The 288358-nt window shown below is 37.2% G+C and overlaps 1 long non-coding RNA gene across 2 annotated transcripts; it reads left to right on the top strand.

The window, feature by feature from the left end:
- Positions 1-32492: 32492 nt before the first annotated feature.
- On the top strand, positions 32493-202896 carry LOC131839237 (uncharacterized). 2 transcript variants are annotated; one of them, XR_009356877.1, is made up of 6 exons: positions 144969-145054; positions 145579-145726; positions 156945-157052; positions 196904-196981; positions 202129-202173; positions 202711-202896. It is a non-coding gene; the product is annotated as an uncharacterized LOC131839237 (long non-coding RNA). The 2 variants fall into 2 exon arrangements; XR_009356876.1 differs by lacking the exons at positions 144969-145054; positions 145579-145726 and adding an exon at positions 32493-32574.
- Positions 202897-288358: the final 85462 nt, after the last annotated feature.

Here is a 288358-nt window from a genome sequence, read left to right on the forward strand (position 1 = left end):
ACCAACAATTACTATTTGTTGACACTAGGTAGAATAAACAGGTTCAGAAAACCAGGGGGTGAAAATAAAAAGTGGCCCTATTTAATCTCCTTGCCAGTGAACTACTTGGGAGAAGTGTTTCCTGTCGCCACACGCACAATCTCAGTGGATAAAGAGGTATTGGTTAGTGGTAGGAGTAGGGTGCTTCCACCAAGGGATAGAGTAAAAGTCTACCTAAATTTAAAGATGCAGCTGGTATCTCATTGTGAGTTCTGGAGTCTTTGGAAGAGCAGGCACAGAAAGGGGATTTACTGGCAGGTGTAACTGATTCTGATCTTCATGAGGTGGTATGACTGCAGTTATGTATGGGGGCTGGATAGAATTTGTGCTATAAAGGTGAACCACTGGGGCATTTTTGGGGACCCTATGCCCCATTTTAGTTGTATATAGGTATGCAAATCAGTCATGTCATGGATGAGATCATGATACCCAAGGGTTCAACATTCTTAGGGATGAGAATCTGGGTTGCCTGACGGGGCAAGCCATTAGATTACAGAACTGCTATTGTAGGGTGCTGGAATACTGGAAGATAAGTATCACTTTTGTCTTAGAGAGCAACTATAGCAGTATGGACTCTTCATTCCAGTAAGACACCCCTCATAATATTTTCCATGAATTATGATTATAATACTCTAGAGGTGCTCTAACTGTTAGAATGAACTTAATGTGAAAAGCAAATGCAAGCAGTGGGCTGTAATAGTCTCTGTGGTGACTCACTTCTTCAGATCTCTTTACTGGGCTGGTGCTTCAGTCTCCCAGCTGATACAAGTTTGCAGATGCCTGTCCTTCTGAAGAATTGTCCCAATTAGAGCTGATGGGAGCTGACTCATTCAGGGGATTGCCCCCATTGGTCCACAGCCAATGACTGACTGATAATGGTCCTTCTGTCTCAATTGGGGAGTAATACTGCAGTCAAATTTATGCTCTACCTCTCATTCCTTCTCTGCCTTCTTTATCAGACCAAGACTAGACTTTAACTGAGACTATATTCATGTAACCAAATTCCCAATTCCTACTCAGTTCTGTGTCTGGGGAATCTGAGCTAAGACAGGGTGAAAATCAGCTTCTGTGCTCCCTTTTTCCTTTGGGTTCTTGCTATGCTTTTCTTGTAGGGTTAGGTGGAGGGTGGGTCCTAGGTTTCTTGCCATCTGGCTAAGTACATTTTGAGAGATTTAAAAACATATATTCTTCATCAGATGGCTTAGTCTTTGAATCCAAGTTCACATACTACTGGGAAATAGCAGTTCTATCTCTGATCCTGTTTTATTCAGACCATTTTTTTAGATACAGTATTTAGTAATCTCTGACTATGTACCAGGCAGTGTTATAAGGATATTACATCTATTAACTCATTTCAGACCACTCATTAACCCTATAAATTAGGCATACCTATTATTTCCATTTTACAGATAAAGAAATTAGGGTACAGGGAATTTAAACAACTTGTACAGGCTTATGCAGCTGGTAAGTAACTGAACCAGGATACAACTCAGCAGTGTGGCTTCAAGAGTGGAGATCTTTTACTAACTTTTAAGTAGGAGTTTCCCAGCTAAATTCTTCCATAATTGTTTTACAATTATGTTAAATTGTTAAATTCTTCCAGAATTGTTAAATTCTTCCATAATTGTTTTACAACTCAGCAGTGTGGCTTCAAGAGTGGAGATCTTTTACTTTTAAGTAGGAGTTTCCCAGCTAAATTCTTCCATAATTGTTTTACATGGTATTTAAGTGCCTGCAGAAGGGTTTGGAGAGTGATTTTCCTATCACCCAACACATATATTTCATAATATGTAAATCTGTGTTGAGAAGATAGAAGTTAGATGGCCCAACTGGATTTTTTTGCTATCAAAGTTTTATCCAACCGGGAGTGTTCTGTAGCCACTTCATTGCAATGAATTATGCTTCCAGCAGTTAGGACCTACAGTGGAAGAAATAGTACATCAAGATAATGATATTTTTAGCATAGTGACTGAAGAAAAAAAGAATTGTGACATTTTATGTATTTTGCATTACATTATTGCTAGTAGGTTTTTTAAAAAAGATTTTATTTATTTATTTGTTAGAGAGGGAGAGAGAGAGCATAGTAGGGGGAGTGGCAGGCAGAGGGAGAAGAAGGCTCCCTGCCGAGTTAGGAGTCCAATGCAGGTCTCAGTCCCAGGACCCTGGGATCATGACCTGAGCTGAAGGCAGACAATTAATGAACTGAGCCACCAAGGTATCCTTACTAATAGGTTTTTCTTGAATACCTAGTTCCTGCCAGTAATTTTCAAATATTTCTTGTGAAATTCATTACAACCCTTCAGTAAAGTGTGTTTAAGGCACTGAATAAGTATTTGTTGAATGAATGATGAGTGAAATGTGAAATAACATTTTCTTGGCCAATAGGCAAGAAAAAAAGAGTATAAGGTAAGTCAGAGCTATGCAAATACTACATTGAGCAAAATTTCTTTGTTAAGAAAGAAAGAGACCTGAGCACTGTAGGATTTAATAACATAGAGATATGTTTTCTGCAAAGAAAATATGTCATGGTACAGTTGGACTTTCATTCTCTTCACTTGAAATCATCTTCCAAAGATCTATAATGAAATCTAGGTCATATTATTTCGTGTTCAGTATTCAGGCCCAATTTTACTCAACATCATTTTGTGCAGTTTGTGATTCTCTCTTCTTTGAAACTTTTTTTTTTTTTACTTGATTTCCAGGATACTGTTCTCAGTTTATCTCCTACTGCCTGGTCACTCCTTATTTCCTTTGTGGGATCTTCCTCTGTTTCCCATCTGCACACACTGAAGTGCCAGGGCCTCAACTCTGCACTCCTTCATGTCCCCTTCACATTCAGGCACTTGGTGATCTCCTGTAGGCCCACAGTCATATGTCCAGCCTGACCCTCCTCTTGGCATTCAAGACTCATCTATTCAGCTGCTCCTTAACCTTCCCTCTGGGGTGTCATTGCTACCCCTGGCTCAAGTGTAGAGTATTGCAACAACCACTTGTTTTCATCTTTGTGGCCTGTTCTCCACAATGCAGTTAGAGTGACTTTTAGAAAATGTAAGTCAGATCACGTCACTCCTCTGCTCAAAACCATCCAACTGCTTCAGTGATTATTCAGAATAAAAATGGAAACCTTTCCAGTGACCAGTAAAGCTCTATGTGATCTGGGGTTACTTTATTCTATGCCCCACTTCTCTAGTCTCATTTTACTCTTTACCTTGCTTGCTTCTCTCCAGCTACTCTGCCTTCCTTGCTAATCTTGCCCTTAAGATCTTTCCTTAAGATCATTGCACTTATTATCCTCTTTGCCAAAAAAACTCCCTTCACATATCCATAGACTCCCCTCCCTATTTCCTTTATGCTTCTGTTAATTGTCAACTCCCGGCCTCTGTATAAAATAGCATGTCCTTCCCATTGCTCTCTGTCTCCCTACTTTGATTTATTTTTCTTCTTAGTTTTCCTTACCACATCGGTGGTTCTTTGCTTATTGTCTCTTTGCACTTCCACTCCCTTTGAAACACGAGTGTTTGAGAGCAATGACTTTGTTTTATTCACTGCTGCATCCCCATTGCCTAGAACAATGTCGGCACTTAGTAGATGCCTAATGAATATTCAATCAATGAATGTATGAAAGTATTTTAATTATTAAAAAATATATTACTAAGATATATGGCTTTACAATGAGTTTTCACAGAAACCATGTCTATAAAAATTGCTCAGAAATCTTCGAGCATCTTCTTTATGGTTTTCTCGTTTGCATTTTGGGAGATCTGCCGGAGATACAGAGAGATACAGAGAGCCTTCCACTTCTTTTCTGTTGGCCAAGATTATTTTCAGGAAAAGGGAAGAATAAGTAGGAAACAGTTTTTTCTGACCTGAGAGCAAAATAGAATTTGTATAGTGCACAGTTATTTGTCATGCAGGAAAAAAGTCCTTCAAATGGGCTGGGCAACCTTTAGACAAAGCCTAGACAAGGCCACCTTTGCTCTCGCTCTGCCGTTGCTCTGACTGGAGTTCGTCCTTTATTCTGTAACGCAGTGATCTCCTCTTTCCAATCCATTAAACAGATAATAATACTGTCTCTACCTTACCATGTGCTGGGAGGCTTGATTAATTAGTAAAGGTTTATGAAACACTTTGACATTCTCAGATGAAAGGCACTAGAGGTGTACAGTGTTATTATATTTTAACAATCAGAAAACCTAATATTAAAGTAATGACATTTTACACTTTTATAAGATCAAAAGCCTTAATAAACAGAAGTCATTTTATACTCATTTTATTTTTGGAACACTGAGGCACAAGAAAGCAGAAGCCTATTTCCAGAGGTGACTCTGCAAATCCAACTGAACGGTCGTAGATGGATAGCAACACGTACAAAGTTTAACCATCTTAACCATGAGGACAACAGTATGGCATTAAGACGGAACAGCTTATAGTAGAAAGGTCACTTGACCAAGAGTGAAGAGGACATTTTCATTGCCCTGGTTGTCAGGCCAATTCACGTGATAGTAACTAACTTATTTAACGAACTCTGAGTAGCTGACTAATAACCTGTACAGGTACAGGTATTACTTGTCCTTGACAAGAGATTAATGGTACTAGAGCAGCATGGAGACTGGAAGGGAGACTTGACATTCCTGGATTCTAACAAGGTCACTGAAGAAGCACCTTCATTTGCTCAGGGGACTAACAACAGCCCAATTTCTGTGTGTTTTCTGGGAAGGGCCCATACAAACCTGGGAATTCTTGTGAACCTAGAGGTAAACTGCCCTCTCAGCTGAATTTCTCCTGGCTCTAGGATTTGGACAGAGCTCTTGCTGGCACTGGGAGGAAACTGAATGCCAAACTGCTCCTCTGTGCCTCATCAAAGTGTTAACAGCTACCATACCTTCTCTACTGGCCATCAAATACAAAATACTGTGCTTTTTTCCACTCTCTGTACTGTGGCTCTAACCTGATAAAGAGCAATAATAAAGATATTGTCACTGCCTGAACTGTAGAAGTGCTATGAGGACATAAATCTGTCATCAAATAAAGAATAATAACTTAATTAAAGAGCCCCAGTTACTGAGGGGAAGAATAAGTGGCTTCCTTTGTGATAGAATCAGTAGAAGGGTCAGAAGACAACTTTAACAAATCAGTAATTGCAAACAGGTCACATGCCAGAAAAACCTTTCTGTGTCTACTAAAATGGAGGGTGAAGTTTCTTTTCTGAAGTTCAAGTGGTAGAAAATTCTAACCACATGGAACAAAAGTACAAAGTGATGGATATCATTAAATAAAAGGAAAAAGTCTTAAGAGAACATATTCTGAAAACATCCATGTGGATGATAGGCGTTCCATAGGGAGAAAAATGAAGACATAGAGAGATCATAACGTAAATCAAGAATTGACTGGGCTGAAAGTGAACTGGAGTTTGTTCATTGGAAAACCCTCTTGGAACCAGGAAGAATTATAGATGGCCCCTGAATTAGGATGGTTCGACCTTATTATGGTACAAAAGCACTGTACATTTAGTAGGAAATACACTTCAAATTTTGAATTTTTATCTTTCCTTGGTCTAGCGATATATGGTACATTACTCTCTTGTGTTATTGGGCTGTGGCAGTTAACTGCGACTTCCGGACAGCCATGTGATCACCAGGGTAAGCAACTGATACACTGACCATTGTTCTGTACCCAAATAACCATTCTGGTTTTCACTTTCAGCACAGTATTGAGTAACTACATGAGCTGTTCAACACTTTTCTATAAATAGGTTTTGTGCTGGATGATTTGCCCAGTAATAGTCTAATATAATTGTCCTGAGCACATTTAAGGTAGGCTAGGCTAAGCTGTAATGTTAGGTGTATTAATGCACATTCCACTTATGATATTTTTAACTTATGATGGGTTTATTGGGATATAACCTTGTCATAAATCACAGAAGATCTGTAATTTCAAAGCCAGATGCCTAGGCGTATTTTGGCGACTTTTCAGAATTTCAAAAATAGAAAGGAAACCTTATAAGTTTACAGAGAATAGATAACCTAGAAAGACAATAGCAGTATTCCACTATTAAGTGTATCATTTGCAATATTGGGTGCTAGAAAACAGTGGGATTACTTTAATGCATGACTGAGTGACTGCAGTCATATTCCTAGCCAAGATATTATCTAACTAAAAACATTTCCAGGAATTCAAGAGGTCAGAGAGTATACAAGTTTGTATCTTCTGAAAAATGTGTTCAAATCTGTGTCCTAACTAAATGACAACCAAGAAACTCAGGATCTCAAGAAGAAGAACATGGCAGGTAGTAAATTGAAAGTGCTGCTCTTTAAATATTAAGTTTGAAATAAATGACATACTCATTCCACAATGGAAAAACTCAGCAATTGCTTCCAGCTAATTTTTTTTTCTTTTGGTGTAGAAGTAGGGGGAAGGAGAGAGAGTGAGTAAGGGTGAAAAAGAGTGAAATACTAGAACTAATATCATCCTTCATTTCACTTAACAAGCAGGTAGCTCTGAACGAATGTGAAATCGAAGATAGGAGTCTGTGTTCCTTCCATCACTGCTGCTTCCAACAGCATTTCTGATGTGCCTCTGACAGTGTATGTCCGCACTGTTGAAGGTTTTTAGTGTTCAAAAATATATTATTTACACAACATAGCTTGTAAAGTCAAAACAATGGCTTCATCTTGTGGTCAAGGATGATCAAGGATAATTTCCTGTATGCAGTGTCATGACTTAAACTGTAGATTGAGTTAGCTTTACCTCCATGTTAGATCAGCAAAACCCAGGGATTGAAGAGTTCTTGTTCTAAAGATCTTGTATGTTGGTGTGGAGAAGGGCAGTAAAAGAAGTATAAAGATTTTATCTTGATGTGTTGGGATGGGATATAGGAAAGGAAATATAACAAAAGATTTGAAAGAGATTAGAAGTGTGAAAGAATATTAATTGCAATTCTGTGGCAGTAAATTTGTGAGCCAAGAGAAATTGGATATTTCTAACCAAAATGAACTGGATGAGTTTTGAGGACACTATCAAAACCAGCTTAAGTAAAAATACAAAACTTGAGCAGATAATAACTATGGGAGAGATTTGGAAGATAATGTAAAATGCGCCATTAAAAAAGGCTAATTTTTTTTTGAAAAGATAACGACACCATTATTTAAACCATTTTATATCTTGGAAAAAGATGAAAATCTCTGGTTGGGTTTATGTGGTTGAGGTTTATGAGGTTTTTTTATTGATAAGATGGTATCAAACTATTTATATATTTCAGAATATAATATAAAAATCCTACACAATTATAATTCAGCAGAATTGAGCTGCCATAAAAAAATACACCATGATTCAAGCTGAATTACTCAAGGAGTGTGAAAAGACCTCAATATTAAGAAATGTATTAATGCAGTTAATTAAATCAAAAGTTAAAAGAAAAAACAAAAAGAGATTACCACCTTCTTCTGAACACCAATATCTGAAATATTGTTTTATTAATTATATATTATCAAAACTGATAACATTGAATTCTGCCTATTACCATAGTTCCCATGTTGAGCTCCACAATTAAATAGATTCAGGGCTCTTTACTAGTGTTTTGACCATGGCTTTTCCTTGAAGTTATTATTTTGAGTCGTGTATCATTGGGCCAGTTTTCACTTACTAGCAATTTTATAAGAAGGACTCAGGAAAATAATTAATAGAACAATATTTCAAATATCTGTGGTCAGGAAAAGGGGAGGTGGGAATGAAGGGGAGGTAATTTTTTTTTTTTTTTGAGAGAGGAGGGGCAGTTATTCTATGGCATATTTTCTGGCTCTTCCTTTTACTTTGTGCACACATTTTGGGGGGAGGCGAAGCTGTATCTGACCGAAGATGTCCTATAAAGGCAAGTTATTTGATAAAGAGTTACTTGTAGAAGGTGAGGAATGAGCTAACATAATCTGAGCTTCAGTTTTGTTTGCCTCTCTTAAAAATCTTTCACATGATCCTTTATTTAGTCTCCTCTGTGATGGCATTTCCATCAGTTTTGGTGTTCTGGGTTTGGTGAGTCTCACAGTGGAGGATGATGACTGTCTCCCTTTTCCCATTTTATCTTGCTACCCCATCCACAGACTTCTTGGTAGGAGCCAGGTGCAAGTGCAAATGACATGTATCCAGAAAACGGACAAAGGATCTAAATAGACATTTCTCCAAAGAAGATAAACAAATGACTGATAAGCACATGAAAAGATGTTCAATATCATTAATTAATAGAGAAGTGCAGTTCAATACCACAGTGTGATATCACTTCACACCGCCCCCCCCACGATGTAAAATGAATGTAAACTGGTGTAGCCACTTTGGAAAGCAGTTTGATAGTTCTTCAAAATGTTGAACTTGAATTTACCATATGACCCAGTTCTTCCACTCTTTTCTCTATATGCAAGAGGAATGAAAACACATGTCCACACAAAAGCTCGCACATGAATATTCATAGCTGCATTATTCATACAGAATTATTCGGATTATGACAAAATACAGAAACAACCCAAATGTCTATCCAGTAATTGATGGTTAAATTAAATGTGGTCTATCCACACAGTGGAATATTATCTGACAATAAAAAATAATGAAGTACTGATGCATGTTACAACATTATCAATCTCTTAAACGGTGTACTAAGAGCAAGCAGCTAGTAACAAAAGACTCCATATTGTATTATTGAGTGATTCCATTTGTGTGAAATATCTAGAACAGGCAAAACTATAGAAAGTAGTATAGTGGTTGCCTAGGGCTGGGGCTGGTGGGGGGAGGGGATGGGTGATAGGTTTTGCTTTGTGGGCAATAAAAAGGTCTAAAATTAAATCCTGGTAATGACTGTACAGCTCTGTGAATTTTACTAAAAACCACTGACTGTCTGCTTTAAATGGATGAATTACATTAGATGTGAATTACATCTCCATCTTCATATCTTTATTGAGCTGTTTCAGTGACAACATATGACTGAAGACTCTTGAGTCAGAATATCCAGTTTCAAATACTGGCATTTCCAACTGGTCATGTGACTATGGGCAAGTTTCTCCACATCTTTGTGCCTCTGTGACATGTGTATAATGGTATTTCCCACCTCCAAGCTGGATTGTGAGTTCAAGAGAGCGGATGCTTAGAATGGTATGGTACATAGTAAATGACAAGGAAATGTCAGTTATTTTTTGAGTCTATTCACTGCATTAAAAAAAAAATCTCAATGACCTTATTTTTCATTTCTACAAGTTCTGTTTAGTTATTTTCTAAATCAGCTCATACTTTCTTCATGTTACTTTTTTTATGTTCTTGATTACTTTTTTATATCTTTAATAATTTTTTAGCACTTTGTCTATGTTTAAGTAAATGTAGATAACTTGGCACAAAGGAGGTACTCAGTAGATATTTGTTGAATTTATGAATGAATATCTAGTAGGAAGGCCTGTTATCCTCACTCTTCTAGTATGTTTTCTTGAAGAAATTATTTAATCTTCTTTGCTTTAGTTTTTTTAATCTGTAACACAGAACAATATCCATCTCCTGAAGTTGTTATAGAGTCTAAATGAAATTGTGTGCAGTTTAGTGCTGGATATACAGTAGTTGGTTAACTATATTCACTCTCTTCCCTTTTAGTATCCTATTCATCTTTTTACATGTGTTCTCATGGACCCCACCCTCTTGGGAGTGGCTGAATGCTCGCTTTTTAAAAAATATTTCTACTCAGTATTTGTTGCTCTGTTTGCAAATCCTTATAGAATCTGTTTATCCATCTCATAGCTCTTTCACTATTGAGTTCTTTGGAGCCACAAATATCCTGATGTTGTCTATTCACTTTCTCTTGATTATTTTGCTTCTTTTGCCACTCTGGCTGTTTTAGTTACGGAATTAATTTCTACTTTCAGAATGGTAATAAATGCGAAAGCACCTTAGTGTCTACAGAGTAGAAACTCAGCGCATAACAATTGAATCTTAAATAGCTCTTAAATTCCCTTGCCTGTCACTCAGCAATTCCCTTGGTGTTCCACTCACTGCCTCACTGAGGGCTGCATAGTAGCTGTACTCTGGCAGATCTGCAATCAATTCTCTTTCTGACCCTGGATAGCCAGACTGAGGAGCATCTTTTGCTTCATCTTTTGAATTTAAAAGGGCCTGAGTCCCTAATAAAGCAATGTCAGTGCTACCCATTAGGAGGGAAAAAACAAATAACTGAGAATCTCAGATTGCCTATTTAAGGTACTTCTTAGTTTTTGCCTATGATTGGGTATAGGATTCTTAGGTATAGGGATCTACTTATTTTTTGTTGCCCATTCCCTTTGGTGATGGAAGGGCTGGATATAGTGTTCAAAAGATACTAATTACTGGGGCACCTGGGTGGCTCAGTGGGTTAAGCCGCTGCCTTCGGCTCGGGTCGTGATCCCTTCCGCTGGGATCAAGTCCCGCGTCGGGCTCTCTGCTCAGCGGGGAGCCTGCTTCCCTCTCTCTCTCTCTCTGCCTGCCTGTCTACTTGTGATCTCTCTCTGTAAAATAAAGAAATAAAAATCTTAAAAAAAAAAGATACTAATTACTATATAAATTTCATCGTTACTACAACACAAGGTGAAACTTAGCTCAAGTTTTGGGTGCTATCCAAACAAAGATATTACTGGAAGGACACTATCATAATCTTGTTTTATCAACTAGAACTATTTGTATCCTTGATGCTTTAGGCTTCAGGGCTAACAGTGTGTGGTTATTTTGTGAAAAAAATTAAAGCAAGAAATAGGGCAGGAGGTATAAAAAGAGAAACATTTTTAAAAAGAGGTGAAGTATTTTCAGGCACTGGTCAACTCCCAAAATGTAATTTTTCCTTCTTTATGCCTAGAATTCTAAAAATTATTCTTTGAACAGAAAGAAAATATTTAGTGAAAGCATTCATAATTATTCAGTGAGTTAGATGTCCCATCCCATGGTTTTACTATTACAGAGGTTTATATTGGACATTAATTATTATGTTTTGTCTTTCCCAAATTCACAATCTTTTCTGGAAAAGATTCTTATTTTTTCTTGTGGAAAACACCCCTTCCCCACTTAGTCCAAGGGGCTTGAGGAAAGTTAATCAGTATGTACTATTTTTCTGGTCAGCCATTCTAATTAATTCAGAGATAGGCACAATATTATTTAAAATCAGCTATATACGGGTTATAAACTCTATTATTACCTTGGAGTTGCTGAGAAAATGTCTTATCATATTTCATTGATTCTAAGGTGTCCTATTTTTACCCACCTTTTAACATCTCTGATGTTGGGGTACATTTTATATTCTGCATCATAGCAAGCTATTCTGTTATTATCAAGCTATTCTGTTATTATCAGCATTTTTCCTTTCTTACTAGTATTTAACAGAAGTCTTTCTTACAGTCACTGATGTTGTAGGTCCCATGAAATATGGTATACCTGGTTTCTGGCAACCATCTTGCCATGATGAGGGCTGAGGTGGGTCTAAGAGTGGAGAGGACAAGGGAGGAAAATAGTTCAGAGAACGAGAGCAACTGAGCATTGATGATATAATTTAGATTCTGTGGTATCTACTTGCATCTGAAGCTAATGCCCAGGGTTTATAAGCCAACTCTCTTCTCACTCAGCACACACTCGTGTTTGGTGTTGTTTAAATAGGTGTTAGTGGCTTATCTCTCTCTTTTAACTGTGAGAGTTCTGACCATTTGTATATCAAGTAAAGAAATGCTTGAGATATATCAAAGATATGAATAAAGAGAACTTAACTGACATTTGTGGTCATTCTCTTCTTTCTCAATGAGGAAAACTAATGGACATGAAGCAAGGTGGAGTATCTAAAACATTTGACAAACATAAATAAGGTCAGTTACAGGCATTTTCTCTCAGGAAATACAGAGATGCTTTATAATTCAGGAGGCAAGCATAATCCATAGACACATTCTAAGGCCTGTGAAACAGACTAAGATCCTTAGTTCCCCTGGAATGAAAATGACTTACAGAGATTGCTTCCTCTAGGAGAATGACATTCTCAAATGCTCATCAAGATTTTGAGAATTTACAGATAAGGTAGGGTCCAGCCAAACTCTAGCAGTAGACACACTATATAGGATGTGACAAATGGGTAATGGGATTGTGTGTGTGTGGAGACTACAGGGAGTTCAGGGCCTAGAATGTAAAACCATCCAAAATGAAAAATTTTATGCATCAAAGTAAACAGTGGGACTACAGTTTTGAAGGTAAAAGGTGTTAGTATAAACTCTAAAGTTTTCTAGTACCATTGTCTTGAAACTGTAATTTGACTAAGGCTTCTTCCACAACTGACCAAAAATACTTTCTAAAATTTCAAGTTATTTGATAACTATAAATCCTTAAAATCCTTATAGGTTGGGACGTATGTGGAGATACTGTTCTGTCTTGTTCAGATGCCTTCCTTAAAGATAGACGGTGCCTTTGTGCATAATCAGCATATTTTGGCCTTAAGCCTTGCACCTAGTAATGCTCTTCAAGTGATTAGGACGGTCTGAGAAATGTTATAATCCCCTAGAAATGTACTGTTTGGTTTTTCTCAGTGTTGTTATGAAAATGACTAAGAATGCGTAAGCTGGAATTAAGGAACAGTGTTTCCTGCCAGTTAAAGGAGCAGAACAAAGTTGCATATGTTCAATCATGTTTGCTGAACTAAGGACAGCTTGAGATCATTTAATTAAATTGTTTAGACAACACCTTTAAATCCCAAATCCTTTTGTCTTTATTGTAAAATGAACATTATGCAATTAACATTTGTTCTCAGTCTATTTTTCCTTTAAAATGATTTAAAAAAAAAGTGACAGGGGATCATGTTTACATGAAGAAGGTCTGGACAAGTCTTTAAGAAATTACTTGACACCTCACAGGCAGATTCAGTATAAATCATAACCATTCTTTTTAATTTGTTTTTACTGGATTTTTCTGTCTGTCATCACAGTGGGAAATTTACATGATACTAATCTAGCTGAGATTACTCTCTTTTTAATGCTCTATCCAAAAAAAAAAAAAAAAAAAAAAAGTGGATCAGACTCTTGAATGAGCACTTTGGTTTGTATCAAGGAAGGAATGATTATGTAACCAAACATATTCAGATACTAAATCTGTACCCTCATCTTGGTACAGATGGGGGTACCCATCTACAAAATCTTCTTATAAAAAGAAGTTACCAGCAGAACCACCTGGAGAGCCTCCTTCTCTGCCTGGATGCTCTTTGGTGACAGTTTTATGTTCCCAAGGCTCATTTGGGTTACTAATACAGTCATTCCTAATACAAGTACTAATACAAGTAGTATTTAAGTTTTAAACAAATAAACAAAACCAACATTATTTGTGAGTTATGATGCAGACAGCACCATTAAATAATAAATGTCCTGAATAGTTCAGCTTTACACAATCAATTATAGATAGGCCATATTTTTTGAGCAAATGATATTAATGTAATTTTAAACACCCCAAATCTCCCCTTTTCCCATGATATCTATAGTAGTTATCAACCAGTAATGACCAGTCCACCTTAGTTGTTTTGTTTCACCAGTCTCTTGTAGTATACATTCTTGAGTAATTCTTTCCGTGGGTTAATCCATCACTGTAGGTAGGATTTCTGACCCCTTTGTCAAGCCACATAAGTTTATTTTCTCATTCTCCTGAACACACTTCCCCCACTTCCTATATACTCTATAAAAAACTTTCCCTTTTCTTTGCGTCTACCACTTGATTTGGTCTGTACTCCTGTTCTCATCTGTCAGCCACTTGTTTTACGGTTGCCTGGCTTTCTGTATTTCTTACTTTGCTCTATGTTTGTGTTCTTGGTGAAAAGGCCAAAAAAGTGAGTGTTGCTCTTAGGAAATGTTGTTTTGGGGAGTAAAGAGACTGGGTATTTTTAAAGGATTATTTAGAAGACCATCCATTCTAGTATACAAAATACATATTTTGACAGTGCTTTCTATTTCTGTAACTTAAGGCAATTAAATCAGTGAAGCGGGGGTGCCTGGGTGGCTCAGTGGGTTAAGCCTCTGCCTTCGGCTCAGGTCATGGTCTCAGGGTCCTGGGATTCAGCCCTGCATCGGGCTCTCTGCTCAGCAGGGAGCCTGCTTCCCTCTCTCTCTCTCTGCCTTCCTCTCTGCCTATTTGTGGTCTCTCTCTCTCTTTGTCAAATAAATAAATAAAATCTTTTAAAAAATAAAATAAAATACAATAAAATCAGTGAAACTGACTGTATAAGCAGCTGAGCAACTGCATGATCTTAGGAGGTGTTGGGAACATGGTCTCTGCAGTCCAACTTCCTGGCTTCCTCACTCCACCACACCACTTTAAACCTGGGTAACTACTCCTTATTCACTGTTCAGAGTATTCTATGCCTCTGCTTCTTTCTTTTCCATGGTCTTGACCCTAAGACTCCACCCCGTTGTAACCACTGAACTTCATAGTCATAAGCTAAACTTTATAACTAACCCTCTGTAGTCTGAATTACCAAGATTTAATCTTCCCTCCCTAGAGTTCTCTTACTTTTATATGCTTACTCCTTAGAGCTCTCAACATTAATTTTACAAGATCTTATGATCTCCTTTTTCGCTATCTATCACTTCCTCATGTACTTTTAACTTTTCTTCTCCATCATGATTCTGTGGTCCATCATTATGATGAGTTCTCTCTACATCCTCAAGTCAAGCAAGAGCCTCTCTTGCTCCTTAATGATCTACTAAAAACCCAACTGCAGTTCAATTATGCTTTTAGCCTACGCTATACCTGTAACCTCACAGCAGAATGTGACTGAAGAAAGGCACACCATCAGGTGACTGGTCTTACTTCACATGCATAACAGTGAACCTTGGCCTACATCTGTGCCCACATACTCGCCTTTCCTCCTCTTACTATGAATGAACAATTACTACTAAAAGGTAAGGCTGTCTGTAACTTGTACACTTTACTTGCTCCCTTCTCACTTACTCAAGACCTTTGTTCCAACCATTCTTCCCTCATTCTCTGGCATCATATATTTTTTCCCCATCCGTTTGATCACTCGCATAAGCATATAAATGAATAGAAAACTTCCTTTTCGTGTGTAGTAAATTTGTACCAAAGAATTGTCTATATTTGTTTTCTTCCATTGCTTTGTTCCCATTATTCTTTGAACTCTTTACAGTTAGGCATTTAACTGTGTAATTCCATCAAAAGCACTTTGGTTAAGGATACCAAGGACAGGATGCCTGGGTGGCTCAGTCGTTAAGCTATCCACCTTAGGCTCAGGTCATGATCCCAGGATCCTGGGCCTAAGCCCCGCGTTGGGCTCCCTGCTCAACCAGGAGCCTGCCTCTGCTGCTCCTTCTGCTTGCGCTCTCTCTCACATGCTCTCTCTCTCTCTCTCAAATAAATAAATAAATAAAATCTTTTAAAAAAGGATACCAAAGGCATGCATGTTTCCAAAGTTAGTCGTCAATTGTCAGTCTTCATCTTGGGTACTCAAATTGACAGAATGGAATCCTAAGTTCTACTTGAAATGCCTTCTTCAGTGAGCTTCTGGGACAGCATAACCCCCGGATTTCCTAGCTTCTTCATTTTTGTATTTATCCTGTTTGTCTGAACTTGAAAAGCTGACATGCCTCAAGGGTCCATCCTTAGAGGGGAGGGGGATCATTTTTTTTTAATTTTCTAGCTAGAATCCCTTAGTGATCTCATTCAGTCTCATAACTTTTAAGACTATCTGTAACGCTGATGGCTCCCAGTTCTGTATCTTAAACACAGAACTCTCTTTCCTTTGTCAAACTCATCCGTCCAACTTCTTACTCAACATGTCTACTTGATAGAAGTATCTAACAGGCACTTTAACCTTAACCTGTCCAAAACTGAAGTATCACTTTTCCTCGCAAATTTTGTTCCTTTAAGACTTCCACTTTACTAGATAGCAGTTTCATTCTTCCAATTGCTCATACCCAAAGTACTTGTCAAAACACAATTTTTTAAGAGATAGGAACATGACATACAAATATAAAGTGAGCACTTGCCAAAAATTTATTAGCTCACATATGTTGGAAACAGCAGGGTGGTAAAGCGGATACAAGAAGAATAAAAAACTCAGCAGAGATAAGGCTGATTCAAAAGAGAAGCAGAAATTATATAGTAGGTCAGGAAAGCAAGGCAAATAAGTTTTCTTAGCTGGAAACAAGAGTGGTTAATAATCTTCAAGACAAGAAATCTGTTGAGGTTATCTTCTAGAGAAAATACTTGCATCTTCATTGGACAAAAGTTTGCAAGTGAACATACAACTACATAGTAATGAAGTTATTTAAAATAATAACTGATAAGTCAGCATTGGTGGATGTCCTAGAGCATAAAGTCATCTCTCTCAGGTCCTGTGAAGCAGTGGTCTAATATGTAAGAAAACACAGTCATCCCTTTGTCTTACATCCAAGTTTTAGAGATTGTTTCTTAATGCCTTTAGCCATCCATGATTTCTGTCTTATTTTTACACTGTACATCATCAAATCTTGTTGACTCTAACTTCTATTACCAGAGTCTAATCACTCCTCACTATCTTTACTGCTATCAATATGGTCTGAACTACTGTTATTTCTTGCTTAGATTGTTGACATTCTTTCTGAATTGTTTCCCTTACACTTTCAGAATCTAGTTTCTATAAAACAGAGTGATCCTAAAGTAAAAGTTAGGATCATAACACTTCTGATGTTAAAATTTTCTGAGTTTACTTACATCTTACTCCCCACCCCCATCCCTAAATAAAAAAAGGTCTTTCCAATGGCCCGCAACACATTCCATGATCTGTACCTCTCTCCAAGCTTGTTATCTCTCTGAGATAGTCTCCTACCACACTGGTCACTTACCATGTTCAACCTCAAGGGCTGTCTTGCTGTTTTTTCAACACCCTTAAGATGCTTCCATCTTAAGTCTTTTTAGATTTGTTCTTTATACTTGGAATATTCCTCTCCTGGATGCTTTCTTGGCTCAATCTCCACCTCCACTAGGTCTTGCTCAAATACCACCTTCTGAGTGAGATCTTCCCTACCCTATTAAAAATCCACCTCATTCCCCCAGATTTCTGCCCCTGGCATCCCGTTACCTTCTCCGCTTTGTTTTTCTTCATAAGACTTATTATTTTCTGACATATATATATTATTTATCGAAGGCAGATATTTTTGTCTATTTTGTTCATCAACTTGTCCCAAAAGCCTAGAATAGCACTGACACATGGAAGTTATCCCAGTATTTTTGAATGAGTAGATGAGTGGATAGGGTATTAATTTTCTAATTTTAATTTTAATTTTTTTTTCTAATTTTCTAATTTTCTGTTTCTAGTACCATTTTTTATTTCTTTCTAGATAGTCCATATTAACTTTAAAATGAAGTTATTTATTTCTGATTTCCATCCTAATATTGTTTCTAATTCAATCAAATCAAGATCAGTTACTATCTACATACAAGACACTGCACTTGTCTTGTGGAGGACACAAGGAAAATCAGACACAAGGATTTGCAATCTAATTAGGGATATAAGACTAGCAGATGATAAGTTAAATGCTAAGAAGAGATGTAAGTAATGTTTCAAACCCAAAAATTGATGAAATGTTAGGAAGCAGAAATACTAAATTACTAAAATAGTTTGCTTTCTGAGCCTAATGCATAGATGTTGTAAAGTGAAAGATTTATGGACAGAAAGGTATTGTCCAAAAAAAAAAAAAATTAAATATACAAAATAATTAAGAAACTTCTAAGAGGTTACTGAATGACATTGTTTTGTAAAAAACAAAAACAAAAACCCTAAAACTCACTGTGAGATGCAAATGTAAAGGAAAAAAATTGTATCTCGTGCTCTTGAGCATGAAGACCTTGCATTAAGACCTTTTTGGGGTAGAAGGTAACCTATTTGTTCATGTTATCACCTTTCTCTTGTTCAGGATATATCTTTGTGCTGAATTCCGCGTTCTACTTATTTTCCAAGTTCTGTCCTTCCTATTTGGCCTTTCCACACACACACACACACACACACACACACACACCCCTCCTGATTGTGTTTGGTGGAATGACCAGTTCTTCTGTAGCTCTGATCATAAACTAGAAGCTTATTCATAGAACTGTTTTGGTTTCGAACCAAGACCTCCACCAGTGGTTTACCATTTTTGGTTCCCTAATCTTGTCACAAAAAGAAATTTTCAAAATATATTCAGACTGGCCCTCTAGCCATAATCTAAGCATCTCAAAATCACACGTAGATAAGTTAGATCTCAATATAACAAGTGCCGCTCTGAAAAGAATATGTTTTGCTTAAGGAGAATGTTTATATTTCATTCCCTGGCTTCTTCCAAAAAAGGTTTCAGGCTCCTTAGGTAAATGGAGAACAATGAAAGCAGCTTTATCAGCACAGCTTGCTTAATTTCTTTAGGAAGTAACATCGCTAACCTTTCTGCAGGATTTTAGTTGATACTGCAGGAAAAAAAATGCCATTTGTACTGAGAAGCTACCATATAGAGCTGACGTCAGAAGATCGATATCACGTACTTATGAAGGCCATGTCCTCCTCCCATTTTGAAATTTCCTACCCTTAGGGCAGGCACCAAACTGTCTGCTTTTGATGCAGTACTGACTTTTATCAGTAATGTTGAATAAATAGGAAATAATGAATCCTTAGGCTCACTGGGGCAGTTAAAAGACATGTTCTCTGTCAAAACTGATCATAAGCGACAAGTTCAAACGATCTTTGTTTTTGAGTAACCAAATCTTTAGTATTTGTTTTCACACTAGACCTTGGTCTTTCAATGTAGTCAGCAAACTAAAAGTTTTTAAAAACCTAATAATTTTATTAATTTATAGCAAAAATTGAACTTAAGTATTATATATTCAGGGTGCTCAACATTCACTCATTATTTCTATGTTACAGAATTTCCCTTTATAAATGTAGGTCAAATGAAAATCATATTTCCTTTGCTTTCTCTAAAGTCATTCTTAATTTCTTTTTCTTTCTGTCTGTGCTATTTCTGCTTCCCTTGATGCTTAATGTTCCAAAGTAGTTGAAGAATGTCAAAAATACATTGCCCTAGATATGTACATTGCTAGCTATTATTATGCCCTGTCATCAAAGTTCTTTCAATTCTAGGAAGAAATCTGATATAAATCTTGAGAATTTTTTTTAATATTAAGGTCAAATAAATCCCATATGCCTAATAACAATAAGGGATTAATTTTCATTACTAATGTTTTTTTCAAAAGCATTAAATTTTTGTCTTAAATTTATTCTTTACAAGTCTAATTAAGGTTTTGAACCTTCTTTGTAATGCTGATTTCTGAAGTCATCACCACAGCTTTGTTTATAACCTATGCCATTAATAATATTGTTAGACTGAAAATTAATAACTAATAATCACAACAAAATTTTATTGGGCATTTGCTGTACACTAAGCTCTGCTACTTCTATATGTTCATATGTCATTTAATCATTGGGAAGCACTAACATTAACTTCTTAATAGGTAAGAAAGATGCAGTTTGGAAAGATCATTAAATTTGCTCTAGGTAATGCAGTGAAAGTAGGTCATGCTGCCAGTAAAAGTGGGAGAATAGGAATATGAACATAAATCTGTTAGACAACATTTCCTGAAGAACTCTGTTATATGATCTAATTTATTTTTCTTTTACAAATTACAGAAGATAAGTGTAATATTATACGAAGTGTATAGATGAAGAAACTCAGTAGTTAAGTACTTTACTCAAGATTACACAGCCATGGGATGCCTGGGTGGCTCAGTTGGTTAAGCGGCTGCCTTCGGCTCAGGTCATGATCCCAGCGTCCCACATTGGGCTCCTTGCTCGGCAGGGAGCCTGCTTCTCCCTCTGCCTCTGCATGCCTCTCTGTCTGCCTGTGCTTGCTCGCTCTCTCTCCCTCTATCACTGACAAATAAAGAAATAAATAATCTTTAAAAAAAAAAAAGATTACACAGCCATGGAGTAATTAGCTCTGTATTTATTGAATGACTCAATCAGCAGATACTTTTTAAATGGCTGCTATGCCTGGCATTGTACTAGGCTCTGGGTTTACGAAGATGACAAAGACACAGTCACTGTCCTGGCAGGAGTTTATTTTCTAATGAGAATCAAAATAAACCCTTTCAGTGCTTATTAGAGGAGATACCACAGGGCCCTATGAGAGCCCACTGGAGAGCAGTACTCTAATTCAGACGGGGTAGGATGGCATCTGGTAAGAAGAACTGCTTACCAAAAGATACAAGTAATGTTTCAAACCAAAAAATTGATGAAATTTTAGGAAGCAGAAATACCTAATTGCTAAAATAGTTTGCTTTCTGATCCCAATGCTTAGGCATTGTAAAATGAAAAATTTATGGATAGTAAGGTATTTTCCAAAATAAAAGAAAGGAACTTAAATATACAAAATAATTAAGAAACTTCCAAGACATTACTAAATGGCATTGTTTTTTGTAAAACAACAACAACAACACAACACAAAACAAAAAAACAAAAAACTAAGAAATTCCTTGTGAGATGCAAATGTTAAGGGAAAAAAATTATATTTCATGCTCGTGAGCATGAAGACCTTGCATGAAGATCTTCCAAAGTGAAGGATGAGTAAGAGATGAGATGAAGGGAGAGAAGAGAGGAAGGATGTTCTGGGGAGAGAGACAAAAAGCATGCTCAGAGTCCAAGAGGAAAGAAGGCTTGACAATTTGATGGAGTCGTAGGTGCGGCCAGCAGGATGAAATGAGAAGGAGACATTAGGGAATGGTGAGGTGAGAGAAGTAGCAGGCATGAGGCTGTGGAGCTCCTGGGATGCTGTCCTAAGCTGCCGGACTTTTTTATTCTGAAGCCAGTAGCTACAAAATTGACAGATCAGATCAGAAAGATCTGTCAGGTGTGGAGGAAGATAGGAAGATAAGTAAAGCATGAATCTACTGTGGTAGATACAAAATGATACAGCTTAAACTAGATCATTAACTGCAGGAATGGAAGTGTGGGGTCCCAAGGGCAAAGATAGTGAAGTAACAGAACTGACAATATTTGGTAAAGGACAGGTTGAGGAGCCTGAGAGAAAAGGAGCCTTTTAAGATGACCTCCAAGTTTCTGGGAGCTTTTTGTGTTTCATAGATTTTGTATAAAGAACATGTCTGTGTGATCTGACTGAATCAGCTGCAGATACTCTTTGACTAGCCTGTTCACCATGAAAATTTTAAGTGACTAACTATGGACTTTTTTTTGCTCTAAATTATATTCATTATACAGCTGAGTAGTTCAGATGTCAAACAAACTGTTCCAACGTCTAAGCTAAATGAATTAGCCAAGAGATGATTCCTTAATTCTTGTCACTAAAATTTCCATTCACTTTTAAGAATGTGTATGTCCAGCACATCCTTGGCTACTTAGTGAAGAAAGTGTCCTCCATTCATACAGTGAAGGTGGAAAGGAAAAAAATTAATATGTTGATCAAAAGGAACATTTGAAAACTGCTAATTCAGTTAATCATTTTTTTTTTCCTTACTCAGTCTTCTGCCTATGCATTCTGGAGTGATGATTATGTAATCTGGGAAAAAAAAATGAGTCTATTTTTCCAAATTATGGATTTGTTTGGAGAATAAAGGTGAGAGACTTGGAATCCCATGAAAGTACTCTATTCTTCTACAAACTATCCGAGATCTGAGAATTCTCTGGGAATCTTGGGGTTGGTCCCAGTGTGATGTGTTCTGGGCTAGTGTGGAAGCACCTGGACTGCTTAGAGGAATAGAGAAAGGAGAGTTCAGTGTGCAGGTATTAGCATTCAAGGTACTGGTCTGAGAATTACTCAACAGTCAGCCCCTTCTAAGCCCAGAAAGTTTGGTCTTTTGTATAGAACTGTGGTGGGTGGGTGGGTGCTGGAAAGCTTCTTAGTTGCCAGTCTCAATACGAAACAGCAGCAGTTGGGTAGGAAAGATGGCAGGGCAGGACAGATGAGAAAAAGGTTGAAGGCTAACCCTCAAATCTTTTATCTATCTGGCTAAAGAAGAAATTCAAGAAGTGGAGCAAGAAGGGGGCATAAAGATGAGAGCTGGCATGCCTGCTGATGATCCCAGAGACACAGGGGAAGGGGATTTGTAGCAGAGAATGAGTTGAAGTTGGCCAAAGCTGGGCAACCAGCTTTGCCTGAGCCAGTGGAAGAATCAAGTGACCAGATCCATGTCCACCAGCGGAGAAATAACCATGAAGCAGGTATCCCTCTGCTACAGCCATAGTCTGTGTAAGCCCCTCACTGTCACCTCAGAGCCCTCAAAATCTCATCAACTAAGAAGCATCCTGAAGTTACTGCATTGTCTCCCAGAAGAAATCCAGTTTAAAAAACAGAAATGACTGAATTGTCTTGTCCTAAAGGAATTCAAGGTTGCACTATCAAATGGATTTGAGGCTCGAGATCTAAGTGTGCTACAGAAAGTGTGGTTATATGAGGTTGGACTGTTCTGATTGCAAAATTACTCTCAGAGTATGAGCTGCTGGCCAGAGGTTGATGATTCAGGGCTCATGGGTTGTGTGTAGTAGTGGAAAGAGTATAGGCTTCAAAAATACACAGGTGTGATTCATCCACTTGATGACCTTGGGAAAAACATTTTGTCTCACTGAGCTTTAGTATCCACCCCTCCCACAGTAAAATGGGTTTAAAAAAGAAAAAAAAAACACATTTTTGTAAAAATGTATGCTTTACCATACTAGAGAATAAGACTGTTGCTGTACAGTGGAAGAAACAGCAGACTGTAAGATGACGTTGACCGGAGTCATAGCTCTGCTGCATATTCAAGAAGTGACTTTGTCTCCTTTTTATAAGATTGTGAGAAGAATTAGGTAGGATGGAAATGATCTTTCTTCAAAGTATGAGAATTCATGAATGTGAATCCTGACTCCAACAGGGGTAAATCTTTAATATTTTTTTTTCCTATATGAGTGATCTGTGTAGGCTTTATAACCCATTATTCAATTCTGATAATTTATATTTCCTGAGAAAAGCCTCCATTTCACTGAGATTTTAAATCTATTTGTAAGTATACATAAACAGTATTTTCTAAAACATTTTAAATTTCTTCATCTGTTTTCATAGTTCCTTTCCTGTTTTTAGATTTATTGTTGTTCTATGTTAGATTTCTGAGAGTTTGGTCAATTTTATTGCTAAAGAAAACAGCTGTGTCTTCTTTAATTCCTCTTTATTACTGTGGGTTTTTTAAAAATTTTATTATTATGTTAATCATTTCCTTCTGCTTGGTTTTCTTGGGACTTTAATTTTCTCTTTTAAAATTCTTGAACATTATTTTGAATATGTTCTCTCTGTTCCATTATCTGTAAGATTCTGATAAAGATTGTCCTTAATTATTATTATTTTTTAATGTTTGGTAGAATTCACCACCATGTGACCTTGGGCTTTTCTGTGCTGGAAGAGTTTTGATAGCTAATCTAACTTTTATTCTTGTTACTGGTTTAAGAATATTTCCTGTTTCTTGCATTCAAGATCCATGATTCAATCGTGGTAATGTGTGTGCATTTTTAGGAATTATCTGATTTTCTTTCTAAGCTATCTGATTTGTTAGTCTATAATTGTTTATAGTAATCTGTTACCACACTATGTATTTCAGTGGTTATCTATTGTATTGTTTTCTTTTCCATTTCTCATTTTGGTTTTTGACACTTCCTTTTTTCTTTTTCTTAGTTATTGTAGTTATAGCATTGCCAATTTTGTTTATGTTTTTGGAAAAACTGCTCATTACTTTCAGTGTTATGTCATTGTTTATTCTGGTCTCTGTTTTACTTATTTCTGATTTTTCCTTTGTTATTTCCTTCCTCTATTAAATTTCAGCTAAAGTTCTTTTTCTGGTTCCTTGTGGTGTAATGTTAAGTTGTTTATTGAACTTTTTTTTTCTTAGTACAAGAACTGATAGCATAAATTTCATTGTAACATCTGCTTTTGCTGTATCCCATAGGTTTTAGATTATTGCATTTTCTTTTCCTATTATTTTGACATGTATTTTGATTTGCTGTTTGATTTCTTATTTGACCCATTGCTTGTGCAGTAGTATGTTAATATTTTCATATTCAATATTTAATACATACATTATAGATTTTCCAGCTTTGTTTTCTTGTTGATCTTCAGTTTTGTACCATTATGGTTGGAGTATATGTTTTTTTAAATTTCACTTTTCTTAAATTTATAATATTTGTTATGTCTCTTTTTATGTGATTTAACCAGGGGATTGTGCTGTGTGTACTTGGAGAAAATGTGTACTCTGTGTTTCTTGGATGGAATGTTTTACATATATTTTTTGAATGAAGAATTCTTCAAGTAAAAAAAATGTGCCTGTTGAAAAAAAAAAGCAAAACTTTAATCTTGTAAAATAAAGCATATCAGAGGGAAAGTGTGGAAGAGGAATGGGTGACATAGGTGAAGGGGCTGATAAGAGTACACTTACCATGATGAGCACTGAGTAATGATATATGAAAGTATTGAAACACTGTATTGGAAACTAATATACCTAAAACTAATATAACACTGTATGTTAACTACAGTGGAATTAAAATTAAAAACTTAACTAAAATTAAAAAATAAAATTCTCAAACTGGACATGATTTTCATTTATTTTTTCTATTTTAAAATCATAAACATTTAAGAATATAAATTAGTAATGAGTACTATATTTTTTCATTTACTTTATTGCTAAAGTCTTTAAGGCCATGAAATTAATTATAGTTTATCATGTTTAGATTTGATATGTGGCATTTTCGACTTTATTATTTTCAAAATAGTCTATTATTGATACAGTACTTTGAGCTTTTAAATCTCTAAGCAATTTGATTTAGAGAATATTATAGTAATGTGTATGTAAAATTTCTGTTTTATAAGATTATATAACCTTTTGCTACACAGTATTTGATCAGCGCTTAAGAGTGTTCTATTGACATTTGAGATGCAGGTGGATTTTTGTTGCTAAAACAGCAAAATGTTTGAAAATATAACTCGTAATTGTTTTAAAAGTCATAGAGCTATTCATTATGTTCTGACTTACATCTCTTATTTGCTCTTTACAGACTGACAATGGATTATTAAAATCTTGTACTATAGTCATTATATCTATTCCTCTTTTATATTTCTAGTTGTGTTCTTCTTGATGTTTTTGATACTCTATTATTCATCTGTCATAGTGTATCTATTTCACTTTCAGTTTAGATGTTGACTTTTATCAATCAAAAATGACCTTTAATACTTTTTGTCATATGTTTGACTTTGGCTAATGTGAAGAATTGCTTTATTTTCTGCTTTATTTGGAGGGTTTAATTCTTCACTGCTGTGTTTCTTTGCATATTTATGATCATCTTTATAGATTACACCAGGAGTGTTTTTCTCCTTGTACAATCTAACTCATTATTCACTAAGGAACAAAAATGCTCCCTTGAGTGCAGGATTATTAAATGTTTCCTCTGATTTTCACATGCTGTGTTATTAAACATGTCTTATCTGGAGATATCTAGACCTTCATCCCAATTTCAGCACTTTTCCAACTGTTCTCCTTTCAACAGCCTATTTCTTTCTGATTTTGATTAATTATAAGATTGATGTGGGGGGATTGTTAAATTAAAAACACTTATTAGTAGAAGTCCTTAGGTTCTTTGACTGTTTTCTTCCCAGGCTTGAAATAAAATAGGCTCAATGACAAGAATTCTTGCTGTGTTCTTTTCATCTGTGTATGAAAAATGATGATTTGGGGGCTAAAGAACATTCAGTCCTTTGAAATAAAAATAAGTAAGAGTCCATGAAAGGCGAGAGGTGCCTTGTGCAAACAAGAGCATTAGAATGGGAGTTAACTGCCCTTCCTACCCCATGTGCTTTCTGAATGCGGGTCACTCCTTCAGATCCGCGTAAAACAGAAAAGTAGGCAGAGTTAGAGCCTCGTTCTTGTTCAGAAAACCTTTATTATACTTATCAGCCCAAGCTGCAATCATGCTGACCTTTGAAAGAGACTATTTTCCTTATTCCCAGCTTGTGATTATCCAAGTAGATTTCTTCTAAAATTTTAGATCAACAGTAATATAATTTCTGAGTTCCAAATCAATAGCTTCCTTTCTGTCTTTCCTTTTCCAACTCAATTGGGAGAAAAATGATATAGATCTTCTGTAACGAATTTATTTATGGAAGATTTTCTTTTCTCTATACACTATATGCTTTGGTTTAATTCCTAAAGGGTTTTGTATTCACTGTAAGAACCTTCCTCAAATGAGGCAAAGGTTAAAGTTCTCTAACATGAAGACAAGTAAGCATTGACTCATTCTAATATTTCATCTCTTTGCAGTTTATAGATCTTTATTTTTGACCTTTAGTCTCTCTTGCCAGACTGTCTCACCCAGAAGACAATTAAAGAGGTATGATCTTTCCTAAGCAGTCACAAAGGACATAATTTTTTAAAAGAAATGATCCACAATTTTTAAATGGTTAGTTTTTTTGGTATTTGTTATACCATGACTGGTTAAAAATCACCCTTTTAAATCCTTGTCCTAAGATATATTTCTTTGTCTTCTGCTCTTTTCTTTGGCTATTCCTTTTTTAAAAAAAATTGAAGTGCAGTTGACATATAACATTATATTAGTTTTGGGTGTATAAAATAATGATTTCATATTTGTATACATGCCAAAATGATCACCACACATGTCCAGTTACCATCTGTCAGTACACATACTTACAAATTTTTTCTTAGGATTTCTTTCAAGATCTACTCTCTTAATAACTTGCAAATATGTGATACAGTATTATTGACTATAGTCACCATGCTGTACACTACATCCTCATGACTTATTTATTTTATGATTGGAAATTTGTACCTGTTGCTCCCCTTCTCCAATGTTGCCCACCTCCCAACCCCCCTCCCTTTTGACAACCAGCTGTCTGTTCTCTGTATCTGTGAGTTTTATTTTGTTTGTTATTTTGTTTTGTTCTTCAGATTCTACTTATAAGTAATATCACATGGTATTTCTTTTTCTCTGACTTATTTCACCTAGTACAAAACACTTCAAGTCCATCCTTCCTGTCCCAAATAGCAAGATGGGTTTTGTTTTTTGTTTGTTTGTTTGTTTGTTTTTTATGTGTAGTTGATACATGATGTTACATTAGTTTCAGGTGCATAATACAGTGATTCAGTAAGTCTATTAAATTATGCTATGCTGGGGTGCCTGGGTGGCTCAGTCTGTTAAGCATCTGACTTAATTTTGGCTTAGTTCATAATCTCAGGGTTGTAAGATCGAGCCCTGTGTGGGCTCTACACTCAGTAGGGAGTCTGCTTGACACATGTCTCCCTCTGCCCCCTCCCAACTATCTTTCTAAAAAAAATAGTATGCTCCCCACAAGTGTAGCTACCACCTGTCACCCTACAATGCTATTATAATAATCATTGACTGTATTCCCTGTCCTCTAGCTTTTATCCCTATGATTTATTTGTTCCATAACTGGAACGCTACTCTTTTTCACCTATTTTGACATACCTACAACCATTGGTAAGCATCAGTTTGTTCTTGTATTTATGGGTCTGTTTCTGCTTTTTATTTGTTTGTTCATTTGTTTTTTGTTCTAGATTCCACATATAAGTGAAATCATATGGTATTTGTCTTTCTTTGTCTGACTTATTTCACTTAGCATAATACCCTCCAGGTGTATGTCTTTGCAAATGGCAAGACCTCATTCTTTTTATGGCTGAGTAATATTCCATTGTGTGTAAATACTACATTTTCTTTATCTAGTCATCTCTTGATGGACATTTTGGTTTCTTCTGTATCTCGGCTAAATTTTGGGGGAAACTTCATGCTGTTTTCTGTGGCTGTGGCCAATTTACACTCCTACTAGTGATACATTGAGTGTTCCTTTTTCTCTATATCCTTGCTGACACTTGCTATTTCTTTTTTTCTTTTCTTTTCTTAACAAAATAAATCCTAACAGGAATGAGGTCATATCTTATTATGGTTTCAATTTGTATTTCCCTGGAGATTAGTGTTATTGAGCATCATTTTTATGTGCTTCTTGGTCTCTGTGTGTCTTTTTGGAAAAATGTTCAGATTCTCTGCCCATTTTTAAATAAATATATTTTTTTTAAATTATTGAGTTGTGTGAGTACTTTATATAGTTTGGATATTAACCCCTTATTGGATATATGATTTGAAAATATTTTCTCCCATTCAGTATGTAGCCTTTCATTTGATTGCTGGTTTCCTTTGCTGTGTAGAAGCTTTCTACTTCGATATACAAATGGTCCCCCACCTATAATGGTTCAACTTACAAATTATCAACTTTATAATAGTGTGAAAACAATACCACATGCAGTGGAAAGTGTACTTCAGGTTTTGAGTTTTGATCTTTTCCCAGGCTAGTGGTATGAAATACAATACTCATGATGCTGGGCAGTGGCAGTGAACCACAGCTTCCAGTCAGGTGAACCACAAGGGTAATCATCCAACATACTTACAGTGATTCTGTATCCATACACACATTCTGTTTTTCACAGTATTCAATAAATTCCATGAGATATTTGACACTTTAATATAAACTAGGTTTTGTGTTAGATGATTTTTCCCAATTGTAGGCTAATGTAAGTGTTTTGAGCATGTTTAATTAGGTTAAGCTGAGCTATGCTGTTCACTAGATTAAGTATATTAGATGCATTTTTAACTTGCAGTATATCAAGTGATGATGGTTTTATTAGGACATAACCCCATTGTAAGTCAAGGAAGATCTGTGGTCCCATTTGTTTATTTTTGCTTTTGTTGTCCCTGCCTTTGTAGTCAGGTCTCAAAAATCATTGCCAAGAACAATACAAGAAATATATTACCTATGTTTTTTTCTAGGAGTTTAAAGGTTTCTGGTCTTGCCTTCAGGTGTTTATTTTAAACTAATTTTTGTGTACAGTGTAAGGTGTGGTAGTCAAATTGCATTATTTTGCATGTGACTGTCCAGTTTTCTCAGCACCACTTATTGTAGAAACTGTCCTTTCCTCACTGTGTATTATTGTCTCCTGCTTACATTTTTTTTATATTTTAGTAACTTCTAATTACTTCCAGTTGATTGTTTCTTAAGAATCTGTCAGAGCTGAACAAAGGATAAAGGAAAATAATCTTATCATTAGCAAAGCTCTTTCTGTACACAGGGGCCACAGAATGTTAGGGTGGGCTTCAAAGTGTACACAGATCACACATACAACAAGATAGTGCCAAGCAAATAATTAATGAAAACCCGTAACAACATTATAATGAAAATTAAAAATGTACAGCTAAAAACATTTTTAAAGGCCTGGAGAAAATGCTAACTCAGAGAAAATACTCTTTACAAAGAGATACTGTGCTTGTTATATAGGTGATAAAAGAGTTTGTCTTTATCTGATTTGTTGACTGTTCCTATTTATTTGCCTCCAATTCTTACTGACTAGGAATGTAGTGTTAATTAGGCCAAAGTTAACAGGTTTAATTCCTGTGTGAGTTGGTTAGACAGAGTGACATATTGGGTCAGGTCATCTTACCAAAAGGCCTTGCTTCCATACCATGGCTGAATTTATTAGGCAATTGACTAGAGAAACTTATTAAAACTTTCTGAGCCTCAGGTTCCTCATCTGCAACATGGAATAGTAAGTAGACTCTTGCCTTTTAATCTCTAAGGAGTGTGAAGGATCAGGGAGACAATGTAGTTGAATGTTCTCTTTAAAACCGAACAGTGTGACACAGGTTAGGTTATAGATTAGTGGTGTTCTAGTCATATGTTACAATCTCCATTGTCTTACAAACTGGACCTCTAATGTGCAGGGATGGCCAATCATTTCCATTTTCTAGACTGTCATGTTTTCAGTAGTGAAAATCCCATGTTCCTGGGAAACCTCACTATCCTGGGACCACTGAACTATTGTTCACCCTATAATATGTAGGAGTCTATAGTTTATAGGATATAACTAATTCTCAGTTCAGTTGTGGTTTCCATCTTGAAAAGCACGTTCATTAATTCATTCACCCCTCATAAATTTTAGAGCACTCACAACGAACGCAACAGGACTTTTCAAGACAATGAGTATATAATGGTAACCAAACAGATTGGGCTTCTGCCCTTGGAGAAAAGGCCATTCTGTTCTGAGAGGGAGAAATTAAAGCAGTAAACATACAAATAAGAATACAATTGCAAGTTGGAAGAAATGTGCTAAAGAAAAAGAACAGGCTTCCATGAAAGACAATAGAAGAGGAGAGCTTTAGACTATCTAAATGAAAGAAAAATTGCTTTTAGATACTACAAAATGGAAATACTAAAATGGAGATACTAAAAATGGAAATTTTTTGAGAATGATTAAAGCAAAGAATTGATGTTTAGGGAAAAAAAAGAAGAGGGGTTTTGTTGAGTGAAAAAGTAATGGTAAGCATTGTTGCAGTGTGGCTGCTAGCAAGATAATTAAGGGTAATTATGGCAAAGGACACCATAGTCATGGATCATTCAGAACTCGGAGAAGAGAGCAAATGAGTCTTGTAAAAGAGGAATTATTATAATCAGGTCAAATTAGTCCAATAATTCCTGGGGTGTCTGAAGACATCTGTTTTGGAGTTAAAACTGGCAAAACCTATATTCAAAGAAAGTGGATGGGCATTGCAACCTATGAGGTGGTGTTCCCCTTAAGACTTCCTTCGCAAATGGACTTTCCCCTGAAGGAGCTGAATTCCTCTGGGCTCTTGAGTGCCACCAGCAGGTAATTGAAGAGTACAATGAGCAAAAGCATAGCCTCTAAAATCGTGGAGGTCAGCGCTTGTGCTACTTTATCAAATTTGACTGTTCATCTAATCATACCAATGACTATGATTCAACCAGAGGACTATATCTAATAGAATGGATAATTCTGTTTTTAATTATAAATTGGATGAAACAATGGAATAATTTTTTTTTTTTTTGATTACTTACTATGCTGATAGGTGTATAGGGCAGCCCCTTTGAGAGATTAGGTCTCCAGATCTCTCTCATGCCATAAAATTAGGACTTGAAGCTATATTTTATTGAGGACTTTCCCTCTCTACAATATATTTTTCTCTGATTTTTAATTTCTTTTTGAAATAAGTGTGCATATACATTTTTGTACCTTTTTGAGTATAATAATATTTTACATGTTCTCAATGTTAGATTGGATATTGAGCAATTGATATGCATGCATTACTATTATAAACAGAAAAAAGTAGAGGTTAAAGAGAAATTCTTACCATTAGAGAGTAATTTTTTAGATTAAATACATGATGGGTTTTTTTTTTTAAATTTTTTTATTTACTTATTTGACAGAGATCACAAGTAGGCAGAGAGGCAGGCAGAGAGAGAGAGAGAGGAGGAAGCAGGCTCCCCGCTAAGCAGAGAGCCCGATGTGGGGCTCGATCCCAGGACCCTGGGATCATGACCTGAGCTGAAGGCAGAGGCCTTAACCCACTGAGCCACCCAGGTGCTCCCATGATGGGTTTTTTTAACCATCAGTTACTCCTACCCCCTTTTGTGGATCCCACATTTAGGAAGTCTGGACACTATCAAATAATGAAGTGTTTTTCCATTTTTTATTAATTTCACATGTATGATTCAGAACTTCTGCCATGAGGGATCTAGAGTTACTTGGTAAATTGCTATAATTTCAGCCAATTACAAGAAACAATCATATGACATTATTGATCAATAAGTGTTAAATTAGATGTCAGAATAGAAAAGTAATAAAATTGCTGATGGATAAAATGTTATTTTAAGTTTCCTTTTAAAAACAATTGTATTCAAGCAACTATTTTAAGTATTACTCTTATTTCAAGTTAATGCTATTTCAGAGTTCACAAACTATCAGTAGCCAGTTGTATCTTTCTAAGAACTAAAGATACAATGTCTATCCATTTATTTTTTCACACCTCACTCTATGCTGCCTTCCAATAATTCATGTTTATTCATAGATGTATGTGTGTCTTGCCTTCTTAAGAAGGTCCATTTGTTCTTTTGTCCATCTATCCGTTCATCCATCTAGAAATCCTTCAGTAATAGGCATGGTGTCAGGTACAGAGGAGTCAAAAGAAGAAAACACAGCCTTTTCATTAGGGGGTTCAGAGTTTAGGAGAGCTCATGGTACCTGTAACATAGTAAATTACCTGGCAGACACCATGGAAATAAAGGAAAGCATTGCAGATATTGGCTTGCATAAAGTTAACATCTTTACATGACATTGTATTTTTTTATTTTTCCTTCTCAGACTTGTTCTCATAAGTAGTTAAGATAAAAATGAGGTTAAACAGAACTATTGAGTATCCCCTACTTGGGCCTATTGCAGAGTGGCTCTTTAAAAAAAAAAAAAAGTTAGATTCTGGTAAACATTAAACAGATTAGCTTAATAAGCTACCTCATACTTCAGTAAATGATTGACATTTTTCTTCAGACTTTAAGAAAAATGTCAAAGCTCCTTTTGCAGTTGTAAGAATCAGTCTTCAGCTGATGAAGTGCATTTTGAAGGAAAACATTGCTTGTATTTGAGTGAGGAAGGGGCATCTTTAAGGTAAACCTAATACATTCTGATCAGAGACTTACGCTTTCTTGACCAGACTCATTAACTGTGCATTTGGGCCTAGAAGAATGACATGAGTATGAGGGTTTAACGGAGGGCACAAAAGGAATACCAACTTCCTAGACTCTTAAAGCTATTTGAGATATCAAGTTCTAAGAACAGAAATAAGTTCAGGTCATGGTCAAAACCACAGAAGTGGCATTCTTCCATTTATTACTCTCCTTACCTGTTTTAACTTCTCAACATCGTGAATTTGCTTCATTTATTTGGTCTTTTATGCCAACCTAAACGGTTGTGTTCAGAGATACATACATGTAAATGTATGTAAACTCAGAAAAATTACATATTTAAATATATTTGGAAATTTAAATGACCTCCTATCTGTCATTTAAGCAGATTGCTCCAATTTCCCACCAGCATGACCTGATCTAGGTCTGGAAATTAGTTAATAATAGCTAAAATACTTTTTGGAAGACATTACGCTCAGTGTGCCACATGGGTTTCTCTCAATTAACCATCATAATGGCTATGTATGGTTTGAGTCAGTATATCCTCAGGATATTATGAAGAAACTAAGACTATCCCAGTGTTTCAGAGAAGTATGTGATAGCGCTATGATTTGAAAACTATTGCCATTGTTCATTTTAGCTGACAATAATTGTAAGACAAAACTTGGTTAGTTTTGGAAAATAAAGATTTAGAAATTAAAGATGCCTAATCCTTTAGTGCTTTGGTACTTTACATATGCAGAGAATACATGCTACCCCTTCTAGCTAGAATGCTATTTCCTCTTAATCCTTCACTGGGCAAACTTTCTTGCTAATTTTTCATTCACAGCTCGGTATTACTTCTCTGAAGAAGATACCTGTGGCAACCAAACTGGGCTGGTGTCTTTTGTAACACTCTGCACGTCACTGTTTCTCAAATACTTTAAACTGTTCACAATTGTATGGTCAGCTTTGAACATGGACAAACCATGAAATAAACATTTGTTGAATGAATGGACTAACGAGTAACCCACATATCAAATTACTGGGAATTAGGTTAGAATTATATGTTGGGCATGCAGCATGGTGCAGCGAGGGACGAAAGAGTGAGAATATCCTCAAGAAAGAACAAGCATAACTGACTCATGAGGCACAATAGTTTGAGGAGATCAAACAGTATCTATTTAGAAAGCAGAATCAGGACAAGTGAGACTAACTAAACATCTAATTGCTGAGAGTGTGGGGAGTAAAACAAGGATGAGAGTAACACAAAACTAAACCGGAGATATTTCCTGGAGCAAACTGGTAATCCCATAATTTCCCTTTCTGAAACACCTAGGTGTTTTGTAACTAATGTCGATCATAGAGTTCAGTTGTGTTCTTAAACCATGGTGCAGCCACAAGCAGATTGAATATTGTTGTCGTTTTAAAAAGCAGTATGTAAATGACCCTATAAATATGCTAAACATTAGTTCACCAACTGCTTATTTTTGCAGTCCATTAGAGAAGAAAATTACCCATTCACAGAATGTTTCATTTCCTTGTCCACAAAGCCGATAGCTAAAGCATATGTCTTGCTGACATGACAATTTATTTCAGAACAATAAGAAGAAAACCATTGTCTGAATTATTGAATTCTTACAAAATCAAGGTAGAGGTCAGAAGTGGGGTGGAATCCTCTCTCAATAGCTTAGAAAGGAATAGTATTAAGACACTTATACAATGATGTCATGAGAAGATGCCACTTTGGGCTGTCTTCCCCATCCTCCTATCTTGGCCTCAGTTTTGTGAGGAGAGTGGGAAAGTGGTCTCTTCCACCACCTCCAACTCTAAAATCTAGCACTATACTGCTTTTTGACATTTCTTGCTCCAACTGACTGCCCTTTAGCCATTTTGTTGGTCATGTTTGTGCTAAGATAGGCAAACATTCTCTCACCATACAGTGTGACTTCTTGTAAACTCACAAATAATTAATAAGATAGTTAAAAGCACAAGAATGGATAAGAAGGGACGCCTGGGTGGCTCAGTTGGTTGGACGACTGCCTTCGGCTCAGGTCATGATCCTGGAGTCCCGGGATCGAGTCCCACATCAGGCCTCCAGCTCCACGGGGAGTCTGCTTCTCTCTCTGACCTTCTCCTTGCTCATGCTCTCTCTCACTGTCTCTCTCTCAAATAAATAAATAAAAAATCTTTAAAAAAAAAAGAATGGATAAGAATAGTTAAAAGCAGCCTTTGGAGATGGATAAATGGTACATTCATTGGAGTTTGCCAGTTGCCAACTTTGTGAATTCAGGTGAATTTCTCAACTTCTGTAAGCCCCGCTTTCCTCATCTATAAATTGAGGTTAATAATAGAACCATGCTCATAGGTTTGCGGCAAGTATTAAATGAAGTTGCATAAAAAGTGGTATACATTTATTGACTAACAAGAATTGTCTCATACATTTATTGATTAATAAGCATTGTTTCCTTATTTTTGTTAATTTTTAGGAAAAGATGTTCAGTTTCAGACATTTGGATTTTTATGTGTGAATTTCAATTATTTTTTATATGTTCTTTCCTATTATCCCAGAGTAAAAGAGGAAATTACTTTAAAAATAAAGCTTAGTTATAATTTATAAACATTGAATCTCTATGGTATATTCTTGAAACTAATGTAAAATTTTGTGTCCAATATACTTATACAATAAATAAATAAACAAATAAATAAAGTTTAGTCAGTGATTACAGGAGCCACATATGTAGTCTAATTGCTATATAAATGCTGCAGTGCTGTTTTTTTCTGAGACCCCAATTAACTTCAGCTGAATATATGTGAAGTACAAGTCTCTGCTAATTCTGGACAGAACAATCGAATATGTCATAAAGTGTGTTGTTAAATAAATCATGGTTTCTTCCAGTGATTCAAAGATGTGGCAGCACAGTATCATAAAATGGGCAAAAATGTTGTTATTTTGCTTATAAGGTGTTTCCAAGAGCTTGGTCATTTGCTTTGAATGACAAACTTTAGACACTCTCATTAATTATATGTGGAGTTTGTTGCTTTGCTAAGTTATATTTAGCACAATTAATGATTTTTCCATTGTGTCTATAGTTTCTTTGTGCCTTCCACTTTTCTTTCTGGAGATAGTGCTTTTTTTGCGTTAGTTGTCTTATGTCACGAAAGAGACTCTTCCAGAAGCCAATTATCTGCTGTTTTGGTAAAGGCAGCCTGTGATCCTGAGGCAGTTTCATAAACAGCATTAATTTCATGGATTGTTTATTTACAGTGATGGTTTCTTAAATGGGGTCTGAGATGTGAAATCCTGTATAAAATAGATAACCAAAGTTACTCTGTTGCTATTTACTATAAACGTCTATGTATATTAGGGGTTGGAACTAATATGGAAATTTCTTCTACATACTAGGTGCTTTATGCATGTTACTTAATATCCACAGCTACAGCCCTGGCTAGTTAAATTGTATATATTTTGCTTTTGTAGATGTTTATACTGAGGCTCAATGAGGTTAAGATAGCTTGCTCAGTACACACAGGTATGTAATCGAGTAAGCATTTGAACCCAGGTTAATTTTATTCCAGAAAGTCTGGTGTTTCCAATATGCCACCATGGCAAATATTATATACTCATGTTTTGTTGGATACAAGATTTTTAAAATAACTCTGTAAAATAGAAATTACTACCTACTCAAAGCAAAAATGAAAGGAAACACTATGAAAAGGGATGTTTAATTCAAGAAGTTCCAAAGTGAATCAAATGATCCTGATTCACTAAAGAGGTTTTCATTCATTCATTGGATAACTGCCATTCATTCACTGATAATTATATAATGCAGTCATACTCTGTGGCAGCACTGAGCCAGGTGCCAGGGGTATCATAATAAGCAGAAGCCAGAATAGTCCTTGTATTCAAATTGCTAGGATCTTATTGAGAACAGATATCAATAAAATTATTTTAAAATTATATTATTGCTTATATTACTATGATGTATGTTTTAACTGAAAAATATAGGGGTCTGTGAAATTATAATAAGGGGATATGGATTTATATTTGCTATGGGAAAACAAATTAAAATAAAACCCGAAAGGATCTTACCTATTATATATATTTGAATATTCAGTTTTGTAATGATGAGGTAATAATGACATAAACTCATGGAATTGAGCTTATATATATATTTTTTTAAAGATTTTATTTATTTATTTGTCAGAGAGAGAGAGAGAGAGCACAGGCAGAGTGGCAGGCAGAGTCAGAGGGAGAGACAGGCTCCCTGCGGGGCAAGGAGCCCGATGTGGGACTCGATCCCAGGACGCTGGGATCATGACCTGAGCCGAAGGCAGCCGCTCAACCAACTGAGCCACCCAGGCGTCCCGAGCTTATATTTTTTATTAATCAGAGTTACATGTAAATATTTTCTAATTTCATCATGACTTTATTAGAATGGTAGGATTATGGGAATTTTTTTTCTCTTTTTTTGTTTTCCATTAAAAGAAGTTTTTGGTGGCATGGTTTTTTTTTCTTTAAAAAAAAGGTGGAAGCGAAATGATTTCACATATTACAGAATTTCCTAAGAATTCTGATTGCATCTTGGAAAACACTGTGGTGTGTGTGTGTGTGTGAGACTGTGCTATGTAATAAGATTTTTTTTTCCTTCCTTGTTTTTGACTGAATGAACTTTGTACTCCTGATATGCCTCATCTTCAATTTTGGAGGTAAAGGTCTACAGCTGCAACTCAGTTGTTATGATTTCCTTTCCTGGTTTCTTGGCTCATAGATTTGATTAAAAGGAAAATTGGAAATGTATTCAACCTTGAGTTAATACCTACAAGATTAGGGCAAGTCTGTGGAACTCAAACTTCTAAGGTAATTTCTGCTTATTTCTACTTGTGCTAAACTTGAATGCAAAATGGAAATGAAAATTGTTTTGTTGATTATACATTTGCAGTCCTATCAATCCTGGATCAGAAGCAATTTTGGGGGCGCCTGGGTGGCTCAGTGTGTTAGGCCTCTGCCTTCAGCTCAGGACATGATCTCAGGGTACAGGGACTGAGCCCCGAGTTGGGCTCTGTGTTCAGCAGGGAGCCTGCTTTTCTCTCACTCTGCCTACTTGTGATATCTCTCTCTTTCTGTCAAATAAATAAATAAAATTAAATTAAAAAGAAGTAATTTTGCATTAGAAGACATTCAGACATTTTCAGACATTAGGAGACATACATATCTAATTACAAATTAGATATATACAATTTATATACAATACACATAGAACCATATATATATGTATTCATTGTAAGTGAAACATATTTTTGTCTTTTTTTCCTGAAGGTTATCAATCTTACTCAAAACACATTTATTCCCTTTCAAGTTAGAAAATACTTATAACATGTTTACTATAAAAATTTTAACAAGGCAGGTAAGAAAAAGAAGACACTAGTTATCATTCATAATCCCATCACACAAAGATAGACTATGTTTGTATTTTTGTACAGGGCGTTTTGGTACTTTTTTCTATATATACATACTTATTCACAATAAATGTATATATCTGTGTGTCTTATTACTCTAAGATATTTTATGTTCTTATTTTCTTATATCTTCCAGTGTCTTTTAACAGCTGTATAATGTTTTGTTATATCACCTTTATTGATCAGTTAATCTCTTAGTACAGGACTTCCAAGTGGTTTCCACTTTCTCACTATTGCATGCAATGCTATGACAAACATCCTTAGAGAAATTTTGAAGATGCAGTTTAGACATAGATGGCATAAATAGGTTAAGGAATACCTGGCTAGAAAATACACAGTGTTCCCCACCTCTCCTTCCCTCTCCTTCTGTATATATATACCCAATCCATCCTCAAAAAGACTTCTCAGGCAGCTTAAAAAATACAAATAAAGCTGATTTTTTTCTTGAACGTTCTATGACTACTTTAAAATTACAAGTACACAAGTCTATCCCCATATGAAGATAACAAGTGATAGAAACTTTCAGAATGTTAACATGATTGGAGTTGTATAAAGGCTTAAAGAGAGTTGTATAAAGATTGCCGGCTCCGTGTCTCGTCCACAGAGTCCACATTATTTTCTGTCTCTGTGATATTTAGTTGACCAGTGATTGAAGACTGATAGTTACGTTTCTGTCGTTTTCTGTCTGACCATGGATATAAATCTGCAATAAACTGCTAAATCAGAAAACATAACATGGAGGAAGAAAACCAAAGTAAGTTGTTTTATGTGTGTGACGTTAAAGAATTGGAAGTTGGTGAGCAGGAACTCTGTCCCGATTTGTTTACACATCTCTGATGGGGTTAATATATAGGGGCTAGTGCACATGAGTGTTAAATAGCCAAGTAATCATAGCCCGAGGCCAGAGAAACAGGGAGCTGACATCCTGACATTTATTTTCAAAATAGCTGAACGTTTTCCAGGCACATTTTGTCAATTCTACTGACAAAAGTTCTTCTGTTAGCCATCTAGAACGAAATTCTTCTCCACATGACATAATTGAGGATCCACCTTAAAACACTTTGAAAAATAAAGACCTTTTCAAATTCAGATTGCCTTTTTGTCTCTCTCAGTTTTTATTTTGTGAAGACACTGAGCTTGAAATGTAGTTCTGAATATTTGTGAGTATAAAAGAGCTGGAAATCTAAAAGGCCCTTTAGTGATGGCTGCTGCAAAGACTGTTCTTAAGATGTTTAAAATTTTTAAATCAAAATAAATACATGACGAATTGATTATTGTATTGATTTTTTTTCCATAAGCCTTTCAATATTTTATATTTTATACTGACAAAGTATCAGCTGGAAGTGAGGGTTATTTAAAAAATAGTGCAGCTGGTTTTAGGCCTAAACTTTCAACTTAGGACAGCTGTGAAGAGTTTAGATAGTGAAGTAGAGTAAAAATTTTTCTGGCAGAGAAAACTTGGGATGCATGTGGGGACATCATAACAGAAGGGTCACATAAAGTATGCCTGAGAAGATCATGGGTGCGCTAGACCGAGGGCCAAGGAAAATCAAAGAAGGACTTGGCGTTAAGAAAGTCACATGACCACATTGTGAGGAGGATGGAATGAAAGTGAGTGATCCTGGAAGAGAGAGAGATTAAGAATAAAGTGGAGACCCTTGATTATTTTTCTTCTGGAGTGAGTTGGTGAGGAAAATAATAATCAAGTGCTTTGCAGTAGTTTGGGAAAGCTGTAGACAAGACTAAGGGCAATTTAGTCTAGTTCTTTAAAATAAAAATAATGAAGAGCAGTCAGGATTTTGAGGAGCTTAAATATTTAAATAAAATGGATACCTGACCCACACAATTTGAGTGCATTGTGCAAAATGCAGACCCAAACTACACTGCCATCTTTTTTTTTCAATTATATGGCAAAAGTCCTTTTTTATACTTCCAATTTATCCTTCCCTTCTTTCAACTTACCCATAACTTGAAATTTAAGCAGAATTTAGATGATATAATCCATCAATATGGGACAAGATGGGGAAATTAATTATATGCATATTCTAGGACCTTTCCTAATATACTATTTGACCATTTACTTTCTGTATAATTTTAGGATATTTAATTTATATTATTTAGTGAGTTAGATGTCTTTACCAAAAGAAGAAAAGAAAGACAAAATTAAAATAAAAATAAAATTTAATGACACTTAGTTTTCTTTCTTTCTAACTTGATATGGTGAATTATTATTTTAATATTTTTTGCATAGAAAGTTTCCTCTAATTGCTTCTAAATGTTTGTGTCCCTTTGAATTGTTTTCAAAGCAGAGTCTTTTCCTAAGAAAGAATAGATGTGGATCTAGATCTGAATCTAGAAATGCCTTTGGAGATGTCTGTCTTTTGGCCCCTTCTTGCAAATATCTAGCATAGAGCAATGTCTCTGGGGAAATATCATGCTTGACAACTTCCATGGTGACATCATCCCTCCTGTAAGAACTATATGAGAGAAAATGTCCTTGAAGACAACTCCATGTGAGCTTGGAAAAAAACAGACTAAGTTGCTTAAATAATGAAGCAAGGTCATCCTCTGCTTCCTTAGAAAATATTTTTATTACTCTGAAAGGAACTTTGGAATTGAATCAAAAAATGAAATGGTAGCCCCTCCCAGCCTAGGAGTTGCGTTTAGATTATTAAAAGGATTTGTCTGGTGTTAGTGAAATTAAAATGGGAAATATGCAGTGCCATTTCGATTTAAAATCCATATAAGTTTTGATATGTAAGTCATACATTAGTATTTATTTGCATGTCTTTTAAAATTTTTTTCTATTACCTATTACTAGAGTAATAAGACCTTAAAAAGTCATCTAGCCCCAATAACCATAAATGAATCAGATGCAGACTTTAGTATAAAAAGATTTAATTATGCATTCTCAAAAGATTTATTTTAATATTCTCCCCCTATATACAGTCCCCCTAATTTGAAAATTATATTAAAATGGAATACTATACAAAGCCAAATTAATAATAGATTTCACTGTTTATTTCTAACTTTTACTTTTGACATATCCTTTCAGTTAATTTTTATCAAACGCATGAAAAAATTTTAAAAATACACTATTTTATGTTTCCTATGTTTATGCAAAAAAGTGGATTCATTGAAAAATATTCCAGATAATCAGAAAGCAAAATCCATGTTTTTTTGGGGAAAAAACCCACCAGCTACTTGTAGAGCTGTTTATTTTCTGTCTTGCTCATTATTTCTTTCTATTTTCAAATAATTGTTGCTGTCTTCTTAATCACTCTCCTATCTTTTACTTTAAGAATTAGCTTTAGATACATTCCAAAACAACTCTACACTCAATAGTCATTAACAAACATTGCCCTAGTCTGACCCTTCTAGTCAGACAGCCTCCAAGAGATAAATGTTTTATAAGGCTTCACCCTTAAAAGGGCTTACTTCTGCCCTCCAGGCAACTTGAACTCTGGAGCCCTTCATTTCCTACAAATCTTTCTTTACATTCCCAAATCAAATGACTTCTGTTGATTTAAAGGTTTTCCAGACTTTGTTATCACCATAGCCCTGATTTTGTAATTCTCTGTTGCGCACCACCAGTTTCCTAACCCTAATCAAAAAAAGAAATTTGAAATGTTTCCCAGTCCAAAAGTAAGCTGGAAAACGATGTGTACTAGGATTTAATATTTTTTTTTAGTTTTTATTTTAATTCCAGTTAATATACAGTGTTATATTTATTTCAAGGAATTAATCATATTCACACAAATTGCCCAAGCATGTTTTGTGAATCTCTACGTATGAACTCATCTCTTCCCCTCAATTGAGATCCTAGAGGGCACAGGTCACATGGTTTAAAAACTTTTTTCAGTATATTGTATGTCCATCATATTGCTTCACACAAATTAGATGCTCAACACACTTAGTTCTCATGGTCACTGCTGATGACAGTTTTTCTCTTGTCCTTCATTATTTATCCGATGATTACTTGCTTGTCTAACTGGTTTCCTGGCTTCTAGGCTTTTCCTTTTCTAACTCCTCTTACACGGTATTACCAATTGAAGAACTACATTAACTATGTTATTCTGTTGCTTAAAAGTCCTTCCGTTCTTGGTAGGAATTCACCTGACTTTTCACTTTCTTTCTTAGACTTTAGTATATTCCTTGGGAAATGTTTACTATGGGCATTAGTTTTACTTAACTATAATTAAGAATAAAAGCTAATTTTATTTGAAAAGATAAAAATATTCAAAGGAATAGAATTTGCTCTAATAAAATAATTCTGAATATAATAGCATTTCTCGTTCCAAAATGAGTATCAGTCTCTGCGCTTGAATCTGTTGCTGCAAATGCCTGAACTCTTTATCAGTCACTGTGGGGAGAACAAGAAATGTACTAAATATACTTAAGAATTCACATGTAAAACCAAAGATTTTTTTTTAATGCATCATATGCTTCCTACTTTCTCATATCTTATATTTGAAAATTTATTATATTTTTATTGTTGACAGATGTTTTTATATACATATATCTATATACCTATGACCAGAGATGGATGTCTACAATGATATGTACCAAAATACTAGTCATTTCTGTACTCTAGGATAATTTACTGTATTTACAATTGTACATTTTTCCTGAAGTGAGTTTATAGCCTTCACCAGATTTTCAAAGACCTGAGCAATCACCCAAATATTAAAGTCTACTTTTCGAGGCATAATTTAGTCTCTAGATAATTGGTCTCCTGTCTTTTTTAGCAAAAAATCAGTTTCCTAACCTCCCTGCTCTTGCTGATGCCTAATCATCTTCCCTTCAATGTTTCATTCCTTTCGTTCAAAGGAAATCATGATTATCTGACCTTTCTTTCAAGCCCCAGACCCTGGACCCACTCCCTCCCCTTCACAAATCACCCCCAAATTTCTTCTTTCTCTCAATTCTGTCAGCACTAATGATCTCATTAAATGTTGACTACTTAATGACATTTCAGTTCTGGGTGTTTTTTTTGTTTGGTTTTTTTTTTGAGACTATGTGGCATCTTCCCTTCTGGATGTTAAGTTAACCAAAGGCAGGAATTAAGTCTTTTTTTTTTTTAATTGAAGTGTGGTTGACACACAATGTTATGGGAATTAGGTCTCAATCAAATCTCTAGCTGTGTTCCTTTCAGCCTAATAAATCGTGTTTGAGACATAAACCGTTCTACCTGATAAAGAAAGAAAGCAGCATATGGAATGGTCTAAATGAGAAAGGAACATTTTATTCTTCCAGTTTATTGAAAAGAGTAAATGATAAACTCATGTTCTATTTTTTACTTTACCCAAAACCCATAAAGTTACTGGGGAAGGGTATGTCTCTGACAGACTTTTTACAAAATGTGTATATTTAAGTACCCAATGAGGTTTTAAGATGAATCACTTTAAAAACATTTAAAAAAAAATACTATCTTCAAACTAAATGATTCAAGATTGTGGGAAAGTATAACAATTAGGAATTTTATAATGACCAAGAATTTCAAATTCATCCTCTTCAGGTCCAGTGGGAAAGTAACTGTATTTTCTGGCTCTCTCTAGTTCTCACTCTCTCATTGCTGCCACAATATTGTTTAAGGACAAACTTTTTAGGTGAGAGAGCGAGTATTTATAATTACTGAACAACACATTTTATGTGAACAAAACTAATTAGCCATTGAGTCAATGAGTCCCTCTAATTTCAAAACATGTCATAACCTCAGATTCCCCCTTTACCGCTGAGCTCTGTTCTAATCCAATAGTTAAGGACATCAGTTCGGTTTAAGGTAATTCGTGGTTTGAATTTTGAGTCAACCGCTTAGTAGCTCTCAACTTGAACAGGTTAGTTAATCTCTCAGAACTCATTTTCCTCATTTATAAAATGGACCTAAAAATATTGCCTCACACAGTAATTATAAAGATTAGAAAATATAAAGTATGTAATCACAATGCCAGAAATCTAGTAAGAATGCAATAAATGCCAACTATTCTTATTAATGTTACTAACCTTGTTTAAATCCAATCAACAGAGATGCCCTACTGCTTCAGAGCTAAGTGGGATCTTTGGGCATATAGCATTCTGCCTGGCGTTTGACCACTCTGTGCCTCTCCAAACTTGCATATTTCTAGGCTTGGCTGTCCACATCTTTACTCCAGTAATCATTGTTTCCCTAGCTCACCAAGCTCTTTCAAGTCTTTTATAAGCATTAGTCCTGAGGTCTCCTCTTCCCGGAACACCTTTCCCATTTAACAGTCTTTCCTCATCCTTTAAGTCCCAGTAGAAGGGGTTCCTTCTCTCAAGTATTCCTGCCTTGATTGTGAGCCTCTGAGGAGACTGTAGCTTATTCATCTTTGTGTTCCTGGTGCCCCATACAGTGGTTGACACAAGTAAATTCAGCTGAAAACAATGTCCTTTTGCAAGGCACCCTACACTTCAGAATCCTTCCCCAATTCCCTGGGATCCCCTATAATGCGAACCAAACTAAAACTAAAATTTAATTAAAAGTAGGGGCTTTTGAGTCAAATAAATACAAGGTGTATATTATTTGCTACCTATATATTCTCCGGTTATTTAAACCACCTGAGTTCAACTTTGGCCTACAAACTGAGGTTATTTAAAGCTATCTTACAGAAACGGCAGAAAGGAGTAAAGGAGAGAATGTAAAGTATTTAATAAGAGCTTAGGATAGCCTGAGTATTTAACAAAACAGTAGTGCTGTTGCTATTGCAGTTGTTGCCATTGTTGTAGCTAGATTCTTTTTATCATCATGATCCTGGATATCTTCTTCACCACATCTTTCACCATCAGGAGGTAGGAAATCTATTGTTAAAGGACAAGGAATGGAAAATATTAGCATAAGCCGAGGACTGGCCATCCCCTCTGTAAAGGATTTAAGATCCAGTGAAAAATGCTAAATGGAGGCCTCTCCTCTTAAGAGAGGAACTATGCCTTTGCCAATTACTAAGAGCAGGGCAGTGGGAAATGAAAGGCACCACAAAAAGTTAGTTAATGGTCTCTTTTGCTGTGAGTGATTGTTACTTGTAAGCAATAAATGAAAATGGTATTCAGTTAGAAAGACTAGATAACACTTGGAAGGTCCTGTATACCATGTTAAAACAATTAGAATCCATTGACACCATAGATCAATCATCTAGAGAGGTGATTGTGTTCTTTTTCTACTGCTGCAAAACAATTTGCCCCTAAGTGAGCAGCTTAAAACAGCACCCATGTTTCATTTCACAGTTTTATAGGACAGACAGACAGCACCAAGTGACTCGGTTCTCTGCTCAGGGTTGCGTAAGGCTGAAGTCAAGATGTTGGCCAGGCTTCGCTCTTAATCCAGAGGCTCTGGTAACGAATATGCTTCCAAGCTCATTAGGATGTTGGCAGAATTCAGTTCCTTGCAGCTATGGTACTGAAGTCCCATTTCATTGCTGGGTGTCATGTGGAGTTCACTCCCTGCTCCTGGAAGTCACCCACATTCCTTCTCACATGGTCTCATCCAGCATGAAGGTCAGCAGGAGAACACAGAGGACTTCTCACGCTTTCAAATCTCTGACTTTTTATTCTGCCATTAGAGAAAAACTCTGGTTTAAAGGATCATGTAATTAGATTAGGCTCACCAGGAAAATCACCCTAAATTAAGGTCCACTGGTTAGTTACCTTGATCACATCTGCAAAATCCCTTTTGTCATGTAAGGAAACCATCACAGAAATAACACTTGGAGGCTAAGTTCATGGTACCATCTAGACTTCTGTTTACCACAAAGAACCCATCAGTGTTGTATAGGATAGTAAAGGAAGTTCCCAGACACATAAAGACCGCTCAAGAACTATTTTGGCAATTTGAGCTGAGGTGTTAAAGGTCTAGGTAGTTAATAACAGCAGCTTGCTATGCACTAGGCACTGTTTATGGTTGTAACTCAGAATCTGCACACAATTCTTGATATAGGTGCTGTTGCTATTCTTATTTGACAGTTGAAGAAATTGAAGCTGACTGGGGTTAGGAAATGTGCTTAACTTCACAGAGCTAGCATTTTGTAGATCTGGGATGTAGATCCAGACAGAACAACCCCAGAGCCCAGGTTCTCAACCATTACCCCACCTACTCTCTCTTAGTTGAAAGGCTGGGGACCATGCAGGGGGGGTGAGGACAACACAGCAGTTGGCCCCTTGGTTCTGTTTGAATCATCTTCATGCTACAAATTTCCATTTTTATTCACTTTGTATATTCATTGTATTCACTGAACACAGACCATATGTTAAGTTTTCTACTGGGTAGTTTTGATGGAATGTATCCTAATTCATTCAATTTTCACAATACTAAAAATTTCCCCAGTATTAGAGATAAGAAAACTCAAGTACATAATCTTGTTTCAGGGCTCAGAGCTACTGAGTAGCCAATGCAGACTTTGCATTTCAGTTTGCCTAACTTTGGAAGCTTTTTATTACATCATATGGTTAACCTTAGGTTCAATGAGTTCAAAGCTCTGATGACTGGAAACATGCAGTAGCTACCAGCATGGAAGTTGATGGTGCCACACTGCCTATGTGTGAGGCCCAGTTCTGCTACTTACTTGTCTCTCTGGCCTCGGTCTCCTAATTCATAAAATGAAGATAATATCTGTTTAAGAAGGCTTTATCAAAAATTAATCAATCATTATAGGAAAACTCTTAGAACACTGTCTGGTTTGTAGTAAATACTCAAAAACTGTAAGCTATAAGAGATGTCTGGGAGAAATGTATGATATAGATATAGGAATTATTTTTACCTGTTTTTTTTTTTTTTTGTCTTATTTGCATCATCAAAAGTTGATGATACCAGGGAATAGGGATTGGTTAAATAATATAGAATAACCAGTAATATAGAATAGCCTACTTCAGCTCAGGAGGGCTAGCTAATTAGGCTATTGGTGAAGAGACATTTATTTTGAGTTGAATTTTGAAAACCTGGAGTGGAGGTAGGAGTAGCAGGAAGTGAGGGGAAGGCTTTGTATGTAGGTCATTTGTGAAAAGGACGATAGAAAGTGGCTTATGCTTGGGACAAATTAAGTAGACTTCCCTATTTAGAATGGGGAAGATAGTGAATAGTATGTCATTATTCAGGTCAGAGCATGAAGGTTAAAGCAATGAAAATATTGAAAGTTAATTCATGTCTTTGTATTTATTCATCCATTTGATGAGCATTCATAGAAAAATCTCCAAAGTTCAAGCTCTTATCAAAAATACCAAAATGAACCATAAATCTTGCCCTCAAAGAACTGATAAACTTTTAGAGTAAATAAGAGAAGCAAACACATAAAACTGAAAGTAAAAATTTCCATGAGTTATAAGTGAGGCACAGGTGAAATTGTAATGATGTTCTAAAGAAGGAGAGAGACTACTTCAAGCTGAAAGAAATGGGAAAGGTTCGTGAGGGAAATGAGAAATTGTAGGGAGTAGAATTGATGAGAAAATTTTTAAAATAGGAATTGAAAGGTGGAGTGGGATTATGTGTTGGCCCTTAACATATGAGAGCAAACATAAATCCTCCTTAGAGTAATAACAGTGACAGTAGAGGTAAAAAGGCATATAGGAGAGAAATGTTTGGGGACAGAGTTGTTAGAAATTGACAGCTAAATGGATTTTGGCAAAAGGGAAAAGAAGAAGTAAAAGTTCACTAGGGTTTTGGTTTCAATGACTAGAGAGTTGGTAGAATTAGGAGAAACACTGAATTGCAGAAGGAGTACAGGTAGGGAAAGTGATGCACTTTTATTTTGGATAAACTCCATTTTACCTACTGGGCAGGCAAAACCATCTGGAATGTAATATGGCTTGGCTATATTGATGCTGTTGGTGGAACACCAGCTACCAAAGTCATAAGGAGAGGAGATGCCTGGACAAGAGAGATATCCCCATAAAATATACACCACCAAGAGTGAATCTTTTCGTCTGTTTTTTTTTTGTTTGTTTGTTTGTTTGTTTTGTTTTTTTAAGTAGGCTCCACACCCAGCATGGAGCCCAATACCGGGCTTGAACTCATGACCCTGAGATTAAGACCTGAACTGAGATCAAAAGTCAGATTCTTAACTGACTGAGCCACCCAGAGGCCCCTCAAGATTGAATCTTAATGCAGATATGGACTTGGAGTGATAATGATGTGTCGGTATGGGTTCATCAGTTTTAACAAAGGCAGCAGTCACTCTGGTGGCAATGTTGATAATGGGAGACGTTCTGCATGTGTGAGGACAGGGCGTGTATGGGCTATCTATTTTTCTTTCAATCTTGCTATGAACTTAAAACTACTTAAAAAATAAGTTTTTTTTTTTTTTTTTTTTTTTTTTTTACAGAAAGAAAAAAAATCAATTAAAAAAAGAGAATTCTGTTCTATTTTATAACAATTCCAGACCAGTGGTTTTCATCCATGTTCTAGGAGCTCTTCACTTATTTGACAGTGCCTCAGAGGCAAGCTGACTGACCATACAGCTTGTGAGTGTGAAAGTGGGAGCTATTAATAATGATGCTGGAACAACCAGTGTAAACCAGGACTGTCCAGAAGCAACTGGGCACCTTCTTCATTTTCTTCAGGGGCCACTAGAGGAGAGTAGAGGCGGTGAAACCAGAGGTAGCTCCACCCACCGGGCTTCTGTCTCCAACAGTGTCTGTGCTTGTTTCTGCTTTATGTGGGTTACTATGCTGCAAAAAACATAACTTGAAAAGGGGTTTTTGATTGCCATAGAAAATACTGACAACCATTGGCTTAGGCAAAAATTTAAGGGTCAAGAACAAAAAGGTTTAAGTGGAGAATGTATTTTTGAGAAAGAAAAAAAAAAAAAAAAAGGACTGCTTTTTTGGTTCCCGTCTATCTCACAGGGCAAGGGGTGATAAAATATTACGGAAGCACGTGTGCTTTTTAAATTACAACTATATTTTTAAACAAACCATTTGTTGGTGATGCAATTGCAAAAGGTGTCTAAAATTGTTGTGTCTATATTTGATTCATAGAATTGCATGTTATGAAGGAATGAATAGATTTTTCCAGACTATGTTTAAATTCACTTGTAAGTTGTGACTTTGCAAGGCAGGTTTCATCTTGGATCACATTTTTTTTAATGCTGTGAAAATGAACAATTTTAACAATAGCAACAAATGTGCTGTGAGAATCAGTTGCTCAAGAGCCTTTTCCATTTATAGTTCACTAGTGTTGAAAGGAAGAAAAATTATCCATATAACTTGTGAATACCAATAAAAAATCTTAAAAGTATCCATAATATTGAATAAGAACTAAAAATTCAGTAAAAAAACTAGAAAACTGTAAGTTATGATCTTAAAGAATCATTGAATTCTGACTTAATTCCCAGCCCAAGTATTTTCCTTGTATTAAGTGTCATTGGAAAATTGAAATTCACACCAGAAAAGTTTTAATTTAAATCAAATGTTTTAGCTATTAGATTAATTATATTTGATTGGTAGCTTGGCAGTTGAAGTGCTACAAATGGTTTTATTAAATACTTTGCAGTTCAGTTTGCAATTTTGATTTCAGGGGAAACTCAAAATTCAAAATTTTGGAATAATATTGTGCATTTTTCCTCCTCCTCGCATTCATATTCCTTCTATTTCATCTTCTTTTTTGAGCATTTAGTGATCTTAATATGTGTTTGAGAATGGACCTGATAAATTTTTCTTCCCCAAGTCTAACTTTGGTTCTCATATAAGGCAAATAGATAAACACCATTTTCTCAAATTGAGATTCATTAATAGCAGGACTTACTGTCTAGATCCATTTGGTGAAATGTCTTTATTTTTCTCGAAACACTAATCTGTGAATCAATATTCTCTTGGAAGTGTCTGACTCTTCAGATCAGAAGTATCATTCATGACATTATATTCATTGACAATATAAGACTTTATTATGTTGAGACACTGGAGATTTTAGTGTTTAGACCCAGTTCCCAACAAGGATACAAACAATCCTGTAAGGAGATAGAAAAACAGAGAAGCAAATAGATAATTGCATACAATGGTAGGTGTCCTGGTAGGAAGGGGCACAATTTCCTATGCAATAATATAGGGGAACTCCTAACGAGGTATTAGGAAATAAAGGTAGCTTGAGAGAAGATGAATGAGATGTTTTCTGAAAACTAGTAGAAGTTCTTCATAAAAATCTGAGTAGGGATTCACATATTCCTGCAAGTTGAACCTCATGTTCATTCCTTCTCACCTGATGGTAGAGTCCTTTGAATAGCTCTCTTCATGCTGGAATCTGCCACACTGAGACACCTATGTTCTAGTTGAGAGAAAAGGGAAGGGTGAGTAAATCCCACTTTAGAAAGGTATAGGATTGAGTGAAGTACCCAAGCAGAGTCATGACTTTAGAAGTCAGAGAGCAATATAAGGAGATATAACTCTTTGTCTATACAGTTACATGTACAAAAATAATTACAGATAAAATAGTTTATTTAAACCAACTGAATTTAAACTCCAAACCTCAATACATTAGAATGGAGAAAATTGGATCTTTTTTGAGGCTCTTCATTCTTTGCGGGGCAAAATTCGTAGATCTTACATAACCAAAGGCTATGGCAAATCTTCAGCTAATTGGATAATAGTTCATGCTGCTTCCAAGAGGATATCCATTTTCTAAGTTCATGGTCCCCTTAGGTTGGGCAACTCTGCTTCTTGGACACAAGTATCTTCATCTTTGGAGGGACTAAGAGCCCTGGTACCTGAGATTATGTCTGTAAATGCTGCACATTTCTTTTTAAAATCTTTCCCCCATTTAGGATACTACAAGGTCCTGCAGGGCAGGACCTATTTCTTTTTCCTTTTTAAAAACATTTTTTTAATTCAGTTAATTACCATATAGTGTATTATTAATTTCAGAGGGAGAGTTCAGTGATTCTTCAGTCTTACATAATACCCAGTACTCATTATATCACGTGCCCTCCTTAATGTCTACTACCCAGGTACCCCTTCCCCCCCATCTTCCCTCCAGCCACCCTCAGCTTGTTTCCTATGATTAAGAGTCTTATGGTTTGTCTCTCTCCCTCTGTTGTTACTTTATTTTATTTTTCTCTCACTTCCCCTATGATCCTCTGTCTTGTTTCTTAAATTCCACATATGAATGAGATCATATGGTAATTGTCTTTTTCTGACTTATTTCACTTAGCATAATACCCTCTAGTTCCATTCACATCATTGCAAATGGCAAGATTTCATTTTTTTGATGGTGGAGTAGTATTCCCTTATGTATATATACCACTTTTTCTTTATCCATTCTTCTGTGGGTGTATATCTGGGCACTTTCCATAGTTTAGCAATTATGGACATTGATGCTATAAACATTGGGGTACATGTGCCCCTTCAGATCATTATTTTGGCATCCTTTGGGTAAATACCTAATAGTGCAATTGTTGGGTTATAGGGTGGATCTATTTTCAACTTTTTGAGGAAGCTTCATACTGTTTTCCAGAGTGGCTGTACCCGCTTGCATTCCTACCAACAGTGGCAGGACCTACTTCTTGCTGGCCTCTCCCCTCTCCAATCAGTCCAGGAATTTTTATGGCTTCCCCAATGTTTTCTTCACTTTCCTCTCTCCTTCTGGCATAATCCTTCTAGAGATTTTGTTTTAAATAAAAGCAGAAGTATCTCTTAACATTTGTCTGCTTCTGCTTTGGCCCTGTTCAAATCCTTTAGGCCACAATTGCAAAGCTGGCTGCCTGCTAGAAATGGGAAGGGAAGGAGTATGTAGGCAGAACATGCACAATTTAATCTTTCTATAAATTACCCTGCCATTAAGGTCATAGTTCATGGGAAGGAACAGGGGAAGGAGGTCATCCCCAGTTAGATAAGTTAGAAAAGTGCCATGGCCACCCTGGACATTTGTGGTCATCTATGCAATGCTTAACATTATCTTGCTTGTAGCCTTTAGCCAGCCTGGTGCAGGTTATCAATGCTACTTCCTTAAAACAGTCCGTTTTGGGGTTTTATATCTTATGTACTTCAAATCCCCAATGCCATTGTGTTTTTCAAATTGGTAGCCACAGGGCTTTTGGTTTTCCAGTTTGGAGTCTTCTTTGGAATTATTACATGTGTTCTCCAGATGCCCTACATTTTCAGAGCAGAGCTGGATTTTCCACATACTCCTGGGTCAAAGTGTGTACCCCATGTCCCTGCTGCCAAGGAGAACTGACTATTTCTAACAGAATTGTTGTCATTATTGACTGTCATTATTATTAATAGAATTTTCCACTCTATAGCAATTAAGGTTTTAAAGATTTTTCGCTCATTATCCCTTTTGATTCTCATGAGAACCCCCAAAACTAGGACAAATGCTATGCCTCTAACTATTGTCTTGATTAGAGCCCTTAAAAGCTGCAGGTTGACTCAACATTTGTTGATAGAAATTTAAGTGCCTAAAAACATATTTCACATAACAAGAATGAACTGTATCCAAGACATTCATGTATTATTTCAGCTGAGGACAAATCATTGCATAGTATCTGAGGCATTCGCATACTAATCTGTGCAAGACATTTTAGGAATTGTCATGGGCTGGGAGGTTGAAGGACATTAGTTCTACATTTTACTTTGAATCATATTATATCCCTTTGATGCCTGTTAAAATCTTCATGGTGAAGCTGTTCTTGTGTAACATAATGATCACTGTGAACTTTTTTCTTTCTTTTCTTCTTTCATCCTTTCTTCTCTTGTTAATTCATTTGTTCATTTGTTCCTTCATTCTTTCCTTCTTCCCTCCTCCTTATACCCCTTCCATCAACCACATGTGACATATTTTTCTATTCCCAAGGCTCTATAAAATACCGGAATAATAATGGTTTCTCAAGAACTCAAGGGTTGGCATTAATTAACTCAATTAGTCAAATAACAAATATGTAGTTATATAATATATATATAGTGAAATAATATATAGTTGTGTATATTTATGATTTACTAAGGTGAAATGTTTTTTATTTCAGACACTGGGTTAAATTTTACTTTTTTTTATCATGTAAACTTCACAACCGTCCTTTGAAATAGATATTACTACAGTAGCTCAAAGTAATGTCAACTGTATTTACTAAGGCCTCATAATTGAAAACCTATAGGAGGAATTCATTCTTGAGGGAGTCCACAATCAATACTTTGTCATTCCAAGAGTGTATTGAAAATGGTGAAGTTCAGTTTTAGGTTAGAATTATACAGCATATAACCTCAGACTTGGATGTGGCTTCATAGGTTTCCTTAATGTAAAATGCTGTTTGTCCAAAAATTTCTGCCTAGGTAAATCTAGTTATTTGGAGTATTTTCTTGAGAAATTTATTCTTATTTTGAGACAAATTTTGTCTCTTTCTCTTTCTCTATATGTATCCCATCCTTTGATCTTGGTTATCTCCCATGTGTAGGTTGACCATATCTCCTACTTTGCTCAGGGCAATCTTAGAATATATATAAATTTATTGTTCCAATATAAGTGTTAATAGTATCTCCCTTCAACTCTCAGAAATTCCCCATTTGGGATAATAAATTATATGTCCACTCATTTTTGAGGCCACAAAGATTTAAATTTTCAAAATACTTGAGGAGAATCATTGTCTTTCACTATTTATCTCCTCTGCAGGTTAATATTCCTCATTGACCTTTATAAAAAATGACACAGTTGCAACTTTCCTTCAATCCCCTTTGGCCACAGTTTCCTAGACTTTTTCCAGTTTAGATGTTCTTAACTTAGGCTTTATGAACCCTTTGGGTGTCCATGCATGGGTTTGATATTCTAAGAAATATTATATCTAGGAGCATAATATTAGATTCCTAGAGCTGCTGTAACAAATCACTACAAACTAGGTAGCTAAAAGCAACAGAAATTTAATCTCTCACAGGCCAGAAGTGTGAAATCAAGGTGTCAGCAAGTTGGTTCCTTCTAGAGGCTCTGAGGTTCTCCTGCCTCTCTTAGCCTGCAATCTTAGACATTTCTTGTTTTGTGTCAGCATACATACTTCCAATATCTGCCTTTGTCATAGCATGACATTCTTCTCTGTGTCTCTGTGTCTTCTTTTCTGTCTCTAAATCCAGGATGAACTTGTCTTGATATCCTTTACTTAATTATATCTGCAAAGACTCTATTTCCAAATAAGGTCATATTTACAGATACTAGAGGTTAAGACTTGGACTTTTTTTTAAGGGGACACAATTCAATCCACTCTAAGCATATATGCATTGTTCTGAAACATGAACCAATAGATTTTCTTACACCACAGAGGAATCTGTGAGTTCCCCAAAAGTTGAATAACCTGCTCCAGTTTTTAATCTATCTTGAATACAATATTCCCAGCACCCTTAAGGACAGTTTTTATTGAAGTCATAATGTCTGCCAAATGGTAGGCATTTAATAAATATTCCTTTAACAAATATTCCTTTAACAAAAGATTTAAGGTTTGATCATTTTAGAGGACAGTTCCTCTTTGAAAATTGGCTTTTCTTATGGCAGTTAATGGATTTATTTATTTTTAAAGGGCAAATGCTTGCTCATGGATTGGAAGAACAAATATTATAAAAATGCCTATGTTACCCAAAGCAGTCTACACATTCAGTGCAATACCTATCAAAATGCCATCAGCATACTTCACAGAGTTAGAACAAACAATCTTAAAATTTGTATGGAACCAGAAAAGATCATGAATAGCCAGAGTTATGTTGAGAAAGAAAACCAACACTGGAGGCATCACAATTCTGGACTTCAAGCTGTAATCATTAAGACAATATGATACTGGCACAAAAACAGACATATAGATCAATGGAACAGAATAGAGAACCCAGAAATGGACCCTCAACTCTATAGTCAACTAATCTTCAACAAAGCAAGAAAGAATATCCAATGGAAAAAAAAGACAGTCACTTCACCAAATGGTGTTGGCAACACTGGACAGCCACATGCCGAAGAATGAAACTGGACCACTTTCTTACACCGTACACAAAAATAGACTCAAAATGGATGAAAGACCTAAATGTGAGACAGGAATCCATCAAAATCCTGGAGGAGAATGCAGGAAGCAACCTCTTTGACCTCAGCAACAGCAACTTCTTGCTAGATGTGTTTCCAAAGGCAAGGGAAACAAAGCAAAAGTGAACTACCAAGACTTCATCAGGATAAAATCTTTTGCACAGCAAAGGAAACAGTCAACAAAACTAAAGGGCAACCTACAGAATAGGAAAAGATATTTACAAATGACATATCAGATAAAAATATCCAAAACCTATAAAGAACTTACCAATTTCAATACCCAGCCAACAAAAATTCCAGTAAAGAAATGGGCAGAAGACATGAACAGACATTTCTCCAAAGAAGACATACAAATGGCTAACTGACACATGAAGAAATGCTCAACATCATTTGGCATTGGGGAAATACAAATAAAAACCATAATGAGACACCACCTCACACTCTCAGGATGGCTAAAATTAACAACCTAGGAAACAACAGATGTTGGTGAGGTTGGGGAGATAGGGGAACCCTTTTACATTGTTGATGAGAATGCAAACTGGTGTAGCCACTCTGGGAAATAGTATGGAGGTTCCTCAAAAGGTAAAAATAGAACTACCCTATAACCCAGCAACTGCACTACTAGGTATTTATCCAAAGGATGCAAAAATAGTTATTTGAAAGGGCACATGCAACCCAATGTTTATAGCATCAATGTCTACAGTAGCTAAACTATGGAAAGAGCCCAGATGTCCATCAACAGGTGAATGGATACAGAAGATGTCACACACACACACACACACACACACACACACACAAAACACATAGTGGAATACTACCCGGCCATCAAAAATGAAATCTTGTAATTTGCAAGTACATGGTTGGAACTAGTATCATGCTAAGCAAAATTAATCAATCAGAGAAAGACAAATACCATAGGATCTCACTCATATGTGGAATTTAAGAAGCAAAACAGATGAACATAGGGGAAGGGAAGGAAAAATAAAATAAGTTAAAAACAGAAAGGGAGACAAGCCATAAGAGCCTCTTAATCATAGGAAATAAACTGAAGGTTCTTGGAGGGGAGACGAGTAGGGGAATGAGGTAATTGCTTAGTGGACATTAAGAAGGGCACTTGAAGTAATAAACACAGTGTGTTGTATGCAACTGATGAAGCACTAAACTCTACCTCTGAAACTAATAATACACTTAATGTTAACTAAATTGAATTTAATTTAAAAATTAAAAAATAAAGGGCAAATGATAACAATAATGAATATTGAATTGATTTATGATTATAGCTACTTGGAGTCACCAATATTTCAGACAGATTAATAGAAGAATCCTCTTGTAAAAGGAGTTTTTCCTTATTATTTGGTTCTGGTAGAAATTGATGAAGACTAGATTCCTCAAAACAGATAAGGTCTGTTGACAATGTCAGAGTTCCTTTTTTCCCATGTATCTCCTTTTTTCCCATCAGTCTATGTATCTCCTTTTTTCCCCATCAGTCTATGGTGCATCTTAGTATAGGCTAGAGATGCTGTGGGCACCTACGTTATGTCACTCTGATAATGAGAACTTAATGTTGCTTTCTCCACTCCACTCCAGAAACCTTATTAAGACATCACTTCTTTCAATGGGACTTATACAGTTGACCTCTTCACTAATTGTTCACATCAACTTCCCCCATTTTCCAATTTTCCCTCTTCAAAACCTCATCCTGCAAGCAAATTAGATACCCAAATTACCCATTCCTAAAATCAAGCACTAGCATTTACCACTGATTTGTGATGTATTTCACAGCTGGAACATTACCCCCCTAATGATGACTCAAATCCAACAACCTGTGGACTTTCCCCATGATTAGTGGTACTTAGGTCTCAACAACCTGGGATGGAACCGGTTTTGATAGTCATTCAATGGACAGTTATGCTCCACTTAATTCTATGCAACATGAGACAGAGACATCTCTGCTTGTGTTAGATTCCCCAGTGGTGTGCTTCCAATGTCCAAGATTCATTTCTCACAATGTGGCCAAATAGGGACCCGATTTTAGTAGTTCAATTTTATTGTTTTTTTTTTTTTCCTTCTAAGTTTTAACAGTTTAAGCCTTCAGGAAAATTGGATTCTGGAAAAGTAATTTCAACTTCCCCACCCTCCACAGCTGAAAATCAAAAAAGGTAGAAATAAGGTCATATCAACTATTTTAATTTCAGTTACTATCAGGAGAGTCTTACTGAGCATCTAGAATTGTGTAAATGGAACTTCTTTTCATCTTGATGGAACTCCCAAATAAGATGAATGTAAAATTTTGTTATGTTTATGTCCTCCTGCCAAGGTACCAGTTGTTTGTTTAGATACATGGCTACGATTCAGCAATCTTGTGAATTCCATTTAGGCCAAGTATCCGGCAGATGAAGTAAATATTGCTGTGGACTTGAATGCCATGATAGATGGTAGAGTTTCCAGAGCCTTACCTGGACTCATTTTCAAGTACAGGAGGATTGTTTCCTCATGGGTCATCCTTTTAAGTGGAATATTCCTGTTCAAATTAGTATTTTTCTCATAGCATAACTTTACTAACATTGCCATTTTAAGACCCCTCTTCCCTTCTGCGATACTTAGTGTCCTTCCAGTGTTTGCACAACCCTGGATTTGATTATTTTTCCTTGTCCAATCCTCTTAAATTAAAATGTTAAATAGGACTGAGTTGTTATAAAAGGTTCTACAAACTAAAAAAAACAGTCTTTTACGGTTTTAGACTCCATTCTTTTGCCTTTTGAGAGATATTTCTCTCCTTAGCCTCTATTAACAAATTGGCATTCTGAAATTAAGTCCTATTTGTCCTTTGTTAGACTTCGTTTAAGCCCCACGTTGATAAGCATTATATAATAATCCTGAGTATTGGAGCACCTGAGTGGCTCAGTTAGTTAAACATCTAGCTTTTCTTGGTTTGGGCTCAGGTCAGGATCTTGTGACTGTGGGATTGAGCCCTGCGTCAGGCTCTGTGCTCAGTGCAGAGTTGGCTTCAGATTCTCTCTCCTTTCTCTCTGCCACACATTCACTCTCATAAATAAATAAATAAATAAATAAATAAAAAATTTAGCAAGTTATCATTGAAAATGGCACCAGAAAGAAACTACTTAAGAGTCTAATAAGATTTGGGGTGCCTGGGTGGCTCCGTCTTCAAGCATCTGCCTTCAGCTAGGTCATGATCCCAGGGTCCTGGGATCAAGCCGCATGTGGGGCCTCCTGCTGGGCGGGAAGCCTGCTTCTCCTCCCACACCCCCTGCTTGTATTCCTTCCCTCGCTGTGTCTCTGTCAAATAAATAAATACAATCTTAAAAAAAAAGTCTAATAAAATTTCAGTATTATTTTAAACTCTGTCACCTCTCAAAAACCTAAATATAATAGTTTTTTTTTAAAGATTTTATTTATTTATTTGGGAGAGAGACAGTGAGAGAGAGCATGAGTGAAGAGAAGGGCAGAGAGAGAGGCAGACTCCCCGTGGAGCTGGGAGCCCGATGCGGGACTTGATCCCGGGACTCCAGGATCATGACCTGAGCCGAAGGCAGTCGTCCAACCAACTGAGCCACCCAAGCGTCCCATAAACATAATAGTTTTTGTAGTTATTGCAGAACATAGCTGTTGGAAAAATAAGGATGGCCTATTTAGAGAGATAATTACCTACTGGATGGGTACAGAAATACCTACTGAGGCTACAGAAATAAAAATTTCTTTTTTCTTTTTCTTTTTTTTAAAGGTTTTATTTATTTATTTGTCAGAGAGAGAGAGAGCGAGAGCGAGCAAGCGCACAGGAGGCAGAGTGGCAGGCAGAGGCAGCAGGCTCCCCGCTGAGCAAGGAGCCTGATGTGGGACTTGATCCTAGTACTCTGGGATCATGACCTGAGCTGAAGGTATCGGCTTAATCAACTGAGCCACCCAGGCGTGAAATAAAAATTTCTAATAAATATCTGGAAGAGGTTTATTTCTCCCACCTGTGTAGTTCTATGAAAACAGTTGGAAACTCTATAAACACGAGGTCCCACAAGGGTGGTACACGTAAGTACCAGACAAAAAACTTTGTCATCAGAACCAAAGTTTAATATGACTTGTGTGTTAATCTTTCTCTTCTACATTCTTCCTTCTTTTTTGCCTTTATTTTTTTCATTTGTCTTTTAATTTTTTTTTAAGTCTTTATTTATTTGAGAGAGACAGAGAGAGCATGGTCATAAGTGGGGGAAGGGGCAAAGGAAGAGGGGAAAGCAGACTCCCCGCTGAGCAGGGATGGGGCTCAGTTCTAGGACCCTGAGATCATGGCCTGAGCCAAAGGCAGCAGTTTAACAGATGGAGCCACCCAGGCACCCCTTTAATGTTTTTTTCTGGTAGACAAATAAAAGTAGTCACATAATCATTTAACATATTTATAAGTGTTAAAAGGAAAGTAATATAATTAATATTTTAAATCTAAGTCATTTTATGAATAGTGGCACAGTATTCCATAGAATATATATACCATAATATTTTTCAACCATCCTTGTATTGGTGAACACTCATGTTTTGCAATTGAAAAGAGAGAACGGAAGAAAGAAAGAAAAAATAGTGCTTAAATACTTGTACATATATTCTCATATGATCACTCCTTTGGGTAAAGTTCTTTTGGATAATTTCTTGATCTAACTGTAAGCTAATTTTAAATGTTATTAGTTACTGTCTATATATTTCTATAAGTATTATACCAATTTTACATAAGAAATAGTTCTGACATAGTATCATCTATATGGTTTAAGAGATATGAAGAATAGATCCAGAAAAGCCAGTTTCACTCCTATTAGAGTTTTTGATATAATAGAAGATATAGTAGAACAAATAGTAAAAGATACAATACTGATTTTAAAGGAAAAAAAGTGATTGCTTAAAAGTGAAAACTAAAATGACATCAGACTTTTTGGCTGTAATATATGTTGCTAGCAAACAATATCTCCAAGGTGCTAAAGGAAAATTATTTAGGTACTTTACATAACTAAACTTTCATTCTAATGTAAGAGTGAAAGTAGATTTCTCTTGCCCATTTCCTGTGTGGGTCAGTGCCGGCCCTACTGTATGGGAGTAGCTTCTCCACTGTATGTGAGTAGACAAAACACAAAAGGTAGAGGTAGGGGTGTTTGCGAGTAAGTGCTTGAGTGTTTCCTGCCCCCACTTCTCCTCCCATACTCCAAGAGCTAGATGGTTAAACTTGAGAAAGACGGGTGGGGAAAATTTCTGGGTAGAAATCCTAGATGGTTCCTTGAAGGGAAAGGCAACTCAGTAGAGAGATGATAAAGTGGAAAGTCGAGCTCATATTTTAATGTCAGAGGCTGTCTCATCTGAGGCCTGTTCTTCCTCAGTCCAAAGGGAAGTAAGATGGGAAGTTCTATTCTTCCCTCCAATGGGAAGTTTTTACCCTTTCATAGCAATACTTTACCTAGCTACTTATCACTACATAACAAAATACTCCAAAACATAGGGCTTAAAACAATAAACTATCATCTCACAACTTCTGTGGGTCAGAAATCTGAGTGTGCTTTAGCTGGGTGCCTGGACCTCAAGACCTGTCAAAAGGATGCTGTCAAAGTGCAGCAAAGGCCGTGGTCTTATCTGAAGGCTCAAATGGGGAAAGAGCTGCTTCTCAACTAACTTCTTCATGGATTTATTAGCCGGACTTGGTTTCATATTGGCCAGAGGCCTTCCTCACTTTCTTGTTATGCGGCCTCTCCATAGAGCAGCTCACCACTTGACAGATGAGTTCTACAGAGTGAGCAAGCGAGAGCAAGAGAAAGTAGAATCCAGAGTCTTTTTCTAATCTAATCTTTGAATTGACATCCTATGGTATATTCTTATTAAATCAAGTTTCTAGGTCCAGCCACACTCAAAAGGAAGAGATTAAGCAAATGTAAGTATATAGGATACAGGCATCACCGGCAGCCATCCTTCAGACTACATATCCCTGTGGAATGTAAGCACATAGGGGAAAATAAGGAGAATCTGAGGGGTGAGATAGAAAAGAAAAATAGCAAACTAAAGAGCTTATAGGAGAAAAAAACCAATAGATCAAGAATAGCATTTTAAATAAGATTAATATTCTCTAAGAAGTAAGGGGAGATACTGGTATAATATGAAGTAGGAACCAAAAATTGATAAAAAAAAAAAAAAAGGACCAGTTGGAGGCTATTGTTTTGAAAAACACAATTGTTGACAGAATACCATGTGCAGGATGTATATCACAATGTATGTAGCTGAACAAAAATAGGGAGGCTGCAAGAGGTCATAAAAGAAACTATCCAAATGGCATTCAAAAGTGACAGAAATGGAAACTATAAGACTCCAGAGATTTTTTAAAAAAATACGTACCTGAATAGCAGGAGCCACAGAGAGAAGAAAAAAGTATTGATAGAGGGAGATAAATATTTGAAGAAATAATGACTAAGAATATACCTGGATTGTTTCTTTTTTTTTTTTTTTTAAGATTTATTTATTTATTTTAGAGGGGGGATGGACAGAGGGAGAGAGAGGGAATCCCCCAGCATACTCCTCACTGAGCAGGGAGTTAGGCACAGGGCTCCATCCCAGGACCCTGAGATCATGACCTGAGTCAAAATCAAGAATCAGACATTCAATGGACTGACCCATCCAGGCACCGCAACCTGTATTGCTTCTAAAACTTAATCTGAAGTGTGTTTCTTCAGTTTTTATCATAATCTGATAAGCCATTTAAAACTCTGTAATTAATACTTCTCTGCTAAAACTAACTCTGGAGGATTTTTTTTTAGTAATTGAATTCTGGCTAATATTGTGTTAATTCCCAATAGAATACAAAATAATATATAACTTTAAAATCAGCAGAGGTAAAGTTAATCTATCCAATAGAGGTAAAAAAGTGAGAAAAGAAATGGAAGCAGAAAACACAGAATTGAGATGAGAGAAATATAACAACTCAATATAACGTACATACAAGTATAAACTTATGGTATCAGTATGAAGGGTTCTGTAGAAGTATTAAGTGAAACTAAATGTGCATACACCTGGGCATCTCACAATCCGGCTCCCTGGAATATAGCCCAGAGAAATTAGCACACTGTTTGACAGATAAGCAAATATAAGGCTATGGATCACAGTACTGTTTGTGGTCCTAAAAAGATGAAAACATATATGGTGGCTACAGCTTTAGTACTTAGAAACAAAGAATTAGATTTCTGAAGAGCATCATGGTTGGATCTAAAAGAGAGTAGAATAATAATAATAATAAAAAAGAACTAGGTCTATATAATACAATCCTATACTGATGCAAGTTAAAAAGAACTTGTGGATAAACACAGACATATAAAACTGCATTATAAAGCAGTCAAAGGGGTGTCTAGGTGATTCAGGTCATGATCTCAGAGTCATGAGATCAAGCCCAGCACTGGGCCCTGTGCTCAGTTTGGGATCTGCTTGGGATTCTCTTTTCCTCTCTCTCTTCCCCTCCCGTTCATGCTCGCTCTCTCTCTCGCTCTCTCTTCCTCTCTGTCTCTCCTTCCCACCCCCTCAAAAAATAAATAAATGAATCTTTAAAAAAATAAAGCAGTCAGAAATTATAAAGTAATAGTACTTACACATTGCTGTCATTATCTATTGCTAAGTAGCAAACTACCCCACACTTAGTGACTTAAAACAATCTATCATTTCACAGCTTTGTGGGTCAGGAATCCAGAGAGGACTCTACTGGATGATTCACCTTTGCATGGCATTAACTGGTGTGACAGCTGGTATTCAGTGGTAAAAGGGATGGTTTGCAGCATATAACATGGCTTCACACATATGCCTGATGTGTTGGTGGAGATGGCTGGAATACTGGACTCAACTGGGACTGTCAATGCCTTCCTGTGGCTTCTCCCACATGGTGGACTCAGGGTAGGCAGGCATTTTACATGGCATCTCACAGCTCCTGGAGAAGGAATTCTAAGAGGCAGGATACAGAAGCTGTCAGTTTCTTAAGGTCAAGTCTCTGAAACTCACACAGTGTCATTTTGCTATATACTGTTAGCCAAAGCAGTCACACATCCCACCAGATTCAAAGTAAGGCATTTGAACTCATCTCTTACTGGAGGAATGTCCAAGAATTTACAGTCATATTTAATCTGCCATATATGAGTAGAGCTAAGACACACAGTGTTGATTAAGCAAGAGAGAAGATCTGTAACAAAAATTTTTACAGCCTATGTACTTTTCAATAGTTCAAATATCTCTTAAGGCCATATATTAGACCCTGTAGGGTAGAAAACAATAAGAATGGAGGGAAAAGTACTGAGATTAGGGGACATCAGGGAAAAATAGAATAATACAAAGTGAGAGGAACCCTGTGTGTACCAAAGATGATATGTACCAGGAACCTGAGAGTGTCCATACAGTGCGGATGGGTAAGAGAGAAAAGGTACAGTAATTCCTTCCTTAATCAAGTTAGAGGGCTATCTCTTTAGACTGTGCCAATCTAGCACTCCCTAATTGCATTTAAAATCGTGTCCTTTTGAGAGTTTTAGTACTTAAATATATTATCAGATCTTAGTACCTTTGAGGATAACACGCTCTGTCATTTATATTCATGGTTTGTTAGTTTGTTTGTTTCTTTTGAAAACTTGAATCACTTAGAAGACAGAGGAAGTATGGGGTGCTGTATATGTATATGTGTGTGATCTAGGACTATATTTATTATTTATTATTTCTTCCTTCTTAATTGTAGACTTGGCATAAAAATCTGCCAAGATTTCTTCAGGGTGAGGCTCTACCAGCTGTTGAAAGGCAAGAAAACCCTTCTAATTTGAGTTTTACATAAGGTTTTGGCATTTGGTTACTAAATGAAACTCCTTTCTTCCCTAGCTCTAATACTTACACTGCAAAAATAAATATTAAGGCTCCAAATGTCAACTGTGATTCAGTTTATCAAACTAAATACTTTCATTTCTGTTGTTTACCTAATTCTCATATCTAAGGAAAAGAATATTATAACTCAATTTATAAATTTGAACAGTTTTTTTAAAGATTTTATTTATTTGTTTGACAGATCACAAGTAGGCAGAGAGGCAGGCCCCATGCGGGGCTTTATCCCAGGACCCTGAGATCATGACCTGAGCCAAAGGCAGAGGCTTAACCCCCTGAGCCACCCAGGTACCCCTATAAATTTGAACACTTTAAATTAAAGATAGATCTTTGAATCTGAACTTAAAAATCAACAGCACCATAAGTGAACATCTGGCCATGATTTGCTCATCAGTAATTTATCAGTTTTCAGTGTGTAAGTTCAGTCCCTTAAGCACTTGGAAATAAAGGAAATGAGATTGCCTGCTCAGAATTAAGCAGTTTGATCCACATCAGACAGCTATGAAAAGATACTTTAAAGAGGAAAAATGGTGTCTAGATGAGGAAAATTTGAGTATCATAAGACTAAGGATATTAATGTAGTGAAAAGTCTAAGAATCTTAATCATATACTAAAGTAAAAAGCATAGAATAATAAGTGTTTAGATTTGAGAAAGACTTCAAGGGCATCTGACCTACCTTCTCCCCACTTTTTTCAGAGACATCCAAGATGGTCTTGAATGTCTTCAGTATTTGCTTTCTGCCTGTTAAGCTGCCCATTCCCCTTTGGGTTTAGAATGTCAGTGTACCCATTGAATATGTCAGTTCACTTCTGGTCCACTGTAACAGTAGCTCACATAAAACCAACATTTATTTAATGATTAGATGAACTATTTTCTAAACTAAATAGAAAAATGGTTCATGTAAACAGATAGTGCTGGGTAGGGATTGTTCTCAGAGTCCTAGGTGGAGTTTTGGATTTGGATGGACATCTCAGGGAGAAGGATGTATTCCTTGGCACTGAATCTCAGTTCTTCAGTTCTCCTTCCCCTGGGCCACATAGCAGTGGTAGCAACTTCACACTGAGAGCAGGAAGGCAGTAGTGTAGATGAAGAGTAGAATATCCATCACACTAGAGGTTGTATCAATCTACTTAACATTTTTGTTTGCCATCAACTCTGTGAGGAGCTTGATGCCACTCATTCTTCATCACCATGTCATGTAATTTTCGCAGCGTGCTTTCAAAGTGGGTTTTATAATCAGACAACCTTAGAGATATTAAGAACCTTATCCACGATCAAAGTTTAGAGCTTGTGGATGACCCAGCTCCAGCTATGGGAGGCACACTGGCGACCATGACAACGTTTTCTCACCCAGGCTCCTTTCACTGCTGCTTGGCTCTCCTTTTTTTGCCCACCTACATGTGTCCTCCCACAGTCTCTTAGTTATTTTCTCCTTGTAAGGCCTGTTACAGGTCATGTTAATTAAAAAAAATATGCATTTATTATATATCCACTGTTGAAAAATGTGAAAATATGGATCAACAACAACAAAAATAGTGCAAACAAAATAAAACCAAAAAAATTGCTTGAACTTTAGCTCAACTACCCAGAGAACAATTGTTCCATGGGGAATAATTGCAATATTGATACAACTTTATGTTTCTTTTATTCTGAACACGTTAAAATGGCATCATATTATAATACCATTTTATAACCTGCACTTGATTCTTCCTTAGATGATAATCAACATATTTCTGTAAGTAAGCCTCTTCATCATAATATGTATTGGGGTTTTTAGAAGCTGTTACATTAACTGAATTTTATATCAGGTGTCTCTTAATTCATTACTTTTAAAGAGTACTTGTTTCTGAGTATAGAATATTTGCTTATTATTTAAAAATTAAATAATTATAGTAAACATATCATGTAGCAAATGAAAACCTCCCTTGCAATTGGCACATACAACTCTTTGATTTCTTTCAAAATAGTTCTGTAATTTTTTGAAGTTTCTCCTTGAAGATTTCTTTATATCAGCAGATATTCCAATAATTTAAAAGATTTGGATATGTACACAAATAGAAAATGCATGCCTTGCTACTATCTATCGTAATTAGGGGAAATTTTCTTGCTCGTGCTCTCTCTTTCTCTCTCTCAAATAAATAAATAAAGTCATATATATATATATATATATATATATATATATATATATAGCTGTAGCCATCAGGGAGATTCAAATTAAAACCACATTGGGATACCACCTTACACTAGTTAGAATGGCCAAAATTAGCAAGACAGGAAACAACATGTGTTGGAGGGGATGTGGAGAAAGGGGAACCTTCTTACCCTGTTGGTGGGAATGCAAGTTGGTACAGCCACTTTGGAGAACAGTGTGGAGATTCCTCAAGAAATTAAAAATAGAGCTTCCCTATGACCCTGCAATTGCACTACTGGGTATTTACCCCAAAGATACAGATGTAGTGAAAAGAAGGGCCATCTTTACCCCAATGTTTATAGCAGCAATGGCCACGGTCACCAAACTGTAGAAAGAACCAAGATGCCCTTCAACGGACTGGAATGGGTAAGGATATGGATAAGGAAGATGTGGTCCATATACACTATGGAGTATTATGCCTTCATCAGAAAGGATAAATACCCAACTTTTGTAGCAACATGGATGGGACTGGAAGAGATTATGCTGAGTGAAATAAGTCAAGCAGAGAGAGTCAATTATCATATGGTTTCACTTATTTGTGGAGCATAACAAATAGCATGGAGGACAAGGGGAGATGGAGAGGAGAAGGGAGTTGAGGGAAATTGGAAGGGAAGGTGAACCATGAAAGACTATGGACTCTGAAAAACAATCTGAGGGTTTTGAAGGGGCGGGGGGGTGGGAGGTTGGGGGAACCAGGTGGTGGGTATTGGAGAGGGCACGGATTGCATGGAGCACTGGGGGTGGTGCAAAAACAATGAATACTGTTATGCTGAAAATAAATTTAAAAAAACTAAAAAAATATATATAGCTCTTAATTTGGGAATTAAATTTATTTTAAAAATATAATATGAACAAACTACATATATACTTTAAATTTTCTGATACCCTCATTAAAACAGAAAAGAGGTAAAAATAATTAGTTATAATAGTGTATGTTATTTATTACCCAATATATCTAAGATATCATTATATCAATATTTAATCAAATAAATTAATGAGATATTTTACCTTCTTTTTTGTGTTAATAAATCTAGTGTATATTTCACACTTCAGCTCATCTTACTTTGGACCTGACCACGTTTTCAGTGTATAGTAACTATATATGGCTAATGTCTAATATATTGAAAGGCATAGCTCTAGACATGAACAATGATGGTAATAGTAGTTAACCATAGAGATTTAAAACTAAAGCATATATTATGAATCTAAACAAAAATCCAGGTAAAAATGATGATTTTCCCTGTATTTCTCTGTGTTTACATGTATGAGCCAAATGGCCGTGGCTAGAAATCCAAACTAAGGTCAAGCAAAATGGTAACTAAGTAGCTTCAATGAAAAATTAACCTCAGTCATCCCTTACTGGTTATGCCCAGTGACAAGTACGTAGTAGATAAACTTTGATGTTTTTAACATTATGGTGTGAGTTACTCAGCTGGTCTTGGATACATTTTCAGTAGGACATGGAAAGACGTTATTTGGCTGATTAATTATTCATACAAGATTACCATTTTTCTTAGGAAACCACAGGTTGCCAATATCTGTACAAAGATATGAGGAAGAAATAGAACAGGAAGCTTGGAGAATATGCCAGTATTCAGATTTCATTTAGTTTTTATTTCATCACAAAAAATCAGAGGACTGGGAATTTTTGTTGGTGTGTGGAAATGAGCAATCAGCTTTATGGAGATCTTGTAATATCCTTGATAGGATTTATCATTCTGTTACTGCTTATCTACCCCAATGATAGGACATTTCTTTGGGCAAATTGAAGTGACTTTAATTCACGTTTGTATCCTCTTTATACATTTGGGAATTAGTGAATAACAGTAGCAGTTAATAATAATATGTAGCCATCTCCTTTCCTAAAAAAAATAAAATAATAGAAACAAACCTGATATATTTAAAAATGACCTGACTTCTAATAATGAAAATGGGGGAGAAAATGAAAGAAAAACAAAGGGGAGAGAGAGAGAAAGACATATACACAGTCACATAGAGGACAAGATAAACAATATGAGAATGATACTCCAAAATATTCACTCCCTTAGAATTGCATATTCCCCAGAGAAGAGAATACCTGAATTCAGTTGAGAAGTATTTTTAATCAGTCTATGGAGGAGCCAGTGTTTTGATAAAAAACAAGTCCACACATGACCCAGACTAAATTGGTTGGCTTAAATCGATTCTTCATCATCTTGGATGATCTTAGAATCATCTTAGAAGTTTTTCTTTTCTTAATCTGCTGAAATCTTTAGTTGAAAAATACCTGAAATGAATGCTTTATTGTATCTCTTCTTAAATCCAACAATCCTTTCAGAGACTTGAGTTCACATAATCAACTTATTAAAATTTTGTTTCATGTTTGATGAAATCAGCATAGTAAACCACCAACATTAACAAGAGCATTTTCTTTAGTAGAGAAGTTCAGGCATATTTATTTACTATTTACCACACAGTTTCTCCATAACATTTCTCAGCTTATTTAGCTCATTAAGAAAAAGATGATTTGATTTTTATCCTGCATACATTAAAATCGCTTCTCCCACTTACTTCAGATGATGAAAAAAGATGTCTACTGGGTGGATGAAGGAGATGAATATTTCATTTTTACATTTTATAGTTACAGCTTTATGATTAGAGAAAGAAAAAGAAAGAGGGAAATACCCAAAACACTGCATCTTGCAGAGCTCAAAGGGAAAACAGCAGAACTCAAAGGCAGGAACAGAAAAGGTTTAGAACAAAGTCCTGAAATAAATTAAAAGGAATTTAGAAACTTATATAAATATTTAGAAATTTTTCCTAAGTGCTTTTTATGTATGCAAAGGAGATAAAGTCACATTTAGCAGTGTTTCAGTTCTCTTTATTCCTCCTCTGTTCTATCATCTACATGACTGCACATACCAATGAGTATCCGCAGCTTGCAGAAAATCTTTTATGAACAGTTCTGCCAAAAATATTACTTCAAGTTGTACAGAATAAAAAATTTAAATTTGAATACACAGTTAGCTATCATTTTTAGAATTGTATTCTTTGAAACAATGCTTCCACTGCAAACTCAGAACAAAAAAAAGGATTCCAAGGTCAAATTTTGGGAAAATACTATCTATGTTTCTCTCTTGGAGATCTACAGTGGGCTTTATCATATCAAATTTCTGATAAATCCTGCAGTATAAAGACTTTGCTAACCTAATACTTCCCAAATTCATTTAAATTGGAAGCCTTTTAAAAATATGACATCTTGTAGAACAACTGTTTAAGGAAAAAAATATTTGGGAAAATGCTACTGTAGACCCACAATATTTATGCTGGTTACAGCTCCAGACCCTTGAGTATTTTCAAATTCATAAAACCCAGAAATTAAGAAATTAAGAAACAGATGTTTGGGAATTAGCTGGGCTAGCAAAGTTACTTGCTTGTCAAAACTAACATCACAGCCCATGAGATTTGAATTCATGCTAGATGCTTTTATTACAAGATCTTCATTTCTCCAGATGCTTATGTCTCAGAACAGCCATATGGTGCTAATGTCTTTATTCTCATTATAGTCGAATAATTCATGGGATTTTTTGTGCTCACTGATAAGTGGTTGGAAGTATAAATAATAAATCTATGATGGCCAGAGATTAGAGATGCAGCATAAATAGTTGTGCAGCCTAGTTATTTAACATCTTTATACCCAATTACCACATCTATGAGTTGGGATAATAGTAGTTCCCACTGCATAGAGTTCTTATAAAAGCCAAATTAATTGATCTTTGTTAAGTTCTTAGAACAGTGCCTGTAGTATACAGTAAGCACATTCAAGGGCTGTTAAATTAAACACAAAATATTTTCTTCATCAGCTTTATGACTGAACATAGGTGTCATAGATTTGGATTTTGTGAACTGTGGATAGCAACTGTGTCTTCCCATAGAAGGAAGAGAAAAAGAAAGAAACAAACAAAATACCTGCTTCACTTACCACAGCCAAATGTATCAGTTGCTTCAAGATCCCTAAGTCTGAGAGTTTTTACATTTTGTTATTTGTTGGGTTTGCTTTGTTTTAAAGTAAGATAAAAACAGAGAGGGAGACAAACTGTAAGAGACTGTTAACTCTAGGAAACAAACTGAGAGTTGCTGGAGGGGAGGTGGTGGGGGAATGGGGTAACTGGGTGATCTGTGTTAAGGAGCACACTTAAAGTAATGAGCCCTGGGTGTTGTATACAACTGATAATCTCTGAACTCTACCTCTGAAACTAAGAATACCATATATGTCAATAACAAAAATAAAAAGTAAATGTGGTCTTAGAACTAACTTTGGAAAGTCAAGATGAAATTCCTATTGCCACCTGGATGACTGGAATCAGAACCAGAATCTATGCGGCTGTGGCTCAGAAATGTGAATGTTTAACAGGTACTTTGGGTGATTCTCAAAACACTAAAAAAAACAAAGACAAAAACAAAAAAAAAACCCCACTAAATATAAAGTTTAAGAAATTCTAGCAGACACCATTCAAACTCTGTAACTGCACAGTACTCTTTGGGGTGGCTTCCTCTAGTCTGTTTGCCCAAGTAACACAAATTCCACCAGTTTGCCCAAGTAACACAAACCTGAAAAACAGTGGCTTAACTAATTAAGGAGTTTTACCCTCTGGCAATAAGTCTGTAATAGGCAGTGGAGGGTTAGTTTTTCAATCTAGCCTTAGGGTTGCCAGGCCCTTGCATCTTTCTGCTTTGCCACTCTTAGCACTTGCTTGTTGCCCTGTGGCACAGGGCATTGTTCTTCCTCTGAGCATCATTTTCACATTCCAGGCAGGAAGAACAGGAAGGGAAAAAGGCAAAGGCCCATCCCAGCTGAGCTGCTCCCTTTTTAAAATATTTTATTTATTTTTTTTGACACAGAGAGATCACAAGTAGGCAGAGAGGTGGGGGCGGGGGGAGCAGGCTCCCTGCTGAGCAGAGAGCCCCGTTGCAGAATTCCATCCCAGGACCCTGAGATCTTGACCTGAGCCTTAAGGCAGAGGCTTTAACCCACTGAGCCACCCAGGAGCCCCAGCTGCTCCTTTTTTAAGGAATTTACCTGGAAGCTTTCCCCCACAACAGCCACTTTTAACTCCTCAGCAGGCCCCGGCTACATTCCCAGTCTTCACCTTCATTTGCAAGGAATGCTAGGAAATGTCATGTTTTAGCGGGCACATCTTTATATCCAACAAAACTGAAGTAGGCTTTTTGGCATTCTCTATGTTGCAGGCTTAACGAAATCATGTTTTCTCAGCCTCCACACTTCCGTGTATACAGTTTACTTGAACCAAATTGCCCTTTCCCACTTAACTATCTTATGAATTTCTATTCCTTAACATCAATTCAAGTACCCATTCCTCTGTGAAGGTTTCCCATTCCACCAAAGCAACCCATCCCTCCGGGTTTCACATTCCCGGCCACTCTATTATAGCACTATTGTGTATACTGAGTCAGTGGACTGAGATCACTTTGAAGGCCCAGATAGATGGCTTATGTCTGGAAGCTGACTACAGCAGTTGACTCACAGTAACTACTTAATAAATGTTTATGAAATGAATGAATAAGTGAATGAATATACAAAAATTTAAATGAACAACAACTGAACTTACAAATGAAGAATGGAGCATTAATTTCTTTGGTAAAGAGTGACTGCTATAGACTCCATTATTTTTCTCATTCAGAGACAAACCTGCCATGTGTTTGGGAAGCTATTATATTATAAAATTAAATGAAAGTAAGGAAGAATATAGTAAAGAAAATACCTGGCACACAATAAGTATGTGAGCTCCTCTGCTAGAAGACCCACTTTTATTATTTTTTTATCTCTACTGTTCCACCCCATGAAGGGCTTAGTTCAGAATAGGTTTTTAATAAATGCTGAGTGAATGAGCATTGAATTGAAAGGAAAAGAGCGAAGAACCAAAGAGTTAGTAGGCTACTTTCATCTCTTAAAATTCCAGCAGTATATTATCAATGTCACCGTTCTGAGTGAATAATTTTAGGCTACAATAGATAAATAATTAACAGCAACAATAACTAATAAGATATTGTATGTCAATTATACTAGAGTAACAAAACAGTAACAGTAATTATTTGCTCAAGAGGATGCTATACAGGAAGCTGGTATTTTTAACCTCTTTTAAGATATTTAGGGTAACTAAATTGAACACTGAAACTGGAGCTTTGCATTTTTATAACCACAGATATTACATATGATTGTAGAATTATAAGAAATGATTTTAAAGCTATGTACTACTAGAGTTTAGCTATGAAAACCAGTGCCTTCACAAAGGAGTACATTTTGCAAGGAATTTTTTTCTGTCAGTAAAGTAAAAAAAATAGAGATGAAATTCATGAAAATAATCCAGATATTTACTTTTCAAATATTAAAATGATCGGTCTTAATTTGCTCTGCAAAGTCTAGTTTAGAGTAGGAAAGGCTGAGACTTAGCTTTTTTGTGAGATCAAAGCAATAAAAGCCTGGCTTTACAGATAGGGAGCTCATGCTCTCTCTTTTTTACATATACCAGTCCAAACCTGGAGATTCTAACTCTTAGAATAACCAGCCCACTGTTAAAATCAGAAGGAGGAAGGGTAGCTACAGAAAAGACCTTACCCCCTTTTTCATGTCTGAGAGATAACAGAAAAAATGAAATGGAAATCAGAAGTAGGATGTTAAGGTTTCCTCTCTTCCTGAATGAGACTCAAAATGGCAGGTTCTAGAAGTCGAGAGAAGGAGCAAGGCAAGATATTCTTCCCTGTACCTTTGCAGCCCTGGGTAGGGACCATGTTGGTGATGGCCTCATAATAATCTAGAATGGTGACTCCCACTTCCCTGAGTCTGAGCCACTGATTCCACCTATCGTAGGCACTGATTCAAGAACCACTGTGACTGGCCAACGGAGGTTGGAGGAAAACAATCAGGCCATTGAACCAAATGAAGGACTCAGCAGAATCTCAGCTGTTAGCTTTAGGTTAACACAAGGCATTCAAACCGAAAGGTAGAAAAATATAAAAGGACAAGGAACAATGCCATATTTAAAATTTACTAGGAATAATCCCAGGTAAGAAATTTTTACATATGAATCCATTATGCATAAAAAAGCAAATTGTTTGTCTTTATGAGTATGGTTTGGTTAATTAGTCATAGACATTGAAGATGAAAAATACTAATACTGCCACATATTAGAATTTATTTATTTAGAATTTAGAATTTATTTATTTCATTTAGAATTTATTTATTTCATTTAGAAGAGGATATTATTGCTTTAGATTTTATCAAGTAGATAATTATGAAAGGAAAACAGTGGCTTTTTAAAAATTTTGTTTTGTTTCTAGAAATGGCCAGGCAGATGAGTCAGGAGGGGAATAAAAAGTGATTTTGATGGGAAAGACATTAGCAAAAACACACTTCATGTCACACTTCAATGACACATGACACCCTATTCTTTATTCTCAAGAAATTAACAATCTAGTTACAGAAATTTGTTTAAGAATACAAACCTGTAAGGGGCGCCTGAGTGGCTCAGTGGGTTAAGCCGCTGCCTTCGGCTCAGGTCATGATCTCAGGGTCCTGGGATCAAGTCCCGCATCGGGCTCTCTGCTTAGCAGGGAGCCTGCTTCCTCCTCTCTCTCTCTCTGCCTGCCTCTCTGCCTACTTGTGATCTCTGTCTGTCAAATAAATAAATAAAATCTTTAAAAAAAAAAAAAGAATACAAACCTGTAATAGTGGTACCAAAAGGGAATGTGAATACAAAAGCTCTGTGGTTTATCAAGGACTAGGTACAAGGTTATTAAGTTTGGAGGAGAGTTTAGTATCAGAGAAGGCCCTAAGAAAGGAAGCAGGATTGATTCAATTCTTTTTAAAGATTAGATAGCTTGATTAGAAAGAAAACATAGAAAGCCATGATGGTGTTGATGTAGACATTCTAGGTTGTCCAAGTTTCATTTGCAAAAGCCAAAATAATATAAAATGATAAAATAAATTAAATAAATTTAAAAAGGATACTTCTGGGGAGAATCCAGTGTGTGGGTAGGAGTAGTAGAAGACAACAGCAGGTAGTTAGATGCAGATCAAGATGGTCCTAAAGAGCCAGAAAGAGGAGCTTTGTTTTGGAGAGGAGAAACACTAAAGATTTGCTATAGATTCTTGAGGAGAGAAGTGGCACCAGAAGTAGATTTTCAATTATATGTATCACAAGGGAGAAGGGTTGAGACTAGCAGAGAGGTGAGGAGGGTGCCGCAGAACTCAGGGTATGGATGGGCACAGAAGCAGTGAAAAGGAAGGCAGAAACTAAGAGAGTTAAAATAAGGAATTGACAGAACTAAATGACAGAAAGATTAAATAGGGTGACTGTTAGCCCTGGTTTCCCAGGACCATCTCATTTGCATCTTGTATACCCGTGGAGTTACTTATTGATAGCACTTCTTTCACTTGGATGATAAATTAGGGTGTCATTTTCTATATATTGGAGAACAACAGCTCCTAGCCCATGCATCTGTGATGATGAAACTGCCTTACAGCGCCTCTGACAAATACAGGGAAGATGGGCATCCAGAACAGGAAGTTATTTCACTTTGGGAGATTGGAGGAAGCAGTGGCAGAATTTCAAAGTATAAATGCCCAAAAGTTAAGGTAAAAGACAAACTGAGATGCACATTCCAGAAACAGGTTTTGCAGTCATCTACATTCTTCTTTTGGAAAAGCCAGTTTGTACCAAGCTCCACATTTTCATTCTGAATCTGAGGAGATGAACTGATGAAGGGAATTCACGACATCCAACACAATCTCCCAGAAGTCCAGACACCACAAAGATCAGGAGAAGTAGAAGACCACCAATGGAAAATTTCAAGGAGAGTTTAGCTCAAGGAGTCTCACACTTCCCTCTACCTAACATTTCAGCCTATTTTCTGCTATTCCCCTTCATGAATATGTGAATCCAGAACCTTGCATCCCAACTAATTTGGTCCCTGCCTAATGTTAACACTGGATGCCCTCCTTTTTCCTGTGTCTGTTAACCTAGCCCTTGTGTTTGGCCTCTCCCTTCCTAAAATCCTTTCCCTAACTTTTCCATTTTCTCATTTTCTACTAGTGCTTTATTGCCCCTTACTTTCTAAGTTCCCTATGAAATCCTCTTGACAACACCAACAAACTGCACTCTGTAGCATATGACCTCAGAGCGTTTACTGTCTTTATTGCTAATTTCGTTCCTAGTCAATCATGTAGGTGCATCATGGCATTCATTTTTCTCTGATCTTTAATGTTCCAAAACTTTTTTTTTTTAATTTTTAATTTTTTATTTTTTATAAACATATATTTTTATCCCCAGGGGTACAGGTCTGTGAATCACCAGGTTTACACACTTCACAGCACTCACCAAAGCACATACCCTCCCCAATGTCCATAATCCCACCCCCTTCTCCCAAACCCCCTCCGCCCAGCAACCCTCAGTTTGTTTTGTAAGATTAAGAGTCACTTATGGTTTTAACCACTCTATTATTTAATTTATACATATCTATTCTCCTCAAGATTATGTGTCATTTGAAATTGGGGCTGCCATACTTCTCTTGATTTACTGCTATGCTATATTTCTCAGAAACAAAGCAAAACATTTTAATGCTTTTTATGTTGATGAGTAAATTCAAATCCTAACACTATTAATGCATTTTCAGAATATTACTTCAAATTTTACTACAAACTGTGTTAATTTTATCACTTCCCAAACTTATATCATATCATCATAATATGGAGAGGTTCTAGTATTTTTTTTTTAAGATTTTACTTATTTATTTGGCAGAGAGAGATCACAAGTAGATGGAGAGGCAGGCAGATAGAGAGAGAGAGAGAGAGAGAGAGGGAAGCAGGCTCCCCGCTGAGAAGAGAGCCCGATGCGGGACTCAATCCCAGGACCCTGAGATCATGACCCGAGCCGAAGGCAGTGGCTTAACCCACTGAGCCACCCAGGCACCCCAAGAGAGGTTCTAGTATTTTAAAGACAGTCTACACAAAACATGAATCCTTTCTTTTGTTTCAAAGACATTTTTAAATGGATATATAGTAATAATTTCATGTACACCTAAAAATCATATTTATTTAGCCTGCTATTTAATGCTACATAATACAGTGTAATGAAGTAAACAGAAAACATGCAACTTCCAAATTTAAAGCTATACCTGTCACCAAATTAACAAGGTTACAAACTGATTCACATTTCTGAGGTGTCAATGACACTGAGTTCAGGTGTGATTTCCTTTCCTATTCCTTGTGCATAAATCAATGAAATTTAATTATTTAATCACTGGACAATTGCAAGATCTTTGACTCTGTCCTGAGTCTGCCACTGCCACAAATGCCTTTACCTATGGCAGCCTCATAAGTTGTTAAACTGAATGGTACCTCTTTATAATGACAAAGGAAATGTGAAAGGGATTGCTTCTAGTTTTGTAGAGAAACTCTAAGATAACTGGTTACAGTGAATTGTAGGGCAGATGTATGAGACATATGATTGAGAAAATTATTACAATAGGGTTCCACTGAATTTTCAAAGTTACCTGTCAAATTCTGAACTTAGGTGGCTCTTGCAACATCTGTTTAAATTGTTTTTTTTTTTTTTTGAAGATTTTATTTATTTAACAGAGAGTCAGTGAGAGAGGGAACAGAAGCAGGGGGAGTGGGAGAGGAAGAAGCAGGCTTCCCGCTGATCAGGGAGACTGATGTGGGGCTTGATCCCAGGGATCCTGGGATAAGGACCTGAGGTGAAGGCAGATGCCCAATGCCTGAGCCACCCAGGCACCCCTACAACATCCTCTTAATCTAATCATCTGGATATAGACTGTGTCATGGGAGGCAGCCAGTATGGACTGATCAACTAGTTAACCTTCATGAACCCCATCAATAGCAAAGTCTGTAAGAGTAGGTATAATTTACTGGACATCCATCCATCTTTACCTCAAGAAATATGAGTAATGTTCTTATATTTTTAATTTGTACTCAGTTTCTATGTCAAAAAGCCTGTGTAAGTAGCTAGAAATTAAATGAGTAGAAATCTATGCTTGAGATTCAGATGGTGGCATGGGAAAATATTTTTACTATAGTGCATATATCTCTGATGTCTTCAGAGGAAATTGAATAGTATATTACCAACTGAGATCAAACAATCTGTAATTACCACCCAGAGGTATAAATCTGTAATTACCACCCAGAGGCACAAGTAGAGGCAGAATTAGGTTGCATCACATAGGCAGGCACTATTCTGGTATATGCCCAGGCATTTCCCTGGGGAGCTCACGTAGGATTACCAGAAGATTCATTCCACTAGGTATTGTGTGGCAAGGTCTTAGTTGCCCTTCTCTGCCATGTCTGTTTGTTTCTTTTTTTGCATTTGAGGTCTTCAACAAACTTCAAATAACTGGAAAGCATAGCCAGGCAGCTCTGGTTAATCAAAATGCACAGGCTTTTTTTTTTTTTCTTTCTACCTTTTGGTAAAATATTTAAGAAATCTGTCAGTCCATTATCTGTATTAGTAATTGCAATATCCTGGATGCACATGAGTCTTCTGGGCACAATTCTTAATTTTATTTTCCTACATATAAACCATCAAGATATCTTGATTCTTTGCTGAATAAAATACATGTCTTACCCTGAGGCAGGATCTGACTCCAGCCTGAATTTCCTGTGACTCTCTACCTCAGGCCCTAAACTCCAGCCTTCACAAAATTATCTTTACTTCCTGAGTATCCCGGTATCTTTCACACCCTGTGGCTTTGCCCATGGAGTCCAAGTAAGTCTTACGAGTCCAAATTTGATCATTTCAACTCATCTCTCTTTTGAATCCTTGAATGGCTTCATTGTTGTTGCCCATGGGCATTCCTTGCCCTGTCCCTGCCCACCTCTCTAGAACCATCTTAGGCCACACTATGTGTAAATAATGCTCATCTTCATGCATAGCTCATCATTGCATCAGGACCATTAGACATGGTATTGTTATTGTCTCTTAATGTTCTTCCTTCTCTGTTTTCCACTTGAGTAGATAATTCTAGTATCCTCTAGGCTTTAACTTCACTGTCACTTCGTCAGAAATATCTCTACTTCCCTCTTATCTCTATCCCCAAATTAAGTATTCTTATCAAACATTTTCATTGTACTTTTAAAAGACAAATTATCTGTAGTCAACCCTTCAAATTTCCCACTAAAATAAAGATGCACACAGGCAGCGGCCTTATTATCTTGCCTGATCCTGTAATCCAGTATGCAGCATATGACCTGCCCCACAGTGGTTTTTAAATGAGCAGTCAATGATCGATCTATAGTATTTCTGTTGCCTGGAATCCTACTTTCTAGAGAGATGAATAGCATTTCAAGATGCAAATCAGATGTTACCTCTTTCCAGAAACTACCCTAATCTCTCCCTTAGATTTGAGTTTACTTTTTTCCTAGTACAAGTTATCATGTTCAGGGGTGGGCTGCTTGTGGAATGTGGAGATGAATTGTCCTCCTGTCTGTCTCCTTCCATGTGTTTATGTTTGAGGACCATGACTGTGACTCATTTATTTTACACTGCCAGAACCTAGCAAGGCACCTACACACAGTACACACTAAAAAATTATTTCTATTAATTAATGGGTTCTTTCTAAGTACTCACGTTGATGTCTATCTCTTTTTGAGGAAATGAAGTGGAAAATGTGGAGCAAACAAGGATATTGGGCATCCTGAATATAGTCTGAGCTTTGCCATTGAGGGACCAGTGGAAAAATAGTTAACCTCTCTAATATTTAGCTTCCTTATCTTTAAGGGAGATGCCAGTAATGGGTCTTAAAAATTATAATTAAAGTCGTAAATGTAAAAGGTGTAGAATATAAGACTGATTCTATATATATGATGTGCATCAGCTTTTGACCAAATTCTTAGTAACATTTGGTGTACTTTTACTCATTTTTTTTTAAAGATTTTTTTACTTATTTATCAGAGAGAGAGGGGGAGAGAGCGAGCACAGGCAGACAGAATGGCAGGGAGAGGCAGAGGGAGAAGCAGGCTCCCTGCTGAGCAAGGAGCCCCGATGTGGGACTCGATCCCAGGACGCTGGGATAATGACCCGAGCCAAAGGCAGCTGCTTAACCAACTGAGCCACCCAGGCGTCCCCATTTGGTGTAGTTTTAAATATGCCTTTTGTCCTAAAGGGGAATTGGCTGGGGGGTGAGAGGGGGTGGGATTGCTTACTTGAAATTTAAGTCTTTCTGAATAACACAAGTCAACAAAACTATCTCTGTTCAGTACAATTACTATGTATTGAGGCCCTGGACCAAAGGAGTAATGTTATACAGTATAGGTTAGGATGACAGACCTGGGAAATATATACTGCTTGAGTTTAGATCTTAGATCTGTCACTTTTTAGGTATGTAACTTAAGGCAAGATATATCTCTATGTCTCAGTTTCTCATTTGTACGTGAGATGATAATTATACCCATTTCAAAGCTTTGTGGTCAGAATTAAATGAGTAACAGTTCCTCAAATGGGCCATGACCTCCAGCATGGCCAAGCCTTTGTAACAGATATTCCTCCAGCTCCCTACTCCTTCATTTACTCTCAGACTGTCTGGTCCATCCTGTAGGAAACTTTTTTGGTTTTCCAAATTTTGATGACCCTCTTCTGTATTTCCTCAGTTCCCGGTGCTGACTTTGTGCTGATACTCATACTAGGTACAACTTTATTTCCATAGAATTCCTCTGCAGGTGCCTCTGTAAGTGGCCAGGCCTTTGCCTGTGCCCCTGTTACTGCCACTGAAGCACGGATCTATTCTAGACTCAAGGCAGCCTGATGAGAGAGAAGGTCTTTCTCCTTCCCCGTGCCCACTTTTTTTTGTTGTTGTTGTTAATGCACTTTTGAAGAGAACCTAAAGCAGCGCTGCTTATAACTCAACATCATACCGAGATTCTAAGAAACTGTCCTTTTGGGTTTAACATTTATATCTGGGGACTAGACAAGAGTTCATGGGCCTGGGCTGGCAGACAGAGCCAATACCCTGTTGTTTTCAGAGTCATCTCTTCTCTCTGACTGCCAAGGCTCTGCTACTGCCTTAAATTTATTTTCCTAACTCTCTTTTTGCTCAGAAGGAATTAATTCCCAGGGGCTTCACAAATCTTTTGGAAAACAGATTTCTGGAGATCTCATTTCAGCATTTCAATGAAAATAACTAACCTGGCCTAATCTCAGCAATAGACATTTCCTAGGTGAAAGCTGAGGTCTCCATTGTATGAACACTGATAAAAAAATAAATAAATAAAATTCCCCTATATATTCTGTGGATTCTGTGTGTGTGTGTGTATGTGTGTGTGTGTGTGTGTGTGTGTTTCTTTTAGCTGTAGGGATAGTTTTACATTTCTTACATTGCAATATCTGTTCTTGCTTTTCAGCCAAATTAAATGCAGCCTCATGTACAAAAGGCAAATAAGTCAGTTGCAAGAAAGGATGAAATGAGAAATTGGCCCAAGAGCACACAAAGGCATCAGCAAAGTGTGAATATACTGCCCAGAATGGCTCCCATAAAAGTCAGGAAATGGTCCTCCGGGTAATAAAAGTTCAGAGTTAGTTACTGGAGCTTGTAAGAACTTAATATGCATTGTAGCCTTTCCCGTTGAGTCGAATATCTCTTACATTTTCTTACATTCAAATGCAAATAATTCCTTGTTTTATCACATTTTTAAAATTCAGTTAAAAATAATAAAGAAAAGCAGCACAGATTTGTGATGTGGGTATTAAGTGTAGTTTAGGCTCAACACACTCGACATCCATTCTCATCCTCCATGGCCATAACCCCATTTACATTCATTCGTTTGTTCGTTTAATGAATATGTATTGAGCAGCCACAGTCAATATGTAAACAAATGAACATAGTTGCATTCCAATAAAACTACATGTCTGGCCATTGAAGTTCAATATAATTTTCACATATCACAGAATATTCTTTTTTAAAACTTATTTCAACTTCTAAAAAGGTATAAAAGACATTTTAGCTAATAGGGCATACATTGACAGGGTTGGATTTGGCTCATGGACTATAGTTTGCTGACCTCTGATTTAGAGAACTTGGCATGTAAGTTCTATTAGAGAATGTTCCATTAGAGGATCTTCCATTAGAGGAGTTTTCCAAACAGACAAAGGCATCTAGATTGGAGAAATCATGTTTAGCAAAGATATAAGTATGTGAACAGGCATGACTCATTTGAAAAGCCAAAGAGAATTATTGGCCCTTCGGGTTGGAGATGGTAGAAAATTCAGGGAAGAAAACTGCAGGATTCTATGTACCATAATGGGAATTTGACCTCTATTGAGTAAGCAGTGGGGAAACAGTGTGGAATTTGTGGCATAATGAGATTTGCATTTTAGAAAGGTCACTCTAGCAGCCAGGTGATAAACTGATGAGAGAAGTCCAAGAGAGAAAGAAAGAAAATAAGAAAGTTATTTGATAATTCAGGGAAAGATAGAACAGATAATCTATTATTTCCATGAAATTTTCTATTTTCTCCACAGACGCCATACCCTTTACTGACTCAGGACCACTGCAAATGATATACCTTTCTTTCTGGAATTTTTTTTTTCTTTTTGCTTCTCTTTAATTACTTAGCTCCTTCTTATCCTTTAGGTTTTCATTTTAATTTTACTTCTCTGGATAAGCTCTCTTTGAACCTTCAGATAGGATTCACAGCCTTGTGGTACACAACCTTAGGACATTATACTTCTCTGTATCAATGATCACACCCAGGAGATGTGCTCAGTATTGGCCTTTGTGCTAGACTGTAGGCCACATGTCCACCCCTGTATCCCAGTGCCTACTTCAAAGTAGATGCTCAGTGAATATTTCCAGTGGCCATGAAGTTGAAAGAGAGGCTATTTACCAGGAAGATCTAACAGGATTGTCTGACTGAATGGCTGACTTAATGGATAATATAAGGTTAAGGATAATTCCTAGATTGGGGTAACAAAGTGGTCGGTCAGAAAGGAGACGTAACAAAGGATAAAATGATATTTTTGGCAGTTGTGGGAGGGTTGATTTGAAGTTCCTGTAGCACATCTGAAGGGGCACACCAGGAAATATTTTATCTGTTTCCATTTTAGGCAGAGATGGGCAGCAAACTATAGCTTTCTTAGCACCTGGTAAAGAATTGATTATATTTTATAATTATCTCCTTAACATGTGCGTCTTCCAGGATTCATCACTGTAGTCCTATCATCTAACATAGAACCTTGCATATCAGTAATTAATTAATGTGAAAGGTAGGAAAGAAGGGAGGGAAGACAAGGGGTGGGAAAGAGAGTAGGAGGAAGAAAAATCCTAGGTCACTCTGAGAACATTTGATTTCTCCTTGGAGAAGTTCCTAAGTACGGAGAATTTTCAAATTCTGGAGTCACAATGATCATCTGTCTAAGGTCTTCCTTTTCACTTGCACATAGATCATCTTTCTTCGTGTAGCTTTTTTTAGTTTCCTTCTTTGTCCACCCCATAGTCTTGCTGATTCATTGCTTAAAATCAATGACTAATATCTTAATTTAATCAAAAGTCAAGTAAAATTATATTGAATGAATAAATCATGGAAATCACCAGATTAGTCAGTAAAATTTCAAGCTATGTTTCCCTGAATATGAAGACTTTTCAATATGGTTTAACAGCTCTTCAACAAGTGGTCTAATAAAAGGAGGTGAGCTGGGCCTCAAGCAATCAAGGTTTGGAAAACCCCTTACCCACTATTAGATCTGTGACTTGAGGTGTGTCACTCAGTGTCTATGGGCTTCCATGTCTCAGCTTTAAAAAGAGGGTTTTAATTCCTATTCTGAAAAGATTTGGGGTTGGATTAGGAATGATGTACATAAAACATCATAATACCTGGCTCATGGAAGAAAAAAAATTTTGGGGGGGAATTTATGAAATGTATAAGTTTTTGTCAAATGCCTATTACAGATACTATGATAATAAATTGCTTAGTAATTTAAAGAGAGACATATGATTAGCTACTAGCAATGCCTGAGAATAAAGTAAGGACATAATAAATATCAATCAGTTATTGAATAATAGATATTGAATGCATTCCCAAAGCACATGAAATGGTTAATACATATTATTTGTTTGGGCACGGGTTAAGGGGAGCGGGTGTAGGGGTTCATTTGGTTAAGCATCCATCCAACTCTTGATTTCAGCTCAGGTCATCAATCTCAGGGTCGTGAGATCGAGCCCTGCCTCAGTCACCATAGTAAGCAGGGAGTCTGCTTGAGATTCTCTCCCTTTCCCTTTTCCTCTGCCCCTCCCCCCATTTCTAAAGTAAATAAATAAATCTTTTAAATATATAAATAATTATTCGAATGATGCTGGTCTGGTTTGCTAGATTTTCACATCCTGTTCATTCCCTTTAAACATGGCCTATCATACTACTTAAAAAAATAAAAATAAAAAGCTAGTCTGAGGATCTTAGAAAAATACAAGCAGCCAAACCTAGTGAATAATGACAAGAGAAAGTCCTTCAGAAGTGGTCCTGTTACATAAGCCTGGTTGAGCTGTTGTAAAATTGCACAAGTTACATAATGTATCAACCTTGTTAGGCTTGAAAGAATCTAAGAGGAAAAGCAAGTGCACGCATGCTGGAAAGTGATTTAAAGAGTAACCCACTGCACACCCCTGTTCTCCCTGTCCCCATGGTTCTCATGCAGACTAAAATGGCTAAAAGTGGCTTTTCTCATGGAAAATACTCTACTGGCCAGAAAGAGAAATCCAGGTTTTCTATTTACCTGGTTGCTGTGTGTACTCATTTTACTGTAACTTCCTGAACATACCCTGAGATCTAGTGACTCTCTGAACTCATAATGAATTCCAGAAATTATCTTTTATTCATAAAATTATGTTCATAAAAACATTTCCAGGAATTCCTAAAGCACATTCACTTCTCAATAAGACAATGGATCTACCTACCTTCTAAAATCTTGAAGATCTTCTTTATCTTCCATCACGTTAAGAAAGGCTGATGCTGTCCCCGTATGAAAGCGTGCCTATCCATTATTGGTTGCTTGGTGTCCCTTCCACTTGTACATATTGGGTTTCATTTGGCACGCTGCCTGTGCTCGCTGTGACCCTCTTCTATCACTTCACAAGCTACGGGACAGTTGGGCTTAAAACCCTCTCTTTAATTAGAAGCCTAAACCTTTCGGGTTTCTTTTTTGTCACTCTGAACAGGGCTGAATTACAGAAATGGAGTAAAACTGATCTTGTTGGACATGTTGGCTGCACTCCTTTGGTTTCATGCAAAAGCCTTCCAAGTCCAACCATAGGATGTCAATGAACTGAGCGTCTGAATATATTTGTGAGAGCCAGGGCTTAGGCCACCTGAAAGTATCTGATATCTCTCTTTGGTGAGTTTGCATATTTTCTTGCAAATAGAGCTACTTTTAAATCCTCCTACTGTACAATGAGTTCATGCGAGGACAGGCATTTCTTACTCAATACCACACCTCTTTGGAGACTTTAAAGGCTGGGTATGGTTACCTTGCTCATAGGACTGATAATATCGAATGTTGTTCTAAGGTTGATTTGTACTTATGTAATCCCTGGTGTTATAACCTAAATACCTAAACCAGTCTTTTTGTTTTTGATTTTGTTTTCCTAAAGCTACAAAGCCTATAACCTGGCATGGCATATGGAGGCATAAAGAATCTATAGCCACATTACAGGCTTGGAATATATGCTCAGGAATGCATTTCTAGGAGCCTTAAAGGTTTAGCTAAGCTCTACCACTTGGTGTACAATCTCCTCTCTCCTCCCTTTCTTTCTTCCTCAACTCAAGCATGGCACCTGCACTGGTTATTTTTTTTTTAAGGTTTTATTTATTTTTTTGACAGTTAGAGATCACAAATAGGCAGAGAGGTAGGCAAGGGCGTGGGGGGGGGGGGAAGCAGGCTCCCTGCTGAGCAGAGAGCCCCATGTGGGGCTTGATCCCAAGACCCTGGGATTATGACCTGAGCTGAAGACAGAGGCTTAACCCACTGAGCCACCCAGGTGCCCTGGCACCGGCATTGGTTATTAATCAAAAATGTGTGCTTTAAAAAATTGTTTCTAGTTTTTCATTTCCTCTCCCAAGAAACTTTTTATGTATGTGCAGTTCTAATCTCATCTGTCCTTTGAGGTTTTTGTAAAGTGCAGTCCCTGGAATAATAAGAACTAAGAACTTTGGGAAGGGTGGCAAAAACAGGGGGGTCACATCTGTCCCAGACAGTCAGTTTTCTTCAGGACCCTGACAACTACACACTGAAGATAAAGCAGCAGTCCGTTGTCACTGCCACAGGTCCATGTGCCTGTCTCCTGTGGATGGCAAAGCATCCTAGAGAAAGCTCAGTAACTTGTCCCAGTTGTATTATCATCTGCAAAGTTGTTCCTATGAGACAGTTTAATGGGTGCTGGAGCTATAATATGAAGAAATAACACAGGAAATGTTAAATTAGATAATTGAAAGCTTTCCAGGAATCCAAAGCATCTGCTTATATCCATGATTGCTGTTTTTAATGTTTGGAACTAGAATAAGGCAAATGAATAACAATAATAAAACACTTTTGATAATAATGGTAAAAATGACACTGAGTAAAATCTTGAGAGTAGATTTTTTTTTTTTTTGCTAGTCATTGTGCTGCTTTCTAATATTCCTTCTTCCCTTTTATTCCTCACATTAGCCATATGAGACACTACCTCCATTTTACATATAAGGAAACTAAAGAATTACACATCTAGGAGTTTCTGGGTAGCTCATTTAGTTAAGTGTCTGCTTTTAGCCTGGGTTATGATCTCAGGGTCCTGGGATTAAGCCCCACATCAGGCTCCCTGCTCAGAGCCTGCTTCTCCCTCCCCACTAGCACTTCCCCTGCTTGTGCTCTCTCTCTCTCTCTCTGCCAAATAAATAAATAAAATCTTTTTTTAAAAAAAGAATTACACATCTAATTAATAGCAAATTAATAATGGTAACAGTAGTTATGATAACAATAATAATCACTATTTTAAGAAATTTGTACGTATCACTCAATTTCATCCTTAATAACAAGTCAATGACGTAAGGTCTAGAATTAGGAACCTTACACACGAGGGAACTAAGGCACAGAGAGGTTAAAAAAACTGCCCAAGGATACTCAACAAATAAGTGGTAGAGCTGGGATTTGGACCCAGGCACTTGGCTTCAAAATCAAGGTCACTAAGCCTTGTCCTATAGCATCTATCCAGAAGCAAAGTATAAATAAATGTAGATATTTTTAATAAATACCCAGCTCATAATAACTTCTCATTTACTTTATTTTAATATTAGAACATAGCTGCTATGAGGAAGAATAAAAGAGTGCATTCCTGGTTGCTGAAGCTAAGCGTAACATAAACAGACCAGCTAGAGAGAACACCCTTCCTAAACTGCCCAATGTCTCTCCAGTGTTATTACAGACAGTCCCACATCCCAGGAAATCTTTCAGTTCTAGATAAAGCAAGACAGTTGGTATTAGTAGTGTAGACTGTCAGCATTGTTTACCTAGTAGCTTAGCTCCACTCCAGTATTGATTTCAACTGGAGCTTACCAAGCAGAGAATTAAGGCATCCATCATGGTAAACCTGGCAAATTCTAAGGCTCCTGTTCTAACACTTCGCGACTTTGTAACTTTCAACATGCCTCATGTTCATACCTAGAAAGGACTCTGTAAAACTGAATTGGGAGGAAGGAATTTATCACTGCTAAGAAAGAAATATACCAATGCACCATTCACATATTTCTGATTTCTTCCTCTCTCTACCATAGTATACAAAAGCCAGCATTTACTAAGAATCTTTACTAGGAGTTTGGGCTTTCTGTCAGTGGACCCAGAGTGTCCTCATCCTTGGATAGTCTGTGAGAAAAGCATCTCTATTGAATTTTGAGAAAACCAGTTGCAGTAGCAAATGTTGGAAAACACAAAGATAGTGGCTTATCTTCACCTGATGATGTTGGGCAGGAAGTATGACAGGTATACTTAATAACATCTGCAATCATTTTTAGTAAATAAAGCCCCACCATTCTGAAAAATAAAATAGAAACAAGTTTAAAGAACTACATGAAAAAAATCCATATTATGTTAAAAGAAGACACCCTACTCTGTTGGATTTACACATTTCACCATAAGCATTTCGTGGGTGCTTATTACATGCCAGAGACTGCTTTAGAGGCTTGGAAGGTGTAAAAATAAATAAGACAAAACATGAAGTAAAATGTGCTAAAAGTATTATATAAGTTCAAAGTTCCATGAGACAGATATTAACTCTGATATGGAAGCCTTGAAGTTGAACTGTGTGTGCTAATGACTAGGAACAGAAGAGCCTTTCTGGCACAGCAAATGTCATATGCAAGGATAAGAAAGTAAAATAGATTTGGTGTACTGGAGGAATCTCAAAAAAAAAAACTTTCTGTGGATGGGGCATACAATGAGATAGAGGGGCTTGTAACATATAACTTTTGAAATAACTTTGGGTAGGAGGTTTTCACATTTGTCTGAAGAATGGGCATACAGTAATAATTTTATTAACAACAATACTAATAAGTACTTTATTGAGCACTTACTATGTTTCAGGCCATGTGCTATTTACTTCAATTTTCTCTGGTTAGCATAATCGACCTACAACTATGAAAAGTAAACATAGTTTCCAAAATAAAAAAGTGAAAGATGAGTAGCAATGTTTTAAATTCTTGCAAATTTTTCCTGGTCTTATGAAATATAACTGACATATAATATTGTGTAACTTTAAGGTGTACAATGAGATAATTTGATATATATCTATGATTACCACAATAAGTTTAGTTAACATATCTATCATCTCATAGTACCTTTTCTTATGGTAGGAACTGTTAGCAACTTTCAAGTAAATGATACATATTGTTAACTATAGTTAACACATTGTAGGTTAGATCCCCAGAACTTATTTATCTTATAACTGGAAGTTTACTCCCTTTGACTACCATCATCCATTTTCTCCCCATACCCTCCACCCCCAGTAGCCACCAATCTATTATTTCTACATTTTCAGTTTCTTTTTAGATTCCACATGTAAGTGAGATCATACAGTATTTATCTTTTTCTGCCTGACTTATTTTACTTAGCATAATGCCCTTAAAGTTCATCCATTTTGTCACAAATGACAGAATTTCCTTTCTCATGGATAGAATATATTTCATCGTGTGAGTGTGTGTGTGTGTGTGTGTGTGTATGTGTGTGTGTGTTATCACATTTTCTCTATCCAGTCATCTGTTGACAGGTACTTTGGTTGTTCCTGTGTCTTGTCTTTTGTAAATAATTCAGTGAACATGGAGGTGTAGATATATCTCTTCAAGACAGTGATTTTATTTTTTTGTTGTTGTTGTTTGCTTGCTGTTGGAAATGGGACTGTTGGATCAAATGATTGTTCTATTATAAAATGTTTGAGGACCCTTAATTCTATTTCCCATAGCAGCTTTAACAATTTACATGCTTACCAACAGTGTCTTCCCAGGTTGGGGAGCAAATTTGTACTCCAGCTCAACTGCTGAACATAGCCCCTCTGGGAAGTGTGGTAACAGATATCTAGCAGCGGCAGAGCACATCCTATGGCCTTTATGATTAGGGAGACAAGCCAGCAACTCTGCGCAACTGTTAAGCATACCCTCTGGCCCCAGATAACCAGGGAGCCTGACAATGATCCTGAGTAGCCTCAGAGTCCAGCCTACAGTACCATGGAGTCCAATCTACTGCCCAGCTCAGCAGTGAAGCTTAGCATAGAGCTCTGCTCAATTGCAGAACAGAGCTTACAGCCTCATTTTAGCCAGGGAACCCAGCCAGTGACCCCAGGCACTCGTGGAGCATAATCTGTGACCCCACTCAATGATGGAGTCTAAATAGCAATCCTGCCTGACTGCAGAATCCAGCTATGGTTCTCTCCCTCTGACCTCTGAGCATGGGCAGTGGCCTTGCCTTACTAGGGAACCCAACAGCAAACCTTGCTTGCTTACAGACACAACCAGCTGATTCATCAAGCTTACTTTAAACCAAACTGACTGGCTGAAGTCTTTCCTTGCCAAGAAATCCATAAATTCTACTAAAGGAGACTCTATACTCACAAGTACAGATACCAATGCAAGGATACAAGATAACAAAGGATCAGATAAACATGGCCCTATCAAAGGGAATGAATAAAGCTCCAATAACTGACTCTAAAGAAATGGAAACCTGTGAACTGACAAAGAATTCAGAGTAATCGTCAAGAAGTTGAGTGTGCTACAAGAACACACAGAGAAGAAACAGTATTGGGAAAACAATGCATGAGACAAATGAGAAGTTCAATAAATAAAGAAAAACCATTAAAAAATAAATAAAAACCAGACAGAAATTCTAAAGCTGAAGAGTATGGTGCCTGAAATGAAGAATTAAAAAGAAACAGCTGACTTGACAAAGTAGGAGAAAATCAATGAATTCAAAGACAAATCATTTGAAATGACCCAATTAGGAGAAGAAAAAAGAATGAAGAAAAATAAAGCCTACCTTCCTTTGATGGTCTGCCATCAAAAGATAGCATATGTATGCATTATGCAAAAGATGGCCATAATGTATGCATTATGGGAATCCTGAAAGTAGACAAGAAAGAGAAAGGGGCAGAAAATCAATTCAAAGAAATAGATGAAAACTTTGCAAACTTGGGGAGAGAAGTGGGCATCCAGATTCATGGATTCCCAAATAGGCTGAACCCAAAAAGGACTATACCATGCTTACCATGTAACCATCATGGTAAACACAAAAGGTGTTCTCAAAAGTAGTAGTAGGTTCACAAAAGGTTATAATAGAAGAGTCAAAGCATACCTCCACAGGGGAAAAAAAAAAAATCATTAATCACAGAGACAACAAAAGAGGAAAAAAAGAACAAAGAATCTACAACAGTCCGAAAACGATGAACAAAATGACAATAGTAATATATAACCTAACAATAATTACTTTAAACATAAGTAATTAAATTCTTGAACCTTGCAGATTTCTCAAATTAATGTTTGGCTTAAATATAGTTGGTTCTAATATCTACATCTGCATGAAAAATGTGATCTGTTGGTTTCAATTGAAGTTTACTCATCATGTATTGGGCTCTGCACAGAAATATGATGAGCAAAACCAACGTGATCTCTTTACTCTTGGAGCCTACAGTCTACTGAGGGATGCATTCCATCAAGCATGATTATACCAATAGCTTCCTAACTGCTTCTGCAATAACAATTCTGTGATAAAAGCAGAGGATGCTGTAAGGGTACCTGACCAGGGAAGGTGATCGAGGCTGAGGAATCTGGGATTAGGTGACTTGCAGGTGTAAACACACTACAGTCTTCAGAAAAAAGGAAGAGCACATTTTTAGATGTTAATGAATTTGTTCATTTTTTAAAATAAAATTCATTATTAGCAAATTCACATTGAAGCAATCAGCTAGACAGATGGAAACTTTGGATTCCACACAGATTCATGTCTTTCTATCAGCTAGCAATTAGACATGTGAAAGCATATTCTTAAACCATAATGTGTCAAAGATTTGCAGTTTTTAAAGCAATATTGTCAGGCTGCGAAACTTAAAAAATTATCCAATTTTTTATTACTGCTTTTGATTTATATGTTCCCAAAAGCAAGGTTTGGAAATCTTCCCATTTTAGTTATTGCAGTCACTGGAAAAAATAAAAAATATAACATCTAGTTTTTACTTTCATAAAATTATATTAGAGTCTTTCAAAGGAGCAAATTTTATTAATACATTCTCTTTTGAACACTGAATATTCTGCTTTCTTAGTAGCAACAATGACAATAAAATGCGTGTTTTGGGATTCTGGAGAGGTCTAGTCAATCCTCCTGAATTTTGAACGGGAACTGGAGCTAAATGAGCAGCCCTATAATGTTAGACTGGCAAATAGAATGCAAGCTGGTGGGTTAAAATGAGTCTCTGGGGCATCCTCTCTCCAGTCTAGATCTAGAAGCCACCTATGGATTTTCAGGGTGTCACTGTAACCAAACTGACCACAAGGAAGATTGCAGCCTGCCTCTGTAGGGCAAAAAGCTCTGACCTGGTGAACAGAAGTGGAACAGAATGGGAGAGGCCGAGGATAGGCAGATCCCAGAAAGTCCAGTGGAATCTGACTAAGGGAGCCTTGTGATCCCTGGTTTTACTCTCACCAATGGGTATCTTTGCTTCTCTTTCTCCACTCTTCCTCCTCTCCCCCTCCTCTTGTAGGAATAAGCTAGTGGAAGAAGAGAGAAAAGACTAAGGAAAGAACTTGGGGAAAGAGAGAAAACATTTGCTTCCTCCAGCTAGTATGCTCTTTGTTTATTTTAAAGATTTTGTTTATTTATTTGACAGAGAGTAAGAGAGCACAAGCAGGGGGAGATGCAGAGGGAGAAGCATGCTCCCCCTTGAGCAGGGAGCCCAACGCGGGGCTCAATCCCCTCCCCTGGGGGGATCATCAATTGAGCCAAAGGCAGACGCCCAACTGACTGAGCCATCCAGGTGCACCTAGTATGCAATTTAAAGATTTTATTTATTTATTTGTCAGAGAGAGAGAGGGAGCGAGAGTAAGCACAGGCAGACAGAGTCGCAGGCAGAGGAAGAGGGAGAAGCAGGCTCCCTGCCAAGCAAGGAGCCCAATGTGGGACTCGATCCCAGGACGCTGGGATCATAACCTGAGCTGAAGGCAGCTGCTTAACCAACTGAGCCACCCAGGCGTGCCCCTGTATGCAATTTAAAATCAGGGTCCAGAAATAAATAGTTTCTCTTATTTGTTACCTTCATTGTTTCTCTCTGTTGTGGCTAATACTAGAAGCAGTGGACCACAAAAGAACCTAAGAACTTCATCTTCTCTCACCTTGGATGGCTTCATCCAACCAACCTGTGAAATCTGGCTTGAAAAACTGACATATTAGTGTGGAACCTAGACTTCCAGAAACCAATCCTAGAGATGATTTACTTTTTAAAAAAATAACAAGGCTTGGGTATGGTTACATGGCACAAAGAGCTTTGTAATCAGAGACCTGAGTCTCCCTCCACACATTCCCCAGACTGCTATACTCTTTAGTGAGTTACTTAACTTTCTGAAACACAGTATCTTCTATACTTTTGGGATGAGGACTGTTTAAAGTAATATTAGCTTAATTTTTAAAAGAAAAATGGAATGAGAGAATACATGGACAAACAATATTCAGATAAATCACTGTCAAGTAAATATTCGGTTACTTCTTATTGATTACAACTTTATTTGAAGGAAGGTGGATAAGAAGTATAATGTCACTGACATACGAATATACTTTATTTGGCTTTTCAGAACTTTCAGTCAAGTTCCCAGGGACGAGTACTTCTTAAAGATACCCCTCCCTCCTTCCTTGCTTTCAGGAAGGGGTTAGTCCAGAGAGTATGCTTTTTTGTATTAAGTGTTGGGTATAATTTTAAAACTCCCTTGAAAATAAGGTTTTTTGGTGCCATTTATTTACATGAAAAAGATTTTAGTGCTTTATTTACAAAATGCCCAATTAAAACCCGATCCATCATAATTCAGCCTTAACATCAGAATTAGAAATGCATGAAGTAATCTCTGAACTTGTCATTGGAGACTGACTTCAATTACTGATAGCACTCTGAACTGAAGGCTTTTTACAATCCAACACTGATTTATTACACCCCAGACATCACTGCAGAGGAGCCATATATTTTACAAAGTAAAACAACTCTGAGGTCCTCAAAATATGACTGTTTAGTAAGTGGTAATGTTTCTAAATACACACACAGACAAAAGTGGGTGCTTGTTATTATTTTAGACTTAACTTGTGTTTTTTAAATTTTATAGTTTTTAAAAATTTAACCATATGCCTTTCATCCACTGTCAGTTTATTACAACTTTCTTAAATAAAGTAGTATACTTTAATTGCTTCTTTCTCCCTTTCTTCTTCCTTCCTTCTTTTCCTCTTCTCTTTTTGTTTTTTTTTTTTTTTTTTGGATCTTAGTCTACACATTTCCCTCAAATAAATTTTTCTAATAACAGTATGTTAAATTTTAAAACAATAGCCAAAAAACAGTGGATCTATGAAGATAACAAAAGGTAATATAGACCTAGGGGAAAAAAAGAAGACTATGTTTCTCCATTTATTTGTGTACATACATACTCCATTGTTAATACTATTTTTTTTTAACATAGAAGCCAGTGAGTCTGTCCATATGTGATCACACAGTGAGTTCATCCTCAGGAATTAAAAAAAAAAAAAAAAAAAAAAAAAAAAAAAAAAAAAAAAAAAAGCTTTTCTCAATTTTAGTTATTGGTCTGTAGAGCCCAACACACCATTTATTCATCTACAGTGTATTTGTATAAGTTAAGTAAAATTGCTCCTGGCAAAAAAGAAAAAAAATATATATGTAAATATATGCTAGGATATCTTCTAAAACTATTGGTAGGGGAATTCTGCTTTTGCAGAAAATTCGTCTCTCAGAATAGCCAAGATAATTTAATTTCAGCATATGTAGCACCAATTAGTACATTCAATATGGTCCTACAGCTTTGTAATACCTCTTTACCCAAGAACCTCCACCCCCATATAAGAAAGATGAAGTTGTTTCCAGATCCTTGTTGTACATCACACTATACTGCGAGGTCCCAGCAAATACCTAGCGTGAATATTTTGGGTCTATAATTTATTTTTTGTTATTGTTATACTCCTAACATACTTCATAGTTCTGCCAAATTGTTAGCATTTTTTGTTTGTTTCAATTAATGGGCTAAAAAACTTGTTCATTAATATTAAGTCTTAACTCTCATATATGTTTATGAAAAGACTGCTCATAGATGTTAAAGGATCTCACATACTTTCATCATCTAATAAATATTACAATGAAGTATCATGGTGTGCTTATGTAACTTAAGTAAATTCAATTATACATGTTCAGAGGGCCGAGAGAGAGAGATCAACTGATTTTATCCACTGCCCCCAGGATGAGTTTATGGCTCTGAGTGAGCGTGAAATGGAAGATATGACTCTGCTGTTCTCAGTTATCTCTGTTCTCAATTACACGAATGTAAGCATCTTGCTGCCTGCAGTAAGTGTAGTCTTCATTTTTGAACATGCATTAAATACTTTTTTTCTGAGACATCGTCCCGAAATGTTGTCAACTGTTGCTTAACCAAGTAAACAGCTCTATTCTGAGACTGGAGGAAAGTTTTATTGGATTTAATGAGTGGTCATTTTCAAGGGTATTATTTATTTTATTTCATTTTTACTTTAAGTAATGACTGTAAAACTAATTCCCATTTGAGATGCTACTATGCTAATCTGTTATTAGTAGTCAGAATTTTAATTTAGTTTAGAATCATCAATATTTTTATTTTAAAGATTTTATGTATTATTTATTTATTTATTTAGAGCACACACATGAGCGGGGGGAGGGGCAGAGGGAGAGGGATAGAATCTCAAGCAGATTCCACTCTGAGCATGGAGTCCCATGTGAAGCTTGATCTCATGAGATCATGTCCAGAGCCAAAATCAAGAGTCTGAAGCTTAACAGACTGAGCCACCCAGGCGCCCCTAGAATCATCAGTAATTTCTTGATAGAGATTAGGAGAAAAGTATAGTGTGAGTGGGAAAAAGAACCTCATTGTTAATACTGAAGTGCCAATATTTTGGTTCCTATTTTATAACCAAAGTAAGATGTTGAAGAGATTTTCTAAATCGAGAACAAGCTCCTTGCAAATCTAGAATTCAGTGGGACACAAATCAAGGACACCATGGATTTCTATTTAGTGAAAGAGCTAAAAATGAGTCAGTGCTCATAAAGGCTATAACTTTGTAGAAATTGAGTTTTAAGTTAATAAAAACAGTGTTATGTGATTGGACAAAGTAAACAGACATGGTGGATTTTTCTCTTTTGCATTATATTATTGTTAATTAATGATGCCCAAATATATTGGAGTATAAATATAAAAGTGTAGTTTGAGAAAAACTTCACTATACATTTTTTTAACCTAGCACATTATGATGTATTATTGAACAAAACTTACCATTTAGATTTACTAATAAGTTAATGCACAATGAAGATAGGTTAAATAAGGGAAGGATATAATAACCACAGCAATAGTAGGAAACATAATTGAATACTTAGTATGTGATCAGCACAGTGATAAGTGCTTTTCTTACATTATGTAACCTAATCTTCAGAGCCTGTGTATGTAGTGGGTATTATTATTATTAGCCACCGTGCTTTACCAATGAGAAAGTCAAGATATAGAGAGCTTTGATAATTTTTCCAAGAATCACAAATAGAAAGTGTTAGAGCCAGTTCTGAACCTAAGTTCCAAAGCCCATTTAATAATACTGTACAATTTTGACACACGCATGAATATTATATTCAGATAAAAAACAGTTTATAAAAATTTAAAGATGGATGCTCCTAAATTAAAAATGAATACCCTTCATTAAAAACCTTTGTTAAGGGACTCCTACATGGCTCAGTCAGTAAAGCATCTGTCTTTGTCTCAGGTCATGATCCCAGAGTTCTGGGATGGAGTCCTTTCTTGGGTTCCCTGCTCAGTGGGGAGTCTGCTTTTCCTTCTGCTTGTTGCATCCTCTCTCATGCTTTCTCTCTCTCTCTCTCTGACAGATAAGTAAGCAAATAAATAAATCTTAAAAAAAAAAAAAACTCAACCCATATGTATTTTTTTCATTCTTTCATTCTTAAATTGTCTCACACTCCTTCTACCCTGCTGCATTAGGAACCAATGCGGCCATTGTTTCTGTCATCAACTCTTAATCTTTTGTTATTGTTATTGTGAGGATGGTGAGCGTCATTCTCTGCCTCAAAATGAGACACCAGGCTTGCATTGCAAGAATGCAGAAGCAGAGCCAGGAGGGTCTGAAGTGGTGGTGACAGTCTAGCCACCGTTTATTTTGACTCTGTTAGCAGTCGCTCACTTGCTCCCAGAATAATGCAGTCGCCTCTGTGAGCGTCACTACCATCCTGGTCCTTAACCTCTTCTTCACAGTCAAAAGACTGGTCTAGCCTCCCAGCCTGTACCACTTTACCAGTTTTTCATCTGTGGCACTCCATTTTCTCTTCTGACCTACTACACACTGAAACGTCTTTACCAAGCTTACAAATCATCATTTTGTGGCTAAATCAAGTAAATATTTGAAATTCTTTTATCAGCTGACTGAACACTATCATTAGCCACAGCTAACCATTTCCTCCCTCTTGAATATCCTCAAGTTTGTTTCCTAGTGCTTTAATTTCCTATCACCTGCCTGGCCATTTTTCTCAGTTTTCCCAGGTTAATCTTATAAATGTGTGTGTCACATCATCGCAGTAGACATTTTTATCCCTTCCGTCTGGCCGCAGAGGCTGAATTAGAGGTAGCCACATGACCCACATCAGGTCAAGTAGAGCCAAAGAGATCTCTGCTAGGACTTATGCTGAAGCCATCAAAGAATAATTAAGTTCTGTCTGCTGAGATTGCTGGAAGTGGAAATGATAGAAGCACAGTGTTGCTGGGGGTCAGGAAAATGAGGCCATTACTGTGGAAAGCACATAAAAACAAAGTCCTGACAAAGTCAGCTAAGTCTCTGGATCCAGATGTGTCTAAAGCCCTAAATATATATTTGGATTTTTCTATAGCATGAGCCAATACATTTCCTTGATTGCTTGAGTGAGGTTTTATATTATTCACAAATGAAGGACATTTTGATGATAAAATACTCCCCTCCCACCTGCTCACCCGTACCCACTGGATAAATGTAATTTTCTGTTAGAAATCTCATTTTGGATGCTTTTCTGGCACCACACACTCAACACTCCTATTTCTGTTCACCCAATTTTCTAACCAGAAACTTGGGCATAATTGTTGACTCTTTCCTCACCTTTAGCTCACCTCTTCATCCAAGTAAGTCATCTAGTCTTATTACTTTACTCCTAAATTTTTGCTTATTTCATCTAATTCTTCTCATTCTTGCTGCCCCAACGTAAGGTACACCACTATCTCTTGCTTGGATTACTTTAACCATTTTCCAGCTCATTTGCTTGCCTCCAGTCCGTCCTTTGCCTTGTAACCAAAGTGATGTGTGTCCAAAGTACAAATCTGACTCTACTAGTCTGTTTAAGACTTTGTATGGCTCTCCTTTGCCCACATGATCTGGCCCCTACTTAATTAAACCCTCTAGACCCACCTCCTGTTTTTCCCTCCACCCTTGCAATCATCTACCTGGAACTACTCTTAATCCTTCAGATGCGCCATGCCCTCTCTGTTCTTGGGGTGTGCTTATGCTCTTTCCTTGCTTTAGAATATTCTTCTCCTCTGCAGTGACTGGTAGAATTCTATGCACCTAGAGGAACACTTCTCTCAGGTCTTCAGTCCTCTAAGACAACTTCCAAGTCTGAGTTAAATGCTCTTATTTGTGTCCCATTAGCTTCTGAGCCATATTTACCAACTGTAATTGGCATTTATGTTATCATTGCCAATTTATATCACTCAGCCTGAAAGAACCACTTGAGAGCAAACAGGAGTGCTACTCCATAACTACTTGTGTAAATGAATGAAGAAACAGTGATTGAACAATCAGTCAGAAACTAATTGAATATAATAGATACCAAATTGACATAGATTGAATTTTCTGCTTATGTAACTATATAAACCTCTCTCTAGTATATTCTAAGCAGATCATGCTCAAAAAATAAAAAAGATAGAGTTTTCTTTCTTTCTTTCTTTTTTAAGATTTATTTGTTTGACAGACAGAGATCACAAGTAGGCAGAGAGAAAGGAGGAAGCAGGCTCCCTGCCTAGCAGAGAGCCTGATATGGGACTCGATCCCAGGACCCTGAGATCATGACCTGAGCAGAAGACAGAGGCTTACCCCACTGAGCCACCCAGGAGCCCAAGATAGAGTTTTCTGATAGAGGAATTTCACATCTTACTTGAAACTGTTTCACTTCCCAAACTCACTTGATTGATATCATACACTTAAAATTAGGCAAATGGTTTATATCAGTGAAAATGAGGGCATGCCCTTAACTTTCCAAATCCATTTTCTTGTCAAAACATGGACCTTTTGACCCCAGTTTACATATTCATAGTTAGGCTTAAAATAACAAAATTATAAAAGAGATAGGTTGATAGTTCATGAAGGAAGTTATGCTTCTCTGTGATAGCTGACTGAGTGCTTTATACAAAATATCACAGCTGACAAGCCCAGTACCTTAAGCAAGAAATCCCTGAGGGTAGGAGGACAAATAGCAAGAGAAATAAAGGATGTGGAGTAAACCAGCTTTCATGCTTCCTGCCCTTCCTGACCTCTCCTCACCACACACACACACACACACACACACACACACACACACACACACACATGCGCATGCCTGTCCCTGACCTATTATTTGTTGGTTACCAAGTAGGATTTCAGATTTCAGTGATTTGGGTTTCTTGACCACCTAAGAAACAATCATTTACATCTCAGAAACCTGTCAAGGAAATTTTCTATTTCCTATACCTAATTTCCTATTAAGGAACCAAACATAGGGAATAAAAGATTCAACAAAAAATTATTTAACCGGGGCGCCTGGGTGGCTCAGTGGGTTAAGCTGCTGCCTTTGGCTCAGGTCATGATCTCAGGGTCCTGGAATCGAGTCCCGAATCGGGCTCTCTGCTCAGCAGGGAGCCTGCTTCCTTCTCTCTCTCTCTGCCTGCCTCTCAGTGTACTTGTAATTTCTCTCTGTTAAATAAATAAATAAAATCTTAAAAAAAAATTATTTAACCAACTGTAAAAGTTCCTTTCTGGCTTTCTTGAATTTGCTTTTTCTTTCCTCCAGTTAGTTTATCACAAAGAAGTCAGAGAAATATTTCAAGAACTCAAAACTCATCAGATTCTATTTCAAACTTCAACTTCTTCCCATTACCTTTGGGATAAAGCCCCTAATCTACAATATACCTCTTAGTCCTGTGCAACCTAACTCCTACCTGTCATTCAGTCTGCAACAAGTTCCCCTTTCTCTCTTTCTCACCTCATGCTGGCCATAGAAGCCCTTTCACTTACTGGAAGGCACCAATCTCTATTCCGTCCCAAGGCCTTTGCACATACTCTTTCTCTGCCTGAAACACTTTGACAGCCACCCCTCTATTTATCAACCCATTAGTTCTCTGTTCAAATCTCACTTTTTAAAAGAAGTCTTCTCTGAGTTATGAGTGGATTAAGTCACCTTAGCCATGCCCATCCAATGACTATGATCTTTCTTGGAAGTGCTTATCACCTTTATAAATTTCCCTCTTGAATTGTAAATTCCATGAAGGCAAAGATTACATCAGGTCATTTTCTTTGCAACTCTGGTACTTAGCACAGTACCTAAAAACTGCTGGTGGTTAATAAATGTTTATTGAATGAATGAGTGTGTAATTTAGAGGGAAAGGGACTAGACAAGTACATAATTCAGTATCAGCTAAGACCACTGGGGCTCAGACTATTAAGAAGCTGCCTTCAACTTATGTCATGATCACAGGGTCCTGGCATCCAGTCCTGCAGTAGGCTCCCTGCTCAGTGAAGGGTGTGCTTCTTCCTCTGTTTCTCCCTCATGTTTTCTTTCTCAAATCACTCTCTCAAATAAATAAATAAAAATCTTTAAAAAAAAAAAAAAAAAAAAAAAAAAAAGGATACCTGGGTGGCTCAGTTCATTAAGCGACTCCCTTAGGCTCAGGTCAGGATAGAGTCCTGAATCTGGCTCTCTGCTTAATGGGGAGCCTGCTTTTCTCTTTCACTCTGCCTACTGCTCCCCCCTGCTTATACTCTCTCTCTGGCAAATGAATAAATAAAATCTTTAAAAAAAAATCACAGTATGAGATATTTGCCAAGTTAATCATCAATCTTGGGAAAAAAAAAAAAACAAAACCTAAGACCACCCATTAAAGCTTTGTTGTCAATTGCTTTGGCACTAACTGGCACTAATTATGGCTAATTTCTTAGGCTATGCTTCATAGCATCTTGTCTTTTGGGTCCCTAAAAATGTCATTTAAATTAAAATGCAAATATGGACATCTTTAATTGACTTTTTCTCCATGTCATTAAATATCCTTCTGCTATCAAAATTCATACACTGACAACGTTGAGGCCACGTAAAATTAGAAACCCTAGATGCTGAAAACCTTCTATAAGTATGGTGAATTAGCCCATCACAGCTCTCTTGACAGTTCTCGTGTATTTTGTTGACATTTTATAACCACAATTTGAAATCTTCCTGCCTATTTTTTGCTCTGTTGTTTGCTGCAATATCTCTAGTTCCTAATAGCATATAGCCTCAAATAAAAGATTCAGTGCACACTTGAAAACCAGCCTCACCATTGCAGTCTAGATAGACTCCTCTTTCTGCAGGTGGGTCAAAGTAATAGCCCTTAGTCAGTTGCTTCTGCCCACTATACACCCTCTTCCCTTCCAGGAAGGAGTCCAATTTTTAAGTGGTTGCAAATCTGCTTGGGTTAATGCCCAATTTCCAGTCTGGTTCTTACAGTTTTAATTTTTTTTAATAGCAGGGGATCTTAACATGCCACTCTCAGTAATAGACAGGTCATCCAAGCAGAAAATCAATAAAGAAACAAGAGGATTGAATGACACATTCGACCAGATGGACCTCATAGATATATACAGAACATCACCCTAAAACAACAGAATACTCATTTTTCTTGAGTGCACATGCAACTTTCTCCAGAATAGATCACATAGTGGGTCACAAATCAGGACTCAACCAATACCAAAAGATTGAGATTATTCCGTGCATATTCTCAGAACACAATGCTTTGAAACTGGAACTCAACCACAAGAAAAAGTTTGGAGGGAATTCAGATACTTGGAAGCTAAAGACCACCCTGCTTGAGAATGTTTGGATTAACCAGGAAATCAAAAAAGACCTTAAACAATTCATGGAAACCAATGAGAATGAAGGCACTTCAGTCCAAAACCTCTAGGATACATCAAAGGCAGTCTTAAGGGGGAAATACATAGCCATGCAAGCCTCCCTCAAAAAAATTGAAAAATTCAGAATACACCAGCTCTCTTTACACCTTAAAGAACTGGAAAAATCAAGAAGGAATTAAGCCAACCTCACATACAAGAAGGGAAAAGTCAAGATTAGAGCAGAGGTCAATGAGATAGAAACAAGAGATACGGTAGAACACATCAACAAAACTAGAAGCTGGTTTTTTGAAAGAATCAATAAGATCAATAAACCATTGGCAAAACTAATCCAAAAGAAAAGAGAGAATACCCAAATTACTAAAAGTATGAATGAAAAGGGAGAGATCATAACTAACACCAAGGAAATAGGAACAATCATCCGAAATTATTATCAACAGTTATATGCCAGTAAGTTAAGCAACCTAGATGAAATGGATGCATTCCTAGAAACCTATAAACTTCCAAAACTGAATCAGGAAGAAACTGACAACCTGAATAGCCCAATATCTAGTAACAAGATTGAAGCAGTGATCAAAAACCTCCCAAAAAACAAGAACCCAAGACCTGATGGATTCCCTGGAGAATTCTACCAATCATTCAAAGAAGAAATAATTTCTATTCTCCTGAAGCTGTTTCAAACAATAGAAACAGAAGGAAAACTTCCAGACTCTTTTTACGAAGCCAACATTATTATCCTCATCCCCAAACCAGGTAAAGACCCCACCAGAAAGGAGAATTTCAGACCAATATCCCTGATGAATATGGATGCTAAGATTCTCAACAAGATCCTAGCTAATAGGATCCAACAGTACATTAAAAAGATTATCCACCATGACCAGGTGGGATTTATCCATGAGATGCAAGGGTGGTTCAACATTCACAAGTCAATCAGTGTGATAGAACAAATCAATAAGAGAAGAGAGAAGAACCACATGGTCCTCTCAATTGATGCAGAAAAAGCATTTTACAAAATACAGTATCTGTTCCTGAATAAAACGATTCAAAGTATAGAGATAGAAGGAACATGCCTCAACTTCATAAAATGTATGATAAAAGCCCACAGCAAATATCATCCTCAATGGGGAAAAGCTGACAGCCTTCCCTTTGAGATCAGGAACATGACAAGGATGCCCATTCTTACCACTCTTGTTCAACATAGTACTAGAAGTCCTAGCAACAGCAATCAGACAACAAAAAGAAATAAAACATACTCAAATTGACAATGAAGAAATCAAACTCTCTATTCACAGATGGCATGATACTTTATATGGAAAACCCAAAAGACTCCACCCCCAAACTACTAGAACTCATACTGTAGAACTCATTCAGTAATGTGGCACGATATAAAATCAATGTACAGAAATCAGTTGCTTTCTATATACTAACATTGAAAATATAGGAAGGGAAATGAGAGAATTGATGCCATTTACTATAGCACCAAGAACCATAAGATACCTGGGAATAAACCTAACCAAAGAAGATCTGTACTCGAGGAACTATAGAACACTCATGAAAGAAATTGAAAAAAACGAAAAAGATGGAAGAGCATTCCATGTTCATGGATCAGAAGAATAAACATTGTTAAAATCTCTATACTGCCTAGAGCAATCTATACTTTCAATGCCATCTCAATCAAAATTCCACCAGCATTTTTCAAAGAGCTGGAACAAACAACCTTAAAATTTATATGGAAACAATGTACGAAAGGAATCCATCAAAATCCTTGAGGAGAACACGGGCAGCAACCTCTTCGACCTCTGCCGCAGCAACATCTTCCTAGGAACAACGCCAAAGGCAAGGGAAGCAAGGGAAAAAATGAACTACTGGGATTTCATCAAGATCAAAAGCTTTTGCACAGCAAAGGAAACAGTTAACAAAATCAAAAGACAACTGACAGAATGGGAGAAGATATTTGCAAACGACATATCAGATAAAGGACTAGTGTCCAGAATCTATAAAGAACTTAGCAAACTCAACACCCAAAGAACAAATAATCCAATCAAGAAATGGGCAGAAGACATGAACAGACATTTCTGCAAAGAAGACATCCAGATGGCGAACAGACACATGAAAAAGTGCTCCATATCACTCGGCATCAGGGAAATACAAATCAAAACCACAATGAGATATCACCTCACACCAGTCAGAATGGCTAAAATCAACAAATCAGGAAATGACAGATGCTGGCGAGGATGCGGAGAAAGGGGAACCCTCCTACACTGTTGGTGGGAATGCAAGCTGGTGCAGCCACTCTGGAAAACAGCATGGAGGTTCCTCAAAATGTTGAAAATAGAACTGCCCTATGACCCAGCAATTGCACTATTGGGTATTTACCCTAAAGATACAAATGTAGTGATCCAAAGGGACACATGCACCCGAATGTTTATAGGAGCAATGTCCACAATAGCCAAACTATGGAAAGAACCTAGATGTCCATCAACAGATGAATGGATCAAGAAGATGTGGTATATATACACAATGGAATACTATGCAGCCATCAAAAGAAATGAAATCTTGCCATTTGCAACAACATGGATGGAACTAGAGCGTATCATGCTTAGCGAAATAAGTCAAGCAGAGAAAGACAACTATCATATGATCTCCCTGATATGAGGAAGTGGTGATGCAACATGGAGGCTTAAGTGGGTAGAAGAAGAATAAATGAAACAAGATGGGATTGGGAGGGAGACAAACCATAAGTGACTCTTAATCTCACGAAACAAACTGAGGGTTGCCGGGGGGAGGGGGTTTGGGAGAAGGGGGTGGGATTATGGACATTGGGGAGGGTATGTGATTTGGTGAGTGCTGTGAAGTGTGTAAACCTGGTGATTCACAGACCTGTGAACCCACTGAGCCACCCAGGCGCCCCGATATTAGACATTCTTGATTAAGGTCTGCTGGGTTGGTTCCTTCTGAGGGCTGTGAGGAAGAATCCATTCCATACATCTCCCCTACTTTCTGGTGGTTTTCTGGCTATTTTTGGCATTCCTTGGCATGTAGAAGCATCACCTGATATCTGCCTTCATTTTTACATAGAATTCTCCCTTTGTGTCTGCTCCAGATTTCCCCTTCTGATAAGAACATTGTTCATATTGGATTTTAGGGGCCTACCCTACTGGTACAATCTCACTTAACTTAGCTAATTAACTCTACAATTAAGTTATTTACAATAAAATCCCATTCTGAGGTATGAGGGCTGAGACTTCAACAATTGGGAAAACACTATTCAACCCATAACAGAGGGGAGACTTCTTTAAGTTTTTAAAGAATGTGTACTAGAAATTCTATCCAGTGCCATAGCCAGTAAAAAGAGTGGGTATACTCTTTTTAATTAAAACCTCCAAAAATTAATGAATGACTTCAGTAAGACTGCATGATGCAAAATCAACATATGGAAATCAATTGTATTTCTATATGCTAGCAGGGAACATGAAGAAAACGAAAATAAAAATAAATACCATTTGTTTTTTCTCAAAAAAAAAAAAAGGAAAAGGAAAGAAAAAAGAAAGAAATACCTAAATGTAAACTTGGCATAGCATATATAGGACTTGTATGCTGAAGAAAAGTACAAAATAAAATAAGTGTTAGTGATAGAAATCAAAGAAGTCAAATTAAAGAGAGAGACATACCATGTTCATGGATTGGAAGATGCAATGTAATAAAGATGTCATATCTCTCCAAATGCAGTTTAGTGCAATTTTTATCAAAATCTCAGTGAGATTTTTTTTTATAAATATAGACAAGATTATTCTAAAATTAATATGGAAAGAAAAAGAAACTGGAGTAGTTAAGTCAATTTTGAAAAAGAAAAAGAAAATGGGAAGGTTCACTTTTTCTGATTACAAATTTATACAACTACATTAATCAAAGCTGTGTAGTACTGCATTATGGATAGAAAAAGATCAATAGAATAGAAATACACAACATAAATCCAGAAATAGAAAACACAAGTACAGCCAACTTTTTTTTTAAAGATTTTATTTATTTATTTGACAGAGAGAAATCACAAGTAGTTGGAGAGGCAGGCAGAGAGAGAGAGAGAGGAGGAAGCAAGCTCCCTGCTGAGCAGAGAGCCTGATGCAGGACTCGATCCCAGGACCCTGAGATCATGACCTGAGCTGAAGGCAGCGGCTTAACCCACTGAGCCACCCAGGAGCCCCAGCCAACTTATTTTTGACAAAGGTGCAAAGACAATACAATGAAGGAAGGATAGCTTTTTCAACAAATGGTATAGGAGCAATTGGATATCCACAGGCAAAAGAGAGCTTTAAACTAAACCTTACAATGTATGTAAAAAATGAACTCAAAATAAGTCATTAGTTCACAAAATGTAAAACTGTAAGACTTTTAAAAAATAGAAAACAAATCAGAAAATCTGTAGGACCTATGGCTTGGTAAAATGTTGTTACATGTGACACCAAAAATCATGATATATATAAAAGAAAAAATAAACAAATAGAACTTTGTCAAAAATCAGATTTTTATACTGTAAAAGACCATGTGAATAAGATGAGAAAATTAGCTACAGATTGGGAGAATATATTTGCAAACAGCATATCTGACAAATGACTCATATCTAGAGTGTATAAAGAACTCTGAAACTCTGTAATTAAAAATCAAGGAGTCCAATTAGAAAATGGGCAAAAAATATGTAGAGACTTTTGCCAGAAAGGATATATAGTTGGCAAGTAAGCATACAAGAAATTTTCAACATCACTAGCCATAATAGAAATACAAATTAAGACAAAAAGAAGTAACACTATATATTTATCAAAACAACTAAAATTAAAAATAGGAACTATACCAAATTCTGGTGTGGGCAAAGAGAAACTGAATCTCTCATGCATTGATGATGGTAAAACAAAATGGCATAGCCACTTGAAAATTCATCTATTTAAATTAGTTTCTGTTTTAAAAAAACTAAATATGGGGTTCCAGAGTGGCACAGTCTATTGAGCGTCTGACTCTTGATTTTGACTCAGGTCATGATCTTAGGTTCATGAGACCAAGCTCCATGTTGGGCTCTGCCCTCAGCATGGAGTCTGCTTGAGTCTCTCTCTCCCTCTCCTTCTGCCCCCGCCCCTGCCGGTTCATGCTTTCTCTCTCTCAAATAAATAAATAAATCTTTTTAAAAACGATTAACAAATGAATAAATATAAGTTAATGATATGGCTCAGCAATCCACTGCTAAGCATTTTATCCTAGAGAATATAACTTATGTTCATACAAAAACATGTACAGAATTATTAGTAGTAACTTTATTTATAAGAGTTAAAAACTGGAAATAGTAAAAATATCCTACAATTAACAAATGACTAAATAAACTGTAGTATTCATACCGTGGAATATTATTTATTACAAGGAACAAATTCTCAATACATGCAACACTTTGGAGGATCTTAAGGACATTACACTAAATGATAAAATCTAATTTCAAAAATAACATACCTTATGACCCTACTCATATAACATTATTGAAATGAAAAAATATAGAGATGATATTTAAACCAGTGATTTCCAGGAGTTAGGATGGTGGGGAGAAAGGAGATGAGGGTGACAACAAAGGAGTCACAGAGTAAGATCTTTGTGCGATGAAACAGTTTTGTATTTTTGACTAAAATGGTGGTTAAATGAATCTAGTAGGTGACTACAACAAACAAACAAAACTCCATACACACATTGTATCAATGTCAATGATTTTAATATTGTACTATGGTTATATGAGAGGTAACCATTATGGAAAACTGGGTGAATGGTGTATGGATTCTCTGTACTATCTCTGTAACTTCCTGTGAATTTATAATTTCAAAATAAAATGTAACAATAATATATAATGGATAGGGGATTGTGTGAAGACACAGATGAAAGAATACTGGCCATGAGTTAATAATCATTAAGGCAAAGTGATGAATATGAGGAAGTATTATACTCTTGCCTGATTTTGTATATATTTTGAATTCTTTATAATAAAAAGTTTTAAAAAATCAGAGAGTATGTCCTATTTACTTCTGTATCCCCAGTGTCCAGCATGTAGATGATTAAAACTATTTGCTGAGTAATAAACTTTGAGAAAATCAACCTTTTCAATCTTGTTTTCCTCCAAAATGAACAGTGTAGTATTTGTCATTGTGACAGGGTCAAAAGAAAATAAATATGTTTGAATATGTAAAATATGAACAAAACATCAAGGAATCGTGGGACAACTTCAGGCAACCTAATCTACATGTATTTGGAATCCCTGAAGGATAGAAGAGAGAAGGAAGGAGAGAAAAATATTTGAAAAAATAATGGCCCGGATTTTCTAAATTGGATGAAACCTATTAACTCACAGTTCAAGAAAATTCAACAAATCACAAACAAAAGATACATGAAGAAAACTACATCAAAGTGCACAATAATACCAATGACGAAGTCTTAAAAGTAGCCAACCGAAAGGATGAATACCCAACTTTTTTGTATTAACATGGACAGGACTGGAAGAGTTTATGCTGAGTGAAATAAGTCAAGCAGAGAAAGTCAATTATCATATGGTTTCACTTACTTGTGGAGCATAAGGAACAACATGGAGGACATTTAGAGATTGAATGGAGAAGTGAGTTGGGGGAAATTGGAGGGGGAAACAAACCATGAGAGACTGTAGACTCTGAGAAACAAACTGAGGGTTTTTGGAGAGGAGGGGAGTGGGGGGTTGGGTGAGCTTGGTAGTGGGTATTATGGAGGACATGTATTGCATGGAGCACTGGGTGTGGTGCAAAAACAATGAAAGCTGGAACACTGAAAAGAAAATTAAGTAAAAATGGAAAAATATAATGTAAATAGTGTATCTATGGAAAAAAAAGAAAAGATTCCCCCCACCCAAAAAAAAAGTAACCAAAAAAGAAAGTTACATATAGAGGAACAAAAATAAGATACAGCATTGTCAGAAACAATGCAAGCAATTGAGTGAGAAGTAGATCGAACGAGTTGAACTATATATAACTCTTAACATTTGGCAAAAATAGCACAATCTACCCTATATAAAGAAAAAGTACAACATGACCAAGTGGGATTTATCTGAGGAATGCAATGTTGGTTCAAACATTTGAAAAGTATTCAGTGGAGTCCCCCTGCTAACAGACTAAGAAGAAAAATGATACATTCATCCCCATAGATACAGAAAAAGCATTTGACAAAACCTAACATCACTTCATGATTGAAAACCCTCAGTAAACTAGGAATAGAATAGAAGTTCCTCAATGTGACAAAGGTCGTCTATGGGAAACCTACAACTAGCATGATATTTAATATTGAAGCAATGAATATTTTCCTTCTAGATTTGGAGAGAGCTAAATATGTCCTCTCTTTCCACTTCTATTATACATTGTACTAGAAGATCCTGCCAGGGGAATAAGGCAAAACCAAAATAAAACAAATAAAAACATATAAATAGAAATAGAGGAATAAAACTGCTTTTATTTGTTGAAAGCACAGAAAATCCTAAGGATTCTACAAAAAAGCAACAAAATCTTTAAATGAATTTAACAAGATTGTTCATTCAAAGTCAGCATACAAATGAATTATATTTCTATTTATATAAACAAGGCATAACTAGAAAATGACATCTAAAAAACAGTACCTTGGGGTACCTGGGTTATTTAATTGGTTGAGCATCCAACTCTTGATTTTGGCTCAAGTCATGACTCCAGGTCCTGGGACTGAGACCCTCATTGGGTTCGGTGCTTGGTGAGGAGTTTGCTTGAGGATTCTCTCTCTCCCTCTGCCCCTCCACCACTCACATTCTCTCTTTTTCTCTAAAGATTTTATTTATTTATTTGAGAGAGTGAGTTTGAGAGAGAGAGAGATTAGAGAATGAGTGGAAGGAGGGGCAGAGGGAGAAGCAGATTCCCTGTGGAGCAGAGAGCCTGACATGGGCCTCTATCCCAGGACCCTGGGATCATGACCTGAGCCAAAGGCAGATGCTTAACTGACTGAGCCACCCAGGCACTACCCCCACAAAATAAACAAATCTTTAAAAATTTAAAAATAAAAAAATAAAAAATACTAGTTAAAATAGTATAACATATGAAATACTTAGGAACACTTAACAAAATATGTTCAGATCCTATAAACTAGAAAACATCATTGAGATTAATTAAAGAACATCTAAATAAATGAGAGATATTCAGGTTTTTGGAAGGACTAATAGTATGAAAACTTCAAATTTTCCCCAATATGGTCTATAGAATTGTAACTCCGATCAAAAACCCATGTGGCTCTTTAAAATAGAATTTGTTAAGGTTATTCTTAAATTCATATAGAAATACTATCTAGAGGGGTACCTGGGTGCCCCAGTGGGTTAAAGTCTCTGCCTTCAACTCAGGTCATGATCCCAGGCTCCTGGAATCAAGCCCCACGTCGGGCTCTCTGCTTGGTGGGGAGCCTGCTTCCCTTCCCCTCTCTCTGCCTGCCTCTCTGCCTACTTGTGATCTCTGTCTGCCAAATAAATAAATAAATAAATAAATCTTAAAAAAAAAAAAAAAGAAATACTATCTAGAATAGCCAAGATGATTCTTGATGAAAATAAGTTTTTTAATGAAAAGAAAAAAGTTAAGAGACTTACAATACCTGATTTTATGGCTCATCATAAAACTTTGGTAGGCAAGACAATGTGATACTGGCCTTAGGATCACATATAGATCAGTGAAATAGAATGGACAGCAACAATTTCAGTGAAGGAGCCAGAATAATTCAGTTAGTCAGAGAATAGTCTTTTTAACAAATAGTGCTGGAATAATTGGAAAGATCTATGCAAATAACAGGAGCTTTAGCTCTTATCTTATTTGATAGACAAAAATTATCCCAAAAGAATTATAAGAATTAAAGGTAGGAATTAAAACCATAAACATTCTGGGAGAAAATCTTTGTGACCTTGTGTTAAGCAAAGTTTTTTTTTTGTTTGTTTTTTTTTTTAGATATGCCACAAAATGAACTAACCATAGAAGAAAAACGTGGTTGTATTGGACTTTATCAAAATTAAAACTTTAGCTTTTCAGAAGATACTGTTTGAAAAATGAAAAGGTATGTCAGAGGGTAGGAGAAAATAATTCAAATATATCTGAATATTCAGATATATCTGAAATACATTTGTATCCATGTTATAAAAGGAACTATTACAACTTAGTAATTAGAAGATAAAATTTTGAAAAATGGAAAGATTTCAACAAATATTTCAGAAAGAAAGACACTTAAATGTCAAATAAGCACAGAATAGAATGTTCTACATCATTAGTCATCAGCAAAATGGAAATTAAAACCCCAGTGAAATGCCACTGCACCTCAAATTAGAACGGCTAAATAAATAAAGCTCACAGTACCAAATGTTGACAAAAGTATGGAACAACTGGAATGCTCATTCATTGGTGGTGAAAGGTAAATTGATTTGGTCACTTTGGAGAAACAGTCTTACTCCTAAATATTTATTTAAGAGAATGAAAGTATAAGCCCACATTAATACTTGGATTCATATTAACTACAAATTGGAAACAATGTAAATGCCCAACAACTAGTTGAATGAATAAACAAATTGTGATATAGGAATACTTTGAAATAACTACTAAGCAATAAGTAGAAACAATATACTGATGCATGCAATAATGTGGTTGAATCTCAAAAGTATTATACTCAATAAAAAGAAGACAGACATAAGAACTACATGGTGTATGTCTCTAGTTATATGAAATTAGAAAAAAAATAAAACTCCATTAGATCAGTGATGTGTAGGGACTGGAGGTTGGGAGATGAAATATACTGCAAAGAGGCATGAGAAACTTTTTCAGGCAATGGAAATGTTGTGTACTGTGATGGCTACAGTGGTTATGTGACTCTGTGAAGTTTTAAAATTCATCCAAGTGTATACCAAATATTGATTAATATTACTGCATTTAAATTATGCACATTATATATTATACACATGCATACATGTATGTTACAATATATACAAATAATAAATATTACATTTACATATGTGTAATATATGATATAATATATAGTGTAAATATATGTGTAATATATAATATTTAATAGCATAAATATATATGTATCTAATATAATAATACTTCAATTACATACACAGACATAACGTATGTTTATACAGCTGGTAGCAGTGTGTAGACTAGATGAGATTAGAAAAAAGACTAAAGTAGAGAAGTCATTGATTAGGTTATTGCAGAAGGCAGGGTAATCCTGGTAATCCTGAAGAAAGCCAGTTGTAGGGAGAATGGGAGTAAAGAACATGAAACAGATGTTGGAGATATTTCAGAATTAGGACCATTTCACAGAATTTGCCAGCCCGTGTTCTTTCTCTTCTTCTGGTGTAAATAAGAAATTCCCCACCTTTGGTCACATATAGTGGTGGCAGGGACAAGGAAGAAGGAGTTTGGATGTCCATGAGCTTAATACAGCCTTTGTCAATTTGAGGTAGAGGGATTAAGTTTGGGCAAAATCACCCGTAAGCTTTTCCTCACTTTATGTCCACTTCCTCAATTCCCTACCCCAGGAAATTCTGACACGTTTTATATAGAGGGAGCTTGCTTTGAAAACATACAGGATTCTGATTCAGTCTTAACCTCATAACAACCCCAAGTTCCCTCTCCAAAACTTGAATTGAGAACCATTGGTCTACAATCTGATAAGAAATGCCCAGGGGAGACACTGAGATCAGTTTTTAGATATGCTGAGTTTGCAAAGAATTCAAGGAGGCATGTCTGGCAGGAAATTGAAAATGAAGATATGGAGTTCAGGAAATTTGTTAGGGCTTATAAGATTCTATTGGAAATCTTCAGTGTGGGGATGATATTTAAAGTCATTGAATTTGAAGAAATCATCAAAACAGTAGAGCTCAGAATTGAATTCAATAAATTATCTGCAACTAAAGGACAGAGGAGAAAAAAAGAGCAAATGAAGTGAATAATAGTGATGAGCCCCAAGGGAGATCAAGGACAGTATTATAAGGTCAAGAACCGAAACTAAAGTGTGACCCCAAAGAGGATCAGAATTTATTGTACTTACATGATTTACCCAAAACAATTCCTCTAACCACCTCTCTTCCATATTAAAGATAAAGGTGAAAGATCTTTGGAGGTTTCTTAGGACCTCATATATTATCTAGATAGAGTTGGGTGTGTAATGGAGAAGGATTATGATATTTTTTAAAAAGAGATTTAAACGGAGATATTTTAAATATTTAAAGGTAAGTCTCATGCATGTAATTCATTTGCCAGAGCATGACTGATCACTTTGCTTTCAAAGACAGAAAGAGTAAAACCCTGTCAGTTACATTTTCAAATGTCTCAATTTGAACTTCATTTTAATTGTAAAATGCTGTTATGTCATTTCTAAGCCAGTTTATGAAGGATTACTTTGACATACTTATGTAATGGCTTCTATCAATCACCTCTTTTATAATTGTTCAATCCCAAACTTAACTTACAGTACATTCAGCTAAGTTGACTTAAATAAAAAGCCATGCTATCAAAAGTAAGGAAACTCTAGAAATCTTTTTAATCATGCATAGGTATGTAGATCCCAAATGGTTCCAATCCTTATTCTTAGTCAAACAAATCAGTCTGAATGATCTACGTGCCAATATTGAAAGAAGGAATAATCTAATTCTGTTCAAGAAAACTTTTTTAACAGCTGTACAGTGCCAGGGAACATATTGGTAGAAAGAAAAAAAAAAAAAAGAAGAAAGGAAAAAAGAGAGCGAAAACAGAGAGGAAGAAGAAGAAAAAGTCTTATTTCAAGTCGTTCACTAATGAGGGAAGCAAATAACTTCTTGCCATTTCATCACTTGAAAGTCATGCATATGTCTTTATACTTAGTTTTGTGAATTTCAGACAAAGAATTTGTAGTTTTAAGTCTTTGATTACTTCTGATTTAAGATGGCACACATTGAAAGAATAAACATATTAAATGCATTAGTGAGGTTAACAAAAACAGGTATAGAGGAAATGTAGATAATTCAACTTTTAGATGCTACTTTTTATAAGTTGGTATCATTTATACTGCTGAACTTAACTAAAGCTTAAAACTGTTCTAAGATTTTTCAAATATCCTGTTTTTCTTGAAAGATTTTTTCCGTACCCGTTTGTATAAGTTATACTACAGAATTAAAATCTTAGTGGCTTGACACATCAAACTATATCTTGCTAATACTATAAGTACAACATGGGTCATCAGGACTCTGACGATTATTGTTTCTTAAGAAGCCAAGGTAATGAAGGCTCCTTTTTCATTTTTATTTTTTCAGCTTTATTGAGGTATAATTGACATATAAAATTGTAAGATGTATTTAAAGTGTGTGTCGTGGTAACACGTATACATTGTGGAAGGATTCCCACCATCCAGTTAACATCACATCACATACCTTTTTTTTTTCAATGGGTTCTATTCATCATTTAAGTTCTACTCTCTTAGCAAATTTCAATTATATGTACAATGTTACCAACTATAATCATCTTGTTATACCTTAGATCTTCAGACCTTACTCATAGAATGGTTGAAACTTTGTACCCTTTCATCAACCTCTCTTTATTTCCCCCCATCCCCTCCTTCCTGGCAACCACTTTTCTACTTTCTAAGAATTAAGACTTTTTTTTTTTCCCCAAGATATCCTCCTTGGGGTACCTGGGTAGCTCAGTCGTTGTCTGCCTTCAGCTCCTGCTCAGCGGGAAGCCTGCTTCTCCCTTCCCCACTCCCCTTATTTGTGTTCCCCCTCTTCCTGTGTCTCTCTCTGTCAAATAAATAAATAAAATCTTAAAAAAAAAAAAAAAGATATCATACTTAAGTGATACCAGGCATATTGAAGCCTCCTTTTTGATACATGCCTCTATTGTTGAACCAAATGGGGAGAAAAGGGAATGTAGAAAATTACACTCTAACTCTTAAAGCCTTTATTGTTCACATTTCTTTGGTCCAGTCTAGCCACATGCCTATCAAAGGAATGAGGAATCGCAATCATGCCATATGCCTAGAAGAGTGGAGAATCAGAAATCTATGTGAGCAGTCCTTAAGACTCCCAAACCATTTCTTTTCTCTTCTTCAGAAGCAACCATCTTGCGTATGTTAGATCTCTGCAAATTATTTTTTCTGAAATTCCCCATATAAAGTTTTTCATTTCTTTGGATGATATTTTCTGTAATTTCCTCTCCATATTTCTGACTTTTTCAGCTGCATTTATCCCATATGGGGGTAACTTCTAGAATGTTTTTGTCTTTAATTTTCAGGTCTTATAAAAAATGCTTTTTATTTCTTTTCATGGTCTTTTGATCACTTTTTGTACACATGTATGATTTTTTGAACTTTTTAAATTTCTTTATTTTAGAAATGATAAATTATTCTCCATAATTCTACTATGTAGAACTATGTGATTTAACTATTCCAGTGTTTTTTAGATGCTTTTGTTCATGGTCCCTTTTTCTTTCTTGTTTCCAGTCTATTTTTTTTCCTTTCTCTTTACACTTTTCAGGTGCAATCCCTTGATAATATCTTTTCTGAATATTACTGGGCTTTGATTTGTGATGGGACCTGCCAAAGGATGGTTTTGAAATTTATTACAAACATTGCTCTCATCAAGTTATTTCCTTTGCTCAAGGAACAATGTCTTAGATTGCTAAGTATAGTAACCTGGCCTTAATAATCTTTTTTTAAGTTCTTCAATTCTGCCTTCTATTGAGTTATCTCCTTGGCAGAGAAGCTAGGTCATGGACAAGAGAAATAACATGTACACCATGGTTTTTCCTTTAATATATGTGTTTCAGTCAGTCTAACAGGGCATTTTAATAAAAATTTACATTATAGTATGTGTCCTTTAGAATGTGACAAATAGGGGAGCAAGATTTGTTTCTGGCTCAATATTTTTAAAATAATATGTTTTCTTCTCTTAGGCCAGGTGTGTGTCATAATGTAAAATTGGGAGTTCAGGCATTTCTTTGTCTTAATGAAGATTTTTCTTTTTATTTGTTTTCTATTTTTGATGGGTTTGAAGTGGAAAAGTGGAATAAAAAGGCCTTTAATCCATTGCCTTAATTAGACATTTTCATTCTTTAAAAAAACAAAAACAAAAATCTGTTTACATGTTGTCTTCCCACTGAGTAGTGACCTTTTTCAAGACAAAGTTATTGCTTATCTTTTTATTTTTACCACTGAACATAGTAAGCCCTCACCAAATGGTTTTGAATTGAGGTAAAGTGGGTTGAATTTGTAAATATCTTATTATCTACTGTAGGTCAAAAATGGGAATGCATGGGCGTCTGGGTGGCTCAGTTGGTTAAGTGTCTTTCTTTGGCTCAGGTCATGATCTCAGGGTCCGGGATCAAGTTCTGCATTGGGCTTTCTACTCAGGGGGGAGCCTGCTTTTCCCTCTGCCCTGCTGCCCGGCTCCTGTGTGTGCACAAGTGTGAGCTTGCTTGCTCTCTCTCCCTGTCACAAAAATAAAATCTTTTTAAGAAATGGGAACTAAGAAATGTGGACATACAGCATATCTCAAGACATTCCTACTACTAGAGAAACATATCAAAATACTTTGTACTGGTTTTGGAATAGGATCATTATTATTTTTTTTTAATGCAGAAAGCCAGCAGGTTTATGTTACAATTCAATTTTCAGTGCTAATACTAAGTTGCTTTCACTTCTACTAGGCAGCTGAAAAACAAGCGTATAGAGCGTATATTATTCCCCCCAGTGTTAAGGGAAAGCCTAGTACTAAAAATCAATAGCTGCAGGAATTCTATTCAGCTTGTAAATCTGTACCACAGTCCAGCATTTCTCAAGATGGTCAACCTATTAGCATTTACAGGTGATTCAGACATGCTGATGGACACACGTGAGAGTGGTGAGAGGGTTCCTCTTTTGCCTGGTGTATTAATCAATGTCTTGCAGAAAAATAGAATCAATTAGATGTGTGTGTATATAGACAGAGAGATGGAGAGAAAAACTTATTTTAAGGACTTGGCTCATGTGATTGTGGAGGTTGGCAAATCCAAAATCTACACACAGAACAGCAATTAAGCTAGAGACTGAGAAAAGAATTGATGTTGTAGTCTCCAACCCAAAGGCAGTATGTAGGCAGAGTTCTCTTTCCTCAGATAACCTCAATCTTTTCTCTTAAGACTTTCAACTGATTAATCGAGGCCCACCCACAGTATGGAGTGTAAACGGCCTTGGTCAAATTCTACTGATTTAAATATGAGTCACTTGAAGAAATACCATCCTAGCACCATCTAGACTGATGTTTGACAAAAAAAAAAACAAAACAAAACAAAACAAAAACAAAAACAAAAACAAAACTCATTACTGTGGCCTAGCTAAGACAACACATAAAATTAGCCACTATTTCTGGCATGCTTAGGAGAATTACAGATTAGCATCAATAGACCTAGCTTTTAATTCAAGTGCTGTTGTGCCACATTAAGTGACGAAGGGGCTGCTGAGCCATTTTATTCCACACAAAGTATCCCCATGGGAACAATGTAGAAGTCAAAGTCTCAAGCAGTAGTCTTTGTTGTGGTATTCAGATTTATTCTGCCTAATAAGTATGTTATTGTAAAAAGTTCCTGATAGCTTAAGGCATCCAGAAAGTAGCACATTTATAGAAAATGACAGCATCATTATTAGAGCTGAAGCTTCAACATCTCCATTCCCCTACTTCACATGATTGATAATTTGGTACTCACTCATGTATGCTTTGGCTAAATTTTGAGATTTATAATCAACCTGCAAAATGAGTCCCAATTTCACATGAGCTGAATGAAGACTAAAAATCAAGCAACAAATATTAGGATTATCCTTCCATTACACTTCTTTTGAAAAATGACTCCTTGCTGCCATGTGAAGGATTCTCTAAGCTTTAATACTGAGCAGAGATTTAAAAGGATTAACAGGCACCACCTTCCAGTAAACACACAGAATGCATTTTAACATCTAGTATTTCATCTTTATTTGAGTACTCTCGAATTGTAATGCTCTGATCCTGTAGAAAGACTGGCTGGTATTGTCCATTATTATTCCTGCTAAGTTATTCACAGTTCCCCACTGACCTTTTTTCCAGCAAGTTTTTCAGATCTTTTGTTTCGGCGGCTGTTTTGTGTCTTGCTGACGTTAGTCAGTCAGATTTATGGTGTTCAGTATGGGGGTTCCCACCATGCATGTCATTATTACTGATGTTTCTCCCTGTGTTTATAACTTAGCCATTTAGTTGCTGCGCTCAACTCTTTGAATTCCTAGGACTTACACCTCGCTGGAATATCACCTCTTATTGCCAAGGTCCTTTGTAAAACACTTGACTCTATTTTCATATATAACTATTTATAGAGCCCACAGTGGAATTGAACAGACCTGTTCTTTGATTGTTTATTTTTACCCAGACACTTATTTGGAAGATGTTAGTTCTCTTTGGGCTTCCACAGATGCCCCATTCGTTCATTCAGCGTCTTTTATTGTACCAAATATGGACACGACCAACGTGCTCTCAGATGAAATTAAAGCTAGAGCTTTCTTATCATGTAAATATGTGCAATGCTGGGTTAACTTAGGACTTCATGCTTTTAGTTTTCTCCAGTTATGCAGAGTACTAGCCATGTCCTCCAACAAAATGTGTTTCTCATTATAACTTTCAAATGGATAATAATAATAGACACAGGCAAATACTAATAATGGTTTTGTAAACTTGGAAGAAAGGTGAAAATAACTAAGGATGATTATGCCATAGAAGAGTTGGAATAGAATGTCACTGGTATAGTAAGAGTTGGGGGGCATTGAAAACCTGCTTGCCCTAGAATTTCTCCTTATTGATATGTGTCAATGATTAAAATACCTATATTCATATAACACTTTGGGTAAGTTGACCTATTAAAAATATTTAGAAACTGAAGTGGGATATTATCAGCCATGACTTTTATGCCATGACTTCATGAAGCATTCACAATGCCTGTAGGTATATTATCACTCCTTAGAACTGTTTGAATTGAGTACTTTACTATTTTATGAAACTTATTACATAATTCAAGTTTTCATATTCATCCATATTGTGCCTATCTTAATCAGTTTAAGTGTGAGGTCCTTGAGGGTGAGGTAGGTGTCTGAAGTTTTCTTTAATATCCCCCACAGTAAATAGCAAAGAATTGTGTGCATGCTCAAAAAACTGTAAAATAAATGAAAAACTAAATGACTATATTAAAATTGATTAGCTTGGGGCACCTGGGTGGCTCAGTGGGTTAAGCCGCTGCTTTCGGCTCAGGTCATGATCTCAGGGTCCTGGGATCGAGTCCCGCATCGGGCTCTCTGCTTACAGGGAGCCTGCTTCCTCCTCTCCCTCTCTCTGCCTGCCTGTCTGCCTGCTTGTGATCTCTGTCTGTCAAATAAATAAATAAAATCTTTAAAAAAAATTGATTAGCTTGAGTTTAACTAGGAAAGGTATATAAGTGAAGCATAATATGATGGTGAAGAAAGATACAGGCTGCTGCTACAAAAGTTAGTTTCCAAACAAAACAATAAAAATAATTGCCTGGACTTGGACGGCTCAGTGCATTAAGCATTGGACTTAGTTTCAGCTCAGGTCATGATCTCATGGGTTGTGAGATCAACCCCTATATCTGGCTCTGCTCCCAGCAAAGAGTCTTCTTGAAGATTCTCTCCCTCTGCCCCCACTCCCACTCTCTCTCTCTACCAAATAAATAAATAAGTCTTAAAAATAAAATAGTAATTGACCAAAGTAGAACTTTCAGAATGGCAGAGTGAGAACCTTGGTAAATCTCCTCCATAAGAAAAACAACAACAACAAAAATTACTAGAAAAAAATTATCAGAATCAATCATCTCAGGGATGCCTGGGTGGCTCAGCCGGTTAGGTGTCTGCCTTTGCCTCAGGTCATGATCCCGGGGTCCTAGGATCAACTTCCACATCCGGCTCCCTGCTGAGAGGGGAGCTTGCTTCTCCCTCTCCCTCTGCTCCTCCCCCTGCTTGCTTTCCTTCTCTTTCTGTCAAATAAATAAATAAAATCTTAAAAAGAATGTTCAGAATCCATCATAAGCATACTATAAAATATAAAATGTTTTTTAAAAAGCTATTAAAGTTTAGAAATAAAAGTAGGGTCTATGGAGTTTATCTTGAGGATACTCCTATGCCTATCTGCCTTCCATGGTATGGTAGCTATTGACAACCACCAGCCCACAGCCATCAGAGCCACAGATTTTTCAGGGAGCTCTGCAAATAGCCCCTGTCATTATTTGACAAAACTTGCAGCTCTCTGGAAAAGTCCCATTTCTAGAACATTGTTACAATTTATCCTGACTTGGAGTTCAACTTGGTAGGAAAGCCCCATTTTCAGGTCATTGTCAAAAACAAGTGCAATTAGCTGCAATAGTTAATAGTCCTACCTCAGGTTGCAATACCAGTTGAGACAAATGAGACTGGCCAGAAACAATGAGAGGAAGATGTAGCAAATGACACAACCTTAAAGGGTCTTGAAAAGACTCAACATGTTCCTGGGGATCTAGAAATTCACATATATTTGTGATTTGGGCACATGCCCAGGAAAACAATTAAATAACTCCTTATCAATATCTGGCTGACCTTGGAGCCCTGGACAAGCAACAGTGAAGGCTAATGCAGACATGAAAACTGCCTGAACTTGAGTGTGTGCCTCAACGTGGTTACAGAGCCCTTGGAAAGAATGGAAGGTTTATTGGCTCAAGGACATCTCCTGACCAACTACTGACTGACCCATGGGTGAACCCTACAAATCCAGGCTTAAAAATACAAACAACAAAATAGATGATAGATAGACAGTAGATAGATAGATAGATAGATAGATAAATAAAAAGCAAGGATTTCAGGGGCCACACACTTCTGGAAATAGAATACTGTTTGGAATGAGTCCTGGAAAGTCACTAAATAGGTAGCAGCAACAGCAACAAAATATGTGGAATGGCAAAAAATTTAAGTCCTCCAATGCATGTATTCCCAGATGAGGTCAGGCAAGGTGATATACTTCCTTAATGTTTTAGCTTTCATATAGAGAAGATCAAAGGACAGAAACGGGCACCTGGATGGTGCAGTTGGTTAAGTGTCTGGCTCTTGGTTTTGATTCAGGTAATGATCTCAGGGTTGTAAGATCAAGTCCCCCTTTGGGCTCCATACTTAGCAAGGAGTCTGCTTTGAACTTCTCTCTCTCTCACCCTCTTCCCCTCCTGCTCATGCTCTCTCTTTCTCTCTCCCTAAAGTAAATAAATCTTAAAAAAAAAAAAAAAGAAAGAAAGAAAAGAAAAGAATGGAGATAGTAGTAGGGTAGCATCACATAAGTTACTTAACATTTCTAAATCTCATTTTCTCTTTTGTAAAATAAAAAAGAGAGAGTTTACCAGGATATATTTTTTTCAGGATTTAAAATTAAAATCTATGTGAGATTTGTATATGTACATATATTCTCTAGGAACAGAAGTCTGGTATTCACTAATTCAATGTTTTTAATGGCTCTGTAGAGCATAACTCTAATGAATAAGGAAAATCAATGATATTATCTAAATGTTCCAGTTTTCAACAAAAATTATAAGGCACACAAATAAATAGTAAAGGATAGCCCATGCATAGAAAAATAAAAATAGTCAATAGGAGCTATCTTTGAGGGAACCCAAATGTTGCTCTATAGGAAATCATGTTTATAGAACTAAGGAAAAGTGAAACAACTGTATGTCACCAAATCAGAAAATCAATAGAGATATTATGGAAGAAAAGGCAAATATTCTAGAGTTGAAAAATACAATAACTAAAGTGAAAAGAAAAATGGAAGGGATTAGCAACAGATTTAAGCTTTGCAAAAGAAAGAACCAGTGAGTTTGAAGTTAGAAGAAAGGATTAGTGAACTTAAAGATAAATTAACAGATTAAATAGTATAAATTAACAGAAAGAAAAACGAAGAAAATGAACACAACCTCAGAGACCAATGGAGCACATACGAATTTACAAATGTATGCATAGTGGGAGTCCCAGAAGAAGAAGATTGGTAAAAGAGACAGAAAAAAATTTGAAGAAATATGTCCAAGAACTTCCAAAATTGATGGAAAACATTAATCTACTCTTTTAACAAGCTCAATGAACTCAATGAACTATAAGTAGGAAAAATTCAGAGATCCATACCCATACACATATGTGACATAGAGAACTACTTGAAAGAAATTCAAGTACAAATAAAGGGATCTTCAATAAGATTAATAGCTGATTTTTCATCAAAACCAGAGACATATTCTGAAAAGACAAGACTACTGTCAACTAAGATTTCTATATATTCAACAAAATGAGTCTTCAAAATTGAAGGAGAAACAAACATAAACCTGATGGTAACTCAAATCTACACAAACAAGTAAGACTATCAGTAGAGCTATTTACACTAAGAAATATTAACTCTTTCTTCTCTTGTTGATTTAAAAACAATTGCATTACAACAATAATTATATAATTATATTGATAGGCTAATATAAAAATCTGATTTGTGTGGCAACAACAGAACAAAGTAAAGGAGGGGACAGTGCTGTATTGGAGCAAAGTTTTACTATACTATAGGAATTAACTTAGTATTAATCTGAACTAGATTGTTTTAAATTAAGGTGTACATTGCATTGCCCAGAACAACAATTAAGAAAATAACTTAAAAAACATGGTTTAAGAAACAACAAAGAAAGTAAAATAGCACAGTAGAAAATATCTATAAAAAAAAAAGAGACCAATGGAGAAATGGAAGAACAAAAAAGACACAACATATAGAAAGCAAATAGGAAAATGGCAGGTGTAAATCCTACCATAGCAATAGTTATATTAATTAAAAATGAATAAATAATCCAAATTAAAAGCATAGATTATGAGACTGGATTGAAAAACAGAATCTAGATATATGGAGCTTGTAAGAGAAATATTAAATTCAAATAGATTAAACCAGTCAAAAGCGAGAGTGACTATACAAGTATCAGACAAAATAGACTTTAAGACAAAAAATAGGCTATGAAAAGAAGGGGGCTATTCTATAATGATAAAGGGTCAATTCATCAGGGAGGTATAACAATTATAAACCTTTGCAGCTTACAGTGAGGCTAAAGGAGGGATTGGAAAGACGTTGCCAAAACATATATGTAGCTCTTCAATGGCATCATTTAAAAATTATTTCAATTCTCTTTAACAATTGTTGGAATTCTGTTGTACTCTTTAGAATCATAAAATTTTATGATTTTCTAGTCATTTTTCATTTTGGTGTTAATGCCTATAGATAGTTAAATTGTATTGTTAGTATATATAGTATCTTATTCTCTCACATAATTTAAAAAATCTCAGATGGTAAGTAAATAACATAAACACATGGCAGAAAATATGAAAAAAAAAAGAATGACCAAAATAATTTCCATAAATTTTGGCTAATTTGAATAACTCTGCAACTTCTTTGTAGCTAAATAATCATGTTATAATTATTTTCTTGTAGCAAATTTCTAGAAATAAAGTTGTTAGTGCAACTGGTATGCCCATTAAAATTTTTTTTTAATATACAAAGGCAAAGTGCCCTCACAGAAATAACAAATTAGTTTCTATCCCATCAAAATATAAGACTCTCTTTCCCAAAAAGCATTTTATGATAGTCAGCTGAGTGGATTATTCAGTAATTAACGACTATACTCTAGTTGGACTTTTCAGCCATTCATTTGATAAACAAATATTTGTTGTATGCCTGCTATGCATCAAGTTTATGCATAGAGTAGTTATAGAACATACAGACACTTTGCCTTTGAGAACTTCACCTTTTTACTACTTTGCTGATATTTATGGTGACTATCTTTTTACACATTCGGATTGTTTTTAAACAAGTCCTAAAAGTGGTGATTTGTTTTCTAACACTTATGAAAGTTCAGGGTTCAAGGGTTGCCTTCAAATTCTCTTCACCGGATATAATGTGAGTATTGAGAAGGCTCCCAAAGGCACACCAGAGGATGACTTGAGTGCAAGGACTGTAGTAAGGAAATTTGGTTCATACTTATATTGAGCAATCTTCAAAAGAATATAGTAGATGAAAATTGGTTCTATGTGTATATGTGAAGTAGGATAGTAACAGACTTTCAGAGCTAAATCGATTTCAGAAATCATTCAAATTCTTAATTTGAATTTTAACATTTTTAAGACAAATATTCTAGAAGATGCTCTTTTTATAGTCTCATGAATAAACATTTTAGAAATAACATAAAGAATTAGATAATAATTAGAAAAACTTGAAACCTCACTAAACTTTCAGTATGCCATATAGCAAATACCCCTGGTCCAGTAATTATTGATCTTAAAAGGAGTTTTACTCTGGGACATAAAAAGCATTAAACAGCTATATTACATATAATGTTGGAAGGATTTTTATTTTTCCTTTGGCCAGTCTAATGATTAATGGATAATAAATAAACCTGAGATATTAAAATACTCGAATCTCCCCATATGTGTCTCTTCTACAGAGAATGCAGGAATTTTGAAAGAACAGCGTAAAAAGCCTTCTCTGAGATTGTTCACATCATAAAAACACTAGTGCTTTGTTAGACTCTACATGAATATCATGAGTATTTCAATTTTGGGGGTCTCCTAAGAAAACTGGAGAAATTATCTTAAAGAATCAGAAACTTGTTTTTTACTTTTGGAAATTTTTTCATTTATATTTTTTATATTATTTTTGTTTTTATAATTGGAAGTATTAACATTGAAAAAGACTTGAGGATTTCAGTACAAGTGAAATTTTGTCATTTACTATCAGTAATGAATAGTAACACAGTTAGCTGCTTGTATCACTCCAGAGAACTCCCATTCATGATGAAATAAGAAAGAAGCAAGTCAAGAAAATGAAGAAATGCTTCTGGTGATCAGCATCACTGGAACTATGTTTGTCTGTATAAAATTACTTATTAACAGAAACTTCAAATACATTAATTTTTAAATGAATTAATTTTCAAATAAACTGATTTTTAATGACTTAGCAAACATTTTTTTTTAATTTTTTATTTTTTATAAACATATATTTTTATCCCCAGGGGTACAGGTCTGTGAATCACCAGGTTTACACACTTCACAGCACTCACCAACGCACATACCCTCCCCAATGTCCATAATCCCACCCCCTTCTCCCAAAACCCCTCCCCCCAGCAACCCTCAGTTTGTTTTGTGAGATTAAGAGTCACTTATGGTTTGTCTCCCTCCCAATCCCATCTTCTTTCATTTATTCTTCTCCTACCCACTTAAGCCTCCATGTTGCATCACCACTTCCTCATATCAGGGAGATCATATGATAGTTGTCTTTCTCTGCTTGACTTATTTCGCTAAGCATGATACGCTTAAGTTCCATCCATGTTGTCGCAAATGGCAAGATTTCATTTCTTTTGATGGCTGCATAGTATTCCATTGTGTATATATACCACATCTTCTTGATCCATTCATCTGTTGATGGACATCTAGGTTCTTTCCATAGTTTGGCTATTGTGGACATTGCTGCTATAAACATTCGAGTGCATGTGCCCCTTTGGATCACTACATTTGTATCTTTAGGGTAAATACCCAATAGTGCAATTGCTGGGTCTCTCATATAAACTCTCCAGAAATAGTTTCACTTGTGAAAGACATTTGTGAAGCAGAAGTTGACTCGCTGAAGATCAGATCACTTAAAGCAATAAAACCTTAAAGTAACAATAAAAATAAATCTTCATTGACCTCAATGTGGAAAACCCTTTCCAGAACGACTGTCAGCACAGTAACAAAGAATCAAGAGTCCCTGTCCCTACTTCTTTAACCTTGATCATAACTTTGGCAGAACATGTTAATGAACAATGTTTGTCTCTGACAATGATTTTTTTTTACATAAAATGTATAATATAACCCAAAGATTAAGTTCTTGGCTTGTCCTCATAGGAAGTCTATAGCTTTACTTACTCATGTAACTGTCCTATGTTACCATTTCCTATTTTTTGTATTTTTTTGTAATATTGACAATGATAACTAGTTTCAGAAAGTTTACATAATATATTGTTTTTGCTAATTATCTCATCATATTTTAATAATCTCTCATTAATTTTTTTCCTGAAGAATTTACTCTGTGGTAGCCTTAAAGACTAGTTCTCAACGTTCTGGGCAGTGGTATAATTACACTCTTGACCCCCCTATGTTTGTATGAGACTGTGTGACCAGTCAGTGATTTTTGAGCAAGAGTGATATGCATAATTTCTGAACTAAACATTTGAGAGGTAATTTGGAATTCTCTGAAACTCTTTTTTTAGTGATGTTTCAAATGCTGGCTACTCTTTCATCCTGTGTCCTTGAATGCCTGCAATAGCAAGTAGGGGGATCCAGAGGAAAATAGATGCTAGAGTTGGTAACATCAGTTATTTTTTACAAAAATGAATTATATTGAATTCATATAAATTTTCCAGAATTGGAAATAACTGCATCTGATTATTTTCTTGGTTTCTTTTTTTCCTCATTGAAGCAATTTTGGAATACTATAGTACTATATTTACACAAGATTTTGTCTATTACTTTTAGGATTATACCTTAGAGATTGCGTCACATCCATTCATATAGAGTTGCTCCACTTATTTTTACCTTGGAGATTATTCCATAGACACTCTTAGGGAGCTGCTTCATTCTTCTTTACCATCTATATAATTTCCCATTGCATCGATTTATTTATTTATATTTATTTATTTCACAATTTATTTATTTTTAATCAACGTGTAGTTGACATAAAATGTTAACATTATTTTCGAGTGTATGACATAATGATTCAATAAGCCTATACATTATACAATATTAACCACTATAAATGTAGCTATTGTGACTCCATGCTAAGTTATTACAACATTATTGACTATATTTCCTATACTGTACTACACATCACCATGATTATTTATTTTATAACTGGACATTTGTATCTCCTAACCCCCTTCACCTACTTTTCCTATCCCCCCACTCACCTCTCTGGCAACCACCAGTTTGTTCTGTGTTATTTATGAGTCTGTTTCTGTTTTGGTTTGTGTTTCAGATTCCATATATAAGTAAAATCATATGGTATTTGTCTTTTTCTGTCTGAATTCTTTCACTTAGCATAATACCCTCTATGTCCACCTTTGTTGTTTTAAATGGCAAGATTTCATTCTTTTACCCATTCATCTATTGGTGGATATTAGGTTGCTTCTATATCTTGGTTATTGCACATAATGCTGCAGTAAACATAGGAGTGCATATCATTTTGAATTAGCATTTTTGGTTTTGGGGGTGAATTTTCAGAAGTAGAATTACTAGATTGTATGGTATTCCTATTTTTAATTTTTTTAGCCACCTTCATACTGTTTTCCATTATAGCTGCATCATCCAATAGTTCGCAAGGGTTCCCTTTTCTCTACATCCTTACCAATATTTGCCATTTCTTGCCTTTTTGATATTAGCTATTCTGAAGGTATGAGGTGATATTTTATTATAGTTGTGATTTGCATAGCCCTGAAAATTAGTGACATTGGGCATTTTTTTCAAGTCTGTTAGCTGTCTGTAATCTTCTTTGGAAAAATATCTATTGTTGTCCTCTACCCACTTTTGAATTGGTCTGGTTTTTGTTTTTTGGGTTTTTTTGGTGTTGAGTTATATGAGTTCTTTATACATTTTGGATATTAGCTCCTTATTAGATAGATCATTTGCAAATATTTTCTTTAAAAATTGGCTATATCATTTTAAGGCATGTTCACTTATTTTGGCACATATTGATGAAGAAATTTTCTTGAGGACTACTGAAGCTAACAACAAATGAAGAAATAAAAGTGACACAAGTAGAGTGGGTGTATATGCAAATAAAAATGGAAGGTTTAACATTTATTCTCAGTTTGGTTTGACCATGTGAACAGTTAGGTCTCTGCTAGTTACCTTCTGGAGATCACCTAGTCAAAGCTCTTGCCAATTGTTAAGGGATCTCCTGTTTGTGGAATTTTTTTTTTAAAAGATTTTATTTATTTAATTGAGAGAGAGAGCAAGTAGGGAGAAGAAGAGAAAAAAGCACACTCCCGAAGTGGGGCTCAGTCTCACAATCTTGAGATCATTACCTGAGCCCAAATCAAGAGTCTAATATTCACCTGACTGAGCCACCCAGGTGCTCTGTGGAAACTTTTGATTAAAGTAGATATATAAATAAGCACTTTATTCCTAAGCAGCATGATACAGTGTTAGATACAACTGAGTGAAACTAATCTATTTGGAGGAATTGCTCCTTTTCTATACACTTAATGTGTAAATTCATTTCTGGTGCACTTTTTTCTCTTTTTATGAATTTGGTTAGCTTTTTAATTACCATATGAAAATTGACAGAGACACTTTTATTTCAGTTACTTTTCTCAGAAAATACAAAAAAATGAATGAACCGTTGAAGGAAAATTTATGTTGTCACCAATGAATGAGGCATTTATACATTATATGTGTAAGTTATTTTATGTATTTTAGTATGGATTTAGTTACAGACTAAAATGTATAAAATACAACAACTACATTGAAATTGGATTGAACTGGACAAAACTGAGAGGTAGAATATATTTTTTTTCAGAGTTTGAGCAGGAAACCAATTTTCCCAAAAGTACAGTCCTATCCAAATATTTAAATGATTAGATTTTGAGGTGTGGTTTGATCATGACAGAAGTAAGTGTATCGTATAAACTCAGTTACACACAGCATAACAGCAAAGAAGGTAGAGCTGAAAGAGAAACTATGTTTGCTCTTCGTTTACATTTTCTATAAATTATAACCCTAGACAAGGGAAATTTCCTGACAAGATGTGGGGTAAATTATGGAGGTGGGACAGTAATTGCTATAATTTAGCATCAAAATCCTGTCACTTAAGGGCTTTGTTTTAAGCTATTTAGATCTCTTAAACATCAAACACTAAGGAAAAATAAGCTATCAGGGCAAAGGATATAAAACATTTGGTGGTATGGTTTCAGAATGATAAATCAAAAAAAATAATAAATCAGAAACAGAACCATGAACTACCTCTTTTTTATTTGCCTTATACCATCTACCCTATTTAATATAATTATGCCATAATATATTATAACTATATAAATAAAATATATTATAAATACACAATGTAATATATATATATATATATATATCTTAAAATGAGCAATAATATAAGACAAAACAAAACACAGACTCTAAACATAAATGCTATAAATAAGTGCAGGAAACATATACAAGCTAAAAGAAAATGAAAGATCTATATCATGTAAAGATTTACCCAGAGCTATAAGACAAAAACAGTTCAGATTCATCGTTCTCCATAATGTCAAAGACATTAAATAACATATTAACCTGAGTAAAAAGAATCTCAAAGAATAAAGTAGCTAAAATGTGATAAAATGATGAGAATATCTGAAAGGATTTTCATGGCTGTAGAAAAATATTGAAGAGAAAAATATTAATTATAGAAATAAAAACCATTTCAAGTACAAAGAAAAACAGAATACTAATAACTAATACTAATAACTGAAAATGCATCAAGCATAGTTTAATAGACTGGAGGAAAACACACATACACAAACGTATGCACACAGGTACATGTGCACACATGTACACACACAGAGGTATATACTTACTGGTAGATTTATTCTTTGATAATTTTTGTTTTAGTTGTGTTCTTTTATAAGTTTCCAATTTTTGCTGGAGTATTGAAATGCAAGTGACTTATTTTTAAATCTTTATTGAGGTATAATTTGCCCACATAAGAAAATGTATCCATTTCAAGTGTTCAGTTCTGTAAATTTTGATAAATGCACGTACCCTGTAACCACAACAAGATCCCTATGACCTTAACCAGTCAGTCATGCTGCCAGATCTTGGTAACCACTGATCTGCTTTCTTTATTTTGAGTTGCATATAAATAGAGTTGGTCTGTAGACCAATTGCAGGAGAACTGACATCTTAAGAATGTTAAATCTTTCAGTTCATGAATATGGCATACTTCTCCATTTATTTACATCTCTTAAATATCTGTTAGCAATATTTTATAATTTTAATGTGGAATATGTACACATCTTTCGCAAAATATATTTTGAAGTCGTCCACATTTTTATGGCTTTGTAAATAATTTTTTAAACTTTAACACCCAAATATTTATTAGTATAGAGAAATGAAATTGACTTTGTCCTAACTTTATGTCTTGTGATCTTGTTTAATTTACTTACTGATTCTCTTCTGAGCCTCAAAATGCAGGCTAGACAGACACACTGCTTGGTATTGTCCCAGAGGTCACTGAAGCTCTATTTATTGGTTTTGTCTTTTTTCCCACTCTTTCTCTGTGTGCTTCAATTTGAATTGATACTGTTGCTAGGTCTGCACAGTCTAATTTGCTCTTTATCCCATCCTCTGAATTTTTTATTTTACATAACTTGTTTTTCATCTCTAGTCATTTCATTAATTTTCTGTATCTTTTATTTCCCCTTCATCATTTCCTACTTTGTTTGTAAATCCCTGAACATATTGTGTTTAGTATAGCTGTTTTAATATCCTTATTTTCTAACTAGTCCTCCCTGTCATTTCTTGGTCTGCTTCTATTGACCTATTTTTCTACTGATTATGTGCTATAATTTCCTGCCTCTTTGTATGTATAATAGTTTTTTTATTGTATGGCAGACAGTATGAAGTTATATTGTTGAGTATTTATAATTTGGCATCTTGTTTTAAGGAGTGTTGTGCTTTCTTCTGGTAGGCAATTAACTTACTTAAAGATTAGTTTGACCCACTTAATTACTATTTTTAAGCATCTCTGTGGCATATCTAGAGTAGTTTTCATTTTAAGCATACTTCAATCCAGACTAAGGTCTGACCCCTCCGGGTCTCTTGAATGCCCCAGTGATGACTGAAGAAACTCTACACTGGCTGGCCCAAGTTCAAATGCTTTGCTGCTTTGTGTAGGATCTGAGAATTGTTCATCTTTCAACCTTTTGCCTGGCTTTCCTGGAGTATTACATTACACTTGCATAGTCTAGTACACAGCGAGAACTAAGGGGCCTCAATGACAGTTTTGGAAACTCTTTTTCTTAATATCTCCTTCTTTTACAAAATTCTGCCACAGCTTCCAGCTGTCTCAGATTTCTTGAATTTCCTTCTCCATCTGCTAAACTAAGCGAGACTGCCAAGCTTTTTTTGTTTTCTCCTTCCGTGTACCCAAGGTCTGAATATCTCCTCCAGCCAGAAAGCCAGGGTGACTGTTGCTTATCTTCTTTGCTTCCTTTCTCTCACAGATAACAGTTCAGTGCTGCCTGTTGTTCAATATCTAAAAACAACTTTTTCTCCATTTGTCCACTTTTCTAATTGTTTATGGCAAAAGAGTATTTATGGCCCATGGTTCCTTAATAGAGCCAGAAACAAATTTCCAATTAATTCACTTTTGTATGTTGATATTACATCCAGCCAATTTGCCCAACTTGATTATTTTTAGTTATTTGGATGAGAATTTATGGGTTACCCATATGGATGATCATATCATACATTAGAAATAATGATTTTCACTTTTTTCTTTCCTAATCCTTAAGCCAGTCATTACTTTTTCTTGTCTTTATGGCATGGCTACAACATCTAATACAATATTGGCTTATTCAGAGACCATGCTTATGGGTACAATAACCTGAGAAGTATAAAAATTACTTTGGTTTTGACATTAAGTCTTAATTTTCATCTCTAAATCAAGTAAAGTGAAATTTTATATATTATCCAACCTATTAGCAGAAATAGATTCCATTTTTCCTATCTACTTATCCACCTGTATAAGTTATCCTATATGGACAAAGATATATAAAGATGTTTCAAATTGATATTTACCAAATTTTATTTCTGGGGAGTAGGTGTTGCAATAGATTTTGGAACTATTTTTTACTTTTCCTTTTGTTCCATTTTACATTGCTTTAATTTTTTTTAAATAGCAAGTTTGTATTATTTTATGAAAATAATGGTCTTTAATTTAAAAATATTACATGATTATTATAAAAAGTCAAATAACAGGAAGGTATGGATAGAAAAATGTGGAAATTATCTTCATTCAATACAACCCAATTCCCAGGGGTATCCACAGTTAAATGATATATATACTTCCATTCTTTTTTCAGTGTATATACATGCATTTAAGTACATAAATATATATGTATGTTTTCACATATATGTATATATGTACATACAAATGTATGCACATGTAATATATATTTATATACATACATAGTACTTTAAAATGTGTGCAGATACAGTGTGCGTGTATGTGTGTATCTGGAAATATAACACACATATATATAACTAGAAGTAGATATGATTTTTTCCCCAAATAAGATCTTATTGAATATAATAATTTGCAATATACTATTCTTGGTTTAACAACATATTATAGTCATCTTTTCATGTCATATAGATATGCATTTTAAAATTATAATTTAAAAATTATTATTTTATATCTACAATTAAGTAATCGAGAAATATTGATAGAAAAATATGCATTTATCACTTTGGCTACCTCACTCTCTCTTCTGCCATCTTTTCTACAGTGACATTGTAAACAGTTTGTTATGCAAACTTTAGTCTTTTTCTACATAATTAAATTCATTCAATTATATTTATATATAACTATATATTCCCATATATATTATACCATAATATGTATATTTTAGTAAACACATACATAGTTTTTTTGACACTGGATTTTATAATAAACCTTAAAAGAAGGACTATGAATTTTTCTATTTTATTGTTTGTGTTCTTTTTCATAGCATGTTAATATTTCTTAGCATAAATGTTCCATAGTTCATTTAGCTCCTTTTCCCTCAATGGACTTTTAGGTCCTGTGACAGATATTACACATTAACTCACTTCAGTCCATTTCAAATACTTTGGAACATGCTTGACTGAATGCCAGAGGCTGAACAGTTATAGACCACATTTCTCAAACTCTCTTAAGAAAAAAATCAGGTTCCAGATGGGCTTAGCTTTCAATGGGTGAACACATTCATATATTGGAAAGGTAGTCTGGTACTTCTGCTGTTTCTGCTGGTGAACTCAGTTGTAATGGTATTTGGTTTCATGAAACATCAGTTACTGGCCTGTGCATGGTACCTAACTTCGTAAGTGTTGGAAAGCAGGGTGCTCGGCATCAATTTGCTGGCCTGAATCTTGTGTACATGAGACCAATTGTAGAACTGGATGTGGTGTGGCAGAATTGTGGACATGGGAATTGTGCAATATTGTGGCTTTTAAGAAATGTATATTTGGTCATTTAGATTATCAAAATACATTTCTTACACATATTTGGTCTCATCCACAGTTCCTGGTTTACAGCTTCCAAACTCTTGGAATTTCCTGTAATGAAAGCAAAAAAGGTCTCTTGTTATATTAGGTGACATTTGGACTGCACCTAAGGACTGAGATTGATTGCCAGAAGATAGATCATGTGATTAGAGGGTTAGAACTTTCGGTCCCACCTCCAGACCCCTGGAGAGGGGAGGGGCTGGAGATTGAATTTGTTGCCAACAGCCAATGATTTAATTAATTATGCACACATAATGAAGTCTTCATAAAAAACAAAAAGGAGAGGGTTCAGAGAGCTTCTGGTTGATGAGCACATGGAGACTTGGGAGGATTGGCACTCTTCAAGAGGGCAGGGAAGCTCTGCACCCCTTCCCTTGCCCTATTTATCTCTTCCATCTTACTGTTTCTGAAGTATACCCTTTTTCAAACTGGTTTCAAATGAACCAGTGATAGAGTAGGCAAAATGTTTCTCTGAGTTCTGTGAACTGCTCTAGCAAGATAATTGAACTCAAGAAAGGGGTCATAGGAACCTCTGATTTGTTACTGGGCAGTCTTAAGTACAGGTATATGCTGGACTTGTGACTGACCTCTGAAGTCCAAGGAGGGGGTTGTTGGAACCCTGAATTTATAGTCAGAAGCATAGGTGACCACCTGAAATCATAATTGGCATCTGAAATGGGAGCACTCTTGTAGACTGAGTCCTTAACCTATGGAATCTGATGCTATCTTCAGGCAGATGTGTCAGAATTGAGTTGAGTTATAGGATACCCAGCTGGTGTCCTGAGAATTTTTGTTTGTTGATGGGAGGTATGGGGAGCTCCTTCTCAGCATACATTGCAAGTTGGGTCTTAGAGCACTTTTATAATAACACCGTTTCCCGATTTTCCTGATCATGGTGGAGATAGAAGCTTGCTTGTTAGCACAATTCTGTAGGGGTGTTCTGGCAGTCATTTCTAGAGACTCAGCATAAAAATTGCTTTTTTAGTCTTTCCAATAATTTTGAAATGCTTAATTATCTGTTCTAAATCCTTTTGGTTCAAACTAGTTACAGTTGTTTCTGTTGTCTGTAACTAAACATTAAGTGCAAAGGAATTTAGAAACTGAAATTGAAGGCTTTGTGTGACAGAAGCCATATATTTGGCATTGAATTAGCAATCAAGTGGAAGATAGGAAGGACTCTGGTATTGAATTCTAAAAAGGCTGATAAAGTTTGTTATTCAATGATAAAAAGTAATGAAATTATCTCCTGTGGTACAATTTGCTGACCATAACTATAGCAATTAGGAAAATGGTAGAGACAATTAATAATATTAGCAGTACTGATTGCTTCTGTCACCTTTAAACAAAGTTCCACAGGAAAGTCATGTACACAGTCTAAAGCCAGCCAGTTTGCAAGAAGACGTGGGAGAAAACACAAGCCCTTTCAGGAGGTTTTCTCTGCCTAGGTCTACCTCAGGTTGACTGAGGGTACAGTAATGTGGTTCCTCAAAGTGTTAAGAAGGCTGACTATTTTAATCTAAAGATGGAAGCAGTTAGTGGTAATCTAAAATAATAATCATAGCAAGAGATAAAAGTAACAACAGCCACAGTGGGAGGCCAAGCGTCTGCCATCATAGAGAATTTTATCACTGCTAAGGGCCAATGACTGTGTGATTCTTATTTTCCTTAATTATCTGTTCTAAATCCTTTTATTGTATTTATTCTGTTCCAACTGCACCATGATATATGGTATGTATTTGGGAGCAGATAGCTTGCCTCTTATTTTAGCTGTTGACAGACCATGAGATTACACATAATCCAGAGGTTCTGCGGTCATGCAGTTGTCACTATATGGAACTGTCTTTCTTGGAAAAGGCTCTATGTGTTGAAAGAAAGTTATGGGTGAGCATTTGAGTGGACAAACGGCCAGACTATAGGAGGAAACTACCAGTTGTACTGCAAAATCAAATTTCCCCTCTTGCTTAGGAAGAGATCTTCAAATATTATTTGGGGACATGGACTCTAATAATGACTACGTCCAATAATTACCCTTGAATTTAAGTGTGGCCAGATGGCTGTGGATAAGTTCTGGCCGGTGGCATGTACGTGAAAGTGATGTAAGCAACAATCACTGTATGTTCTTAAAGGGAGGGGACACGCTCTTCTCTCCTTTTTTCCTACCTGCTTACTCAAATATGCGTCAGATGACTGAAGCAGGAGCAGCTCCGTTGGACCACAGGTAAAGGGCACATACTGAGGATGGCACAGAAACAAGACAGGAAGGTTTCTGATAATTACAGGCATTTACATGAAGAAGAGATAAATTATTATGTTTAAACCAGTTATACTGTCATTTTGGGTTTTTCTGTCAATTACAAATGAAACTAATTCTGTGTTAATAGAGGTGTTCTCTAAACTTCTAGATTTACAAAAAAGATTTGAGGAAATAATTATGTCTTCATAGAAATGTGTTTGTGTGCACATGATTAGCATTATTTTTGAGGTTAGATTACTAGAAATGGAATTCTTGGGCAAGTGATATATATTATTTTGATTTTAAAAAATACTTCCTAGTTGCCCTGCAAAAAGACTTAATCAGTAATTGACAACAATTACTTATATCCTTATAAATACAGGTTTTCACCAATTTTAAGTTTATTCCAATGGAATAGGTATATTGATATACATATCCCTGATTACAAGTAATGCTGACAATACTTTTTCTTTTTTTCTTCTCTTTTTTTTTTCATCTGTTTTGTACTGTCATTGCCAAACTTTCCATAGAAGGTTTATCTTTTTCTTTTTGATTTGTAGGAAATCTTTACATATACAGGATATTAATTATTTTCAGTTATAATTTGGCAAATACTTTTTTCTAGACTGCTGCTTATTGTGTAACTTTATGGTGTCTTTATATATGATTACTTTATTTAAATAAGGAGTTATTTATATTCAGGCAAAAATGTCAGTATTTTCCTCTTGACATCTGGGTTTTCTGTCTTGCCTAGGAGACTATTTTCATCCCTAGAGATTATAACATTAGATTTCTATATTTCCTTTAACACATTTGTTCAATTACAAAATTGTTTAGCTCTTGGGGTGCCTGGGTGGCTCAGTTGGTTAAACGTTTTGGCATAGGTCATGATCTCATGGGTTGTGGGATGGAACCCTGCATGAGGCTCCATGCTCACTGGGGAGTCTACTTGAAGATTCTCTCCCTCTGCCCCTCCTCCAACTCATGCTCACTCTCTCTGTCTCTTTCACTCTCTGCAATAAATAAATAAATCTTAAAAAGTTGTTTAGCTCTTTAGCCCATTTGGAGCATATTTGTATAAGGTATAGAGTCACACATTCCAATCTTTTAAAAAAATATTCAATTTTCCCAATGCCATTTGTTTAATAATACGTCTACACTTTACTGATATGAAATAACAGTTCTTAGTGTAGTCAATTTTCTGAATATCCTGAATATGCATGGATCTGTCGGTTTCTCTGTCCTATTTTATCAGTCATCAGTCTATTTCTATGCCAGTGTTATCCTTTGTGAACTGCTATAATTCTGATACATTTAGATATCCAGATGGCCCACGTTCTTTTAAAAAATGATTTGATATTCTCATTTATATACATTTCCAAATGAACTTTAGAAACAAATTTACATCAACCCAGTTGAAAGGAGATTTTAAAATTATTATAGCTGTCCCATAATTTTTGGAAATCAATAAGTGTGTTTAAAATATGTTAACTGTAATATTAACATTTGAAAAAATATGTGCTATCTACCCCCTTGGAATTTATTGTAGAATAAAGGTGCTGTACGAATGCATATATTGGTATGTTCATATGAATACCTATGTTATTTTTTTTTTAAGATTTTATTTATTTATTTGACAGAGAGAGATCGCAAGTAGATGGAGAGGCAGGTAGAGAGAGAGAGAGAGGGAAGAAGGCTCCCTGCTGAGCAGAGAGCCCAATGCGGGACTCGATTCCAGGACCCTGAGATCATGACCTGAGCCAAAGGCAGTGGCTTAACCCACTGAGCCACCCAGGTGCCCCATGAATACCTATGTTATTGATGGGTTAACAATCTGTGACTATAATGCCTCAAACATTTTTATTTTATAATTCTAAAGAAAACTAAGCAATCATCTTTCCCAAAAAACTTAATTTAGGTTCATATTTAGACAAAGAATTAATCCAACCCCAATTCTCTTCGCCATATAGTCAGATGTTTTAGTGCATGTTGAATGAGATAAGCAAATACCAATGTTTGGAGTTTCCTTTGATTGACAAAAATGGGCAGAAACTGGAAGCTCTAGTTTGTTCTAATTCTGTTCAGTGAATGTATTGGTATTGTGAAAATTTAAGCTACAGGTACTGTGATTTCATATTATTATGCATAGAGAAAGACTGTGACATTCGATTAATGTTGATTTGCATTAATAAGAGTTAAATATAGAACTTTCAGAAAATCAGCAAGAAATGCGGACCTCCATTATCCTATAGCTATTGTTGCCTCTGTCGCAGTCACCTGGCACTGTTTAGCCACATAAAGTTTAATAGATTTTTTATTTTACACTAGTCAACCCTGGAAGGTCACTGGTAGAATACTTTCTCATCTGCTGCTGACAGTCAGTCTTCTAATTAGTGCATATCTATTTGCTGACTGGGATCCTCCCCAGAGCCTGAAAGAGATGGTGGGCATTTCCCTCACCTCCTCTGGTTTGCTCCAGCAACAATAATAACAAAAGTTGCCAGCTTCACTTAGAAGGAGCTTATCCACACATATAATGTCCTAAATTTTGTGACTTCTGCCTGAGGGACACGCCCCCAAACCCAATAGTTCTTAGAGTCCATCAGGCTTGCACTCATGAGTTTTCAACTACTATTGCAAACAAAGAATCAGTTTTTCAAATAGGCATGGGGCATTCTCCCCAGGTACACACAGGGAGAAGGTAAGAGCTCTCAACAAAGTAATTACAGAAGGAATGTACTCCAACATAATAAAGGTTGTGTGACAAGCCCACAGCTAACATGATACTCGATGGTGAAAAGATGGTTTCCCTCTAAGATGTTGAACAAAACAAGACTGTCCACTCTCTCCAGTTTTATTCATCATAGAACTCGAAGTCCTAGCCAGAGAAATTAGTTAAGAAGAAGAAATGAAAGGCATTCAAATTAGAAAAGATAAAGTAAAACTGTCACTATTTGCAGATGATATATTTTATAAAGAAAACCCTAAAGATACCACCAGAAAACTAATAAATGAATTCAGCAAAGTTGCAATATAGAAAATCAATATACAAAAATCAGATGCATTTTATACATTAATAATGAACTGTGGAAAGAGAAATTAAGAAAATAATACCCATCTACAGTTTCATCAAAAGGAATAAAATATCTAAGAATAAATTAACCCACTTAGTAAAAGATGCTAAAAGCTATAAGACATTGATGAAAGAAATGGAGAAATAAACAAATAAATGGAAAGATAATCTGTGCTGACAGATTGGAAGAATTAATATTGTTTGGGTTTTTTTTTTTTACATTATCTTAGTCACCATACAGTAGTACATCTTTAGTTTTCGATGTAGTTTTCCATGATACATTGTTTGTGTATAACACCCAGTGCTCCATGCAATACATGCCCTCCTTAATACTCACCACCTGGCTAACCTGTCCCCCCACACCCCTCCCCTCTAACACCTTCAGTTTGTTTTCCAGAGTCCAGAAGAATTAATACTATCAAAATGTTAATCCCATCCAAAGCAATCTACGGATTCAATGCAGTCTCTATCAAAACTCCAATGATATTTCTCACAGAACTAGAACAAGCAATCCTAAAATTGTATGGAACCACAAAAGACCCTGAATAGCAAAAGCAATCTTGATAAAGAACAAAGGTAGAGGCATTACGCTCCCTGATCTCAAACTATTTTACAAAGCTGTAATAATCAAAATAGTATTGTATTGACATAAAACAGACATATAGATCAATGGAACAGAATGGAGAGTTGAGAAACAAACCCATGCGTATATGGTCAATTAATGGATGATAAAGGAACCAAGAATATACAATGGGGAAAGAATAGTCTCTTCCGTAAATGGTATTGGGAAAACTGGACAGTCACATGCCGGAGAATAAAACTGTTCTACTATCTTAACTATGTAAAAAGGTAACTCAAAATGGACTAAAGACTTGAATGTAAAACCAGAAACCATAAAACTCCTAGAGGAAAACATAGGTAGTAAGTTCCTTGACATCAGTCTTGGCAATGATTTTTTGGATTTGACTTACAAGCGATGGCATCCAAAACAAAAATAAACAAGTGGCACTGTATCCAACTGAAAAGCTTCAGCACAGCAAAGGAAAATATCAACAAAATGAAAAGGCAACCTACTGAATGAGCGAAAATATTTGTAAATTGTATATCTGAAAGTAGCTAATATCCAAAATACATAAAGAACTCATACAAATCAATAGCAAAAAAAAAAATTCAATTTAAAAATGGGCAGAGGGAAAAATGTTTTAAAAAAATGGGCAGAGAATCTAAATAGATATTTTCCCGAAGAAGAAATGCAGATGGACAATGGAAAAATAAGAAGATGCTACACATCACTAATCATCAAAGCAATGCAAATCCAAACCACAATGAGATATTACCTCATACTGTTAGTATGTATAGTGTCAAAAAAAAAAAAAGAAGAAGAAGAAGAAGAAGAGGAAATTGTTAGTAAGGATGTGGAGAAAAGGAAACCCTTATACACTGTTGCTGAAATGTAAACTGGTGCAGCCACTGTGCAAAATAGTATGAGGTTTGCTGGGTGTTAGAGAGGGTACATATTGCATGGGCACTGGGTGTGGTGCATAAATAATGAATTTTGGACCACTAAAAATAAAATTAAATTAAATTTAAAATATCTAAAAGAAAAAAAATAGATATGATCCAGCAGTTCCACCTCTGGGTACTTACCTAAAGGAAATGAAAACACTAACTGGAAAAGATACCTACATCCCATGTCCGTAGCATCATTATTCACGGTCACCAAGGTATAGAAACAACCTAAGTGTCTGTCAGTAGATAAATGAATCGAGAAAATATGGTGTATATATATAGTGGAATACTTTTCAGCCATGAGAAAAAAGGAAGTCCTGTCATTTGTGACAACTTGGGTCAGTCTGGAGGACATTATGTTAAGTAAAATAAGTCATACAAGGACAAATACAGCATGGTATCACTTATATGTGGAATCTTAAAAAAAAAATAAATAATCAAACTTACAGAAACACTGAGTAGAATGGTATAAACTTGTAGTTACATAGGATGAATAAGATCTGAGAATCTAATGTAAGTATAAGTCTATGCTATGAAAGCAGAACTTAAGTGTACTTGCCAAAAAAAAAAAAAAAAGTAATTGTGTGAGATGATGGATGTGTTTTGTGGGAAGCCTTTCACAATGAGTACATCTATCAAATCATCTCGTTGTATACTTTAAATATATTGCAATTTTATTTGTCAATTATACGTCAGTAGAGCTGGAAAAAAAATAGCTCTCAAGACACAAGAGAATTTCAAACACATATTACTGAGTGAAAAAAGCTAGTCTGAAAAGGCTACATGCTATATGATTCCAACTATATGACGTCCTGGAAAAGGGAAAACCGTGGCATAGTAAAAATATTCATGTTTCCCAGACATTGAGGGGAGAGAAGTTTGACTAGATGGAGCACAGAGGGATTTTAAGGCAATGAAATGACCCTGTATGACACATACCATTATCATGCTACATGCATCCAAACCCACAGAATGTACAATATCAAAAATGCATGCCAATATACATCATGGGCTTTGAGTGACTGTGATGTGTCCATGGAGGCTTATCAGTTGTTACAAACGGGAACAGCTCTGTGCATGTGTGAGGTCAGAAGCTACATAGGGAATCTCTGTGCCTTCCCCCTCTTGATTTTGCCGTGAACCTTAATCTGCTCTAGAAATAAAATTTCCTCAGAGAATGGATTTCATTTAATCTCAAAACAGGTCTTAGAGCTAGATATTATTAGAACTCCTGTTGTATAGATAAGAAGACACAGAGGCACAGAGACATTAAGTAATGACCAGTATCACACAGTGAGCAGGTGATGGACCTAGGATGGGAACATAGCGTGACTTCACATAGCATGTGCTTCTAACACCTACTTTGTGCTGCTTCCCAAAAGGACCCTCCAAAAAAAATTTTGAGAAAGTTCCCACACGAACTTATAAAACCGCACACAGGAGGCATTTCTCTTTAGGAATGTGACCATCTCACGACCTCCAGGAAGACTGCTGTAAAAACTAACCTTAACATTCACTGTGTTATAAGGCATATATATGGGTGAATTACAATGTCTTATAAATCTTAAAATTGTCTAAAGGTATTTATACTAAATCTCCTTCCTGGAAGCCTATATTTCAAAAGAGCATTTGCTTCTTTATTTCCTTTTGGATTTGTCTGTTAATGTGAACCTGTAATATTTGTCTAATGTCAACAACGTCAACAAATAAAACTGTGGGTTTTTTTTTTTTTTGAACCTGTGACTTTGCATACATATACCATCTCTATAAAGCAGCTAGAGATTATTTCAAAGAGAAGCACAGAGGTCTATACTGGTACGTAGGATGTCCATATACTTTCAGTAGCTTTACTTTCATGGCCTAAATGTTTAACAGGATTCTTTAAACCAGCTGTTGCACAGAAATTCTTGTTAACAGATTCAGTGAAAATACTTGGGCACAGAGTCTGGCTGAGTAACCGCCTTACTTTATTTAATTAGAAAACCTGCAGATAGTTAGTATGGAGTGAAAAGTTATTTTAGGTTTTAAAAATTACCACATTAGCGTGCTCATCCCATGTAAGTACTCCAGAGACACATACCAGAAACACGCATTCTCTTACCAGGATCATGATAAATCCTTTTCCTAAAGGAAATATTTGTATCACAGTGAAAATTCCCTCTTTCCCTTAGGTACCTATGGGAAGCTTCTAAATACTGCATTTGTTTTGGCTCAGAGGCAAATTGCTGGTAATCTGAACCTCTTGTCAGTTTCACAATTCTCTGTAGATGGGTTCTGTTTCCTCAGCACATTTCCTTGATCACAGTGGAAATGGGGGCAAAAAACGTGTTTATATTTTCCACCAGTAAAATAGTGTTATCTATACTATACTCTGTGGTATTTGAGGTACTTTGCTGGGTTTTGTTAGTACTTTAGCCAGAACGTGAATTAGGCTGCAATATTTGGTCTGTTTCAGAGCTCATTCTAGGGCAGCTTGTTCAAATCACAAACCACAGTGTGATTGGATCTCTCACAAATTTCAAACACCAGCTCTCCTGGGACAGTATTTTAGTGTAGTTAAATGCCAGCAAACCGTCTTCCATACCCCAGCAAAAGATCTCCAGGGAATTAGGTTATGTGGTCCATTTCTGTGGCCCGGTACCAGAAATGACCACTGACAGAAATACTTCATGTTTTGTGCACACGGGAGCTTTGCCCTCTACTCTACTCTCTTCGCAAACCATTTTTTTCTTTGCTTTTTTCTGTTCTCCTTCTTTACTCTTTTAAGTTCTTTTTAAGGTTTTTCCCTTATAATCAACAGTAAACTTTGCTTCAACATTTTAAATATTCAATAATAGGCCCTGGGAGGAAATAACACCATATATATAATATCATATATAATATATATATACATACACGTGCATCATATATCATATATATGATACATCATATATATACATATACATCATACATATACAAACGTACATACACACATATGTATATATGATGTGTATGTGTGTATATATGTATGCATATATGTATATAAATAAACTTTTTTATGTACCAGAGTAATAGAGCAATTAAACAACAGTTTTAAACATTATAGGCAAATTGCTAATTTGGGGGAATCTTGGATTCAAAGTAAGGAATAAAACACACACACACACACACAGTTATTGAGTACTTTCTATGTACCAGTTACAAATTAGTTTCTTACAAATCTAAGAAGTATCTCACATATCTTAAATAAAACCAGTTTCAATAATGAAAATCCGTTTATAAAAATCCCTTATCTAATTAAAAAACTACTAATTCATCAATGAAACATCACTTCTAAAGCCTCTCGTGTCAGCATAAGATAAGGATCCTATAGTGTGACCTTTCTAGTTAAATGCTGAGTCTACTATTTCCTTTGAACTCCTGAGTAAAGCAATGGATGACACAGAATGTCTACACTGAGGTGTTTTAATCATGGAATTTTTAAAAATTTTTAAAGATTATTGTTTATTTATTTGACAGAGAGATCACAAGTAGGCAGAGAGGCAGGCCAAGAGAGAGGGGGAAGTAGGCTCCCTGCCGAGCAGAGAGCCCAATATGGGGCTCGATCCCAGGACCCCGAGATCATGGCCTGAGCCGAAGGCAGACGCTTCAGCTGAGCCACCCAGGCACCCCTACACTGAGGTATTTTAAAATAAATTACTGACTTTATATCACACCATTGATTTTTCTTCCTAGTTCACTGGTCACTGTTTCTTAGCTTTGCTCATAGGCCTTAGCCATAAATGGTGAGCTGCCTAGGGTGAAGCTTAACATTTCTTTTCCCTCCTTAAATGAATTTAAACACAACCCGTATAATGATGAATCTCAAAATACCCATTTCTGGCCCAGACTTTTCCCCTGAGCTTCTTAACCATCTCATTGACATCTCCCTGTGGGTAGCTATTCTGCTGTTTCGTTTCTTCATATTTTTTGATTCCTGCACCCAACTCCCAATTAGGAGGAAAAAACCCTGTTACACTCTGGGTCCTCAGTTGAGATGTTACACTCCATCTCCATCAATGGTACCTCCTTCTGTCTAGTTTCCCAACTCAAAAACAATGGTGTGAGCCTTGCTTCTTTCCTTCCACTTAAACCTCTAGAAGTTGTGGCCTCTTTGACCTCCAGAATATTTCTCTGATTGCTTCACTTCACTCCATTCTCCCCATCAAGTCCTCATCCGAAGTAGCATCATTTCTCACCTGGACCGCTGTAATAGCTTCCAAATAGTTTCTCTTGCTTCCGGCATCCCTACCATCCATTGTTCACACAGTAGCCAGTGCGCATTTTAAAACATAGATCACTTTGTTCCCTTGCTTAGAGCCTTTTAATGGCTTCTTGTTGCATGTATATGAAAGTTAAATGCCTACCAAGTCCTCCATGATTTGACTGCCTACTTCTCTCTCCTCTTTTTGTGCTACCTATTCCCCCATTTGCTCATTATATTTCAGCCTCATTGACCCCCTTTCTAACCCTTGAGTGACCGGGTCCTTAACCAATTCATAAACCTTGCACTTGCTGTTACCTCTGTCTAATGTGCTCTTAACCAGCTCCCTATGAGGCTGGTGCCTACTCATTTATCAGGTCTTAGTCCAAATCCTCAGAAAGGCCTGCCATGGAAACTCAGTTCAGATTACCTTTCTCTAAACTCTCCACTTGCATATTCAATCTCATGAGCCTATTTATTTCCTCTAAACACTGGGCTACAATCTTTCATTCTCTTTCCATGTACTCATTGGCTTGCTTATTATTGTCTCCCCAGAGAATACAAGCTTTGTGAAAGGAAAGACCTCACTTACACTGCTCATGGCTTCATTCCCTTGGCAATCACCATGCCTGATATATACATCGATGTCCGATTAAGCAATTGCTAAATAAATGAATGAAAACAAAGAACAGAAGAATTATGGAGACTATGAAATGAAATTACCATAGATGATAAGATGTTAGAAGTCAAAGGGGCTTGCGATTTATCTGATGAACCTTCCTGGTGAGATAGACCACAGGGAGTTAATTTGTCTAAAGATGAAGTGAGTGGCTGGAATCTGGGTGTCCTGACACTGAGTGCAATGTTTTCCATTAAGCAAATGATTCATAAACTTGGTTCTTGATCAGATTTTGACTTGCTTGTATTAAAATGAGGAAAATAAAAACAACATTTCACATGTGTTTATCTATCTCCAGCTGTCCTTTCTTGCAAAGAACACCTCTGGCTTGAGTCCCTCCTTCCTTCTGTATCTAATGTCTTTTTTGTATAAAATATTGATAGTAGTTGTATATATTTTTTAATGTTCTTTTCTTGACAAAATAAAAATTTCACCTTTTAATTTTGGATAATATTACATAGCATAAAATTGTATTTACTCCCCTAATGATTACAGTCCTCAATTTTCCAGATTTTTTTCCCCACTACAAACAATGCTATCATAAACATCTCTATTTTTATGTCAGTAAAATAATATCAAAATCTCTATCTCCATCTCTTCCTATGTTTACATTTATATTTCTTCTAGTATAATAGTACTATTACCCCTTTGTCTGGAGCCAATAAGGTGTCCTTATACCCTAGGAGTGTCCACTCTGGTGACGATTGACAAGGTATGTCCTTAAAGAATTTAATATTTTTATTCATTTTTTCTTTTAAAAAAATATAAAGTCTGCAAATTGCTTTGAGTGTCCCTCTTTTAGATAGTTTCCTAAAGACAAAATATTTCGAATTTTAGGAAACAAATGATTAATCTCCATTTGTGACATGTTTCCATCTGACTACTCTGCTCTCCAGATGTCAAAGCCATTCCATATCATCCTGGTAAGCTCAGTCTTTTCACAGTCCACTGTAGATTTCCCAGATCAGCCCTGATCAAGTTCACACTGTGTAGTGAACAAACAATTCAGGGCCACTGTCTAAGATGGAAATGGCTCCAACTCTAGAGCATAGTGTTTAATGCTGGTATATGTTGCCAAAAAAAAAAAAATAATAATAATAATAAAGAAGAAGAAGAAGAAGAAGAAAAGAAAAAAATGCTAAAGTCGCCTAAAGTAAAGCCACTATGAACTACTATGCCAGTTTTAAAATAGGGTAGTTTTACTTACTAAAAGAAAATTAAAACCAGTCAAATTCTCACCTGCCAGATTAGTAGGAAGCCCAGGGCTCAAGGAACCTGAAGAGTGGGAAGTTCTGACCTCCACACCCCAAGGAGAGGAGCCTATCAATGCCTTTGGTTCCTTTTACAGTCAGGGATGATGCTGATAAGTACCAGATTCAGTTCCCTGTAGGGAAGCGTGCACTTTCTCCCAAGCCAATTTCACCCTAGTGTTGTTTACTCCTCTCAGGCTGCTGCTTTCAACCGACAGCTCTTTCAGGCCAATCTCTTAAAATGCCAGCTGCTTCAAAAGTGGCAGAATTAATCCATGTGTTCATCTGCAAGCTTAAAATATTGTACCCTTTCCTTCACTGGTGTGTGTCAGCACAAAGTGTCAGGTAGGTATTTTTTTTTTCTATTCTTGATATATAAATGGGATCATACTTTTAGGAAGTAAACGCTTGCCATGGGGGAACCTGCTTAACTAGCTGAGGTGGCAATTCTGATCGCCTCTGGGAGCCCTGTAATTTCCCCTTCCCACCTCCCCACATGGCTACACACACACACACACACACAGAGTCAGAAAGGGACTGATTTATTTTCTCAAAGGTGTTTTACCATGCTAAAGACAACAAAATGACTTTCTAGTCATAGAAAAATGGGGGGGAAAATCTACAAGATACATCTTCAGTGAAGTATCTTGCAACATTAAAAAATGGACTGAGAATTTGACAAATAAAAATGAATGTACACTCCAAAATATCCAAAATGTGTGAAGTCTAATCAGAAATCTAATCAGAAATCTGCTTTTGTGCCTTGATACGGACTGCAAAAGAGAAATAATGATGTTCTTTTTCATAAACAAATTCGAAGCTTATTCAATTCTCTAAGTTACATAGCCTCCATGTTGAAGGAGGGTTTGCTTATTTACTGTGAACAGTTAAGTGATTTGCTTCATAAATGCTGATTCAAGATAAAGTCCCTTTATAGGGTGAATCCTCAGGCTATATAAACAGTCTGGGTTACATTTGGTGTTAGGTGAATTAAGATATGAGTCTACTGGCAACATTTTGCATACACAATACCTGTCAAGTGAAGATTCAACAAGGTGTACTATGAATCTTTTGCCCAAAATTCCTTAGCCAAAAAGGTTCTTCAAATTATTTTTTGTATTTGTTAATTGTGCTATTAACATGGAAATACTTCTGCTTTACTCTCCTCAGAAAGTCCCTATCTATGTAAGTTCCTCAGGAAGTTCATATATATAAGTTCATCAAATATCTGTGTATGTATTTTTTTTTATTTATTTTTTTTTACTTGTTTATTTTTTTTTAATTTTTTTTTAGACTTTAATTTTTTATTTTTTATAAACATATATTTTTATCCCCAGGGGTACAGGTCTGTGAATCACCAGGTTTACACACTTCACAGCACTCACCAACGCACATACCCTCCCCAATGTCCATAATCCCACCCCCTTCTCCCAAACCCCCTCCCCCCGGCAACCCTCAGTTTGTTTTGTGAGATTAAGAGTCACTTATGGTTTGTCTCCCTCCCAATCCCATCTTGTTTCATTTATTCTTCTTCTACCCACTTAAGCCTCCATGTTGTATCACCACTTCCTCATATCAGGGAGATCATATGATAGTTGTCTTTCTCTGCTTGTATGTATTTTTAACTGTGCTTCACTTTGCCTCATAAAGAAAACTGAAGTAGACTTTTTATAACTTTATAGACTTTTTATAGACTTTTTATATAAGTCAGTCTGCTTACCAAGGAAAAAACAATACATTTACAGGTCTACATGATAACTTAGGAATTGAAGTTAATATACAAATAGTTATTTGTTATTAAAAAATGACAAAAATCCTACAGCCCGGTATTTCACTGATTTGGATATAGTTAGCTATTAGATATCATGGGTATCTTTTCTTAGGAAGGTGAGTGCTAAATGTTTGGAATTGGTATAGACAAAGAATTCATCTTTCCCATTCACTTACTCTTAAAATATATTTAGCCACTAGAAATCCCACAGAATACAAGGTATATCCATCTTACACTCCAGGTACAGATTAGAGAAGAGGATGAGTTTCACTAAGGAATAAGATAGATATAATTTTACATTACCCGTAATGAGCCTAAAACCATAGGATCTTTTAAAAGTCAACACCATGAGAAAATTTTAAATGATAATATTAAACTGAGCAACACACTTTAAGCATTAAAAAATATATACACAGAAAATAGAAGAAATGATTACAGACTAAAGAGCTATACTCAACTACAAAACAGCAATAAATTGGGCATGGCTAATACCAAATTAAATCTAAATTAAAAGGAAATTAACTCTCCCCACCCTCTTCTGATCCTCCACTAAGTCAGTCAAGAGTGATTAAGTAAGTCAAGGAGTGATAAGTCACTCCTGTGCAATTTGGAGAAAGGAAGTTAGTTTTCTGGGTGATGACTATTGAATTCAAGAAACATGCAGTTACAGTCTGCTTTCAAAGATGGGGGGTTAAAAATGGCTGGAAGAGGGCACCTGGGTGGCTCAGTTGCTTAAGCGACTGCCTTCGGCTAGGGTCGTGATCCTGGAGTCCCAGGATCAAGTTCCACATCGGGCTTCCTGCTCGGCGGGGAGTCTGCTTTCTCCCTTTTACCTCTCCACCTCATTCTCTCTCTCTCTCTCTCTCTCTCTCTCTCTCAAATAAATAAATAAATAATCTTAAAAATGGCTGGAAGAATCCTAAACTAGTCCTCTACCAGGATCCATAGACTACCTCGCTTCCCCCCACCCCCCACTCCACTAGTCATTCCTTAACATCTGACTTTATCACTGTGCTGCAGAACAGACCATGGTTGATTTTATTATCTCTTTGATTTAAATTTAAAACATCACTAAAAATAACACATTTCAACAAATAGGGTGTGTCTTTTCCTTAAATTCACAAATTACCAGATGTTCTTTCAGGACTTCTCCATACGGACCTAGACTACTTTTAAGTAACTCAAACTCAAATACTCCAACTCGAAATCTATTTCTTCTTTGCTGTTCCACTCCTTCCTACTGTCAATCGCACACTTACCAAGGGCCAGGCATTGTGTTAGGCTCCTCATGTGTTATAACATTTTATCCTCACCCAAACTATATGTGATAGGGCTACAACTATTTGAACTTTATAGGCTAGGAAAATAAAGACTAGGAAGATAATAACTTGTCTGTGCTTCTGATCTCAAGACATCATCATCATCCATTCAGGTGAATAAGCCAGAAACCTAGTACTGTCTCCTTCTCTACCTCCTCCCCAAGCCTTGCCAACTCAATCAAATACTTCTGGAATTCATTCTTATTTTTTCATTCCTTGTCACTTCCAAGCTTACACTTTTCTTTTTGTGCTAATAATTATAATAATCAAATAATCCCCTGTCTGGGTTTCCTATTTCTTGTCTCTTCCACTCTAATCCCTGAGAAACCCTGAGATTTCCTACCTGCCTTCCTTCTTTCTTTCCTCCTTTTCCTCCTTCCGTGAAGCCTCTCTGAATTTGCCACCTATCATTTCTGCCCAAGTTTAATTATTTGCTCATTATTGCACCAACAGAACCTATGTGTTCCTTGGGTATAAACCTTAGACCACCGAAGCGTGGATTGAAAGGCATTCCTGTCTGCTATTATCAGACTACTAGCATCTTAACAGACAAGACCCTGTCTCACTTCCACATTCATTCATTCATTTAATCATTCATTCACAGACCCAACACTTATTCATTGCCCAAGATATGTCAAGAATTTATTATTAAATAATGATAATAGTAATAGCTATCTTTCACTGATAATATACTTAACAATCCTATGAGGTAGGTGATGTTGCCTTTATTTACACTGAGGAAAGTTCAAAATAGAGAGGCAAAGACACATCTGTCAGAAACATTTTGTTTGTATGCCTAGGACTGTGTAAGTATTCAACAAGTATTAATTGAATTAATAAAATTCAGTTGAACTTAAATCAAAAATCAAACAAGCACTTAAGAGAACCTGTGTTGTCCAAGAGCCTAAGAATGGTAGAGGCAAAATAGCATTGGTTGAAGAACTTTAGAGTCAAACAGATACATAAATTGCAATCTTTGCTCTGTCACTAGTAAGCTGCACGACCTCAATAAGCTGCTTATTTCTGTAAACCTCAATTTAAAATCTAAAAAATAGGGTATTACTAGTACTCCTTCAAAGAGCTGACACATTGGTTAATATGAAAATATTAAAATGTGTAAAATGCTTAGTAAGCCACCTAGTACAAAGTAACCCCACAATAAGTATAGACTGGTCTTATAGTGACTACACAGTAAAACAATAAGGGCCAATAATAAGCTATTTGATGAGGAATTACAAATTTTCAAGTTAGAATTTTCAATTTTATTCTTTTCACTTGATATACTTATTCTTTTCATTATTGCTGTTTTTATTATTACTTTTGTGGAGAGCCAACAGGAAGTATGGGAATGGCTAGTATACATGTAGGAATGTCAACTGATGAGGTTCTCTAACTTTTACCATCATAGTATTCAAAATTATAAAATATGAATCTCAAGGAAACATAACACAAACTCCTTCAACCATAATGAACTAAGGCTATTTTAAATACTTTATGTTCCATCCGTTCTTCTAGAATTACTATATCAGGATAAATAAAAATGAATATAATTTGAGTTAAGAAACTAGGTTAAATGTCATAGAAAATAGTATTTATATCCTAACTTAACCATCTCAACTGTGGTTGAAATAAAGAACGCAATGTTTTCAAACAACCCTAAGGGATTGTCCTCTTAAGGGAGAGAAAAGAATTTCAGACATTTCAGAATACAAAGAAGGAATTTCTGGAACCTAGAGAAGACTTTTGGCTAGAAGGCCAATTAACCAGCATACTCTAGGCATAAGACATAAACTGACCCAACATGCAGTTTTTACTGTGATGGTAGGAGCAAAATGGCCCATTGCCCAGAAGTGACTGTCCTGTATGGTGAGTGGGTGAGCACGTGGCCTTCTGTCTTTCTTCCCATCAGGTATGCTCAACTCCGCAGTAGTGGTCAGTTTCCCAATGAGTAAATAAGGCCTGCTTCTTGACCCACATTCCATAGGCAGGCCAGATTTTAGGAGACAAAAAGTCAAATGTACCCAAAGGAAATTATAGATGCCCAAGAAGCCACAGGAGAATGGGGAGTGTGCAGGGTGGTAGCGGGGTCTTTGCCAAAATGCCAGTGCAAGCATTACTCAACCTTCTCTTTCAGTAAACATCCTTAGGATGGAAGCATTAGATTTTGAGCCACTCCAGTAATTTCTAAGCAAATATATTGGTCCTTTTGTGGTTTATAGCCCAAGACTTTATTTTGCTGGATCATCTGTGTATTTTTTAATGTTGTATTTCTTTTGGTTAATCTTCCTTCCTCCTGGGAAGCAAAACGTTCTGTAATAACAAACACTGTCTGTGGTAAGTCCCTAAAACTCCAGTGCAACAGATTGCAAAGCCGGCTGTCCATTCTAAATACACTTGCATAAGCTGGCCATGTCCGTCTCTCCAACTTTGTATTCCATATGTGTGTTTTTCTTTGGTCACCAATCAGTCTTTTCAAAAGATGTTTCATGCATAGCAAATGTGTTCTTTAATAAAATCCACAAAGCTGCTTGAGTTAGAGAAGTAACCGACATCCCAATAATATGAAAAGAGCCGTTTTTTTTTTTTCTTGTTGCTCTCATTATGTACAAGTCTGCATACGTTTTTTTAAAATATATTTTAAATTATAAGTATTTTGAATTCACAGAAAACTGTAAAGAAAAATATAAATATTTGAACATTGTATGTCATCTTGGGAATATCAGTCAGACTTTATTATGGGTATTTTTTACTTAAGAGAAACTTACCTATGAGAATGCTGAGCCCATTCATTTAATTAACTGATTCTTGGACTCACTCAAAGGACCAGGTGCTCTTGAGGAGAATCTCATGATACCTCCAGGTAAAAGGCAAGTCATCCAGTAGAATAAAAAGGTTCCAAGTGAGAAGCAATAGGGGGAATGAAAGGGACTCTGGTGATGGTAGGATTATACCGTAGTTTGCCCAAGGCCACTTCTGACTTGTGGCTATTGTTCTGGCATAATTATTGATTCTATCCCAGTTATTTTCAAACTATAATGGATTTGGCAATACATTGTATGGCTACCGTAACTCTGAAAAAATGGAGGGCGTATGTTATACTAAAGAAGGGAACTTTTATGGGATTCCAATCAATGACAATCATGTAGGAATGAAGATCTGTGCTTTCTCAGGAGAAGCCAGATTTGGATTTTTAGGCACAATCCTCCAATATTTAATGTTAGGTCAACTGTCTTTTTTTTTTTTTTACTTTACAAGGAAAAAAAAAACTTCTCTGGATCAGAGATTTCTCTATGGGTTACCCATGTACAACTTCTTTTAGCCTAGAACTCCTACAGTCTGGGGATTCAATATCACCATATTTTCATCTCCTCCAGTTAGAATGTCAGGCTCCACTTAAGAGACTGACATGTATACTGTGATCAGGTTAAACAGGTCCTGTTTTCACACATCCATCATCAGTTAAGAAAACTGACCAAGAGACTGAAAGCCGAGTGAGTACAAATCCAGGCTTTATTAACTAATTTGCTGACATCTGCATTTAAACCATTTTTCACTGGTAAAGATACCATTCATTGAGCACCTATGATGCTAGACATTGGTTTAATCATGTTATCTACATTATCATGCTATTAATCATCACGACAGTAGTTTTTTAAAAAAAAAATAGAGCCTGAAGAATTTGTGTGATTTGACCAAGGTCACTTGGCTAATAAATGATTAAATTGAGATTAGTGCATAAAACTCCAGGAGCTCCAAATCCTGGGCACTACCTACTGCACTCATATTCTTTGCCTGACAAAAACTAGCAGCTTCAGTACTTTGATTTTCAGTTTAGGCAAATGCATTATCTCAAACTGTACAGTTTCTATCAGAAAGGTTAGCAAATTCAAAGAATAAGGCAACCAAGTGATAGAAAATTACCATGATACCTATTCAGCAATGTCAAGGTAGATTAATAGTCCTAGAAAACGTAGTTTTAACACTGTAAGTCAAGTTGTTATTTACACAACAGGATGACTATGTGATACTGGTAATTGTCTTTGGTCAGGCTCCTTAGAAGCAGAGTATGAGAAGGGGATTCTTTTTTTTTTTTTTTTAAGATTTTATTTATTTGACACAGAGAGAGGGATCACAAGTAGGCAGAGAGAGAGAGGCAGAGAGAGTCTCTCTTACAGAGACTGTAAGTCAAAGGCAGTCTCTGAGCAGAGAGCCTGGTGTGAGGCTCTATCCCAGGACCCTGAGATCACACCTGAGCCGAAGGCAGAGGCTTAACCCACTGAACCACCCAGACGCCCCAAGAGGGGGATTCTTATACAAGCGATTTTTTGAGGAACTTTTTTTTTTTTTTTTTTTTTTTTTTTTTTATTTTTTATAAACATATATTTTTTATATACATATATTTTTATCCCCAGGTCTGTGAATCACCAGGTTTACACACTTCACAGCACTCACCAAATCACATACCCTCCCCAATGTCCATAATCCCACCCCCTTCTCCCCAACCCCCTCCCCCCGGCAACCCTCAGTTTGTTTTGTGAGATTAAGAGTCACTTATGGTTTGTCTCCCTCCCAATCCCATCTTGTTTCATTTATTCTTCTACCCACTTAAGCCTCCATGTTGCATCACCACTTCCTCATATCAGGGAGATCATATGATAGTTGTCTTTCTCTGCTTGACTTATTTCGCTAAGCATGATACGCTCTAGTTCCATCCATGTTGTTGCAAATGGCAAGATTTCATTTCTTTTGATGGCTGCATAGTATTCCATTGTGTATATATACCACATCTTCTTGATCCATTCATCTGTTGATGGACATCTAGGTTCTTTCCATAGTTTGGCTATTGTGGACATTGCTGCTATAAACATTCGGGTGCATGTGTCCCTTTGGATCACTACATTTGTATCTTTAGGGTAAATACCCAATAGTGCAATTGCTGAGGAACTTTTTATGGGAAACGTGTAATGACATGAGAAGAGCCAGATAAGGTAGGGAAAAAGCTAGGCAGTGATGACCTTCTAGAAGCCTAGCATCCTGACCTTGTAGGGACTTCCGGAGCTTGGACTGATCACAGAGGCTGTGTTGCTTAGAGAGCTGTTTCATTACCTGCTCTTAGCCGCTAAAACTATAGAGCCAGGCAAACAGGGACTGCAAGGAGGTCGGAGTCAGTGGGGAAGTAGGAGGAGGGGAGATGGAAGTTGCCACTGACAGTATCTACCATAGTTACCATGGGACAGATTTAAATAAATCATTCTCTCTTCATTTAAAGTATTTTTATGTCTGTTATTTTAAATTGAAGGGACTATTGTTATTTGTTTTTATCTCCAGGATTGTATTTCTTCTTCTTCTGGGTAACTTTCAAAGTTTGCAGAATTCTTGCTCTCTTTCACCATCCCCAGTATCCAAACCCTCCCCTTCCTTCATCCGCTTTAGCTCCAGGGAATTGTTAGTACATCACAGCTAAGCAATGGGCAGAAGTACTTCACAGATGGTGGTTCCTTCTTTTCAATGTTTATTATTAGACATTATAGTACCACAGCAATTTAGTCAGCCACTTAAAGATTGTTTTATTTGGCTACGTCATATTAGACAAGTGAAAAAAATTATTTTTAAAGAGATATATTTATTTATTTGTGAGAGAGAGAGAGAGAGTACATGTGAACAGGGGGAGAGGTGAACAGAAAGAATCTCCAGCAGACTCCCCCCCTGAGCTCAGAGCCTGAGGTAGGGCTCGATCTCAGAACCCTGAGACCATCACCTTAGCCAAAATCAAGTGTCGGATGCTTAACCGACTGAGCCACCCAGGCACTTCACACAAGTGAAAAAAATTATTAATGTCAAAAATAGAGGAAATTATTCTTCATTTCTTTTCATAAGAATATACCCCTGCAGAAGAAAACATTTTTAAAAAAATGATCCCATTAAATATTTATGTGCACATGGTGTCATTGACAAAAAATGATACTACTAATAACAGAAACTTGACTATGTGTAGAGTGGTTTGTTTTGTTTGTTTATGTTTCACATGCATTATCTTAAATGGATATTATATTACAGTGATGCATGCATATGTTAGTTCTGTGGTCATGAGTTTTAAATTCAGAAGTCCCATCTTATGCCTAATTTTTCCTCAATAAATAGCAAAAAAACAGTTAGTCAAGAAAGGCTTATATTTCAACAAAATACAAAAAATCAGCCAACCCAGTTTCCTCCATAATATTTGATTTCTTCAGATTGCCACCAACTGCCCTGCTTACAATAAACCTTTGAAATGAAGACCAATGTGAACGATGCCGATTCAGAAGCCATTGTCAAGATCTAACAGACTATATCTGGTGGCACTGGTGAAACAGATGCTTTCATAAAAAGCATGAGAAGAGACTCTCAGTGGGAGAGTCGCTTCTTTCACAATCCACCAAGGATGAGAGAAATTTTTCTGATGTTACTCTCTTGTAGGATACAGAATTCTAACTTGGGGCTTGGCTTGCTTAAGTGAACTATGCAGATTTTTCATTCTCATTAAATATACACAGATTCTCAGAGATACAGTCCTCATTAAAATGTTTTCAAGTGTAACCTTACAAATGAAAACTACAATCCAAAAGATTTTCATATCCAGTTTTATCAAAGACTAAGAATGTATAAATTTGCTATGATGAGAATTTAAGATTTCTTGCTAAATGGGCCACTGTAAGTCAAAGGCAGTCTCATAGAGTCTCAGTATTATATTTTGAAAGATTTCCTGCAAAGCTTAGGAATGGAGATAAAGATCCACATTGTGACACAAATGCATCCTAACTCTCTTCCCCAATTACTTAACTCTTACTCTAACACAATCAACAGTCCAGAAAGTATCCAAAAAATCCAAAAAGATATGTTCATTCTTTCTGTAAGACAAATGCTTCCCATGTTTTCTTAAGGACATGGACCATGTGTGTGTGTGTGTGTGTGTGTGTGTGTGTGTGTGTAAGTGTTCATTCTTTGTACTATGCTGAAACTCCACTGTAGTAGCAAACATTCTCCTCAGCACTGGCCCTCTCAGAATCAATATCATCTGCTTGTCCACTATCAGCACAGAAAATTCTGTTGTGCTCATTTCTATTGTTAACACTATAAAAACAGCTAAGTCTTATTTTTCTTTTTAAAATTTAAAAGTATGATATCAAGTAAGCTTTGCAAGCTAATGGGCTCTCCCTTCAGAGATATTGAAATGTCCACACTCCTGTTGAGAAACACAGCTTTCAACTCTCAAAAGAAAAACATTATTAAATAGCAACATCTACCAATTTATTGAAAATATCTGAATATCGGGGCGCCTGGGTGGCTCAGTGGATTAAGCCGCTGCCTTCGGCTCAGGTCATGATCTCAGGGTCTTGGGATCGAGTCCCGCATCGGGCTCTCTGCTCAGCGGGGAGCCTGCTTCCCTCTCTCTCTCTCTCTCTGTCTACTTGTGATTTCTCTCTGTCAAATGAATAAATCTTTAAAAAAAAAAAAGAAAAAGAAAATATCTGAATATGACCATTATTTCCTGGTTGAAGAAATTAGAAAATCTGAGACACAAATATGACACAAGCAAGTTCTTAAAGATAGGCAGTCCATTAGCTGGGATTAATTGATGGACTTTCTGAGAGAAGCAAAGATGGCAAACACAATTCTTGGCTTGCCTGCCATTGTCTTGCAAACTATGTACTATGTACATTATGGTAAAGAGCTATATTTGGAACTAAACCAGTTTTCTTTATCTTGCTAACTTAAATAACTGTGTGTGTGTACACATTGAAATAATTGAAATACTCCATGTTATATATTTTTTCAAAAACTAGTGATATTTAGAGTGCTAGTATAATATATAACATGATTAGGAATTTAGTAGTTGAGAACAGTTGTAACTATGGTTATTATAATTCTGAGAGCAAAACTGCCAAGCAGTAGATTTCTATAAATATGCCCAACATTTCTTCATCTATATTTCCTTTAAGCATACTGTATCTTCTGCCCACCACTCTTGTTCCACTGTGACAAGATACTTTCCCACACTTGTGGTCCAGTTTAGATATCAGTGTTCCCCTCTATGACTCCTTGACTTTTGATTATTATAATTGTTATTACTTGTATTGATACTGTCTGTGGGCACTTGAAGACATCTTGCTTGGACATCATGAGGGCCGAATATATGTTTTTTAATTGATACTGCTAAATAATTAGTATATAAACTATTATATACTAGATATATATACTAATTTTATATATTATATATAATATGAATTATATATAATATATATAGTATATTATATATATACACATACATATATATATATATATATGCATACATACACACACATTAATGGCTGAAGATATACCAACTGAGAAATTTATTCAGATCATGCTAGAACTGTTTCCACTTGGTCAGCATCTTCATAGTTTGGTATACACCAATTAACTCAGACTATTTGACCTATTTGTCTTCATACAGCCTCATGTATTGGATCATGAACCAAATTCAATACCTGCTCATAATACCTATGGAAATGATACCATATATACCTGGATTCACATCCCACTTTATTCTACTTGGGACCAGGTGAGAGAGCTCTTGTCTATATTATCTGTTCCTCTAAAACTCTTTCCATTGATGCCCTTTTTTACAATTTCTAAATTTGTACCCTGAAATGACCATTTCTATCACATGGCTTAATGCCACTTTCCTTTGGTTTAACCCACATTGCTCTCAGTCATGGCTGCCTTGATCATGTCTCTGTCTTGTCTTTTCCTAACTCATTCCTGTATCTGTTACATAAACTCCTTCATAGATTTCCAGTGAAATCACTTTTGCCATTGACTCAACATTCTTAATAAAGTGCCTTTTTTGAAAATGTGACTTTTTCTTTGGGACTTTTGCCATTGATCCCTTAAGGATGGTTCTTCATGTAATTGTTCTTACCAGTAGTTTAAAAGATCAGTAATCTAACACCAGATTGGTGGTGTAATAAACCATCTACAAAAATGACCACAGTACTTTCTCCCAACCTTGTGGGCTTTTGCAAAGTGACCGGTACTCCCCTGGCCCCATCAAGCCACAGGGTTTATTATTCAGCCTTTAAATTTTAGTTGGTCTGGGAAAAAACAAACAAACCAACAACTCTAAAAATTAAAAAAAAAAATTTAGTTGGTCTGAAATTTGGTTTGACCAACAAAATGCAGCAGAAATGATGATAGAGGACTTTTGAGCTTAGGCTCCAAAGGACTTTACAACTCCTGTTCTCTTTCTCTTGCACCACCATGCTGAGACTACCTTGTGAACAAGCTTAATCTAGCCAACTGGAGAATGAAAGCCCTCATGGAGCAAGAAAACCCTCTGAAGCCCCATAGACCAACTAGCTCATAGCCAACAGTAACCACCAGAAACATAACTATCCTATACCAATCATTCTAATTAAGTCTCCAGATGATTGCAGTTGCATGAGTAACTCCAGGTTAGAACAGCAAAAGAATTGTGCAAGTGAGCCCAATCCAAACTACTAACCTACAGAATAATGATAAAATAAATTAAGCAAGTAAATTTTGGGGTCATTAGTTATGTATCAATAAGCAATAGATACCAGTAGGTATCTATGTTTGTTTTAAGCCAAATCTGGAAATGTATTCTTCTTCTTAAACCCTTAGTGTTATTTAATTACTGTTTCTCATTTACCTAGCATTTGTGAAACTTCTTAAAACTCAGAATTTATTTTGTAATCTGTTCCTTTGATCCTAATATCCACTCTGTATAAATGAGGCAGAGCAGGTGTTACAATCATCCTCATTATCTGGATGAGGAAATTGAACTCAGGGTACCTAATCCACCCAAGGACATATAGTAACAGACCTCAAGGCCAGGATCATTACCCAGGACACTTTATTTTGTGCAATGCTGTCTCATAGCCCCGTCTGCCTCTGTGCAATAATGTGTATTTAATATATCTTGCTTGACCTTGTATCCCCATGGCCTAGAGTGGTGCTTAAAACATTATGGATGCTGAATATGTGTTTTTGAATGGATGTTGCTAAATGATTAGTACATAAACTATTACCAGGGTGAAAAGATACCAACAGATTAAATTACTCAGACCACCTTAAAACTCATTCTGGTGAGATTCTCTTCCATTCCTATGTAGCTTTTCAAATTTGTGAACCTAACTTTTCCTCATGGTCAGCTTCTTCCTATCTTGGCATACACCAATTAACTCAATACTATTTGACCCTATCTGTACTCACACAACTTCACGTATTGGATCATAAACCAAAATCAGCTCCTTCAAATAACACCTCTAGAATGCCACATATAATCTCATTATTGCATTCTAACATTGGCAAGATTGCATTAAATCTAGGTTTGCTTTTACCAAAACCTTGATACTGAATTTTTTTAATACCTAGTCTAATTTTCACTTTTCATCATAGTGTTTAAAAAAAAAAAATCACAGCCATGTTCATTTTAAGGAACTTCAGCTCTGAAGTTTCTGATTCATTTTCAATCAAATTTTTATTTAGCAATAATTCTTTGATGTTTCATAATCCCTGTGAACCATTTTATAAGCCATGTATACCTTTAACTTTGAGTCTTGCCAAGGTAACTCAAAATTCTGTTTCACATTTTCTGTATTATGTTCAAAATGCAGTGTATTACTAACCTGGGCATAATGTTGCTTTCTTCAGTGAAGGAATTGCTTTATTATATCCTTTACAAACTGGTTTCCTGCCCCCCCCCACCAAAGAGGAGATTTACCATGCAAAGTTTGTTGCTACTTCAGGTTACTATATAGTTCAAAATGTGTTTGGGGGTTTATTTTGAATTCTAGTAAAGTGGTCACATAAACTATGAGATTAGAAATCACCTCACACCAGTCAGAATGGCTAAAATTAACAAGTCAGGAAATGACAGATGCTGGCGAGGATGTGGAGAAAGGGGAACCCTCCTACACTGTTGGTGGGAATGCAAGCTGGTGCAACCACCCTGGAAAACAGTTTGGAGGTTCCTCAAAAAGTTGAAAATAGAACTACCCAGCAATTGCACTACTGGGTATTTACCCCAAAGATACAAATGTAGTGATCCGAAGGGGCACATGCACCAGAATGTTTATAGCAGCAATGTCCACAATAGCCAAACTATGGAAAGAACCTAGATGTCCATCAACAGATGAATGGATAAAGAAGAGGTGATATATATACACAATGGAATGCTATGCAGCCATCAAAAGAAATGAAATCTTGCCGTTTGCAACGACGTGGATGGAACTAGAGGTTATCACGCTTACTGAAATGAGTCGATTGGCGAAAGACAACTATTATATGATCTCTCTGATATGAGGAAGTGGAGATGCAACATGGGGGATTAAAGGGGTAGGAGAAGAATAAATGAAACAAGATGGGATTGGGAGGGAGACAAACCATAAGTGACTCTTAATCTTACAAAACAAACTGAGGGTTGCTGGGGGGAGAGGGGTTGGGAGAAGGGGGGTGGGGTTGTGGACATTGGAGAGGGTATGTGCTATGGTGAGTGCTGTGAAGCCTGTAAACCTGGCAATTCACAGACCTGTACCCCTGGGGATAAAAATATATTATGTTTATAAAAAATAAAAATTAAAAAGAAAAGAAATCAACATAAATACCAATTCTTGGAAAGATATATTAAGAACAAAATCTTAAGTAAAGCTCTTTGGACTATCAATAGAAAATTAAAAAAACATCATTTTAAAAGCATGGCCCAAGCTTAATAATATAAGTGAAATATACTCAGAGTTCCATTGATATGCAAAAGACTTTTTCTTTCATCTATCCAAAATTAGCACAACTAACATTGACTTAACATCTACTACGTGCCTTGAATTGCTCTCTTTAGATGCTGTTTAATCCTCCCAATGATTCCCTAAATTGGTGAGTATTTGTTATCCCCAGTTTACAGACAACGAAATTTAAACTTAGAAATGCCAATGGCTGAACCTACATTCTACCTAGTATCCTGTGATGGGTATGAAAATCACTTGTGTAAACTTATAGGGGAAAACCAGTTTATAAACCAATATAGTGCAATTTAGTACATTTTAGCTTTTGAAATTAACAGAACTGGCATCCTCAATGACATGACCAATCACCTGTCTGACCTCAGGCAAATTATTAAACAGTCAACCTCATTTTCCTCAACAGGAAACTGAAGTCTTCTGTTATAATGACCTAAAATTGTTAGACATTTTTGTCCTTAATTTTCCTTTCATCTTCTTTCTGATTTATTTTGAATTATTTTACCTTGCTATTGTTGGTAAATCTAGGTGTTCCTAAATTTAACATCAGAAGACTTAGAACTAGAAGGCTCAGATTTTCATTCTGACTCTACTTATTAAGAATGTAAATAGTCGGGGTGCCTGGGTGGCTCAGTGGGTTAAGCCACTGCCTTCGGCTCAGGTCATGATCTCAGGGTCCTGGGATCGAGTCCCGCATCGGGCTCTCTGCTCAGCAGGGAGCCTGCTTCCTCCTCTCTCTCTCTCTGCCTGTCTCTCTGCCTACTTGTGATCTCTCTCTGTCAAATAAATAAATAAAATCTTTAAAAAAAAAAAAGAATGTAAATAGTAATCACTTAAGATAGTATCTACTTCACATAATTGTTGAAAGAAATAAAATGGCATAACAAAAATTACTTTTCAAATTGTAGAGTGATCTATAAATTACATTCGAAAGCAGTAAGTACTGATCTAGGAACATGATTCTAACAGTAAACAAGAAAACCAACATACCACCACCAAAACAAAAAACAACACATCCTACCAAAAAAACAATGGGTTTTAAATCTATAACTTCTGTCTTTGCTAAGATTATTTAGAACTGATTTAAAAAATATTTGGCATCTTTGTTTAAATTCTGTGCAAGTGACCACTCACATGAGTTTTGATGATGTAGAAATTCCTGGTGCTTCCAGGATCACCTTGTGTGAAGCTATCAGAAGAGAGGACCGATTTGCCCATTTAAAAATGATTCCAATCCTGCAAAAAAAGGTTTGTTGAAATTGGGACATGAATCTAGAATAGACCAGAAGTCAAGTAAAATTTTTTAAGTAAATGCAGTAAAATAGAAACCATTTTAGTATCTATTTAGAGGGGAAAAGAGGATGTGAGATCAATGTAAGAGCTATTTTCATCTCTCAGCGTGCAGCCAAGCAGTTTGTGGAGAAATACTAGGTGATATGAGACCTTCCCAAAGGAATTTCTCAGTATAAATATTCCGACTTCGGTGTTTAAGGATATCAGCTCTATAGGTGATTTTCTCAAGTTTCTTCCCAACTTAACACATTCCTTAACACATTTCAAATAGCTTCTGTTCCCAACATTCCATTGAGATCATTCTCATGGAGATAAGTTGTAATCTTCTTGTTGTAAATCCAATATACATTTTTTAGTCTTATCCTATTTGACCTCTCAATCTCTGACCCTTTGTCCTTGAGAAACTCTCTTCCCTTAAGTTCTGTGACCCCACACATTCTAGATTTTCCTCTTTTCTCTAGCAGCTGTTTCTCAATATCCTTCATGAACTCTATTTTTGTCCATCCCCTAAAATTTGGTGGCCCTTAGTTTCTCCCCTGTGTCCCTTTTCTTTCCCCCTAAAGTAATCCCATCTACTCATCTGGCATTTAAATACCATCAAACCTCCAGCTTCAGCCAAGATCTCATTCCTGGGCTCCAAACTCGTGTAACCACCTACTGGACATCTCCACTTAGCGTTTCTATGGGGGCTTCAAAACCAACAAGTCTGAAGTAGACTTTGTCAGCTCTTGCCCTACCCTGATGCTGCATCTGTTCCTGAGATACTTTCCCACTATGTGTACTACCGCCACCGATCAACTCCTCTCTCCTGACGTTCTGCACTTTCACACACCAGCAAGTCCTGCCAAATCCATCAACAAACTAGGGCTCCAATCTATCCATTCTCTATCTCTTTTCTTTCAATTATGTAAGTGCTTGCCTACAATCAGTTCTTCTCATAACAACCAAATCTGATTATGCTTTTCCCTTCCTCTGTCGTTCCTAAAGACATGTGTACATCCCATGATGACTGCTAATGACTATTTGCCATAATGGCTCTTGAAGAGTTAGATTATTTTCCAAAAAACTTATCTTTCAATGTAACAGCTTTATTTTTTACATTTAAACACACTATATGAATACACTGTATGGAATAATATTTAGACATTACAATTATGGGAAGACACATTTACCAGTTTATTTGACCCAGGATGAAAAATTCGATGTGAATGCAATTTTTCGGTGAATCTGAAACATGTTGTTTTGCTTACATGGGCCAAATGAAAGTGATGAAAGTGGTATGGTTCTTTAGTCTTGTGAGCATGTACCATTTTCATGTTAGCCTTTACTTTAGCTTATAGCTGGTATTTGTGTGCATGTGTATGTTTTTTGTGTGTGAAAACCTCATTTTTAATGAAGTTTGAGTGCGAGATAATCATATGCCCCTTCCTAGAGTTTCTCCTTCATGTTCTCCTCCACCACCCACAAGCAGGTCCTTCTTTAGCAAGTACCATAAATCTTCAGAATATTTTCTTATATATTATATGTATAGATTATATTTATTACCATTGTCATATTATGATTTATAAGAAATACAATTTAGTCATACCGATGGCCAAATATATTTCTCATATATATTTGGTCTTTGTTCACAGTTCCTGGCTCACAACTCCTAAAACCCTTAGAATTTCCTGTGATTTGGTAGGTAGGGAGGTGTGCAGCATCTTTTGTTATGTCAATGAGGTGATTATTGGAAAACACTTAGGTAAACTGAGGATGGAGGCTGGTTGCCAGAAGAACCAACCTTGTGGTTTGAAGATTGGAACTCTCAGTGCTCCACCATTCCCCCACCCCCAACCTCCAGGGAAGGGAGAGAGGAAATTGTGTTCAGTTACCAATGGGCAAGGATTTAATCCATCGTGTCTATGTTATAAGGTCTCCATTAAAAACCCAAAAAGGCAGTGTTCAGAGATTGTATGGGTTGGTGAACCCAGGGAAGTCCTGCACCCCTTCCCTTATATTTTACCCTATTCATCTCTTCCATCTGGCTGTTCCTGAATTATATTCTTTTGTAATAACCCAGTGATCTATTAAGTAAAATGTTTCTGAGTTCTGTGAGCCTCTCTAGTAAATTTATAGAAACCAAGGAAGAGTTTGAAGGAATCTCTGACTTATGGGCAATTGGTAAGAAGCACAGGTGACAACCTAGGCTTATGACTGGCATCTGACGTGGGGGCAGGGCAGTCTTACAGAGCTAAATTCTTAACTGTGGGATCTGATGGTATCTCCAAGTAGACAATGTTAGTATTGAGTTAAATTGTGGGACAACCAGCTAGTGTCAGAACACGGCTTGTTGGCATAGGGAAACACCCCAGCACCACCCCATTGGAAAATGGAAACGGAATCTCCATTTACATACTTACAGAAAGTTTTCAGTGTTTAAGTGATATATATTTTATCTATATGTAAAAATGGTTTATATATTTTGATTTGGGTTGGAACACATAACAACATGTCCCATTAAAGATAATGGAATGCCTCTTTTTCATTTAATGACTTTTCACTTGGCAACAAAGTTTTTGAAAACAAATGAAAGATAAGTGGGAGTCAATTGTATTCCCCTTGCTTTCAGGATTAAACTCTAAACTCCTTAAGGTAAGTTTGAAAAGTATGTGTCCTACCCCCCTGCCTCATTGGACACCAAAATTCCCATTCCATAGTTTCCCTTCAAGCCACAGGGAACTACAAACCTTGCACTAACTCATTCCTTAAGAGTACTGTGTACTTAGTACAGAACTAAGGCAACATGATTAAATAAGGTCTTACATATATGATAGAGGATTCAGGGAAAGCAATAAAATTATATTAAATACATATGCTACAGCAAAGAGGAATTTTAGAAAACATTTTTTTCTAGAATAGACTGAATCAACAAATGGCTATTCTTCTGAACCATCTTGTTCGGCCCTTCTTGAAAAATCATGGTGCTATTATGATATAATGAGACAGAAAATATTTTGCACCTTTTATTATGCTGACTACCTCCATTTAAAGTTCGCAAATCAACTCTCATTAGTTTCAGCTTTAAGTAGACTACTCCTAAACGTCAGCTTTGTAGATCTGTTTCCTTCATCCTGTGTTTTGCTGATTACAAAGTTCTCCTTAGCTCCCACATATATTTTTTTCCCACATATATTTTGAATTTTGCCAATATTAGGGTACTTTAGTCTTCATTGCATTTGAATGAGAGTAGTAGCTAAAGATTTTCTTGAAGGATTTTCTAAGGTGAGAGACTATTAATCAACAGGGTTTTAATGAGAGCATCTCTAGGGCTGTTTTGTAAAGAAGGTATTCTAGGGCCCAAGAATGCAAACAGAGAGGGTAGTGTGGTGGTTATTAGAGTGAACCCAGTGAGAAATGGTACTAGCTTGCCTGGGGTGGTGACAAGGAAATGGAGAAAAGTAGGGTAAATATGAGGATTTTAGAATGAGAAATCCTGCCATTTGAGACAACATACAGGAATTGGAGAATACCACGCTAAGTGAAAAAAGCCAGACACAGAAATATCTATAGTGCATGAAAATTCTTATATAAGAAATCTATAATAGTCAAACTCACTGAAGCAGAAAGTAGAATTATGGTTGCCAGGGGCTAGAAGAAAGAGGAAATGGGGTGGTATCAGGCAAAGGGTTCAAAGTTCCAGTTATGCAAGATTAGTAAATCTAACAATATAGTATAATACCTACAGATAATAGTACATAATGTATACTTCAAATTTGCTAAGAATGTAGATCTTATTTTCAGTTTCATTATCACAATAATAATAATGATGATAATAAATAGAATGGGAAGACACTTTGGAGGTGATGGATATATTCTTGCATAGACTTTGGTGATGGTTTCACTTATACTTATCTCTGAACTCATCAGGTGGTATAAAGTATTTATGTCAATCATATCTCAATAAAGTAGCTTAAGAAAAAAAGAATGAACAACTGCAATGTATAAGACTAGAAAAAGAATGGATTGGGGGGAGTAAGGAAACCAGATATTTGTCTTGAACATACCAAGTTTAACTTGCCTTTTAGACATCTACGTGGAGATCTTAAGAAGATGTAAATTTGAAAGTCTAGCGAAGATCCCAAGGGCAAGAGTGTAAACAGAAGGCCTAGAAGGCTTTTTATTCAAACCAGCACAGGAATGAAACTAGAAATGTACCCTTGGTGGATCAAATGCCTAAAGAAATGGCCAAACAATGGTACTCTATCCCAGCCTTCCTCCTCATCAAGTTCCTTATGAGGAATTAGTATCTTCTTTTTTATATTTTTTTCATATGTGAAGTCTTTTTAAATATTTCTATATATCTCTTTTTTATATTTTTCAGATATTTTATATTGCTAGTGGGTCTTAAGTTGTAAATCATCTTTTAAGGATGTGTGCCCTCCTGCCATGCCAAATGGGAGGTTAATCGTTTCTGTTCTGATTATGTGATGGCTGTGCATTCAAGAGGTGGCCTTAAATGGAATGTCAACCTATTACGAAGCCCAATATCATTTTTACCAAAACCAAAGGTGTTTGGCATATTTTGACCTACAGAAGGATAATTCTTTTTTTTTTAAGATTTTATTTATTTATTAGACAGAGAGAGGCCACAAGTAGGCAGAGAGGCAGGCAGAGAGAGAGAGAGGAGGAAGCAGGCTCCCCGCTGAGCAGAGAGCCTGATGTGGGGCTCGATCCCGGGACCCCGAGATCATGACCTGAGCCGAAGGCAGCGGCTTAACCCACTGAGCCACCCAGGTGCCCCCAGAAGGATAATTCTAAATAAATCTCATTCTACAGAAAGTCCATTTAGTTGTCTCACAGTATATGGTACAGCTAAATGGAATTACTAGAACTATTGAAATTCTACTCTCCTCAAAACAAAGTATTGTAGAAAAACCACCTCTGGAGTCTTTATATAGTAGACATATCCTCTCAGACCATGTATCTCTTGATTTTCTAGGGGCCAAAGCTCTTATACAAGATTTGTATCATTATTTCTTAGGGACTTTGTTTTTATATCCAGGCCAAATTCCTAGAGATTCAAATTTGGTAGGTATGTGAGCAGTCTTATGAAAACATTCCCTACATGAAGCTGCTGTGGGAAGGAGCTTAACACCTTAGTGAGAAGGAGCTTAATGGTTCTGCTTAATGGGAAGGAGCTCTGGGGCTTCAAGCATTTAAGGTTCAGATAGATTCCTAGGAGGCTTCTTTACTCTCCCTGGCCCACCTGCCTACCTGCAGCCCACCTGTGAAGGTCACCTTCAATTTACATGAGAATCAAGACTTGTTCTTTAATTTTCATAACAAAATAGGTAATTTGATTGAACACACACCAAGCATTTTATCTAAAGCAGATGAATGTCCTTCAGCTAACAAGAGGAACTACATTTTAGGCACAAGTGATCATTTATGGCTCAAGTTGCTCTCCTAAATCTGACTAAAACTTGTTAGTGAATAAATACTCAACAGAGACTGACTTGTGTAAGTGATATTCTTACCAATCAGTGTAAGCCTGTCTTCTTAAATTATCAGAAAGCCAAATTCCTAGACTGTATCACTTTTGATTACTTTTATTCCCTGTGGAAACAGAGAACACCTTCAGAGAATGAAAATTTTAAATTCTGAGTCCTCAAGTTTTATGGAGATTTTTTTAAAAGATTTATTTATTTATTTATTTGAGAGAGAGGGAGAGTAAGAGAGAGAACAGAGGGAGGGGCAGAGGGAGAGACAGGGAGAGAATCCCAAGTCATCTCTGCGCTGAGCTCCGAACCTGATGTGGGGCTCTACGCGGGACTAGATCTTATGACCCTGAGATCATGATCTGAGCTGAAATTGAAAGTCAGACACTTAACTGACTGAGCTACCCAAGTGCCCCTTTTATTTATAAAATCATCTAATAATATCTACCATTGTGGATACTGTGTACCTGGTAAGTTTCCCCTCGGAGGAGAAAGCCAGGGAAAATGTACCCAGTATAAATTGATACGCTTCATTTTATTTGTAAAGAGAATTAATTAGTTATTATAAAGACAAGTATTTAAGTGGCTTGATCTTAACTTCCAGGAGCTACTTGAATAAATTTTACGTGCCACTGTAGTAATCATCCCTAACCCAGGCTTTCTGGTTCAAGAATCTTCCCACATCACTTGATCTTCTCTCTTTAATGTTTGTTTTAATAGTGCCATGGATGTGTACCTTTTATTTTAAGTTACTTGAAATCCTTTTTGGAGGTGGGTGATTTATTATTAATAATAGGATCTCTACTGGATTCAACTATTTTATAAAATCAATACCCATTTATTTATTTTCAGTTATTGGGAGACTACCTCCAGCAAGTCTCTCTGAAGATTTTCTAGGCTAAACAATCAAAAAAAAAAAAAAAAAAGTCCTCTTTTTTTTTTTTTTCCTGCCATGACAAGAAGCTTTCTTTATGGAAGAGTACATTGTGGTCAAGGATCGTAAATGCTCCTGTTAGCATCTGGAACAGAACCTTGTGCTCGTCCTCCTCCTCTTCCTCTTCTTCAGCATCATCATTAGTAATATTCAAGCACTTCCCATGAGACAGGCACTGTGCCTGGAGCTTTGCATACAAGCATTCATCCAAACCTCACAAGGTTGAAGCTGGTCCTTCAACTAATAATGTCCCTTTTTATTTTTATGACTTTATTTTAGTAAATTTATTAATTTAGTCTAGGGAAGGAACCCAAAACTTAAAAAGATGAAATATCTTACATTCAATCCATATTTTTAAATAAATGCATGAACTCAAGCAGCCAGATACTCAATTATTAAATTTACTTCTGGCTGAGACTAAAAGAAACAGAAAAGGAAATACTCCTGCTCTAGATGCAAGAATGAAGTACTACCACTCCCAGGAGCTCTCTGGGGTTTTCATCTCACTGCAAATTAGAAAAACGACCTTGTTCTTGCCATTTTGCTTGGGACAGACAGGTGAATCTCACATATGACAGAGTTCCCTTTCTTTAACCAGGGCTTTGACCTTTCTTTTGTGTTATTTGTGTTTGAAATCTAAATAAAGGCTTGGATAGTGGGAGAACCAGCTGACTAAAGGATCAGGTAGGAAAGGTTGACTGCTCAAGGCTCTTGGAATCCAAGTGACAAGGGATTCCAACTGTCATTTTGTTGGCTGTCTGACTGTGCCATGGTCCATGGTTATCAGTCCCCAGAATGGGTCTCTTACAACATTTTTTTCTCTTTTTCTGCATCTGGAGAATTAGCCATTGTCTACTTAACATGAGGCATATATTTCACTGTAGCTTGGGAGATGATAAATGATAGGCCATCTGACTCACATCCTTTGACGATGGGATTCAAAGTTAATTAATAAATGTAAAGATTTATTGATCCAATAAGTCTTTTCTGGCAGCACTGCATAGGGCATCAGGAAACCTGGTATGTAGGCCTGTTTATTCTAATGATGTGTGGCTTCAGATAAGTCATGTAAGTGTCCTCAGCCTCGACTTATTAACTGTAGAAGACAGTTTCATTAGATTGACTTCACTGTCTCTCCCAACTCTGAAAATTTATGAAGTTACAGATCTCTCTGATTTACTGTATCAACTGCTCTTTAATGAGATAAAGCTTTGCTTTATATAATCTTCTTCAGTCTGGCAGAGAATAATTCAAAATCAACGGAAAAAAGCAAGAGCTCTTTACAACACAAGGATAAATTTAGGCATGATCTGTTCTCACATGCCTCATCCAGTCATTCAGGAGGATTTTCTTTCATTGTTATTCATTTCCCTAATGGACTTTAGATGTGGGCACCTGATACGTGGAGGTGAGGTCAAAATAATCATTGATGAATTTCCTTTAAAATAAATGTAAAAATTGCTTCCCATTGTATCATAGCCTGAATGAGGTCATTTTCCCCAACACATTGCATTTATTTATCTCAGATTTGTAATCATAGACTGCTCTCTGAACTGATAAATATTTAATAACATATTTCCTTACAGATGTTTAAGGAAAACAAACCTTTCCTCTCACTAATTCCCTAATTCAGTGAATCAGTCCTGTGCTGAGAGGCCTGGCCATTTTTTGGTCCCAAGCCCAGGGAATTCTTTGTCTTAAAAACACTAAAAAAATTAGAGCCTCAATTTATTATAGTTATGACCTATTCCCCCAAAGTGATTTTTTTCCTATTTTTCCTTTATTTCCATTTTTACTATTTTCTCAAGTTACTAGCCTTTATTTCAATACTTTACTCACAGCCATTTTTAACTTTTTTGTTTCATGTTTTTTAAGGTTAATGTTTATTTTTCTAAAGTCATTCCTGCCTCCAATTCTTTCCTTATTCCAAAAATGGCAATAAGCCAGGCCCCACTTTCTTCTAACTTAATTTTTCCAGACTTCTTAATGGCTATGTCAATTTCCTGTCATTGTTCTGCTATAGGATTTCCTTAGTTCCCTCCTAATGCCTTTGGCGGGTGCACGTTTATACTGAAACTGATAAAGGTGAGGAAAAGTCATCAACACAGTCTAGAGAAGAGACTGATTCATTATGATGTAACTAAGCTGAAAAGCACAGTTTAATGGACTATTTTGGTAGCATGACTTAAGACTCATAAGCTGTGCAAACTCCCTGGAAATGGTTGCTTTTAAATGGTATTCCCAAGGTCAGGAAGGAAACATGACATCACTGAGGAACAGCTGTCCCCAAGGTAGTGAAAAGAATCTTCAAGAAGCTCCTGTTTAAAAGGGTATTAATCATGACCATTCAGTTGGCTGCAAGAGAAGACAAATAAGGAACAAACTGAGATAAACTCAAAGAGAAAGAGCTTGGAGTTTTGTTTTCAGAATCAGTGAACTCTTTTTTTAATTAAAATATGTTAGACACATAACATTGTATAAGTTTAAAATATACAACATATTGACTTGATATATTCATATATTGCAATATGATTACCATTGTAACCTTAGTTAACACTTCCACCACATTACATAATTATCATTCTTTTTTTGCAGTAGGAATAACTAAGATCTAATTTCTTAGGAAGTTTGATGTTTATAATACAATATTATTGTCTATAATCATTATATTGTGCATTAGATCTCCAGGGTGTATTTATCTATTACTTCTAAGTTTATACCCTTAAACACCATCTCACCTATTTTTCCATCCCCAAGTCCCTGGTAACTACTGTTTCACACTCAGTTTTTATGAGTTTGGCTTTTTTTAGATTCCACATGCAAATGATATCATACAGTATTTGTCTTTTGCAGTCTGTTCTCACTTGGCATAATATCTTCAAGGTCCATTCATGTTGTCACGAATGACAATTTTCTTCTTTCTTGTGGCTAAATAATATTACCTTGAAAATATATATACTCCATCTTCTTTATCCACTCACTCATTGGTGGGCACTTAGGTTGTTTCCATATCCTAGTTATTATGAATAATGCTGCAGTAAACAGGGAAGTGCATATATCTCTTTAAGATCCTGTTTTCCTTTCCTTTGGTTAGATAACCAGAAGTGAAATTTCTGGATCAAATCTATTTTCAATTTTTTGAGGAAGCTTCCTACTGTTTTCCAGCAGCTGAACCAATTTATGTTCCCACCAACAGTGCACTAGGGTTATCTTATCTCCATAGCCTCACCAATACCTAGTGTCTGTTATCTTCTAAATGATAGTCATAACAGGTGTGAGGTAAGATGTCACTGTGGTTTTGATTTGCATTTTACTGATGGTTAATGATGTTGAGCATCTTTTCACCTATCCAGAATTAGTGAACTCTTAACCTTTGTAATTTTCTTCCTCATGAACTTTTTTTTGTTCTATAAAGGATATGAGTGTTACTATTGTCTTGTCTCCTATGAGGTCAGTTGAGAGGGCCATTTCTCCCCAGAGTCCAGTGTTGAAACATAGACATTTAGTTCACATAGTTGATGTTTGTCACATCACATGAGGATTTGGACAGAAAATAACTATTTGTAAGCTAGACATTGAGCATGAACATTTGGAAATACAGTATTGTAAAAGAAAATTTATTGTTAAAGAACATACATATAGACTTTAAGATATCCAAAATTTCAACATATCTGGAGAACTATTAATTTTCTTAATTGTTAAGAACTTTATTTACTGATACAACAGATGAAATTTTGGTAGTGTCAGTCTCATTTGTTATGACAAACTTACAGGATTCTTTATATGTATTCATTCATTCATTCATTCATTCATTTCTAGAGAGAGAGAGCAAGTGAGTGAGGGAAAAGGCAGAGGGAGAGAATTTTCCAAGCAGACTACCCACTGAGTGTGTTTGTTACAGGGCTCAATCCTAAGACCCACGATACGATGATATGAGCCAGAACTGAGAGTTGGGTGTTTAATCAAATGAGCCACCCAGGCACCTCTCTTTATTTTTATTTAGAAGTTATGCTGATCAGCATATATCTTGTCAAACTCATAAGTATTGCAGGTAATACAAATACACAAACATACACATTGCACTAAGTGAAAGAAGCCAGATACAAAGGGTCATATATTGTATGATTCCTTTCACATGAAATATCCAGAAAAGGCAAATTCATAGAGGTAGTAAATGGAGTAGTGGTTGCCAGAGAATGGGGGGAATGATGAATGATTACATAAGTAAGGGTTATTCTTCTGGAATGATAAAAATTTTGAAACTAGAGAGAGATGGTAGTTATACAATGTTGTGGATGTATTAAATGCCACTAAATTGTACATTTTAAAATGCTCAATGTGTGGTATATGAATTTCTCCTCAAATAAGAAAAAAACCTTTAAAGAAATTCCAACGTGCCAGTTCTACTTTTTAAGAGTAATATAATCCATTCAACAATAGCGTCTGTGACTACCAAATGAGATATATAAATCAATCTCAGGAAGTGCTTCCAGATATTTAATCAGATGAATAAGAAACTCTGCTTTAATTTCAACTCAGCCACAAATTAGACATCTGATTTGGGGAAAAATCCCAGTTTCTCTGAGTCCATTTTCCTTTTCATAAAATAAATTGAATAAATCAGATAATTTCTACTATTAAACTTCAAAATTCTATTATTCTTTTATGCTTTCTGTTCACCATTGTATTTTCTGTCCTCAAATAGTTTACGCTTTAGTATAAAAACCAAGCAGGACAATTGTCCTATTTATATGAATATATAATTTGTAGACAAATTTGTCTGCAGTCATCAATGAATTAAAAAAGGGACAGAGAGACGTACACACAGAAGCAGAAAGAATAGAAATACATATATTTACCAGTGGTTGTTTATACCTGGATGGTGAGATTATGGCATTTTTTTCATGTTTATCTTCATTTTCTAGCTCTTTAAGTAACATGCATTGTGTTGTTTAAAAAGCAACTTCCAATAAACTTGTGTCTATATTTCATTGTTGAAGTGTGGCTGAACCTATAGTTATTAGGAATTGCAGTACTCTGAAAAACCACTAGTAGATGCAAGAATAATAATAAAATTCTTTTTAAAAATTAACATAAAAATTCATAAACCTATTCAATTATTTGATACTAAAGAGATAGTTCAACAAAAGCAAAAAATTATATTTAAGAAGATGTCCACTGCAGAATTATTTATAACATTTCCAAATTAAGTTACCACAAAATCCAAAAAGAGAGGAGTGATTCAGTGAAAAGCTCTACGCATCGGCTTCTTTCTTTCTCTTCATACACATCATATGCATTCCTGGGACAGCCGTAGGCCTGAAGTATTTTTCCATTGGCTCTTTTCATAATCAGCTATTTCTCATTCATCAGGACTTAGCTCAAATGGCAGCTCCTCAGAAACTGTGTCTCTTATCACCCAAACTAACTCTTCATCACTCTATTATATCAATTACCTCTTTAATTTCTTTTATAGAATTTTTCATAATCTAAGATTATCTTGTTATTTGTTTACTTCTTATTGACTGTTTCTTTCTACTGGGATGTAACCATGAGAAAAGAGATTTCCTGAATCATTACCCCTGTATGCCGAGGGACTAAAATAGTATCTGGCACACACAGTAAGTGGTCTGTCAATATATCTTTTTTTAAAAAGAAGAATGAGAAATACCTGCATCTAAGAAAAATAAAAAGTTTAGTAGGGGATATACACAAATGAAATAATATCTTAACTGGATGAGATTCTGATTATTTATAGGTGTATTTTATGTATTTGCTATATTATTTTTATAATACCTTTTCTTTTTAATTAAAACGCTAAAAAGGTATCCTCAATGGCAATTGTTGGGGCCTTGGTTTACTATCATCATACACCCAATTCAAATATGAGGTCCAGTAGCCATATTTACTCATCATCTTTCCCTAATTTTTCTCATATGCAAGCAAAGTGTTGCATAAGAATAGCACAGGATTTATAATATTACTGGATGTAATTTTTTATATAAATTTATCAGCTCTATGATCTTGAATAAATCACGCAACTCATTTTCATTTTCATACCTTATAAGGCCAAGCATCTCTTAAAGTTGTTATAGGAATTAATGAGACAATATTTCACTCACTTAGCACAGTTCTTGACACATTATAGCTTAGTAAATGATTACTGTTACTACCACTATCAGCCTTATGTGTAAACCATCAAATTGTTGTTGAATCCTATTTTCTCTTCTTGGAGTATGAAAAGCAGAAATGTGAAAAGAGTTTTATTAATATTCTTGTTGTTCAACTGATTCCCTCAAGTCCTTGTGTTCTACTCTGAGCCTGGGTTTTTCAGATTTGCATGAACAAGAGCATCTTATTCTCCGTCATCTAGTGTATTAAGCACAGGGTTTTAACAATGCCTGTGTGGTGCAATCGGAGGTAATATACTACTACACAGGATTGGACACATCCTTACTGGGAAACAGAGCACCATTGGTCCAATGTTTAGAACTCTTTACTCTGAATCAAAGAAAATTTTAAAGCCGGATAGGTCATTCACTCCATCTGATCAGTGAAGATATGAGACACAGAATGGAAGAGTGTCTTGCCTAAGGCCACCACTTCATGTAAAAACTGGGAGCATAGCCTAGCTCCAGACCCAGGCTACGGCTCTTTCTACCATACCACCAGAACTTAATTGTTCCCAGATGGCATAAAAATGAAAATCAATCAGTCAGTTCTGCAATCAATCAGTTCTGCAATCAATAAATCAGTTCTGTAAAAATAACAGTGCCACCAGGTGAATAGCCTAAGTAACTGTAAAACATTTTGTTGTAATGTTTGTTCAGAGGCCAATCTGGCTTGGGGGTACAATATGTTGAAGGTTTGGGTTTGGAAAAAGAAATAAGCTTCTTGATTTACTTTCAACATTTCCTGTTATAATCATTCTGCATTTTCAGAGATTGGAATGGTTCTATTCTGAACTCTATTAAAACGCCTAACAAGTCAACTTCCGTGCGTCATGGTGGGGTGTGACCACCACCATTTATGGAATGGCTTCCTTCCTTCCTTCATCAGTCTACACAGAGTTCTTTTGAAAAAATAACCTCACACTCAGCTTCCTAGTTGGTGGTCACACTTAAAGCAGAAGATCCGGGGGACTTCCTAAGCCTTGGCTGTTCTCTGGGGCAATACAAGTAGATTATGAAAAGCAAGCATATAGGAAACATTAAAACAAACTGAATAGCATGCAATGAGCAAAGAAAACTTGACCCTCAAAGTACTCTGATTCTTCCCGCTGAAAAATTTGCTGGTGTATCTTTAATATTATATTTGAATGTACAGAATCTTCCCAAAGGAAAGCTCTCTGGGCATATCCATGGTAGTGATAACCCTGAGCCTCTGTATGTGTGACTTCAAAGAACCCATCTAGCAAATTGAAGATTGAGCCAAAATTCCATAATTATTTTCTTCTCTAATGGAAGCCAAAATCAGATTATCTTTAGTTGCCACTAAATCAATTTAGTGAATATATTCTTGGCCTCATATTGATACTCCCAGAGAAGAGTCCCTTGTTGGACCACAAATTCTTGGCTCTGTTGATAATTTATTTGTTTCTCTTATGCTATATATGTTATTACACTTGAATCCGTTTTACTAAGCAAACTATGTTTTCTTTATTTTTTTGGTCAGTATCTGCTCAAACATTCACCATTTCATAAATTCTTTTCTTACACATATGTTCTGATTCAGACACCTTAAAACATTAGTCATATTTTTTTTTCTGAGAAACAGTATTTGTCAGTTTGATTAGTTCATAAGTGATGATGAAGACCTAGTTTCAACATGAGGTATTTTAATCTAATGCAGCTCCAACTAATACAGCTTGAAAACTCTAGAATTTTAGTCAATATTTCTGATAAAGCCTTTTAACTCTATGAAAGGAAATATGGGGAGAGAGGAGAAGGTGTCATTTAATGTGTTTCTATTTAATCCAGCTTTGCAACACTCTTTGCTAATTCGCAATTCAGCAAGACCTAGCTTGGAATACATAGGTACAAAGATTCAGAATTATTTTTATTGTTATAATCTGAAATCAGTTTAAAAATAAGGCATAATTTACTTTTTGTACAAACTATAGGGTATTAAGAAGTTACTTAAAATTGACCCCTTGTTTTCCTGACACAGAAGCACAGACTCATAGTTTTCCAAGGATACCTCTTACAAGTAATGATGCATCAAGTTACCAGTCATTGCTCAATGTAAGTTAATCATTTTTAACCAACTGCGAACAGCTCTAAGCTTCTAGGACGCAATGGTATCCCCACCTTCTGGGAGATTGCATTTCTGGAGGAAGATAATATATAAACAAAACATTCCATACAGCAGGAAAGGACTGTATGATGGAGATAAGTGCAATGAACTATGGGAATACACAGAAGGACATCTAACTCAGTCCTAGCCAATCAAGAAAGTATTTCTGTTGGAAATGACATATTAGCTGGAACTTTAGGATGAATAAGATGTACCCAAGGCCCAAGGGACTAAGTGAGTGTGTACATAGATGTTTAGGTATAAGTGGAGAAGGAAGTTTTCTTGAAACTAAAAATAGTTCAATATGCCTGAGCATAAATTGGCCTGGGGTAGGTAATGTGCGTATGTTTGTTGATCGGGTGGGCGTTAGAAATCAGGAGTGGGCTGAGTCAGGAGTTGGGAAATAAAGTTCTTTTTATTCCGTGCTAAGCAATTTGGCTGTTATTAAGTGCACAATAGAAACGTGAAAGATCTTAAGCCCTGGGAGGCAGGAGGATGGGGACAGAGGTGGACAACACTGCCAGGTCTGAGTTTTAGAAAGATCTTTTTCCAGCTCCAGAGAAGAGGCTGGATTGCAGGGAGTCATGAGATATGCTACAAAGCTGATAGGTAGTAAACCCCACTAAGGTTAGTGTTGAGGTGGCTCCTCTGTGCCCCCAAATCTGTCTCTTGTCTGCTACACATGAGAAGCAGAAATACTTTTAGGCGACACATAACTCTGAGGAGCACCATTCCCCTTCCAGCCCTGTTGGGTTGTTCTTTCATACAGACAAGCTACAGCCACCAGTGCAGGCAGGCTTAAAGAACCTAACACGTTCTCCTGTTCAGACTCCTGTTTCTTTTTCTGAGGCACCTGAAAAATGAGTATTGGTTTTTCTATCTTTTGGGTTGCTGTATTTTGGAGAACAAAGACACCTTGGTTTTATTTATATCACAAGGCTACTGGAAGATAAAAATAAAGATAAATACATAAACACAGCTATGTAAAAAAAAAATAAAGAGTGAGGAGCACTTTGTGGCCTGGTCAGTTAAGCAGCCAACTCTTGATTTCAGCTCAGGTCTTGATCTCAGGGTTGTGGGATTGAGCCCTGCCTCGGGCTCTGTGTTCAGCTGGGAGTCTTCTTGAGATCCTCTCTCTCCCTCTCCCTCTGCCCCTCCCACTGTGCGTGCACTTGCTCTCTCTCCCCCCACCCGTTAAATAAATAAATAAATCTTTCAAAATAAACAAACAAAAAAATAAAGGGTGTTACAAAGTGCAAGAGAATATCATTAGGGGTTATACTTCTTGGAAATCAGACTGTCAACGTTAAAAAAATTCCAAGTATATGGAATATCCAAATCAGGGTAAATATAATGTATAGGCCCCAAAACTTTTCTTTTCATAAAACAAAAGTATTTTAAGTTCCACGAGAAAGAAATATTCTTTTTTAAAAAAAAAGATTTTATTTATTTATTTGACAGAGAGAGAGAGAGAGAGGTCACAAGTAGGCAGAGGGTGGCGGTGGGGAGGGGGGAAGCAGGCTCCCTGATGAGCAGAGAGCCTCACGTGAGGCTCGATCCCGGGACCCCGAGATCATGACCTGAGCCACAGGCAGAGGCTTAACGCGCTGAGCCACCCAGGTGCCCCGAAAGAGATATTCTTATAAATGCATTGTACATTAATGCCTCAAAATATGTCCTTGAGGTAGGAATTGTTATTTCCATTTCCACTGAAACTGGGTTGCAGGGCACCTGGGTGGCTTAGTGGGTTAATCTCTGACTCTAGATTTTTCAGCTCATGACCTTAGTGTTGTGAAATCAAGCCCTGTGTTGGAGACTGCATAGGATTCTTTCTCTATTCCTACCTCTGTGCCTTCCCCGACCTTGCCAGAAAAAAAAAAAAAAAAAAAAAAAGGAAAGAAACAAAGAAAGAAAAGAAAAAGAAAAAGTAAAAAGGAAGGAAGGAACTGGGTTTCAGTCAGTTGAAGTGTCCACAGTGTCTTGACATAGTATAATTCATGGCAGAATTGGGCTAGAATCAGTTCATTTTGCTTGCCACAACTAAATGCTTAACCCGGGCATGCACTATGCTGAAAATGCAAAGGTAAGGAAAATGTGGACCTCTGCCGGTCACCATCTTGGGTTTCTCCCATGTGAGAAGGATTTTCTCTCTGTTTTGCCCACAGTGGGCAGGGAAGTTCTAACCCCAGAGCTGCACAAAGGGTCACTTCATTCCTAGACAGCTAGAAATTCATACTGTGTTGATTTGCTCTGTTGATTGACTGTTGATTCTCTCTGTTCTGGGCTAAATGGACCCCCAACTTGCTACTATGAAACTGAATATGGAGCTGACTGTCTTACCTGGTAATCCCCAGAAAGCTACAGCTTCTGAGAAAAAAAAAAAAAATCATAAAATTTATTTCTGGGCTTTTTATTATACTATTCATAATCTTGATGTCTTATATGAGATAGGAGTTTACAACTAAAAATTGCTAGGTGAGTCTTGGTTTGCTTATCACTGATCTAGACTTTAGACGCTGAGACAAAATGTTAACCTGATTGTTTTGCCTATGGTCTACTCTCCAAAAGCACACAAGCCCAGTCAGGGGTTACTTCAAATACGTACTAAATGACATGCAATTTTGATATATGAGTATGGGAAGTAATGCTTTATATTATCCCTGAGGTAAAAGGCATATTAGGGTCCCAAAGTGTTCTCAGGAAAACCACTCATATGATGATAAAAGATGTAACATCTTTAAAAAATTCATGAATACTATTTAAAAGTGATTGAGATACAGCTATCAATCATAAAACAGGCTAATTTGGGGGCAAAGTGGGTTTTGAAAAAAAAGACCTATCAATCAAAGGGTGCCAAGATTTGTCTCTAGCCACAACTTAAAATTGATTTTATAAAATTAACCCGCTCAGCAACAATTTAAATAGCATTTTGGATTCAGCAACCTATGAGAATAATACGTCAGTGACTTTTCCCCTATTATCTGATATAATAGAGCAATAAAATCAAGAGGTAGTTTTCATGTGATGATCCCTTAGGCTTAAGAGTCTATGAAATAAGTAGCAAAAACAAAAAACAAACATCACCACCTCTCTGGGTTTAAAACATAGACTGTCTTAGGATTTGAAGTACTAAAATTAGCAAACCATATTTTTACATCTTCCTTTGTAGTGAAAACCAAAAATGACACAAAATCTACTCTGTGATAATAATGTATTTCAACTTTTCCATTATTCCCTGAAGATCCAAATATCTGTCATTCTCTTACTCTCAGAATGTCTCCATCAAAGTAAAACTAAGAAAAATGTATGTGCCCCACTTTCTACTTTATAATATTGCTCCTGTCAGTCAGACCTACCCAGGGACCACAAATAAGTTAACAGGAGTCTGAACCAAATTGAGCCCTTCAGATAAGAGCTAATTGAAAAAAAAAACAAAAACAAAAAACATACATACATTTGTAATAACAAGAATGTCCTTAGGGTGTTTACATGCATTCCTTATGTACTTCATTGGAAGGGTCTGAAGCCTATAAAATTCTAGTCAGAACTGATAAAAGGAGCAATGCTTGCTTATAAAGTTATCTTTAGGCTCAGGGCTGGCAGGTGCTCTTATGCCAAATCTATTAGGTTGTTTTGATTTAACACAATTGATAGCATCTTAAAAAGTACTGTAAGTTCCAAATTTTATTACCCCTTAAGTAACAAGGAAAAGCACCTAAATTATTGAGTTGGTTAGAGGCCTAAAGCATAATATGCCAACTCTAAACTCCCCTCGTAATTAACAAACCAAGTAGAACAGAAGGAAGGCTAAGGGATGACATTAATCTAAATTTTTCACATTTTACATTTATAGCTAAGAGTAATGAAACAGAAAATCAAGAAAAATAAGTGAGAACAAAAGCTGGATCTCTGTTTAAGTGCCATGGAACTGATAAACTTCAGGCAGGATTATCAAGGAAAAGAGAGAGAGTCATATATTCCCAATATCAACAATGAAAAAAGAGACATCCCTACAGATCCTATAAATATTAAGAAGAAAATAGAGGGACATCATGAACAACTTTATGCTAATGCATTTCACAATTTAAAAGAAACAAGACAAATTCCTTGAAAGAAAGAAACTATCTGAGCTTACTCAGGAAGAAGATAGACAACCTGAAGGATCTTATATTTATCAAGGAAAAAGAATTTATATGATACAAGGGAGCATAGGACCTAAATGCGGGAAGAAAGGCTGTAAAACTGCCAGAAGAAAATATAACAAAAAGCCTTTGCGACCTTTGGTTAGGCAAAAATTTCTTAGATAAGATATAAAAAGCACAAACCATAAATTAAAAAAAAATTGGTATTTCTCCCAAATTTAATATTTTCTTTCTAAAAGACATTTTTAAGAAAATGAAAAGACAAGCCAGATATTGGGGAAAAAAAGGGCAAACATAGTTAACATGCCATAAGACCCACCCGTCTCACTGGTACATATTTATTTAAGAGAAATGAAAATATAGAGTCACACAAAAACTTGTAGGCAAATGCTTGTGACAGCTTTATTCACATAACTCAAAACAACCCAAATGTTTACTAGCTAGTAAATGAGTAAGCCAGTTGCCGTATATGTGTGCAATGTAATACTGCTCAGCCATAAAAAGAAATACATTACTGATACATGCAGTGAAATAGATTAATTTTAATAGTATTGGGTTAAATGAAAGAAGATAGACACAGAAGACATTTGCAGCATAATTCTATGTATATGAAGCTTTCAAAAAAGCAAAATTGGTGACAACACTGGTCAATGATTATGGAAATCATTTTGAGAAGAGAGGATTGGTAGTAGAGGGACAGCAGGCAAGTTTCTGGGTTGATGATAATGTTCTACATCTTGATAGGTGATCACACAGGTATAAGTCTTTGTCAAAACTCATCAAATTATTCCCTTGAAATTGTTGGATTTAAACAATATCTCAATCAAGCTGACTTTAAGAAGAATAAATGTACTCGATAAAGGTCCCTGATATTGTCTAAAATAAAATATTATAATATTGAAAATATTGAATATAACTTGGAGGGCTCCAAAATACTAGAGAAATCCTTACGGGGAAACCCATGTGGGGCAGAGGAAAATTGCACAGAATAGGAAAGTTATAACTGGGAAATTAAAATGGTGGGAATTTTGGCAGTAGGACAATTAGAAAATGAGAGAGAAGGGAGAAAAAGACTGAACAATAAAAAATGCCAAAAACAAGGAAAGAACAAGAATATGAATCTGAGAGATCTCAGCATCATCACATATTGAGATTCGGAAAGCTGCTTCTAAAGCCATTTTCTTCCGTATTGATTATGCAAGATTCCGGAGACAGGATATTGATTTCTTGATGTGGACCCTTCTTATGTTTTTCTGAAACAGTAAGACACAGTTTAGAAGACACTTCTTTCCACCAGTGTCAGAAGGGGGAAAAGCTTTGTAAAACAATTCTTAGTTGTTGTTTTTAAGATTTTATTCATTTATTCGACAGAGAGAGATCACAAGTAGGCAAAGAGGGGGAGGTGGGGAAGCAGTATCCCTGCCCTGCAAAGAGCCCAATGCAGGACTCGATTCCAGGACCCTGAGACCCTGACCTGAGCCAAAGGCAGACGCCCAACCCACTGAGCCACCCAGGCGCCCAATGCTTAGTTCTTATTAAAGGTAGAATTAAAGGCAGGAAACATTCACTGAAGGGCAAGCTTCAGATTCCACCTGCCCTTGGCAAAGGATTGGAGGAATGAAATGCTTCACTGAAGAGAAAAAAAAAAAAAATGTTCAGGAATGGAAATGTTCAGAAATGTGGTGAAGGAAATGGCAGAATGAAAGACATCAAAGAGTCTAAAAAGGAAAACAAGTGCATATTTTGTAAAACAGTTTCAAAGGAGTTCTCTATTTCCAAAATAAAAATAATTGGTCTTGAGGATGAGCTCATCAGAAAGATCCTTAACTAGCTTCTGGAAAGAGAAACCCCAAGATGAAGCAGAGAAGTCATGAGGAATGTCTCCCAAACTGGGCAGCCTGTGAGAGACGATGTAAACTCAGGGCAGAGGTGAGACAAGAACCTGGATATGGCTGGGGGTGGGTAAGGCTGTAGAGGAAGGAATGTTTGGAGTAGGGAAGCAGACAGGGACACTATTTAATCTCTTAATGACCACAGTAAAAGATTTTTCAAACTATTTGTCACAAATTGTAGGTGGCAGTTTGAAGCAGAGGAGGAGGATGGGAGACAGCCAGGCAACTCTAGCTATAAAAAGAGCGAGCCCGTATAAGTCCCCCTTCTTTTTTTTTTTTTTTTAAGATTTTATTTATTTATTTGACAGACAGAGATCACAAGTAGGCAGAGAGGCAGGCAGAGAGAGAGAGGAGGAAGCAGGCTCCCTGCTGAGCAGAGAGCCTGACGTGGGGCTCGATCCCAGGACCCTGAGATCATGACCTGAGCCGAAAGCAGAGGCTTTAACCCACTGAGCCACCCAGGCCACCCAGGCGCCCCGAAGTCCCCCTTCTTTACTGTGCCACATAAGCTTCGTGATCTCTCCCGCCCAATGTTCAAGCTCTTCTGTTTCTCTCCCCATCCCTATGCATATATTTTGTCCCTTCCCATATGCCATTTTGCCCTTGGCCTTGAATACATTTCCTTCTCTATTGTCACCTTTTTGGGAAAAAAAATTTTCCCAGATGTTGTCTCTCTCCAAAATGACTTATTCTGAGTTGCTCTAGCTTGTCCAAGAAATATCATAATATAATAAATGACACCACCTCTTCTGAGCAGGTACTATGTTTGAAACATGATTGTTGCTTTATACGTGTTGTGCCCAATCCTCATAAAAACCAATAAAGTAAGTTCAATAATCTTTAAAGATAAGCATTCTGGGGCACAAGGAGCTTTTGTTAAGTGCCTGAGGTCACACACCTGGGGACTGTTAAGATTTGAGCCCAGATCTGTCCGGTTCTAGAGAACATTCTTTTCCACTTCACTCAGCTACCTTTTGCACTAGTCTTACATAAAATGTGAATTTTTTTTTCCCCTTACATGTCTATATCTCTTTCCAGTCTATGAGTTCTTCCAGACTGGGATAGAGCTACTCGTTTTTGTCTCTTCAACACCAAATACAATGCCTACTTAGTGTTTAATAAATATTTGATAATATACGAAAGGAAGAATGAATGAATAACAGAATTTCCATTGTGAGCATAAAAACAAAGCAGTGTATCCCAGTCATGTGATTTAAATATGTAATAACATCAAGCTCTAAAAATCTAATTTAGTGTTTAACTCTTTTTATATTTTTTTTAAAGATTTTATTTGACAGACAGAGATCACAAGTAGGCAGAGAGGCAGACAGAGAGAGGAGGAAGCAGGCTCCCTGCTGAGCAGAGAGCCCGATTCAGGGCTTGATCCCAGAACCCTGGGATCACGACCTGAGCGAAGGCAGAGACTTTAACCCACTGAGCCACCCAGGTGCCCCGACACCCCCGACTCTTTGACTATTTTTAAAAACTAATTTCAAAAAAGAACACACAAGTCTGTTATTTATCAAAATTCAAGACAATGTAAACCACTTTTTATAAACATATGCTGCCAGTCTGACTTTTTTGACTGAGATTTTGGCAGAAATTTTCTCCTGCTATGTCTGTGCCTATGTTTGAACTTTACTATAAATGTGTCATTGATTCTGAAGAGGATTGCTTGGCACATTGATATGATATTTCTACTTCTATGAAAATTCCAATCACTTACATAGCTCTAAATGACAGGAAAAAAAGAAGTGAATCACTGGGGCAATGAATCAGCAATTAGGGAAAATATATCAGCATGATTCATCCAGGCAAACTAGCACAATTCTTCTATATGGATAGAGGTGAGGCTTTTTCAGATGAACAAAAAATAGCATGTGATAGGCTGCGTTATTGTTTTGTGATTACTGTATTGTAATATTCACCCCCTCTTTCCCTGTTTCCCCTCTTTTGACCATTGCTGTCCTCTTTGTAGTTATTTTATATTTTCCTGCCTTTTACATCAGGCTTAGCCATTAGACTTCCTTTAGGCACTGACCTGTTGGAAGACACAGATGTTTACCACATCTGAGCAGAAGCAGAAGCAGATACTTCTTGTCTCCATCAGCTTTCTTACTCTTCCCTCACTGCTGTGAAAATGGCATGTCCCAGAAAGGGGCTAAAATAAGAAGACACATGTAGCTCAGCCAAGCAGAGCCAAACAGAGTTACAGTAACTGCAGCTGACCCAGAAATGCTGACACGTAACTTGAGCAGGGAGTAAATGTTTTTGTGAACCACTGAGATTTGGGGGATGTTTGTTACTGCAGCAAAGCTAACTAATACATAGGAATTTAATGGATATGGAAGAGCAATGTTAAGTTTCTTACAAAAGCAGGAAAGGAAGGACAGTTCTCTCCCCTGGGTTGCATAGGATTTTGCCATTGTGTCCCAAAAGAGGACTACCTGTATCCCAAGTTTCAAAAAAAAAAAAAAAAAAAAAAAAAAAAAATCACTCTGCGCCTTTTATTGGTCTTTTTGCCAGTTCAAGGGGACACTGATTTCTAGCTCCTTTCTTGTTCTCAAATGACAGAGCTCAAAAATCAAAACCAAAACAAACAGCAACAAATTTGGTCTTTTGCCCCTTGCCGTAAAATGGATATCAATTTATGCAAGTAGAAAATAGGAGTGGTCACTAGCCCATTAGTCCTGCAAACAGCCAAATTCTGAAACCCATCCAGGTATAATCTAGGACACCCTGCTCAATTCCATTTTATTTGTTTGTTTAGTTGTTTTGTTTTGTTTAGATGAGGAAGCTAAGTCTCAGAATGATTACCAGGATAACTTTCCAGGGTCATGTTATGGGCTGAATTGTCTGTCTGAAACTCATCTGTTGTAGTCTTAACCCTCAGTACCCCAGAATGTGATTGTATCGAAGATAGGGCCTTTAAAAAAGATGATTGTGTTGAAGTGAGGCTATTAGGACAGGCCCTAATCCAATCTGAGTGATATCCTTTAAGAAAAGGGAATTTGGATATACAAAGAAATACCCTGGAAACGCCAGATGAGGACACAGCAAGAAGGCAAACGTCTGCAAGTCAAGGAGAGAGTCCTGGGAAGAAAGCAAAGCCAGCTGACTAAACCTTGATCTTGGACTTCTATCCTCCAGAACTGTGAGAAAATAAATTTCTGTATTTTAGTCGCTTAGTCGGTAGTATTTTGTTATGGCAGCCCTCATAAATTAACACAATCACAGAGTTAATATGTAGCTGAGTTACATTTTAAAGTTGACCTGCAAAATTCCAAACCTTTGCTCCTTCTGCACAAGTAATTACTTGCCTTCTCCTAACCAATATTAATTTATTACTTGTGTGTGTCTATAGAGAGGTAGGAGTCTACTGATAATAATAGCTAAATTACCCATTATTGAGCTCTTCCTTTGTGTGAAGAGCTTTGCATTAAAACAGGCTAGATCATGCTGTAAGAAGCAAGTAATCTGCTAAGTTAGGGCCTAGGCCACTCCAAATCCTACTCAGCAGTCCAGAATCAGTTAAACTCTACTTCCTTTTGGAAAGATTCATACTCTATTCCTCTAATGTAGATGCCCATTTGAAGATTTCCTATGGAGTCTTATGTTTTACTTCTTTGATGATTCTTATCACATTTTTAAATTGCTTATATTTGTCCCCATACTGGATACTGATTTCTTAGATAACAAAGACTGCTTTCATTTCTTTATTCACACTACTTTGCATATTTGGTACATCACAAGCACTATTTTTTGTTTGTTTGTTTTCCTTGAATTGAGGCTTTATGGCTGTTTATTACTATTTTTTTTATCAAGGAAAACTGACCTGATAAAGGATGGTCTAACAGACTTGAAGTAGTTCTTTATTACATCTGTAATCCAAAAGTAATAAATAAATAAATAAACAAACAAACAAATAAATAAATAAAAATTCTTTTCTTTCTCTGGAAGGAATGGTCCACCTCAATGTGTACCAAATGGTTTTGAGCCATTATGAGGAAAAATTATGCAGAATACAAAACATTGTAAGTCAGATAACGATGACCTTATTTTTACCACATTTTTGCTGCCTGTGTAGACCTTCCTTATACCATTTTATTTTCATTTAAAATTGTAGCATCGGGGCGCTTGGGTAGCTCAGTCAGTTGAGCCTCTGCCTTCTGCTCAGGTCATGATCTCAGGGTCCTGTAATGAAGCTCCCTCTGTGTCAGGCCCTTTGCTCCATGGAGAGTCTGCTTTTCCCTCTCCCTTTGCCCCCCACGTCCCCCAACTCATGCCGTCTCTCTCTCAAATAAATAAATAAAATCTTTCTTTCTTTCTTTCTTTCTTTCTTTCTTTCTTTCTTTCTTTCTTTCTTTCTTTCTTCTTCTTTTTTTTTTTAATGTGCAGTCAACACTCCTCATTGGGAAGCAAGGAATGGTAATGGTAAATTTTTAAAATTTTTTTCAAGGGCCAAGGTAGCTTAACACATAATCATCCTTTGATAAAGATTTCATGAGTGAATGATCAGAGGTAAATATCAGATCTTCCAGATCTTCCTTGCTTCTCTTTAAGTACCATAATCCCCTCCAGCAACCACCTTATTTCTTTATTTCACAGAAAACCTTTTTAAGTAAGTTACCACCTTCATTGTCCCTATCTAACCACCTCAAATTTAGTGTCTTTCCATGCCAGAGAGACCTCCAGTCTTACTGTGGCACTAGCACCTCTCATCCAGGTGACCAAAACTCCATGTTGCCCAGTCCAAACAATAATTCTCATCTCTTTCAACTTTCAATGGCTTTTCACACAGTTGACCAATCTACCAATCTACCCTTCTTGGAACACCTCCTTCTATAATAGTCTTGCTCTTCTGCATGTAAGTAATAAGAACATAACTCAAACCAACTTGTTTAAACACAAAAGGAATTTACTGGCTCTCTTATCCAAGAAGCTCAAGGAATAATCTTAGCTAAAGGCACCATTGGATCCAGAAGTTCAAACAAAACTATCAGAAATCTGTTTATTTTTCTCTATCTCTCACTTTATATTTCTTCTGTTATCTTGTTTGTTAGGCAGGTTCACCTCACATGGCAACAAAGAAGGCTTTTGTCAGTACTAGACTTATTTCAATCATCCTTCCCTTCACTGGTCTTAATTAGGGGACAGAAAAACATGCTTTAGAAGTCATGGGAAGACTTCAACTGAGCAAACCTGGTGTGTGTCGAACTAGAATTGGTCAAGTGTGTTAGCAGAGAATCAGTACCACTGGGCTGCATGGATTGAGATGCAGAGAAAGATATTCAACCCACTAAAATACAATACAATACAATACAATACAATACAATACAATACCACATGTTCCATAACTTCTGTAAAACTCTCTCTTATTTTTCTTCTTATGATTCTGCCTATTCTTTATCAGTCACTTTGTTGCCTTCACTTCCAGTGACCAAATCTGAACTTTGTTGGGGGTCTTCTTTTCATTCTCTCTTCCTATCTGTTGGCTAAAATTCTTCCAGAGCCAATGCTTAAATTTATTTGTGAAGCTGATAACTCCTCAAATGTATGTGGCCAGAAGCTATCCCTCCTATGCATAGCAATTACAGGCTTCTAACTGCTTACTTGAAATTTCCACATCTATATATATGTATATATCTTCCACATCTCAAAGTGTTACACTTACTTTTTTCCCATAAAACCTATTATTTTCTCCAGTCTTTAACATCTCATTAAATGCCACCCGCATCCACCTATCCATCAATTCAATCTAAAAATGTAGGAAACACCCTTGTCTTCTGCTTTTCTGTCTGTTCCCATATTGAATTCATCAAGAAATCACACCATGTATAGGTCTAAAATGAGTTCAGATCCATTCATCTAAGCCATCTTAATTTCTCACTTAGACAATAGCAATGGCCTACTAAATTAAACTGTCTTCTTGCTTCTACCTTTTTTTGCCTCTTTAAGCCCATTTTCTGCTCAGCAGTTTGTGTGAACTTTTTCTCAGCTCTTACCTCATCTCAATAAACTTTCTATCTCCTTTGTTATTCTAGACCATGCTAGTCTCCTTTCTGTTCTTCTAGTAGGCTAAACCATTTTCTGCTTCAAAATCTTTCCATGTTCTCTTTCCCCTGACTGGAATGTTCTTCCCCTGGCTCTGAATTTACTAGTTCTTAACTTAAATAGTTTCTCCTTAGAGGGACCTCCTTTTATCACTTTATCTAAACTTTTCTTTTTTTTTTTTTTTAAGTTTTATTTATTTATTTGAGGGAGAGATAGAGAGAAGGAAAGCACAGAGGGAGAGTGAGAAGGAGAACCAGACTCCCCACTGAACAGAGAGCCTGATGTGGGGCTCGATCCCAGGACCCTGAGATCATGACTTGAGCTGAAGGGAGATGCCCAAATGACTGAACCACCCAGGCACCCCTAAACTTATTTTCCTAACTTTCTTAATTTGCCACTCATGGGAAAGAACATAACCTCCATGAGCAAATGAACCTTGCATATTTTGTGTATCACTAAATTGCCAAACCCTAAGACAGTGTTTAGGCATTCAAAATCTATTTGCATAAAGATTCCTGTTTATTTCCTTCATGGAATTGATTATAGTTCTTTTGCTAACTTTTTTACTCATTTGAGGACTATCTTCTCCTCTAGAATGTAATCTTCAAGGACTGGTAATCCCACTCTATCTTCAGAGCTTCAGACTTAGCAGGCATTAACTGAGTTGATGTTTGTAGTGATTGCATCCTGAACTTAAGCAGAGAGCATCCCTAATAGAGCATTCATCTTGACTCTCCCACCTGAAAAGAAGAAATTATACTAATTAGGATTTAAAAGGAATACTTTTGTTTTGGCCAATATTTGCCATTTTGAAATCGTGATTGGTCGCGTTAATCATAACTAGAATATGACTAAGTACAAATTCTGTAAAAGGCAAACATGGCTTTATAATCACATTCTTGCCTTCTTGTTCTCTCTGCTCCCATAGACACCCTGTATATTCCAAAAATACCAATCTGTCCTTTTTCCTGTCTCTTTCACACCTCACTGCCATTTTGCATTTTTTTCTTTCCATTCCTATAGTGTCATTTTCCTTCTTTCTTTACCTAGTGAATTCCTATTTACCTTAACTATGTCCATTCTGTAGAAACCCTCCCCCAATTTTTTGCTCTTCCTTTCCCTCCTTTCATAATATCTTTACATAGTCTTATGATAACTCTTATTAAATTGTATTAATGTACACACACTTGTATGCATGAATGTGTGTGTATCTGTGTGTGTGTGTGTGTGTGTGTGTATCTTTTCTTTTAATTTGTGTTACCTTTCTCACCTCTTAAACTCTCAGTTCTCCAATTCTGGGCCCCAAACTCATTCATTTCCTTTTAATATCAATAACTACCGTGTCACTGGTGTATAGGTACTTGGTACTAACAAATGTAGGTGAAAATAGAATTAATGAAGCTGTCAAATTTTATCCAAAATGATCCAGCTATATTTGTTGTAATCAGCCAATTAAAGAGGCAAAAATAACATCAATTTATATTTTCATGTCATTTCTAATTTTTCATCCAAACACAGGCACACTGTTTCCTTCATTTTACCATTATAACATCTATAATAATATTTCCATATATAATAATTTCCATATTATATTGAGGCAAAGACAGATTAAGTCATTGATCTGTGGTCATTTTGAGGCAAAGACAGATTAAGTCATTGATCTGTGATCAACAGCTAATAACTGGCATTAAAGAAAAAGACTTTTGTCTCCTGACTCCTAGTCTCATACTCTTCCAATTACATTAAGCCTTCATTTTCAATCTTAAGACAGAATTGTTAGTACTTGTCCTGATACTATAGTGATTCTTAAAATGGCAACTGGTTACCAAAGAGGAAAAACAATATTTAATTTGAATACTAATCAAAGAAAAATGGTATTTTTTCTCATTAAATTAACATTCAGATAATACTGTTTTGGAAGGAGTATGGTAAAATGAGTATCTCTTTTTATTGTTAATAATAAACATTGATTTTAAAATATCCTTTGGAAAGTAATTGACTATATTTTATTAGAACCTTAAGCGATTTAAACACCTCATAAACCCAAGTTTTGGAATATATATAATGATAATAATATGAGACATAGTTTTATGTACAACTTTTATTATAGATAATACAGCATTATTTATAATCATAGTAAAAATTGAAACAACCTAAGTATACAACAATGTGGAATGACTAAGTGATTTGAGTATGAGGGAATGTTATGATGCCAGTAATTACATTTACAAATCAATTTTAGTAATGGGAAACTCCTTATCTTCTAATGTTAATTTTAACACAATAGAAGATAGGTTTTTATAATCATATAATTGTAGAAATATTCATAAAAATAAAATTTAGAATAGATTAGAAATGCAAATAGTTTTTTTTGTTGGTGGTGGTGGTGGGACAAAGGGGATTTTAAGTTACTTATTTGTATAATAGAAAAAGCAAAGTAATAATCAGTTATAACCTTTTTCAATACATCATAAACACTAAAACATCATGGCAGCATACCCACTACAGACGACAAGAAGGTTTGATGATAAAGAAAATTTTAATCTCCTGATCGTCTAAGAAATTTGATTGTTCATCAAAACATGGCCATTTCCATGAGAGAAAAAAAGGGCAGATTATGGAACTAGCTGTAAAAGTCAGGGTTATGACTGAGACACAAAAGGCACGTGGCCATGGAGAAACATGTAAGAAAGAGACTTTGAAATTGTAGAGTAAAATAAGCACCCATCTCCCCAATGATATGAGATAATATTCAGAACAACATTGTCCTGTGAATTCTATTGAATCCCACACCTTTTTTCTTACCACATCCTGCCTTCTCCAGTTCTTATTGGTGTTCATATTAAACCTCTGAAATTTTTTTTTTATGGATTTTATTTATTTATTTTTTAGAGAGAGAATAAGAGCACAGGCAGACAGAGCGGCAGGCAGAGGCAGAGGGAGAAGCAGGCTCCCTGCCAAGCAAGGAGCCCGATGTGGGACTCCATCCCAGGACTCCGGGATTATGATCTGAGCCGAAGGCAGCTGCTTAACCCACTGAGCCACCCCGGTGTCTCGACCTCTGATATTTTCTATCTAGTGACCAAGTAATGTGATCTTCATAACTTCCCAGTACCCCAAATGGTGGGTGCTTATTGAAACATAAGCTCTTGAGAGTTTATGGAATCGAATTGGGTAAGCACTCTAAAAAGGTTTCAGAGCAGGGGACACTAGTGATGACGGGAGATTTTTAGGAAAGGGGATGTGATAATGGTGCATCAATCAGTTCAAGTTCTGAGAGGCTGAATTTAGGGTGTGTAGATGATTCATGGCTGTAGTAGTTTAGGTACAAAGGGTCATTTTAGGACGGGCTTCAGGAATGAACAAGGCAAAAGTAGTAACCAGCATAATTAGCAACCTGTGTAGCATGGGTACTGACCAAACCAGAAAAGAAGCTGCCCGAGCTGTGTTTCTAGAGGGTCCCTGAAGCAGGGTCAGGTGTAAACGCTGAAGCTGCTGGATCATGCAGGGTGGTTGTGGGGGGTGGGGAGTTGTCCAAGTGGGCCGCAGTCCCAGAGGTGAGGTGGTGGTGAGCATTTAGGGGCTGAAGGGCAAGGGTAGAGGAAATTATTTCAACATTTCAAAGTCAGTACAGCCATTCAAATGCACCTCCCTGTGCCCGGGAAGGTGCATTTGAAGAAGATTTCAAGAAACATTTGGGAAAAATGAATTAAAAAGGACTTAGCAACTGGTTAGAAAATAATGATGTGAAAAACAGAAGTATTAAAGAAGTTTCTAGCATATACTGGGGAGAATATTGTTCCTCTTAACAAAAAAAAGGAATGAAGCTAGTTTTGATAGTAAAAATGAGAGGGTTTAAATAGGTTTATTTTGAAATGATTTTAGGACACTTAAATGGGACTGATCAAAGGAGGAGATATAGGATAAGGGGATGACTAGAATTTGAACATATTAAAAATGGAGAGGAACTTCCTCTCAGCGGTGCTAACTGGGGAATCCTAAAGAGGAAATTCACTGGACTTTGCAAACAGAGGGACGAAGAGAGATCTTAGCAGACAACATCAGGGAACACTCAAATTAGGAGCTTTTGTAAATGTTATTTCCTTCTGTTTTTCTGAAGCTTCCATGTTTTCTACAATAGTCACGGCATTCCTTTTATAAATGAGGGGATGTTTACTTTTAAATCTGATATTATTTTCACCATATATATTATCTAGAGCTGTATATCTCAAAATGTGATCTAAATCACAGAGCTAGCTCATTCAAATGATTATTATTTCGGTTCCAGTCCTAATGAATCAGGAGGACCTCAGTGGACGGTCCCCAGGAATCTGAATTGTCAACAAATTTCTTGGGGGACTCTTATGTATACTCAAGTTTAAGAGCCAGTGACCCAGAGCATGGGGCGGGCCACACAGCGCCTGGGTACGTCTCCTTATCTCTCTTGGCATCGATGCTGATCGGTCTGCATTGAGCCCATCTGGAGCCTGGGGCCTGGCTCAGCTTCACTGAGCACAGAGCTTTCTTGAGCTCCCAAATTCTTTTCAGAATGTCCACCGTGTTCCTGTCTGAGAGAAATTACTCAGTAAACCATCTTGGTTAATGTGTTCCAGGTAGACTTAGATAAATCAATTGGCCCATTAAAACCTTTTGCCCTCTTCAAGGGATAGAATTTTGAGTTTTTTTCTTGACCTCTTATCCTTTCTCCTAAGTCTCCTTTTGGTACAAACTGAGTCCTCTTTTCTTTGATTTTCTCTGTTAAGAATGGTCATAAGAAGTGCAAAAAACAGGCCTGGCATACAGAAACATGCATCATTGCAAACAATGAGATGACCTTGCAGGTGGTTCAGGCCTGCCTTTGAAGAAAAAAAAAAAAAAAGAACAATCAGTGTTTAATGACTTTATTTATACACATACACACAACTGCACATGGCCCTTGTCCAGGACCTATTATCCCGCATCCTAACCTAGAGGGGGAAAAATGTAAAAGATAGTAAGAATCTTTCTTTCTAGCAATTGTGATAAATCATTAAAAGCAGCCTAATTCCTGCTTGCGGGGTGGGGGGGGTGGGGTGAGGGGTGGCGGAGATTTAAATTCGAATTGTTTGAGAGGTCATTAAAATGTGTAAAATCATTCTTACTGGGAAAAGCATTTTAAAAATCAGGTTTCCTTTTTTCTCTACTCAAATGTAGATATTCTCTTGAAGATTAAAACACTTTTTGAAAGTGTATAGTTGGGGACGAAAGGGCACTATTGAAATCACACATTGAGCTATGCTAGCAAATAGTTGTAAGGGTTATTTTCTCACATCAATGCCCTCCAGCAAGATCAGAGGCAAGGTTAGATATTCCCAAATGGAAGCAGTTAGCCGCAGTATCCAGCGTGTGGTACTAATGAAGCTAAGGTCAGGGTTCAGTTCCAAAACAAGCTGGTTAGCGTGACAAGAGTGATGGCCTCCCCAACCTGGCTATGCAAAGCATTAGTCACCTGGGGATTTTTTTTTTTTTTTAATTTTTGTTTGTAGTATAAGTTTCTGCGCCTTATTCCAGACCGACCAAATCAGAATTTCTGGGAGTGGGGCAAGAAACCTATACTTTCTAAGAAATACCCAGGTAATTCTTCTAACGGTCAGGATTTTGAAATGAATAAGCCCAGAAGAGCCAGCCTGAGCAAGAAGTAACCCAATGTGACTGCTTGGTGGTTTTCGCCACTCGAAGCTGCAAATTCTCAAACTGTATCAATTAAGAACCCTCAGAACTTCCAGAGAGTTTTTCCCTTCTGCACCCATGGATTGGATTTCTCTGGAAAAACCATGAATACATGGGGCGCCTGGGTGGCTCAGTGGGTTAAAGCCTCTGCCTTCAGTTCAGGTCATGATCTCAGGGTCCTGGGATTGAGCCCCGCATTGGTCTCTCTGCTCAGCAGGGATCCTGCTTCCTCCTCTCCTTCTCTCTCTCTTCCTGTCTCTCTGCCTACTTGTGATCTCTGTCTGTCAAATAAATAAATAAATAAAATCTTAAAGAAAAAAAACATGAATACATGAAAATCTCAAGTCTAAGAATGAAGAGCAGGCCTGGCATCCTAAAAATAGTCCTTCTACATGCTCCTTTTCATGTACAATTCACTGAGCTTTTATTTTTTTCATTTTATTTATTTATTTTTTTAAGATTTTGTTTATTTGACAGACAGAGATCACAAGTAGGCAGAGAGAGGGGGAAGCAGGCTCCCTGCTGAGCAGAGAGCCTGATGCGGGGCTCGATCCCAGAACCCTGAGATCATGACCTGAGCCGAAGGCAGAGGCTTAACCCACTGAGCCACCCAGGCACCCCTCACTGAGCTTTTAAATGCCAACCGATTAAACTCACCTTTCCTCACACAACCCAAGACACAGCTCCGCCCACCATCCCGTTCTGGGAAATGGGCACTGATTGCAAATTCAATTTTCTGCGATACTCTGCTCTGAGAGTAGTGACCATTTCCCCCTGAACATCCCCAAATATGCTTCTGGAGAACTGAGAAAGGTATCTTTTCTGGGAACTTGAAAGGTTTTTCATGTCTGGAGTTGTTCCAAACACAAAAATTAGTCCCTGGCTCAGACCAGAACAAATCAGGGTGGGCTTGAGGGCAATTGTGCAAAACCAAACCCATGATAAATCCCTGTCTTTGTAGAGCATCTTTGTTGGAACAGAGGGGAGAGGTTCTGGGGCAGTGTGTACACAGGAGAGAGCAATAGCAGGTGGGTGAAATAGAAACTGGTAAACAGCAGAGAAAACAAAACACCAGCAAAATAAATGAATTTTTACTTTCTGGTCAGCGGTGCTGAGGAAAATTATATATAATCTGACTGTATTTGTTATATTTTTCAAGTCAAATAGATAACAAATAGCTCTCAGAATTATGCACAAATGCACTGAGATAGGAAACCAAATTTTTCTTAAGGCACAAAATAAAATTCATCTCTTTTCCCAGTTTAAGACAACTTTTTTTTTTTTCAGTTCAGTTTTGGAAAAGCTCAATTTTAAAAGTTTCCTCCCCTCTTTGGCGCTGATATTAACCTCCTTTCTGTCAGAAATCGGATGTGTAAACTCCTTCCCAGCAAAACCTTCAGACCTAACCCCACTGGCTCAGCAAATCCTTTCTTAAATTCAAATAACACCACCCATTTCCACTGTCATCTAGCACTCTAAAAACCAAAGCCAATGAGATCTGCCTTTGCAAACTTTGGCAACTGTAGTCGACATTTATCCACCATCCCGTCTGTTACATATTTAGATATTAAAAGAGAGAGAGAGAATGACTTGCCTCCTGTTCTAAATATGCTGCAGATCGGGAATGGGCCTGGGGGAGAGAGCTGGCACACAGTATTGCACACTTCGAAAGTTGCCAGGCACCTACGTTTCTCAAGAGTCAATACTTTTAATACGATGCCCTTTCTCTAGAGAACCTTAACATTAAAGGAGTCTCCACTCTGTTATTAGAGAGAAACGATGCGTAAAATCATCTCTTTCCCGAATGCAGCAGGGTCCTTGACCTTTCAGGCTACGAAGAGAGAAGCTTGGTTGCTATCATTTCGAGACAGCCGAACAGTTTTACAAAAAGGAGGAAACTGGGTAGATGAAAGTTCTGCCTATAAAATGGATGTTACTACAGTGCATTGTGGCTGTATTATGTGTGCCCAAAGGATAAAGAATTCAGGTGTGAAGCGGTGTGGCAAGAGTTGCAAATTAAATAAGCCTCGCTCCGGGGCTTTCTTCCTTCAGTGTGCTGCGGTAACATGCCCGTGGCTCCGGGGAACCGTGTGATTAAGTCCAAGCAAAGCACTCATGCCTCATGTTAAATGTAGCAGAGAAGAGGTCATTAAATATTTCTCGGCAATTAATTACCTGACATACTCCCTTTTTTCACAGCTTTGGTTTCAGGTTTGTGGGAAAGTTGAAAGTCTTTAATTGCGCCTAATTTGTTGCTGTAGTTTTAATCATCCGCCTAAGCATTGTGTTGAAGTCTGTAACCTTTGTGAAGAATTTGTAAGGGGGCTTCATTTTGACACCCCCAGAGGAAGAGGTTTTGTGGGTGTGTGTGTGTGCAATAATCTCACCCAATCTTTGATCTGCTTTCTTTGAATTAAAGAAATTATGAAAACCTGCCAGATATATAATGGGTTAAGAACAATTGAGAAAGAAAATTCTTCCTACTGCTCCCGCTGTCTTTCCCCTTAATTCGATACAGCCTTTTTCCTTGCGTCCACCAACCTGGCCCATCTCCCGAGAGAAATTCCTTCCCAGAAAGAAGCTAAAAGAGAGATCAAGGGTAAGCATCCCTTTGCATCCGGCCCTGTGGATGTATTCTGCTGGCCACTCTTTTATCATCAGTCACCTGAGACCAAATTCTCCTCCAAATCTAGCTGGCTTCCTGTTTTCTAGATCTTTTACTTAACTACTGCTTTCAAGCAATTTCACTTGCTGGCTTCAAGATAGTCCTCTCTTTAGCACTTGGTAATATCTAAAATCATATTATTTATTTCTTTCTTTAATGACAACCATTTTTCATTCATATTCTCTCATTAGAAACCCCACAAGAGAACAAAGCTTGTTCACTGATAAATGTCCACATCTCTTCCAGGATCTAACAAGAGTTTGTGCTCAGTAAGTATTGGGTGGGTGGATGGATGGATAGATGGATGGATGAACGGGAAGCTAACTTTTTCTTGGTTCTATTCTAGAGTGGTTCGTATCCCCGACCAACTCCAATAGCATACTCTTCCTGGAACCCAGACTCTATGGCATCTTTTAGGCACTTGCCAAAGTCTTTATATATACAATAGAGGAATAAAAAGAGAGAAATAATTTCAAATCTAAGAAAGCTCAAGGTGAAAGTAATGTGAGAATAACATCTGAATGATAGTTGCACAGAAAGGGGCAACAGTATGACAGAGACTGACACAGAACCATGAATTTTGGAAGAGCAGATTAAACATCAGAGTTGCTCCTGGTGCCTTTGCCCTAGAGGCAACAGACAGAAAATAAGTCATTGTTTTCCAGATCAAACTGAATTAATATCTTTCACTCAGTGGTATATCTAGACAAAGGATAAATAAGTGCAAAATAACAACAGTAAGCATTTTAAGTCAAAAGTTTTAGTTGGATATAAGCAAATGTAGAGAGATGATGAAGGGCTCTTTCTGCCAGGATAAGATTTCACTTACTCTTCATGAGAGAACTCTCAATGAGACAGTGCCCACTTTCATAGGAAACTAAAGCTCGAAAGGCTTACTACCCTGTTCCACATCACACAGTGATAAAAATGTGATTCCAACTCAAAAAATTGCTCCTTTTTTTTAAAAACTATACTAGGAATGGCAAATGGGTGTCATTTTTCCTTTAATTATCACTGACGGGTAGCAACAGATTCAAGACTAGTGTTGAGAGCACTCTGAGACTACAGAAGGAATGGAAATGGGTGGAGAGCTTGGTTGGCCATGCGTGCTGTGAGCATGGTAGTAAGGACCAGCAGCATCCATGCCATTAGCCATTTTTGGATGTGTTGCTTCATCGTAAGAAATTCCAGGGCACCTGGGTGGCTCAGTGGGTTAAGCCTCTGCCTTTAGCCCGAGTCATGATCTCAGGGTCCTGCGATCGAGCCCCGCATCGGGCTCTCTACTCAGCGGAAAGCCTGCTTCCCCCTCTCTCTCTGCCTGCCTCTCTGCCTACTTGTGATCTGTCAAATAAATAAACAAAATTAAAAAAAAAAAAAAAAGAAAGAAAGAAATTCCAGACAGTGTTTCTAAGATGTTTGATAATTTGAGGGAGAAAGGTACTATAGGAAGAATGACTAAAAGGTATAATATAAGCAGTAAACCTGATGAGGGATTTCTTCCATTTAAATAGGTCAACTCATGCTTTGTGGGGCAAGTAGTGGGAACCTCTGGCTGGGTATAAAATGAAGTGTTTATTTTAAATTTTCTTCATTTTTATTAGTTATAAAGGCATGCATGGTTGTCATAAGTAAAAAGTTACAAAGATCTATGAAGAATTTAAATAATCTTCCTCCACTCCACCAATCTCCCCCATTCCCATTTTAACATACTGGTGCTTTTTCTTCTGCACACACACAACCATCATGTGACCCAAATGAAAAAAAACTCCTGTAGGGTTTGTTCTCTCCAAGAGCTACTACCTTACAACCTCAGGGGTACCTAAGGTTTCTGACAGCAATGTCTTATGGATACTCTGCCAGATTTTTTCATCTCACATTCTTAATCAGAAGCTGGCTGTGGTACTACCCTGTCTAATGAATTAAATCTCAAAGTCCTAGCCTGATTTTCAGCCTTGTGGTGCTTTGGCCTCCAGCTACCTCACCAGCCTTATCCCCCACACAGCCTGTAAAGGTTAGCCCCTGTAGGTGTCTTACACATGATATGCCTAATAAAGATTCATACAATGGCTGAATGAATGGTTTTTTAAGGAATAACAGATAGGTTTGAGTATGGAAGTTAAAGAGAAGATTGACATGTTATATTAGATTTGTGCAATTCCTGGAATAAAGATAAAAGACCCTGGACATTATTCTACAGTCAAGGTGTATAGTAGAAAGCATACAAGATTTAAAATGAGGAAATCTGGGTTTAAGTCCAGCTCTTTCATTTTTAAATTGAGTAATTCTATATAAATTACCAACTATTAATCAGTTTAAATTTCTTCTTTATAAAGTGAAGTAATTGAAGGTTTTAATTTTTGTTTAAATTAGGTGAAGAGGACTTGAGAGAGGGAAGTGTTCTCTAAGTAGTCTTAGAAAAATAAATTTGATGGTGGAAGAGGATGGGAAACAAAGAGTCTCAAGATAGCAAAATCATTGTGGAGACCCTTGTGTTAGTCAAACTATAAAGTGATGGAGCTGGGGACCTCAGAAATGACATTAGGAATAAAATGAAAGGAAGACGATGCAAGCAACTCGCTGAGTGAGGAATTTACAGAATTTACAGGACATTGCATCTAACTGGGGAAAGAAGAAAGAGAGGAAAGAATCAGGGAGCATTATGGTTTTGAGTTTAGGAAATAGGAAAATGCTTGAAGACAAGTACTAATAGGTCATGTTGGGACATTTATTAATAACCATACATAGTTAAATGGAAGAAATAGTAAGTGTGAAGTGAGCAGGAAACTTAACCTTCTCCTATCTTTTCTCTCCACCACGGAGAAGGCCTCCAAGCAAAATGACTGAAATGTTAGAGACATCATCATGGCTTCCCTTCCCACCTACTTGATCTGGAAGACTTCTATAAAATAAATGTTCTCCAGATCTTAAGACTAGAGACCTAGCAGCCACAGTGTTCTTGTAAATAAATAACACCTGTAAACATGTCACCTCTGTAAATAATGTATATTACATATAATTGAGATTTTTCTGATCAAATATGCATCACAAAGGGTTATAATTGCAGCATTAATCTCTTTTTCCTGATAGCTTCCCTCCCCAGCATTGTTACTGACCTGCCTTCATGATGTCCACCTGCGTTCCAATCAATTGGATGTGAATAGTAAATGTATTGAATCAAAACCAGGATGCAAATGATAGGAGGGGACTTAGAAATTGAATGTTATTTTATAGCTTATAAAGTCTTTGTGAAAGTCTAGAAGAACATCACTCAATATACTATAGCTAGTTGTATATGAGTTTTGAGCAGTGGACCTGACATGCTATTAAAACTAATTTGACCTATTTCTTCTTACTTTTTTTTAAAGATTTTATTTATTTATTTGACAGACAGAGATCACAAGTAGGCAGAGAGGCAGGCAGAGAGAGAGAGGAGGAAGCAGGCTCCCTGCCAAGTAGAGAGCCCGATGTGGGGCTCGATCCCAGGACCCTGGGATCATGGCCTGAGCCGAAGGCAGAGGCTTTAACCCACCTAACCACCCAGGTGCCCCTTCTTCTTACTTTTTAAATATGGCTATAAGAAAGTATAAAATTGCATATGTAATCTATATTTGTGTCTCACATTTCATATCTATTGGATGGTGCTGCTCTAGAAGTCAGGTTGAGGACTAACTTTCATGATACAGGAGCTGTCATGCGCCCAGATTCTCTAAAGTTCTGTCAGCCAAATGATCCCTGCTTCCTATTTTCTTATGTAATTAACTCCCACATCTTAGAGTCTAAGACTACAACAAGAAAATGGGTACTGATATCATACATTCATGACATCAGTATGTTATACAGAGAGAAAGAATCATCCCCATTCAGGAGAAAGATAAGGAGTTCTGTTGTGATGATGCTGAGTTTGAGGTAGGACATTCAGAGAGACTGTAAAAATATTGGAGATTCGGAATTGAAACTCTGGAAAGAATGTGGGACCTGAGATGTCAAATTAGGTGAAGCAAAAAAAGGTGAAAGACTTGTCAAATTCTGTGTTTAACTGTCAACATCTCCCAATACTCAATGTTCAGTAACATATAAATTCCTTTCCCCAAAATTTTAATTCTTGTATCATTAACATACAGTATTATATTAGTCTCAGGTGTGCAATATAGTGATTCAACAATTTCCTACAATGCCCAGCAGTCATCTTGGCAAGGACCCTCCTTAATCTCCATCACCTATTTAACCCTCCCTCCCTCTCCTCTAGTAAGCATCAAAACTATAATTAAGACTCTTTCTTGATTCCTCTCTCTCTCTCTTTTTTACCCTTTGTTCATTTGTTTTGTTTCTTAAATTCCACATATGAGTGAAATCATGTGTTATCTGTCTCCCTCTGACTTATTTTGCTGAGCAGTATGCTCTCTAGCTCAATCCATGTCATTGCAAATGGAAAGATTTCATTCTTTTTTTTAAGACTGAATAATACACACACATATCTGTATTCATTCATCTACTGATGGACACTTGAGCAAGCACCATATTTCAAATTATGGAAGCACCATAATTTGGCTACTGTAGACAATACTGCGCTAGACATAGGTGTGCATGCATCCCTTTGAATTAGGTGTTTTGTATTGTGGAGGTAAATATCCAGTAGTATAAATACTGGATCGTAGGGTAGTCCTCTTTCTGAAGAACCTCCAAACTGTTCTCCATAGTGGCTGCACCAGCTTGCATTCCTACCAACAGTCTAAGAGGCTTCCTTTTTCTCCACATCCCTACCAACACCTGTTGTTTCTTGTGTTTGGGTTGTAGCATTCTGATAGGTGCGAGGTGATATCTCACTGTAGCCTTCATTTGCATTTTCCTGATGATGAGTGATGTATAAATTCATTTTTCAATCATTGGGACTCAGTTTCTCAGTGTTAAAGTAGGAATATTTATCTCTATCTCTCAGTAATTATTACTGAGCCCCTATCAAGTGTCAGGCACTGTTCAAGTGCTGAGGGCGCCATGATGAACATGGCTCCTCCCTGACCTCCAGAAGCTTTTGATCTAGTCAGGAAAGCAATAGGGAAGTGGGTAATAAGACCCAGTGTCAGAGTTGTCACAACCTGGCTAAGTACTTAGGAGCTGCAAATTCTGTCTGGGAAGGGGGGGTGGTTTCAAACTTCTTCACCATGATAATTTATATTCAGCTTTCTTCTTTCATCTAAGAAGACTTCACAGTTGCCTCTCCTCGCCCTTTTACCATCCTGTACACTCCTCTACTAGCATCTATGATCTATAGTCATTACCTTATCGTTCTTTGTTTCTCTCTCTATTAGACTGTGAAATCCTCAAAGTAGGGAGCTGCATTTTCTATCTCTGTTTTCTTAGAACAGTTGGAGTGCCAAATAAAGATTTTCTCTTTCTCCTTTCCTTTTTCTTCAATTAGAAGTAAGAGTGAAAGCCCTGAGAGCCGGAAGGGATGAAAGACAGGGTAAGTCATGTGAAATATTGAAAGTTTAGGAATGTTCTTTAAGAAAATTTTCATTTTAGGAGAAGAGTTCCATGTCATGGAATTTTCTCAGAAAGAGGGTAACATTACCACATGTGCAGAGATATCATGAAGAAGGAGATTGCAAAACGGCTATTGGATTTGGCAGTTGTGTTTTATTTATTATCTGAATTCAAATCAAAATACTATAGAATAATTTTCCCAATGACTCCTTCAGTCCAGCAATGATAACTCTTTTTCTCTGCTCATGATCATTATGAAGACCTGAGGAAAGTATGACATCCTTTTGCCAAATGAGAACAAAATTATTTTGAAGTTTCATAAATGCCTATCGTGAAAACATGGTGAACTCCCAGGTGAAAGACAGGTGATGTTGTTGTTAGCAGGAGCTGTGGGCATGACTGAGCCCTGTTAAGAAAACAGCTTCAATTTCTTCTTTTAGTTATTTCTAGCAGAGGGCAGAGCAAATATTCAAGGGTATGATTCAATGAATCATACATCCTCTCTTCTTTCCCACAGACTTCATCGTGACCCAAGGATCTTCACCCATCAAACAAAATGGTGTGATGGGGAAAGAGACCTGAGCTTACATGGGCCTGATTCCACGTCCTGGCTTTGCTATGATCTAGCCAAGAGCAAGTCAGTTCTGAGAGTCTCTGTTTCTACATCTGCAGAGTAGGTCTTCCAATAAATTACTACTTGAGATTAAACACCCAACTTTCATTTCTTTTTATCCCCATCCCTTACCAATATTTTACATAAAAAGTAGGTACTGAGTCAGTATTTAAACATGAGTTTAGACTCCTGCTATGAATGTTTAATATCTGAAGTTCAGGTATTCACTTAAAATTCTTATTTATTTTTACTTCAAATAATAGCTAAATATATCTGTTTAATGCTGCAGCCTCAACAAACAGTGGCCTAATGGCCAAATCCAACTCTCCCTGGTCTTGTCAAGTTACACTAGAACACAATCACACCTACCACTTCTATATGCTCTGTAAGTGCTTTCAAGCTACAAAAAGTAGGGTTGAGTAGTTGTAATGTGATGGTCTAGCCTGCAAAACTTTTAATGTTCACTCTCTGACTTTATGGAAAAAGTTTGGCAAACCCTGATATAGACAGTTGTTGACTTTGAATATGTAGAAAGCATGTTGGACAAGGTCTGGGTAGGACTCTGAAAATGGTCCCAAACCCATGGATATTCTTCCTTTCAGAGAATTTTTGAGTCTACCTTTTGGTGGAAAGGTAGTGGTCAGTAAACATAACTTTACTTCATGATGTCCTGTATCCAGAGGGTCTGTATGCTCAAGTAAGCTGCCAGAATGGAACACTGAAAAGTAAAAAATCAAACTTAACTCATAAGCACTGGCAATCCAATGATGTCTGAAAAGAAGGACAAACAACACACATGGCAAAAGCTATTTTTGCTTGATGAATTTCTCTTCTCATTCAAGAGCAAACTCTAGCCTCAGCAACTCTAGGAAGCACTACCAAAAGCACACGTGGCTTATTTAAACTGCATATTTTCATGACTGGCTCTCCCCAAGACAGTGGCATCCTCAAGGGATCATCCCTCTGTTCCCAGCATATAGCACTGGGCTTGGCGGAGCATGTAATAGATATTCCATAAGCACCTTTAAACCAAGCCGAAGGTAAGGGTTTCAGGTGGGAGAAAGACATCTACCTGGGCTTGAGTTGTTGAACTGAGAGCCAATGAATTGAAGTCTTTCTTTCCAAAATGAGGGAACAAATATTAACTTTCGCAGATATTTTCCCCATGACCTCTCACCACTTTCTAGTCTGATAACAAAACAATTATGAAACCATACAAAAACCAACTATTTGTTGAATACCTACTCTGTTCAAGGCAAAGAAAAGCAGATGTAATTCCCTTTGGTCTCATTATATCATTCATTTTCCTCCCAGATTCCCTTGAGGTCATTTAAGAGCTCCCATTAAGCTGAGGGTGTGCTGGTCTGCCATCACTGGCATGGTCAGCTGACTGTATCAACTCAATAGTGATGAGGAGAAGAAGGCAATCAGGGTCCATGTCATTCAGTCTTCACCCAAGGAATCAGAGTAAAACACTAGTTGCTTTAAGTTGTCTAGACGAAACATGTACAAATTAATGATGGGACAACTGGTTCAGCTAAAAACTTATAATTAATGAATGATTAAGGCTCACACTTTTTAGGAACATGGAAAAATCATGAGCCATGCAGCATGCCCAGAAGCAATCTTCCAGTTATGTGGCTGTGCTTAAATGCAATGCTAATTTCTGACCGCCTGCCACTTTTAATAGCACTGAGATAAATGGCGATGAATTTATGAATGTTGATTCTACACCGCCCATTACACAAGCCTCCCCTGGGAAAGTGAACCATCCTGACAGCAACTCCTAATGAGTAGAAATTAAATGTTACTGTCGCTTGCCACCAGGAAGGGGAAAATGCCTGGGGGAGGGGAGTAAAGATGGATAATTTGGTGGTACATAAATAGTGAGTAGAGAGATATACATCTATTTTAAGATTTTGTGGCCTGAAGAACCACATTGCCTGTGCTCACAGCCAGGAGCCGTATCACACAGTAAATGATTCAGAAAGTCCACAGCCAGTGCCTGGAGAGGAGGCCTGCCTGCTTCCTGAAAGCTGCCTCCTTGGCTAATTTTGGAAAAGCAATGGATCACCCTGTAGTTCAGACAGAATTCCTGCTGTCTACCTCAGGTTTCTGACCAAGACCCTTAGTCAGGGTACATCAGGAGGAAATCAACACAATCCTGTCATTGTTTGTGTTATTTATAGCTTATTGTTTGAAAAAAAAATGGAAATAACTTAACTCCTTATGGCAAACTTAAAATCTCGTACATGAACTTGGCAGGCACTTTTATTGAAGCAAATTTAAAAAACAAGTTCAATATCTTGTACACTGTTCTAGAAAAGTGGCAAACCAGAAACCCGTCCTCTCTAGTATGTTTTTCCCTCTCTCTCCAGTGTCTTCTGTCATTCACCCAGAGTAATTTTGATGAAAGGATGTTGGCTTTCTTTTTCTAACTAATTACCAATTTCTCTGTGCAAAACCCAAGGAAGCAAAAAGCTCAAATATCTCCTGTCTGATGAATCTCTGAGTTTAGCCTGATCTCTCTAATGCTGAGATATTTACATAAAAGATTAGTGAGGCAGGACCAATAAACACAACAATGTGTAATCTATACAATGCCCTCAAGACAAGACACTTTTACCCCAAGCAACCAAAGCTACATTTTTTTTTTAAGATTTTTATTTATTTGACAGACAAATCACAAGTAGGCAGAGAGGCAGGCAGAGAGAGAGAGGAGGAGGAGGCACGCTCCCTGCTGAGCAGAGAGCCCGATGTGAGGCTCGATCCCAGGACCCTGGGATCATGACCTGAGCTGAAGGCAGAGGCTTTAACCACTGAGCCACCCAGGTGCCCCCAAAGCTACATTTTTGAAGGGTGAGGTGTTTTGTGTTTGTAAGTCATTTTTGAGGGGTGAGGTGTTTTGTGTTTGTAACTCAGATCTCAGCCCATAGACCCTCAAAAGTCTTATTTTGCAGGGTGTCTTCAACCAATCAAGGACATTGGTAAAGGTGATGAGAAAGGTGGATGGACTGGGAATTCTCCAAGAACTTTAAGTCTGTACTCACACATGTATTTTATTATGAAGGATAATTTCTGCAAACTTTGTAAGCTATCCAGGGTTGCCACCACATATGGTTTGGTACCATGGTGCTGCTCCATTACTTGCTATAGAATGGAAATGAGATCAAATTCCTTTGGGCCTGAAAATGTGTGTCCCACCTGAAATGGCTCTATAAATCTTCCAAGTAGGCACAGGTGTTCCTACCCCATTCTGACTCCACACACCACCTTGGAAAGAACAAGCAGGAAATATTCTGTCATACTTTGTATTTGCTGGTTTTGCCAAATGGTTATTTGCCTCTAGGGGGCATTTCCAAAGACTGGAAAAGAAAGTATTTCAGCTCTTATGGCTGTCAAACCAGATGGCTCCGAAATAGGAACAGAAAAGAAGAAGAAGAAAAAGGTCACTTTGATCAAGTCAGCTTTTATTGCCATGAACAGAAAAAGGTCAAAGTAGTTTCTGAATTGAATTGGGAGATGAGAAAGATTGACTTTTTAAAATTATTTATTGAAGAATTCTTATCTAGCTAATTTTCCTGGATAAACAGTATCTGGTCTTTGATCTAAAACAAATGCCATAAAAACAAGATAAATATTGGAACACTTAGGTGGCTCCGTGGGTTAAGCCTCTGCCTTCAGCTCAGGTCATGATAAAAGGGGCCTGGCATCAGGCTTCTTGCTCAGCAGGGAACGTGCTTCTCCCTCTGCCTTCTGTTCCCCCTGGTTGTGCTTTTTGTGTGTGTGTCTCTCTCTCTGACAAGTAAATAAATAAAATCTTTTTTTTTTTTTAAGTATTATTAGAATGGCACTCTCAATGCCATGGGTTAGCATTACAAAGGTCCTATCAGTTCATGGAATAATATAGGAAAGAATTAACCTTGATTGAGATGACTACCTACCATTTTTTTTTTTTTAAAGCCAGTGTCCATTTGAAAAGGAAGGAAGGTGTCACAGTACTCAGAAATTCACTATTGTATATTAACAGAGATATTATTTTTAACGAGCTCTTTAAAACTCTAGTATCAATATAATGATTTAGTGTTAAACCAACTTTATTATCTTCCAGGTTCTGTTGCCCAATCTGTTAGTTCTGTTGCATTGTCAGGCACTTTTAACATCTTACTTTGTTCTTCTCTAATACACTTTATATTTCCATACCGCCTTTTATCTCCCAGCATATTGCAAACATCAATTAACTAAGCTACCTAACATCCTTGTGTGGGTAGAGGAATCCTATTATCCTCATTTGGAAGCTGGAAAAAGCAGGTTCAGTGAGGTGAGGTGATGTGCCCAGTCAGTCAGTGGTGGAGGCAGAAATGGCCTCTAGTTTGTGATGCCTGGTTATCTGCTTTAACTAGTAGACCATGATCACTTCTTACCTCTAATCATCTCATGGTTGCCCATTTTATGGAACGAGGGCATCCATACTGAGGTCTACTTGAGGAACCAGTCAAATTCTTACCATATTCACTTCTGCTTTCCAAACAAACGAACAAAAATTTATTTCTGTTGAAAAGTTTCAAGAGCCCCTTTCAACATGTCAATCTAGGGGGTATAGCTCAGTGGTAGAGCATTTGACTGCAACATGTCAATCTTAACTCTGATCTCTCTGGATAACTCGGCACCTTAAAGGGATTTAGTGAGGACAAACTGGTTTTACTCACACCTATGAACATATGAAAGCAATGAGCTTTTACAAAGAAAGACAATGAAATGGACTTTTTGCTAATACACACACACACACACACACACACACACACAACCCCAAAACCAAAAAACTACCATTCCTTGAGTTCTTAAGCTAGGGCCTATGTGCATTTTCTCATTTATAGCTGACAACTCTATAGGGGAGGACTATTCTTGTTCCTACTTGAGAGATGAGAAAATTAAAGCACACAGAAAGGTTAAGATGAATTGTACAAGATCAGACAGCTAATAAGCAAGGGAGTCTGAACTTGAATTCAGGCATTCTGTCTCCGGAGTCCATGCTCTTGACGATTTCACTGTAATTATCCCACTGTCTGGGTGTGATGCCGCTTACTCTTCTCACCACATTAAAAACTGCACGTTCTCTCTGACCATACAGGAAATGTCCCCGGGCATTGCGCCTGTACTCTGTATCACACTGGCAGCCAAGGAATGTAAGAGTAGGTGACAGAAGCAAGGACCACATCCCAGCTGGGGTTGAGTAACTGAGACCACTAGAATTCACATACTCTGATTCAGAGCCTAGCTCTTCTCCTTCTACCCCTTTGTTCCAATGGCCAAGATAAGTAGCACTTTGACTGAGTGTTTATATCAAGTTTAGCACTCTATTCAGTGCTTTACATGCATGATCTTATTTACTCCTTCTCCAAACCCTAGAACCCAACACTGTTATTCTCATTCAAGTATGAGAAAACTGAGCTACAGAAATATTTTTTTAATATTTTATTCATTTATTTGACAGAGAGAGATCACAAGTAGGCAGAGAGAGAGGAGGAAGCAGGCTCCCTGCTGAGCAGAGAGCCCGATGCAAGGCTCTATCCCAGGACCCTGAAATCATGACCTGAGCAGAAGGCAGAGGCTTAACCCACCGAGCCACCCAGGTGAGCTACAGAAATATTAAGTAACTCTCCCAAAGGTAGCACTGCCAGATGCATTGATGGAGGCATTTGATCCAGGCAGTCTGAGTCCAGAGCCGAGTCGAATCTGTACAAAATTGCTTTTGCATCTTTTGATTCCTGGAAAGCATCCTACTACTTAAGACATGTATGCCAAGAGACTTTTTATAATATCATGGAAGAATTAAAGGTATTCTAGGCATTTTCAATTAGTAGCTAAAGCAAACACTGGGAGAAAAATAGCTTTTTAAGAAGCACTTGAGGGGGTTGTTGTTGTTTTGTTGTTGTGGCTTGTTTTTGTTTTTGCAACAAAAGATCATTGGGCTGCATTGTGTTTGCAGCTACAGAATGAAAGTGGCCATACAGAAATCCTCATAGTGCCTGTGAAGAAGGTAAAGGGAATTAGGTCATCTGAGCTGGCGTCTCAAGAACAATCCCAGGCAAGAAGCAGCTGATCTCCTGTATTTTCAAAATTGATTCCAAACTCTTTGTAGGTGGAACCTGGTCTCTGAAAGACAAGGGGGGGGGGGGGCGGTAAAAAAAAAAAAAAAAAAAGGAAGAGAAACTGATTAAAATTTATATATCTAAGATGTGTGGGTTCAGCCGATTAGCAGCTAAAGAGATGGCTTTTAAGGCCCCAGGGGAGGTTTGAGTTCATCCTTGGTTATCTTTTACTCCTGAATAGCTGTCTAAACTCCTGGGGAGCAGAAAAAAGGTGCCCTGCAAGACAAAGGCACAGGAGTTGCTCCTTTTCTCTATCAGATGGAAGAAAAGGAACTCTAGGAATCCTTTATAGTTAACTATTAAAATTGGTCTTTCCTTTTTGCTTTTTAAACTTCTTTAACCCCAGTCTCTAAGAGCAATCAAGCTTCCAAGAGCAATCAAAACTTCTCCCTAGGTGAGCTGGAAGCACCAAGGTGGCTCACCTTATTCTCTCCTGTTCTAAAGCCTGTCTCCAGAACAATGGCTTAAAAGAAAACTAGCTTGCATTCCTTTGCCAAAAGAGGATCTCAGGATGAGGTTATATTTTTAGCTTTGGTGTTGACCGCCAAATGTAAGGTATTCTTCAGGGTCTATGAAAGAGGGGTCAGAGTAAAGAGGATAAGACATGTCTAGGCAGCTTTATCCCTATCCAAAGACTATACCTCCTTCCAGATCCCTGCAGCTTAGCGAGGAATTATCTGGGACAACAAAGGGGATTTAGGGATAGGAGAAATAGATGTGGGCGACAGTAGACCTGAAAGGAAACAGAAATGTGTACAGGGGACTAGAGAAAAAGAGAGAGAGAGAGAGAGAGGGAATTTGGGGAATCATTTCAGAAGAATAACCAACATGGGAAAGGCAGGAGAAAGAGACAAGAAAAAAGAAATTAGTTGTCATTATTTTATTCAGCCAATTATCCAAAAAAGACCATAGTCCAGGAGATCTGCTAAGCAGCAGGGGTTCAAAGATGAGGGGGACAGAGCCCTAACCGGAAAGAATTCACAGTTTAGGTAGGAAGATAAACATGTAAATAAATAATGACTACATATCTGAAGGTTGTTTGCACTTTTTCCCTTCAAACGCAGCAGCCTTGATCCCCTGAAAGGACTTCTGCACTTCTGGTCTTTCTGTTTGAAATGTTCTCCACACTTATTTTTATGTGCCTGGCTGCTGACTATGATTTCTCGCCTCCAGCAGCATTGAACCAGCACACCCAGTCCTTTTCTACGTCAACCCACCGTATCCTCCAAAAGTCAGCTGTAATGTCCAAAATTATCTTAATTTCTCATCTTTGAACAGGTTTAGAATTTATCATTCTCCATTAGAACTTAAGCTCCTGGAGAAAAGAGACTTAGTGATAGGTCATTGAGGAACTTATAAATGTTTATTATTATTTGACTAACAGATGGACATAGTGTGAAAATGCTATAAAAGAGATAAGCATCGGATTCTGCAGATGCCTTCTCCAAAGAGGTGATGTTGTTGTTTTTGAGTATTTAAGGTGGAAGAGGGTGTTGTTCAACGAGGGGGCAAGGGGAGAAAGAGCATTCCAGGCCCAGAGCTCACGTAATGACAGTCACGAATGAGCTTTGCTCCTTCTGAGAACTGCATTCCGTTTCTCGTGTCTGGAGTACAGACGATGCTGGAAGAATGTGACATTACGAAAGAGTAGTTACAAGCTTGAGTTTTGAAGATAGACTATTTGAAAGGAAATCCTGGTTCTTCTCATAATTAGGTAGTGTTAGGCAAGTTATCAATCTTCTCTGTGCCTCAGTTCTCTTATCTGTAAAATGGGGATTCATTTGTTTTATGCTATGTCTACCTCATGGGATACTCAGGAGGATTAAGTCAGTTCTTATAGGTCAACTATTTGGAGGAAGGTAAATGCTCAGAAATGTGATAGGGAAAAAGTAACGATATCAGTATGCGAAGGCCCTACTTCATTCTAAACGCTTTAGGCAGATTAACTAATTTAATACATATATACTGATGAGGTACCTTGGTGGCTCAGTCTGTAAAGTGTCAGACTCTTGGTTTCGGCTCAGGTCATGACCTCGGGGTTGTGAGATCGAGCCCCGTGTCATACTCTGCCCTAGATGTGGAGCCCGTTTAAGATTCTCTCTCTCTTTGCCCCTCCCCACTTCTCTCTCTAAAAATAAGTAAGTAAAATACATATACATTTATGAGGAAGTTACTCTTATCACCGTCTTTCAGAGGAGGAAACTGAGAGACAGAGAGGTTCAGCAATTTGTCCAGCATCACACAGCAGTTAATAGAATGGCTGGGTCTAAATCTAAAAGGTCAGGCTTTTGAATCTTGCCTTTCACCATTACACTGTTCTACCTCTTTGAACATCTAATTCCCAGGGATGCCGTGAGGAAAGCTGAAACAAAGTATTTTAAGTGTCTCATCATGGGTCCTGGCATGTATTAGGCACTCAATACAGTATGCATTTTTTTAGTGTCTACAGAACAATAGAGCTATAATTAGGATAAGTCAAAACTTGGAAAATACAGTTACCTGGAGATTTACTGCAAGACCCAGTAGAACCTGGAGAAGAAAATTAAGGAGCATCTAAGCACTCAGTGCCTGATTGAATTACTGCCAGCCAGTTGAAAGGTGGAATAGCCAAAATCACTCGCTTGACCTTGATTTCTGATGGGAGTACCGGAGGCTCCTTGTACATCGGTCTTTGCCCAGCTGTACTTCTTAACTAATTAATTTTAAAAAGATCTAAGTCAATTAATTATAAAGTAATGGGTTGTCCCTTCTAGCTGCCAATTTATCTACATGGCAAACTGTAGCTAATTAGTTAGCTTACTCGATCTCGTTCAGGGAAACATACTCTTTGCCTCTTTCCATTAATTTCTGTACGTAAGTTCTGTGAATAACAAGTTACATGTTATTCTGTAATAAATTATGTACCTAATCCATCCACCATTAAAAAAAAAAAACGGAATGATAGAGGGAAAGCACCTCTCACTTACTGAATCAAAGTTAGTAAATAATCAAGCAAGCAAATCTGGCAGGACTTCCATAATGGCACATGATAAATGCCTTTAAAACGCTGTATAAAACTAACCCCAAATGGGGTGATTTGGTGCTATCAAGAGACTCTTGACCTTCAGGAAGATGGAATAAAAGCAGACTTAAAAGTAGAATTCCATTTATTTCATGTGACGCGCTGGATAAGCTGTAACACAGATATGACGCGATGCATTTCTCTTACAAAGAAGCTATTATTCATTCCCCTTTGTCCCTCTCTTCCTGTCTTTCCCTCTATCTTAGAAAAGGTGTCGGCTCCCTCCCTCAAAACTCTGAATTTCATTCCCTCCCACCTCTCCTGAGACTCTGCTGTGTAAACAGTTTCTTGTGTTTTTTTTTTTTCTTTTTTTGCATTATCAATTGTTGCCTCTCTTCACCCTTCCTCAGCTTACAAACATGCTTACATCCTTCTGCTCCTGAAAAAAGTTTCCCCAAGGCATATCTCTGGAAATTACTTTACCTCTCCTGACTTTACCCCCAGGGGAGTCTCAACTCCTGTGGCCACTTCCGAATCTGTATAAAGACTCCCTCAGAAGATAAGCTGCTATACTTTGCTTGGATGTAACACTTTGCTCATAATCCAAATAAAATCCTTTGCTTGGTTAAGTACCGCAAGAATGAGATGTTGGGGCTCTAAAATCAGAGTTGCAGGCTATAAAATCAGATGTTGCCACTCAGATCCTGGCTTCATCTTTTGTAACTGTGTGACCTAAGGCAGGTTACTTAATTTTTGAAACTTTGACTTTTTAAAATATAAAATGTAGAGGGGCACCTGGGTAGCTGTATCGGTTAGCACCAGGCTTGGGCTCAGGTCATGAACCTGGGGTCCTGGGATTGAGCTCCACGTTGGGATTGAGCTTTACCTGGGGTCCTGGGATTGAGCTTCCTGACTACCACTTCCCCAGCTTGTGTGCCTTCTCTCTCTGTCTGTCAAATAAATAAAATATTTAAAAAATATATAAAATGTAGATCATGTAATGTAACTATCTCATAAGTTGATGAAAGAAACAAATGAGGTGAAGCATATTGAGTACTTAGCACTATGTTCAGAACATAGCAAATACTTAAATATGCCTTTTACATGCCAATATAATACTGTCAGTGTGTATTTTTTTATTCATTCCTCTCCTGATAAGTACTATGAATTTCCTATGGGGAATAACTTTTCCAGTGCTCAGTCCAGGAGATCACCCTCTGCCCTTGTTAAAAAAGATGAAACATGTGACTCAGATCTGGCCAATCAGAGCACTGGATTCCCTTTCTGGGACTCTTACCCACACCTGGTTAATGGGAGCACTGAATCGTCTTTCTGGACATGTGACCCAGGCCTGACCAGTCAGAGCACTGAATTCTCTTCCTAGGTCATACGACCCAGCTTCTCCAATCATCATAATCCCACTACTATTGTCTCCTTGTTCAGTTTTTAAAAGGAACTTGCAGAGAGTTGTTTCTATCAGAAGGGATTCCCAGGTTAGGGCAGGGATTATCAGTAAGAAAAATTGTCTCTTTGGTTGGGTGGCTCAATCCCTTGAGCTGCTGCCTTTGACTCAGATCATGATCCCAAGGTCCTGGAATTCAGTTCTGAATAGGACTCCCTGCTCAGTAGGGAGCCTGCTTCTCCCTCTGCCTGCTGTTCCCCCTCCTTGTGCTCTCTCTCTCTCTAACAAATAAATAAACAAAATCTTTAAAAAAAAAAAAAAAAAGAAAGAAAAGAAAGAAAGACATTTTGTCTCTTTGCCACCCAAGAGAGCTTCTGGACCATCTTGCCATCATGTCAGTCTAGGAAGGAAGTGAAATCAACCCACAGAAAAGAGCACAACTAATTCAATAGACCTGACACTGAGGTACTAAGTCCCCCCAAGACTGATGCCAGCTCTGCCCATGTAATTTTCATTCCTTTATCAATAGATTTATTTCTAGTGTAAGCTACTTAGTATTTTTCTGCCACTTGCAACTGAAATTGGTATAAATGCTTATCATGTTTTAGTCAAGCTAGTCTGAAGGTGAGGCCCCCTCTTGCACATTATCTTGGGGCCTAATAGAGCTCAGAGGATGCTCAGTAAATAGGTGTTGCACAGAGGTGAAAATACCCTGTTGATGGTGCTAGAGGCATACACTGTGCGCCAAGCCCATTATCATGCTCGTCACTTAGGGGAAGCATGGAGTGCGTGACTGCACAGACTGATGTAAGGGTAGCCTAAAATGGTAGTGGTCAGTGGTAGAGCCACAGGAAAAGCTATTCCTTCCCTGGAAAGATTATAGCAATACAATGCAGGCCTACATCCAGAAGGAAAACAAAAACAAAAACGAAAACAAAAACCTCAATTAAACAACCTAAACTTACTTTCCATAACTTTACTACGGTCTGGAAAATTGTTTGCACTTGAAATGCCATCTCTTCCAACTACTATAAAAGGAAACAAATAGCCAGTTTAACAAAGTACTTAATCAAGGACACTAGACGACTGTGCCATTCATAATTTTCAGAGGAGGGACGCCTGGGTGGCTCAGTGGGTTAAAGCTTTTGCCTTTGGCTCAGGTCATGATCCCAGGGTCCTGGGACTGAGCCCCACATTGGGTTCTCTGCTCAGCAGGGAGCCTGCTTTCCTCCTCTCTCTCTCTCTCTCCTTCTCTGCCTACTTTTGATCTCTGTCTGTCAAATAAATAAATAAAATCTTTTAAAAAAAATAAAAACACCTTTAAAAAAAAATAATTTTTAGACGAGGTAATACTCTTGTGACAATGGAGAGTAGCATGCTTCCGGTTTTAAAAATACTTCTTCCGTGACTTCTTAAAAAGTATCTTTCAGGACTGATTATTTTCCCTAAAAGCAACATTTTCCCAAGTTTATAATGGGAACCAATGAAATGAAAGGAATAAATTTCACTTTTCAATCAACTTTTCAAATTTCACAGTTCTTGTGGAAATTGAGAGATACTTGTCAGGTGATCCTGTCTAGCTAAACTGTGCCTAAAAATAGTTTAACCATCCTATAGGTGGAAAAAAAAAAACAACAAAAACCTTCTATTTCCTCTACTGGACATCAAGATGAGAAGGGAAGGAGGCAGGCACACAGATAAGTAAAAAGAACAAAGGATTCAGAAAACATGTGGTTAGGTGAGGAATATGGGCCAGCTACGGGGAAGTGGAAAATGAGGGATATTAAACTATTTATGTGAATTGTTTGTGTGAATTGAAGGCATTCAAAGTGAATGTTAAAAAAAAAAAATGTTATTTTGATGCAGATGGCAATAGAAATACATTCCGAGAAAAAAACTCCCTGCACGCCATCAAAAACCCTGCAGGCATATTCCCATTCCTTCTGTTGCTTTGCAGTGCAGGCACACAACAAAAAGAACTGGAACCAGTTAGAATATCATGGACACTGGTACAACTGCCATGGAAGGGCCCTTCCCATGTTTGGCTCACGCTCTGGGCCTAAGAGGGTTTTTGTTCCCCAAAGGGCTACGGTCAAACAATCAGCCCGCCCCTCCAGGGTGAGAGAGGTTGTTGTCTTTTCAAATTGGCGTCTGCAGCTGCTGGGCTTTTGAGTGTTCCCTAGTTAGGGCCCCTCCTCTTTCTTGTACAAGCTGGCATCATTCTAATTATTTTTGTAAATTTCACCCTTCATTAGCTCCACCGTGCTGGGATACAAGGGGAAAAAAAAAAATCCGTAATTTGGGGATTCGTCAAACAGCTGTTGTTACTTACTTGCTGCCTTAAATGGCCCCAGTGTGCTGATTTGCTACATTGATAGAAGAAACTGGAATATCCCAGCCAGACGGCTTTTGATTTGTTTCACTTGGAGGTCAAGCCGCTAGGGAACATAGACATCCACCTGGAGAATGAGTCGATATTTGTTCTCTTCTTTGAAGGGTGTTCATTCATTCAACAAATATTATTGACTACTCTGTGAGAGAATTCTTATGATGCTCTACAACGACCATTTCATGGAGAAAACTTTGTTGTGAGGAAAAAAATTTTTTTTTCCTAGGATGAGTGAAAAAGGCTCAAAGCGGGTCCTTTTTAGGATACTGGTTTTCACTTATAATACAACTAATTACATACCCTCTCTCTCCTTTTTACTTTCAAAATCTCTCTTTCCCTTTCTCTCTTTCTGCTTTATTAAATTTTTTAAATTTCAATTTAATTTAATTAACATGCTCTTGTATTATTAGTTTCAGACGTCGAACTTCATGATCCGTCAGTCGCATATAACACCCAGTGCTCATCACATCATGTGCCCTCCTTACTGTCCATCACCCAGTTACCCCTCCCCTCTAGCAACGGTCAGTTTGTTTCCTAGTTAAGAATATCTTAAGGTTTGCCTCTTACTTTCACAATTTTAACAGGAGAGAGGGGCAAGCCAGTCTTCTGAACTGTACAGTTATAGAGTATTGGGTCCACTCTGCATATAGTGCAGGAAGTCACACATGAGCAAGGACAGAGGCTTGTGCGAAGTGTGAAATCAGCTATCTCTTCCTCAGTCCTCTACAGTTTTATGTCTAAGGTGAGTACCCAAGATCCCAACAGAGCCAACCTCCTCTCTCCCCCAACTGAGGGGCGGGAGAACTCTTCAGCCAAAACACCATCAAAAAATTAGTACCCGGGGCACCTGGGTGGCTCACTGAATTAAGCCTCTGCCTTCGGCTCAGGTCAAGATCTCAGGGTCCTGGGATTGAGCCCCACATAGGCTCTTTGCTTCCCCTTCTCTGCCTGCCTCTCTGCCTGCTTGTGATCTCTGTCTGTCAAATATATAAATAAAATCTTAAAAAAAAAATCAGTACCCTCTGCCTTTGCTTTAAAGAGTCTCTTTGGTCAATTTTTCATAGATAAATCTAAGATTTTTGTTAAAAAAGAAATAAAGTTCCTTTCTGATTTTTAAATACATATGAAAGTAGTATCTTCATATTATATGTCAGTTTTTAAAATATTACAAATTAGATTGATTTATAAAGGAAAAAATGGCATTAGGGAGCTTCCCAGGTAAGACTGACTCCCTGGGGCAAAAGATTTTCTCCAAACATCAAGTGATCATCCCTACAAAAGATGCTAAAAGGAGTATTCAACGAAGGAGCTAGAATTCTCTTCATTGGTGAGAAATTGGCAGCAGCTACTAGCTGGGAAAAAAAAAAAAAATTCTTGTACAGTTCCAGTCCCCAAAGGTCACTCTTGGCCACATTTTGTCTCTGAAGACAGAGAACTGAAATATTATTTGTTCTTGTGGATTATTTTTTGTTCCTTTATTGGAATTCAATAGAGTAAAAATAACTGCTACCCATTATCTGTTGCCTGTCGGCTCTACCTGGGCTGAGGTGGTGGGAAAGGACAGGAAGAGCTTTTACAGATGTTGAATAGAAGAAAGCCCTTTTTGGAATGTGTTTGCATGACTCATAAAGAACAGTTATTCTTAGCTTTCCTGTCACAAGAGATAAAGCTCTTTTGTCCTATAATACAGGCTCCTACTTAAAAGGAAAACCCAAGGTCCATTCAAAGCTAGAGCCCCGTAATAAGCTCCCGTAATAGTACCTGCCCTAAACCCCTGGAGTTACATTATATCACTCTTTACAAGCCTAGAATATAATGCAAAATTTTATTGTGCGTGGCGTTTTCATTTGTTAGAGTTGTACCACCTGGAACAATAGGAAATGCTTGATGTAGTAACAATAATTTTAATTCAGTTCTAAGAATCACCAGTTTAGCAGTACAACTCAATACAATTAAATATGCTATCCTATATAGAAAATCCATCACCTTTTTGGATCGCCTCTCTAGAATCGGATCTCGTAATCAAAGTTCAATCTAATATTGATCCTGTTTTGGATAAACCTGTCTTGATTTTCAGAACCAATGAACCAATAAATCAATAGTATTTGGAAGTAATTGACCAAAGGTTAGCACCACTCTTTGATGGATTAAATAGCAAGAGGTCAGGGGAGACTAAAAGGACTTTGTTCGAATTAAAACATATCTTATTTCCAGTATGCTTCTGGTTTTTGCACATTCTTAGATTTTTTTTTTTTCTTTTTGGAAAAAAGGACCACTGTACCAGCTCACTGATACACCATTTCCCCCTGATCCTTCTATCCTGTTTTTTATTCTTTCAACATTTATTAAACTTTTTTTTAACCCTTTGGGTCAAGCACTAGCTGGGCATCATAGACAAAGGAATAAAAATATTCTAGGAGCTCTCTACCTAGAAAGGAAGACAAATAAGGAGGATGTTATCATCGATGGTCATAAGAGCTATGAGTTTGGGAAGCTCACAGGACTGTGAGAAACTAAGAAAGATGCCCAGAGCTCCCCTTAGGTCATCATAAGCCTTTAGTAAAAGATTACCACTCTAATTCATAGAGAAGTAGGGCACCATACACATCTATCAGTTCCTCCTGGGGTCAGTGGAAAATAAGAGGGTGGTTCTTATGTGTGCTTCTTCATCTGATTAGAAAACTTCCTTGACTATTTTCCCTGGTCTGACTTTATCAGCTATCTTTGGAAGGACTTCTTTGAGCACCTGGTTCCCCCGTATGGATTGGGGAGTTTCCTCACCTGCTTGCAGTATCGCCTTGAACTTACTCCTGCAGTAACTTTATTTTTTTTTTTTTCTAAATTTAAATTCAATTAACCGGGCACGTGGGTGGCTCGGTGGTTTAAAGCCTCTGCCTTCAGCTCCAGTTATGGTCCCAGGGTCCTGGGATGGAGCCCTGCATCGGGCTCTCTGCTCCGCGGGGAGCCTGCTTCTCCTCTCTCTCTGCCTGCCTCTCGGCCTACTTGTGATCTCTGTCGGTCAAATAAAAAAATAAAATCTTAAAAAATAAATAAGCAAATAAATAAATAAATTCAATTAGCCAACATATAGTACGCCATTGGTTTTTGGTGTAGTGTTCAATGATTCATTAGTTGCATATAACACCCAGTGTTCATCATATCACATGCCCTCCTTAACACCCATCACCCAGTTACCCCATACCCCCACCCACCTCCCTTCCAGTAACCCTCAGTTTGTTTCCTAGAGTCAAGAGTTTTTCATGGTTTTTCTCCCTCTCTGATTTCTTTCAATTCAGTTTTCCCTCCCTTCCCCTATGATCCTCTGAGCTATTTCTTATATTCCACATATGAGTGAAACCATATCATTCTTTCTCTGCTTGACTTTTTCCACTTAGCATAATCCCCTCCAGTTCCATCCATGTCATTGTAAATGGTAAGTATGCATCCTTTCTGATGGCTGTCTAATATTCCAATGTATATATGGACCACATCTTCTTTACCCATTCATCTGTCAATGGATATCTCAGGTCGTTCCACAGTTTGGCTATTGTGACATTGCTGCTATGAACATTGGGGTGCAGGTGTCCCTTCTTTTCACTAAATCTGTATCTTTGGAGTAAACATGCAGTAGTACAATTGCTGGGTCATAAGATAGCTCTATTTTCAACTTCCTGAGGAAAATACTGTTTTCCAAAGTGGCTGCACCAGCTTCCTGCAGGACTTTGAATGAGAGTAAAATGGGGTATACTCAATGAATTTATTGCCTCAAAAATGGAATTTTGGGGGTGCCTGGGTGGCTCAGTTGGTTAAGCATATGCCTTCAGCTCAGATCATGATCCCAGGATCCTGGGATTAAGTCCTGCATCAGGCTTCTTGCTCAGCAGGGAGTCTGCTTCTCCTTCTGCCTGCTGCTCCCCCTGCTTGTGCTTGTATACTCTCTCTCTCTGTCAAATAAATAAAAGTAAAACCTTTAAAAAATAAAGTTTTATTTTAGATTACCTCTGGAGCCCCTATTCTTATTGATAATACTGAGATAGGAGGAAATTTGTCAATTGAAAATAATTCAAACTCTTTCGCTCAAAACATTTTTCTTTGTGAAAGTGATTTGTCAGTTCAAAGCTCAAATCCTACATGAGCGCTGTTCTGCCTTCTTTTAAGAAGAGTTTTCCTAGACTCCTTTTTCTCCTAGATGGCATACTAAAGTAGAAGTTTATTATGGTCAAAGTGTCAGGGCAGAGCTCTTGTCCCCATGTGGTCCTCTGGGTCTTCATCGGCCTGAAAGAAAAGTCTGTCATCTCGTTAGGTCAACATACTGGAGTCCCCTGAAGTGTGGCTAATTCTTCTGTATCATGCCTTCTTTGTCGTTGTTTCTTGATGGAATGCTGAGTGGTTACGAAATACTTACATACATGGAAGAAATGGAAAGAACTCCCATTTACCCACCACTCAATTTAATAAAAGGAACGATACCTTATTTTTGCCACTGTTGTCTTCCATTTGCCTTTCTTCTTACCCATTTTTTTTCCCTAGTCCGGGGGAGCATGATATTGAATTTTGTTTTATCATTGTCTTATTTTATTTACAGTTTTACCACATTTGCTGGTATCTCTAAAGTTGTTTTTTCATTAACATTACATTCCTGAATTCATACAAATTGTAGTGACTAATTTAGGATTTTTTTCTCAAATACATAGTGCTTTGTTACATGAAGGCATCAAAATGTGTTTATCATGTCTACTAGTAATGGGCATTTGTTTAGTTTCTAGGTTTGAATTTTTGTGGTTGTTTGCTTTATTTATTTATTTTTTTTTTTGCTTGGTTTTGTTTTTGGTATTTATAAATAGTAACTCCTAGTCAATATGTACAAACATTTTTCTAGAGTATATACCAAAGAGTAAAGTTGCTGTATTTTAGGGTACATACATATTCATCCTACTAGAAATTGTTAGTTTTTTTCCCAAATTTGTTATACCCGTTAATACTCCCACTATCAGTGCATAAATATCCTGGTTTTTCCATAGCTTCACCAATACTTGAGATAGCCAAACATTTTTTTCCTAGTTGGTTGACATGAACTTCTGTTTCATTATGGATTTAATTTTCATTTTCCACATTGCTAATGAGGCTGAATATTATTTCTTAAGTTACTGATCACTGAGAATTCCTCTCCTGTAAAGTCAATTATTTTCAAATCTTTTATCCATTTTTCATTTCTTTTGTATTATTTTTATGGGGTGGGTGGTGTGTAGGAATTCTTTTTGGTATACATCCGTTTTGCATTTTGTGTTCTGCAAATACATTTTCAAACCTATCATTTTTCTCTTTTGTGGTATTTTTCAATAAGCATAACTTCTAATTATAATATAGTAAACTTTGTGATTACTTTAGTAGGGATAAATTTAATATTTTATTTAATATATATTTCTTAAGACAAGAGTATCTTACATAGTCTTCTCAAAGTTTTATTGTTTTGACTTTTACATTTAAATCCTTAACTTGTCTAGAATTAAGTGAACTTGCCTAATCCATTTAATTCCTATTTGGAAGGAGATGATTTTTTGTAAGCTATGAGGTAAGATATCCAACTTTTTTTTCTATACCAAAAACCAGTTGTATAGCACTACTTAATAAATAACATTTTCTTTTTCTAGGATCTCTATACAATCCCTACTAAAACTCAGTGTTCTCTACTGTCAGGATATGTTTCTGGAAGCTTATTTTTCTATTTCAGTGGTTCGTTTGTCAATCTCTTCACCAATGTACACCATCTTAATTATTAAGGTGTTATCAATCTTGAAAACTGATAATGGATCTTCAATCATTGATCCTTTCCTTCAGGAGAATTATGGTATTCTCAGGATTTTCTTTCCAATATAAAATTTAAAACTAATTTTCTAACTTTTTACAAAAATATCCACTGAGATTTTGAAATTTATATAATATTGAGATTTTAAGTCATAAAAATGATAAATCTTTCTATGCAAATTTCTTTAATATCTTTCAGTAAAATCGTATTTTTTTCTATTATGGTCTGACACATCTTAAATTATACCTATGCCTAGATATTTAATATGTCTTGAGGATATTCTAAGTGGCATAGTAATATTACATTTTCTTCTTTCTTTTGCTTAAAAAAGTAAATTTTTATTTGATTTTATATCCAGAAACATTGCTAAACTCTATGTTGCAAGTAATATATTTTTTTCTTTCTTTGCAATTTTTGTACCTCTCATATATATCTCTCATTTCATTTCTTGTCTTATTGCCTTAGACGTGAAATTGAACAGCAGTGGTGCTAGAAGGCAGATTTGTCTTTCATTATCTGAAAAGGAGCATTTGTTGTTGTTGTTGTTGTTGTTTTAACTTTTTTATTTTTTATTAACACATAATGTGTTATTAGCCCCAGGGGTTCAGGTCTGTGAATCGCCAGGTTTACACACTTCACAACACTCATCATAGCACATACCTTCCCTGATGTCCATAACCCCACCACCCACCCTCTCCCTACACTCGTCCCCTGGCAACCCTCTGTTTGTTTTATGAGCTTAAGAGTCTCTTATGGTTTGTCTTCCTCTCGATCCCATCTTGTTTCATTTTTTCCTTCCCTTTCCCCCCAGAACCCCACTTTGCCTCTCAACTTCCTCATATCAGGGAGAGCATATGTTAATTGCCCTTCTCTGATTGACATATTTCGCTCAACATAATATCCTCTAGTTCCATCCATGTCATTGCAAATGGCAAGATTTCATTTCTTTTGATGGCTGCATGGTATTCCAGTGTGTGTGTGTGTGTGTGTGTATCACATCTTCTTTATCCATTCATCTGTTGATGCACATCTAGGTTCTTTCTGTAGTTTGGCTATTGTGGATATTGCTGCTATAAACATTTGGGTGCACGTGTCCCTTCGGATCACTACATTGTATCTTTAGGGTAAATACCCAGTAGTGCAATTGCTGGGTCATAGGGTAGCTCTATTTTCAACTTGTTGAGGAACCTCCATGCTGTTTTCCAGAGTGGCTGCACCAGCTTGCATTCCCACCAACAGTGTAGAAGCGTTCCCCTTCAAAAGGAGCATTTTTAATATTCTATTATAGAAATATTTTCTGAGTATTTTGTCTAGATCCTATTTACTTGGTTGAGTTCTTTTTTTATTTCTTACTAGGTGTTTTTATTAACCCATGTTCAGTTTCATCAAAGTCTTTTTATGACTCTATTGAGATAATAATATAATATTTTTAATTTAAACTTAAAACTACTATAACTGACTTACTAATTTTTAAAAAATTTTTAATGACTTGCTATGTTAAAGTTTGCATTGTGAGAATAAACCCAAATTATTCATGATATATTTACCTTTTAATATATTCCTAACTTTGTTTTACTAGTATTATGCACAGAATTTTTGAATTCATTTTCATGAATAAGATGGTTCTATATGATTTCTTTCTGTTACTGTTCTTCCCAGGTTTTGCTACCCAAGGTTAACTTAGCTTTTCTAGAATTATATGGGGAAGATACTTTCTCTTTTTCCATTTTGTATTATCTACAATTTTTTTGTGTGGAATCAAAGTCTTTGTTCCTTGAATGTTTGATAAAACTTGCATGTAAGACTATCTGGATTAGGTATTTTAACTTAGGGAAGGTTTTAATTACTAATTCCATTTCTTTATGGTGTTTACAATCTGTACAGATAGTTGTGATTAACCACATATTTCTTCAAGTTTATCTGCATTATCTAACATTTCCAATCAAATTGTTCCTATGACTCTCAGTTGTTTATAATCTTTGCTCCCTCTCTGGCTATTGCCTCCTTTTCCATTTCTGACGTCTCATTCTATTTGACCGAGCTTTCCAGAGGTTTCTCAGTTTTATAATTTTTTTAAATATTTGGTTTAGTTAATAATTTTTTGATGTTTGTTTTCTATTTAAAAATTTTTTTTCTTTGCAATTTTATGAGGGTGATTTATTCTGTGTTTTAAATCATTTAAGATGGGATTTTGTAGTAAATTTTGTTATTACTTGCAATATGAATGGCATCGTTCCCTACAAAAGGATTGTATTTCTTTGTGCACTGATTGTAGTTTAAACTCCGTAACTTGTGTGGAGAAATGAAATGTGAGCCGAAGGGACCGGGTGCCAGTTCTTTTACTCCCAATTCTGGGTGGAAGCTTTAAGAGCCATTGAGAACTGCTGGCACAGAAGCTGAGCTTCCAGTCATGGAAGACAGCAGGGCAGAGTCCATCCTGTTTAAAGCATGGAGCTGAACTATTCTGTGTAACATGAGGAAAAAATGAATTTTTGTTGGTATAAGCTCGAAGATTTTGAGTTTGTTTGTCCCTGTGTAGCAAAGTTGACTAAAACAGGTATTGGTATCTTAAGGTGACAAGCTCCTGTAACAACAACAAAAATCTATGTATTGATCTTGGGACCAAAGGACAAGTTATAAAGGAATAATCTCTGGATGATAGAAAAGTAGTGAGCCACAGTGTACAGTGGCAAAACATTTAGCAAACTGTCACCTGTAATAACGTAGCAGATAATCTACCAAACACATGAGTGACTTTGGGGAAAGAGGTTTCAAAATGGAATGTTACTAGTGTGAATTGGTTATTTTTCCCCCCAGAATTGTCAGGTGAACTCAGAAAAGCACTGGCCTCCTTTGCAAGCGGCGCGGGGGGGTGGGGGGAGCAACCAAGAATTAGAGGAATTACAAAGTTGAAAAACAGACCTGTTTCTAATTAGTAGAAGAGAAACAGAAATGCTTTGAGGAACAAAGACAACATTAAGGCTCAGATGAAGATACATGCCCAAAAAGGGGCATTGCTATTCATAACCTTTGTTAAAAACTCTGAATGTGAATGGTTTAAGGTGACCCCTAGAAAATCACATTAGTTGGAATAAAATGCCTTAGAAAAAAAAATACCCACTGTCTCCTTGAAGCCTCTTAGCTTAAGTTATTTGTAAAATCTAGAATGAACGCTGCATCTCAAAAGACCATCAGTATAGCTGTTTGCCCAGGCTGCTGATAGAAATCAACTAACTTTTTAAAAGCCCACATTTTTAAGAGATATTTTGCCAAAAGTTCCTACAGGCTTGATTAAAAGAGACTAACTATCAATCATGAAACAATTTTGGGTCCCCAAGCTTGGCAAGCTGTTCAGCCCCTAAAGATACATATTATTCAATGCCCTTATGACATGTGGTCTAGGAATATAATAGAAAAGAAGGCTCTTTCAGAGAAGCGATTTCAGCACCTAGGAGAACAATGGGCTGAGCAAAATATAGGCCTAATCAAGTAACATTTCTTTCCATTGGGAGTGTTGGCTGTAGCTGTCAGTCACTGTCCCGTGATTCTATATTTGAGGTAAGCGCATTTCATTTTAATAGATCTCCAGAGCTTCACCGAATAGGAAGACTATCATAAGACCCTAGGTTTTGAACGTTCGCTGGGATTGAATGAGATGCTCAGGATCTCTTCTTTAGAGGTGGTGATGAATATAGTTTAATTGCAAAAGGAAGGAAAACTGAATATTTTTGATCAAGATAGCAGGCAGTAGTAACACATCTTCCTTGTAATACATCGCAATCCATTGGCTTTTGGCTTGAGCATGGACTTGCTCTGTCAACGTTCCAGTTTTGAGTAAAAGCTTTGAGGTGCAAATGAGTTTCCACCAGCTCTCTGGTTCTTCATCTTTGCCATAAAAACAAGAACAGACTGTCTCCACAGAGGGTCTCTCAGCCTGGATACTGGAATGAGAAGATACACAGAGCAGAGCCACAGGCCAGATCAACACCAGGGCCAAGCAGTAGTTCACACCCAGCTACATGTAATGTGAGAAAGAAATACATTTCTATCATTGTAGAACATTGATATTCATGATTGTTTGTTACCATAGAAAAACTAAACTGAAATAGATGCTTAGTTCATTATTTTTCATAATTTCTTCTTTCCTAATTAAAGAAATTCAAGTTAAAACATTTTCTTTAAGTACGGCTATTAGTAATATTTTTAAAAGTAAATAGAAACAATTAAAATTAATTTAATGATATATTTTAACTTAACATATTCCAAATATTCTTTAAATATGTGATAGTCAACACAAAAATATTAATGACATTTTATGATCTTTTTGTTAATTCAGTGTGTATTTTACATTTACACTATGTTTCAATTCACATTAGCCATATTTCAAGTATTCACTAGTCACATATAGCTAATATCTAGCATACTGGACAGCTCAGATTGGATAATTGCAACGTAGGTGAATTGTTAAATGTTTATATTGCTTATAACACATGTAGGAAGGGAGAAAATATGGTAATCAAGAAAACAGTTTATGAAAGCTAAAGAGGTTTATACATTAAACACCTAAATAAACTTGAGAATAACAACAACAACCAAAGTAAAGGCTATATTTAAAATTCAAGTTCAGGTTCACAAATAAGCAGAGACCTCTTTAAGAAACTGATAAATTATTGTTTCTCCTATTTATATGAGATGACTTTTGTTTTTAATTTACGTCAATGTGTTTTAAATTGCCTTGTTTACAAGGTGGAGAGTTCTTAATATAATAAGGCATCACAATAGCAAGTGCAATGACTTTTTGGCCTTGCAGAGAGGAAATCCTATACTATAAGAGGCTGCATGACTTCAGGGTGGGGCCCTGTTATTCTGCAGAATAAGCCAGTCAGGTTAATCAAGGCCTAATTCAGAGCCAAAATGAAAATAATGACTGTTTGGGTTGAACTCCATGTCTTCTGAGAATGGGGCACACATTTGATCAAATCCTAAACTTTGTTAACTGAGCAACTGACATGTTCATTGCATTTTGCTATTCCCTGGGACTGGGAGTTTTATAGACCAGTTTGTCATCCACTACTAACCAAAATATTCCAGGATATTATCAGTTTGGTTTTTTTTGTTGTTGTTGTTTTTTTTAGGGAGAACTCTAGAATAAAACAAGTTTCTTTGCAGTGATGAGCATACCAGATTCAACGAATGCAGAATTATTGGAAAATACGTAGATAGGTAAACGCAAAGCAATTCTTTGATCTTTGTGCTATGAATTTTAAAGCAAAGTCAGAAAGTTAACAGAGGATATGAGAAAAGGCTGGAATGTATGACCAAGAGGTAGACCCAGCGAGATAGATTCATGTGAGCCATGTGACAAAGGAAGATTTAAGTTAAGATCGAGTTTTGAATCGATAGTCGAGCGTATCTTAAGATGCTATTTTATTCACATTCATTAATATTCAATTTATGAAACAAAACAAACAACACTGCCCAGCCTTTATCTAGGTATTTGGAAACACAACCTAAAAATCCATTTGCTAAACATCCTTCTGGGGCTAGCTTGTTCATCGATTCAAGAAGGACTTTTAGAGTTCAAAGTTTCCAATTTATTCTTGTTTTCTAATGAAAGTCATAGTCCGTGATAGAATCTTGGTATAACACCGCCAAATTCTCCCGCATCCTGAATGGAGCAGAGTGTGAGATAATCACCAGCTGGTTCTCACTGAGTCCTAATCGAATGCCAAAACACAAAGGTCATACGCTGAGTAGAGAGAAGATAAACATCATCACCCCATCCATGTAGTGACCTCCCAGGCTTCCATAACATATTAACAATGTTTGGATTATTGTCATTCAATACAAAAAAACCCTAAAAACAAAACACCAAACTTCGCACAGTACTTGGTGTCCTTCCAAGTTGCAGGCAGTATACAGTTTGCAAAGTGAGCCCAACCTTAAATGTACCCCCCAGCCCCTCTCACTAATTATTCATTAAGCTTATTTCCCAGCCGACTTCTCATTTCCATAACCTATTTTCCTCTTCACCTCTCTACCTCTCTGCTCTAGTTTTTAATTTTTTTTTCCTTTCTTACTTTCTAATGCAAAAGTACATTATGTCCCTAGATAGCACATTTTTTCTATTCAGGTTAATATTCTTAGACTAAAACATTTATCTATACCACCATTGGTCCCTGAAGCAATCCTGAAATGGCAGTCCATTTAAAGCAGAACTCCAGTCTAGATGCAAAGGCACGATCCCTCAGCTATAAAAGGGGTCCAAGTTTCATTGTATTTCCTATTCATGTTATTTATTTTAAAGGCTGTGGAGCCTCTCGCTTAGCTATTTTTAGAGTGTCAGAGAAGACGAAACCACAAAGGTCATCTCTTCCTTTACATTTTTGGTAAATTAAATGGTTGAGGAAGGTAACAGCCTTGGACAGGGGATCTTGTCCTCAGGTAGAAGCCTCCAGCTCAGTGTTGGCTGTTGGATCATGAAAACTATTCAACTTCTCTAAGCCTCTGTTTCCTCATATGTAAAATGGGAATAATAATGTACCCACATTAATGTTACTGCGAGCAACGATGAAATAATATACAGTTCCTCAGACATGAGGGGGACTCAAGAAATTACTTGTGTTATCTTACCATCAATATTATCATAATAATAATTAGTATTATCATAATGAGATCATCTACAGGGGGAGAAGAAATCTCCCTGGATTCCCTTCCATGTCCAGAATACAGATTGAAAAAGAATGACCAGAAGATGGGTGCTGTGACTGGGGGCTGGGGCCAGAGAGAGGGCTGTCCCAGTCTGAAAAGAAAACAAAATATGAATGCTTGATTCTTTCCCTTTGTTGACCACCTAGACACATTACATTTGATTGATCAATTTTTTAAGTCTATTTTAGTTGATAGGCTTCTCCATTTTAGTCTCTTGATATTTATTCTTTGGAAAAATTGAGTCATTTGGCCTTTAGAGTGGCCCTCTCTCTGGATTTTGCTAATTGTGCCCCTGTGGTATAGTTACTAGGTTCCCATGTTCTCCATCAGATTTAGACTTTTTTTTTTTTTATAAGACTTCTCTATAGGTGATGTTGAATTCTTCCATTGAGAGGTACAGAGATTTTCTTTTAATTTTATAAGCTTCCAGGGATGCTTATGTCTGGATCACCAACGGGGTGCAAAAGGCAGTGAAAAGATGCAACTGCAAAAAAAAAAAAAAAAAAAAAAAATGCTGCAATTCTATCATTCCTCCATTTATTTCCTAGAATATTTCTAAAAAGGGAAACATCTCCTCATCTACCACTTGGTTTCCCAGAGATACAAAATAGGAAAGGCACAGTAAATGCTTGATCCTTCCCTCCTCTCCTATTTTTTTAACCAGATCTAAAAATAATGAGCAGGTGTGCTAGCATTTTTGAGACCAATACATTTTGCTGATGGTTATTGACATATTTTTGTAGGTATTATTTATTAAGTATTATTAGGAGCCTGTTGATTTAAACAGATTTGGTATTAAAGTTATTGCAGTTTGCATCTTTATTAATGATCAAATCATTTCATCTTTTTTCTGGTAACATTGATTTACTGTAATGTATGGTTACTTGTACAGTAACTAAAAGAAAAAGACAAAATCAGTAAATATAAAGAAACTTTGAAAATAACAGAGTTTACATAGTTGTATGTATGAAACACTGCCCAAACAACTGTGTAACATGTTCTTTCCTAGTATTACTACGATTGTCCCATCTTTTGCCAGTGGGTCCTCTTTAAGTTGATTTGTGAAGCCTTTTAACATGACCTTCATAATGTCTGACAACTTCCTTGCTAATTAGAATGGTAAAATGTTTCAGACTCATGTGGCACATTTTATTTTGTTTCAAGCACTTTGCTTCATTTTTGTGGGAAATGGTATTTCAAGATAAAAGCCTGAGTGCAAGGGGCCTTGTTGTTCTTTGGCTAATTATGGTTTTTAGGCCTTTCCCTTAGACTAAGTAAAAGTTCTGTACCCAATACCATGATGGGGGTGAAGGGTGGGTTCTCCCACACATCTAACAAAAAACTTTTCAATTTGACTCAATTCTGATGTTTTTGATTTGACTCAATTCTGACACTGTCGACCCAGAGACGGCCTCAGATTCTACACAAGATTGTTCCTCAACAGAAATATTTCAGATGCCAGTCACAAGACTAGGTTGTCACCTGGGCTCCTGACTCACCTACTACAGAGTAGAGGTTCCAATAACACCTTCCTTGGGTTTGGTTAATTTCTTAGAGTAGCTCAGAGAACTCGGAGAAACATTGTACTTACTACACTGGTTTATTTTTATTATTTTTTTTTAAAGATTTTATTTATTCATTTGACAGAGAGAGATCACAAGTAAGCAGAGAGGCAGGTAGAGAGGAAGGGAAGCAGGCTCCCTGCTGAGCAGAGAGCCCCATGCGGGACTTGATCCCAGGACCCTGAGATCATGACCTGAGCCAAAGGCAGCGGCTTAACCCACTGAGCCACCCAGGCGCCCCACTACACTGGTTTATTATAAAGAGATATAACTCAGGTACAGCCAGATGGACAGGTCACAGAGCAAGGTACAGGGCGGAGCTTGAAGCTTCCATACCCCCTCTATGTGCACCATTCTTCCAAATCTGCAGATTCACGAACCCAGAAGCTCTTTAAATCCCTCCTTATGGGTTTTTGATAGAGACTTTATTACATAGGTGTAATTGATTAAATCATTGGTCATTGGCAATTGTTTTAACCTCCAGCCCCTCTCGCCTCCATGAAGGCTGGGGTTGGGAAGTGGAATTGAAAGTTCCAACCCTCTAGTCACAAGATTGGTTCTCCTGGCAACCAGCTCCAAAGGTGTCCAAAAGTCACCTTTGTAACAACAAATACCACCTTTCTCACTCTCATCAAATTCCAAGGGTGATAGGAGCTCTGTGCCAGGAGCAGTAGACAAAGACCAAATATATTTTTCTTATTGTAAATTATAATATCACACAAAGCTAGGATTTATTTTTGAGATAAATTACATCAAGATCCCTACTGTTATGGACTGAACTGAATGTTTGTGTTCCGCAAAATTCATATGTGGGGATCCTAACCCCCATGGTGATGGTTTTAGATGGGGCGGGTGGGGTGTCTTTGAGAGGTGATTAGGTCATAAGAATGGGATTAGTTCCCTTATAAAAGAGAGCCCCAAGAACTCTCTAGCCTGTCTTCACCATATGAGGATACAACTAAGGAGACATCCAGCTGCAAATGAAGAAGTGATCCCTCATCAGACACCAGATCTGCCAGCATCTTGATCTTGGACTTCTCGACTCCAGAACTGGGAGAGAGAGATTTGTGTTGTTTAGGCCATCCTGTCATTATTCTATTATAGCAGCCTGAGCAAACTAAAATACCTACAGTATCTTTCTACTTAAATTGGAGATTGAAGGGTTTTTATTTAATCTCTCCTATCTTATACTTTTATTTCCTGTCTCCTATTCTGAGGATGGCAGTCTGACTATCAAGGACACAGGGTTAGTTGATTTAAATCATCACCTAACTACTGACTTGTCTACATCCAGATTAACATATAATAGTCTTAGAGTAAAATGCTGACACTGTGACTAATAATTATTACTGAGAACAGCTTAACATTTTTCTTAATTTTTGATTGATTGCTTGATTAGAGTTTCTTTTGTCCTTAGGACATATACCGTTAAGTACACACACTCAAATTTCTGGGTTTAAAGTCAGGTGAAATGAAACACTTTTTCACTGTGTGGCTCTGTGACAAACTGAATATACATATATATGTGTATGTGTGTGTGTGTGTCTTTTTAGTGAATAGAGGTTTTTTAAATTCAATCAAAAGTTTTAATTATGCAAAATATTTATGTAGTTGAAATATATGAATAAGGTATATTTAAAGAAGTCTAGCTTTTTTAAAAGATTTTATTTATTTACATTAGTGAGAGCACAGAAGCACAGGGAGGGAGAGGGACAAGCAGACTCGATGCTGAGCACAGAGCTCAATGCAGGGCTCAACGCAGGACTCATTTCCATGACCCTGAGATCATGAGTGCGACTGAGGTCATGACCTGGGCTGAAATCAAGAGTCAGAAGTTCAACTGACTGAGTCACCTAGGTGCTCCAAAAAGTCTAGCTTTTTTTTTTTTTTTAATTTTTATTTATTTGACAGACAGAGATCACAATTGGGCAGAGAGGCAGGCAGAGAGAGGAAGGGAAGCAGGCTCCCTGCTCAGCAGATAGCCCAATGCAGGGCTCGATCCCAGGACCCTGGGATCATGACCTGAGCCAAAAGCAGAGGCTTTAACCCACTGAGCCACCCAGGCGCCCCCCAAAAGTCTAGCTTTTACCCCTGTCTTCTCTACCTTCTTTTCTCCTTCTCCTTAGAGGTAACCTTTTTTTTTTTTTTTAATGTTAATGGATTTCACTTCATTATCTTATTTATATAACATACTATACTTAGATAAATGGGAGTATACCATACATATTTTCTCTATCTTGCTTTTTCACTTCACAGTACATTCTAGACATGTCCATAGTAGTGCATGGAGATCTTTCCCATTCTTTTTAATAGCTGCCTAGTCTATTCAACCACTTCTCCGTTGATGTATAATTGAGGTGGTTCCAGGGTTTTGATAGGATAGACAGTCTTTCAATAGATAGTCTTGAGCAGATGCCTTTTAATTTGTGCTAGTGTAACTTTGGGATTGATTCCTAGACATGAAATTGCTAGGTCAAAGGGAAAATACATATGTAATTTCTAGATGTTTCCAAACTTCTTGCCATAAACATTGTACTGTTTTGCATTCACAGTGACAGTGTATGAGAATACCTATTTTCCCACAGTCATGCCAATAGAGCATGTTGCCAGACTTTGGGATTTTTGCCCATTAGATAGGTGAGGAATTTTATCTTGGTGAGTTTTAGTCTGCATTTCTCTTGATATGATCAAGTATGATCATCATTCCATATTTAAAAAACCATTTAAATGTTTTGACTATCCATTTTTATAGCTCATTTTTACTATAGAATTACTGGGTTTTTAAAATCTCTAGTTATTTAAGTATTAGGAGTGCTTTTAAGATAAAATGAAAGTATTTTTCTCAGTTTGTCTTTTTCTTGCATCCTGCAAAAATTCTACACATATATATGAATGTATATATAAAATATATATAGGCATGCATAGATTCATATATAATACATGTGTACAAACACACTGTTTTATCTACCCTATTGCTTTTGGGTTTAGAGTCATATTTAGGAAAGTCTTACCTACTTCTGTTTATAAACTTCTGTTTATAAAATTCTGTTTATATTTCTTTGAGTATATATATGGTTTCATAATTTTGTATTTAAATCTCATAAATGTGGAATTTATCCTAGGATCTGGTTTGAGGAATTAATCCAGATTTATCTCTTTTCCATAAACTATTAGCCTTGATACCTTTTATTTTACAAATTTATTTTCTTCCATTATTTGAAATGCCATCTGTACTAGGTTGAATAATGCCCTCTCTCACAAAGACTTCCATTGAACATTCTTTCCTGCTTTGTCGAAGATGAGTTGACCATAGAGTTGAGGATTTATTTCTGGGCTCTCTATTCTGTTCCATTGATCTATGTGTCTGTTTTTGTGCCAGTACCATGCTGTCTTGATGATGACAGTTTTGTAATAGAACTTGAAGTCTGGAATTGTGATGCCACCAACTTTGGCTTTCTTTTTCAATATTCCTTTGGCTATTCGAGGTCTTTTCTGGTTCCATGTAGATTTTAGTATTGGGCTCTCTATTCTGTTCCATTGATCTATGTGTCTGTTTTTGTGCCAGTACCATGCTGTCTTGATGATGACAACTTTGTAATAGAACTTGAAGTCTGGAATTGTGATGCCACCAACTTTGGCTTTCTTTTTCAATATTCCTTTGGCTATTCGAGGTCTTTTCTGGTTCCATATACATTTTAGTATTATTTGTTCCATTTCTTTGAAAAAATGGATGGTATTTTGATAGGGATTGCATTAAATGTGTAGATTGCTTTAGGTAGCATATTTTCACAATATTTGTTCTTCCAATCCAGGAGCATGGAACATTTTTTCATTTCTTTGTGTCTTCCTTAATTTCTTTCATGAGTACTTTATAGTTTTCTGAGTATAGATTTTTAGCCTCTTTGGTTAGGTTTATTCCTAGGTATCTTCCAGTTTGGGGTGCAATTGTAAATGGGATTGATCCTTAATTTCTCTTTCTTCTGTCTTGTTGTTGGTGTAGAGAAATGCAACTGATTTGTGTGTATTGATTTTATATCCTGATACTTTACTGAATTCCTGTACAAGTTCTAGCAGTTTTGGAATGGAGTCTTTTGGGTTTTCTACATATAGTATCATATCATCTGCGAAGAGTGATAGTTTGGACTTCTTCTTTGCCGATTTGGATGCCTTTAATTTCCTTTTGTTGTCTGATTGCTGAGGCTAGGACTTCTAGTACTATGTTGAATAGCAGTGGTGATAATGGACATCCCTGCCATGTTCCTGACCTTAGTGGAAAAGCTTTCAGTTTTTCTCCATTGAGAATGATATTTGCGGTGGATTTTTCATAGATGGCTTTGATGATATTGAGGTATGTGCCCTTTATCCCTATACTTTGAAGAGTTTTGATCAGGAAGGGATGCTGTACTTTTGTCAAATGCTTTTTCAGCATCTATTGAGAGTATCATATGGTTCTTGTTCTTTCTTTTATTAATGTGTTGTATCACATTGATTGATTTGTGGATGTTGAACCAACCTTGCAGCCCTGGAATAAATCCCACTTGGTCGTGGTGAATAATCCTTTTAATGTACTGTTGAATCCTATTGGCTAGTGTTTTGGTGAGAATTTTCGCATGTGTGTTCATCAAGGATATTGGTCTATAGCTCTCTTTTTTGATGGGATCCTTGTCTGGTTTTGGGATCAAGGTGATGCTGGCCTCATAAAATGAGTTTGGAAGTTTTCCTTCCATTTCTAATTTTTGGAACAGTTTCAGGAGAATAGGAATTAGTTCTTCTTTAATGTTTGGTAGAATTCCCCTAGGAAGCCGTCTCGCCCTGGGCTGTTGTTTGTTGGAGATATATATATATATATATATGTATACATATATATCTCCAGGAGCTTTGGTTGGAAAAAAAAGTGTTATTAAAAATTACTTGGAAATCAGATATGTAAAAAAATTCTTTTATTATTGAGATTTTTTTAAAATGCCAACTGAACAGAAAACACATTCAAACTAATTTAAGGCCAAAAAATATTAATTGGCTCATATGACTGAAAATCCCAAGGGTGGGAGTAGGTATTCAAATGACCTCATAAGAAGGTATAACACCTTCCTTTCTCACTGTTGTCTTCACACACACACACACACACACACATGCACCATCTTCAAATACTGCCTCCCTGTAGCTACAGATGTGTCCTTTACCAACTTAGCAACTCTTGGGGGGAAAAAAACGTGCCTCTTAGTAGTTTCAGCAAAAGTAGAAAAATTGAATCTCTCTGGTGAGGGAGTGCCAAAAGATTTCGGATAACGATATAAGCATGCTAAAGGCTAATAATCTTTCCAAGTAAAGAGAAGAGGAAAAGACTTTTCAGGAGAAAAAAAATCATGGAAGGGTGAAAGAATATATTATGTCTGAGAGGCTCTGGGAACTTCATGCAGCTGCTACAGAGTTTGTGTAAGGAGATGTCAGCCTTCGAGCCCAGAGAAGCAACAGATGGATCTTTCATGCTAGGTTAAAGAATTTGCCCCTGATCCTGAGTGTTACAGATGGTTTTAAAGAGGAGAGAGTGAGAACAGCCATGTTGATTATTTAAAACTGGATTGGGCAAGAGGATAAAGGCAGGATGAGCCATGGGAAGGCGACTGTGGAGATAAAGCAACATAATGAGAATAAGAGTTAAGGAAGAGTCACTGTTGTACACCTGAAACTAAAGTAACACTGTGGGTCAACCACACTCCAATTAAAGAAAAAAGAAAAGTTGAGGAAGAGAGAAGGATTGGGTCATTTTTTTTTCCTGAAAGTTTTCCAAGGAACACTAATTCAGCTAATTATCAAGGTATTATGTTAAAAAAAACTTGGAGCCAAATAAACTGAGGTCACTTTTCAGAAACATTTAATACACTAATTAAATGTTTCAGGACTTTCAGACCATTTAATACACTAATGTGTATGTTCAGCCATCCACATACAGTAACTTTGTCATTTCCATTCATTTTGGTCATCATGCTAACCAGATGCCTTTTCTGGCCACTCTTTGACACTATTGGATAAGATAGTAGAAAAAAGATGATAAGATATAAGATACATGTGAAAAATAATATAAGAAATAATATTAAAGTAGAAGATAATAGAAATAGAATATGTAATTTATAATGTAGTAGATATAACAAAATATTTCAGCATGGCTCTTCTCACTCAAATGTTTGATTGGATAACATCTGGCAAGTGTGTCTCAAAGCCAGATTGCAATAATGTTAAGCTGTAGCTCTCCTCGGGGTATTAGGTAATAGAACGTTTTGTTTAGAAAAACTCATCTGTTTTTGTCAGACTTCTTTCTATCCTTCAGACACTAATGCCCTGATGCTTCACCAAAAGCTATGGTTTTTAAAAGCATTTACAACAGATATTTTTAAGAAAAACCGTGTGATATATTACCACAGCCTACCTTAGCACCCCAAATAGGTGAGTATGATTTCTTCATTTGCACTTCCACATACCCAGTGATAGCCACCCTCCAAGAGGGGCCTCCTGGCAATGATACTCCAAGCAAGAGCCATTGAGGAGTGGAAGCCCCCTGCCAATAACCACAAGGGAGCCCTAGAAGTCTCAGGCAAGCTTTCAGAGCCTGTAGCCATACCTGGCATCTGGATGGCAACCTCATGAGAGACCCTGAGCCCAATCTGCATTGCCTCATGTGATTCCATATCTGTTACTCATTCTATCAAACTTCTAGTCACTGAGTTTCAAAATGTTAGAATTGACTTTGTTCCACTCCTTCATGCCCATGTCAGTCATAAGGTACAGCTTCCTACTGTCTCTTCCTTTGTATTCTGGTGGTCCCTGCACTAGCTCTTAATACCTCTTAGTCTACCACAGGAAATCCCCAGATCGCCTCCCTATGCCTCATGACCCTTCATTATCCTTCCGTCCTGATTTCTTCTGCACACAAATCCCAGATTAGTCATATTTACTTTAGCTGGGTCAACACTGAAGGCCATGCATGCTCTTGCGCCAGCTAAATTCTCCAGAATTGCCAATGACAAGAGCTAACGTCACAGGGCCTCTACCCATGTCCATTCATTGACCCTTGCCTGCTGCCATCACTGCCACCACTGCCACCATGCTACCTCAGATTTCAGATACTAAGTTAAATGTAATAAAACACTGAGATGAGATCTGAGCAACGACTTAAAAGATTTCCACCCAACTTGTTTCTTTGTGTAGAAATTCTGCAGTTATCCTTTTTTTCCCTTTTTATTACTTTTCATCCTCTATACTATGTCTTAAGTAATTGGGACTCTTGAGGGTACAATGAATTGAGCTCCCTTTTGCCCATACCTAGACTCATTTCCTCACATTAGATTCCACATGCAGTGCTGTGGTTAAAGAGCGTGGGTGTGTTATTCATGCTGCCTGGGATCAAAGACCAGTTCTACCATTACTTATTTTATGGCCTGAGGCAAGTTAATTAACATCTCTGCACCTCTGTTTCCTCATTTGTAAAAAGAAGATAAGAAAAAAACCTAATTTACAGAATTTTTTTAAAGATAAGCAGTTAATTTCCAAAATATTTAAGGAACTGATACACTTCAAGAGGAAAAAAACAATTCAATAAAAAGTGGGCTGACATCATATGATCTCCCTGATATGAGGAAGTGGTGATGCAACATGGAGGCTTAAGTGGGTAGAAGAATAAATGAAACAAGATGGGATTGGGAGGGAGACAAACCATAAGTGACTCTTAATCTCACAAAACAAACTGAGGGTTGCCGAGGGGAGGGGGTTTGGGAGAAGGGGTTGGGATTATGGACATTGGGGAGGGCATGTGATTTGGTGAGTGCTGTGAAGTGTGTAAACCTGGTGATTCACAGACCTGTACCCCTGGGAATAAAAATATATGTTTATAAAAAATAAAAAATTAAAAAAAAAAAATTAAAAAAAAAAAAAAAGTGGGCTGAGGACCTGAATAGACATTTTTCGAAGAAAGACCTATAGATGGCCAACAGGTACATCAAGATCACTAATCTTCCAGGAAATGCTTATCAAAACACGAGGAGATAGCACCTCACACTTGTCAGAATGGCTGTTATCAAAAAGATAAGAATTAACGAGTGTTGGCAAGGAAATGCAGGAGAGGGAACAGGTACATTTTTGGTGGGATTTTAAGCTGGTCTAGCCATTATGGAAAACAGTATGGAGGTTCCTCAAAAAATTAAAAATAGAACTACTCTACACCCAGCAATTCTACCTCTGGACATATAGCTGAAGGAAATGAAATCAGGAGAAATCTACACTCATATTCATTGTAGCATTGTTCACAATAGCAAAGATATGGCAACAGTTTAAATGTAGATAAATGGATAAAGAAGAGGTGATACACACACACACACACACACACCCTGGACTATTACTCAGACATTAGAAAGAAGGAAATCCTGCCATGTGCAACAACGTGGATGGACCATGAGGGCATTGTGCTAAGCAAAATGAGTCAGAAAATGCGAATAGTGTATGATATCACTATGTGCAATCTAAAAACGCTGAATTCATAGAAACAGCACAGAATGGGTATTGCCAGGTGCTGGCAGTGAGGAGAAGGGATGGGGAGATGTTGGTCAGAGAGTAAGTTTTGGGGAATCTAAAGCACAGCATGGTGATGGTAGTTACAATGTTGTGTTACATACTTGAAAGGTAACAGAGAATAGATCTTAAAAATGTTCTCACCACAGTAAACACGTGGTAATTATGATAGGGTAGGGGATGGAGGTGTTAACTAACCCTACTGTGATAATCATTTTGCAATATACATATATCAAAACAACAGCTGTATATCTTAAACCTATACAATCTTGTATGTCAGTTATATCTCAGTAAAGTTGGAAAATTAATGAAAAATCTATAGTGACTAAAACAATATCTGGGAAAAAAAAAAAAAAAGACATAGAGTGAACAGAGTGAGGAATAACAGTAGCAATAAAGGAACATGAACCAGGAGATCACAATTTAAATCAAGGGCAGACACATTACATGGTCCTTGAACTAGTGACACAGAGGGTACAGAAGTGTGCCTGTAGTCAAAGTCTGGAGAAGGATATAGAGCCCGGAGAACTGAGCAGGGATATATATGGGTTGTTGTAAAATTTCCCTATTGGCTACATGCAGAATCTGCTTCTGCGTAGGGAAGCAATGGAGTATTGCGGAAGGGGCTCTGGAATTGGAGCAAATTCAGTGAGATAGGGCCTAGACTCTGCCACACGCTAGCTTTGTGATCTCTGAGGACCCCTTTCCTGATCCAAGAGGGGGTAGTATTACTGTCTTCAAAAGATGGTCATAAATATTAAATAATTCTTTCATGGAGAGGGAGGATAACTAGGTGGCTCAATGGGTTGAGCGCCCGACTCTTGGTTTCAGCTCAGGTCATTATCTCCAGGCCATGGGTTTGAGCCCCAGGTGAGGCTCTGCCCTCAATGCAGAGTCTATTGTCTCCCTCTACGTCTCCCCCACTACCTCTTTTTAAATAAAGAAATCTTTAAAAAAATAGTCAATCGGAGAAAGACAACTATCATATGATCTCACTTGTGTGTGGAATTTGGGAAAAAAAAAAGTTCAGGGGAAGAGAGAGAAAAATAAAACAAGACAAAGTCACAGAGGGAGACAAACCATAAGAGATTCCTACTCATAGGAAACAAACTGAGGGGCGCTGGAGGGGAGCGCGGTGGAGGGTGAGGTAACTGGGTGATAGACATTAGGGAGGGCACGTGATATAATGAGCACTGGGTAGTATATAAGACTGATGAATCACAGACCTGCACCTCTGAAACTAATAATATATCATATGTTAATTACTTGAATTTAAGTAAAAAAACAAAAAAAAAGAAATAAAACAAAAAAAAAAAGAGAGGGAGAATGGCTAGTCTCTAACTTCCTTTCTAAGACTCAGATTATATATCTATAATTAACCGTAACACTATTTTTTTTAAAGATTATTTATTTATTTATTTGACAGACAGAGATCACAAGTAGGCAAAGAGGCAGGCAGAGAGAGAGGAGAAGCAGGCTCCCCGCGGAGCAGAGAGCCCGATGCAGGGCTCCATCCCAGGACCCTGGGACCATAACCGGAGCTGAAGGCAGAGGCTTTAACCCGCTGAGCCTCCCAGGCACCCCTGTAACACTATTTTTTTAATGACAATCTCCCTACCTATTAGAGAACTTAAAGGTCTTGGAGTGCCTGGGTGGCTCAGTGGGTTGAAGCCTCTGCCTTCCGCTCAGGTCATGATCCCAGGGTCCTGGAATCGAGCCCCACATCGGGTTCTCTGCTCTGCGGGGAGCCTGCTTCCTCCCTCTCTCTCTCTGTCTGCCTCTCTGCCTACTTGTGATCTCTGTCTGTCAAATAAATAAATAAAATTTTTATTAAAAAAAAAAAAGAAAGAAAGAAAACTCAAGGGTCTTGCCTCAGTTGCGAGGCACACAAGGCTTTCAGTGAATCCATTATTTTGTAAGCGAGGACGGCAACCTAATAATTAGAGGAGGCAAAGGGTAGGCAGGTAACCTCCAAGGATGCACTGAATTAAGCAGGGTTGCCCTTCCACAACACTGTCACTAAGGGAGAAAATCAGCCTGATTCCGACACAAAAAGAGAGATTTACTTGAAAACCTCTTAATGTTTAATGTTGGCAACAACTCAAGTATTTAAACACTTGTTTAGACTACAAGAAGCCTATCGGCAGGTTCAGGTGCTGCCCCCAGCCATGAGTCTTTCCCCTCCCATTTTCACCTTAATCCTTCTAGGAATTCACATATTTCAAAAGAGGACAAAAGTATCCTTAAAAAGACTGAATGGTAGACTTCCAGGTAATCCTATAGGAAAGAACATAAGACACGTCTAGTATAGCACATTTTCAGCGCCCTTAAGCCAAGCCATGTAGATTTTCTTTTACTCTGCCTGTTGGTGTGTACGGAGGGTCTATTTTGAACCAGGTGGTCAAGGAGGCCTCTCTGAGGAGGTGACATTTAAACTGAGAAGCCATCATGTGAAATCTGGAGGGAGACCATTGCAGGAAGAAAAACCCTAAGACGGAGGAAGCCCAGAGCATTGTACGAAGAGGAAGAAGGTGGCGAGGCTAGAGGATAGGCAGTGACAAGGAGGGACGGACGCAGGGCACCTCATGCGGGACTTGGCAGGAAGGAAGCCTGGATTTTTAGTTGGAGTGCTGTGGGAAGCCAGTGGAAAGCTTTTTAAAAAGGTAAAAACATGAGAGAATTTTATTTTTCAAAGCTCTCTTAGGCTCCTGTATGAGGAACGTGCTGGAGAGCCACAGGCGTTAAAGCACAGACCTTGTTTCCAGAAACAGGCCAGAGAACATTTTGACTTCAAGGAGGTGCGTTATCAGAGCTGGAGAGAGTTGGATCAATGCGGCCGCATTCTGGAGGAAAAGTCAGTAAGATGTGACATGCATGGAGAGAGGAGGAAAAAAAGGGGGGGGAAAAGAAAGAAAGGAGAGGGTTGCCAAGGTCAAGTACCTTTAGGAAATGCAGGTGTGTGTGTGTGTGTGTGTGTGTGTGTGTCTGTGTGTGTGTGTGTCTGTGTGTGTGTCTGTGTGTCTGTGTGTGTGTGTGAGTGTGTGTGTGTGTGTCTGTGTGTCTGTGTGTCTGTGTGTGTGTGTCTGTGTGTGTGTGTGTCTGTGTGTCTGTGTGTGTGAGTGTGTGTGTGTGTGTGTCTGTGTGTCTGTGTGTCTAAGAGAGAGAGAGAGAGAGAGAGAGAGAGAGAGAAATGTCTTCAGAAGCTGATGACCAGAAGGTTGAATGTGGAACCATTTTCCCCAGAAAACATCTCTTGGGATTTGTATACCCCGCGACACACCTTGTAAAACATCTGTCTAAGTATAATTTCAAAAAGTTAAAAAACATGATGTTTATATATGCAACTCATTAATTAAGGAAACAGCAGATGGTAAAATTGGTTCTAAGGGCATTTGAAGTGGGTATTTTATTCATTTAAATACAGTTGCTGGGGCGCCTGGGTGGTGCAGTCGGTTAAGCATCCGACTCCTGGTTTTGGCTCAAGTCCTGATCTCAGTATCTGAGATCCAGCACTGGAATGGGCTCCCGGCTCAGCAAGGGGTCTGCCTGAGATTCTCTCTCCCTCTCCCTCTGTCCTCCCCCACCCACATGCTCTCTCTTCCTCAAATACATACATACATATACACATAGACACATATATACATCCATACATGTATACATACATACGTACATAAAATTGCTAAGTTATATACAAAACCAATTAATGTCCTCCAGGATGATAATCTTTGGAATCTTCTATTCTGTGACTCAGAAATCATTTCCTTTTTTTCTATTTACTAAGTGAACATGTAAATTCACAAAATCTGGGGATTTAATCAAAAGTGAATAGTGCGGTACTTGGGTGGCTCAGTCGATAAGTGTCTGCCTTGGCTTAGGTCATGATCCCAGGGTCCTGGAATTAAGCCCCACATTGGGTTCCCTGCTCGTCTGGAGGTCTGCTTCTCCCTCTCCCACTATGCTTGTGTTTCCTGTCTTGCATTCTTTCTTTCTGTCAAATAAATAAAATAAAATCTTTAAAAAAAATTTTTTTTAAAGAAAGTGAATAACAAGTCCAACAAAGGTGCATTCCCCTAAATATTAGCTAAATAATTCTTGGGTAGGCCTGTTAAAGAATGTTCTCTTACAACATTGAAAGGAATGCTGCTCTCTATTTTTCTTACTTCCAAGTTTGGGGTCATTTTTCTTAACAGATGCCTTTATTATCATGAACAGTCTCCAACAATTATCCATAATTAGCCACAAATAGAACACATACCACACATACATACGCACACAAATGATGGTCTTACAGAACACACAAATGTGTTCTGGCTATCTTGTTTACATAGATGCAACACCAAACATTAGCCTCCATGAATATATAAAGCCATATGGTGTTAAGAAATTACTGAATTGTCAAGTCACTATGACATACACCTGAAACCAATGTAATACTGTGTATCAACTATACTTCAATAATAAAAATTAAAAAAATAAAACTAAAAATTACTCATGCCAGAGAATTAACTTTCATGTGGAAATATGTGTGAGGAATCTGGGATTGCACTTTTAAAAGCCACTGTGTTGTTTGCTCTTGGTCCAGAGTCTGCAAAACCAAGCCTGAGAACTTTATCTCCCTAAGTTTCACGAGCAGCATCTCTCAATGGGGACAAACTCCTCTCTTGTCAAGGTCCCAGTATCAGTTGACTCTCCTGGCCTGACAAAGACCCAGGGAAACAAGGGCTTGGGCTTCTCCTTTCTGTTGATAATTCTTCCCTTTTAAGATGGCTGTAGCTCTTACTGTGGTGTTGAGCTATTTAAGAAATAGTGAACGTACTAAACAAACCTAATGGTTTCGAGCATCCCTCTTTATAAAAGGTGAAAGAACAAATTTTGTAATTGCACTTGTCCTCCCTGGAAGGACTCAACAGTAATTTCAAGTGTACAAGAATGCTTGTACAATTCAATCTATTGAATGCTCCCTTCCGACCCTGAATTTAGGGTCTTGTCTTAGAAGACAAAATGAAGGAATTATGAAAATACATTTGGTCACCTGATTAAGATAGGATCATGGACACCTAAAAAGAATAAATCATGAAACACTGACTATGAACAAGAATGACAATAATATATTTTAAGTACAAAATTGTAAGCAACATTAGCTCTTTTAAGTAAGGGTTCTTAGTTTTTTAATGATAACAGATACAGAATATCTACTGAAGAGATTGCATAAAAGGTAAAGGATAAAGTTCTATTACATCTGCAAAGAGTAAAATATGCCAAGTCACATTCATCATTTTCAGAGAGAAAACCACATTTTAATATTGCATGAATATACAATTTAGCAGTAAAAGATACACAAGCTCCTTTATTATAAATTATCTTCTGAATAACTCCCTCAGTACTGAATAAAGTTTGCTGAAATTTAACATGTTCTATTACTTCTTTTCAGACTCATTATTTTTAGAGATTATAAACTGAGGAAGTAAGATTTACTTTCTACAAGCCTTCTGTAACTTCCCATGTCCATACAAGTTTTGTCTCAGTATCACTATCCTCTTTCTTTTCTGAGTAACCTGACACTTTACTTGGGGTCAAAGCTATACTCTTTTACCATTCATAAACCCAGGCACATCTATTACATTGATACAAAGTTGTAGTCCTTTGTCATTATTGTTCCTAACATCATTTCAACCACTGTGAAATAATAGAAAAATATATATTGGTCTCTGCCACTGGCTCCTGGCATAGAACTTCTAGAACCCCTGTAGTCTCCTAAATGATAAGAGCACTAAAGCATCTTTTGTTCTAATATTTGGTCTTCGACCCTGGTTCCTGACACAGAGCTCCTAAATCCCTTGGAATATTCAGGATGATAGGATTTTTGCTCTAATAAGATGACTGTCAGTGGGCTTCTGAAGGAGAGCTGGTTACCAGAAAGACCAAGCCATGATTATAAGCTTGACATTTTCAGCTCTACCCCCTATTCTCCAGACAGGGGCTAGAAGTTAATAATCCATGATGCCTGTATGATGAAACCTCCATAAAAATACCCAGAGTATGGGGTTTGGAGAACTTCTAAGTTGGTGTACACATCTACACCCCAGAAAGTTCCCACCTCCCTGGGAACAGAATTTTCTGTGCTTGGGACCCCTCCAGACCTCACCCTGTGTATCTTTTCATTCAGATGCTCATCTGTATCTTTTACCATGTCCTTTATTATATAATAAACTGGTAAACGCAAGTGTTTTCCTGAGTTCTGTGAGCTGTTCTAGCAAGTAATCTAATCCAGGGAGAAGGAGGTCATGGGAAACTCAGATTTGCAACAAAGTCTGACAGAAATTCTAGGTAACCTAGGGACCTGCTGCTTGGACCAGTGAAGCAGTCTTGTGGGGAAGAGCCAATGCCAGCGGCATGTGTCTCTACTCCAGTTAGTCAGAATGAATCGAGCTGTTGGCTGCCCAGCTGATATCACAGAGAATTGCTACCGTGTAGGGAAAAATCCCCATTAACCTGAAGCCGGACATGCTGTGAGTGTGGTAGGAGATGTGAGAGCAAAGGAGAAACACAAGACAAAGAGTGACCTTTTCCTTTACAACTGCTCATAATAATTATAATTTGGCCAGATTAACGGTTTTTCCGCAGAAAGACCTGGGAGATAGGTAATTATTCGCATAGTAACAAGCCTTATGAAAGGAGAGGAGTAAAAATTTCTGTCGGACTATGGGGCACCTGGGTGGCTCAGTTCATTAAGCATCCACTCTTGATTTCTACTCAGGTCATGATCCCAGGGTTGGTGAGCCCGGCATCAGGCTCCAAGCTGGGTGTGGAGCCTGCTTAAGATTCTCTCTCCCTCTTCCTTTGCCTCTCTTCCCACCTCTCTCTTAAAAAAAAAAAAAAAAATTCTGTTGGAACTGTATCTAATGACAAATATTTTAGTATTATGTGTTACTTAAAAATTATCTACGTATCTGTGATTATCCATCAATTACATTGACTTAATTGTGTTGATTTAATTATGTTGATTCTTCAAGAATTTTTGAAAAAAATATTCAACTACAGATTTTGGAAATTTTGTTTAAACTGACACATTACAAAACACAATTACTGTTTATATAAAACATTCGTCAAAAGTGTAATTCAGTGTAGTTGAACACATGATTTTACATCTTTTCCTTAATTTTCAATGTAGTAGTAAGAAGTAATGTGGGCTTATCTGATTGGTGAAACAGGATTGGAATGTTAGAGAGTTCAGATTAATTTCTTCAATTAAAAAAAGCCTGCAAATGTTATATGAAATAAAATATATGCTTGTATTCTACTCTGCATTAGTATATGTGCTGCCGAAGCGAGCACTCTACTCTGCATTAATAGAGTCCAGAAAAGACATTACCTTTTATAAAGAAAAATGATTAAATCATCACGTTTTATCCTGATATTCACTTTATTTATATGAACTTGGATTATTTAAAATGTAAGATAAAAGGCTACAAAAATTTGGAATTTAAGTAATATTAGATTTATGTAAACATTCATGAATCTGTATTAATCAATCAGAACAGAGCTCTTTTATTTTGAGATATTATAATTTATTACTGCCCTCCAGAGACAGGAGGATACCTGATACTTCCCATTGAGATGATGGAAAGTGATTTCTGTTATTTATTGTTGCTTAACAACCCAATATAAAACATGTAGCTACTGACAATAGCTATGGATCTCAGATCACAAATCTACCGTTTGGGCAGAACATGGCGTGCAGTGTTGTTTGGGGTAGGTCGGCTGAGGCTTGGAGGACGCACTTCCAGCAGGTCTCACTCACACGGCTGCCAAGTGGGTGTTGGCTGTTGGCTGTGAACTTAACAAGGGTTGGGAGCTGGGGCCTCTTTTCCTGTCATGTGTGTCTTTCTACATGAATGGCTTGGGCTTTCTCACAGCATGGTTGTGGGCCCCCATCCTAAGAACAAATTATGTCACCTTTTGCGACCTAGCTTTAGAAGCCATATAGTGTCATACCCTAGTGCAAAATCTGCTCAAATTCAGAGCATAGAACCAGCTTCTCAGTAGGAGTACCAGTCATAGAACCTATGGCAGAGACTATGGTGGCCATCTGGGGAGTAAGCAGTCTGTCAAAAAAAAAAAAAAAGTTCAGGCTTTTCTCAAATACAGTTACATAGAAACATAGAGAACACATTGTAAGACCTCAAAAATAAAAACAGAACACAAAACACACTTGTCCAGATCTCAGTGTATTCTTCCCCTGTCCAAGGGGACTGAAATATTTTCTTAAATAACTTGAGTTCACAAATAAACAGACAACCAAACAAACACATTTTTTAAAGATTAACAAACCAGATTCCCTGCTTTTCTTGCCACCTGCCTGAGACCTCTGAATGATCAGATTGTAAAACCGGATTTCCCATCATTGCTGCTACCAGTAGAGAGTGACATATTAACGGTGTGCCTCTGACCTAGTCAGAGGGATTGTCAGCTTGCACGAGTAAAAGTTGCCTTAACTGCAACCCTGGGGAAAATAGAGTGTGTTTGAATTTCACAATTAAGCCTCACTTTCACAACGATGTTTTCTAACAAGAATCCAATCTCAGCAAATACGATCTGTAAGCCCAAACTTCTAATTAACACAAGCTATACCTGGTCAATAAAAAGCTGAACAGAAATAATATTAATTTTTAAGTTATTTTTCCATCTTTGTGGCCACTTTTGATCATTAGCAGTAAAGTGCTGGAGTTAGAGTTTGGGTATGGATACAAGTACTCGGTATACTGCATACCAGCTATGTGTTCTTGGGTTCCTCAGTAATCCTTTCCATCTTCTGGCAGTCAAAAAGGGTGTAATAACTATATCTCGAAGACTCACATGAGTATTAAGTAAATCAATTTAGGTAAAACACTTAGATGATATCTGGCACACAATAATCCCGGGAAATGCTAAAGATTAGTACTATAACAATTACTAGATGATAGTAATATAATGTAATATATATTACACACATAATACTGCATATAGTATACTATATACTATGTACACAACCATATGTTCTATGTACATATATAGTGTATATTCATAGCTATATTAAAATGTCTAGAGTATAAGTATTACTATTACTCCTCCTTATTCATACTCCTACATATAAGCTAGTAGGACATCAAGAGAGCTGTTAATTTGAGCCTTGAATAGTCCAAAAGTTAAAGAGGTAATAAGTCTCCACAAACATTCAGTATCTCAACCATAAAGCTAGAGAAGAAGACATTGTCATTCGATACCTTTCACCTCAATTTACAAATTTATGCACTTTTGCATAAATCTGAATCTCTTTTGGTTTGAAACTGCTTCAGAAAGAACAAGTCATTTTTGCTGCCGAGAGTTGAAGAATCCTCACTGTCTGAAAACAGAAACCTAGCTCCAGCCCCTTATTAGACATGTCATTCATTCACCCCAAAAGCCATTTTGAAGCATTGAGTCTGCAGTCCCATCAATGGGAGGCTGATGCCCTGCTCCTACAGGCAGCTACTTGTACCAGCAGAATTCTAGCCCTTTCTCCTTGTCGTTTTCTCTCGTGCCTGTTCCCAGAAAGGGGGAAAACAGAGGCAGCATTTTATAAAAATTTCTCTCTTTGGAAACTGCAGACTCGCACAGGTCAAAATCCTGATCGAGGATCCCGTGGTCCTTCACCAGGAGACTAATGGCAACGCCCCTGGGAGGAAGCTGGTGACTCTCCTGCCACCACTAGCTTATCCCCAATAGCACCTTCTTTATGACACAGAGCTCTGGATCTGTAGACAAAGAAGCCCTAGAAGAAACAGAACGATAAGAGGAAAACAAAACTCCAGGCTTTTGAAAGCATGATGTCTTCTGTCTTTGATAAATGACCGGTAAAATTAAAGCACGGCAACCCGGCAGCCTCATTTTCTGCACAAGAAGGACGACTAGTGGTGAGAAGATGTACTCATCACTTATTTTTCTCAGGCCTTGAATTCATAGAATCAAATATTTTGAAATTAAATTCACAGATCATTTAGTTTAGGTTTATCGTAGAGGAAACATGAGGCCATGAAATGAAGAAGTGGAATGACTTATTCAGTGTGTCCTGACTATGTAGGGCCGGATCCAGGTCTCTATCTAATATTTAAAAAAAAAAAAAAATTATTCATTTAGTTGAGAAAACACAAACAGGAGAGAGATGCTGAGTGCAGAGCTGGGGTGGGGCAGTGGGGGAGGGGCTCAACCTCATGACCTGGAGATCACCACTGAGTTGAAACCAAGAGTCAGTCGGATGCTTAACCAACTGCATCACCCAGGCGCCCCAGCTCCCTGTCCTTCTATCCACATACCTAAACACCTCAAGAACGCGGCCACCAGAGTCCTGCATTCCTCAACCCTTGACTGAATGTTGATACTCTTGCCTGAGGGTGTGTGTCTGTGTACCACAAGTCCATAATTTCTAGCTAAATTTAATTGTGTTTCGGAAACTTGGAACAGTAAGTAGGTAATTGAATGTGTCTAAAGGTAATTGTTTGCAATTCAGAACTTAAACAAAGATCTCTGCAAATTATCTAGGCATTTGCTTCTCATTGTTCAACCAAGGTATTTCTTAATTTTAACACTGTGGGCAGAAAACTCCCACACGAAAGGCAAACATCTTAGTGGGAGAAAATATGAAAACAATGCGGAAAGAAAAAATGGAAGGAGAACTAAGAAATTTTCTTTTGAAAGTAGAGTGGCCTTTCTGATTTCCTGCTCAGAGATGTTCCACCTTTCACACTTTCTTGTGTATACAGTTTCTTTCAACACCTCTCTACACAGTGATGACATTCTCTGGCACAACTAACAAACACAGAGGTTCTGGGGGATGAAATACAGTTGACCCTTGAACGACACTGGTTTGAACTGTGCAGGCCTACCTACATGTCATTTTTTAAAATAAACACTGTACAGTACTCTAAGTGTATGTTCTCTTCTTTACAATTTTCTCAGTACCGTTTTCTTTTCTCCAGCTTTCTGAAAGAATACAGTATCTAACACATATAACCTACAAGTATGTGTTAATTGACTGTTATCACTAAGGCTCCTGGTCAATAAAGGCTCTTTATTAGTAGTTGCGTTTGGAGGGAGTCAAAAGTTATACATGGATTTTTTAACTGCATTGGAGGGTCAGGACCCCAACCCCCATCTTATTCAAGGGTCAGCTGTATTTCTGTTGCAAGACTGTAGGATATCACAGAGGTTTAAGTAGGTAAGAGGAAAAAGAACCCTTCTCAGGAAAGACAATCATGTGAAGAAAGGTTAGTGATACATCATGATTCATATGACCTCTTTCTTCTATGAAAGGATTTTCTTTTACATGCCACCGAAATTGCTCTTTTTCTTATTGGAATCATCAGTCTCTACCAATCTCTCTAGTACAAAAAGGGTAAATGCTTTGTCCGAGGTGGTAGGTGGTAACATGTCCCGATCGATTTACTCTGAAGCAGTGACCAGGTGCTATGAACTATTCTGGGTACTGGAGTCATAAAGTAACTGAAAGTCTGGTAAGGGAGCCACATTTTTAAAAGTTCTGATGCAATGGTGTATATACTCTGACAATGTATACATACCAACCCAGTGGGGTGTGTATATTAAGCAAATGTTTATTGATAGAAAGATCATATGTTCCAGTTTGCCCATCTTACATCTGTTGTCCCAATAGAATGATTCATAGTGTTCCACTTTGGAAGGCAAATTACATAATTACTCTATTTATTAAGCAACTCATGCATGGCTAAGCCCTAGAGACACATGAAAATCTCTGCTCCTTGAGTTAAGCATCTATTAGAAGAGATAGATGATTAAATAAGCAATTTTAATAAATGTGATAAGTATTATGTATTATGTATCTATACATAGAATTGTCTTCGGAGTTTATTCATACCGTGCATGGTTCAGACCCAAGTCAGGACTACTTTACAGATTCAAGGGGCATATGGTAGGTAGTCTTAAAGGAAAAAAATAAGAGTTAGCTAAGTGAGGAAAGAATGCTCCAAACAGAAGGAGGTATAGTTTCCAAGGCAGAGTAACAAAAGAATACCAGCAATTTTCAGGAGCTAAAAGCATGTGATTGGCCCAGAGCATCCACAAGCAGGGCAGGAGCTAGAGCTGGATAGGACCATGAAATAACCCACATGCCGATTTAAGGTCTGAACTAAGTCCCAAGGGTTGGGAAGTGATTGTTACATCAAATATAGGATTATTCCAGTTATAGCATGGAGCCTAAAATAGAGGGTGCCAGACCACAGGGAGAACTAAGCAGGTATTTTGGGGGTGGGACTTACCCAAAGTCCCATTACTTGAGCTTGAATTTTTTTTTTTTTTTAAAGATTTTATTTATTTATTTGACAGAGAGAAATCACAAGTAGGTAGAAAGGCAGGCAGAGAGAGAGAGGAGGAGGAAACAGGCTCCCTGCCGAGCAGAGAGCCCGATGTGGGACTCGATCCCAGGACCCTGAGATCATGACCTGAGCCGAAGGCAGCGGCTTAACCCACTGAGCCACCCAGGCGCCCCTTGAGCTTGAATTTGTCAGGGGCCTCTCTTCCTTTCCCCTTTTCTGCTGCTTTCTGTTAGGAATAAGAATGTGACGGCTGAATTCCAGCAAGCATCTTGAGACCTTGAGGAAGGAAGGGACACATAGGGAGTGAGCAAAGCAAGAATAATGAGCCCAGACTCCTATGACCTTGTGGATTCATCTTACTAATTATAGATCACCTCTGTTGCACCACAGCAGCCTTCCTCACAGTTAACCGCCATCCCATGTGTATCACTTCGCAAATATTTCGTATTTTACTGCATAAATATTTAAAGATAAATCTATCACTTTGTGTTGTAATAATTAGGATACCTATTAAGATGCTATCACAAAAGAAATGGAAAAATTGAACAGCTCAAAAATGCCACGGCTCAAGTGAGGAATCCAGCAGTAGACTTAGCAACCGAGGCCAAATGGCCTTACCCATGGGGTTATCTAGAACCTAGGTTCCTGCTTTTGGTGCTGAGTCATCATCTTAGGTGTCTATGTAGTTGAAGCTGGTATTTCTGCATTTCAGACATCAAAAGGAAAAGAGAGGTAGTGGTGGGTGTGCAGGAACCTTATACATTTAAGGATGTAACCATGAAATGGCACACATATTTCTGTTCATTACATTGGGCAGAATTTGGCTCATGGCTATACCTAGCTTTAAGGGAGCCCATAAAATATCTAGTAGCCTGACCATATACTCACATACTGTGCTGAATCTTGGGTGAGGGGCTGTTCTTCTATTAGAAGAAAGAAGGATAAACTGGATCATGAGGAACAATGAGTCACTTGTATGTTTTAACATTTACCTAAGTTGGTCTTGTTGTATGTATCCTAATGAAATTTTTTTTTTGCATTCAAGGTCATATTTTTTAGATTTATCCCTATCGTTACATATAAATACATTTTGGTCATTTTAATAACTATATGAGTCCCATTATAGATATAAATTACACTTCAATGAATTTCCTGATGGATGTTTTCATGTAAAAGTCTAGGAAATAACACCCATTCTCTAATTGATTGAACCAATCAAGAATTGATTTTATACTGTGGGAAATTATCTTAATACAATGGAAGATTCCAAGTATACCACCAGGAGGCCTGTCCCAGACGCCATGAAATAAAACAGTTTACAGACCAAGTTAGGTTGTTCAAATCATATGGTTTATGAAATCAATGTAAAACACACCATGAGGAGCAAAGGCAAATTTTTTTCTTAAAAGGATGGATTTCAGGGGAGCCTGGGTGGCTCAGTGGGTTAAAGCCTCTGCCTTCGGCTCAGGTCATGATCCCAGGGTCCTGGGATCGAGCCCCACATCGGGCTCTCTGCTCCGCAGGGAGCCTGCTTCCTCCTGCCTCTCAGCCTAGTTGTGATTTCTCTCTGTCAAATAAATAAAATATTAAAAAAAAAAAAAAAAGGATGGATTTCAGGTACTCTCAACACACACACACACACACACACACACAGGTAACTTTGTGAAAAAGAAAAAGACTGCCTGGTCTCACCTGGAGAATCTAAAAGAGCTGAATATATAGAAGCAGAGAAGAGAATGGTGTGAAGTGGGGAAAATGATGTTGGTCAAAGGGTACAAAGTTGCAGTTAGGAATGATTCTAGAGATCTAATGTACAGTATTATGACTGTAGTTGATAATATTGTATTGAATAAGTTGGTTTTTCTGAAATCTGCACTTCTAGTCACATAGCAATGCTCAGTAACTCATCTGTTCAAGAAACTGTCTACTCTGTTTAAATGTCTTAGCCTTGGGTACCATTTCTTTCTGCTCTGTGCATGTGTGCGTATGTGTGTGTGTGTGTACGGAAGTGTTGCAATAATGGGTTATCCTATAATGCTTAATTTCACTCCACTCTTCTCGTACATCTTTGTGGAAGATTCTACAGGGTGGGTAAGTAGTTTATTTGGCTTCTTAATTATTCCCTTTCTTTGTCTACCCATTGAAGGACTATGATTTTGCGAACCCTCAATGTCTTCTTTCATACATTTACAATTTAATTTCTGACCCGGATGGTCAGTTTTCTAACATATTCCTCCAGGTTTGGTTTTGCAATTTTTTCTTAGTAAGAGATATGAAATCAGTTTGTTCAGAACCTGCCAAAATAATCCACAGCTCAAAACTTTGTTCACTTTCACTTTTCCTTGTTGAATAATTTCAGCTGGAGGACACCTTTGGCTTGACCTTTAACCAGGGCTGGACTCAATCTATCTTTGCACTGCCTCTTGCCTCTTTATCCTTTGACTTTTGCAGCACCTTCCTCTCGAGTTTTAAATCCTTAATTTTCTCAGACACGTTTCTTCATAGAACAAGCGATTCCTAGATTTCCACATCCAGAAATTGGCACCCGGAAATGCTCCCAATAATTATTTGAAAATCATCCTGATCTTTATCATTTTCTTCTTTGAAATCTGTCCAGATTTTTCTGCCACCACTAAGGAGAGCTGTTTCAGCCTTAAAGGGGATCTAATCTTTAAATTTTCCAAAGATGTATTCCAAATGACTTCATTGAAGGGACAAGATCATAGCAAGTTGCTTTGCCTATACAACATTAAAAATTTGCCTCTGGACAGTGACCTAAATCCTGGCTTTCCCTGGGGCAACCATTCCTTTGTTCCCTAAGACTTGACTTTTCTTCCCGGGGTCCCAGTAAACGCTTCTGACAGGGCAACTCCCTTCCCCCCCACTCCTAATGGCCTCCAGAAGACTGGGTTTGAGATGCATCTCTGTTTTAATATTTTCTGTACCCTCCACCCTTAAAATCTTAATGCCCCTTTTATAAAAGTTTGCCTACTCTCTAAAGTCTCCACTGTTTGCCTAAAGAAATTTTTCTCCTCGGAGTTCAATCAGGCTGTCTATTTATTGTTGTGTTTTCATTTTTTTACTACACTGTGTGTTTCAACCTTCTCCCTTTTCTTGAATTCGTAAGATCAGTCAATGAGAGACAGATTACTCCAGCATGGGATTCTTCTGTTGTCTCCCTCATTATAGCATCTGCGATAATTTCTCTGAGTTCTCTACTTCAATCTCGCCACCCCCCCACCCAGGGGAATATCTTTTTATAACTGGTGCCCTAATCCTTCTTTTGGTTAAAAATAATACCCTTTGCCACAGACTGGGTCTCAATTCAGGTCGAAACTCCAGTAATCTCCAGACCCAGAATGAATATGAAAACACATGGTGGAAAAATTAACAATCGGCGGGAGGTAGGGATGAGGAAGAACCTTAGTGTGTTGGGATCACTGACCTCAGAAGCATAAATGCTCCCACCATAGCCAATTTCAAGCTACCATTGTGACATCAGCTGCTGGGGAAAATAACTGGAAATTTAACTATCAACTCTTCTGAGTCATAAAAGCTGGCTTTTTTTTTTTAGTGCATCACTGGGTGGCCCCTTTGCCTCTGACCACTCCAGATAAATCCAGGATAATCTAGTATTAGCTCCTCTGAAGTTCTCTACAGTCCTGGAAGCAAAATGGAATTTGAAACCGTGATCTAGTAGGGCTACCGAGCCAGGTCTAGCTCTAAAAGTTTAAAGCTAGAATCTCCATAATATATGTTCCATAATTCATGTGGAGTTCAGTCTGCTTTGCAATTTAAAATCAGCAAATGCGGGTGCCTGGGTGGCTCAGTGGGTTAAGCCGCTGCCTTCGGCTCAGGTCATGATCTCAGGGTCCTGGGATCAAGTCCCGAATCGGGCTCTCTGCTCAGCAGGGAGCCTGCTTCCTCCTCTCTCTCTCTCTGCCTGCCTCTCTGCCTACTTGTGATCTCTCTGTGTCAAATAAATAAATAAATAAAATCTTTAAAAAAAAAATAAATAAGTAAAATCAGCAAATGCTATTCTGTTTAAGAATGGCTTAGGAAAAAAAAAGAAAAAAGAATGGCTTAGAAGATTTAATCCTGCCCCAGCCTGCCCTCTGATAAGTGGTCCAGGTGTAGGCCCAGGTCAAGCTAGCAATTTGCATTTTCACATCTCCATGGTTTGATTAAAGTGTCCCTCTGGCCTGCGCTTTGCTGAAGCTTACCGTCTGTGCAACAGTTTTTTGCTCAGTGGAGGTCAGGGCTAGATGATGTTTGCTTCAAGCCTCATGGGTGTGGTCCTTTCTTTCTAAAAATAGTCATATGCATGGGATGTACAAAGCCACTGTAAGCTGAAGAAACCTATAAGGTAAAAAATCCTCCATGGCCACCGCCTGGCCATCTCCCCAGAGCATAGATCCATCTGCCATCATCACCTAAGAGCCTCTTTATTCGTATGCCCTTCGCTCCCAAATTATATGTCTTGCTTGTTTCTCAATGTTGAGCTTCAAGGGGCCCTATAAATAGCTTACATCTCTATGGACCCATTCAAGAATGGAATCAAGGAGGATGCCCAGTGGAGATCAGAATATCATCTTTTTTACCGATAAAATGAACTGAAGAATATGGCTTATATCTGTGGGCAAATGGGCTTCCTAACTGCCAAGTTACATGACAGTATTATGTGATATATACTGCTAAGTTTTTCTCCACAACATTTGAACCCGTTTATATTTCCCCTCTCAGAATATAAGTTCCCATTGATCTATATCTTTGCCAAAGGTTAATACTGTGAAAGAACAACACAACAAAAAAAACAAACCGACAAACAATCCCTCTCCCACGCCCACAGACACACAAAAGCCAATCAATGGGGTCTAAATGGTATCGCAATATAAAAATGGTATCGCAAGATGACTTGAATTCATATTTCCAATTTTCCTGTGAAGTTGAATTATGCTTGTGTTTACTTGCCGTCCACCTTTCCTTTCATATAATTTCCCCATTGATAGTTTTCGTCATACTTCCATTATTTTGCTTGACTTCTTACTGATTTATAAAGGACTTAAAAAAAAAATCTGAATACAAATCTAAGGTCCCTTATACCTGTGGTAAATCTCCTTCTTTTGTATTTTTTAGCTGTTTGTCTCCTTGTACTGCATTTTAAGGTAGGTTTTGGGGGGGGGGGGGGCGGGGTGAGAGGAGGTGGCAGGGCTCTATTTTCCTGTTGACTCATTCTCTTTTCCTGTATCTAATCTCTGTTTAGCTCATCAATCAGATTTAAACATCAGCCGGAATGGGAAGGAGAAAGGCAAACTTCAAATCAAAAGCATGTCATAGCAAACAACTTTGTAAACATCACTCTTTGGAGCAAGTCCTTCAACTTTGGCCACAAGCCTCTGAGTCTACTCCTTTTTAAAAATCCTTTCCTCATTTAGCCTCTCCTAATTGCTTTGAATTCCCCCAAGGAATGCTTCTCTGCCCTGACCTTTTATTGTTCTTTCTGAAAAGCAAAAGTCTTGGAGTTAACTAAACCCAATGCCTTAGAAGGCAATTTGATGATATTTTCTCTAATTTCAAGTAGCATCTCAACATATTCACTCAGCAAAAGAAGGGTTCTGCTGTAGGGTGGTCAGGACTTGCCCAGCCCGGAGGGAATTACAGGGCTAAAAAAGGGAAAAGTCCCCAGCAAGTCAGGACAGGTAAGTCACCCTATTTTCTGTCAAGAAAAACTACAGGTATTTTCTCCATAACAATGCCACTGTTGTTTTTCTAGAATAAAGTTCCCCATATGGAATGACTGGGTCAAAGAGCATTCATTGCTTAAGGATTTTCACAAGTGTTGAAAAAAGTAGCCTTCTAATAGAATTGAACCTATTTTCAATGCCATTGGCAGGAGCAAGGATTTCTAGAGTTTTTTTATGGGCCCGAAGAGAATTTTCGGTATTGGAGAGCCACAGTATATTAAACACTATGCAACTGAAGGGATAAGACAATTCTACAAGACTGTCCCCCACATTCTGATCCAGAAGCAGAACCTCCACTCACACATATACACATCACTGAGACCATTCCACAAGTATCTCCAGGGTGTTGAAGAGACAAAACTTGCCTTGAAAAATACCATGTTTATAGTAGTACCATCTCCAAAGCCATTAACTTAACAGTTATTCTGTGCTAGGTGTTCTGTACCAGGTACTGTGTTAGATACTATAGATCTCATATGAATCAGAAAAAATCACTGTCTTCAAACATCAACTGTTCGGGGGAGATGAGCATATAAAAAATACTTAAAATATTTATAGGCTAAACTTTGACTTCCCAGAAACAAGTATATACTTTTAGGACACTGAAAATATAAGTAATAATAGATATTTTTCCTTAGTAATTGTAATAGAACATGATGTATATATTTCTATTCCAACCCTAACTCTCAAATTTCTTAATTTCCAGGCTTGCATTTCTAGCACTTATATCCATTGTGAATCCATTTTCCAATAAACTCAAATTCAAAAGACGAACCACGAGCGACTGTGCACTCTGAAAAACAATCTGAGGGTTTTGAAGGGGAGGGAGGTATGAGGTTGGGGCAGCCTGGTGGTGGGTATTATGGAGGGCATGTATGGCATGGAGCACTGGGTGTGATGCATATATAGTGAATTCTGGAACACTGAAAATAAATTTTAAAAATAAATAAAAATTTTAAAAGAGAAACACATTTTAAAATGTAACACATTTTATAAAAAATCTTTTCTATGGTGATACTGATAGTGATCCTAATTGTAGGATATAGACTTTTTATTAAATAAGTAGCTTTTATAGTTAAATTATGAAGGCTTGATGTAAACCAGGGAAAGCAGGTCTGAGTATATCTCACCTTTGAAACTGGTCAGAGAAAAGGCTCATGATAAGCAACTCTAGAAGTTTCATACATTTACGCAGAAGTTACAAAATAGATTAAAAGTTTTTTAAAACAAGAGGTAGCCCCACAAAGGAGTAATAACACAAACAAACTCAGTGGTTAAATTGGAAAAACAACAACAACAACAACAAAAGGACGGTGTGTAAGTGAGGCACCTCTTTCCACTATTTGAGCATTTGGGTTTTATCTATTTTCTACCACTATTGGTCCTTTCTTATCACTTAGACGGAATCCTCCTCGAAGGCATGGTTTTCTCAATTGTGCCTGAGCACAGTTGAGCTTCTAACACCCAAATCTGTCATCACTTCAGGGGTGGATATCAGTCAAATACTGTAAATAGGAGTCCTGATATTTTCGTCTCAATTCTTATAGTTGGCAATAATTCTAAAACGTACTACTCCTTTTCCTGTGAGGAAAAGCAGCCTTTCTGAGCACAATTGAACCTTTCTTTGGTGATTATGAGGATCGGTGCCTCAGGGACATCCTCTGGAACAACAGTTTCCTTTGGCCAAAACCATAACTGTCAAAGGTTTGGGAGGTTGACCTTCTTAAATTTAATTATTTATACCAGATGGTTTTCTTATCTTCCAAAAGAGGGGGCACAAAACACCCCCAAACCTTCCAGAAGCATTAAACCATGGTCAATTTACACTAAACATTTTATAGGACCCCAAATTGTAAATGGTTATATTCTTCTCGTTCTGGGTTCTTTTTTTTCAGCCTACATTTGGGGATTAGAGTCACAGGCATCACCTTTGTTAAGGGATTAACATGTCTATTCTAGGCAACCAACTTCTTTCCTAATATGGCCAGTTGCTTTGCAAAAGCAGGAACTAGACTCAGCTATGGATGGATTCACACACATCCATCTTTGCTGAAAAAAAATTAACAGCTTAATGAGCGTGTACTTCCATTGCTTTTTCAACATGTGAAAGTTTCTACTAAATATTTGGCCATCTACCTGGCTCTGGGCCATTAGGTAAATAATTCAATTCAACCAGCATTTATCAAGTACTAACCTACCGCAGCACGTACCTACCATTTGCTCTCAGTATGTTTGAGAGAACTGAGAAATTATATCAAAAACAAGTTCTGCAACCCTAAATAGCTGTACACCTTGGGCAGGAGCAAGGAGAGGGAGCTAGTGCTATTGTCAGAGACCAGGGACTGCCTCCATTGTGTGTTCTGAGGGATGCCCCAAGGTCTCTCCAGAATCATCTTCTTCCTTAGTATGAAATTTCTACTAATAAACTCTACTGTGGTGGGACAGTGAATAAGCATGCATTCATGTCCCTATTCAATTTTTTTTATTTATCTGTCTTCCTCCAGAGAGATTATAAGCTGCTTAATAGCTGCAATGAAAGGTATTCATTAATGTTTGCTTACTTAATTAATTGAAGATGAGGAAATGGAGAGTAAAGGAAATGTTAAAGTTCATGGTCTCTTTTTGTTTCTCCCACTGTGCCTCTTGAACTTTTGACACTTCGTAGCCTGAGAGTCTGTTGTTTGCATCCACATGTTCCCTGAGCCTCCGGAATTGACAGATAAACTATTTCCAAAAGCAGGAATAGTCATAGGCACAAATCATAATGTATGTAATGTGTGTCTAGGACAATAATTTGCTTCTTTTCTCTTTCATCACTAAAGGTATCCAGAATTCATCATAATTATGAATAGTCAGACTTGCTGAGCAAAAAGTGATTAGCTGAGTAGCTACTATGTATAAGGCTCGGAGGCAAGCCTTCTGTTTATGTTATCATGAATCTTAATGACAATTTAGGAAGGAAGATGTTGTTAATCTTGTCCTGCGCATGAGAAATGTGGGGGCTCAGAGCAAGGTCGACTCAGTCTCCCAAGGCCATAGAACAGGAAAGTGACAGAGCCGGGCTTTGAATCTAAGACTTCTGACTGCAGAGTTCTTTGCACCTTTCATTGTTGTAGCCAAGGCACCTTGCCCGGGCCTCCGTGTCACCTGCACCTTGAGGATTTTATGTTGGATGACCTTGAGTTTTCCTTCTGGGTTGAACCTTCAGGATCTGCAGTCCATGATCTCATTTGTCAACAACTGAATATGTACTTGGCCCATGAATAGTAAACTGAGATTCAGAGAGGTGAAGTAACTTGCCCAAGGCTAGCAGGCTACTCAGTGTAGTGCTAGGATGAGAACCTAGGTTTCTGATATCCATCCGCAATATGTTTAAAATCAGATATAGTTAACCTAGTCCCTGATTTTTCTAGCTTGTTGTCTCTATATAGCATCTCTATAGAGCATCAACAAATGTCATTTCTCCCTCTGCTAATTATGTTTCCTCACAGTGACTAAAATGACCAGATCTTTCCTAAATTTCATATATTTGATATAATTTCTCAGTTCTCTCAAACATACTATTCCTTTTGTCTATCTAGTATACCCTTGCCCTGTATTTTCTTCCCCATACCTCAGAAGCTAGATAATATCAATGACCCTCTAGGTCTAAGCTCAGATCACTTCCTAAAAATAGCGTTCCTTAATTACTCCCTTCCCTCCCTTCTCTTGTCAAATAAAATATAGAAACCCAGTCAAAGTCACATTTCAGAAAATCAACAAATAAGCTTTTAGTATAAGTATATCCCAGATACGCTATGAGGCATATTTATACTGAAACATGTTATCTATCTGAATTTCAAATGTAACTGGATATCCTATATTATTTTCTCAGTATTGCAACAATACGTACACTTCTGGATGACATCTGTCCCTCTTGTTATATGCCCTTAATAGCATAATTGAAAAAAAATAGGCAAAGAACTTGAATAAACATTCTCTGAAGAAGATGCAAATAGCCAGTGGATATATGAAACAATGCTCAACCTCACTAATTATGAGGGAAATACAAATCAAAACCACAGTGAGCTATACCTCCCACCTATTAGGATGTCTACTATCAAAAGAACAGAAGTATTGGTGAGGTTGTAAAGAAAAGAGAACCCTTTTGTTCACTGTTGGTAAGAATATAAGATGATGTAGCTACTATGTGAAACAGTATGGAGGTCTCTCAAAAATTAAAAACAGAACCACCATATGATCTAGTAATCCCACTTCTGGGTATATGATATGCAACTGAAGGAACTGAAATTGGGATCTCAAAGAGATGTCTGCACTGTCATATTGATTGAAGCATTATTCCCAATGGCTTAGATATGTAAAAATCCTAAATGTCCATGATGAATGAATAAAGAAAATATGCTATGTATATAAAATAAAATAAAATATTTATTTAATCTTAAAAAAAAAAAAAGAGGGGCACCTGGGTGGCTCAGTTGGTTAAACACTCAACTCTTGATTTGGCTCAGGTCATGATCTCAGCTTTGTGGGATTGAGCCCTGCATCAGGCTCCGCATTGGGTGCAGAGCCTGCTTGAGATTCTCTCTCTGTCCCTCCCCACCTTCTAAAAACAACAATAACAACAACGACAACAAAAATTCTGCCATTTGCAACAACAGGGAATAACCTGGAGGACATTATGCCAAGTGAAATAAGCCAGGCATGAGACAAGTGTTGGGTAGTTGTACTTACATGTGCTTTCTAAAACAGTCAAACTCGTAGAATGGAAAGTTGTTCTCCAGGGTTTAGAGGAGGTAAATGGGGAGTTGCTGTTCAACGAGTATGCAGTTTCAGTTATACAAGAGGAATTAGTTCTAGAGATCTGCTGTAGGACATTTTGCCTATAGTCAACAATACTGTGTTGTGTTAAAAATGTGTCACAGCGGTACATCTTATGTTAAATGTCCCTACCACATTAATAATAACAAAAGAAGACCATCAGCATCTTCTTCATGATACTTAAAATTGCACTTAATAATTTTTTTTTTAGGATTCTCTCTTTCCAAATGGTTTCTATGCCACTCTAGACTCTAGGTCTCATGAGAGTCAAGACTGTCTATTTTATTAATTAATTACTATCTCCCCTGCATTTAGCACAAGTGCCTGCCACATATTCAGTATTCAGTAAATACCTGTTGTGTAAAAGAGCACAGGAAAGAAGGAAGGGAGCAAATGCAGGGGAAAGGAAAGAACGAAAGAAGAAAAAGAAAGCAGCGTTATCTCAGTTTTCTCCTTGGACCGGAAGACTTCACGTTAATATGTGTGTAACGTCATGATTGCAATAAATTTTTACAATGATCATTCAGAACCCACTGCGCTAGGCCCAGGCACAGTGCAGATCTACAATCTCCTCATTTCTTCGTCACTCTTTCTTTCCCTGCCTTCCTTACCTTACTCCAGGGCCTATCTGCCTGTGTTGATGTGCTCAGAAACTACTCTCAAACCGAAATATTTTGGCACATCAAGATATAGCAAGTTTTTAAAAGCTATCGCCATGCTTCATGGGCAGATGTGGACAAGTGGGAGCCGGATCAGAAAAGAAGTTTAAAAAAGGCAAACGAGGTGGCTACAGGCGACCAACCTACTTGTGGCAAATGAGAGGCAGCCCTCTGGGACACACGGAAGTAACAGCGGACTCCTTATGAGTGGTGCTAATGTAAGGCAAGCAATCTTGAAATCTTTAAGAGGGGCTCGAAACAACGTCATTTTATTTTATTTTATTACTTTTTAGAGGTCTTATTTCCTTGACACAGAAATAGTACAAGTAGGCAGAGAGAGAGAGAGGGAGAAGCAGACTCCCAGCTGAGCAGGGAGCCTGATGTGGGGCTTGATCCCAGGACCCTGGGATCATGACCTGAACTGAAGGCAGCCACTTAACAACTGAGCCACCCAGGTGCCCCCATCATTGATTTTAAAAGGAAAAATAACCTTTCATAGACACACACTAATAAAGAATCCTTCCAGTTGTGTAGAAATAACATTTCTAGCATTTTCTGAGTATTTCTTCTTCCCATGCTCAGCCTTATTCTGTTAAAGTTGCCTAATTATGAAGAATAGTTTTCTCTAAATCTAAATCTAAAGATTTCCAGGAGGTTGGATCCTATAATGTGTTCCCTGTATATCCTTTAAAGTTTGCAAAACATATTAAACCCCACTAAATCCTGCAAATCTATTCACTTCTCTCACACTTTCATATTTTCAACACTTTCCCCTACCCTCTGCTCCAGAATTTATTGGCCAAGTTTATTCTATGTGATGCCTAATCCTTTGGCTTCCTGATTTTCCCTGACCCTGCCTCAAGCATAAAGGATTACAGGTTTGCCTGGACAAATACAGTCATTACTATTTTCTTACACAACCAAACCAAACCAAGCTGCACCACGAGACACTGGGCTCTGACTTCTCCTGGGAAAGAGGGATTCCAAGAGGTTAGAGCTGAGAGAGTAACAGCAGAGGGAGGAGGAAGTACACCGAAAACAAACTTTAACGTTCCAAATTACCAGTCGGGCTGGCTGTCCGCCTCTGTCCACCTGGAGACCAAGCACAGTCAGTTAATCCCTCAATTGTTTCCATTAGAAGTGAATTGGCTCCATGGCAACCAGGAAAACACAGCCGGGGGCGGATTTTGCAAAGCTAAACCCAGGAGAAGCTGTGCCAAGCAAACACCAGATATTTGCAGAAGCATTTTATTCTGCCCATGGCAGTTTCCTGTGTACATATTGGAAGAACAACGCCCTCGGCACCTCTTCCAGATATCCTTGTTGTGTTCCATTACAGAAGAGCCTTTAGTCTGATGGACCCCAAACTGTCTTCCATAGAACACTGACATCCACAGAAAGGTGTATGTGTGTATATAAATTATATATAAATATATATATATAAAATACATCTTTTTATATCTATCTCTATACCTATGTATTATCTATATCATTTCTGATTTTATTTATTTATTTATTTACTTGAGAGAGAGAAAGAGCACGAGCAGGGGGAGCAGCAGGCAGAGGGAGAAGCAGGCTCCCCACTGAGCAAGAGCCCAATGTGGGACTCGATCCCAGAACCCCAGGATCATGACCTGAGCCAAAGGCAGCCACCTCACTGACTGAGCCACCCAGGTGTCCCGACCTCATTTCAATTCAATTCTACCCAGTAGTCATTTAACGAACCTCTGGTGCATAGCAGGCACTGTCCTAGGCCTAATTATAAAAGGACTCAAGGGGCGCCTGGGTGGCTCAGTGTGTTAAAGCCACTGCCTTCAGCTCAAGTCATGATTCCAGGGTCCTGGGATCAAGCCCCACATCGGGCGCTCTGCTCGGCGGGGAGCCTGCTTTCCTGACCCCTCTCTCCCTCTGCCTGCCTCTCTGCCTACTTGTGATCTCTGTCAAATAAATAAAAAAATAAATAAAATCTTAAAAAAAAAAAAATAGAAGGACTGGAGTCCTGGTCGGCACCCTTAATCAATTCACAGCTCTGGGGGAAGATAGACATAAACATGGAAGAAAACGATGCAGAGTGAGAGTGCTGTGATCAACACAGCAGAACCAAGGAAGTGATTAGCTCTTTCTAGGGAAGTAAAGGGAGCTTCTCAGAAGAGGGAATCTTCAGCAAAGATTCTAGGATGAAAAGCAGTTTACCAGGCAAAAGAATGAAGGGAATTCCAGGTGGAGAGAATATTTGGTCAAACACATGTTAGTATGAAATATGGTGAAAATGGTTTTAAAGAGTGAGGAAAAGCATATAAATCTCGTCACACAGCACGTGATACTCAGTCATGTGACTTTGTCCTGGCGTGAGTAGGGTTGACTCGGCGGGAGAGAGGCAGAGAGCAGATTGCACTGGACTTAATGTGCCATTCTGATCAGGAGAAGGAAGCAGGCTCCCCGTCGAGCAGAGAGCCCAATGCGGGGCTCAATCCCAGGACCCTGGGATCATAACCTGAGCTGAAGGCAGTGGCTTTAACCCACTGAGCCACCCAGGCGCTCCATGTGATCTGATTTTTGTAGGAATTCTCCTGCTTTACTAGATACAAAGGGAAAGCCTTGAAATTTACATTGTAAAAATATATCTAAAATTCATGTTTTAAAGGCAAGACTTAAGATTGCAGAATGAAAAGGAACAAGAGAAAAAGAATATTGCAGAACATCCCCCACGAAGACAGCCTTTCACGTTGCTACTTAGAAAAATTGCCCTGATTTGGAGTATTCCCCAGCGTCTGGGGCTGTGGTCACCTCCCACCATAATTTCTTCCCAAAAACCCCAGGCCCACCTTTCCCTCAGGTCCCTCAGCCTTAGATGAGAGCCCAGCCAGCCTTGCCCCTGCAGAAACACTAACAGATAGATACACTGGAATTACATGTGTGCTAGCAGACAATTCTCATGAACTCAACTACTCCTCTTTTCAAGGCCACGTGTGTTTCCGTCGGAACGTGGGGCCGGGCTAGCCTAAGAGGAAACTCAAGAAGGTTTATCAGAATGGTCTTCTGGACATTATAGACACAAACGGATAGAACTAATTTCAGCTAATTTCATCCAGATAGTTATTTTGGAAGAAAAAAGAATAAATGTGCTTACTCAATAGCCAGCCTGTGGGCTAGCAGCATTTGTTTATTAAAACGAACAAACTAGGGGGGTGCTTGGGTGGGTCAGCGGGTTAAGCCTCTGCCTTTGGCTCAGGTCATGATCTCAGGGTCCTGGGGTCGAGCCCCGCATTGGGCTCATTGCTCAGCAGGGAGCCTGCTTCCCCACCTCTCCCTCTGCCTGCCTCTCTGCCTACTTGTGATCTCTTTCACATAAATAAATAAATCTTTTAAAACAAACAAACAAAAAACCGAACAAACATATCCACCTTAATTAATCTGCAGATGCGCCTGTAATAATTGGAAAAGGCTGCACCACTTAAATGGAACTTAATTTTTTGGTGGTCACGCATCAACACGTGCCTTCAAACCTCACTGAACCGTGGGATTCCCAGATCTGAAAGGCTGGCGCTTGAAATAATACTGTAGAACATTTGTTTGTTGCCACAGCTTCCTCCCTGGTGAATGGCCTCGTTTTAATGATATCGGCACGTGGGCGGGAGCTGAACTGGGGCTTGGCTTGCCTGCCTCGGCCCCTGGTGAAACACCTCTCCCGTGGTAAGTGAAACACCTCTCCCGTGGTAACCTCCATCTGCAAGGGCTTGGAGCTCACAAAGCTGACTGTTGATGGAAGCGGTTGCATTTCCATACAGCTCCAGGGTTTACCTTTTAGACCTCAGCGATATCTTTTATTTCCTGAGAGGCGTTCCCTGACCCCCGCCCCCATCACTCCAGGCCGTCCTCATTGTCCCACGATATGCTTCGCCCAAACAACACTAGCAGCTTGTTCATTTACAGCTGTGCCTCCGTTCCCTGAGTCTGGACCTCCTCGGTCTCAAGTCAACTCTGTATTCACAACACATAGTTGTTGATCAATAAATATTTCCTAAATGAATGAATGAAAGGTGGAGTGAAGGGAGGAGTAGGCTGGTAACGGGACCAGAATTGATGCTAGTTGGAAATAAAAGGTAGAGAAATATTCCCTTTTGGGAAAGGGATCAATCAGTTCAGAATAAGTAACTTACCACAGGCAAATATCAGGCCTAAATGGGCATTTGCAGCATGAGGTCTCATTTGGACTTTCTGAAGGAGTTCCCTCAATAAATTTTACCTTGACATTGAACAAATGCCCATATACTGGTCATTACGCATGTTTTGTGCAAGGAAGAAGCAGGTTGGGTCTCCCAAGATGTGATCTTCACAATGCAAATGAACCTTTTGGGGAACACTTTTCTAAAGAAAAGAAAGGTTCTCTTACTTGCAAATAAAAGAGATTAAACAGATTGCTTAGCCCCCCTCAACCAATCCTTTTCATACTTAGTTCTTGAAACTAGCAAAGAGTGAATCTTAACTTGAGAGGACTAATAAAATAATAAAACAGCCTTAAGCTCTTCAAACTGTGTCCCAATTTCTGACCCAGAGAAATGAGGCTCTTAAGAGGCTGACATTTTGACCACTTGGGTGGTTCAGTTGGTTACATATCTGCCTTCAGCTCAGGTCCTGATCTCAGGGTCCTAGGATCAAGTCCCATGCTGGGATCCCTGCTTAGTGGGGAGTCTCCCTCTCTCCCTGCCCCTGCTTGTGCTCGCTCTCTCTCAAATAAATAAAATCTTTAAAAAAAAAAAAAAGGCTGACATTTTATGAAACTACAATTAAGGATCAGGGAGCTGCACAGAGGGAGAAGAGAAGAAATGGTAAAACTTGCCCTGGGGAAAGTAATTTATTGCTAGGACACTTCTAGATTATGGCCAAAATATGGTTTGTGGATATTCCAAATATGAAATGGTGGAGAGGTGAAGGTAGTATATAGATCGAGCAAAAGCCTTGGGAGTTGGACTTCATTTGAAGAGGGCTAATTGTATCTCTCCTGATACGGTACCTTTTAGCCATTGAACTGGACCCTATCTCTTTGGCTTAGGCCTAATGACTGGATCCTTGGCCAACAAGAAATTCCTGAGGCTATCACAACAGAAGGTCAGGTCTCTTCTTCAAAGGAATTTCAGCAAGGCCTTTAGCCACTTCTCAGAAATAGCTGTAGGCTGAATTAAGACATGTGGACTAGGGATTCACATTTGGTCCTGTTTCTCTTGAATAAACTCACCCCCAAAAGCATTAAGTAATACATGAGGTACCAAAACACAGGGAAATTTCTAGTAGGGAGCCTCAGCATTTTGACTCGACCTTCTTCTAGCCAGTATTTTTTTTTTTTTAAGATTTTATTTATTTATTTGACAGAGATCACAAGTAGGCAGAGAGGCAGGCAGAGAGGGAGGAGTAAGCAGGCTCCCTGCCAAGCAGAGAGCCCGATGTGGGACTCGATCCCAGGACCCTGAGATCATGACCTGAGCCAAAGGCAGCGGCTTAACCCACTGAGCCACCCAGGCACCCCCAGTATTTTTAATGAATACTCAAACTAAGACACAGAATGAATGTATAGCAATCTTTCAGATACCAGAAAATTAGAATGATTTCTTTGGTGATAATCCAAATTTAAAAGTTGAGAAAAGGTCAAAACTAAAAAACCCAATGCTTTAGCTCAAGGGAAAAGTTGAAATCTGGGGTTAAAGAATGTAAGACACCTCACAGCAATTATGATTGTAGAAATAGATTTTTTTTCCTTCAAAGTTAGTGTAATGTATTACTATTCTTCATTATAAGACTGCAGAAAGTACCCCAAATAATCAGATCTTTTCACTGCAATGAGAACACATTTTTAATTAAGTCATCATTTTCTTTAAAAAAAAAACAACAAACAACTTTTGTTTATATAATGTTGCTTATATCTGGAGAGAACAGGTTGTGCTGAGCCACGGAAGTTCCTTCTAGAGTTATGTCAAACACTCCTATACTTCAAAATGATGTAAAAGTGAATTTGCCCAGCGTTTTGGGGACTCTCTGTTCAATTTCAAGCAATCTGATGAGACACATACAAATGAAACAATTTTGAAATGATTGCATTCGGGGGGGGGGGTTCTTAGGGGATGGAGTTCGTCTTTTCTTCTATCTCTTTCAGATCAAAGTTCAGAAGATTAAATCCAATCTTCACATTCATAAAAGTTCTCTTTGGGCTCAGGAAGGCAAAGAAAGCCCTACAAATGTCCTCGTCCACCGTAGCGAAGGGAACATCATGTTTCTCCCTTAACTCTTTCTTAAATTGAATTAATTAGTTTGAATGGAGGCAAGTTTCAGTGACTTTTAACATACTGAAAATTTGGATTCTGTTTATTTCTGAGGAACCCAGAGGGTCCCTTTTCCAGACCAGAAGGGAAACTGGTGAGTTGTTTCCTCCTCCGGAGCATGAAAAGAGAGAGCACATTGGTCAAAAGTCAAAAGTCAAAACGACTCTGCTAATATGACAGCTTTTCCCCCTGTAGACTTCAGGCACTCAGGTTAATCTCTCTAAGGCCCAGGCTCCTCCTCTGTGAATGAAGGATAATATTACCTACTTGACCAGGTGGTGTCCTGACTAAAGAAGATCAAGCATGTGGTGACTAATTTAAACTAAATGTGCAATACACTGGGGCTAGTGTCCATGGTAGAACACAGGAGTTCACCCCTACGCCAAGGCTGCATCCCTGTGGGCAGCCACAGCCCCTTGTCTCTTGCCCTGCCCTTCTAGAAAATACATCACATTTCCTTTAATTATTCTGTGTTCTTTACAGCCTCTTGCATATACTTCTTTCTGTCTAAACTAATGGTTTAGCTTTTCTCATGTGCTACTTGTAAAGGCACTGATCTTTAAGACACAAATACAGACAACTACACACACACACACACACACACAGATATTTTTATGGAACTCTGAAGTTAATTCTGTTTGGAAATAACTGTGTTTACCAAGTCAGTTCAGTCACAGATAAGCGTTTCCCTAAATCACTTACGACTATAATTTTTCTCAAACTGGAAGTCAGACCAGATTTGCTAAGCTGTGATAACATGATTTCTTTTAGGCACACGGATATTCTAATACAGCAAGAATTCACAGGAGTATTTAAAAGTTCAAAACACCTGGAGTGCAATTTTGCATTTCCTTTACAGGAACATTACATTTTTGAAAACCGGTCCACAAGTTTGATGTGTAAAAGACAAAAATGATTTGCATCTTTTAAAAGCTTCTATCAAGGGGCACCTGGGTGGCTCAGTGGGTTACGCCCCTGCCTTCGGCTCAGGTCATGGTCCCAGAGCCCTGGGATCGAGCCCCGAGTTGGGCTCTCTACTCAGGAGGGAGCCTGCTTCCCTTTCTCTCTCTCTGCCTGCCTCTCTGCCTACTTATGATCTCTCTCTGTGTCAAATAAATAAATAAAATCTTAAAAAAAAAAAAAAAGCTTCTATCAAGCCTCTCAGGAGAACTTGTGAGATCCCTTTCAGAGTGATAGTGCTTCCTGAGGCAGAAAAGATAGTCATCTTTCGGTGGCCAGGAGGGGACACTAAATACTCATTCCCTGCAGAGAGCCACAGAGGAGAAAATATACAATGTCACCATCACACTCTTTAGCACACACACTAAGCAACTGCACAGGTCAACACTCTCTCCATCCCCACTCTCTTACTCAGGGACTGTTTCTCAAGATGAAAGCACACACAGTTCTTCCAAAACACCAGGTGAATAGAATCAGCTCTCCTGATAGGAACAAAGGAGAAGATTGACATTTATCAATCAACTTGACATTAGATGGCACCACTCAAAGCACGGCTTTCTAATTTAAGACAAATCTGTAAGGTGATTTCTATTGTCCTCCTACTAAAAATAAATTACTTGAGGTTTACTGAGGTCCCCTGACTTGCCTAAGCCCAGCAGCTAGTGAGTGGTGAACCAGTGTTGTTAAGAGTGTAGTCCCCAGGACCCTCAGACTAGCTCACAGAGAGCATCTTCAAACAACAGATCCCTCCCACACCCAAACCTGCTAAATCAGAAGGAAGGCCGGCAAAGGAGCAAAAGCTGCATTTTATTTTTATTTTTTTAAAGATTTTATTTATTTATTTGAGAGAGAGACAGTGAGAGAGAGCATGAGCAAGGAGAAAGAGGGAGAAGCAGACTCCCCGTGGAGCTGGGAGCCCGATCCTGGGACTCCAGGATCATGACCTGAGCCGAAGGCTGTCGTCCAACCAACTGAGCCACCCAGGGGTCCCAGAAGCTGCATTTTAAAACAAGCACAATCAGGTAATTCTGATCCTTTTTAGTCAATCACTGTGGTGGACAGGGTCTCTAAAAAACAAACGTAGGAAAAATGACCATTCTTAGATCCATAGGTAATTTTCTTTTCTTCTGTTGAAATTTGTTTTACTTTGCATTAAACACGAGATTTAGCCCCATTTGTCAGATAGTCTCATACAGGTCTTCATCTTAAAATCAAGGCTAATGCTATACCATTCCTAGGTATTTACCCGAAAGAATTAAAAGCGGTACCTAAACAAGTACATGGACACTCATGTTCACAGCAGCGAGATTCACAGTTGCCAAAAGGTGGAAATAGCCCAGATGTCCATCAATAGATGAATGGATAAACAAACAGTGATATATATATATATATATATATATATATATATATAGGAATAAAGTACCGAAAGACACCATGATGTTGATGAACCTCGAAAACATTAAGAAGACAAACAAAAGAAGCAAAACACGAAATGTCACATGCTCGATGAGTCCATATGTTGGAAATAGCCAAAATAGACAAATTCATAAAGACAGAATTCAGGTTGGTGGCTTCCACGGGTTCTAAGGGAAGGGGTAACAGGGAAAAACTGCTTAATGAGTAATGGGTTTTGCTTATGAGAGATGAAAATGTTTGGGGACTAAATAGAGGGGTGGTTGCACAGCATGGAGAATGTACAAAATGCCCCTGAATTGCTCACTTTAAAATGGTTCATGTTATGTTATGTGAATTTCACCTCAAATTATTTTTTTAAAAATCTGAGATAATCAGGTTAGCTCCTAATTTCTTCTCATATTGGTCCAAGTTTGCCGCTAAGAGCATTGTCTTTTTTGGAGAAAGCCATAGTGATGATAAACTTTGTAATACTACTCCTGTTTTACATGCCTAGAACTCTACGGCCAACAGATGGCGCTCCAGCTTCAGTCGTGACAAAAGCTCTCTCCAGCTCACACAAAAGGCCCCTTCCCTTAATGACAAGGAAATAACCGCATGTGCTCAAACTCTAATGTAGCTAGAAAAACTGTTTCCTAATTTCCTTTAGAAATTACTTTCAACCTAATCATAAAGTGCATATACCAAGGAAAGAAGAAGAAGAAGAAGAAGAAGATAAAACAACAACTTTGAGTACAGAATGAGAAATTTTTAAAACCAAAAGCAGTGATGGGTAGAAACCAGCAGTTTTCCAAGCAGATAGATCTAAATTCTAACTCAGATCCCGCCATTTGCCAATCATGTACCCTTGTTTAAACACATTGCTTAGTCTCTTAGAATCTCAGTTCTCTCCTGCAAAATATTGATAACACATACTTCCAAAGTTAGTTGTAACAATTAGGAATAATGTATTTGTCAAGGGATTTGCAAAACATTTAGTATATAGTAGTATTCAGTAAGATTTAGCTATTCTGATTAGTGACAGAGTGTGTGTGTGTGTGTGTGTACAGGATTTCTCTGCCTTGGATCATATGTATTTAAATTAAATGCAGTCCAATACTATTACTTTCATATTAAGAGCAGGGAGTTAGACACACCAGAGATCTATTTGTAAATTGTCAGAGTCCACTGAAAGTCTTAAATACTTGTGCTTTCTCTAAATCAAACATGGAAGTGACATTAAGAACAGAAAGTTCTTAATATATTTTTAGGTGAAGAGAGAAAACAGATTGCAAAGTGTTACTAGAGTGTAGTCTCAATTTTGTTTAAAAACTGTATATATCCAGGGCACTTGGGTGGCTCAGGTGTTAAGCATCTACCTTTGGCTCAGGTCAAGATCCCAGGGTCCTAGGGTAGAACCCTGTGTCCAGCTCACTGCCCAGTGGGAAACCTGCTTCTCTCTCTCCCACTTCCTCCTGCTCCTGTTCCTTCTCTCGCTGTGTTTCTGTCAAATAAATAAGTAAAATCTTAAAAAAACAAAAAACAAAAAAACACACTGTATATATCTGGTAAGATATACATCACATATTAATGTTGGTTATCTCTGGGTCATAAAATTAGCTATTTCAATGTTCTTAATAACTTTATGTACATTTTTAATATTTTCGATAATGGGTATGTATTAATTTCTAGTTACAGAAAAAAAAACCCTTTTCCACGTACTACTATCAAGCTAGAAATATATCAGATATGGACACTGCAAGGTTTCCTTCAAGAACCAGCTGGGTCCATAGAGGAGCCACTCTCAGAGCTCGGATATAGTGCCCTGGGACCTCCCTCCGACTCAGAATTCTCTGTAGGGGAAGAAAGAAATGGAAAAAAACAAACCCAGCTGTGTTTCTCTTTGCCAGTTTTTCAGCCAGCATACATAAACAGTATCTGTGAGATGTTCAAACAACTGATTGGAAAGTAGAAAATTCAGCTGGCCTCATAATTTGGAATAAGGTCAAACACCCTCATAAATGTAAACAGATATACCAATGTCAAAATTTCTTACTAACTTTAACTCATAAGATAAAGATTTTGTATTCATAATAATTTGGGAATATTCATCAAAAATTTTAAGTACACATATATTTTTGACTCGACATATGCCTTTTCTGGGATTCTGTCCTGTAGAAAGGCATATACATGGACCAAGATTCATGGTCAAGGATTATACAGGAAAGCATTGCTTATCAGAACAAAAATTTCCACTAATGGAATGATTTTTACATTATGAGGCGTTCATATTACAGAATGCTTTGCAGCTATTAAATAGAATGCTATAAATATCTAAATATGGTCAGGAATGATCTCCCACACACATTAAGTGGAAGGAGAAAGAGTCAGAGAGCTATAACAAAAATAAGATATCATTTATGTTAAAAAAAAAAACACTCTGTGTGTGTATGTGCTTAATGTTTATGTATGCATATTTAAACATGTAAATACATAGAAATATTGAAAAGGCCTAGAAAGGTAAATAACTGATTATTAACAATGATTACGTCTAAGGACGGTGTTTGTTTTTTTTTTTTTTAATTTTGTTTTTTCTAAGTTGTTTTAATTCCTCTCTCTCTCTCTCTGTCTGTCATCCCCCCCCACCACACACACAGGCACTATACATACACAAGGGCTAGGTTCTGATAAATGTCAAGGATATAGTAGCAATGCACAGCAGAAAGAACCCATTCGTCTGAGAGCTCTCAATGTAGAGGTTTATCCCTGGGGCTTTTCACAGACTACTGGTTCTATGGTCCAGTCAGACAATGAGTAATTGTTTCTGCAGGCCAATCAGACAACTTGTGCTCTAGGGCCCTCTCTCTCTCTTCTCAATAAGGGAAAAAGACAATGAAAAATATAAGAAATAAAACTTCGAAATGTTTGGAAGAAAATATAAAAGATTATATTCTTGAAGTTTTCTTTTTAAAAAAAAAAAAACCCAAATCATGAATCATAAAGGAAAGCATTGATTAATTTGACCATATTAAAATTCAAAATATATCAAAAGTATTGGGGGGACAAAAGGAAATGTCATAAACTTGAAGTAGGTATTTTAAATATACATAATCAATGAGAGAATAGAAGCCAGAATGCGTTTTAAAACGCCTGTAAGAAATACGAAAAAAGACTATGAGGAAAAAAATGGAGAAAAGTCATAAAGACGTTGTTTATGGATGGGAATCACAAATGCCAAATACACATGAGAAAAAAACGTTCAACTCTATTAGTAATCACAGTAATGAAAATTAAGACCACAACGAGATGCATTTTATAACCACGAAGTGTACAAACATACAGGTCTGACATTGACAAATATAGGTAAGGATTTGAATCAAGGGATATTCATATACTGCTGGTAAAAATGTAAACTGATTTCATCACTTTGGAAACAGATTTGACACCTCCGTATTAAGTTAAATATTCTATCCTCCCAAACCAAGCACTTCCTCTTTTGTTTATTTATTTTTAAAGATTTTATTTATTTATTTGAAAGACAGAGATCACAAGTAGGCAGAGAGGCAGGCAGAGAGGCAGGAGGAAGCAGGCTCCCCGCTGAGCAGAGAGCCCGATGCGGGGCTCAATCCCAGGACCCTTGCATCATGACCCAAGCTGAAGGCAGAGGCTTTAACCCACTGAGCCACCCAGGCGCCCCAAGCACTTCCTCTTTTAAATATCCTCCCTAGAAAAATTCTTATACATGTACACAAGAGAAAGGAGTAAGAATGTTTATGACATTATTATTCACATGTGCAAAAACATGGGGGAAAAAATCCTCAAAGTTGCAAGGACAAGAGTGACTAACTGATTACAGAAGTCACAGGATGGAATATGAAACGGACTAAAAGTGAATGAACTGTATGTAGCTCCTTGGAAACATATGAATACATTGTAGAAATGTAATGTGAAATGAAATAAGCAAGTCATAGGAGATTACCTGTAATTCATAATGTTCAAATTCAAGAAGTATCAAACCATGTATTGCTAGGGAAATTAAAAATTTTAAAAATTAGACTACTTTTTAAAGAAATGTAATGGAATGATTTCAGGAAAGTAGTAATCTCTAAGGAGGAGGATGTCTCTGCTATATGTGGTCTGCTACAAGCATTAATCAAATTCTAGTTCTTAAGGTCAGTGGCAGATTCACAAGTATTCAGTTTATTACAATGCTATTACCTTATATAAATGTTACTGTGACATTTCATGTTTCAATTGTTACATCTTTTAAATAATTTAAACAGGGTGCCTGGGTGGCTCAGTCGGTTAAGTGTCTGCCTTCAGCTCAGGTCATGATCCCAGGGTCCTGGGATGAAGTCCCACATTGGGCACCCTGCTCGGTGGGGAGTCTGCTTCTCCCTCTCCCCCTGCCCCTCCACCTGTTCATGCTCTCTCCCTCTCACTCTCTTTCTCAGATAAATAAACAAAATCTTTTAAACAATTTTATTTATTTATTTTTAGATTTTATTTATTTGTTAGAGAGAGAGAAAGCAAGAGAGTGAGCACAAGCAGGGAGAACAGCAGGCAGAGGGCAGAAGCAGGCTCCCTGTTGAGTGAGGAGTCTGATGTGGGACTCAATCCCAGGACCGTGGGATCATGACCTGAGCCAAAGGCAGATGCCCAACCTACTGAGCCACCCAGGTGTCCCTCTTCTAAACAATTTTTAAAATATCTTTTTAAAAATTAACCTGGTGATTCACAGACCTGGGGATAAAAATATATGTATATAAAAAATATATGTTTATAAAAAATAAAAAAAAAAAAAAAAAAAAAAAAAATTTAGACAGCTCTAATTTTATTTAATGAAATCCAGGGTGCCTAGTTGGTGAAGTTGGTTAAGTACTGGCCTCTTGGTAGAGCCCCGCATGGGGTTCTACGCTCAGCACAGACTCTGCTTAAGTTTTTACTTCCTGCTTCCTCTGCCCCTCCCCTCTCGTGCACAGGCACGTGTTCTCTCTCTCTTTCTCTCCTCCAAATAAATAAGAAAATTCAAAGATTAATTAGAGTATGTATTCAGGCATATTTCACAGTTTTTCACCTATATTCAATGTTCTTTGCTTAAGTACTTTTTTTTTTTTTTAAAGATTTTATTTATTTATTTGACAGAGAGAGAGAGCACAGGTAGGAAGAGTGGCAGGCAGAGGGAGAGGAAAACAGACTTCCCTCTGAGCAGGGGAGCCCCATGAGGGACTGGATCCCAGGACCCTGGGATCATGACCTGAGCCAAAGACAGATGCTTAACCAACTGAACCACCCAGGCGCCCAGTACTGTCTTAAATATATGCATTTTAGACCTCATGCTCTTCAGATTATTTTTCGTAGAACAGCATTTTGTCAAGAAGGACAGGAGTAGAATAGGAAAAGAAGAGAAAAACCAAAGAACACTTCCAAGCATAATGGACCCAAAGGACAACTTTTAATCTGTTACTAGATGGTAAATTAATTTTACTTTGATTGGAAAACAGTCATAGGTTCTAGTGGTTCAATCTAGCCTGCTATTATGAGGTTAAGCTATCAGGTCCTGTCGGTTCTGAAATTTTAACTTGAAACAGGAGATCTTGGCTAGCCTTCAGAAGATTATGGTAGATTTAAACATTATGAGGGAGTTTGCATCTGAATTTTCTACTCCTGGGGATTAACAACACTCACTTAAAATGATTAAAGATTCAAACAAAATGTGTTTATATCTTTGCATAATACAAGGTTTAAATGCCAATTTTATTTTTGGTGCTTAGCAGAGTCACTTTTCATATCTGACACTTTGGGCTCTTCCAATTTATGCAAAGACCTCTGTAAATTTGGATCAAGAGCAATTCAGCTAACTTTGTGCTTTGGTATAATATCCTTCTCAGCCAGCCATATTTGATCTATTTCTTACATCACCTTTACCCTGCATGTCAGACATCTTCAGTAGATGCCGAAGAGTAACAGTTTGGGAGAAAGAACACAGAATTTAGAGTATTAGTACATGAGTTCAAGTCTGATTTACTTAGTAGCTAGGTCAAGTTACATAACTTTTCTAAGCTTCACTTTACTCATCTGGACAATGGAGAAAATGATTGCATTTAGTCAGGCTGCTTTGTCCGCAATTCACATTTTCAAGCTCAACTCAAGATAGCTCAAAGAGCAAATTCAGGCACTTCACATTCTGAAAATTCTGGATTCAACACAATGGGATTCAGAATGTCATAAGCCTCTTTCCCTATCCTTTTCTATTTCTTTCCAAAGACTCACTCTCTTACACAAACAAAGCATCATTTGATAGGAAAAACTATTTCCAATTAACCCAGAGCCACATTTCTCTGGTTTAGCTAGCACAGAAGGCAAAAAAGGGGGAAGGAGGCAAGTCTATCACCCAACACCAGATTTGTCGTTCTTAGGGCATATGATCACTCCTAAGCCAGTCACTGCTCCTGGAAGCACGGGCTGTTATCATTAGTTCACCTGGGGTCACGTGTTCACCCCTGAGAACAAAGGAGAAGATCTAGTGATTGGCAGACTCCCCAGGACCACTGTCACTGGATAATAGCAGTTTTCTGTGGCACACGGGGTGGGGGTGTCTGGACAAAAATGGCAACTCTCCACTGCCATAATAATTCTAGATAGGATCTTATGAAAACTGAAAATTGAGGACAGAGGGCTTTGTATATTGTAAAATACATTAACTCTTGGGTTAAAAGGATTTTTTTGTAAAAAAAATTTTTTTGTAAAAAAAAAAATCACTTTGAAGATTTTCAACAAAACGTATTTTCAACAAATACGTTTGAGAGTACCATAAGATTGGACTAGAATGAGGCATCTGTTCAAAAGAAGTTATTTCTTGTGTAGAACTGGGAAAATTGTTACACGTTTTTACAAAGCAAATTACCTACAAGGAAGGAAATAAATATTAGTTTTATGTTTAATATAGATTTTTTTGAGAAATGAAAGCCACAATAAAATCTCCAATGTCTTTATGTGCCCACAATAAATGTCTCATTTTCTAGCAAGAACTAAATGTGCTCAGGGGTGTGAACATGTCATGATCGCTTAGCTTAATGGGTGTGAAGTAAATGCACTCTTTTCTGGAGGGAAAATCTTTTCTAAAGATCATTGCAACATTTACAAAACTAAGCACATTTTTATAAAATTGGACAGTTGGAAGTGACCTGCAAAGTTCATCGAATCTCTGCTGTGACTTTAGAATGACAATCAAAACACCCCAGGGAAATAACTATCCTGAAATAGATTTTTTAAATGTCTTCCAGGGAGAGTATCTCCGGAGAAATGATGTTCCTCGCAATAAATCAACATCTACCTTCACCTCTTTCTTCAGGCTGCCAGAAAATAATTGGATTACACCCCAGCTCCCCCAGGCAGTGGTTCCCAAACCTGGTTATTCATCAGAACCTCTTAGGAAACCGTAAAATACAGATTTCAGGGCCCCACTCTAGATGTCACTGAATCAGGGCCCCAGAATCAGTTTTTTGCTTGCCTGTTTTGTTTTGTTTTAAAGCTTCTCTGACATATCTTTATTCAGCCACTTTGATCAATGCACTAGCTTTAGGAAATCACAGAGTTCAGGACTAAGATGATATTTAATCATGACTCGAATGCCATTGCCAAGAGAAATGTGTCTCGCTACTGTTATCAAGCTCCAGAGGAGAAACAGGCGAGGTGTTTTGAGCTTTTGAAGCTCTAACTGTGTGAAGGAAGTTTATGAATCTCTTCCTAATTCTCCTTCTGGAAAACTGATGCTTATCCTCTGAATATTGACAATTAGATCCACTTTGGGAAAACCTCTGGGCAGTAGGTTCCCTAGTGCTAGAAAAAGAAATGACATTATGATAAGGAGAAGAATGAATAAGTAGACAAGCTTCCATCATTTTGTATTAGAGAGTATTTTCTGAATTTATTAATCCATTTTTCCTGAAAAGGTTATCAGTTCACATCCAAATGATGAACTATCATGCAGTTATTAAGTCGTGCTTGTACAGAATTTTAATGAGATCAGACTGTAACAAAGGTTTTGCATCCTGACCTTTTCTTTCTGCATTACATCAAACGCATTTTTCCATGCGGTTGTAATTCTTCACATATATGTTGGCAATCACGAGTTAAGTATGAACATGCACATACGTCATCTGTTTATAAATGCTTTCCAGTGGCCTTCACTAATTTTTTCAAAAAATACGTTTTAAATGCTTCTGCTAGCACTTACTCGTTAACAGGGGAGAGAAAAGGGGACATCAGGATAAAGATGAGTAACCGTGACAGGCAGATTGGGATGAGAGAGTAGGCCAGCTCAGAGATAGCTCAGCTGTTTAGAAGAGGAAGTAATTAAATGAGGCATATGGATATCTGACAGGAATTTCTGTAGGAGAGGAAATTTAAATTCATCAAAAAGGGGTGGAATTCAGACAGGAAGAAAAGGAAAAGAAACTTTCATGCAGGGGGAAGGATTAAGTTAAGATTTGAAATCAGAAATCTGCACACTGTGTTCAGAAAATGAGGAGCGAAGTGTAAGGAGAAAAGTTTGGATTCTCCAGGAGCGGTCAGACGGACTTCACTTTAATTCTCACTCCATTCTGTTTGTGTTTCATAAATATGAAAGATTTCACACTTATAAAAAAAAAAAAAAAAAGAATGGACTGTTATATAATAGACCTCTGTGTGTGCACCGCAAACCTTGAGCAGCTGTTAAGTTTGAAATATGTGCTTGATTCTTGGGCATTTTTTAATGGCATGAGTTTGAGTTTAGTTGGCATAGGCTTAGCTTGGGCACCGCAAGCTGGAGGTACTCAACAAGTCGAAGGGGACCAACATGTGATGTTTCTTTAACTCTTTAGAGATTGGGGAGGTAGGAAAAAGAGAAGTATAGTGATTTTCCCAGTAAATAATTTTAAACATTTTAACATTCCTTAATACTGGTATGTTCTGGAGGTAAATAAAAGACCGATGTAAATGTTTAATTAAAATTAAGAAATCAAAGAAAATTTCAGCTGCTGTGTGTACCCAAGGGCCACGTCCCCAGAGCCCATGCCATGGGTAAGATTCTACTCCCCATGGGGAGACCCATTTCCTCAGCTTTGGCTGTTAGGAATGCTTCTCTAATGAACGTGTCAGATGTTCTCTTCTAGATTATAGAGATCCACTGAAGTTTTGTCTATTATGGGGCTTGACATTCTAAATAATGAAATTATACTGTTTGTAACTTCAATGGACCGTTGTCAATTAGTTCATTAAGTAAAAATGAACAGAAACCATGGGACCTTCTGGAGTTTTTATCCATAAGCAAAGAAAGATTGCTTCCATTGCATAAAGTCTAAAAGAATGGGGGAGGATAAAGATTCAAGTTTCTCATGAGTCCTACGTGGTCAGTTTACTAGTTCGTAAAATTTCAAGACAGCAATTGTGACCCCCAGTCTTCTCCCTCCCATAGGTGGGCCCAGTTCTGCAGGGTGACGTGAGGGACACAGACGGCAAGCTAAGCAAAAAATTGTCCGCATGACTCCAATACTGAGTTAGCTTGCTCATGGCATCAGATAGACGAGCCTGAGTTTCTAACTTCCCCCTCTTCTGAATATCCTTCAGACCCTACTGTCAACCATGCAAAATAGATTATACAATGAGAAATTAAGTCACATAATTTATTAATGATGGTGCCCTGACCAGAATCAGCAGGAGAAGAATCCCAGAAGTTATCCAACTCTCATACTTTGATTTATAGGGATCATAATGTTATGCTTCGGATTATAGATCTGGAGACTGAGTTCAGGGACCCATTTCTGCCACTTACTCTGTGCCTCAACATCTCCTTTGTTAAATGGAACTATTTCATCCTGTAAAGGATTGCTATGAGGATTAGATAACTAAATACACAGAATGTAGTTAGAACAGTGCTTGACATGATGTGCTTAATTCATGCTAATTTTATTATATATTTATATAAAACCAAGACCTCTTCCAGTCTGTCTTTGTTATTTTGAATCCTTTCGTATTCCTGCCCACTATCGCCACCCCCTGGGATAGTCTTACTACATCGCCTTCTGCCATACCCAAACTCGGTCTGTTCCTCCACCTTCCAGTACTCCCAAGTCTTTGTAACATGTCGGGGTGGTCCAATGGTCTAGGCTGCTTGTTTGATGCCCTTGATTTTCCTTGGTGATAACTCTGATAGTAACTGGTTTTCTCTCAAGTGTGTATAAAATGTATGTGGAAGGTTTATACCTTGAAATATTAGCCTTGCTTCTCTGTGCCTTTTCTCTTACTCTAACACCCCTAGTCAACACTGAGACAGATTTAAATAAGATTTATATAAATTGCCAACCTCAGCACCAGATGCAGTGTTCCTTCTAAGACATGTTGTTTCAGAGCTGGATTTTTACCTGTGGGATGACATTAGGGAGAAGAGAGCAAAGGTGGAGAAGCAACTTTATTTTATTTTTTATTTTGGATTTTATTTTATTATTTTTACATTTTTACTTATTTTTAATCCCAGTATACCTAATATACAGTGTTATATTACTTACAGGTGTACAAAATAATAATTCAACAATTCTATTCATTACTCAGTGCCCATCATGATAAGTGTACTCTTAATCCCATTCATCAATTTCACCCATCCCCCCACCAACCTCCCGTCTGGCAACCACCAGTTTGTTCTCTGTATCTACGACTCTGGTTTTTTGAGGCACCTGGGTAGCTCAGCTGGTTAAGCTTTGACTTCGGTTCAGGTCATGATCATGGAGTCGGGATCGAGCCCTGCATTCGGCTTCCACTCAGTGGGGAGTCTGCTTGTCCCTCTCCCTCCACCCCTCCCCTGCTCATTCTCTCTTTCTCTCTCTCAAGTAAATAAAACCTCTTAAAAAAATAAAAGATTCTGTTTGTTTTTGTTTGTTTATCTCTTTTTCTTTCTTTCTTTCTTTCTTTGTTTTGCTGTTGTTTGGTTTCTCACATTCCACATATAAGTGTTCATATGGTCTTTATCTTTCTCTGACTGACTTATTTGACTTAGCATTGGGTCTTCTAGATCCATCATGTTGTTGCAAAGGGCGAGAGTTCATTCATTTTTATGGCTCATATATGGCCGCATCTTCTTTATTCATTCATCTCTGGATGGACACTTGGGTTGCTTCCATATCTTGGCTATTACATATAACGCTGCAGCAAATGTAGGGTGCATATAGCTTTTCGAATTCGTGTTTTCATTTTCTTTGGGTAAATACCCAGTCGTGGAATTATTGGATCATATGGTAATTTTTTAAGGAACCTCCACACTGTTTTCTAGAGAAGGAGGGTGGCTTGGACAGATGAGGGGGAAAGACCCGCTGCTACACTGTACAGGGAGCACAGAGGATGCCTTGTCTTATTAGAGCATGGCTCATACTCGTGTCCTGTAGCTCTGTCATGTAACTGTCCTAAATACTTTATAAATACCTCCTGACCCTTAACAGAGTAAACCAAAGATAGGGGGATAGCCTAAAGGGAAACTTTTGCCTCCTGGTAAAAGTAACACAAACCGTAGTAGTGGGGATATTTGCAGTGAGAAGACACACTATGCTTCTGAGATTAAATGTATTTTATTTTATTTTCCTTTAAAGATTTTATTTATTTATTTGATAGAGATCACAAGTAGGCAGGGAGGCAGGCAGAGGGAGAGGAGGAAGCAGGCTCTTTGCAGAGCAGAAAGCCTGATGTGGGGCTCGATCCCAGGACCTTGGGATCATGACTGGAGCCGAAGGCAGAGGCTTTAACCCACTGAGCCACACAGGCACCCCTCAAATGTATTTTAAAATGGAAAATCCCAGAGGTTTATCTTCCAGTATATCTTAAGGAATCCAGTTAGTGTTGAACTGATCTCTTTGTAAATTTCATCATTGTGTCTATTTTAAAATAGAACAATTTTTCCCAGAGATCAGGTCTTCTTGTTCAAATCTGAACATACCAATTCCATTGTATTTTACATATCATTATTTTGCTCCCAAATAGAAAGTTCCTATATGTGGCAGAAGGAACAGAAAAGTCAAGGCTGGTGATACAGATTTTGGAATCATCCACATAGAACAAACAACTTGAAGCCATGAAAATAATTGAAATCATGGAAGAAGTAGTAAAAGAGGAAAAGAGCAGGTGGTCAGGGACAGCCTTGGGTACTACCAAATTTACTTGCATGAGAACAAGAAAGAGGAGCTCTCCTGGAAGAGAGAGTAATTAACCGAAGATGTAAAGAACAAGAAAGCACTGAAAGAGGGATATCAAATAAGGAGATTCGTTGACGGAGTTAATTGTTTAAAGCAGGAGGAAAAGTGGGAACTGAGAAAAATCTTCTGGATTTGCCTATTAGGAATCTGCTAGTGATCGACAAAGCATTTTCAACTAAGTGCTGGCAGGAGATGCCGGAATGATGTAGAGAAGTTGAGGAGGGTGAACGTATTGCGGTTCCAGAGAGTAATGAGATCGCTCTGGGCGTGGACACACAGGCCCCACTCATGGAGCTTGCCTCCCCCGTTTGCCAAATGTGAGGTACTGAGGTCCTACACCCAGTTCTATTTAGTCCAGCTTTTCCCTTGAGGTAGGCTTCCCTGGGAAATAAGTAAATTGGGATTTTCTGGAGAGGACTTTGCCATTAGTTATGGGGCCGTAAAGCCAGGTATCTGGGCCTCGGCAGCATGTTTGCACCAAGCTACGGCCTCCCCAAACTCCCACCCTTTGGCTCTGAGTGTCCTTCGGCTTGAGCTTTGACTTTAGGATTGGTATCCCCATTGTTCCCACTGATGTTAAACCTGCACTGAGTGCCAGCGCCACCTGTCTGGGGATCTGGCCATCAGACTGACAATCGCAGCACCTTCCTCAAGAGTCTGGCTTCTATTCCAAAACTGGTGGGAGTCATGATCCAGACACCATCATCATTAATCATCCTGTTGTATACCATATATTAACATAAAAGAAACCTCTCTGCTCCCCCACCCCACCCTTACTAACACGATCTCTCACTTGTTGTCTTGTTATTCTGATGGACTTCAACCGCTTGGCCTGTGTTCTAGGTTGGCACGTATGCTTCTGAAGGTTTTCCTTTTTTGGAGGTTATTTGGATACTCTGGCTTATAAACTTCACCTTACTTCTGAGGCACATAAAACATACAGATGCACAGATATACACATGTACACACACACAGCCTCTGATTTCTGATGAGCCTTTCATTCCTGTGGTTCCTACAGCTTGGGACAGTCATGAATTTACCAAAATTCTGCCTACTATGCTAAACCAATGATAATCTCCCAACCCTCCTGAAGTTGTGCAGAGGCAATCACACCTAGGTTTAACCTCTACTAATAGAAATCTATGGTCCAGATAAAAGAAATTAAATATTTCACTGAAATTGGTACTGGGAAAAGACACAACTGGGCAATGAATTCAATTTGAGTACATTTTAACGTTGGTGTTCTCACAAAGTTTTGGTAAAAAAAAAAATTACTAAAGATGAAATAAGACAAGCCTGATGTCTTAATTAGAAAAAAAATCACAAATATCTATTCCATAATAAGATTATTTTTTTAACTGTGAAGTCTGATTGAGAAGGGGTCGTGGCTAGACATCTTTAAATAGCAATTAGAAAAAACACACTTGAGTAAATTGATCTCTAATGTTCCTTTAAGGTCTTAAATTCTGAGACACGGAAAACATCAAATACTCCTTCCACATCTCTCAAGACTTAATCTTGTTTTAAATCTCCCATATACATTTATTTTTAAAAATATGTAAACCATTCCATTTTCCAAACTCAGGAGTTTGGGATCTAATATTTGGCCTTGCTTCTCCAGAACACTCTGTACCAACTTGATAGTTGTTTATTAAATTTATTCAGATCTCACTTTTGAGAATCAAGAGCTTTGGATTCTGGCAAGTCTTTCCTCAAATCATTGCTCTGTCTTTTACTGACTGTGTACTCTGGGCAAATTAATAAACCTTTCTGAGTCTCAACTTCCTCATCTATAAAACAAACATGCTAACATCAACCTACCTTCATTCATCCAACAAGTATCTTTGTTTGGAGAAAGACTGAAGGAAGTAAGATATTTTATAAAATAAGAAAAAAGGTATGGAGGAGACTCCCTTTTTGGTTTTCCAAAGGGTAGCAGGAGGACCAAACAGAAATGTTTGGAAGACTGATTCCAGGGCAAGGAAACTGTGCACCATCTAAAGCCACCTTGCGGTGAGCATGATGTCCTGTCCTAGAAAATATTCCAAAAAGAATCATTGGACCTCAGGTGAGAATATGTGCCAGACAGATTCCTCCACTAGCAACTATTGGAAGGAAAGGAAACTTCCAACTCCTGGGTGATTGCATAAGGTATAAATCTACCCAAAATACATAATAAATAAAAAATACAAAACTAAAATAGTTTCGATAATTGAGAATGGAGATTGCTCTCATATTATTTAGAATATGAATTATTTAGAATAGTGACTCTGAGAATCTCCTTCCTACAGGAGAGAAATATCTTTTGAAAGGCAGCAAATGACTAAATTAGTAAAATGATAGGTTAACAAGCTGAGAGTCTTATACAAACAATTTCTGAGTCAGATTAAACATGATGGGGACTTAACAATATTATCATTCCAATCAGGAATCAAATGCTGGGTAATTTAGCAAAAAAAAAAAAAAATCATTTTAAGTCAGTCTATTGTTAGTGCTTCCATTATGCTACACATTGTGGTAGGCAGAATAACAGTCCAAGTGTGGTTTTTATCACATCACGTTGGTATATGATGTTAATTTCATGACTATTTTGGGTGATCTTCGTAAACTAACAGATTCCAGATTTTTCAATATGTCAAAATCACTGAACTTTGGTTCCAGTCGAACTAATAAATTCAATTTAGAAAGAATTAAGGGGGGGTAAACATGATGTTCCTTTCCCTACCATGGATGAGGACATTTGTAATGGTTTCTTTGCCTTCCTGAGCCCAAAGAGAAAACTCATATGAATGCAAAGATTGGATTTAGTCTTCTAAAGTTCCATCTATTACAGACAGAAGAAAAGATGAACCCCAACTACAATGAATTTCCCCCCCAAAATGCAGTCATTTCAAATCTATTCCATTTGTATGTGTCTCATCAGATTGCTTGAAATGGAACAGAGAGCCCCCAAAATGTTGGGCAAATTCATTTTTACAGTCATTTTAAAGTACAGTAGAGATTGACCTAAGTCTAGAAGGAACTTCTGTGATTCAGTGCAAACCTGTTCTCTCTAAGTACATGCAATATTATATAAATAAAAGATTTTTTTAAAAGAAAATGACTACTTAACTAGAAATGGGACCATAGATTGTGTTCTTCTTGCAGTGTAAAGATCTGATTATTTGGGGTATCTTTTGCATTCTTATAGTGAAAAATGGTAATAATACATTACTTAAAGTAATGGTGAAGAAAAAAGTATATTTTTTACCAAAAATAATTTCTCACACAGATTGTCCCTTCAGATGAGGAGTGCAGAAAGCATTTTATGATGAATCATCAAAAAGACTTCTTTCTTAGTCCATGTTTTTCCTGTGATGAATTAAAGGAAAACTAGGAATACATGAGTTATTTTAGTTCCTTTAGTGTATGAATCATAACATACAGCTTGTCTGTTCCCCCTAAACATTGGAAATGGTCTATTAAGACAAACACACCGATTATATCTACCAAGCACTTCTCAAGTCCGTGTATTCTCCTGATATATATCCTTACATCCTCACAAGTAGATAAGAAAAGCTCAAAAAGCTACATGACTGAAATGAACATCAAATCAAGGCCTCTCAGAGTTAAATAAAACCTTCGGTCTTCATGGACTGCTCCCCACGGGCATCCTGAAAGCTGTTTTAACTCAGCATGTTCCAAACGGAACTCAACACCCACCACCTCTTCCCAACTTCCTCCCCCGGTTTTTCCAGTTCCGAATGGTCACAGCCCCACCTCTTCATCTTGGTTGTGAATCTGGAAACTGGAATTTTCTCTTCCCCTCTCTCTTCACAATCAGCAAAGCAGTGCACCTTGACAAGTGACCTCCTAGTTACCCCCAACTCCAGACAGAATAGAAGGCCAGTTCGCAAGTCCAGGATCGCAGCCTGTGTCACCTGGATACTAGAAATGATTTCCCGACCCATCTCCTGCTCTAATTCACTTCTTTCTTCCTCAAGGACACCTTACTTTTTAAATATCACTCATGAGACTTTTGTGTTCAAAGCCATGCCATAGAGCCTCACTCCCAGCCAGATGATGGCCACCCTCCTTAGCTCGGCAGAGAATACCCTTCTTGCTTGAATTCTCAGCAGAGAACTTCTCTTTTGTTAGTTGTCCACAGGGCCCTGCACTTAGCAATCCTGAAAACTTAAAGTTGGCCTTCAAGGTAAAAGGAAGATGTTGTGGCATCTTCCCACAGCTCTGCACCTTCACATTGATTCTCCTCACTAAGTGAGCTCCCTCAAACTATCTGCCCAAAAACAAAACAAAACAAAACAAAAACAAAACAAAAAAAAAACAAAAAAAAGCCAAAAGCAAACCAAACCTAAACAAAAACCCCTTACTTGTCCTTTAAAAGGCTTTCATAAAATAATAAAATAAAATAAAAGGTTTTTTTTTAGATGTTCTTCCCTCAGAAGCTCCCCCACCACACCCTGCCCTAGACAGGTGTTTTCTCTCCCTGTCCTGAATACATTATATGTATTGTAATTTTACTGTCTGTCTCCGTCATTAGATGATAAGCTCCATAAGGGCTTCCTGTTCATCACAGGGTATGACATATGGTTAAATATTTGATCATTGCTTTCTGAATGAACTAATGAATCTAGGCAAACTTTTTTCCTTGTCAAAGGAGGTAATTTACCTCCAGAAAGATTTAGCAACCTGCCCAAGACCACACAGCTAGATGACATAGATCGTAAACATAGGTACCATGTGCTTTCAGACTGCAACCCAGCAATTACTCCAAATGTCCACCTGCTTTCCTACCTGATGCAATCATGTCCTGTGGCAACACCTTTCCCTGAGTTTCTGTCTGTGTTAGGGAACTTTGGCTTGGGGCTTCGTTTCCTTTTTTAGTACTAATACCTTGCTTTTCTCTTGGAGAACCACCACTTCTATATTCCCAGTGCCTGGAGTTAGAATGAGTATGACCCCAGACCCTGATGCCAGAAGAAGGCAAGTGACCCAGGGCTGCCCAGTGAGAGTACTATGTTCCCCTGGGCTAATCAGAGACAACAAGTGACAGCCCAGGACTTGATAAAACTATTAAGAAAGACAAGCTCTTTTTCCACCAGGCTTATAAAGCTAAAGTGAGAGAAGCAGCACTTTGAGAATAAAGTCAGAAGAGAGAAACAGGGCTGAGAGATTTCTGAGGCGTCATTTGGACCCCTGTGGCCAGCTACTCCTCCTGCCAGTACGGGCATTGGTTGGAGACTGTCAGCTTGGCTGTGTTGTGCTACATCCCCCCAAATCCCCTTCACTATATGTTTTCGGTTAGAGTGGAACATAAAGACATTTGCATGAGTTTCAGACAGTAGGAGTGAAGGCGGCCATATTGGTTTTATGCCTAAAAGTTTCAAGAGGCACCGAATGCTTCTGCAACACAGTACCTTTGAGCTCACCTTTGGTTTTTGTGGGGCACTAGCTGGGCTTACATCTGTTCCCCTTTCCCCCATATTCTCCTACA

The sequence above is a fragment of the Mustela lutreola genome, chromosome 8 (genome assembly GCF_030435805.1).
Source record: "Mustela lutreola isolate mMusLut2 chromosome 8, mMusLut2.pri, whole genome shotgun sequence".
NCBI lineage: Eukaryota > Metazoa > Chordata > Mammalia > Carnivora > Mustelidae > Mustela > Mustela lutreola.